Source organism: Hypanus sabinus, chromosome 14 (assembly GCF_030144855.1).
Source record: "Hypanus sabinus isolate sHypSab1 chromosome 14, sHypSab1.hap1, whole genome shotgun sequence".
NCBI classification, from domain to species: domain Eukaryota; kingdom Metazoa; phylum Chordata; class Chondrichthyes; order Myliobatiformes; family Dasyatidae; genus Hypanus; species Hypanus sabinus.
Window position 1 is genome coordinate 81961931 of NC_082719.1, and position 288358 is coordinate 82250288.

General features: G+C 42.1%; 2 protein-coding genes across 2 annotated transcripts; both read right to left on the reverse strand.

Annotated features, from left to right (window-relative positions):
- Nucleotides 1-12795: 12795 nt before the first annotated feature.
- LOC132404925 (myosin-IIIb) lies at nucleotides 12796-201932 on the reverse strand. The gene is made up of 30 exons (XM_059989534.1): nucleotides 201642-201932; nucleotides 173842-173907; nucleotides 172649-172779; nucleotides 159645-159747; nucleotides 120044-120146; nucleotides 109355-109511; nucleotides 103277-103379; nucleotides 98589-98714; nucleotides 93135-93243; nucleotides 88853-88972; nucleotides 88333-88433; nucleotides 85664-85750; nucleotides 85518-85583; nucleotides 82147-82260; nucleotides 73192-73303; nucleotides 69433-69479; nucleotides 68429-68491; nucleotides 64432-64551; nucleotides 63466-63551; nucleotides 62512-62559; nucleotides 52102-52149; nucleotides 47595-47686; nucleotides 46037-46198; nucleotides 44386-44516; nucleotides 40042-40223; nucleotides 38041-38130; nucleotides 29851-30016; nucleotides 25053-25406; nucleotides 23164-23267; nucleotides 12796-15587 (listed from the first exon to the last, which is right to left on the reverse strand). Coding segments are annotated over exons 1-30 (3306 nt in total). The 5' UTR covers nucleotides 201756-201932; the 3' UTR covers nucleotides 12796-15586.
- Nucleotides 201933-227485: 25553 nt separating this feature from the next.
- wu:fb59d01 (uncharacterized protein LOC322379 homolog) lies at nucleotides 227486-246986 on the reverse strand. Its single transcript, XM_059988573.1, has 6 exons — nucleotides 246853-246986; nucleotides 237857-238054; nucleotides 235014-235175; nucleotides 232044-232106; nucleotides 229094-229172; nucleotides 227486-227686 (listed from the first exon to the last, which is right to left on the reverse strand). The coding sequence occupies exons 1-6, from the start codon at nucleotides 246953-246955 to the stop codon at nucleotides 227629-227631; spliced, it is 663 nt and encodes a 220-aa protein (XP_059844556.1). The 5' UTR covers nucleotides 246956-246986; the 3' UTR covers nucleotides 227486-227628.
- Between the last annotated feature and the right edge of the window lie 41372 nt (nucleotides 246987-288358).

Below are 288358 nucleotides of genomic sequence, written 5' to 3' on the forward strand. Positions count from 1 at the left end.
TTGAGAAGTCCTGCTGGAATGACCACCAACGCAGCACGTTGGAAGCTTGCAAACATGATTCAGTACATATTGTCTGATTGAACAAGATTTCCATAAACATGATCTGAAAGGACATATGTTCATTGGAGAGATTTTGGTTTTAAAAAGACGATCCTCTTTGTTATATTATTAGTCTCTGATGAACCTTCCACTAAAATTTAATTTCTCCATCTCACACACCATCAAGAGGTTTCCAAACTGTTAGAACATGTAATAAATTTAGTCAAATACAACGAAATAACTAAGTTTTATTTCTATTTGTGAATTTTGCTGATGTGTTCATGAATTCTACTCTTATATTCTTAGTGTGTGTAGGCCTCCGTTAGTCTCGATAGACCACTGATTTGCACCTTGGGAAGTTTATATTCTTAGCAAAACCATGTAGAAAATTGCTTGTATTCAATTCTGCATTCAGAGCTCAATTCAGCTCTTGATGTATCAGTTATTAAGGTTTTAATATAAATTCAAGATGTTGAGAGAGGGTATTAAGTTTCTTTAACAAGAGCCAACCTCAATTGATTAATTGATAGAGACTTGGTGTTATCGTTAGGTAACAGCTCCTTTATTGTTGTATCAAGACTAGCAAGAAGATAGAAGCCAAAATAGATGGATTATATGTTTTTAATCTAACAACATCAAGGCAAACCTTTGTTTCCAAACTTCACTATGTCTAATGTATTTTTACTTTAATGTATTTTCACTTTAATGTATTGGACACTCAACGTTACTCGTTTCCTTTCAAAAAAATGACTGAAGTATTTCCCAGTTGGTTCTGATTTGATCAAGTGTGATTAGGAGTTTCTTTGTGAGAGAGAGAGGGCCAGGCCCTCATTTTTTTTCTCTGTAGTGCTCTTCAATTACCAGTCCAAACACCTGCTAAATGTTGGTTTTGTACCTGCCTCCACTTCCTCTCTGGCAGTTTATTCCAGAAATTCAACATCCTCCATGTGGAAAAAGCTACACTTCAAATTTCCTTTAAATTTCACCCTTCTCACCTTAAACCTGTCCCATTTTCCAATAAGAACTAGGAGCAGAATAAGGCCATTCAGACCATCGGTGAGAATCACAACTGCATCTGTACAGTTAATAAGGATGTTATAATGTGATTGAACAATCTATCGCTGCTTAAAACCAATGGAAACAATGCTAATTGTGGCCGTACTCATCAGAATCCTTGAAGGAAACATGGCTGCTGATCAGGGACACAGGTGCGTTTAGGAAAATGGGGTTTTCGACTCCCATTACCAGCTATCTTGCTGGCAAACTTATAGTCTCTAGTAATGCAATGAATTCCAAAGATTCACCACTCCCTGGCTAATGAAATTCCTCCTGGTTCTAGACTCCCACACTAATGGAAACATCTTATAAATGGGATTCTGGATCAGCCATGATGGAATGGTGGAGCAGACTCGATGGGCTGAATGGCCTAATTCTGCTCCTATGTCTTGGGCCTTATGGTCTTATCCTCTCCGTATCCAGTCTATCTAGGTCTTTCAATATTTGATAAACTCTAATGAAATCCCCCTCATTCTTCTAAACTCCAGCAAGTACAGGCTCGGGGTCATCAAATGCTCCTCATACGTTAATCCTTTCAATCACTGAGGAAAAGATTCGGACTACCTATCCTATCCTTTATATGTTATAAATCATAATAGATCATGCATCAGCCTATCCAAGCTGTTCTTAGAACTTGCAACCCTTGGGATCCAGGCAACATCCTGGTGAATCTCTTCTGCATTCTCTCCATTGCTATCACATCTTTCCCTAAGCATAGCAACTAGAATCGTACAGTCTCTAAGTGTGATGTGATGAAAGTTTTGTACAGCTGCAACATGACAAGTGAATTAAGGGTGTTTTTATTTCAAAAACTGCCCCCCTTTTCTGTATTAAGAAGGCTATGAATGAATGAAGTAACCACATAGTCAATTACAGACTCTACTGCAGTTGCAGATACCTGCCATCTCATACCTGTCTGTTCCTATTCCTTTTTTCTTTAAAAGGATCACCTACTACCCTGCCTGTTATGAGAGTGTGATTACATAATCTACTGTAGTCTTTGCTGCCAAATAATGCAAGTTGCAACTTACCCCAGGAAGGAGCCAGCACAATCAGGCAGGAACAGAAGTGAGGAAGATCCAAACACAGGTCTAATCTAAATCTCAAATAGCTCAATTTTAAAAATGTGTTTTTTTTTTCCCCGGAGGAGGCTGAACAAAAAGTTCAAAGTAGATTTACTATCAAAGTACAGACATGTCACCGTATATAACCCTGAGATTCATTTTCTTGAAGGCATACTCAGTAAGTCCAAGAAGCATAATAGAATCCATGAAAGACCACATCCAACAGGATGGACAAACAATCAATGAGCACAAGACAGCAAACTGCAAGTACAAAGTTCAAAGTACATGTATGTCACCATATACAATCCTGAGATACATTTTCTTGTGGGCATATTCAATAAATCCATAGAATAATAATCATAACAGAATCAAAGACCATACCAACTTGGGTCTTCAACCAGCGTGCAAAAGACAACAAGCTGTGCAAATACAAAAAGAAAGAAATAATAAGAATAAATAGATAGGCAATAAATATCAAGAGCATGAGATGAGGAGTCCTTGAAGGTGAGGTGTAGGTTGTGGATACAGTTCAGTGATGGGATGCATGGAGTTGAGTGGTTGTGCACTGGTTCAAGAGTCTGATAATAATAGTTCCTGAACCTAGTGGTGTGGGTCCTGAGGCTCCTGTACCTTCTTCCTGACAGCAGCAGCGATGATGATGGATGCTGCTTTCTTGCAATAGTGCTCAGTGGTGGGGAAGGCTTTACTTGTTATGGACTATGCTGTATCCATTACTTTTTGTAGGAGTTTCCATTCGAGGGCATTGGTGTTTCCATACCAGGCCGTGATACAGCCACTCAATATACTCTCCACTACTCCAGTACAGAAGTTTGCCAAAGTTTTAGATTTCATGCCGAATTTTCACAAACTTCTAAGGAAGTAGAGGCACTGCTGTGCTTTCTTCATAATTGCACTTATGTGTTGGGCTCAGGACAGGTCCTCTGAAATGATAACACCGAGGAATTTAAAGTTACTGATCTCCTAATGAGGACTGGCTCAGAGACCTGTAGTTTCCTTCTCCTGAAGTCAATAATCTTGGTCTTGCTGATATGGAGTGAGAGGTTTATGTAACAAAATAAATCTCTCAGAAAAAGGAGATGTGATGCAGAGAAAAGTACAAGCCAACCATACAATTTATAAAAGGTTTAGTTTAGTCAAGAGAAAAGCAAAGTTGGGCAACACTAGTGTGAATTACATTAGAATTGTCAGCAATAGCATTGTGTATGGTCAGCGACATCTGAAGTGGAGATTTGGCTGAAGGAAAAGGTCATACTCCATCTCGTGGTACAACAGGGCAAACCCACAGTCAGGCATTGAAATGGAAGAAACGCAATCTGGAGTTCCATAGACTAAGGTTTGTGCCAACACATACATTCTTAAAACAGCTAGCACCTCAACAACCAAGCCAGTGTAATAAAACTTAACTGGATTAAATTTATATTTATAAATGTATTTTTAAAAAATGAATTATTTTAAAATTATTTTTAACGACTACTATCCGCTACCAAGCCGGTTGCTTCCCGAGGGAGGAGGAAGTGTGAGGGAAGACAGAGGAGGGGTAAGAGGGCCGGCATCCATGCTAGGCTAAAATCTAACCCCACCAGGCCAGGGGTACCGTCCCTCCTGCTCTCAAATGTCCGCTCCATCCACAACAAGCTGGGTGAGCTGCGTCTGCTGAGAGAAACACGCAAGGAATTTAAAGACGGCTGTGTGGATGTCTTAACAGAATCCTGACTCCATGACAACATACCGGACGCGGCGATACAGCTGGAGGGAATGACATCGTTTCGTGCGAACAGAGAGGCAGCTAGCACTGGCAAGAGCCAAGGAGGAGGTCTGTGTATTTATATAAACAAAGACTGGTTTGTGAACGCTACAGTAGCTGCCAAACATTGCTCACCTCTGGCTGAATTTCTCATTGTGAAATGCCAGCCGTTCTGTCTGCCGAGGGAATTCACCACCATGCTTGTGGCAGCTGTTTATGTAGCTCCCAGTGCCAGAGCTGAGGCTAATGCTAACGGAGCACTGGGAGGCCTACATGAAGCCATCAGTGAGCTACTGACTACACATCCTGACAGCTGGGGACTTTAACCACACCAGCTTAAAGACTGTGTTCCCCAAATTCCTGCTATATGTGGATTTCAAAACCAGAGGAGACAACACACTGGATTTGGTTTATACCAACACCACACAGGCATATAAAGCAGCCCCCCGCACCCATCTTGGCCACTCTGACCACTTACCTGTCATGTTAACACCAGCATATAAACCACTGCTTAAACGTGTGAGAGCAGAGAAAAGACAGATAAGGGTCTGGCCAAAAGGAGCAGCCTCAGCACTACAAGACTGTTTTCTGCTCACAGACTGGGACACATTCATGACAGCAGCCTCCTACGATGACCATATAGACATTGAGGAGTTTGCGGAGGCAGTAATCAGCTACATAGCCAAATGCACGGAGGATGTCACTGTGATGAAAACCTTCACCGCACGTGGTTATAAAAAGCCATGGATGACAAGAGGTGCGTTCACTACTGAAGGCCCGTGACACAGCCTACAGATCGGGGGACAGGAGTACGCTTCGCTCAGCCAGGTCTGCGCTTTCACTAGGGATCAGGAAAGTGAAAAGGGCCCTACGCAGGCAAAATACATGGACACTTCTGTGACACAGGTGACACCAGACGGATGTGGCAGGGAATTAAAGCTCTGACAGACTACAAGATCAGGCAGAAAACTGATGACAGCAACACCTCTGTTCCAAACAGGCTTAATAAATTCTTTGCAAACACTACAGCAAAGGGGAGAGCCAGTCCCTTCTTACCATCTGACCAGCCGGCTCCAATCATTGATTCAGAGCACACACGGAGGACCCTTGCCAGGGTTAACCCATGAAAAGCGGGAGGTCCCGACAACATCCCTGGACGTGTGCTCAAGGAATGTGCTGATGTATTAGCAGATGTCCTGACAGACATTTTCAACATCTCCTTTAGTCAAACCATTGTCCCCAGATGCTTCAAAACCTCTACAATCATCCCTGTAGCAAAGAAATCAGTTGTAGCCTGACTGAATGATTACCGTCCCGTTGCCCTGACCCCCATAGTGATGAAATGTTTTGAACGGCGTGTCAAGCCTCATATCACAGCCAGCCCCTCATCGCTGGATCCTCTACAGTCTGCTCATTGTCCAAATCGCTCTACGGAGGACGCAATATCCACCACACTGCACACAGTTTTCTCTCACTTGGACAACAAAGACACTTATGCCAGAATCCTGTACATTGATTTCAGTTCAGCGTTCAATACCATCATCCCGCAGAGACTAGTGGAGAAAGTGTCGCTGCTTGGCCTTAACACTGCCATGTGTTGCTGGATTCTGGATCTCTTGACAGAGAGACCACAGCCAATCCGTGTTGGCAGGAACATCTCTGACTCCATCACACTGAGCACTGGATCCCCACAAGGCTGTGTGCTCCGCCCATTGCTGTTTACACTGCTAACACATGACTGTGCAGCCAGATTCAAGGAGAACCTGATCATTAAATTTGCCGATGATACGACAGTGGTGGGGCTCATCAGCAAAAATGACGAAACAATGTACAGGGAGGAGGTCAAACACCTAGAGAGCTGGTGCAGTGACAACAACTTGATGCTTAATGTCACCAAAACCAAGGAGATGATCGTCGATTTCAGACGGTCTCAGCCTGAGCACACACCCCTCAGCATCAGTGGCTCCACAGTGGAGAGAGTGGAAAACATCAGGTTCCTTGGGGTGCAGATCTTGGACAATCTCACCTGGTCCAGGAACACCACTGGGATTGTGATACGAACCCAGCAGAGATTGCACTTTCTGAGGAAGCTTAAACAAGCATCACTCCCCACTAACATCTTAACTACATTCTACAGAGGCGTGGTTGAGAGTGTGCTGACCTTTTGCATCATAACCTGGTACTCCAGCTGCAGTGCTGCCACCAAAAAAGCCTTGCAGAGGGTGGTTAGGGGAGCAGAGAAGGTTATTGGGGTCTCCCTACCTTCTGTCCAAGACCTCTTTCAGAGTCAATGCCTCCAGAAGACACGGTACATCATTAAAGACCCCTCACACCCTCTCCGTGAACTGTTTGTTCTTCTGCCATCAGGTAAACATTACAGGAGCATCAAAACTAAAACCACAAAGCTACCAAACAGCTTCCTCCCACAGGCAGTCAGACTGCTAAATAGCTGCTCTACCTGACTCTGCTTTGGACACTTTTAACTTGCACTGGACACTTTGATGCACCATCAATAACTCACTCTGAGACGTACAGGCGAGATATCGGCTTTTATTGACTGGAAGAAGGAACAAGCAGTGAGTGACCACCATACTACATCCTGGAGACTGAGAGGCCGGGCTCAGGCCTTGATCGCCTTTATACAGGGGTCTGTGGGAGGAGCCACAGGAGCAGTCAGCAGGGGGCGTGTCCAGACAGGTATATGTGGTTCACCACACACTTAAAACTTGTTTTTAACTGACATGTGGCTGTTGTGTTCTACTATTTATTGTTATGTTTATTATTTAGTGCTGTGTTTGTTATGTTATGATTGCACTGCTCCTGGGAAATGCTGTCTCATTCTGTCCTGCAGAGCTGATGTACGGTTAGAATGACAATAAAGTTTTTGAATCTTTGAATCTTGAATTTTTGCAGCTGAAGAGATGAAGCTCCATTGAGTTCCTCCAGATTTTATATATGTTGTTCAAGACTTTCAGCATCTGCAGAATCTCTTGCGTTAGTGATACAAGTTAAATAATGATACAGTGTATGGAAGAGGGGATGGTTTTGTAGGTTAATAGTGGGATGTTTCCCCATGCTGTGACAACTCCAGCTTCCATCAGTGCAAGTAGCCAACTCAAATGTCAGATTTGGAGATCAACTTAGACCCATTATTCTGTCACAATCTTCCTTAATCCCTAAAGTTTGGTTTCAGGAGAAGCTGATGATTATATAATCAAGTATCGTAAGAGACAGAAACTGGTCATGATAAGCAGAGCAAGTAACTGCAGAAGGAGGACATTGCCCCAGGTTCCCAACTGCAATAAAACTCCATAAACACCGAACCTGTGACACCTATAATCAGATGTATCTGCAATCCTGGTTTTGCTCCATCAGGGGTAACCCCCTTCCCCAACCTCCCTGTGCCTTAATGATCTTCTTTTATCTCCTTCCCAATTCTAGTTAAAAGTCTTCTACCTGGTTATGTTAGCTCTGTTTATCTTCCCACAGATCTGGGCTGATCAGCTGAGTATTTCCAAAGCTTTTCTTTTTACGCCAAAGTCACAGCTGAGTTTATTGCCATAAGCAATGAATACAATGAAAAACTTGCAGCAGCATCATGGCACATGGCACCAGACAAATAGCATTCACAAGAAAAACAAAAATTCACATTTGTAGCATCTGTAATTCTTTAAAAACGCAATTCCTCTGTTGAGGTGCGTCACCTCAACATGCCAGACTTCCCCCTTCGGGACACCAGATGGCATCCTGGTGAAGGGTGAAGTTCCGTATTTCCAGTTTCCTCTTTAACAACATGTTTTTCTCACAGCCATTTCCTGAAAATTTCCAATAAGTTTTTGGCAGCCCTTCTGTCATAGAAAAAAGTTCTTGGGCATGTGCCTACTCAACCACAAATTAAACCTGCAGTGGAATTGGATGCTGGTTAAAGCTAGCTGAACAGATGACATATCTATTTTCCTCTTGATACTCATGAGCTATTCTTTCACCATGAAAAGCCACATTACTGCATCACATGGTGTGTATTAGCATAGACACGTTTTCATCATTTGTTGAGATGTGGTACATACAAGACACATGAAGAACCTGCCAGTGCAAGATTTTCACAATGCTTCCACGCCTGAAGGAGTAATTTCCCATCATTGTCATCCAAGAAACCAGTGGTAGAAACATCAAAGAGAATGAACATTTTTTAAAGAGACATATTTAGTGAGTTTCCTTTGTGTACAAATTCTGCAGCTGGCACACTAACCTTAGACAAAATCAAACTGCAATGACAATTCCAGTTTAAAATGTTTGACTGGAAACCTTCTGGAAACTGAGAATTGGTTACAAGACAGAAAGAAAGAGCAGGATTAAGAAGATTGAGCTCAGTTTTTCAGGCTGTGACTAGAGAAGTGTTACAGGGATCAGTGCTTTTCAGAGAATCAAGTTTACTGTATTATCGCTGACATATGTCATGATACGTTTTATTTTCAGGAGCAGTACATAAAATTACAATAGGTTACAATAAGCAATATAAAAAGAAGTGCAAAAGGAGAGCAAAATAGTGAGTCGGTATTCATGGGTTGTTCAGAAATCTGATGTCAGGGGGAAGAGGCTGTACCTAAAACATTGAGTTTGTGTTTTTCAGACTCCTGTGCCACCTCCCTCACAGTAGGAAGGCGAAGAGGACATGTCCTGGATGGTGAGGGTCTTTAATGATGGATAACACCTTCTGGAGACACCGCCTTTTGAGGATGCCCTCAATGGTGGGGAGGCTTGTGCCTGTTATGAATGTGATCTAAGAAACTGGAGAAGCTGGTGGACAGGTAAGGCTTTATTCATCATGACAAACAGATATTCTCATAAAGACCCTTTGAGTAGAGTACCATAGACTCAAAGCACATCACATTTTTATATCCTTAAGATCAAAGGTAACAGTAGGTGCTTCAATACAATTTCAATAGTTACAATGACATGGTTTACTTCAATACTTTGGGTTGACAATGCTTCCTTTGACTTGTATATCTACAGTGGGAGCCACCTCTGAATAGTCAAATACCTTTGCTGGGGCAAAATAATTCACACAGTATGTCTAGAAGTTTCTGGGGACAGAGATCCCTGATGCCCAAAATTGATGTTGTTCAGAGCTGACTGAGTTCACAGTTGATAGACCAGCAAATTGATGTGCTAAGTAAAAACGGTCTGGTCTGCAAGATTCCTTGAAATTGTTTGCAATGATGCAGGTAACTTAGTTACATTGCTTGGTTTGATGCAGGCTCAATTAACAGTTCAAAGTAAGTTTATTATTAAAGCGCATATATGTCACCATATACAACTCTGAGATTCATTTTCTTGTGGGCAATCACAGTAAAAAAAAGCTCAAAGTAACTTCATTATTAAAGTACATATGTCACCATGTGCAGCGTTGAGATTTATTTTCTTGCGAGCATACTTAATAAATCCAATAACCATAATAGAATCAATGAAAGATCTCACCAATAGATCAGACATCCAGTGAGCAAAAGGCAGCAAGCTCTGCAAATACAGAAAGAAATCAAAAAAAGTAATAAGTAACAATAATAAATAAGTAATAAATATTGCAAACATGAGATGAAGAGTCCTTGAAAGTGAGTCCATAGAAACATAGAAAACCTTCGGCCCACAAAGCTGTGCAGAACATGTCCTTACCTTAGAAATTACCTAGGGTTACCCATAACCCTCTATTTTTCAGAGCTCCAGGTACCTGTCCAGGAGTCTCTTAAAAGACCCTATTGTTTCCACCTCCTCCACCGCTGCCGGCAGCCCATTCCACACACTCACCACTCACTGCAGTTCCCAGAGGTAAAGCGGAAAAGGACCTTGGACCAATGGTTAAGGGTCTGCAAGGACTGCCACAACAAAAGGTCCTGGAAACAACTGGGTGGAGTCTGTCACAAATGAAATGAGGTAAAGGCTTTTTCCCCCACTTCCTAGTACATTAGAAGCAGAGGCAGCCTTTGAACAGGAAATTGTAGGAGGGTTGTTGTTAAATGCTGATGTGGAACCTTTACTCTACAAGGCCCCATTGCACCTTTGGACTCTCCACCAAATAGTATGGGTAGGATGCTCACAGCTGAGCTGCATAAAGTGACTCATCAACCCAAATGACGTTCTGGCCCGCAGGGCAGAGTACCCTCATTCCCTGGAATCAAATGACGTATGCCCCTGGTTTATTGCAAGCTATAAATCAAGATGTGAACAATTTTTGTTACGTATTTTACAAAACCCAGGTAAATTTGGTAAAGATGGAGGGTCTCATACACCATGATGGACTGTTTGTGCATTTACAGATGAATTTTATAGAATTACCTGTGAAGGATATAAATATGCCTGGGTCAATATTGATTTTTTTATATGATCATAGAATCATAGAAATCTACAGCATATTACAGGCCCTTTCGTCCTCCATGTTGTGCCAACCATGTAACCTACTCTAGAAACTGCCTACCCTACTGCATAGTGACCCACGTTTCACTTGGCATCACTACCTCACCACTCTCTGGCCCAACAGCACCACAACAGGGGCCAAGAAATACTGGATGATTGCCTTTCAAGGATATGAGACTGCTAGACTGTCCAGGAAGCTGAGTTATATGGCATCGGCTTTGGAGAAAACAGCCAATAAAACTGCATGTGCCTTTGATCAAACCCACCAAGCATTATCCAATTTGTTGGCAGAACTGATGGCTGTTCGTGCAGTAGCATTACGTAGGTTGAGAAATAGTTTAGTGGTTGGCAAGTAAAGTTGAGTAGGGTTATCCCCTCTGGTTCAAGAACCTGATGGTTGAAAGATAACTGTTCCTGAACCTGGTGGTGTGAGTCCTGAGGCTCCCGTGTCTTCTGACTGATGGCAGCATCGACAGAAAAGCATGTCCAGGGGGCGGGGAACAGGAGTGAGGGTCCCTGATTATGGACGCTGCTTTCCCGTGACAGCACTTCATGTACATGTGCTCACTGGTGGGGGACGGTAACACCTGTGCGGACTGGGTCACATTACTTTTTGTAGGCTTTTCCTGACAAGGGAATTGGTGTTTCCATACTAGGCAGTGATGCAACCAGTCAATATACTCACCACCAGTCATCTGTATAAGTTTGTCAGAGCTTTGGATGAGATGCTGTATCTTTGCTCAGCTCTAAGAAAGTAGAGGGGCTGCTGTGCTTTCTTCATAATGGCACTTAAGCGAGGACAGGTCCTTTGAAAGGATAACATAGAGGAATTTAAAGTTGCTGGCATTCTCTGATGAGGACTGGCTCCTCCTGAAGTCAATAATTATCTCCCTGGTCTTACTGGCATTGAGTGAGGCGTTGTTGTTGTGACAGCACTCAGCCAGATTTTCAAACTCCCGCCTATACGCTAATTCGTCAGCACTCTTGATTTGGCCAACGACAGTGGTCATTGCCATAACATAATGAGGTTCACATAACCCCATTATCTTATATTTGCATACCAGAATGTCTTATGGTCACTTCACTTTGGAAAATATATCTCTATCGGCTGTGAGCCAGCCTATACTTCACAAACAGTAATGTTTATTTGCAAAGGTGTGCTTTTAACTTCAATTTGCTGCTTGCAATTTAGATTTTACATTAAGAACTGAACACTGGTTCTTGTTTGAATTAACATCTGCTATATTCACTTAACTCCAGAATACTAATGATTGACACTACATCTTATTCCAATAACTTGGCTGAGGGGAAGAACGTCTTTTTTCCAAATTTGCTGATGGCACTAAATTAAGTCGGATTGTGAGTACAGAGATATATGTAAGGTGTCTACAAGGACATATGGACACACTGGGAGAGAGTGAGAGACTGAATGCATTACAGAAAAATAAAGTGAGCTTAAGAGCATGAGAGATTCTGCAGATGCTAGAGATCTTGAGCAATACACACACACAAGGCTGGAGAGACTGAGCAAGTCAGGAATCATTTAGAGAGGAATGGTCAGGCCATTTTGGGCCAAGACCATTCATCAGGACTGGAAAGGAAGGAGGCAGAACCAGAATGAGGTTATCCATTTTCCTGTACAAAATAGAATCTGCTAAGTGGTGACAGTGGCTATTACTGATATTCAAAGGGATTCCCTAGACGTCTGCTTCTGCACATCTGAACGCTAACATGCAGGGAAAATGGTTTCACACACACTCCACTCTACTCAACAATTTTCTCCAGTCCTGCTGAGCAGTCTTGGCCCAAAATGTCGACTGTACTCTTTTCCATAGGTACTACCTGACCTGCTGAGTTCCTCCAGTATTTTGTGTGTGTTGCTTAGATTTCTAGCATCTGCAGATTTTCTCTCATTTGTAATGGAAACTGGTATGTTAGTTTTATTTTTATTAAAGAGAGAACCTGGACAAAGGAAAATGCAGTTGTATAGGACCTCGGTGAGACTGCATCTGGAGAATTGCGTATGGTTTTGATTGTCTTGCCAGTTGGAAGCAGGAACATGGTTCCCATGACCAAGAGGAAATTTCTTCATAAAGTCTATTTATCCCCTTATCAGGTCACCCCTCTGCCTTCTTTGTTCCAAGGAAAACAAACCCAGCCTTTTTAGCAGAACTAAAGTCATCCAATTCGGGGCACAATCCTGGTGCATTTCCGTCTCTCTCTGTCCAGTGCCTCTTCCTTTCGTCATTGTGGTGATCTGAACTTCACACAATACTCCAAATGAAGTTTAACTAGTTTTTTTTAACAACGAAGCATTATGGCTCACTTGCACCATCATTGAAATATTCCCACAATCTATAAACTCTTTCAGGGCTCTGCACCTCATGTTCTTGATATTTATTGCTTGCTTATTTATTATACAGTAATTTCTTTCTTTTTGTCTTTGCAGTCTGTTGTCTTTTGCACACTGGTTGAGCGCCCAAGTTGGTGCAGTCTTTCATTGATATTATTCTATTACAGATTTATTGAGCATGTCTACAAGAAAATAAATCTCACAGTTGTATATGGTAACCAATGTTCTTCGATAGTAAATTTACTTTGAACTTTGTTCTTTGCCCTAACCTATGGAGAGAAGAATGCCATGAGCCTTATTCATCAACCTATCTGTGTTTTCACTTTCCAAGAATAATGGACTTGAAACTCAATGTTCCTCTGTTCATCAACAATAATTATCACCCTAATATTCACTATGTATGACTTCCTAGAATACATCATCTTGCACTTGTTGAGATTGAATTTCATCTGTCAATTCCCTGCCCAGCTTTCTGTCTTATCTGCATTATACTGTAGAATTAGACATCCTTTCTTCCTATCCACAGCATGAGTCATCCACAAACTTACTAATCATTCCTCCTGTGCCAGATGGAACTTTGTCCCAAGTAATGCGGCAAATGGCCGAAGAGCTGGGAAGTCTGAAGATTGGGCTGGTACACTGATACAGCCAGTGGAACTGGTGTGTCACAGTGCCAGATTCCTGGTACAGTCCCAATCTTGGGTTCTGTCTGTGCGGAGTTTGCATATTCTTCCTGTGACCATGCGATTTTCTCCAAGTGCTCCAGTTTCCTGCCACCCCCAAAGATTTAAAGATTGGTTGGTGAATTGGCCTTTGTACATATTCTAGTGTGTGGCGGGGGGGGGGGGGGTAGAATCTGGACAGAGTTGATGTGAATATGTGAAGAATAAAAATGAGATTAATGTGGGATTAGTGGAAATGAATGAAGGTCAGCAAGGACTTACTGGAGTGAAGAGCACATGATGATGCTTCAGTCTTACCATGTAGTACAGGTGCAGTAGAAAGATATTCGCTTTATTTGTGACATGTACTCATCAGGGGTGATTGATAAGTTCGTGGCTTAAGGTAGACAGAGATGAGTTATTAACTTCAAACTTTCTGCATAATCAGAGTTGACCTGCATGTGCACATAACGGGAGCTGTATAACTCATCTCCTTCTACCTTAGGCCATGAACTTATCAATCACCCACCTGTGGACTCTTTCTGGAGGTCCAAGATCCGTATGCTCCACGACTGCTGGCTAAGTGTGTAAATGTAGGAGGGGACTATGTTGAAAAATAGGTTTTCTAAAATTGACCCCTTCTACCTTAGGCCATGAACTTATCAATTACCCCTTGTAAAATGAAATGTGATGTTTGCATTAAAATCAAATTAGTGAGGCTTGTTCTGAGCACTCCGCAAGCGTTGGCAATCTTCTGGCACCAACATATTATACCCATAGCTCACTAATCCTAACCCATATGTCCTGGAGTACAGGAGGAAACCTACAGGACCATGGGGAGATCACACAAGTTCCTTACATACAGTGGTGGGAATCGAACACTGGTTTTACAGTTGGCACTTTAGCAGCGTTACACTAACTGCCCGAAAGAGAATCCACCCAACTGAGGCTCACCAAGTACTGTAAACAGGTTTCTGTGAGGATATCCAGATCAGCCAGCTTTGCTGTTGATGTCAAACACTGTTTCCCTGTGTATTTCAGGTAACTAGGGAGGAGATTCGACATATAGTCGGCCCTCCTGATCCGCGGGTTCCGCATGCGTGGATTCAACCAACCACGGATCAGGAAAACCCATAAGTTCTCTCTCCAGCACTCATTGTTTGAGCATGTACAGACTTTTTTTCTTGTCATTATTCCCTAAACAATACAGTATAACAACTATTTACATAGTATTTACATTGTATTAAGTATTATAAGTAATCTAGAAATGACTTAAAAGTACAGGCAGTCCCCGGGTTATGAATGAGTTCCGTTCCTGAGTCCGTCTTTAAGTTGGATTTGAAGTCGGAACAGGTACATCCGGTATTATTTAGTGTCAGTTAAACGTTTTTCTTTGTATATAAGTACATATTTTACCTTTCTATGCATATGAAATAAGAAACATATGTATTTCAATAATTAAACCACTGCGTTGCTTAGTAATAATTGTAGGTTTCATCGGGGCAGAGCCTTTCACATTCTCCATTAAAATTGTTCCGATCGTTGACCGACTGTAGCCTAACGCTTTTCCAATGACCAATGGCGTTTCACCTCTTTCCGATCGCTTTATTATTTCCACTTTATTTTCAATCGTGACCGTGATTATTTTCGTGAACAGAAACACTGCGGATTCAGAGCTTCACAGCCAGGTCCTAATGTCCAATGCACTGAGACAGGTTAAATAAAGTCCGGGGTTCTGCTGGGTCCTAATATCCACCGCACTGAGACAGGTTAAATAAGGGACTTGAGCATCCGCATTTTTTGGTATCTGTGGGGGTTCTCGGAACCAGTCCCCTGCGGATAAGGAGGGCTGACTGTACTCAGACAGACAGCTTTCAATAACAAAGATTCTGATGTTTTATTAACAGTACAAATTATTCCCTAGCATACAGGTTAATAATAGATTAATTGTGTCCAGAAAAATTATGTACAATACATGTACTGAGTGAAAAATATAAACATTTCATTGTGACAAGCAGCTTTTGGCAGATTATTGACAAAACCTTTAACCAAAAAAAAAACTATTCAAAAATAAATCTGTGCAAAATCCTCATTAAAATTGACATTCTATATCCAACATTTCCAGGTCCGGATAAACTTGGTATTGTGTTTCCGTAAACAATAGAAAGTTTGCTGCAGTAAACATTCAAACGTCTCTCCTCTTTTCATCTCTTCATGGACAGATTCTCCCAAACTTCAATCTGAAAAGCAAATGTGTAAGTAGTTACCAGCTTGATAATGTGTGCAATTTCACTAACAGCTTCTAATATTAGCCAAGTGAAATTAATGACTACTTTTCTCAGCAATATTTTCTCTGGAAGCTAAGTAATTGATATATTTCCACGCACATGAAGGTGACTTCGTGTGTGGAGATTCCAAGCAGGGTTAGCACCTCTGGTGAAGGGGCTGTCAATATTCATTCTAGAGAACTCCACTCACTTTTGGTCTCCACCAGACACTCAGCTCTCATCTGTGGCCCCAAGTAGCCATATGCATGCAGCAGAGATCACACCCTGGTATACACCTCTTCGACAGGCGAACTAAACCAGGTGAGGGTCGCTGGTGAGCCTAATACCCTAGAGAGATAGGGCCATGCCTGCCCTAGCATGCTTAAGACAGCTCCAACAGACTGGGAGGATGGGATCAACAGTGAGATGTTCTGCAACACTTTATTGAGAGCGCAGGGCATGACAGTAGACGTCATGGTCAGCCACTGCAACAGAGGAGGTAGTGACGACAACTTGTACCACTAGACCCAGATTTCTGAGGTTGAAAGAGGGGAACTGCCACACTTCAATGGCTTTTCCACTTGAAAAACTCCCCACACACAGGTTTCGCTGTCATTGCTGGATATTACAGACAACTTTTCAATTAATATTCCTAGGGCCAGTAAGAAGGTAAACCCGCATATAAAGCATTTCATTTCTAACTGAAGTTAAGCAGCTGCCACTTTTGGGGTTGTAAGGATTCGATGTTTTCGGGAAGTGTTTGAAATTCCATAATATATAATAAATTGACAAGAACCATAGAACATTACAGCACAGTAACAGGCCTTTTGGCCCTTCTTGGCTGTGCTGAACCATTTTTCTGCCTAGTCCCACTGACCTGCATCTGGGCCATATCCCTCCAAACCCCTCTCATCCACGTACCTGTCCAAGTTTTTCTTAAATGTCAAAAGTGAGCCCGCATTCACCACTTCATCTGGCAGCTCATTCCACACTCCCACCACTCTCTGCATGAAGAAGCCCCCCCAATGTTCCTTTTAAACTTTTCCCCCTTCACCCTTAACCCATGACCTCTGTTTTTTTTCTCCCCTAGCCTCAGTGGAAAAAGCCTGCTTGCATTCACTCTATCTATACCCATCATAATTTTATATACCTCTATCAAATCACCCCTCATTCTCCTATGCTCCAGGGAATAAAGTCCTAACCTATTCAACCTTTCTCTGTAACTTAGTTTCTCAAGTCCCTGCAACATCCTTGTAAACCTTCTCTGCACTCTTTCAACCTTATTAATATCCTTCCTGTAATTAGGTGACCAAAACTGCACACAATAATCCAAATTCAGTCTCACCAATGTCTTATACAACCTCACCATTACATTCCAACTCTTATACTCAATACTTTGACTTATAAAGGCCAATCTACCAAAAGCTCTCTTTACAACCCTATCTACTTGTGACGCCACTTTTAGGGAATTACGTATCTGTACTCCCAGATCCCTCTGTTCTACTGCACTCCTCAGTGTCCTACCATTTACCTTGTGTGTTCTACCTTGGTTTATCCTTCCAAAGTGCAAAACTTCACACTTGTCCACATTGAACTCCATCTGCCATTTTTCAGCTCATTCCTCCAACTGGTCCAAATCCCTCTGCAAGCTTTGAAAACCTTTCTCACTGTCCACTACACCTCCAATCTTTGTATCAACAGCAAATTTGCTGATCCAATTTGCCACATTATCATCCAGATCATTGATATAGATGACAAATAACAATGGACCCAGCACTGATCCCTGTGGCACACCACTAGTCGCAGGCCTCCACTCAGAGTAGCAATCCTCCACTACCACTCTCTGGCTTCTTCCATTGAGCCAATGTCTAATCCAATTTACTACCTCTCCATGTATACCTAGCAACTGAATCTTCCTAACTAACCTCGCATGCAGGACCTTGTTAAAGGCCTTACTGAAGTCCGTGTATACAACATCCACTGCCTTCCCTTCACCCACTTTCCTGGTAACTTCCTCAAAAAACTCTAATAGATTGGTTAAACATGTCCTACCATGCACAAAGCCAAGCTGACTGTTGCTAATAAGTCCCTGTCTATCCAAATACTTATAGATCCTATCTCTTAGTATTCCTTTCAATAATTTACCTACTACCGATGTCAAACTTACCAGCCTATAATTTCCTGGCTTACTTTTTGAGCCTTTTTAAAACAATAGAACAACATGAGCTATCCTCCAATCCTCTGGCACCTGACCTGTGGATATCGACATTTTAAATATTTCTGCCAGGGCCCCTGCAATTTCAACACTAGTCTCTCTCAAGGTCCGAGGGAATACCCTGTCAGGTCCTGGGGATTTATCTACTCTGATTTGCCTCAAGACAGCAAGCACCTCCTCCTCTTTAATCTGTATAAGTTCCATGACCTCCCTACTTGTTTGCCTTGTTTCCATAGATTCCATTCCAGTTTCCTTAGTAAATACAGATGCAAAAAACCTATTTAATATCTCTCCCATTTCTTTTGGTTCCATACATAGACGACCACTCTGATCTTCAAGAGGACTAATTTTATCCCTTACTATCCTTTTGCTCTTAACATATCTGTAGAAGCTCGTTGGATTATCCTTCACCCTGACTGCCAAAGCAACCACATGTCTTCTTTTAGCCCTCCTGCTTTCTTCCTTAAGTATTTTCTTACTCTTTTTATACTCAAGCATCTTATTTCCTCCCTGTTGCCTAAACATGTTATACATCTCTCTCTTCTTCTTTATCAGAGTTCCAATATCTCTCGAGAACCAAGGTTCCTTATTCTTACTCATTTTGCCTTCAACCCTGACAGGAACATACAAACTCTGCACTCTCAAAATTTCTCCTTTGAAGGCCTCTCACTTACCAATCACATCCTTGCCAGAGAACAACTTGTTCCAATCTATGCTTTTTAGATCCTTTCTCATTTCTTCAAATTTGGCCTTTTTCCAGTTTAGAACTTCAACCCAAGGACCAGATCTATCTTTATCCATGATCAAATTGAAACTAATGACGTTATGATCACTGAAACCAAAGTATTTCCCTACACACACTTCCGTCACAGATCTAATATTGCATCCTTCCTAATTGGTACATCTATTGATATATTGATTTAGAAAACTTTCCTGAACACATTTCACAAACTCTAACCCATCTAGACCTTTAACATTATGGGAGTCCCAATCAATGTGTGGAAAATTAAAATCCCCTACAATCACAACTTTCTGTCTCCTGAAGTTGTCTGTTATCTCTCCGCAGATTTGCTCCTCCAATTCTCGTTGACTATTGGGTGGTCTGTAATACAATCCTATTAATGTGGCCATACCTTTCGTGTTTCTCAGCTACACCCATATGGCCCCAGTAGACAAGCCCTCTAATCTTTCCTGCCAAAGCACTGCTGTAATATTTTCCCCGACTAGCAAAGCCACCACACCCCCACCCTTCATCCCTCTGCCTCTGTCACGTCTGAAACATCGGAACCCTGGAACATTGAGCTGCCAGTCCTGCCCCTCCTGTAGCCAAGTTTCAGTAATGGCTATGATGTCATAATTCCATGTGTCAATCCAGGCCCTCAGCTCATCTGCCTTTCCCACAATACTCCTTGCATTGAAATATACACACCTCAGAAGATTGTTACCATCACACATAACCTTACTATTCATGACTTTGCATGAACTACTAACATTTATTTTTACCCCCGTTCCACTATCTACTCTGGCACTCTGGTTCCCATCCCCCTGCAAATCTAGTTTAAACCCTCCCCAATAACACTAGCAAATCTCCCTGCCAGTATCTTGGTCCCCTTGTAGTTCAGGTGTAACTCGTCTCTCTTGTACAGGTCCCACCTGCCCCAGAAGAGGTCCCAATGATCTAGAAATCTGAAACGTTAACCCCTACACTCAGCCACGTGTTCACGTGCCAGAGGATCCCACTCTTACCTTCACTGGCACGTGGCACAGGCAGCAATCCAGAGATTACTACCCTTTTATCACTTGTAGGGGTATCAATATGCACAAGTGATTGGTCCTGGTTCATTGTCTCACCACATCTTCCTGAGCTGCAGTCTGAAAGGACACTTTATTACACTATCCTACAGTTGATTTGTCTGTGCAGTAGTGAGGTGTTGCTACGTTTGGAACAACTGTGAAACCAGCACTTTAAAGTTCAAAGTAAAATTTGTTATCAACACACTTATACGTTACTATATACCACCCTGAGATTCATTTTCTTGCAGGCATTTACAAGAAAATAAATAAATACAATAGGATTTACGAAAAACTATACATAAACAAAGACTGACAAACGACCAATGTGTGAAAGGAAACATAATGTTGAACTAAAATATAATACTGAGACTGAGTTGCAATGAGTCCTTGAAAGTGAGTGCACAGCAGTTGCAGAATCAGTTCAGAGTTGTGGGGAGCTGCTCTCATAGATGCGGCCTACCACGCACAAAGCTATGCTGACTATCCTTGATAGATAGATAAATGCTTCATTGATCCCAAAGGAAATTACAGTGGCACAGTAGCATTACAAGTGCACAGATATACAAAATATTGGACGAGAAATAAAAAAGAATAATAAATAAGTTACCTCAAACAGTCTAATGGGGGGGGGGGGGAAATTCATCACTTCCCCAGATATAGTTTGACTCATTATAGAGCTTAATGGCCGAGGGTAAGAATGACCTCATACAGCACTCTTCAGAGCAGCACAGTTGTCTTAGTCATTTAATAACAGTGCTCCTCCGTTCAGCCAAGGTGGCATGCAGAGGGTGAGAGACATTGTCCAGAATTGCCAGGATTTTCCAAAGGGTATTCAGTTCTGCCACAGCCTCCAGTGTGTCCTGTAACAGAGCTAGCCCTTCTAATCAGTTTATTGAGCTGTTTGGCATCAATCTTAATGCCATTTCCCCCAGCACACCACTGCATAGAAGATTATGCTGGTAACAACAGACTGGTAGAACATGTGAAAGACAGGCCAGCATACTCCAGAGGACCTCAGAGACTGAGGAGACCTCAGGAAGTAGAGGCGACTCTGGCCCTTCTTGTAGTGTTGGTGCTCCACTCAAGTCTATCATCCAGGTGCACACCCAGGTACTTGTAGGCCCTCACCATCAACAGTAACAGGGAGTAGTGCAGGCTCAGCCTTCCTGAAGTCCATCACCATCTCCTTTGTCTGACTGATGCTGAGCTGCAGATGATTCAGGTTGCACCAATTGACGAATTGTCCACTAGGGCCCTGTATTCATCCTCCCATTATACACCCAGCTATTGCTGAGTCAACAGAGATAGTCTGCAGATGACATGATTCAGTGTTGTATCTAAAATGCGAGGTATACAGGCTAAATAGGAAGGAAGCCAATGCAGTCCCCTGTGGGGCCCCAGTGCTGCTTAGAGCCAAATCTGACACACTGCTCTGAAGCCACACAAACTGTAGTTTGCCAGTCAGGTAGTCCATTATCTAGGATACAATGGAAATGCCAACATGCATTGAACAGAGCTTTTCAATGAGGGCTGTGTGGTATTGAAAGCACTCCATGAAATCAAAAACACAACCCTCACAGTGCTGTCCTGCTTATCCAAATGTGAGTAGGCTCTGTTCAGCACGTAGAAGACAACGTCATTGACTCCAATGAGTCAAACTGCCTGATCTGACCAGGAGGTGAGCCAGGACCAGTCTCTTTTGGGTCTTCATGATGATGAGGTCAGGGCCACTGGACAGTGGTCATTGAAGACTTTCAGTTGGCCCTTCTTGGGTACTGGGACTAATCATGATGTTTTCCACACAACTGGGACCCTTTCCAGGCTGAGACTCAGACTGATGCACTGGAGAACTCCACACAATAGTTCAGCACATTTCTTCAGGACCTTGGGGTTCACACTATCTGGTCCTGATGCTTTGCCGTGTCTGTCTACCCCCAGAGCCCTTCTCACCTGCTCAGTCCACGTCTATCCAAATACTCACACAGTCTCTCTCTTATAATACCTTCCGGTAATTTTTGCACTACTGATGCCAAGCTCACCAGCCAATAATTTCCTGGTTTATTTTTAGAGCCTTTCTTAAACAGCAGAACAACTTTGGTCATTCTCCAGTCCTCTGGTACCTCATCTGTCGCTAAGGATGACTTAAATATCTGTTATTGTCCCTACAATTTCTGCGCTTGCCTCCCACAGGTCCCAGGGAACACTTCGTCAGGCCCTGAGGATTTATCCACCCTAATTTGCCTCACGAGAGCAAAAACCTCCTCCTCTTTCATCTGTACAGGGTCCATGATGTTGATGCTGCTTTGTCTCACTTCTGCAGACTCTGTGTCCATCTCCTGAGTAAATACAAAAAAACCATTTAAGATCTCTCCCATCTCTTTTGCTTCCATTCTGATCTTCCAGAGGGCCAATTTTATCTTTTGCTCTTACCATATCTGGAGAATCTCTTAGGATTTTCCTTCACCTTGACTGCTAGGGCAACCTCATGCCTTCTTTTAGACCTTCTGGTTTCTTTCTTAAGTATTCTTAAGTCTTATACTCAGGATGTACCTCATTTGTTCCTACTTGCCTATATCTGCTAAGCATGTCTTTTTTCCTTAACCAGGGCCTCAATATCTCTTGAAGATCAAGGTTCCCCACACTTGATATTGTTATCTTTTATTCTGACTGGCACATACAAGCTTTGTACTCTCAAAATTTTACTTTTGAAGGCCTCCCACTTATCAAGTACACCTTTGCCAGAAAAAAGCCTGTCCCAATCCACACTTGCCAGATCCTTTCTGATCAAAATTGGCTTTTCTCCAATTTAGAATCAACCTGTGGACCAGACCTATTTTTTTGTATATTTACTTTGAAACTAATAGCATTGTGCTCACTGGATGCAAGGTGTTCCCCCACACAAATTTTTGTCACCTGCCCTGTCTCATTCCCTAATAGATCAAACATCACACACACTCTATTGTGTATCTATCTTTTTATTTTGTATTTGCACACAATTCGCCTTCTTTTGCACATTGGTTGTTTGTCAGTCCTTCCATGTAGTTTTTCATTGATTCTATTGTATTTCTTTGTTCTACCGTGAATGCCTTCAAAAATATGAAAATGATGACATATACATACCTTGATTAGAAATTTACTTTGAACTGTGTTCTACGTGGGGTTTTAACAGAAAGAAAATCAAAAAGAAGATTCCCTTTTTACACTTCTGTACATCTGCAATACATATCAAGCCAAAATGTTTGATTTCATGGCAATCTCCTAAATCGTTACTGCAATCACCAGTCCTTTTTTTCCACTTTACTAAGCATATTCTCTTCCTATAGCACAGCAAGAGCTGAACGATGCTCCCATGTGGGATTCAAGTATCTTTGAACAATCATTTCTCATTCATGCAAATGAAAAAATTAACACTGAAAATCTCCTCAAATTTCACCATCCCCATTGTCATCCTTCTTGTCCCCTTTAACAATAGATCTGCTTACACTCCCAGCAAGCAAGCTATATTCATTGGGACATGTCTCCAAATTTTAGTTTACAAACCATTTATCTTGCAATGTAGTACTCAGATGTCGCTCTTTGAACTGCTTTGGAGGAAGTTTTGGCACCTCGTCTCTTTTATTAGTTTGCACTTCACACCCATACTTCTGTTAAAAAGCAAATAATAGCCAAACATTAGTTAACTATTTTGCAAATAAGCTTCACATTAAAGAAGTTGTTTGATTACTTTGAAGGACTTCAGCAAATTAAAAATGGAGTTAAGTTCAACATTAAGTTTTCATCATTTCTTGTTACTAGAAATGATGAGAAACTTAACACTTTGCAAGAACCTACAGATACATTGCTTAATGGGCAGTTTTCGATATTAAATACACATGAAGAGCTGAGTCTATTGTAAAATATTTGAAAATAGAGAACCCACATAATAATTCAAAGCTGCTGTGAGCTATGTTATGGATATACTGAACATCATAAATATTATTCATTACATTAATAACCATTTATTAAACTGTGCTCATTAAAATGTTTTCAAACATTATGCCATCCACACAACCGGGTTGCCTAAGAAACTTGAATGCATCAGGATTGAGAATTCCATACCAGAATACCAGGTTACTGAAGCTTTTCTCCAGATAATTAAGGATTCATGTGGTAAGCAGGCTTTAGCTGACAAGAATTCTGTGCTGCAAGCTGCTAAATTCCAGAGTAGACCTGCACACATTTGAGCATTTCCAAGAATTGTCTCTGTTGTCTTAGTTCTAGCAAGCTGTGATGGTCCAATTATACCCATGACGTGACTAACCAAATATAAATACGTAAATACCAGCTGGTCCAAGGATTACCATGCAGATATATGAAAGAACTGAAGTGCAAGTGGAAACATCTCAACTACATGTAATAATTTCGCACTAACAGGGTTCTTACCGGATCTTTCCAAATTCTGTTTACTTGAAAATTTCTGATTAAAATACATGGCTCTGAATTTTAGTGATCTCTGGTCATCTACAGTACATTTACTTAATTTAAACAAAAGTATCAACAGCTTTGGAAGATCTCTTCCCATGTTTGTCACCAATTATCTTTTAAAAGTTATAGAAAATAGGTCAAAATGCATGAAAAGTGACGATTTGAGTTTTTAGTTTTAAGATTCCTTAAAGGTCATTAAAAATATGGCTAAACCATGATGAGAAATAGCAAGTATTTCATTGAAGGCAATTAGACAAGCAACTGGATATTACCTATATGATAAAAATCATTTACTCATTAACAACATTCCCCCTATAAATTTTTCTTACAATGCGTGGACCAACCATTGGCCAGAGCAGGATTAAAAAATATTCTTTATAATAATTTTTTTAAAAAACAGGGCCTAAACACTGCGCAGCACTTTAAATTAACATAATACAGTACAAAAGAAGATTCCAGCAGCACAACAACAAGGCTATGCGCGCAGGAGCATTTCAGTAACTGCGCAACTGCGCACCTGCAAGGGTTAGAGGGAACAGTACTCACAAAACATTATTACTGAATTGAAATACTAAAACCCAATTTTGGTAAAAGAACATGAATTAATGGCAAGTGGGACAAGCTTTAAAAGGGACTTGACGGGCAACTTTTTGATGCAGAGGGTGGTGAGTATGTGGAACCAGCTGCTGGAGACGGTGGTTGAGGCAGATGCAAAAGCAGCTTTTAAGTAGCACTTGGACAAGTACTTCAAGAGGCAGGGCTCACAAGTGTTCATAACCTGGGGTCTCTGGACTCCTTGGTTAATGGTAGGGGTCTATGGTATAAAAAAGGTTGAGAACCCCAGCTTAGAAGAATATGGGCAGAATGCAGGAAAGCTGAGTGGGCAGTGTGGTTGGCACGGACTGGTTCAGTCGAGGAGCCTGAATCCACTTTATATTGCTCTATGACTTAATGCATCTACGTACCTCATGAAGCTGCTGAATCTCTTTCATTGCTAAGCGTATAGAAGGGTAAAGTCTTGGGAATGTACGCTTGTTTCCCATATGCTCATCTTCATAGCAGTTCTCTGCGTCCAGTGTTTGCGTTTCCCCTAACGTGGCATTCTGCAGCTTTCTGTCTGTGATCTTTCTCATGACTGGTGGAACTCGAGGCTGCATTGACAACTGTGGCTCAGGTGGTATAAAAAGCTTGGACAGCTCGTGGTGCACTCGATTGTGAGTTGAGACATTTGCCTCAGTATCTGAATCAGTAGATCCTTGTGATTTCATTCTCACTGAGAAGTACCTGAGTTCCTCATAATCTGTTTCACTGTCACATTTCTGAGAAAGAATAATTTCAGCATTAGTGCACAGCCATTAAAACATGAAAAAGATGACCCAAGAAAACAATCCATTGCTAGGCTTGGAATGTCATAATGTATTGTCTTAACCTCCCTATCAGAAGATTGAGTAATTAAAAGATACCCTTTCTTTTTCTCCTACCCCACTTTCATGACCTTTGCATCATCTTCACTTTCTTCCTGGTTCCCTGTCTCCTTCCCTTATTCCATGGTCTACTGTCCTCTCTGATCAGATTTACTTTTCTTCAGCCCTTTGCCTTCCCTACCTATCACCTCCCAGCTCTTCACATTCACCCTCCCCACCCTCCTGCCTTCCCCCCTCATCTGGATTCCCCTACTACTGCCAGCTCTTGCTCTTCCCTCTCCCCATACTCTTCCATTTTGGTTTCTGGCCTCTTCCTTTCCATAGCTGATGAACGGTCACAGCCCGAAATCTCAACCATTCATTTTCCTCCATAGCTGCTGCCTAACCTGCTGAGTTCCTCCAGCATGTTGTGTGTGTTGATCCTGGAGTTTTCATCAACTTTCTGTACAAATGCAGCCTTGTTGGAAGTGCCACTATACATGCACCCACAGACTCCCAATGACACAAGTTAAAAGTCAACTTTGAGCACGCGAGCATCTGACTAGCATTCCTCCTTCAACCAATATGAACAATAACATACTATTTCTCCATACATTCACTGGTTTATTATATAGAGCATTGCTGGAAATAATTAATATACAGTCACAGGCATTATAAACAAAGACATCAAGTACAAACACCATATGGATGGTAAAGCTAAACCTTAGATAAACAAAGTTGAATATTGTTCCTAACTGTGGGAGCTAGGGCTTAAAGAGTTTGTCATCACTGGGATGCAGCAATTGATTCACTTTGTGACATCAGAAAGCCTTTCCACCTGCAACGAGGCAAACTTCAGGAGTGTGAGTGAATAATAAAGATCAGCTTTATTTGTCATGGGTACATCAAAACATAAAACAGTGAAATGCATCAGTTGCATCAAATCAAATCAGCGAGCATTGTACTGAGCAGCCTGCAAGAGTCACCAGCACAACATCCCACAACTCACTAACCACACGTCTGGACTGAGGAAGGAAACCAGAGCACCCAGAGGAGGCCCACATGGTTGCAGGAAAACTAACAAACCTTACAGACAGCAGCAATGCCAATCTTACAGTTGGCATTCTAAAGCACTGTGCCAAAAGCCACTCTACTGTGCTGCCCCAACAAACTCCACTTGTTCGGATAACTCCAGCTCCAACAAAATCGAACTATATCCAAGACAATGTGCTTACTTAAAGCCCCACCCATCACTCAAAAGTTTCACTCTCTCCAAAACTGGTATGTCATAGCTACTAAACGTACTGTAGATAATGCTAAACCTCTATAAGACACTGGTCAAGTCCCACCTAAAGTATTGTCAACCGTTTTGGGCCCCGTATCTCAGAAAGGATGTGTTGTCATTGCAGAGTCCAGATGACGTTCATGAGGATGATTCCAGGAATGAAGGGGCTAACATTGAGTAGCGTTTGGCAGCTTTGGGCCTGCGTTCACTGGAATTTAGAAGAATGCAAGGAGATCTCATTGAAACCTACCGAATGTTGAAAGGACTAGATAGGGTGGATGTGGAGAGGATGTTTCCTGTGATGGGGGTATTGAGAACTAGAGGGCCTCAAAATTGAGGTGCAACCCTTTAGAACAGAGGTAAGGAGGAATATTTTAGCCAGAGAGTAGTAAATCTGTGGAATGTCCTGCCACAGACTGCAGTGGAGGCCAATTTTAAGGCGTAAGTTGATCGTTTCCTGATCAGTCAAGGCATCAAAGGATATGGTGAGAAGGCAGGTGTATGGGGTTGAGTGGGATCCAGGATCAGCCATGATGGAATGACGGTGCAAACTTGATGGGCTGAATGGTCCATCTGCTCCTATGTCTTATGGTCTTACTTGTCAGGCTACACACACTTGACCTATATCACTGAGGATGACAAGGTAGGCAGGTGGATGAGAACACCACCATCACATGGGAAATCACATAGCAACCTGATTTGCAAATGTATCATTGCCCCTTCATTGTCACTGGGTTAATGCTGTGGTAGTAGCTTCAAGCTACTAGACTAGATCAAAAATGTGATTCCTCATCATACTCAAAGGTAGTTACCGATAGCAAGACAAAAAAAAAAACAAAATAGGTTTTCCAAAATTCCCTCACCATACACAACAAAGAAAAATAGCTGAGATTGAAGGGCCATCAAATAATTCATAAAGGTACTTAAAATGATAGTTTAGTCAATTAGTATTTGCTTTCAATAGCTGAAAATGTCTGTAATCAGTGCATACAGATGTAAGATGATCAGTAGAAATACAACAAAAGGGATTCTGTTTCTCTTTAAATAGGAGCACTTCTTTTTAGGATTCTGGATGCAGTTGGTGTTGGAAGCATATTTATTTGAGCCAAGAAATGGAACTAAATGGAAAAGCTGGGAAGTCAGTAAATACTTGGGCCAATTAACCAGCTGCAGTGCTGTTTCATTCTAAGATAAAGCAGAGGACAAACAACATTATGGAATATGTGATGCACATTTGCAAGTGTGAATCACACTTTCCCAAGAAATTATTTTCAATTTGTCTCATATTTGTTCTGTTTGTAAAGGCCTGGTTCAGGCATGAAAATTTTAGCTGTGCCCATTCTTGCCCGGCTTGTGAAATGGAGCATCCAGAGATGTGAAACATCCGGTGCTGGAAAGGAACTATTAAAACTAGATAGGAGGCTTCCTAAACCACAAGACTCTACAGCCGGCCTAGTGCCACTGTTTCACAATTTTAAGATGTTTCAACAATTTTCCTCTCATAAACAGGCCAACTTAATAGATGGGATTGATTGGCAAGTTACAACCGCAGCCAATGTTATGGAAATCAAATGACCAGCTTCTGAGCATTAGGCTGGATGCAACTGTCTGAAAGCAGCACAATAGACTACAAGCAAAATTATGTGGATAATTATTGGAAAGCTATGATGTGTTGCGTGATATTCCTGAGGATTCAGAATTCACAGAAATGGGAAGCAACCACTTCTAGAGGACGCAGAGCAAGGAGCGTCAGGATCTGACTGTTTGCGCTGGAGCCTGCAGAGCAGCAGGAGAAGGTGGACACACCAGCTTAGCAACTGCAACCTCATTCCCTAGCCTTTACACCCTTAAGACACAGGAGCAGAATTAGGCAATTCAGCCCATCGAGTACACTCTACCATTCCATCATGGCTGATTTGTTATCTCTCGTAACATTCTCCCGCCTTCTCCCATAACCTTCGACGCACTTACTAATCAAGAATCTATCAACCTCTGCTTTAAGTGTACCCAATGATTTGGCTTCCACAGCCACCTACATCAATGAATTCCACAGATTCACCACCCTCTGGCTAAAGAAATTCCTCCTCATCTCTGTTTTAAAGGGACATTCTTTTATTCTGAGGCTGTCCCCTCTGGTCCTAGAATCCTCCACAATTGTAAACATCCTCTTAACATTACTCTATCTAGGTCTTTCAATATTTGAAATGTCTCAATGAGATCCCCTCTCATTCTTCTAAACTTTAGCAAGTACAGGCCCAAAGCTAAATACTCCTCGTATGTTAACCCTTCAAAATCCAGAATCAATCTCATGAACATGCTCTGGACCCTCTCCAAAACCAGTAAATCCCTTCTTAGTTAATGGGTCCAAAACTTTTCACAATACTCCAAATACAGCCCGACCAATGTCTTATGAAGCCAGATGGATGAGGCACCGATTTATTATAAATAACACTAATTGTGAATTGAGTTTCATAAGGATTTGCAAATGAAATCTCCCAATGCAATCCATATGACCCTCTACAAACTACAGTCCATATCACCTGGAGAGTCTGTGAGATGCAGAAAATACTCTCACATCCTGCAGTGCAGATCCACTTACTAAACAAGTCCCTTTTCCAATTACTTCATAAGCTTGCTACATCTCTCTGTTCATTCACAAGTGGTATCTCCCTCTGTGTGTTTAGTATAGGGGTGAGCAGAGGAATGCACACTTCGATACATTTTGTGAAACCATTCTTTCAACTTTGCTTTATTCTGCAATGGCATTTAATCCTGAAGATGGGCTAGGGCTTTCTTATGCTGTGCAAGACAGATCTCCTGGACACCCCAGTGCATTGATTATTCTTGCTAACAAGTGTCTCACTGACCAGTGACATTTATACCCCTTGACTGAACGTGTGAGCAAGCAAGAAGTGGACTCACATCAAAACAGAAATTACTGACAAATTTTCCAAATTGTTTCCCTATCCAATAAAACTACAAGAGACCTAATATTATTTTCTGGCACCACAATAAAACTATGAAATGGCACGAAATGTCTATGAAGGAGCTCCCAAAGGGATTATAATTATTTACCTGTCCACAAGGTACCGTGAGGACTTCCATAAATGGTTGAATTCCAACAGTTTTATAATACTCCACCAAGTCTGGTAGTGATGAATGAACCCTGTCTTCTCCCAGTATCACATATTTCCCATTTGTCTGCATTTCAATCATATAGTGTCTGCATCGATCTACACCCCTACAGTGGTTGGGGAAACAAAAACAATGCACGATTAAGCAGCAGATTCCTGGCACAGAGCCTCAAACAATCCAGTTACAGAAACACCCTTCCAATTCTTCCCAATTTACTGAATTATAAATCTGAGGTTGAAGTAGTAACAAAGTTTGACACATTTACTAATTGCAAGCAAGCAACTTAGTAGACTCCTGTGACCGTTAGAGGGTGCTGCATTGACCCAGACCACCATAGCTCCAAATCCCAATATTCAAAATATTCCCTCAGGGCTCTGTCCCGTCTCTTCATTTAATTATTACCAACAGTACCTTCATTTTTAGACCCCACATTCTGCAAACCCATCTCTTTAACCCCATTAACAAAAGAAATTCTGCAGATGCTAGAAATCCTGAGCAACACCCACAGCACAATCGATGTTTTGGGCCGAAACCCTCATTTCCCCCATGGGTTGTTAAACTCTTTACTACATTCTTTATCCTTGGAACACACACAAATGCTGGAGGAATGCAGCAGGCCAGGCAGCATCTATAGGAAGGTGCACTGTCAACGTTTCGGGCTGAGACCCTTTGTCAGGACGGTAGTGTTACACTATTTACTTTTTAACTTGTGTCAGGACAACAATCTTAAACATTTATATAAGGTCATCCCCTCAGTCTCCTAAGTTCTACAAAATAAACACCCAGCCTGGCCAACAGAGAACCTCTAATCCTGGCAACATCTTTATAAATGATGTTTAAATCCTTACAGCTGATGTTTAAATCAGAGGATATTTCCTTTAGTTGGAGAGTCTAGGACTAGACTCAGAATACAAGGATGCCCCTTTAGAACAGATATGAAAAGGAATTTCTTTAGCCAGGGTGGTGAATCTGTGGAATTCATTGCCATAGTGGGCTGTGGAGGCCAATAAAGCAGAAGCTGATCAACTCTTAATTAATAAGGGTTTCATATAAATGATGGGGAGAAATCATGAGAATGGCACTGTGTGATAATAAATCAGCTATGATAGAATGGTAGATCAGACTCGATGGACTAAATAGCCTAATTCTGCTCCCATTATCTATTATCTAAATCTTTTCTGTACTCCATCAAGTTTAACCGCATCTTGTCTATAAAAGGGTGGTTAAAACTGTATACAGTACTACAAGCGCAGCCTCACCAGTGACTTACACAAGTGCAAAATAATGTTCCAACTCCTATTCTCAATGCTCTAACTGATGAAGGCCAGAATCGTAATGCCTTTTTTCAGAACCCTGTCTACCTGTGACACTTTAAAGAACTACGCACTTGTACGCCCAAGTCCTTCAGTTCCATTGCACTCCCTAGTGCCCTACCATTCACAGCCTACTGTAAGTCCTATGTTGGTTTGACTTTCCAGCATGCATCTCCCCACTCATAGCTGTATTGAAATCCATTGCCACTCCTTAGCCCAGTTCCCTAATAAATATTTCCCTGTAATCTTTAATAATGCTCTTCCTATCAACAACACTTCCTAAGTACATGTAATCTGCAAACTTACTGATCAATCCTTGTGCTTTCAAATCAAAATCATTTCTGTAAGTAACAAATAACAAGGGCCCAGCATCGACCCTTGCGGCACTCCACTGTCACTGGCCTCCAGTTCAAGAAACAACCTTCACTATCTCCAAGCCATGCCCTCTGCCTTCGATCTCAAAGCCCATTTTGAACCCATCTATCTAGCTCTCCCTGCATTCCATGTGACCTAACCATCCAGACCCTGCTACCATGAAAAGTCTTGTTAAAGGCCTTGCTAAAGTCCAAATAGACAACGTACACTGCCCTACCATCATCTATCTGTTTCATTAGCTCTTCAAAACAAAACTATAAAATGTTTGTCAAGCACAACTTCCCATGCTCACTCCTCATAATCAAACTCTGATTATTCCAGTGCTGATGGAACCTGTCCCTTAGAATTCCCTCCAGTTTCTTCCTCTCTAATACAGATGAATACTAAATGTTTTAAGGGACCATAAGGACCTTAATACCAACTTCTCAATTAGCACTACAATTTCAAAATACTTCACCTCATCCCTTGCTGTCTACTGTTGTGGCCTGTGACTACGCTGGGTGTAGTTCTTGGTTGCAGTGACTCTTGGCAAAGCCCCAAGAACAATTAAAACAAACATGTCAACTTTTTTCTTTATATAAAGCAAATGGGACAAAGCCTTTCAGAGTTTTATCTGTGCTGTGTTCAGCTTTATCAACAAAAGATTAGGCTAGAAAATGGTCTCTTAACCACACCACAATGAATGCTTGTTTTCCGTGCTAAATACTCAATTTTCACACTTGGACTAGTACTTATCTGTTAGATTAATTAAAAAGAACAGGAAGTAACTAAATGATCATAGAACATAGAACAATACAGCACAGCATGGGCCATTTGGCCCATGATGTTGTGCCTACTCCATAATCAATCTAAAATTTCCCACCTAGCCCATGTGCCCATCTATAAATCTCTTAAATCTCTCTATCGCATGAGCCTGTCACCACCCCTGACACTGCGTTTCAGCAACTATCATTCTGTTTCAAGTTTAAAACCACTGACTTAAAAGACCCTTTTACCCTTATGCAGCTGGACATTTCTCTTTCAATATTTTTATTAATATTATATAAATTGCATGGATATAAATACAAAGTTCATAAGGATACAAGTAATATGAATTACATTACATTTAAATCACAGTAATATGATCACAGTATCTCATATTCCAAATTAATCATGTAGAAAAAAAAGATTGAATTATGAAATGAAATAAAGTAGAATGATTGTATTTTATTAAAAAGAATCTACCCCCACTACCAAAATAAGCTGGTTGGTGAAAAAGAAATGAGAAAAAAATCCTTACCATATAATATTATAATGATGATGGCTCAGAACCATACTTCAATAACAGTTCAAAGATTATGAAAATACCTCAGAAAGGGTCCCCATAACATTATAAAATCATGTTTAGAATCAGAAATCGAACAACAAATCTTCTCTAGATCAAGGCACAACATAACTTCAGATAGCCATTGAACATGAATGGGCGGGGCAGCCTCCTTCCACTTGAGCAAGATCATCTTCCTGGCCATAAGCGTTATAAAGGCCAATAACCGCAAATTAGATGGCTTCAATTTTGTAATACTATCCTCAACAATACCAAACATGGCAGTCAAGGGATTGGTCTTAAAACTAACATTGAAGAGTACAGAAAAAGTTTGAAATACATCTTTCCAAATTTTTTCAAGGCTCGGACATGTCCAAAAACATATGAATTAGTGTGGCCACTACATTAGTACATTTATCACAGTAGGGGGAAATATCTGCATAGAAATGAGATAGCTTGTCTTTAGACATATGAACTCCATGTACCACTTTGAATTGTAATAAAGAATGACTGAGCACATAATGATGAAGAATTAATCAATTTTAAAATAGTCTTCCAGTTCTCTTCAGATATGAGAATCTGTAATTCCTTTTCCCAGTCTCCTTTAATTTTATCTAAAGGGGCCTTTTTCAGTCCCAACAGCAGACCGTAAATGTGAGATAACTTTGGATGTAGAGAAGGCCTTTGACAGAGTTGAACGGAATTATCTTTTTACCTCTTTAGAAAAATTTAATTTTGAACCTAATTTTATTCATTTGATTAAATTACTTTATTTATCTCCCTCCGCTCGAGTTCTTACTAATCTTCAGAATTCTAAAGCTTTTAAACTCCAACATGGAACTAGACAAGGTTGTCCTTTGAGCCCTTTGCTTTTTGATTTGGCATTAGAACCCTTAGCAATTGCTTTTCGGGAGTCTAAAAGAGATTACTGGTATTTTAAGGAGAGGTACTATTCATAAAGTGTCGCTCTATGTTGATGACTTATTGCTTTTTATATCTAATGTTACAACCTCTTTACATTTGTATTCCGTTTACTAATTTTAGTCAGTTCTCAGGATATAAATTAAATTTACATAAGAGTGAACTGTTTTCTTTAAACAAAACCATCCGATATTAACCTTCCTTTTAAAATTTTAAGCTGGACATTTCTAATATCCCCAGAGTTCATAGAAACATAGAAAACCTACAGCACAACACAGGACCTTCGGCCCACGAAGTTGTGTTGAACTCATCCCTACCTTAGAAATTACTAGGCTTACCTATAGCCCTCTATTTTACTAAGCTCCATGTACCTATCTAAAAGCCTCTTAAAAGACCCTATCGTATCCACCTCCACCACCGTTGCCGGCAGCCCATTCCACGCACTCACCACTCTCTGAGTAAAAAACTTACCACTGCCATCTCCTCTGTACCTACTCCCCAGCACCTTAAACATGTGTCCTCTTGTGGCAACCATTTCAGCCCTGGGAAAAAACCTCTCACTATCCACATGATCAATGCCTCTCATCATCTTATACACTCTATCAGGTCACCTCTCATCCTCCATCGCTCCAAGGAGAAAAGGCCTAGTTCACTCAACCTGTTTTCATAAGGCATGCTCCCCAATCCAGGCAACATTCTTTGTAAATCTCCTTTGCACCCTTTCTATGGCTTCCATATCCTTCCTGTAGTGAGGAAACCAGAACTGAGCACAGTACTCCAAGTGGGGTATGACCAGGGTCCTATATAGCTGCAACATTACCTCTTGGCTCCTAAATTCAATTCCACGATTGATGAAGGCCAATACACCATATGCCTTCTTAACCACAGAGTCAACCTGCACAGCTGCTTTGAGCGTCCTATGGACTCGGACCCCAAGATCCCTCTGATCCTCCACACAGCCAAGAGTCTTACCATTAATACTATATTCTGCCATCATATTTGACCTTCCAAAACACTTAACTGGGTTGAACTCCATCTGCCACTTCTCAGCCCAGTTTTGCATCCTATCAATGTCCCACTGTAACCTCTGACAGCCCTCCACACTATCCACAACACCCCAACATTTGTGACATCAGCACACTTACTAACCCACCCCTCCACTTCCTCATCCAGGTCATTTATAAAAATCACGAAGAGTAAGGGTCCCAGAACAGATTCCTGAGGCACTCCACTGGTGACCGACCTCCATGCAGAATATGACCTGTCTGCAACCATTCTTTGCCTTCTGTGGGCAAGCTAGCTCTGGATCCACAAAGCAATGTCCCCTTGGATCCCATGCCTCCTTAGTTTCTCAATAAGCCTTGCATGGGGTACCTTATCAAATGCATTGCTGAAATCCATATACACTACATCTACGGCTCTACCTTCATCAATGTGCTTAGTCACATCCTCAAAATTCATTAATTTTTGGAAAAGTACCTGAGAACTTGAGAGCAAGATGATGTATTAATGAGCAGAAAGGTGAAGCCAAAGTTCCTATAACATTATAAAGAGTAAAAAGACTATCTAACGAAAGGGAAGATGATTGACCATAGAGGAAAGTGTCCATTTAGTGGTAGCAGGAGGAAAGCTGAGAATGTGAATGAATAGTCTGGATCCATTTTTGCTAAAGAAGCTTCTGTTAGTAGGAGAGAGTTAGTTAAAGAAAAGGTGGGTGGAACTTAAAAAATCGTCTAGTCCTTGCTATGGGAAGGTATGGAAACAATGACTAATCTAACCACAAGTTTCTAATTCTGATACAAAGGGACGGACGCCAGACAATTTCTGGGACAAAGGTCAAATCCAACAACTTCTGGCTGACAATGGAGGGTAAACTCTGGGAGACAACAGGACAGAAAAATAAATGGGATTTAGAAAATAGTACTTAAGGCAGTGAGTTAATAAAAAGAAAACTGGATGGATTAAATACAAATCTGAATAACCTGAAAGGAAAGATTTACTGGGCCACAGGGTGAAGGAAAGGGAATGGAGTTCATTGTATAGCTCTTTCAAAGTGCTGTCCCATTTTATTGTGGGCTGAGCAGCTTCCTGAAATGTATTATTCTGTAAGGGTACAGCCATTTGTACCTCCACTGCAGCATAGTGGCTGGCGTGACTCCATTACAGCTGGGGGTGTCGGAGTTTGGGATTCAATTCTGGCCTCCTCTGTAAGGAGTCTCTGTCCGTACTCCCCGTGCAATGTGTGGGTTTTCTCCAAGTCCTCTGCTTTCCTCTCCCAGTCCAAAGGCGTACCAGGTAGGTTAAGTGCTCATTGTAAATTGTCCTGTGATTAGGTTAGGATTAAATCCAGATTGTCAGGGGCAGCGCTGGAAGGGTCTACTCCCCTTTTTATCTCTAAATAAATAAGTTTCTCATTCATTAAATGGGAAGCATTAGAGAAAAGAATTTAGTAACAATTTGTTAATGATTATGTATTGATAGAATTATGTATACATATGAATTGCTTATTCATAGGTACATAATGTTTCAGTGATCTCCAAGATCTGGAGAATCAAGATAAAATATCTTTTAATTGATCTCTCCTATTTATGTGATAAAAATCGCTGCTAATGCGATGATTACAATAGATACAAGTTCAGAATCGGAATCAGGTTTACCGTCACACGTTGTGAAATTTGTGTTTTGTGACAGTAAAGCAGACAAAACAAATAAAATAGTAAATCCAGGAACGGTCTTCAATCCGTGTAATTTATGAGTATTTAATTTAAGTAACAGATTCAATAGTCACCCACCAAATGTTGGAAAACTTTCTCAAAATTCAGTGAATTAAAAAAAAGAGAACAAAACCCATTATTGCCCATTTTTATGTAAAAGTCGCAACTGAGTGGAAGAATAACAGCTTATATAGAAACTTTGCAATCACAACCACTTCCTAGATACATCGCACCTAGACAGACCACCCATTTCCTCACACTTCTTTACTACACAGTGTGAAAACCAGAACAAGAAAATGCAGTCATTAATTTCCAACAGTCTCACCATTTTCCTTACAACTATACTGCAAAACAGGGGAGAAGGGGTGTGAGGGAGGGGGGGGGGGGAAGAGAGACAGAGAGAGAGGAAGGGGTAGAGGGGGAGACAGGGAGGGAGGGAGAGAGAGAGGGAGGGAGAGGGGGAAGGAGAAAGAGAGGGTAAGGAGGGAAGTGGAGAGAGGAGGGGGGGGAGAGAGAGATACAGTACACACACAGGTCATATAGTTAGAAAGCACAAGGCTTCTGCACAGTATATTTGTCAGAGTGAGAAGGACTTTGTAAATCTGGTGGGAGCAAAGGGTGTTGGGAATGGTGAGGGCAGAAGGCGGTGGGAGTGGCGTGGGACAGGTGGCTGAGAAGGGGTGCCAGGGGTGGGGGTTGGCGTGGCTGTAGACACATCCAGCCCTGAGACACCAGGGTAAGGTCATTTGATTCCAAACAATTGGTTTACTGATCTGTGCAGAATATCTCCCTGGTGCTTCCTGCTCCCTCCCCTCTCCCTTCCCCTTCTTCCACCCATGATTCCCCTCTCCTTGCCCTCTTCCCCCTCTCAGTCCACAATCGAGACTCACATCAGAATATGGTTTATCATCACTTACATATGTCGTATGTTTTTTTTTGCAGCAGCCGTACAGTGCAATGCATAAAATCATTAGAGTGTAAAAAAGTTCTCAGCACCATACCTGCCAAAGACTTTTTGCACAGTAGAGTACTTGTTTACGGAAAGATGTCATCTATTGTGTTAAATACTATGAAGAGGATAAGGAAGGTTAATTACTTCTGAAACCAATCACAACAGACGATACTGGCAATGCACGCCAGAATGGTGTGGCTGTTGCGTGGTGAATAGAGGAAGCTAAATGTGAAGGGGATATTAAACAAAGCTCAGTGATTATATAGATCAAATAGAAGTTAGAGATCAGTGCACATTGGAATGAGCATGAGATATCCCCTTAAAGAGTTTTCAAAAACAATACAATTATCAAGATTTGAATGAAACTTGACCAGAGTAGTCATGAGATTTGTGGGGATAGAGGGAAGGTGGGAAAGAGTGCATGACGTGAGGGTCTGAAAAAAATACAAGGGAGAGAGGGAAAGAGAGAGAAGTACAAGGGAGGAAGAATTTATACTGATAACTAAGCAATTTCAAGCAAGGCTAATAATTTTAAAGGACAAAAATAGTTACCTGTAAGTTAATGTATACCCCTCCCTGCTTCCACTGACACGTATCAAGAAGCAACCTAACGGTTGGTTTGCCAACAGATTTTCACTTTCACTGCAATGCAAAGTATAAAAATGCATTTTTGTAGTACACTTTCATAAATAAAGAAGAAATATCCGAGACCACCGGTGCCTCAGACAGTACTTCCTCAGCCCCCACGGTACTCCTTGTACACTCATGAGATTCTGCTCTGGCTCCGCCTACCTTTCTTTTTGAATTTGCAAAGTTTGTTGTCTTCTGCGCACTGGCTGTCTGCCCAGTTGGTGTGGTCTTTCACTAATTCCATTGTGGTTACTGGATTTATTGAGTATGCCCACAAGAAAATGAATCTGAGGGTTGCACATGGTGACATTGATGTACTTTGATAATGTTTACTTTGAAATTTGAGTAATCAGCGATTAAGATTCAATTCCCACCTCTGCCTATAAGGAATTTGTACGTTCTCCCCATGACTGTGTGGGTTTCTTCCCGATGCTCCAGTTTCTTCCCACATTCCCAAGACAAAGGTAACTTGTGGGCATGCTATTTTGGCACTGGGAGCATGGCGATATTTGTGGGCTGAGCCCAACACTTTCTCAGATTGTGCTGGTAGTTGACACAAATGACGTATTTCACTGTAAGCTTTGATGTACATGTGACAAATAAAGCTAACCTTTTAATCTTTAAGCAAGATATATATACACAGTAGCATCCAATGACATATATAACACATTGAGGCCCTTCCACAGATTTCAACAGAACGCAGACAGCCCGCAGTGTCCACATGCTGGTCTCATAGAAGCGAGCTTTTTCTGTGGCAGTTGAGTGCTGTTTCAGCACAGTTGAATCTGGATGATAATATGGCAAATTGGATCAGCAAATTTGCTGATGATACAAAGATTGGAGGTGTAGTGGACAGTGAGGAAGGTTTTCAAAGCTTGCAGAGGGATTTGGACCAGTTGGAAGAATGGGCTGAAAAATAGCAGATGGAATTTAATGCGGACAAGTGTGAGGTATTGCACTTCGGAAGGTCAAACCAAGGTAGAACATACAAGGTAAATGGTAGGACACTGAGGAATGCAGTAGAACAGAGGGATCTGGGAGTACAGGTACATAATTCCCTAAAAGTGGCGTCACAAGTAGACAGGGTTGTAAAGAGAGCTTTTGGTACATTGGCCTTTATAAATCAGAGTATTGAGTATAAGATTTGGAATGTAATGGTGAGGTTGTATAAGACACTGGTGAGACTGAATTTGGAGTATTGTGTGCAGTTTTTGTCACCTAATTACAGGAAGGATATTAATAAGGTTGAAAGAGTTACAAAGATGTTGCTGGGACTTGAGAAACTGAGCTACAGAGAAAGGTTGAATAGGTTAGGAGTTTATTCCCTGGAGCGTAGGAGAATGGGGGTGATTTGATAGAGGTGTATAAAATTATGATGGGTATAGACAGAGTGAATGCAAGCAGGCTTTTTCCACTGAGGCTAGGGGAGAAAAAAACCAGAGGTCATGGGTTAAGGGTGCAGGGGAAAAAGTTTAAAGGGAACATGGGGGTGGGGGGGCGGCTTCTTCACGCAGAGAGTGATGGGAGTGTGGAATGAGCTGCCAGATGAAGTGGTGAGTGGCCACTTTTGACATTTAAGAAAAAACTTGGACAGGTACATGGATGAGAGGTGTATGGAGGGATATGGTGCAGGTGCAGGTCAGTGGGAGTAGGCAGAAAAATGGTTCAGCGCAGCCAAGAAGGGCCAAAAGGCCTGTTTCTGTGCTGTAATGTTCTATGGTTCTATAAGGTATGTAACCTGTCTGTAGCTACTGACAATGCACTGTTATAAGTATTTTCAAGCAGAATCGGGAATCTGAAATTTTGCTAAATAGTTAAATCATTGAATACCACATTTGCAATCAATGCAAATTTAATACCATGGTATTAAAATTATCACCATCAATGATAAATCCCACCCAACTAAATTTAAACTACACTCACCGTCTTGTGATCATCCCATGAAACCAGCAAGGAAACGCACCATTCTTAACCACTTTTCGAGCCTGAGTTTCTTTGAACCATCGAATTGTAGCCCTTTTCTTGATAATTTGCTGTTCCTTCTCTGCCTGCTCCTGAAGCCACAAGTTGTTCATGTGCTCCCGAGAATTATCGAAGGGAGTTGCCTGAAAAAAAGGTTTTGTTTATAATAGACATTTTAAACCAGGTAATCTGCTAGTGAATTATTAAAGTGAACAGTGGAAGATACCAGCACCTGGATGTATAGCTGTACCCACTGAAATCCAGTTGAAATCAAAGGAGTTACTTCACTATTGCTCTAAGCACATGCAGCAGAATACACAAACCTCTGTATTAGTCCCTGATTTCCAAATGTTGGAGATCAGCCAAATGTCCTTAGCTTTTGCTTCTTTTGGTTTGCTAGCTAAATGATCAAATTGGGAAAATGGAGAAACTTGAAATTTGTAAGGTCTACCAGCCATTTTTATCCTTCCTTACAGTTCCATTACAGTCACCATCCTCCCTACTGCTGAGGACAATGTTGGTGACATTCCTTCGCCATCAGATTTCTAAGTGGCCCATGAAACTATGAAAACTACCTCATTATTCCTCTTTTGTGCTACTTATTTTTTTACTTTTTGTAATTTCAATGTCTTGCACGGAACTGATGAAGCAAAATAACAAATTCAATGGCATATGGTGCCTATAAAAAGTATTCATCCCTCTTGGTAGTTTTCATGTTTTATTGTTTTACAACATTGAATCACAGTGGATTTAATTTGGCTTTTTGACACAGATCAACAGAAAAAAACTCTTTTGTGTCAAAGTGAGAACAGAACTCTACAAAGTCAGCTGGAAGAAGTTTCTATGGTTTCTATGGTCAAAATTGAGCTTTTTGGCCATCAGACTAAATGCTATGTTTGGTGTGAAGCAAATACCACACATTATCAAAAACACACCATCTGTACCCTACTGTGAAGCATGGTGGTGGCTGCATCGTGCTGTGGGGATGTTTCACTACAGCAGGCCCTGGAAATCTTGTGAAGGTAGAGGGTAAAATGAATGCAGTAAAATACAGAGAAAACCTGATACAGTCTGCAAGAGAACTGTGACATGGGAGATTTATTTTCCAGCAAGTCAATAACCCCAAACATAAAGCCAAAGCTACATAGGAATGGCTTAAAAACAACAAAGTTAATGTCCTGGAGTGGTCAAGTCAGAGTCCAGACCTCAATCCAATTGAAAATTTGTGGCTGAACTTAAAAAGGGCTGTTCACTCACAACTCCCATGCAATCTAACAGAGCTTGAGCAGTTTTGTAAAGAAAAGGGAAAAATTGCAGTGTCCAGATGTGCAAAGCAGATAGAGACCTAGCCACACACAGACTCAAGGCTGTAATTGCTGCCAAAGGTGCATCTACTAAATACTGACTTCAGGGGGGTGAATACTTATGCAATCAATTATTTTGTGTTTTATTTTTGTAATTAATTTAGATCACTTTATAGAGATCTGTTTTCACTTTGACATGAAAGAATCTTTTTCTGTTGATCGGTGTCAAAAAGCCAAATTAAATCTACTGTGATTCAATGTTGTAAAACAATAAAACATGAAAACTTCTGGGGGGGGGTGGTGAATACTTTATATGGGCACTGTATATCAGTGATATTAAACCTCATTCTGATTTTATAATCTCTTCTCAGTTTTGCTATCAAAACATAACAGTTTACCTTTTTTAAAGATTAGACTCCATCTGAACAATCAGCCATACAACACATATCCAAGACTCCGTTGCCTATTATTATCATCCCCTTAACAGTTCACTAAACCTCTAGGTGTTTTTAGAACCATAGAACACTACAGCACAGTACAGGCCTTCAGCCTTCCATGTTGTGCCGACCCATATATTCCTTAAAAAAAGTACTAAACCCACACTACCCCATAACCCTCCATTTTTCTTTCATCCATGTGCTTGTCCAAGAGACTTAAATACCCCTAATGTTTTAGTCTCCACCACCATCCCTGGCAAGTCATTCCAGGCACTCACAACCCTCTGTGTAAAAAACTTACCCCGATGACTCCCCTAAACTTCCTTCCCTTAATTTTGTACATATGCCCTCTGGTGTTTGCTATTGGTGCCCTGGGAAACAGGTACTGACTATCCACCCTATCTATCTATTAATCAGAAGTATTAGTGAATCAATGTCTCAATATCAACCGTGGAGAAATCCCTCTAGTTCAAAAAAAAGGCCAGCATATCTTTGGATAATATTGACCTTACGTGGATTACATTAAGACTTATGAGCAAGAACAAAGTACTTCTAAACAATGAGACACAAGAGAGCCTTTATAAACAAAGTTCACATACATAAATTATCTAGTTCATTGGCAGATAAAGAAATCATCAAAATCATTACTGAATATGACCTTTATTCAGGCTAGCACTTACTTTTCAGTTGTTAGTGCTATTGTAAAGTTTGTGTTTAGATTAAATCTGAAGTAGCAACAGCAGCTCTGGGTAATACATCACAGGTATAGAGTTATGAGCCTGAAGGATGTGGATGTAAAACTTAGCAACAAGGCACATGCACTACAGGAGTTAAATTGGCTAATACATAAAGGAATGTTTGCATAGAGATATTCTCTGGAATTGAGAAGATCAAGGGACAATCTAGTTAAATATTTTATGATAATGGCAACAAACAAAAAATACATTGAGAAACTATTTCCTCTGAAACTATTTAGTGTGCATCCTCCTGAAAAATATTCAGGGTTAAGCTTTTCAGGATTGATGCTAAGAACCAATTATACTTACAAAACTGAACTTACTCCCACGAAAGCAATAAATTAATGTTTGATCAATTACTAAAGAAAAGTAAGAATGAGAGCTCTTTTGTTTGATTATTATATTGAGGTTAGTTCAAGAGTAGATAAACTAAGTTGGGTTGCAGATAAGCCTTGAATATAGCCTTGTAAACCTTGATCAAAGAAACTACAGTTAAAAGACCTAATCTCGACTCAATGCTACTGTACAATGTCCTGTGTATGTTACTCAAAATGGCTTCTTAGGTTTGTTAAGAGTAGGAATGCTTCTTTGTCTGATAAGTGTTTCTCTCGCAGTTTAGCTTTAGACTTGATGATATGGGGATTGTATTCATTTGTTAACCATTGGGGAAATTTATTTTGTCTTGTGAGGCTGTGAGTTTGAGGGGTTTTCGCAGGTTTTCAGGAGAGTCGGGAAGAAGACGCCGAGGAAGGTGGACGTGCGCTGCTCTGCTTGGTTGACCACCGGGGATGGTCCCAGGTGCCAAGATGTGGAGGTCGGAGGCAAGCGACGAGGGGTCGAATGGTTCGATGGTTGAGCTCCAACGATGTGCACTAAACTGACCGAACTTTGCTAAGTTGGCGCCTTTTGCTTTTTCTTTTCTTACATATATATTGTATTGCCAGTACTCTTTTAGTTTTAGTAAAATCTTTAAAGTGTATTTCATAACGGTATCTGGTGTGAATTTGATACTGTGTGCGTGCGTGAGGCATAAACTTGATTCCCACAGCACCTGCGTGTACGGGAGGTGGGGTGGTGTGTGGCTGGATCTTATTTTCCCCTAGACATATACCAGCCTGTTGGGTGAGTGTTACACTACTATGCCCCAATAAATGGTTAGATCCCTAATTTCATGTAAAACATTGATGATGGAACTGGACCCTGCCAGCATTTCCCTCTTCCCCTGCTCAGAAATAAAGCTTTTTCAAATTAGTTGTTGACAAGCAAAAAAGCTTGCACCCTGACAATTGTAAAGAGGACGGGTAAGCCCAATTAAAATCTGTCCAATTCTCTTCTAATGGCGACATCCATCATTTAGGACCCCCATCACCCAGGACATGACCTCTTCTCATTGCTACTGTCAGGGAGGAGGTACAGAAGCCTGAAGGCACAAACTTAACGATTCAGGAACAACTTCTTCCCCTCTGCCATTTGATTTCTGAATATACATTGAACCCATGAACACTACCTAGCTACTTTTTTTATTTCTAATTTTGTGTTACTTATTTAATTTAATAATACACTTACTGTAATTCAGTGTTTTTCTATTACTATGTATTGCATTGTACTGCTGCTGCAAAGTCAACAAATTTCACAATATACGCCGGAGATGTTAAACCTGACTCTGATTCTAATAGAAATATTTATAAGTTTACTTGTCACATATGGAGGACTCATATACCACGCATTACAACTTGGCTTAGACAAAGAAAGTGAGGAAATGTTAGGGGAAAGCAAAGTTCAGTTTCTTCTTAGAAATATAAAAACAAGGCTCAGAGAAAAACATACCTCCACTAATTTACTCCGCGGCCTGGGGACAGGAGGCTGGACGTCTTTGTGAAATTTATCTACAGCTGCAGAGCGAGGTCGAGGGAGTGGCTTCTTTTTTCTCGGAAGTGGAACAGGTGGTGTAACTGGTCCTGCAAAGTAGGGATTTTGATTAACGTATTAATTTTGTTTTCTTACGCGCAACTGATGATTTATTTTTAATGCTTATATATTCTGCTGCAGAGCTCCCATTTCAACTGGTTCACATGTGCATGCTGCTAATATATTGGCTGATTACCAGCACTTCCCAGACTACTGGTGTTAACCTAATTGTTTCCTGCTGTCTCAGTGAAGCAGGCAGCACAACTTCACCTGCTACTTTTCATCTCCTGTTAATTTTTCTGCATTTCCAGATGGTTTAAACTCCAGAGTGGCACAAACAAGCCCTATTACAAGGATGCTCTTCCTGGTCCTGTACAAGTCCGTCTGCCAAATAAATGGTCCAGCGGCTCAGAAATGTACACACCTCTCCAACCAAGTGCTAATTTGCTCTAATCTCCTTATTCTGTTTGCTACCAGGTGGGACTGGGAGTAAAACAGAGAATGTTACCCTTAAAGTTCTGCTTTAGAACCCTTTTCCTTACTCCCTGAACTTTGCCTACAGCACAGTATTGCTTTTTGCAACCTAAGTCATTAGTACAGATACGGACCATGACCTCTGGCTTTTGTCCCTGCCCCCTCAGTTTAATCAGTGCCATTCAGTGACATTATTGACAATGGCCACATACCATTGTGGAGTCATGCTTTCAGCCGCAGACACACTCGACAGCTTCCCTAACTACTGGTCCCTTCTCTCCATTACCCTCTTGTTCTTCTTCTTCTTCCCCTTCAACACAATTGAGCAGTTGTAGTGCCACACTCCTGGCTCTGACTGCACATTGCTGAGGAGCCATCACTAATAAATAATCAATAACAATGGGAGTAATGTGTAAATGAGTAATAACTCCCTGCTCCTCATGGACTATCTGGCAATTACCTATTCCCTTAGTCTGAACACCTGATTAAATATTAGCTTTATTGGTCACATGTACATTGGAACATACAATGAGATGCGTAGTTTCGCATCAAATCATATCAGCGAAGATTGTGTTGGGCAGCCTGCAAGTGTTGCCATGCTTCTGGTACCAACAAAGCACGCCCAGACCTCAGCATGCAGTACTGTGCAAAAGTCTTAGCTACTTACATATCTCTAGGGTGCCTAAGAATTTTGCATAGTACTGTGTCTACTAAATATTTACCAATATTAACAAAAGCTTATGACACTCAGATATTGCTGTTACAAGGGCAAATAAAGAGTGGATGGGGACGAATGTCTTTCCACCATGTGCTTCAAATCAAATCAAAATTAACCCACTCAGGAAATGATATAAGAACAGCTTGTGTAAAAGTCTTAGGCACCTTAGCTATGGATATGTGCCTAAGACTTTTGTGCACTACGGTACATCTTTGGAATGTGGGAAATGAATTACAATCTGGCGCTGTAACAGCATTACGCTAACCATTATGCCATCTATCAGCTTCAACATACTATTCATAATGTTCTCCATTCTGAGTACTTAAACTTCATTGATATTATTGTATTAAGTACCCCCACAGCTCACACAAAATCTACCTGCATCTTTCCATTCCATTTCCTGCCTTTTTCTTTCCATTTCCTGCTCCAATTCAATCTGGCGTCTTTCTTCCATTTGCCTTTCCAGTTCCAGCCGGTGCTGGTTTTGTAGTTCGACCAACAAAGCCTTATATTTGCTTTGACAGCGGTATCTTTTATAACCTGAAGAATAATGAGCAAAATAAATTGGGCCAATTCAATTTCACAGTTCCACAATCAATGATATTATTAACTTAAAAGTAAAACTAAACATAAAAGATAAACCTATCACAAATGAGAGTATGATCAGCACAGTTACGCTTACTTATTCAGGTTCTGATTAAATCTTTTTCCATCCATTTTATATTTTTTTGGGGATGAGTCAAAGGCCTTTATCAGCAGCTTTGAACATGGTAATGAAACATTACAGCGAGCTTGTTTGCTACTTCTCATTCATCTTTAAGTAAATAATTTAATCAAAGAATTAGAACCACCAGTCAAAGCATCCAGCGAGGCTTTGTGGCAGCATCATCTAATAAACGTATGAAGTCAAAAATGCATGAAGAACATTAAAATCGTGATGAAAATAGTACATAGGACAGCTGGCATATGTTCTCAAGAAAATGTTAGCTGCTACTGACTTGCTGTACATTGAATAATGGACCTCCATCTAAGCCTATTGGCATGAATCTCAGGGTATTGATGTAGCAATAGTTTACTTGTAACATCCATCCAAACTAGGTTAGTGTATGATTAAGGATTAAGTCAGCCATGATAGAATGGTGGAGCAGACTTGATGTGCTGAATGGCCTAATTCTGTTCCTTATGGTCTAAGGAGGGGTTCAAGGAGCAATAACTCGAGGAGACATTATGGGGCTGTTGGCGGCATTAGCCCCAAAGCACCACAGGTCTTTTTGCCGGCAATAAACATGGATGGAAGGTGGTACCATCAAAGAAAGCCTCTTGAATAGATGCAAGCATTCTACAGATAAGATACTACACCTATGGTACGATGGCAATGGAGGAGGTGATTTCTAGGCAGAGTTACAGGCTGATTTGCTATTCTGGATGACGTTGCGTTCCTGGGCTTCTCCTATTCAGATTGAACAGTAAGTCTTCTATCATACTTCCCACTTCACCCTTATCAATGGTCGCAAGGCATGGAGATATCGGGGAGTGAACCACTTGTCATCGGGCATCCTTGAGATCAGTAAAGCTAATTCCATTCAGTATTGTTGGAGACTATTAATGATAATGACACTGGGAAATAGTAAGTCTCTGCTTGCTTGGGATGGTTAGTATTTGTTGCTTACGCACCACCTTGCCTGTTACTTGTCAACCATTATACAGAGAAATGGTAACAGAAAGCAAAATTTAACAATTCATGGAACAGAGTTTGAAAGATATTTGAGATTTGTAAGTTTCCTTCTAGGTAACTAAACTAGATTTACTGCTTTCATCATTTTAGGCTGCTATTCATTAATTCAGCTTGTTTAACCAAGTTAAAATATTACCAAAAACTTCAACAAAGGTAAATTCTCGCACTTAAACCAACACTGAATTTTTGCTTTTCGCTTACTTTTTTGGATAACCAATGCAGCTTTTTCAAGTTTTTCGATGCACTTTGCGAGTTGATCCTGATGCCAGTACTTAAAGAACAGGCGTGATTTTCTGCACAAGAAGGTGAGGGATACAGCTGAAACTTGAAATCAGTAATACAACAGTAACTGGGTTCAGAAGCATCTCAAGACAGATATGGACTGCAGAATTTGTTGACACTACCAGAATAAATTGGCGTACAGGAATGATACTTGGTTCATACACCCAACATGGTTTCAATAACGTTAATAAATCTTGATCTTGCAATAAGAAGCAACAGGGAATAGAATTTCTATCAACAGAACTGAATGAGTTAATTTAAGTTTCAATCAAGAACCCAGATATATGAAACATAAACCCAGTCTGCCTCAAACCTGACCACAAGTTGTTTTAACCTATGGTCAAGTACAAGTCGGTTTAAGATGGCACTGGAGAAGCACAATGACTTAAAGTAAAAATAACTTTTACTTTATTAAATCATACCTTTTCTCAAAAATTATCACTGCAATCAATAGTCTGTAACTTCCCTTTCAGAGTCAAGCATTTGAACTGCCTGGATGGTGTGAACTGAAGTCTCAAAGGTGCAGGACGTTTGCTGCATGGTATATACAGCTGAATCAAGGTGGCGGGTCGCGGGCCAGAAAGTAGGGAACGAACTCCTGCTTGGCTGTATGAGCAGACTTGTAGGAGATTCGAAGCAGCCGAACCGAGGAGAGGCAGAATCGAGGCAGCAGACCTCGCGCCCAAGAGCAAGGAACAAGCCGAGGTTTGACTGATTTAAACACCAGGCCGGGTTGGAAAAGTCAGGTATGGGTCAAATGGAGGTGTTCAGTCCCGGGTCCAAGAGGGTATTGAAGCAGCAGGGTCTGGTTACGGAAGTGAGGAACGACCCGCTATTTGGCCGATTTAAACACTGGGCCAGATTGAAAAGGTTAGGGTGTTGGGGCTGGAGGTGAGAGATGGGCCAGTGTTCAGCTCGGTGCTTTGTGAGGTTTACTTGTCCCTGCGCTGAACTGAGGCTGTGGCCTGAAACTAATGGGCTTCTGGATCGACTTCAGTGAAGTTGGGCTTGGCAGCTGTGGTCTCACTTTCGTGAACTTCAGTTCTGAACGCTATTTGTTTACTTTTATTGTTTGCATGATTCTCTTTTTTCTGCACATTGGGCGTTTGGCGGTCTTCTCTTTTTTTTAAATGGGTTCTATTGGTTTCTTAGCTTTGTGGCTGCCTGTAAGGAGATGAATCTCAAGCTTGTATATAGTATACATACTTGGAGAATAAATGCACTTTGAACTTTGGATGAAAGAAAAATTACAGGCTATGTGGGAGGCATTGTTAGATTGATTTTGGTGTGGGTTAAAAGGTCAGCATAGCTTTGTGGGTCAAGGGGAGTGTACTGTACTGTACTGTTCAATGTCTATGCAATCGACGCAGGGCAAGAGATTGGTGCTAGGTTTATTATTTAAATTTGTCGAGTCAAGTCACTTTTATTGTCATTTCGACCATAACTGCTGGTACAGTACACAATAAAAATGAGACAATGTTTTTCAGGACCATGGTGTTACATGACACAGTACAAAAACTAGACTGAACTACGTAAAAAAAACAGAGAAAGCTACACTAGACTACAGACCTACACAGGACTGCATAAAGTGCACAAAAACAGTGCAGGCATTACAATAAATACTAAATAGGACAATAGGGTAAGGTGTCAGTCCAGGCTCTGGGTACTGAGGAGTCTGATGGCTTGGGGGAAGAAACTGTTACACAGTCTGGTCATGACAGCCTGAATGCTTCGGAGCCTTTTCCCAGATGGCAGGAGGGAGAAGAGATTGTATGAGGGGTGCATGGGGTCCTTCATAATGCTGTTTCCTGTGCAGATGCAGCGTGTAGTGTAAATGTCCGTGATAACGGGAAGAGAGACCCCGATGATCTTTTCAGCTGACCTCACTATCCGCTGCAGGGTTTTGCGATCCGAGATGGTGCAATTCCCGAACCAGGCAGTGATGCAGCTACTCAGGATGCTCTCAATACAACCCCTGTAGAATGTGATGAGGATGGGGGGTGGGAGATGGACTTCCCTCAGCCTTTGCAGAAAGTAGAGACGCTGCTGGGCTTTCTTTGCTATGGAGCTGGTGTTGAGGGACCAGGTGAGATTCTCCATCAGGTGAACACCGAGAAACTTGGTGCTGATTACGATCTCTACCGAGAAGCCGTCAATGTGTCGTTGTGACACTTTATCCCACCTTTAACAGTGGATTCTGTTTTTTTTAAAAAGTATAGGCTGCTGGATCTCTCTGGAATCTGAGATGACAGCACTGAAAAGAGACAGGACGACCAGAGGCTAGAGGACACTATTTCCATGACAGTGATTGGTGCAGCAGAAATTACCATCCACCCTAAACAATTATGTTCCAATTCCTACCCTCAATTAACACCATAAGCAGAAGAGATTCTGCTGACACTGGAAATCCAGGGCAACACTCACAAATTGCAGGAGGAACTCAGCAGGTCAGGCAGCATCTCTATGGAGATGAATAAAGAGTTGACATTTCAGGCCAGGGCCCTTCATCAGGACTGGAAAGGGAGAAGGTGGGGGGAGGGGAAGGAGTAGATGAAAGGTGATAGGTGAAGTCTTGTGAGGAAGAAGGTAGATGGGTAAAGGGATGAAGAAGGAGGAAGCTGATAGGAAGAAGAGTGGACCTTGAGGGAAATGAAAGGAGGAGGGGCACCAGAGGGAAATGATAGGTAGGTGAGGAGAAGAGAACGGGGTAACAGGGGAGCCAGAATGGGGAATGGAAAAAGTGAGAAAAAGGAGAAGGGAGAAATTACTAGAAGTTTGAGAAATCGATGTTCATGCCTTCAGACAGGTGTTGCTTTTTCCTCTCCCCTCACCTTCTTATTCCATCTTCTTCCCTCTTTCTTTCCAACCTTGGTGAAGGGTCTCAGCCCAAAATGTCGACTTTATTTCTCTCCCTAATTGCTGCCTGACCTGCTGAGTTCCTCTGGCATTTTGAGTGTGTTACTTAAGACTACAGAGAGAGTGCAGAGGAGATTTACAAGGATGTTGCCTGGATTGGAGCAAGCCTTATGAGAATAGGTTGAGTGAATGTGGCCTTTTCTCCTTGGACTGATGGCAGATGAGAAGTAACCTGATAGAGGTGTTAAAGATGATGAGAAGCACTGATCATGTGGATAGCCAGAGGCTTTTTCCCAGGGCTGAAATGGCGAACACAAAGGAGTATAGTTTTAAGGTGCTTGGAAGTAGGTACAAGAGGATGTCAGAGGGAAGATTTTCCACTCAGAGAGTGGTGGGTTCATGGAATGCACCGCCAGTGATCAAGGCGGAGAAGGATACAACAGGGTCTTTTAAGAGACTCTTCGATAGGTACAAAGAGCTTAGAAAAATAGAGGGCTATGTGGTAGGGAAATTCTAGGCAGCTTCTAGAGTAGGTTACAAGGTCCACACAACATTGTGGGCCGAAGGGCCTGTAATGAGCTGTAGACGTCTATGTTTCTAAGACAGACCATATCCCTATCCCCAACTTCATCAGCTCCCTGGTAATCATCTGCAATAGAATTACTCCATATATACCATTTAATCCACAACATGTGATCTGACTTAATCTCTAACAAAAGAGTACATCTTCCCATCACAAGTCCTTATTGTTTTCAATCTAGCACAGACGTGAATACTGTTCTACACATTTACAGCTTGACAGGAAGACACTTTTATGCAGGTGTGCTGTGTGAGGGAAGCTTTACAATGACAGTTGTGACGCATTTTGCAGTTCCTGTGTATTCACATTGCCCAACTGCTAACCATGGCACCTCATCCCTCCTACCACACCCTCTTTGTCTCAGAGTTAACTTTAGTTACTTTATTAATGCCTTTGAATTTCAGATTACAAAGAAAGAATGAGAACTCCAGAGAGTGACTTAAATGTTCATATGAAAGCCTTATGATTAAATTTTGGGAAACCAAGTGCATGAGGAAGCATAAATTATCCAGCAGAGCTTAGCTGAGATAATGTCGATAGAGTTACAGATGGATCACTGAACACAGGCATGGAGATATTTACATCAGGGAGACGGCAAAGACAGGTCAAGGATCAAGAACTGATTGTAAATGAAAACATTGCAGATAGGCTGAAATATTTTAAACAAAACCCATGAATGCAGAACATTGTAATCCTTAGAGCAGGAAATGCTGTAGTTGGTGACATAGCATCTGACAAAACAGAGGCTTCAGTCAGAACATTTTATAAACAAGACAGATTAAAGACCCCATTTCAAATGCCAACAACTTTCAGACCATAGCTGGTCTGTCCCTTATTTTTTGTGGATCAGTATATCATATATCTGAAGAAAATGTAACATGTAATGTCCATGTGTGGTAATGGATGACCAAGCAAAGAATCCAAATATCCATTGTATCTTTTTCTGTGCTTTCTATACTTCAGCAATGCCGTTTTTGGGCTATGACTTACCCAAATTTCCAGTCCTTCAGGTCAGTAGTTTGAAGAATATCTAGGCAACTATGGAGCAGAGAGAAAAATGCAATTTTACTACTTAGAATGGACACATTATATAAAAAGACATTTCTCTGAAGATTAGATAAAGTCAGAAAATGTTGGAAGCACTCATATGTCAGGCAGTATCCGTGGGAAGAGAAGCAGAATTAGTTTTTCCGATTTTTCAACTTCAAACGTCAACTTTTTTTTCTTACAGGTGCTGACTGACCTGCTGAGTGTCTCCAACATCTGTTTTTATTTCAAAATTGAATCATCTGCAATGTTTTGATTTTCATTCGGTACTTTGAATTCACTTTTAAACAACTAAACATGAAGCAGTCTTACACACTTCCCTACACCCATTGAGTGTAATAATTAGCCTGTTTGAATAAGGAAGAAATACCAGGAGATCTTGCATCTTAAACATGTATGCATGTACAAATACTCCTGTATCACACTAGAGGACTGCACATAGATGACTGTAGCATTTCCTTAAAGCAACGTTGATGTAACATCATAAAATACGCATTTATTTCCTCAATGAGCTGGGAATGTGCTATCTCAGAGGTGGGACAACGTTCACATGAGCCTTGATGACAACTTAACAAAGCCTTAAACTATGCAAGGATTTACAACAGAAGATTGTATCTAAATGATATTTTACTCTTCTAATTTCCTTGTTGGCTTCACAGTTGTCAATTCCTGTGCTATGTTTGCACAAGCATAGTAATTTTATGAAGCCTGCAGGAAGCATTAGTCACCTTTGGCAGCCGCAACATGGACATTTTCTTCCGGGGATCAAGGAAATGTAAATGCTGTTTATATCTTCCTTAGTTAACTCTAGCATGTTCACTGCCACTTTATTCAGTTAACTGATATCAGGCAAACAAATTTATCTTTATCTTTATCAAAAAGGCCGCTGAAGGAGATTTCTTACAAACAAGTCGGACCTATGCATGTTTTACAATTCTTCCTGCAAGTAGAGTCCTGATTTGAAATGAAGTATGGACAGGTTGCAAACTGATTCTATATGACATTATTGTTTCATCTCTGGAGGGTCCTCCGTATTGATGTGACAGCAATAGGATGGGGAAAAATTCTGAGGGAATGCATTCAGTACGTTTTTAGTTTCTTAACTTAATAAATGACAGGGTTACCATCTTAGTTAATGCAGCAGACCGAATAAAAATACCAATGATATATATCTTAATCAGGTAAGTGAAAATTATTAGGCAAAGGAAATCTGATAGTTACAGTTATTCAGCAATAATGTTTCAAAATTTTTCAGCTATAGCCTCTTACTCTCATCACTATCTGTAATTATTAGCAATTATTAATACTTATTTGATTAGTCAGGGCGGCAAGAATTACAGGATGGAGGCAGGAGAATGTGGTTGAGAGGGATAATAAATCAGCCATGATGAAATGGTAGAGCAATGAACTGAATGGCCTGATTCTGCTTCTATATCTTATTAACATACAGAATGCTTAGAGCAATGTACATAAATACAAGCACGTATACACACACTCATCAATGCATGTACTGTACTTGCACACAAATGCTCATGTATATGCACACACATACTTGCACCAACATTCACATACATGGACTAAACCAGTTTGAGCAGAATTTTGTTGGTTAATTCAGCACTATCCAACTGAAATTTTGATTTAACCAAGAGTATCCTGGTTGAGAAGTTACAGAACCTGAGGCCTCTGTACCTCCCTCTGCAACTGGATCCATGACTTCCGAACCAGAAGACCACAGTCAGTGTGGATTGGTGATAACATCTCCTCGTCGCTGATGATTAACACTGGCGCACCTCAGGGATACATGTTTAGCCCACTGCTCTACTCTCTATATACACATGACTGTGTGGCTAGGCATAGCTCAAATACCGTTCATAAATTTGCTGATGATATAACCATTGTTGGTAGAATCTCAGGTGGAGACGAGAGGGCGTACAGGAGTGAGATATGCCAACTAGTGGAGTGCTGTCGCAGCAACAACCTGGCACTCAACGTCAGTAAGCTGAAAGAGCAGATTGTGGGCTTCAGGAAGAGTAAGACGAAGGAATACATATCAATCCTCATTGAGGGATCAGAAGCGGAGAGAGTGAGCAGTTTCAAGTTCCTGGGTGTCAAGATCTCCGAGGACCTAATCTGGTACTTCAGGGAGCGCGAAGCGCAGAAACAAATATCACTGTGATGATTGTATGTTCTAGTATCAATTGTTTGGTGACAATATAATAATTGGTCTCAACATATTGATACAGCTATAAAGAAGGAAAGACTTAATATGGAGTTTGAAGAGATTTGGTATGTCAACAAAAACACTCAAAAACTTCTATAGATGTACCGTGGAGAGCATTCTGACAGGCTGCATCACTGTCTGCTAGGGGGTGGGGCTACTGCGCAAGATCAAAAAAAGCTGCAGAGGGACATAAATTTCATCGCCTCCATCTTGGGTACTAACCCAAGGAACGGTGTCTCAGAAAGGCAGTGTCCATTATTAAGGACCCCCAGCACCCAGGACATGCTCTTTTCTTATTGTTACCATCCAGTAGGAGGTACAGAAGCCAGAAGGCACACACTCAGCGATTCAGGAACAGCTTCTTTCCCTCTGCCATCCGATTCATAAATTGAAATTGAACCCTTGAACACCTTTTAAATATATATCATTAAAGTTTTTGCACAATTTTTAATCTATTCAATATACATATACTGTATGATTTACCTCTATTATTATTTGTTTCTTCTACGTTATGTATTGCAATGAACTGCTGCTGCTAAGTTAACAAATTTCACATCACCTGCCGGTGATAATAAACCTGATTCTGATTTATGGAGACAGAAGAGACTGCAGATGCCAGAATTCAGAGGAACAAACTATCTCCTGCAGGAACTCAGCAGTTCCTCATGCAGATTGTTTGATGCCCCATGTGTAAGTCATGTCTGTACAATTTTCAGGTGAAATCACACCAATAAGAAAGTTTAGCCTGTCACCTGATCTTTATAACTTTGACTTATTTTATTATCTTTATTGACTTGCATGTCAGGTTGGGACATGTATTGGACAATATGCTCCTAATCCAGTTTCGATGATCTGCAGGGACATGAGAAAGTTAAATTAAATCACCAACAATCCATCATCTGAACACTTTAAAACTCCCCCACACTACTCCAACAACATATCCTGCCTTTGATTTCCCACTTGGCCTGATCCCTGACAGAGCCTTACAGCATAGAAACAGACCATTCAGCCCATCGTATCCATGCAAATGTTAATCACCTATCTACGTTAATCTCAGAGCCTTCTACGCCTGGGAGATTCAAGTGTTCATCTGGAAAAATATTAAACGCTGTCAGTCACTGCTTTCACTACTCTCTCAGGAAGTTCACTCCAGGTATGTGTTAGGGCATATTCTGGAGTTACGAAATATAGCAAATATCAACTTCAACACCGAGCAGTGTTCAGATCGGAATGTGGATCGTAGACTGAGATTAAAATGAAGCCAAGAACAATGATGTTCTTGGAGCTGGGGTTGCTTGCAAACCAAGAAACATTCATTGACCCGCGATGACTGCATATGCTTGAATATAGCTCGAGACAGTAGTGCTTAGCATTCATTTTGGGTGTCTGGAGTGTTGGTGTTTGAAAATTATTTGTAATTCAAAAGAAGCATTGTGGATACATTGTAACTATAGAATTGTCCTGGCATTAACTTTGATCTTTAGCATATAAAATGTCATGTAGTAATTGTCCGGGGATCCTCTTCTAGGAGCGTCTTCAGTACGATGCCTGCTTGTATCCTGAATAAAAGAGTTCTATATCGTGAGCTTCGGTGTCTCCTGGTGACTTTGATCACAGTCACAAAAGTGCTCATCACAATTTGGGTACAAAGACCCCTTTCATATCCCCTCTAAATTTTTTCATCCTACCCTAGTTTGCCTCCCTCTGATATGGGGAAAAGTTTCATACAAACTCGAGGAAATCTGCAGATGCTGGAAATTCAAGCAAACACACACAAAATTCTGGTGGAACGCAGCAGGCCAGGCAACATCTATAGGATGAGGTAAAGAGGGACAGTCGACGTTTTGGGCTGAGACCCTTCATCAAATTGAAAGAAGAGATAGCCTCTTACTATGTCTTCTTTCAGTTAGTCCTGACGAAGGGTCTCGGCTTGAAATGTCGACTATACTTATTCCTATAGATGCTGCCTGGCCTGCTGCGTTCCACCAGCATTTTGTGTGTGTTGCTTAAAAGATTCATACAGTCTGCCCCATCTATACTCTCTTAATTTTATATACCTCAGTCACTTCTCTTAATCTCCTCCACTCCAGGGAAAGCAGACATAGCATCCCAGTCTTTGTAACTGAAACTGCTTAGCTGCTCCCAAACCTGTCTTCTCACTTATCCTGATGCTAGTTGTCCAGATCCTCGATTCATGCATTCCCACCCCCATCCACACTTCTATCAGTATTCTGGCCCTCCAAGCCATCACTGCTACTGCTACTGCTGATCTTCCTGGTCATCTGATCTCAATGGCTGGCCTGATTAGAGGCCCAGCTCCAAAGCATCCTTTCCATATGTGGTTCCCCGAACACAAGCTCAACAACACACCTTCCAAGCATGGTCTCCAGAAAAGATAACATATTAAAGCAAAATATGAGATGGACCTAGTAACTCTGACCTGTTGTTGTCCCACTACAAACACGCTGTTACTGCATCAATATCATTCATCTTGACAATGTTTTATTTTATTTTTCTTGTCAGACCTGAAAAAAATCCTATCATTCATTACTCCCCAGCTGCAGCTCTGTTCTGATATAAAGTTCAAAAAAATCAACCTAACCACAGCCATTGAAAACCTGACTCAAGCAATTAAAATTTTAATTTCAACAAATTATATTTACAGAAAAAGAGGCAAAACTACTTATTAATGCTGAACATAAATACTATTAATCAAGAATAGAGGACTTATGCAGCACCAATAAACTGATCACAGTATCTCAATAAAGCACTGTGCCATGCCAGCGTAGTATATCCTAAAGTGACGTGCATCCAACCTTCCCACAGGTCTCAGATGTAGGACCTATTATCAATTTAAGAAATATACATGAAATATGGAGCTATTTTACTTAAGCTAACAATAACTTACAAAGAGGAATTTCTTTTTACGTTATTGTTAGCTTTGTTAAGATAGCCACATATTGAGAGCTAAGGTACATACAGTTGTTATGATCCCAGCCCCCTCCTTTGTAAGAATTGCAAGAGCACCCGTTGAGGGGGGGGGTCAGTAGACCCAGGAAGTGAGAGAGAGAGAGAGAGAGAGACGTGCTGAATAGACACAGGAAGTGGGAGAGAGAGAAACGTGCCGAATAGCATGTTCCACCGGGATGCCAAATAAGGTGACAGTGACTAGGGTCCCATGGAGACCACGCGTAAAGCCCTCGGGCAAAGTGGGCTGGTTGAGAGAGAGATTGCATCATCCCAACCTGATTGACACCTGCGACCCTGTGAGGAAGTATAAAGGAGGGTCTAAGGGGGACAGCCCCTTCAGACGCACCAAGAAGACATGAGAGTGATCCCGCCGTAGCGGGAAGCCATTCTGAAGGAAGCCACGTGCGTTAGATTCCGGGATTGGAATTTGTGGCTGGAATCACGGAAAACCGCTTTTAACTAACATCGGGGAGGGGGAACCCACGCTCCCCCGAATCAATGGAAGCTTCATAAAGACCCAGCAAGTCTTTCCTCTTCTCCCCAATCTCTCTCTCTCTGTCGCCCCACGTGAAACCCAGCGATTCCCAAAAGGCTGAAGCCTGCAGACTTCTGAGTGACTTTTATAGTTCCAACGGACAATATATTATCCCCTAGACAACAGCAGAGCTCATTTCTTAATGATGATTGTTACTATACCCGCGCTTTAGATTGAGTACTGACGACGTGCATTATCTGAATGTTTGTATTAACCTTACTTTTGTGCCCCTTTTCAAATAAAAACATTTGAAAATAGTGACATCAGACTTCAACAGACCTCTCTATCTTTGCTAGTAAATTATCCAGTTACAGGATACGTAACAACTTGGGGGCTCGTCTGGGATTTGACACCAAATTGGGAGGCCAGTGAATTGGGCTTGTAAGTCCAAAACTTGAATCTGGTTACGCGGGTAGCCACACGGGAAACCAGCAAAGATGGTCGTGGGTGAATTTATGAAAAACCCGACTGTGGGGGCGCTAGAGGCGGCCACCAAATCAGACTCGTTAAATTTGGTGAAGGGGTTGACCCTCGCAGAAGTGAGGTCGTCCATGAAAAAGCGGGAGGTGCGAAGGGCCATAACTCAGTATTACATTGGGAAGAATGTGTTTGAAGCTGAAGTATTGGAAGATATCCCTGAAAAGGTACCATCAAGTGGGACGGTTCAGTTAGAGGTGGAGAAATTAAGGTTGGAACATGAAATTAAGTTAAAAGAGCTGGAAGCGGCTGAGAGAGAAAGGGAGCAGGCATTCCACCTAAAGGAGCTAGAGGCAACCCGGGACCATGAGCTCCAACTAAAGGGGTTAGAGGTGAAAAAGGAGCAGGACCAAGCTGAGAGGCAAAGACATCATGAAATTCAGTTAAAGGAGCTAGAAGCAGTCGAGAAAGAGAAGGAATGGGCCGAGAAAGAGAAACAGAGGCAACATGACTGGGAAATGAAGAAGATGAGGAACAAGCAAAGAGATCAAGGGTTAGACCGAGCGGAGCGGTTTAATGTTAGTAGGGAGTTGAGATTGGTACCCCCGTTTGAGGAGATAGATGTTGATAGTTATTTCTTGCTTTTTGAAAAGGTGGCAGTAAATCAGAAGTGGCCAAAAGAGCAGTGGGTGGCATTGTTACAAAGTGTGTTAAAGGGGAAGGCCCAATGAGCATATGCGGCCTTGTCCCTGGAGGAGGGAGGAGCAGAGAATTATGATGAGGTAAAAAAGGTCATTCTCCGGACTTACGAATTGGTACCTGAGGCCTATAGACAAAAGTTTAGAAATCTAAGGAAAGGGTGGAATCAAACATATACCGAGCTAGCCCATGAGAAGGGGGTGCTCTTGGGCCGTTGGTGCACCGCGGAAAGGGTGGACGAGGATTATGGGCGTCTCAGGGAGTTACTTCTGATTGAGGAATTTAAAAGTTGTGTTCCGGAGGAGATCCGAATGTATTTGAATGAGAAGCCAGATAAGTCCATTTCAGAATTTGCTAAGTTTGCGGACGAATATGTCCTAACCCACAAGACAAAGACTTCCTTGAATAAAGGTCCCCAGAGAGACCGTGGGAACGATCGAGAAAGCCCGACGAGTGAGGCAGAGGTCCCACCGGGAGCTAGCGGTAAGGTTGAGGGGGAAAAGGCAAGACGGCCAGAGGTTTCTGGGTTTGACTTGTTTTAATTGTGGAAGGGAGGGGCATATTGCATCTTGATGCTTTGCTCCGAGGAAAGAGATAGGAAGAGGGAAAGCTGCAGTCCCTATCGGGTGTGCCGTGGTAATCAGTAAATCAACCAGAGAGCTGAGGGTAGACAGAGTACGAGAAGGCTCTGAGAGTTGTCTGTCACACGGAACGGTGTCTGTGACGGAGGGAGACACACCAGTTCCTGTACGAATCTGGAGAGACACGGGGGCTGCGCTGTCGCTGATCAGCAGTAAGGTACTAGAATTTGGTCGGAAAATGGGCAGGGTAAAGGTAGAAGGCATGAATAAAAGGATAGAAATGTTGTCCTTACATAAAGTCATTCTGGATTGTGAGCTGGTGTATGGATCAGTTGAAATAGGGGTGCCCTCAGAATTCCCGACAGCTGACGTGGACATCCTGCTGGGAAACGACTTAGCAGGGGGTAAGATTTGGTCGGCAATGCTGCCGACCTGCGAGTGTGGTGGCCTCGCCCCTAGCGCCCAAGGACCATCTCGCAGGCGCGATCACTTGCAGCCTGTCGAGAGAGGCAGCTGAGAACGAGAGCAGTTTAAATCTGGCCAGTTTTGATTTGGCCGAGACGTCTTTGCTGACCCTGTGCCATGAGGGTTTAGAGGGTGGTAAGACGAAGAGTAGTAAAGTGAAAGGGGGAAAGGGAGAGGAGATAGATCTGCCCTTAGCGAAGAGAAAGGTCCTAAAGGTAGGAAAAAAAGATGAGAAACAGATAAAGCTGTTAAAAGTTCCAGAGTTGGACTTGGATGATCTGTCTGGTTTGGCAGAATTGTTTGAAGAACTTGAGAGTTCTAAAGGTGTTCCCGATAATGAGAGGAGGGCAGTCCTAGATGGAAAGGGTACCCTTGCTTCGAAGGAGTCTGCTGAAAAGGCCGAGGAGGTTGTTTCAGCTCACAGGGTTGCGCCTTCCCTGGGTGGGAGCTGCCCAGAGAGTAACTGGAATGATCGGGGGAAGTTAGAATTTGAAAAAGGTATGGGTGTTGAAAGCCTGGAAGAGGCAAATGTCCCGTTTGAGTGTGTCCAAGATGGGGATGCACGTGGTGCTGAACCTGGTAACGGAGCTCAGAAGAAGTCTGAGGTATCTGATTCAGTGGAACGGGGCGGCCGTCCTTGTGGGTCAGTTAGACTTGGTTCAGTGGAAAAAGGGTTAACCTTGGTAACCGTGGGAAGTGTGAGTTCCCCGGTGTTTGTACTCGAAGGTGGGTTCAAAGTTAATGCAGAATTTAAGAATGGGGGGATGAGGATTATTATTGAAGGAAACGGAAAGTCTGTAGTTTCCAAGTTGAAGGAAGAAATCTTAAACCTGGCAGATCGCTTACAGAGTGAGCCGGGAGATAGCGGGGCCCCCCACTCTATTGTTATGCCAGGATGGGGTGTGAAGAGGCTGCCTTCGGAAATGCTACTTGAGCTAAGAGTTCGAATTAAACACCAATAGCCTGAAGGGTACTGACAAAAGGGCCAGCCACCTGGGTAAAATCAAAGAATTGGGTGAAAATGGTCTAAGTTTGGGGCATGGTGTTGCTAAAGTAACCCTGATGAACGAGGCGGGCGGGAGTTCACCACGCAAAATTACTCAAGTTCCCCACGGGGGGGGGGGGGGGGGGGGGGACTCGCCAGAAAAGAGGCGAAGGTTAATGGGGATGCCATTGTTAGCCAGCAAAGTAGGTTGAATGGGTTTGCGTCAAAGCCTGTGAATAATTAAGACAGCCCCTTTGGAGACCTGCCGGTTAAGTAAAATGACTGAAACGATTAGTATTCGCATAAACTTTTGTAAATGCACCTAAGCTAAGGCCACACCTCCTTAGTAAATAGGTGGTTATTGAATTGAAGTCTGATGCTACAAGACTTTAGTACGGTACGTGATGTTAAGATATTAAAGAAAGGGACACTGTAATCGTTAACTATTTAGATACTGACTTGAATGTATAACGGTAGTACTCTGTGAAAAGAAAAACATGTGTGTATTGTGTTAGATTCAAAAATCCTGTAAGACTGTGTACCACTCCGTTTTAACTGCTGGTAAAAACGTTTTTTAAGAGGGGATCCCAGCCTCCTCCTTTGTGAGAATCGCAAGAGCACCCGTTGGGGGGGGGGGGGTCAGTAGACCCAGGAAGTGAGAGAGAGAGAGAGAGAGAGACGTGCTGAATAGACACAGGAAGTGGGAGAGAGAGAAACGTGCCGAATACCACGTTCCACCGGGATGCCAAATAAGGCGACAGCGACTATTGTCTCATGGAGGCCACGTGTAAAGCCCTCGGGCAAAGTGGGCTGGTTGAGAGAGAGATTGCATCATCCCAACCTGATTGACACCTGCGACCCCGTGAGGAAGTATAAAGGAGGGTCTAAGGGGGACAGCCCCTTCAGACGCACCAAGAGGACACGAGAGTGATCCCGCTGTAGCGGGAAGCCATTCTGAAGGAAGCCACGTGCGCTAGATTCTGGGATTGGAATTTGTGGCTGGAATCACGGAAAACCGCTTTTAACTAACATCGGGGAGGGGGATCCCACGATCCCCCGATTCAACGGAAGCTTCATAAAGACCCAGCAAGTCTTTCCTCTTCTCCCCAATCTCTCTCTCTCTCTCTCTCTGTCGCCCCACGTGAAACCCAGCGATTCCCAAAAGGCTGAAGCCTGCAGACTTCTGAGTGACTTTTATAGTTCCAACGGACAATATATTATCCCCTAGACAACAGCAGAGCTCATTTCTTAATGATGATTATTAATATACCCGCCATTTTAAATTGAGTATTGACGACGTGCATTATCTGAATGTTTGTATTAACCTTACTTTTGTGCCCCTTTTCAAATAAAAACGTTTGAAAATAGTGACATCAGACTTCAACGGACCTCTCTATCTTTGCTGGTAAGTTATCCAGTTACAGGATACGTAACACAGTTAATCCTTTTTATTACAATTTTGCTTTTGTTTTTACTCTACCTTTCTTTGGTAAGTGGTACATTAGGGGTGATAAGCAGTATTCCATATCTGTAAAAATAAAAATAAGCAATCAACAGTATTCATGTATTCACTTTCTTGCTACTCATTTCCATGCTGATTTACACGTTAATTTTTAAAATTATATTATAAATCTAAAAAATATATAATTTATAGAAAAGGCTTCAATTCACTGTAAGGTCTTGCCATCCAGAATTGTGTAACATGAATCCTTATAACTTTCATTTCCTCATTATTGTCTTTACTAGTGCTCATTATGTCTGTTGCAGCAAATTACAATCAACTCCTAATCAGATTGAAATCATATCCTCACTTACAAATTTTACCACAGTCTCAACAACATTTTAAGCCCCTTTCATCCTTTAGTCCACCAATTCCAGCCTCTCATGGGGCTCCTTTGCTCCACTATCAACTGCTCTGAATCTACAATTGTGGACTCAGCCAGCTCTATCATGGGCACAGAGAACATCTTTTAGAAGGTGGTGCTTCAAGAAGGTGCCATTTATCATTATGGACCCTCACCGTGTGATATATGCCTTCTTTTTATTATGACCATCTGGGAGGAGGGTATAGGAGCCTGAAGATGCACATTCAATGTTTTAGGAACAGCTTCATTCCACTGCCATCAGATTTCTCAATGACCCTTGAACATATGCATACTAACTCACAATTTTGCTCCCTTTTTGAACTGTTCACTTCTATATACTTACTGTATTTTATAGTATTTTTAACTTTCGTACTGCTGCAAAACAATAAATTTCACGACCTACATCAGTGATAGTAAAACCTGATTCTGAACCTCTTCTGAACTTCTTCCTACCTATAAAACACTCTCATTGATCATACTTGAATTCACATCTAATAATAAATCCAGCACTGTTTATTCATCTATTCAAAATACAGCACAACACTTATCACATTGAATGCATTGAATACTTTTTCACAAATTCTTCGAAGAATGGTCTCCAAGAATATCCATCTCTACGAATCCGGATAGTTTCCAATAATCCATTGTATCGCAGCTGAAACAAGTTGGAATCAATGAGAAATAAAAAATAAATGGACAGTATGGAATGATTCCATCAAAATTACAAATATATTAACACAGTCCCCCTTTTTCCATCCATCAGTAAATGAAGACAGCACCCTACTTTTCTATAAAACAAATCATGAATATATTTTCTTCAAAATTTGATTCTAATGAACCATTTCAAAATCTTTATCTAAAAAAAGTGAGAAAAGTAAAGACTAGAATTTAGTAATACTACACGGCCATGTTCCTATTGTAAATAAGGAGTGGAATTTTCCTTAAAATTCCTGATTCGAAATTCTGTAGTCACGATCAGTAAAACTAACATCTATAATGACTTCAAATTTCCCCCTTGCTTTATGAACAACTTTAAATCATAAACCTGGGGACAAATAGCAAAGGTATATTAAGATTACTGAACATTTCCCAATCTGAGGCTACCACTGCAGGACAAGTTTGCTTGCTTGGCTGCTACTCCATCAGCTCATGAACTGTAGGGACCATCGAGGGCTATGGTCCTGGCGCAGGTCAATGGGAGTGGGCAATTTAAATAGTTCCAGCAGGGACTGGATGGGCCAAAGAACCGGTTACAGTACATTCATTCACAGTAGCTATAGCGTGTATAATCCACAAGGTGAACTCAGTAACCCACCTTGGCTATTCCAACAACACCTCCCACACCTGCAGTCTCCATCAAGGAGAGCAGCAAATGGGAACACATCCATCCGCATGCTCCACCCTCCGGCAGTTACACTTTTGTGTTTGGTTTCTTAAACCCATTTCAATTCATTTTACTCTGGTTCTGAACATCATCACAACTTAACCCCATCCTCACTTGCAATTTATCATGTCTGCACGACTGGAAGACTCACCTGATCCATGAAAACTTTGACGTCCAGCTGATCTGGCAATTTATTAATATTTGGTTTCACACATCGAATGAAATGTGGATTTGCTGAAAACATCTTCTCCATCAGTACAGCTAAGGAGTGCTTGAAAATGAATTGGGACATAGTGCTCACAAAAACTTTTCATTTCATGAAAATATTGGATTTAAGTACACAAGCTACACGTTGGCCTGCTGTACAACACAATAAATAGACATGATCAACTTTGCTCACAGGAAAGGAAACTATGCAGCACTAAATAGGGCAATCTTCAAGTTGACTGAGCTGGAACGTGAAACAAAGTACAAGGAGCGACCTATAAGTGCTATTAGATTTGACAAAGTAAAAGCGCTCATAAACTATATGAAAAAAAATCCACACTTTTAATGTTGACCCTTGCACTATTAGCTAGCCGTAGATCACCTACTGATTTTATAGGTTCCTAGCTCACACTAAACAATGCATGAATATGGACACTTTTAAAATATATCCATGACACCCTGCTGTAGGACAGATGCTATTAAATGCAGAAAAGGTTTGGAAGGATGATTCTAGGGCTTGAGGCACTTATTTGTAGAGTGGCATTGGATAGGCAAGGACTTTATTCCCTGGAATGTGCATTAAATCATGAAGGGTATTGATAGGGTGAGTGCACTCAAACTTTTTCCCAAGAACACAGACTATGTGTATATTCTCTACATTTAAGAAGAGTGAGAGATGATCCCCACCAAAACTATCAAATTTCTCACCAGACCCGAGAAATAACAATTCCCATTTCTGGGAAGTCTTGTGGTCAACACATAGGAATCACATGAGAAGAGGGTGATGGATCTTTCTATCTCAAGCAGGTGTGGATTCTTTCAAAACAGAGGTTGGTAGATTTCTGAATACTAAGGACGTCAACAAATTAAACAAAAGTTCAAGAAAATGGATCTGAGCTCAGCCTGACCTTGATGAATGACAGAACAGGGCTGAAGGACCAGATAGTCAACTCCTCCCATTTTTTATGTTTTGTGTACACAAAATTAGAATTTGGAGAACAACAGGGTTATTATCAAAACAAAATACTCTTTTCATATTTAAAATAATGTACAATTTAAGTGGAATATCTACAAATCTTTGTGTTGATCAGTCTGTAAATAGAGCAAACCCATGGATGCCAAATAACTTTTTTTTAAAGTCAGCATCTCCAGAAAATAAGGGCACAGAGTAAAGAAAATGGATACATTTTAAACACAGATGCAGAACAAAAAATGTGGTGAATGCCTTTGACTCCCCTCACTTACTTAAACTAGAGCAGAATGGGATTTAACTTGCACATTTGAGCCATGCTGAGGTCTCAGAGATGCACTGTGGTCACAAGGCAAGTTCTTTTAATGTTTAAAAAGGCTTCTTTGAAACTTTTGTTGACCAGGCCACAACGTGTGGCTAACTACAACGTTCACCAAACAACCACATATTGCAATTGGTATCTTGATTAAAAAAAACATGTGAAGGATGCTTCACTTTAAGATAACTGACATACGATTGAAGTACTGGAGGTACACAATATCTTAACTACATATTCAGTTAATTAAGTTTATTTCTGTTCGGCTTATCGTTGCTCATCTTTACAATATCCTCCATCTGAATGTTTAAACATACACACTTAAACTGACTGCATTCCTTTGACGATATTCTGTGCTCTCAGAACTGTTTCTTGATTCTTTACTGTTCCCTTGATTCATTTTTGCTATGCTCTCCCCCATCGCTTGACTTGTCCATCATCCCCCTCATCTAGTTCCACCTACAAGCTTCAGTCTCACCCCTCTCTTCTCACGTCTATACACTGGCTATCATTGCTCTACACTCAGCCTTACTGCAGGGTCTCAACCTGAAACATCGATCATCTCTTTGCCTCCCTGACCCTGGTTGATCCTGCCAGTAGTTTTATTTTTTGCCCCAGATTTCAGCAGCTTGCGTCTTCGCTTCACCAATTTCTTTTTCCAGTATTTGGTTGATAACTTTTATACATCATTTAAAAGTTTCCACATCTTTGCCCACACATCTCTCACTTACACATGATGCCTCTCTGAATCTTACCTTTTGTGACATTTTTATATTAAGACTCGTGTATAAGAGGTGACCAATATCCACTTTCTGGAGCACACTTCCTCCCACTTTATGTTCTGTGTAAGTTCCATTTAATGCACTTAGATTCTCAACCTTTGTCACGTCCATCTGAAATGACTCCACATTTCCTCAGTAGTACCTTTCCCTCCACCAGGATTCTCAACCAAGTTCTCAAATGCTGATTTCCCACTTTACAGTTCTTATCCCTTTCCTCCCTACCAGAGAAATTTCCATATTCTCCTTTCTACACCACCAGCATTTACATACAGCAGATCCTCCTCTGTGATTTTCATCACCTTCAGTGAGGTGCCACGGCCAGACACACCTTGCCTTCTTCTCAGCGTTCAGTACTCCTCTTCACTTTTCCGTTCACGTTTACATCCACCCCCTCCTTCCACACACAGGTTTACCCCTTTGCCGTATTCCTTCCCAACATCCAGAACCAACACATGTTGCAGCCAGCAATTCAACTGCATTTCTTCCTATCTAATGTACTGCTTACAGTGTAGTTCCCTCCACATTGAAAGTGTTAATGACAGTGTTAGAGTGAAGGGGTGCTGAAAGGTTCACAAGGTAACCTTGAACTTCCCTATGCTTATCACTTTAATTGTCCATACCACATCAACCGTGGCCCCTGATTTTGGCCTCTTACACAGCTCCTGCAAGACGCCTTGTAAGCTCAACGCTAGTGCCAAACCTGAGGGCATAGAATGCATGTATGAAACTTCATTTCATTTTTCATTCGGGCACACTGTGGGACTAAGCACTCAACATTAAATTCAACAGTTTCAATAGAGGACCTGCTGAGTTCCTCCAGCATTCTGTGTGTTGCTATAGAAAAACTGCCCATATGTTTGACAATAAGGAGAAATTCTTTAGATCACAGGAAGATATCGACAGTCTGGTCAGCTGGGCAAAAAAGCTGTAAATGGAATTTCAGTTGAAGAGTATGATAATGTAACTGAATTTTTTCAATGAAAGGGAATCTATAATAAACAGGAGGTATTGAGTGATGTGGAGGAACAGAAGGATGTTGGCATGTATCATCAAAATTCTTAAAAGGCAGAACAGGTCATTGAGGTAGTCAAAAGGACAGAGTATAGATTACTTCTTTAGTTGAGGCATAGAATAAAAGTGTTGAAAATATGATTGCACTGAAGATGATACTTACAAAGAAGTTCCCTGGACTGGAAGATCTTAGCCTGATTGTCTAATACTGTTTTTTTTAGGAACTGAGAAGACTGAAGTGCATAGAATTGTACAAGTCCTTAGAGTAAAGAGGAAAGACCAAATTCCTTACACAGAGGAGTAAAAACCAAGTGGTGAATTTAAATAGTTTGGTGACAGGAGATGTGAGAATATTATTTTCCACCTGGTGGATAGTAAACATCTGGAATTCTCTGTGGTAGAAATGCTCATCAGATTTAAGCAATACTCGATGCATTTTGAAGAGCCCTGAACTACTGGCCTATGGGACCTGGTACTAGGTGGTGGAATTAAACCAGCGAGTTATTTCTCAACTGATATGGACATGTTGACCCAAACAGCTACTGTCATCTAAAAATTCTGATCATCTTCAGTTGCCGAAAGGTGTCTTTTTATCAATGCTAATGTGATATTTACTAATTACCTATAGGTCAGGGCAACCAATTTCCTGAATCCATTTTACCAAAGTGTTAGAAAAACGCATGCTGACACAAAGAGGACATATACACCCAGCAAATTTTTAGCTTAGCTTTTCCGGTGGAAAACCTTCAATAGATTAATATCCCGATTGGTTTCCCGTTGCTGAATAAAATTTTGAAAGTAAACAGAATTTACATCTTTTAATCTTAGCAGCTAATGGGTAAAAGTAAACATGAATACCTACTCTAAATTGAGCTCCAACAGACTGCTTCCTGGTGCTGTTAAAGTTGTCCTCTGTTCTATGTGCCTGGTAATAAAACACAAATTTAGGCCTAAATCATAACTTTAAAACATTTCTAAATACACTTCTTGGTGTTCAATGCAATGTAATTGTTATTTAATGATATTTACTGATCCAAAAAGGAATATAGAGAAGATATTTGACACTGATGATTGCTATTAACTATAGCAATCACAGAATTACAAAGTTACAGTGCAAATGGAAGCCATTCAGCCAATCAAGCCTGTACCAACTCAATACAAGAGCAAATCAGTTAGCTGCAATTCCCTGCTGTCTTTCCACTGCCTTGGAACAGCATAACATGGTACAGGCGCTTTGGCCCATGACCTGTACCTTTGTCAGGCAATACCTTCCTTTTTGGAAACCGTGCTGACTTTGGCCTATTTTATCACGTGCCTCCAAGTACCCTGAAACCTCATCTTTAATAATAAACTCTATCTTGCCAACGACTTAAGTCAGGATAATAGGCCTATAATTTCTTGTCTTTTGCCTTCTTCCCTTCTTGAGGACTGGAGTGATATTTCTGATTTTCCCATCCCTTTGGAAATATTCCAGAATCTAGTGATTCTTGAAAGATGCCTCCACAATCTCTACAGCTACCTCTTTCAGAATCCTGGGGTAAATGTAGTTAAGTCCAAGTGACTTGTCTATGTTCATACCTTTCAGCTTCCTTGGGACCTTCTCTTTAGTAACAACACTTATACTGACATCTGCCCCCTGACACTCTTGAACTTCTAGCATACCACTGCTATCTTCCTCGTTAATGCAGAACAGTTACTGAGGTCACTATTATTCCCCTATTACTATCTCTCCAGCATCATTTTCCTGTGGTTATTTGCTGCTTATCTCTTCACAGATGCTGACCGACCTGCTGAGGATCTTCAGCAAAATTTGAGACTTCCTGTATCAATGGTTATTTTTGCTTTTCTGGTTTTAATAGAACTTACTTTTGGTCTATGATGAGCCATTAGGGTTCCTGTTCTTGAGACTGTAGCTGGAATTAAAAAAATAATGTCAGTATCAAATAAACTGGAATGATGTTTGATTATCCACCAATACACAACTTTTTAAAAAGTATAATGAGCACATTGATACACTTTTTCTTCCTTTCCTTATTTCTCTAGCGACTTCCCTTTCCTTCTGTGACTAAAACTCAATACAAAGATTTATGTACTTGTACATAGGGAATTTGTAAATTGGAGAAAAGCAAATCTTCATGTCCCATTGTACTGTGCTGTGTCCAAGCAAACCCTATATACCAATACATCACTGTTACATTTGCTTCTATTTTTCACACTATAGTAAGGCACAAGATGTCATCTGCTGTATTTCAGATACAATCATTCTAATGCCTTCACTTTTGCTGGCCTTCCACTCACACCCTCCGTTCTGTTCCTCCAGCTTCTTTGCTCTTCTAAAAGCATCATCTGACACTTACCAAAATTAATTTGCCAATGCACACCCATACTTAGTTTATTGATAATCTTCTGCATTATCCCACATTTTGTTGGCTTTTGCCAATTTTGAAGCTTTTTCTCTCGTCCCACAGACCAAATTGACATCTTTATGCATAAGCCTACGCTGACTTTCTCTGCTACAACCCAACATCAGGAAACTACTTTTTATGTAGTCATTACCAGTTGCAGAACTCTAAAAACTCTCCAACTATGGTTTCTTGTGCGACTATTGTTATGAACCCCAGTTTCAAAACCTGGGACGGTACGTGATGTACTGGGAATCTGTGAGTTATGTACCCCAGTATCAATTCTGGGACAATGTGTAATGTACTGGAAATCTGTGACTTCGTTTCTGTGAGTGTCACGCAATGACCTACCCCAAGAGTATAAAAGGAGCAGCGAGATTGCTCCAGAGAGATGCACCTTGGGAGAGACACTTAGGTGGAGAGTTGTTGTGTTTGGACAGCAGAGTCGTTAGTGAGAGTGAAGAGTGCAAGCTTTGATCGAACCCAAAAGGGAGTGGGTAGTCGATAATGCTGTGCATTTCAGACATTTCAGACTGACATTTCGTAATCCAGACGTGGATTTTTGGCACCCAGATTGGTGACTCCTGCAAAGTCTCGGGTGTGGGGTGACCAGTCCTGGAAAAGGGACTTCTCCTGTCAGTTACGTGGTGAAATTCTCACTTTTTGTGGGACTCTTTGAAACAGACCGCATCATGAACTCGCTTCTACTGTAAAGGTACGGTGGCCGCTTTGTGAGATCAGCGTTCGAGAGGTACTGTGTATCTGCTGAATCGCCTTCGGAAAGGTACGGTGGCCATTTCTGGCGTATCTCTGCGAGACTCACTTCTTCACTTATTTTGAATCTCTGTCTTCAAGGTCGTCTCTTCACTACACATCGAAACTAAAAGTCACTCCTCTCAATTATGACGTGAATACTTGAAACTTTCTGAACTGACATTCTGAGACTGTGCTCCAGTAAGACTCTGTTAAGAATTGTTTCTAAGTTTAACCGTTTGGGAGCTAAAGACACATGGCGCTGTTAACTTCGTTTTAAGTTAGTCACTTGTTTAATTTTCTATGTTTCTGCTTGAGCGTTATTAAATTCTGTTGTTTTACAACAATATCCCGACTCCATTCCACATCTACTATTGCTGGTTCCACGTAACACTACGTACACCACCACCATGTAAATCTGCTCCCTTCTGCCAACTATCCAGCTCTTCTCTTTACCTCATCCATGGCAATCACCAGGAGCAGGTCTCAAGTTAGGAAACATTCACTACATCAATTTTTTTTTAACAACAAAGTGTTTCATTTATCTTGCTACTTCACAACAGTTTTGTTTGTTACAAAAGAGGGGTACAGAACTCATTTGGAAACCTGTCTTTCAAACAGAGGACCATTAAAATCAGGAACATATCTTTTTTGATTGGATCAGTGAAGAGGAGTCTGCTGAACAAATAATTTAAAAAGGAAAAATATTCTCTCCAGTGCCAAGGTTAGGTATTTGATTTACTTCCTGTAATGCTTACATATTGAAGAGTTCTTTAGTAACCTGTCCTCGATAACCTCTCACCCTTCATTAACCACATCTACCCTTTCAGTCAAACTCTTAAGATTTCCTTCTTTGTCCCATTTTGTCTGATTATGCTTTCATGAAAATATTTAAGGCTTTTTTATATCGATTGTATAGTGTTATAAAACAAATGCTAATTTGTATTCTTTATAACATGTCTTTATCTATTATGAAATATTAGTTATAAAATCATCGAGAGATATAGAACTTCAACTGCTCCATCAGTTGACTGTATAGCGGCAACTTCCCGGGGGTGTCAAACCTATGGCACACTGTGCCACTGCTCGATCATTTATTCCACTCATTATATAAAGAAATAAAGTGATTATCTTGACTACCAAATGAAATAGTGAATGTTTTTTTTGGACCATCCAAGAGCATTGGGATATTTTCACAGGAAACATCTCATGCTGGCTTGATGCCAACTAGGTGGTTGTGAAAACATGGTGACTTTGGATGATATGTTTGGAAACCCTCATGAACCTGGTGCACATCAGTACTTGGATTGTAAAATACTGGGCCAGTTGACATTGTCTTCACTCTGTTTATATTTTTCCTTCTGTAGTTTGTGAATGAACTCTGAATATACACTGATAATAATAGTAAATATTGCCTGAAGTTTACTGCCGTCATGAACATTTTTTACAAAAAGGTACTTTATTTATTTTTATAGACTATTGATAGTTTACTATCACATGTACTGAAACGCTTGCCTTGCACACCTGACAGATCAAATCATTACACACTGCACAGGGTAAAACAGTAACAATGCAAAATAAAGTGTAAAAGCTATAGAAAAAAAGCAGTGTAGGTATATGATAATCTGCAAATTCATAATGAGATAGACTGTGAGGCTCAGAGTCCATCTTACCGCACAGGAATTAATTATCTTATCGGTGATAAGGCTTTACAGCTTGGGCAGTGTGTCAGATACACCAACAAAGAAACAAAAACATTCAAATGATTATGAAAAGCAGCAGAGATTTTCAAGGGTTGTGGAGTGAAAGATTTGGCATGATTAAAAAGGGTGATAAAACATTATGCATCTTATAATACTAAATTAATACTGTAGTAAAACAATGAATACATGCAAATATGCAACAGGGCCCGGCCTTTTTCCTTAAAAAAGTATAATTATTGTTACTAATTCATTAATCAATGATAATTTCTGCTCAAAGTTACTAAAGCACGAGAAAACGTTTTATCGAAGATTATCACTAATTTGGGTACATGCTTTCAAAAAGGTTCACCACACTTGGAATTGCTAAGAATAACTTTTTATTCTTTCCGGTTTCCTGCCACGTTCCAAAGAAATACATTAATAATTTGTGGATATGCTATGTTGGAAGCATGGCAACACTTGTCCCCAACGCATCCTTGGACTGTGCTGGTCTTTGATGCAGACAATGCATTTCACTGTACGTTTCAATGTACATGTGACAACAAAAGGGACCAGACAGCCTGGGAGGTGGGAATATCTGTGTGCTCTTAGGGAGAAACTTGCAAGTATGAAACAGGCAGTACCTGAGGACATGACTGGACTGGGTCACTGGGGCTGTGAGAGTGCTGCACACTTATCGTAGCAAGCAGATAACAGTCAAAAGTCAATTAACTAAGACCAAAAGGTAACTAAACTTGACTGCTCAAGATGTTTGCAATGACATTTACCTGTAAAAAGTACACTTAGGAGTGGAGTGATGCTATTAATAAACAGTCCTCGAATACTTGCTGGTATAGTGTCTCTATTTTTCTCCAAAAATCCGGACGCATTGTATTGGACCTGTGGTAGAAGGCTATCAGTTAAAAATGACAAATTTGCTAACAGTACCAAATTGTGTAAAGCTGTCTTAAGATTCTCCTGCAATGATTCATCTTATTAGATTCATCTTTTTAGATACTTGCCTCTGAAACAGATTTATTTACACCCATTAAAAATGGTAGGATCTGTTAATTATTCATAGTAATATTCAATTATCATTCTATTTTAACTTAATACTTAACAGTTACAAAAACACACTTTAAACTAACAGTGCAAAATGATGGGACAGATAAAGCGGTAATTGAAAGGTGGGAGGGAGCTGAGTAAGACAACAGGGAAAGGGCCACAGTGGACGAGATGCAGAAAGAATGGGGAGACTGCATGGGGGGCGTGCAGTGCAGAGAGGCAGAGTAGAGGGGCACACAGAAAGAGACAGTGCAGAGTAACTATACAAGAAGGAAACAGAAAAATGCAGCGTGTGGAAAATCAGGAAAGGCAGGGCAGGGATGGATGGGGAAAGTGACAGATGGGATGGGACAATGGGAAATGTAGCAGGATGGGGTTAAATAGGGAGAGAGAGTTCTGGTAGGGATGTATAACATGCAGAGAATGTGGGAAAGGCAGAATGAGGAGATACACTATAGAAGTGCAGTTAAAATAGATTAACATTTCATAAAATATTACAGAAAGAATTAAATTGACATTAGTCCTTATTTGTCAGCATGTGGGTCTCTCAGTTGGATAGGGCTCTATTTAAATAGCTCCTGAAATCATTCAAACACTGCTTCCCTTTTTTTTATACAAATGGCTACCAATCATTTTACTGGAAACCACAGCCCTCTGAACATTTCCTGTACTTTCAGCAGAGTTGCTTTGGTTACAATTGCATCATAAGAGTTTCAAAGGTTCATTTTATAGTCAAAGAACGCATGTACAATACAACTCTGATATTTGTCCACTCCAAATAGCCGTAAAATACAGAAAGACCATGAGTGCTGATGAAAGAAGACATCAACCTTCCCCCAGCACGAAAAAGAAAAAGAACTCGTAAAGCCTAAATACCACCCTCTCCCACACAAAATCCAGCCACAATAGCAATCACCAACCCCCTACAGATAACAATCCCCGACACTCTCACTCACAGAGAGGAACAGCACCAAGCCCCCCACCCCCCAACAACGAAAATGAACAGATCATCCACCCACCAATTGTCCACAAGAAAGAAAACCGTAGAACCAGACAACATTACAGCACAGTAACAGGCCTTTTGGCCCTTCTTGGCTGTGCCGAACCATTTTTCTGCCTAGTCCCATCGACCTGCACCTGGGCTATATCCCTCCAAACCCCTCTCATCCAGATACCTGTCTAAGTTTTTCTTAAATGTCAAAAGTGAGCCCGCATTCACCCTTTCATCTGGCAGCTCATTCCACACTCCCACCACTCTCTGCGTGAAGAAGCCGCCCCTAATGTTCCTTTTAAACCTTTTTCAAAAAACACCAAAAAACCGAAGGAAATCAATATAAAGTACAGTCCAATAATCACATTAATTTCAGAATATAGGAAATGTCTTTTTATCTGCTATGAGGAGAGCAGCCGCACAGACTCAGTCCCTTTGCAAAGAGTGACCGCTGACCCAGGTCCGAATGCCACCGACTGGGGATCGAACGCACTGATCCAGCTGCTGACCATCTCTGTTGGGAGCCATCGCTGTCCTCCCCCGCATTTACCTCGATGCTTCAAACTTCCTGATCGCTTCGAGATGGAGTTGTTCACGATCCCGCGCTTTGTCTCTGGTCTTTCTGACGAGTCAGCTCGTGTTCTCGGTCCTTTTCGACCACCACCCCCTCCCCTGCCATCTCTGATCGCCACAAGGCAGCTCTCCAGACACAGAGTAGTGGTGGATCCTTCAATCGAGTTCCAACTGTACGACACAGGCTCCAGCAGTTTCCACAGCACAAACAAGCAGAAGGCGTGAAAAAAGTGAAATAATTGGATAGATTTACTATCTCGAAGATGTCACCCAAGGAATCACTGCTTGCTGGTGCCATCTTGACCACCAGGAATAAACATTCAATAATGCTGCTGAGTCAAAGACCACAGCTTGTACTCCACCTTTTGCGTTGAGGAGGGATCAGTGGGAGTGTTTGCTGGAGTGTAGACAGCTGTTTCTGGGTTAAAACAGGGACAGCTGAGGATCTGCAGTGAAATCTATGGAAGATTTGTGTCAATAGCCACGAATTCAGTCGGAAATCAATCTCTCTTTATATAGTTGTATTAACTGATTTAAGAAAACCTAAGTAATTGAACAAAGATAATTTAAAAGGAAGTACCAAATTAAATTAATGCATGTAAGAAATCACCTTTTTATTAGTTCACTCAAAGCTATGCACAAGGTTGACCAAATAGAAGAAAGCCATAAACCAACCTGTAAGTACACTTGAGCAATTTGGCACTTCAGGACAATGACAATCAGATTTAAAGAAACATGTTCTTTTCATCAACACAAGAATATCAAGAATTAGGTACAGGTATATGATAGAGAGCCTCTTGAGCTTGTTCTATTATTCGGTATGATTATGGCTAATCTGTTCTTGGCTTCAATCTCCACCTTCCTGCTATTCAACAACTCATCCTTTGAGGTAAATACCAAAGATTCATAATCCTCAGAGGAAATAAATACTCTTCTTCATATGCAAGGGGCCACCATTATTTTGGAATTATGACTCCCGGCAGATCCCACAAAAGAGGAGACATCCTCTCAGGATCTACCATGTCATGTCCCTTAGATGATATATATTTCAATAATACTTTCTTTCTTCAAAACTGATGGGTCCAACCTGGGCCTCGTAAGATGACTCATTCATCTTACCCTATGAATAAACCCAATGAATCTCCACTGAACTGCTCCCAATGGAAGGATATTTTATTCTTAAATAAGGAAATTTAAACTACATATATTATTTCAGATGTCAATCCCCGTTGCATTGTAGCAAGATTTCCCCAACTGCAATAAAAGGCCAGTTCTCCATTTGCTTCTTAGTTATTGGCTATGCCAGCAAATTAACTTTTGTATTTCACTCATGATTATGTAAATTACGCGGATGAGCTATTTGTCCCCGCAAGACTGCCCCACCATTTCATGAGTATCGCTGATCTGATCTCTGAAATCTTGCCTTTCCACAGTAACCTTTCATACCTTTCTTATGAATACTGCATCTATCTCTGGCTTAAAAATATTCTAAGACTCCACTTTATCAGCCTTTTGAAGCAAAGTATTCCAACCACTCACAGATGTCAGAGAAAATCCACCTCATTTTTACCTTAAAAGGAAAACCACTTTTTTTTAAATGGCAACTCTTGTATGTTTCTATTCAATTCCCTCTCCCTCTCATAATTCATGGAAGTTAGTATCAAACCTTTCTTCATAAAACAATCTGCACATTCAGGCGGCAGTCCAGTGAACCTGCTCTGAGCCACTTTCACCACGTTAGTAACCTTCCATAAATAAAGCGATAATATTAATGAGCGTTCCAGGTGCAAGCTCACTGATGCTCTTTATAATTGAAGCTTAACTCTTGTAATGTTGCACTCAATAAAATTGGTGGTGATCACAATTATTTGCTGAAGCTGAAAACTAGTCTTTTCTGAATCATACACTGTCACCCAAATTCTTCCATATATCAGAGCCTTACATCCTTTCACCAGTTAGACAATCTGCTTTGTTTTTACCTTTTACTGCCAAAAAAGACTATGTCACATTTTCCTGTATTATGTGACATTTCCTAGATTTTTACCCATTCACTTAACTATATGCCTCCCTTAATCGCAGGACTCCGCAGAGAGTAGTGTGGACGGCATCACGATTCAGGACATTTACAGACAGGTGTGGAAAAAGAGCCCAAAGGATCCTTGGGGACCCAAGTCACCCCAACCACAATCTATTCCAGCTGCTACCGTCAGGATACAGTACCACAGCATAAAAGCCAAAGGATCACCAGGCTCTGGGACAGCTTCTTCCACCAGGCGATCAGACTGATGAACTCACGCTGATTTGAGTGTATTTCTATGTTACATTGACTGCTCTATTTATTATAAATTACTATGATTGCACATTGCACATTTAGACAGAGACATGACGTAAAGATTTTTACTCCTCATGTATGTGAAGGATGTAAGAAATAAAGTCAATTCAATATGCATCCATTTTATCATCATATCTGCTTCACAACTTACTTTCCTTCCTATGTCAAGAATTGGGCTTGGACTAACTGGAACTGGAATTGAAATTCATTTACTATTGCCACAGGTATCAAGATTTAGTAAAAATCTTGGTCTTGCATACCATTCATACAGATCAACTCAGTACATAGTTCATTGAGGTAGAACAAGATAAAACAATAACAATGTAGAATAAAGTGTAAAAGCTACAAAGAACTGTTAACTTGAACAATGGATGAATTTTTTCAATAACTTCACTGCTTGTAATGTGCAATATCTGGACAAATTCTACATTTTTAGAATGTAGAACTGGCAGTTTATTGATCTTTGTACTCTGACAGGTATTGAAGACAGACAAGTTTTGCTATGATTTATTTTCCCTTCCAGACTGATACAACAGTGCATATTTTATGCTCCAACATTGCAAGGAGGAAGTGCAGAGAAAAATCACAGCAAAAATGACAAGCCGCACTTATAGGCCAGGCTAACAAAGCAAATGTGATCTTGGTTGAAGATTAGCAACTAATGGCATCTGGCATCATAAAGTTAATTGCTTAATAATGTCAAAGGAACACTGTTCTAAACAGGAAGGGTGGGAATAGGGCCCTTTGCCTTTGAAACAAAATTTTTTAAGATTTGGGAGATTCACATTTTCTGCCGCCTGGAAAAAGGCCCTTTCCTTAAAAGTTGAAATCCATGTGGCAATTACTTAGAACATAAAACACTACAGCACTGTGCACGCCCTCAGTCCACAATATTGTGCCGACTATTTAAACTATTCCTAAGATCAACAGCCCTCCATTTTTCTATGATTCACGTGCCTATGTAAGAATTTCTTAAAATGTTTCTTTACCTCCACCCTTGGCCGGGTGTTCCACACACCCACTACTCTCTGTGTTCAAAAAAACACTCTGACATCCCCCCCCCCCCTTACTTTCCTCCATTATGTATCAACATTTCTGGTATTCCTCATTTGTAGTATTTGTTAGCAGAAGCTGGTAGTTTTCAAAAGAACTCTGCTCCTACTTGATTTATTCCATAGAAGCCAACAAAAAAGCTTTGATACTTCATGATCTCAGCGAAAGAGTGATTAATGAAGCTGTCATGATGGTAAAGTGTAGAAAAGTGGGAACCAATTTGTGCACAGGAGAAGTTCCACTACCATTAGATTATTACAGATAAAGCCCAGTAACAGGGTCTCCTGGCTCAAACGAGCCAGAGCCAATGCTGCCCAAGTACACTCATGTGACCAATTAACCTAGGTTTTTGGAATGTGGGAAAAAACCACAGCACCTGGGGCAGCCCCACATGGAGATCTTACAAACTCCTTACAGACCGCAGTGAGAATTGAATCCTGGTCCCTGGCACTGTAAACACCATGGAGACCATAGCACAAAGGAGCAGAATTAGGCCATTCGACCTATCAAGTATGCTCTGCCATTTCATTACGTTTGGTCCATTTCCCTCTCAACCCCATTCACCTGCCTTCTCCCCGTAACCTTTCATGCCCTGACTTAACAAGAATTTATCAATCTCCGCCGTAAGTACAGGTGCCCTAAACTTGAGATTTATGAATCATTGTCAAAGATTGCAGAGAGACATTGATAGGATGCAGAAGTGGGCTGAGAAGTGGCAGATGGAGTTCTACCCGGAGAAGTGTGAGGTGGTACATTTTGGAAGGACAAACTCCAAGGCAGAGTACAAAGTAAATGGCAGGATAGTTGGTAGTGTGGAGGAGCAGAGGGATCTGGGGGTACATGTCCACAGATCCCTGAAAATTGCCTCACAGGTAGATAGGGTAGTTAAGAAAACTTATGGGGTGTTAGTATTGGAGTATAAAAGTTGCATTGTTTGCTGTGTAATCAAAAATATGTAGTCAGCTTTGAGCTTGCTATTTGCTCTGCATGTATCCAATTTAGTAGGAGAATGAAATCTTAAGAATGTAGAAGATAATGGTGTGTTAATGAGAGGTAGCTAAGAGATGTAGATTAGAACATGATTAAGTCAATGGGTAGAAACAATAGTGGCGGATGTACTTGTGATACACAACTGTAGACCGGATTGGATATGCTAATGCAACGAAACCAGGAGATTGCTATAAAAAATGCTATGTACAAGGATCAGTGAGCAATCAGCGACTAGCTCAATGACTGTCTCAGCTTTGATTTGCAAATTAAAGTTTAATACTTCTTGAAGAATCTTCTGCGTTCCTGGTCGTTTGTGGGGCACAAGAAACCACGACATTAGCTTTCATAAGTTGAGGGATAGAGTTTAAGAGACGCAATGTAAAAAACTCTAGTTAGGTCGTCCAGTTCTGGTCGCCTCACTATAGGATAGATGTGGAAGCATTGGAAAGGGTACAGAGGAGATTCACCAGGATGCTGCCTGGTTTATGATCAGAGATTAAGGGAGCTAGGGCTTTACTCTTTGGAGAGAAGGAGGATGAGAGGAGACATGATAGAAGTGTTCAAGGTATTAAGAGGAATAGACAGAGTGGACAGCCAGCGCCTCTTCCCCAGGGCACCACAGCTCAGTACAAGAGGACATGGTTTTAAGGGAAGGGGAGGGAAGTTCAAGGGGGATATTAGAGGAAGGTTTTTTTTACTCAGAGAGTGGTTGGTGCGTGGAATGCACTGCCTGAGTCAGTGGTGGAGGCAGACACACTAGTGAAGTTTAAGAGACTACTAGACAGGTATATGGAGGAATTTAAGGTGGGGGGTTATATGGGAGGCAGGGTTTGAGGGTTGGCACAACATTGTGGGCCGAAGGGCCTGTAATGTGCTGTACTATTCTATGTTCTATGTTTTCTCAGTTTTTCCATCTCTGCACAATCTGTTCTCAAGATAAGGCCTTTCACACAAGGACATCCAAGATGTCCCACCCTCCCTGCTCCTCCCAGATATTGATGTAGCTCTCACTCACATCTCCCTCTGTCACTTTTGTTCCCGCCTCATCCTGCACCTTGCTCCCAGACAGAACAGGGAGAGTTCCCTGGTTCCCAGCAGCCTACACATCCAACTTCCACCAGCTATAACATGATCCTCTCACTAGTCACAACTTCCTTGGGCCACCCCATTTGGCTTTCTGCAGGGTTCACTTTCACCATGTATCCCTGGTCTTCTCTTTCCTCCCACTCATCGCCTTCCTCCCTGGGCAGTCTTCCCTTTAACCATAGATAATGCAACACCTGTCTCTGTACCTCTTCCAGTTGAGGCAGTCATTAATATGCATATTTCTCTGGCTGCTGTATATTAGTCGCATCTGTGCTCCCATTGTGACATCCTCTAAGTCTCTGAGACCGGCCACAGACTGTGAGACCACTTCACCAAGCACCTGCATTCCACTTGCTGTGGCCATTTGGATCTCACTGTTACCAGCCACTTCAATTCCCCTCCCCATGCTCAAATTGACATACCTGTCCCTGGACTCTGCCTCTGCGAAGGCAAGGATAAATTGAAATTTGTGGAATAGCACCTCATATTTCTCCTGGATAATCTCCAAATGAGTGGCATGAACAATAAATTCTCCAAATTCTGATAAAATGCATTCCTCTATCCTTTTTCTCTCTTGCCCTACCCAGCTCCCATTCCCTCCTCAATCTGCCAATCCTTCTACTGGATTCTCCCATTTGCCCTCCCCAACTCCACCCCTTGATTTGGTGCTCCACCTTCCTTTCCTATTGGATACCATCATATTCAGCCCTTCGTCACTTCCACCTATCACCTCCTAGGTTCTGGTGCTATTCCCACTCTCCCCTCCCCTATCTGCTATAAAATCCTTCCTCAGCTGGATCCACCAATTACCTGCCTGATCTTGCTCCATCACTTCCCTCCATCTTTTTACACTGGTTATCTTCCCTCAATATTTCAGTTCAGGTGAAGGGTCTCAACCAGTCACCAGTCCAATTCCCTCCATATATACCTCTTGACCCACTGAGTAAATCCAGCTTCTTGTGTGTTTCTGTAGATTCCAGCATCTGCAGTCTCTTCTTTCTCTATTTTTACCAGAAAGATACCCAGATTCCAAGAATCGTTAACATTTACAATACTTTTTCATTAAATTAGAATTTAAGAGAAGATAGTAATTTAACTGAAGTCTTCTCAGCACTAGGTGGAACAGAGGAAGAGAAAGAGCGAGATGGTTGGGAGTTGAGAGAAATAAGATTTAGGTTAAATTTTGGAGCCAATTGTTCCAGACTGAGATTGTGATTCTGTTACATATTAGGGAAGGTAAAAAGTTCAATTTAATACTGACAATTATTAATTTTAAATTCCAAGCAGACAAACCAAAGGGATAGCACCCTTGCTTTGGAAAGTGGCAATATTCTTATTTGAACCAAACATTTTCAGCAGTGGTGACTTGTATTCGCAGATGGATTGTAAAAACGGAACTCTCACCAAATAATCTTGGCATTGCTTACCTTTACCCACAACATTCAATAAACTCTAGCTCTAATAACAACAAACTTTTATTAAAAAGGATCATACTCATACCACCCAATTACTAACATCAAGGATCATGGCTTAAGGTTTAACTTTTTTTGTTTCTTTCATTAACACAAGCTTTATCTCTGGATGATAGAATATATAAAATTAAACGTTTTTCATTGTCATTTCATCCTCATAATAAAAACAAGATACTCTTACCTTTCCTGCATAATGTACCACTGTAAATACTGGATTGTGACTTCTGCCTAATTTAAAATTTGGATTCCGCTTGAAACCATTGTTTAATTTGTCTACAAAAGTCCAGTCAGTGGCCTGTAATGAACATAAAAGGTATATTTGCTTATTCCACAAATATTGTCAGGATTAATATTTGTTAGCAATCTTCTCTTAGATGAATAAAGGAACTAATAGTATTTCAAATATACAGTAAGAGTTATCTAAAGCTGATTTCAAGTTTGCATGCATTTATTTTAAAAAATGTAAAGTAACCAATAAGCCAGACAGAGCCTGGATGAATAAAGCTACTCAGCCAGTTGCAAGATGCTCTAATTCCATGAATCTAAAGGAGGGCTGGGACCTGAGTTCTTGGTGGACAAGTTTAGTGCTGTGTCTGAAGTTTTGAAATACTTTCCCTTTGTTGGTTTTAGGGTATGCCATGGCACAGGGGGCAACTCTGAATCTTATCAGACTACCTTCCCCTAGAGAAGGATCCCACAGACATTTCTTCACTCATGAATTTTGCATCCTCTACCCTATCCAACTATGGAGGCTAAGTAATGGGTTATACTCAATGAAGAGATAGTCAGGTGATTGACCTATAGGGGCTCAAAGGGCTATGGGGAACAGACAGAGCAAAGTAAAGATCAATCCAAAATGAGATCAGCCATTACCTTATCAAACGGTGGACACAATTTTAGGGGCTATACAGTCTACTCTTACTTCTATTTGTCGCTATAATTACAGTTACATTTTTGTGAACATCTTAAATACATACCACTATGAAAGTCTAATTGCAGACTGATAAAATATGTTTCTAAAGCACCACCCAGGATATGCTCTCTTCACATTATTATCATCAGAGGAGTCACAAATGCCTAAAGACACACGCAGAAACAGCTTCCTCCTCTCTGCTATCTGTCAGATTTCATGAACACTACCTTTATTTTTGCACTACATTATATAAAACCCCCACTGTCCATATATATAGATATATAGCATGGTTACCCTGCTGTCTACCAGCGGGAAGATCCTCACCAGAATTCTCTTGGACAGAATTAACCCCACCATTGCCAAAGGCAACCTCACAGAGAGTCAGAGTGAGCAGAGGAACATCGACAGCATCTTCACCCTGTACCAGACACAGAAATGTTGTGAGCCGAACACAGGACTGGACACAGTATTCATTGACCTGAAGAAGGCCTTTGATACAGTCAGCCGCAGTGGTCTCTGGAAGATTCTGTCGAAGCTTGGCCGTCCCCCGAAATTCCTCACCGTCCTGCAGCAGCTCCATGAAGGCCAAAGCGGTCAGGATAAACACAATGGTGACCTGTCTGACTCACCCCCCCATCAGTACCAGCGGGAAACAAGGCTGTGTTTTGGCACCATCTTTATCAGCGGTTCTGCACTGACAGAAAAATCTTCAAACTCCACCGTATTTTTACCCAAACAAAAACCATGCAAGAGCCCATTCTCGAGCTACCATATGTGGATGACTGTGCTCTCCTCACGCACACAGAAGATGCATCACAGACTACAGTCACTCAGTTCGCTAAGGCTGCAAGGCCTTTTGGGTTAACGGTCAGTCTGAAGAAAACAATGATCCTCCATCAGAAGCCCCCTCGCGGCATTTACAACCCACCTCAGGTCACCATTGACGACCACCATGGTTGAGCAGTGTCATCTCCAATAACACCACAGTAGAGAGGGACATTGACAATTGACTCGCCAGAGCTAGCAGTGTCTTTGCGCGCCTCCAGAAACGTGTGGAAGAACCACCGTCTGTGTCCATCTGCAAACATCCAGGTGTACAGGGTTGCCATCGCCACAGCACTGCTATACAGCTGCGAAGCCTGGGTCTTGTAGCACAAGCAAATCCAGTTGCTCGTCACTTCCATCAGTGCTGGTTCCGCTCCATCATGGGTATCAACTGGCAGATTCATGTCTCCAACAATGAGGTCCTGGAGAAGGCTTAACTTCCAAGCATTGAAGCCACTTTGCTGCTGAAGCAGCTCTGCTGGTCAGGCTTCGTATCTCACATGGACAACTCCAGCTTACCGAAAGCAGTACTCCCTCAGGGCCAGAGAGATCGTAGTGCTCGACGCAAGTGGTACGAAGACCAACTTAAGCAGCAGCTCTCTCAGGGATATATCAAGGTCAATGAGGAGCACTAGCTGGCTTGTGACAGAGATTGCTGGAGAACACCGATCCACAGAGCAGCCAAGAATTTTGAGGAATCCAGAAGAGTTGACTGCTGAAGAGAAGAGGAGACGCAGAAAGGACCCTACTATCTAAGCGCCCACATCCCAGCTATTTCTGTGTTCCTACTGCTCCCAGAGTCTGCAGATCCAGAATTGGCCTCTATAGTCACCAACAATTGTGTCATTGCTTCTGAGGACTCTTCTTCCCTTCTGATCTTTGCAAGTGAAGAACCAGCCATCAATATATATATTTATTATTCCTTATTGCAAGTTGTAGTATGTTTTAAGTATTGCACTGTACTGCTGCCACAAAACAACAGATTTCACAACATATGTCAATGACAGTAAACCTGATTTAGTACACTTCTTCAACAAGTGATTTTCTTTCAATAGGATTTTCACCTTTCCTCTTGCAAATTTTTATTCTTCCAAAAATCACCAATGCACCATGTTTACCACAGTGGATACTCCACCATCAAATAAAACATACTGAACCATCATCTCAGCAACAACATATTAAGATCAATGTCAGCACAGAAATTATTAAACGTCAGCATCAAAATGGGTATTATATTAGTCAAAAATAATATCAGACTATAACATCAGCAATTTAACAGCCATGTTAATGGCATTGTTGACCTAACAAAACCACATGGAGTGAGGACTGTCAAAGCATCTGGATGGGAGGGAGTTGGGCAGAGTAGTTAGTATGTTAATTGGTTTCTGTAAATTGTCCCTAGAGTAGGTGGGAAGCTGGAGGGTGGGGGGGGGGGGGGGAGCTGAAAAGTACACAAGAGGGAAAACATGACTAGTGTAAATTTGTTTTTAATGGGCAGTCTGGATATGGTGAGCTGGAAAGCCTGGTTCTGTGCTGTTTGACGCAAACAAAATGAAAAGTTGGAAGTAGTAAAAAAGGAAAGGTGTCTCAACTTTGGTTTTTATGTGTTTTAATTAGTTTGATGTTTTCAACTGCACATAAACTAACCAACCTGCAATGTTGCCTCTGATTTTTACTCTCCACAGCTGCTGCCTGCTAAATCTTAGCAGTTGGGCTTTAAAATCTATTGCATTTTACTTCTGCATTATTATTTTCATTTTTAAAGCATTAGTAATAAACCACAGTCATGTTTATACTCGCTTTCAGGTCCTTACCTGGGGAAATGCAGTTTGCTCATCCAATAGGGAAAAAATTCCTAATGGTTTTGCTAAAAACAGGTCCTGTGAAGAGAAAGTTTATGCTTGAATAAACTGAAGCAGCGTAAAAAAAAAGCAAAGCAGAACTAAACACTTTTTTTTACCAGGATTGCTTTATTGTCTTTAAAAGAAATAGTTTCCCATTCAACCTCTTCTTGTTTGTACTCTTCTTGTTGCATTAAAAATATGTGCTGTGGAGAAAAACAAAAGAAATCCATTTCATTTGTGAGTTTAGATATATAAAAGAACCAAAATATATACACATACTGGTATCAGTAAGGAATCAAACAAAAGCAATATTATAGTAGATATTGTTCTGAATGTTTAGACTAAGCATTGCGCTCTAGATTGGAAACAAGACTCCTATATTATTTACAGAGAATAATTTGCAGATTGAAAAACTGTGAGCCTGAGGCAGAGTGTGTGAAGTTTATTGGTTGAATAATGTAGCCATTTAGAGACTAGTGAATTTGGTATTGGTGAAGACAGGGCAGGAACTATTTTGAGGTTACTAAAACAGTCAAGGTCATTAAGGCTCTATGTTCTTTTGCAATCTGCTTATGCTAAGCCCACTTATTGCAGCTCCTCACAAACATCTGCTTCATAATTTCTAAATCATGGTGGCTGGTAGAAGTTAGTGAGTAAAGATCTTTGTTATGCATTGTACAGGATGAGGCCATGACAAACAAGGCCAGTATTTGTCATCTATCCCTAAATGTTTGAAGTTGTGTTGATGAGCACATTCCTAAATCAGCACTGTACTCCAGTGACGGTATTCCTTCGATGGCATTCAATATTTCAGGATTTAGAGCTACTAGGCTTCTAAGCAGCTCTTCTACTAGAGCCATTAAGCCAGTAGGCTTCCGAACTCTCTGCAGCATTGTATTTAAAGTGTGACCGTTCTGTACCTTACAATATTTAATATTAATGACTTTAGTTTGTTACTTATGTGCAAGTCATCTGTAGTTTTTATCCTTACTTTCATAAGTTATTGTGTGCTGCATGCTTTGCACCCTGGTTCGAAGAAATGTTGTCTCATTTATGAATACATGTATTTAGTTAACGACAATGAACTTGACTTGACAACTATGGTGTAACATTTGGCGGACCATTCCCAATTCAGGATGGTGTGTGAATTAGCAGGAAGTCGGTGTTGAAGCCTGCTACCCTTGCTTTCTTTGGAATTAGGGCTCATTGGCTTGGGAAATTCCATCTGAATAGCCTGGGCACGTAATTGAGTGTAATTTGTAGATGATATGTCCTGTCACCCAGGTGTGCTCATGGTGGGAGGAATTAGTCTCTGGGATGTTGAGTGCATTCCAGGAAGAGGGTGGGCTTGAACTTGGTAGTATGAATTGCTCATCCAGAGAAAGGGAGAATATCCATTGTGCTTTCCAGATACTTGAGAGACCCTAATGTGTCTGTCGCTGAAGTGTTTCTCACCTTAAAGTGCTTCTGTAATCATAGGATATGTGTGGCTGGTCAATTCAATTTTATGCACACTGTCAGAAGGGAGTAGAGTTTGACTGCATGGAAACAGTCTGATCGATCAGCAAATTTGCAGATGTTTGCGAGGTCTAATTTGTGCAGTTCAGGTCAGCTACCTATAGGAAAGATTGGAAGAATGGAGGAGAAAATTTTCTTTGGGGAAAAAAAATTATTAGGATGTTGCTGGGACTTAAGGACCTGAGTTACAGGGAAAGGTTCAATAGGTTAGGACTTTATTCCCTGGAGCATAGGAGAACGAGGGGAGATTTGATAGAGGTATACAACATTATGAGGGGTATAGTTAGGGTAAGTTCAAGTAGGCTTTTTCCACGGAGTTTGGTTGAGACTAGAACTAGAGGGCCTAGATTGTTGGTAAAAGGTGAAATATTCAGTCTCCTTCCCTCAGAGGTGGTGTAAGTGTGGAATGAGCTGTCAGCAGATGTGGTGAATGCAGGTTTGATTGCAACATTGAAGTGAAGTTGGGATAAGAATATGGATGGAAGGGGTATGGAAGGCTATGATCCAGAAGAAGCTGATGGGATGAAACAGAATAGTTTGGTATGGAATTAATGGGCCAAAGGGCCCGTTTCTGTGTGGTGGTGCTCTATCACTCTGTGATGTCTGTTCGATTTTGTTTTTCCTACATCCTCATCAACTTTTCCCAAGTTCAATCCTCACCTAAACACTTGGGTAATTTACATTATCCAATTAACCTTCAGGAAGTGGGGGGGGGGGGGGGAACCAGAGAACCATAGAAACTTGCACCATCACAGGAAGAGCAGGCTAACTTCACAGAGGGCACCAGAAGTCAGGATGAAGCCTGGTGTAATGGAACAGTGAGGTAGCAACTCTACTCACTGCACTCTGTGCCGCTCACTGGGGACTCAAACGATGCTCATGATGGATGCAGGACCCTGAGACTGCCATGCTACAGAAATGTCAGGAGGAAGCAGTCAGGGCCAACCTCTACAACTAGTCTTCACTGATTAAAAATAAAAACAAAGAAAGAATGTAAATTCCTCCTTGTCTCAAAATAACGTAGTAAATCATTATTCCCTTTTTTAAAACTCCAAATCCTGACAAGAGTACACAATTCTAAGTAATGGATGTAAACAACCAGCAGAGAATATCTACATATTTTTCAAAAGCCATGAATTAAAGGTGAAAATTCAAAGTAACAATGAAGTTTGAACTTTAATGGATGGTAGTTGATGACAAAAGCCATCAATGATCCAAAAATCGATACCTAATTTAGTAATGCAAGCTTAAACTCAAGTTTACTTACATGGTTGAAGAAATACTGAAGCTGTTCATTTGCCAAATTAATACACATCTGTTCATATCGGTTAACCACAAAATTTTCAAACCCAAAGATGTCTAATATACCTAAAATAAAAACCAGGATTTAAATTAAGAATGCAGTTTGCATCTGCATAATTTGTTGAAATACAAAGGGGCATTTGTGATAGATGGAAACAACAAAACTAACAAAAATGTATACTTAATTAAACTGCCATGTTCTCCATATTCAATATATTTAATATTCAAAATGGCAACTTCTAGAGTGGGGTTCCCAACCTTTTTTATGCCATGGAGCCTTACCATTAACCGAGGGCTCTGTGGACCCCCAAGTTGGGAACCCTTGTTTTAACTATTTGTTCTAAACAAACATAATTTATTCTTGAGTGTGCAAGTTCATCTCACTTTGACAACAACTGTTATTCTGCGATGACTAACAATGCTAGACAACCTTTGTACAGCTTCACTTACATGATTTTAACACATGAAAGGCTTGTGTTACATACCTATCTCCCGTAGTTGAACAATATCCACGTCATCTTTAGGAGCCAGTAGTTGGTTGATTTTGCTGACAATCCACCCAAAAACTCTGCCATATGCAACCTTAGCAATAGAGTCCCTGGCATCTATAATAATACACACAAAATTAGAATGGCAACACAGGGAATGCAACCCATTCAACTCCAATCATGAGTTACACTTCAATCCCCAAGTATTCATCCCCAGTCTCGGCTTGTATTAGATGCAGCAAATGGAATCATTCATTACTACAAGTTCATGGATTATGACTTTCTCCTTGTCTTTGGTATTGTTCTGTAAGTTCAACTCAGTTTATTTTGTTGAATAAATCCTTCACTTCACAATGAACTAAACATGTTGATAATGAGGAAAAATAATTATGTTATATCCAAAGAACACTAATTTACAATGCTAATATTTTATAATCCTATCAAAATGCAAATGACTAAATCTACAATGCAAGCATCTTGCAACAATTTTAAGAATATGGCTATGCTTTGGGAGAACTATCATTTTCTTGCTTCCTTTTAAAGCACCTTCCATCTTCTCCAACCATAAAATCCAAATAAGATTGCCAATTCTCCAGGGAACCTGTAATTAATAATTAGTCCCAGGAAACTCCTGTAACCATTTTTTTACATTGGAGAACTAAAAAAAAGACTGTTTTAAATTTTTTTCTCATATGTTGCTACTGATAAAAAATATTGGAAATAGGCCAGGGAGTGGTGTGGTGTGCATCTGCCTAATTGCCAGTAAAGCTTTATCAAATTGCGTCACAAGACGAAAGAGTTGTACAGCATGGAATAAGGTCCTTCGGTCCCCTACATCTGCTGACTGTATATAGCAATCCCATTTACTTGCATCTGCTCCGTAGCCTTCTATGACTTGACAATTTAAGTATTTATCTAGATAATTTTTCCAATGTTGTGGGAATATCTGCTTCAACCGTAAGACTGTGCATTCCAGTTTCCACCCACACTGTGTGGAAAAAAAATCGTCCTCAGATTGCCTGTAAATCTCGCATCTCTTACCTTTGAACTACAATTTCCTGTCTGGGAAAAAGATTCTTAACACCTATCATGTCTATAAACCTCGTACGTTGCCCTTCATCAAGTCATCTTTCATTTTCCCCATTCCAGGAAAGCAAGTAATTAAGAAACTGGTCACTTTGAAATGGTAAAAGAATGGCTTGCGCAACTAACCTGTAGATATTAAGGAGGTAACAATGGTGGTTTGGTTTTACAGCAACAGAAGATGTGCAGTCACTGATTTAACAGCCAGAAGATGATCTACCAGAGATGCTCACTTAGGACATCCCATGGACTTTGTCTCACTGTATGTAGACCCTTTTCCTTAATATCAGCATTGGCACTTGCATCATTAGCCAAATGCCTCTCATGTCTGTTGAAATCAGCCAACTGTCCAGCTCCCTCTCCTGCCATTAAAACTTTCCTTCAAATCCATGTGTGGAGCCAAAACAGATAGGGAAGGATGTTAAGTGCACTCTTTGTATCTGTATTTACTCAGGAGTCGGACACAGAGTCTATAGAAGTGTGGCAAGGCAGCATCAACTTCATGGACCCAGTACAGATTACAGAAGAGGAGGTGTTTGCTACCTTGAGGCAAATCGGGGTAGAAAAATCACCACGGAATGACAAAGTGTTCCCTTGGACCCTACAGGAGGCAAGTGCAGAAACTGCAGGGGCCCTAGCAGAGATATTTAAAACATGCTTAACGACAGCTAAGGTACCAGAGGATTGGAGGATAGCCAATGTTGGTCTGCTTTTTAAAAAAGGCACTAACCAGAAACCAGGAAATTATAGGCAAGTGAGTCTGACATCAGCTGTGGGAAAGTTATTGGAAGGTATCATCAGGAATATGAGTACTTGGATAGGTGAGGACTGATTGAAGATAGTCAGCATGGCTTCACATGTGATAGGCCATGTCTAATCCATCTTACAGAGTTTTTCGGGAAGTTGTCAGGAAAGTGGGTGAAGGCAAGGTAGTGGATGCTGTCTACACAGACTTTAATAAGGCATTTGTCAAGGTCCCGCATGAGAGTCTGGTTGAGAAGGTTCAGTCGCTCGGCATTCAGGATGAGGTAGTAAATTAGATTAGATGTTGGCTTTGTGGGAGAAGCCAGAGAGTATTCGTTGTAGGTTACCTCTCTGAATGGAGGCTTGTAACTAGTGGTGCACTGCAGGGTTAGGTGCTGGGTCTGATTTGTTTGTCATCTATATCAACAATCTGGATGATAACGTGGTTAATTGGATCAGAATATTTGCAGGTAACACCAAGATTGGGGGTGCAGTGGACAGTGAGGAAGGCTTGCAGAAGGATCTGCGTCAGCTAGAAAAATGGTCTGAGAAATGGCAAATGGTTTTAATGCAGATAATTGGAAGGTTTTGCACTTTGGTAGGACCAGCCAGGGTGGGTCTGACACAGCTAACGGTAGGGCACTGAATAGTGCAATGGAACAAAGATACCTAGGAATACAGGTATGGTTTTTGTTGTAAGTGAGGTAAGGTCACAAAGAAAGCTTTTGGCACATTGGCCTTCATAAATCAATTTACTGAGTACAGAGCTGTGATGTTATGTTGAAGATCTGTAAGACATTGCTGAGGCCTAATTTGGAGTATTGTGAATTGTACTGAATTGACCTTATTTCTTACATCCTTCAAATACACGAGGAGTAAAAATCTTTACATATGTCTCTGTTTAAATGTGCAATGGACAATTTATAGTACTTTATAATAAATAGTATGCACAACAGAATAGTCAATATAACATAGAAATACAGTTGTGTCAGCATGAATTAAGTGGTTTGATGGCCTTGTGGAAGAAGCTGTCCCAGAGCCCGTTGGTCCTGGCTTTTATGCTGCTGTACCGTTTCCCGGACGTTAGCAGTTGGAACAGTTTGATGTTGGGGTGACTCGGGTCCCCAATGATCCTTCGGGCCCTTTTTACACACCTGTCTTTGTAAATGTCCTGAATAGTGGGAAGTACAGTTCCCATACCAGACAGTGATGCAGCCAGTCAGGATGCTCTCAATCATGCTCCCATAGAGAGTTCTTAAGATTTGGGGTCCCATACCAAATTTCTTCAGCCGTCTGAGATGAAAGAGGCGCTGTTGTGCCTCTTTCACCTCAGATGGTTGAAGGAGTTTGGTTTGGGCCCCCAAATCCTAAGAACTCTCTAAAGGAGCATGTGAGATTATGGTGATGTTTATGCTGAGGAAGTTAAAGCTATTCACCCTTTCAACCCCAGACCCATTGATGTCAATAGGCGTTAGTCTGCCTCCATTCCTCCTGTAGTCCACAAGCAGCTCCTTTGTTTTTGTGTGCAGTTTAGGTCACCTACCTCCTGGAGAGACGTAAACAAGGTTGAAAGAGGACAGAGAAACTTTACAAGAACGTTATGAGGTTTGGAGGATCTGAGTAATAGGAAAGATTAAATAGTTTAGAACTGTATTCTTTAGAATGCAGAAGATTGAGAGGAGATTTATAGAGGCAAACAAAATTATAAGGGATATAGATAGGGTAAATGCAAGCAGGTTTTTTCTGCTGAGGTTGGGTGGGACTACAACCAGAGATTTTTGCTTAAGGGTAAAAGGTGAGAAGCTTAAGGGGAACATGAAGGAAACCTCTTCAGTCTGAGGGTTGTGAGAGTGTGGAATGAGTTGCCAGTGCAAGTGGTCCATGCAAGCTTGATCTCGATGTTTAAGAGAGGATTTGATAGGTACATGAATAGTAGGGATATGAAGGGCTGTGTTCCTGATGAAGGTCAATGGGAGTAGAGAGTTTAATGGGTTTTCGGTATGGGCTAGATGGGCCAAAGGGCCAGTTTCTGTGCTGTATTACTCCATGAGAGTAAATATGCTTCTGACTGTGTTTCTGGTCAAATACTACTTATTCTATCCATCTTTGATTTAATATGAATTTTATTTTGTGCACATCCATGAAACGTTACAAGTGCAAATTCATTAATCCAAGTCAAAAACAGATAATGAGACCCATCAGAGGTGATCTTAAAGGGCTCACATTTCACACTGATTAATGAATTGAGCAGACAGCAGCTGCTAGGCAATAAATTTATTTAGAAATTTGGTTTCAATCATACTCGACAGATGCTGCCGATCTGCTGAGTATTTCCAGTATTTTTTAAATAATATCTACTATATTTTGTATTTGCCCATTCCAGGCTACATGGACCCCAAGATGCCAAGTATAAGGCTGTCAATTACTATTAGATCGAATAAATTGCCTTTACCTTCTGCTTGCTGTTTGGTGTGGTATCGTTGAATTGACTCTCCTCGAGTGACTGCCATTGTACAGATCAAACATTTTAAAAGTTCGTCTTGCTCGACACCAAATTGACCCTATTGAAATTAACATTAATTAGTATAATCCAGGGCACCAAAGCAAATAAAGCACTTCCAAGTCAGCAACAGAGTCTCAGCAGTCACCTTCACATTTAATTTAAAAGAATTATATTTCTTCCAGCTCCGCTTTAAAATTATTTTTTCAATTACTAACATTATATAGACATTTCTATAGGAGTTATAACGTTGAGAGGGTTACCTGAAATATCTCCCTGTTGGGTGCAACACTCCTTTAGATTTAGGCATTTCAAATCCCTGGGCAAAAGATACCGGCGGTCTACTCTATCTATACTTCACAATATCTTATGAGCCTTTTGCAAATTTCCCCATCCTGACTGCTCAAGGGAAAACAACACAGTTATTCAATCTCATGAACCCTCTGTATTTACCTTGTGTTCATATGCTGATGTTAATTTGTTTGACTTTGGTGTAATATCTTTTTAAGGTCACTGAACTTCTATTATGAGTGCCCAATGTTTGTTGTCTTTGCAAGGTGCAAATACAAATGAAGTGCACTGATTCATCAGTAGCATGTTGCTCTTTTCTTCAATGCCATGCACTTTCCCAGACAATGCCTATCAAAACGGTGATGACAAGGAAGGAGATAAAGAAACTGGAAAGCAAACATGGCCTTTTGTACAAGAGATTCTGTCGATTCCAGAAACCAAAATGCGGGAGGAACTCGGCACGTCAGGAGCATCCATGTTGGGGAATGAACAGTCAACATTTCAGCCTGAAACCCGTCGTCCAGGCTGGCAAAGAAGGGGCCAGAAGCTAGAAGATGATTATGGAGGACGGGACCAGTAGAAGCCTGCTGGTGATAGGCCAGACCAGGGTGGGTGGTGGAGGGGAATGAAGAGAGAATCTGGGAGGTGATAGGAGAGGTCAGTGGAGGAAAGGGGTAGAGGAGGGTAAGCAGAGGGAGGCGATGGACAGATGAACAGAAGAGAAGGCAATTGTGCCAATTCTATAGAAATGCACTCCCAAATGTGATACTTTTTGGTGAAATACTGAATATTAAAGCTTTTTTTTTGCTAGAACCAAATATATAGGCATCTATTAGTCTCAAGAGACCATGGATTTGTGCCTTGGAAAGTTTCCAGGGCGCAGGACTGGGCAGGGTTGTATGAGAGACTGGCAGTTGCCCATGCTGCCAGTCTCCCCTCTCCAGGCCACCAATGTTGTCCAAAGGGCCGATACAGCTTGGCACCGGTGTCATCGCAGAGCAATGTTAAGTGCCTTGCTCAAGGACACAACATGCCGCCTTAGCTAAGGCTCCAACTAGCAACCTTCTGATCACTAGACCAACGCCTTAACCCTTGGCCACGCGCCTAATAATGGTCGCAAATAAAAACTGCCTGCTATGTCTAATCAGACAACAAATATATTGTTCAACTTGAAGTCACCAGGGTATGCAACTTACCCATCAGAAGATGGTGAGGTTAACAATAGGGGACTCTTGGTGGTCACTGAACTGCCTGCCAGTGAACCTGGTTCCCCTGCTCTGCTCTGTTTTTTTGGATCAGGTGGTCAAGTCTCACCAAGTCCTGAGGGAGATCCTGTCACTGGGAGCTGCAGGGTTGTGATCTCCGGAGAGCCATGGAAGCAAGAGAGTTCTAAGGTTTGATATCGTGGTTGTGACCAGGAAGGGCAGGTAGTGGTGTGGGGATGGGGAAAGAAATTAATACATTCTGTAGAGGGTGAAACTAACTTTCCTATTTAAAAAAAAGCTTAACTGCCAGATAGCTGATACAGAAACCTATGGTGATTCTCGTCATCCGATTACTTACTGGGAACGGGGAGATTCTGAGGTCATGCCCTGTCCCGTGAAACCAACGGTGGAATATCACCAAAAGCAACACACACAAAATGCTAGAGGAACTCAGCACCACTTATGAAGGGAAATGAACAGACAATGTTTTGGGCCGAAAAACTTCACCAGAATTGACTGTTCATTACCCTCCTTAGATATAGCATTTCATGTGTGTTGCTCCAGATTTCCAGCATCTGTAGAATCTCTTGAGTCTCGAAACATCACCACAAAGTATCCTGGGTAATCGCCTGGATGAACAAGCATTATCTGTCATCAGCACGTGCAGCCTGGAAATGTGACATCCAGTTATTGACAATCACACGGCATTAGGGTTTACCACAGCATGCAGAATCCAGCAGGAACATCACTGAACTCTAACTCTTTCTCTCCCCACTTATGTTGCCTGACTTGCTGAGTGTTATTATTTTTAAGACTTCCACACCTGCTGTTGTGCAGTTGGTTTTGGTCTTCATCTCGGAGTAAAGCAGGGCCTAGACTTGTATCTGGATGGTAGAAAAGATAACGTGACTCTAAGAAAAGAGCAAAGTGGGAGGGAGTACATGACATTTGAGACACTCTCGGACAAACTAACATTAACTTCCGGAAGTGCCAGTCAAAACTCTACTTCTTCTTCTTTTGCTGTTCCTCCTGTTTCCCCTGTCCCTGCACAGTTTCAAGATGGGAACAACGGAGGTTCAGTCACAATGACGAAGTTGTGGAGATGGCAGCAACCATCAATGAACCAAGATATAACAATCTGAGACTTACAGCCCAAAGACTCACGAGCTGAGGTCTGGGGGCACCCGGGACCACTGGAACCAGAGTTGGAGATGTCCAGATGTGCAGTCTGGGGGCACCCGGGGCCACTGGAACCGAGTTAGAGATGTCGGGATGTGTAGTGTGGGGGCATCCGGGGCCACTGGAACCAGAGTTGGAGATGTCCAGATGTGCAGTCTGGGGGCACCCGGGGCCACTGGAACCAGAGTTGGAGATGTCGGGATGTGCAGTCTGGGGGCACCTGGGTCCACTGGAACCAGAGTTGGAGATGTTGGGATGTGCAGTCTGGGGGCACCCGGGGCCATTGGAACCAGAGTTGGAGATGTCAGATGTGCAGTCTGGGGGCACCTGGGGCCACTGGAACCAGAGTTGGAGATGTCAGGATGTGCAGTCTGGGGGCACTGGAATCAGAGTGGGAGATGTCAGATGTGCAGTCTGGGGGCACCTGGGGCCACTGGAACCAGAGTTGGAGATGTCGGGATGTGCAGTCTGGGGGTACCCGGGGCCACTGGAACCGAGTTGGAGATGTCCAGATGTGCAGTCTGGGGGTACCCGGGGCCACTGGAACCGAGTTGGAGATGCCAGATGTGCAGTCTGGGGGCACCTGGGGCCATTAGAACCAGAGTTGGAGATGTACAGATGTGCAGTCTGGGGGCACCCGGGGCCACTGGAACCAGAGTTGGAGATGTCGGGATGTGTAGTATGGGGGCACCCGGGGCCACTGGAACCAGAGTTGGAGATGTCAGGATGTGCAGTCTGGGGGCACCTGGGGCCACTGGAACCAGAGTTGGAGATGTTGGGATGTGCAGTCTGGGGGCACCCGGGGCCACTGGAACCAGAGTTGGATATGTCGGGATGTGCAGTCTGGGGGGACCCGGGGCCACTGGAACCAGAGTTGGAGATGTCAGGATGTGCAGTCTGGGGGCACCCAGGGCCACTGGAACCAGAGTTGGAGATGTACAGACGTGCAGTCTGGGGGCACCCAGGGCCACTGGAACCAGAGTTGGAGATGTCGGGATGTGCAGTGTGGGGGCACCCGGGGCCACTGGAACCAAGAGTTGGAGATGTCGGGATGTGCAGTCTGGGGGCACCCGGGTCCACTGGAACCAGAGTTGGAGATGTACAGATGTGCAGTCTGGGGGCACTGGGGGCCACTGGAACCAGAGTTGGAGATGTACAGATGTGCAGTCTGGGGGCACCTGGGGCCATTGGAACCAGAGTTGGAGATGTCGGGATGTGCAGTCTGGGGGCACTGGGGGCCACTGGAACCAGAGTTGGAGATGTACAGATGTGCAGTCTGGGGGCACCTGGGGCCATTGGAACCAGAGTTGGAGATGTACAGATGTGCAGTCTGGGGGGACCCGGGGCCACTGGAACCAAGAGTTGGAGATGTCGGGATGTGCAGTCTGGGGGGACCCGGGGCCACTGGAACCAGAGTTGGAGATGTCAGATGTGCAGTCTGGGGGCACTGGGGGCCACTGGAACCAGAGTTGGAGATGTCAGATGTGCAGTCTGGGGGTACCCGGGGCCACTGGAACCGAGTTGGAGATGTCAGATGTGCAGTCTGGGGGCACCCGGGGCCACTTGAACCAGAGTTGGAGATGTACAGATGTGCAGTCTGTGGGCATCCGGGGCCACTTGAACCAGAGTTGGAGATGTCAGATGTGCAGTCTGGGGGCACTGGGGGCCACTGGAACCAGAGTTGGAGATGTCGGGATGTGCAGTCTGGGGGCACCCGGGGCCATTGGAACCAGAGTTGGAGATGTCAGGATGTGCAGTCTGGGGGCACCCGGGGCCACTGGAACCAGAGTTGGAGATGTCAGATGTGCAGTCTGGGGGCACTGGGGGCTACTGGAACCAGAGTTGGAGATGTCGGGATGTGCAGTCTGGGGGCACCCGGGGCCATTGGAACCAGAGTTGGAGATGTCGGGATGTGCAGTGTGGGGGCACCCGGGGCCACTGGAACCAGAGTTGGAGACGAGGGCATCTGCAGGGATTGCTCTCTCTGTGAGTCCCTTCTCCATTCATCCCTCTCCACCGATCTCACTCCAGGCACCTATCCTTGCAAACGGCACAAGCACTACATTGTTGGCGATGGAGGAGGTGAATTGTTGCCCATTCACCTCCTCCCTCACCACCATTCAGCACTGCAAACATTCCTTCACCTCCTCCCTCACCACCATTCAGCACTGCAAACATTCCTTCCAGGTGAGGCAACACTTGAACTGCAGGTCTGTTGAGGTCATCTACTGTATTCAGTGCTCCTAGTGCGGCTTCCTCTACGTCATTGAGACCCAGAGTCGAGCACCTTCGCTCTGTCTGCAAGAGGAAGGATTTCCTGATGGCCATTTAAATTCCTCATCACATTCTCTCTGCATCCATATAAGTGTTCATAAAGCAATCCTAATTAGATCAGACAGACACAAGGCAAGTCTACTTAACATTTCAACACCTGTGTAGCTGAAATATTCTGCTTTGCAAAGCAACCCAGTACATTTTTGGATACACATTTGCCGAGTTTCAGTGCACTTATAAAGATATTACAGGATGAAGGCGTTTGATTTCAGTAAATAGACTGACCAATTTCTGAGAAACAGGAGCTATGATTATATTCGAGTAGTTCTAGAAACAAAACACACTTGTATGTTTCAATGATTCTTTTGTCATGTCAAAAAAACCAGCTTTTTACTAGCGAGCACTTTATGTTCTTTCAAGTTTGTTAATTTGAGGTACATATTGAAGGTATACATACTGCTGCAGCTTTCAGCCATCCCTTAGACTGATCTGTCACTTTAAGGATTCCAGTGTCTTGAGGTTTGAAAAGGATATTGCCTAATGACAGGATTCCTGCTAATATTGTCATCATGTCTACCCGCTCCTGTAAATAAAGGCAGAATATGAATTGGATAGTATTTTAATGATGGATTCTTGCTAGTTTCAATTCAACATTCTGCTGCCAAAATACAATACAGCGTTAAAATGGTCCAATTAACCAATAAGCTTTGGTATAGATCATTATGCTTTCAGCACCTGGAAAATATATAGTCATGGACTTTTTTTTAGTAAAAATAGAAAGTCTGATATCTTTTAATTGGTGTAAAATTTGAAGCTTTGGTGTTTGGGGGAGCTGGGAGATACTCCAGTCAGGTCTAGATACTTCTTTGGCTGAGAGTATCTAGGCCAGGCGTCACAGTCTCTATGTATAGCATCAGTGCTCAGGACAGAGAAGATGAGAAGCAATTATTTCAGCCATAGCATAGTGATCCTTTGGAATCCTAACCTACAGGCATGTGGAAACTCAGTCGTGGTCAAAATTCAAGATAGAAATCAATAGTATTTTTTTGATAAAATTGGAATGAGGAGATCGATAATGAGGGTACTTAAAGATAAAGATACAATTTAGAAAGATCAAGGCCTTGAGGTCCATGGGGAACAAGCACAGAAGAGGAGATGAAGCTTAAGGCATATCAGACCTATGCCCACCTTGGAACACACAGGAAAGTAGTGTCCATCTTCAAGGACCCCCACCATCCAAGGCCAAGCTCTCTTCTCACTTGTGTCATTAAGAACGAGGTATAGGAGCCTTAGGTCCCATACAAACAGATTTATTTGATTCTATTGTGTTTTGTTGTGGCTACTGTGAATGCCCACAAGAAAATGAATCCAAAGGTGGTATATGGTGACATACATGTTCTTTGAACTTTGGACATGAATGATATGGCCTACTCAAACTCCTAATGTTTTATGTTCTTACAGTGCCTATAAAAAGGATTCACCCCCTTGAAAGTTTTCCTGTATTGTTTTACAACATTGAAATACAGTGGATTGAATTTGGGTTTTTTAACACTGATCAACAGAAAAGACTCAACAGAGTTAGAACAAATTTCTACTAGTTGGTCTAAATCTAGTATAACTTTGAAACACAAAATAATTGATTGCATAATTTCTCACCCCCATCAAGTCAGTATTTAGTAGATGCACCTTTGGCAGCACTTACAGCCTGTGTAGATAGGTCTCTATCAGCTTTGCAAATCTGGACACTGTAATTTTCCCCCATTCTTCTTTACAAAACTATTCAAGCTCTGTCAAATTGCATGGGGATCGTGAGTGAACAGCTCTTTTCAAGTTCTGCCACAAATTCCCAATTGGCTTGAGGTCTGGACTCTGACTTGGCACTCCAGGACATTAACTTTGTTGTTTTTAAGCCATTCCTACGTAGGTTTGGCTTCATGCTTGGGGTCATTGTTTTACTGGAAAATAAATCATTTCCAAGTCACAGTTCTCTTGCAGACTGCATTAGGATTTCCCTGTATTTTGCTGCATTCATTTTACCCTCTACCTTCACAAGCCTGCCAGAACCTGCTGCAGTAAAGCATCCCCACAGCATGATGCAGCCACCACCATGCGTCATGGTATGGATGGTGTGTTTTTGATAATGTGCTGTTTGGCTTATGCCAAAGTTAGTGTTTAGTCTGATGGCCAAAAAGCTCAATTTTGGTTTCTTCAGACCATAGAAACTTTTTCCAGCTGACTCAAAGCCTCCCACATGCCTTCTGGCAAACTCTAGCCAAGATTTCATGTGAGATTTTTCCCCCCCAACAATGGTTTTCTCTTTGCCACTCTCCCATAAAGCTGCACCCAGGCAACAGTTGTATGCACAGTCTCTCCTATCCTAGCCACTGAAGCTTGTAACTCCTCTAGAGTTGTCATAGGTCTCTTGGCGGCCTCCATCACTAGTCACCTTCTTGCACCATCTCTCAGTTTTTGAAGACAGCCTGCTCTAGGCAGATTTACAGTTGTGCCATATTCTTTCCATTTCTTGATGATTGACTTAACTATCCTCCAAGGTATTGGTCACCAACCCATCGATCGCGATCGACTGGTCGATCTTGGAGACTTTACCAGTCGATCCCGAAAAAAAAAGAAAAATAAATACACAAATACTGTTGAGAGATTGTTTCTGGGTTGTGGGGTTTTAGTTCCGTCCTTTCTGCCCAGTGCGCATGCGTGTAGCTTCTCCGCACTACACAGTGTACTTCAGTGGTCCCCGACCAGCGGGCCGTAGGAAACAATATGAGTCAGCTGCACTTTTCCTCATTCCTTGTCATGCTCACTGTTGAACTTGAATACACGCAAGGTCATTACACCAGCGCGCCAGGGATCACTAGTTGGCGTCAGGTAACCGCCCGGCGGGAAGTGCCGATGCTACTGGCCTGAAGTGCGGACAGACGGGCGCTGCCTCCGAGCCTGTTTAGTATTCTGAATGTTCGCGGGGAACCCAGTGCTAAAATATTCACAGACCTCATTCGGGCTCAGGGTTTCATAAGCAGCAGACCAGCTAGCTCGCTGCGATCTACTGAAACCTTTGTCGGCCGATAGATCCTACAAGGGGGGCGGGCACGTGTCCTAATGCACTCCTTGCTGGGTCGGTCACTCTCTCTCCGGACTGCGACCGCCGCGGCCACGGTACGGGAACAGACACACCTGGCCAAGGCAGCAGGCGGGAGGCTGGAGCTTGGGCCTGGAGGCAGTGTAATGAGGCAATGAAGCCCTCAAAACTGCTTCGGTACCTGGAGTCCAAGCACCCCACACGGAAAGACAAACCCGTTGAGTATTTTTTCCAGCGGAAAAAACGTGAGCACACGGGACAGCAGCTGAGAGCCACGTCAACTAAATTGCAGAATAGACTGCACATAAGGAACCTGCGTTGAGTATCGCTGTACTCCCATCGCGTTTAACCTCCCACCCCGCCCGTCGGCCGGTCCGCAAGAATATTGTCAATATTAAACCGGTCTGCGGTGCAAAAGAAAAAGGGTGGTGACCCCTGGTGTTTATATGTGATTTGAACTTCCGGGTTGCAGGATTTTATTTCCGGTCTTTTTTGCCACGGTGCGCATGCGTGTAACTAATGAATTTGGAGTTGATCTTGCCTTTCACTAAAGCTGAGATAGGGGATCTTGGGCTTAAAAAGGTTGGTGACCACTACTCCAAGGGATATTCAGTGACTTGGAAATTTTCTTGTATCCATCTCTTGACTTGTGCTTTTTAATAACCTTTTCATGGAGTTCTTTTGTCCACAGTGTAGCTTTTGCCAGGGTACTGACTCACTAGTCGTTGGACCTTCCAGATAAAGGTGTATTTTTACTACAATCAATTAAAATGCCTTGACTGCACTCAGATCTCCATTTAACAAAATTATGTGACTTACAAAACCAATTGGCTGCACCAGTGATGATTTGGTGTGAATACTTTAATTTAGATCAATTTGTAGAGATCTGTTCTCATTTCATGAAAACTTCCAAGGGAGTTAATACTTTTTATAGGCACTATATATTAGATTAATGCAGGAAAGTGGGACTAAGATACAAATTCAGCTATAACCGTAGTGAATGGTAGTGTAGGCACGATGGTCCAAATGGCCTGCTCCAGATTCTATTTCTTATGTTCTCAATGAATAATAAATAAATTCAATGCCAAGAACAACTGATTGCTTAAGAAAATCCTGGAAATACAAAAAGCTGATATGGTACATCATACCAGGTGGCATTCTCAACTCCCCATCTTGAGCCCAAGCCTGACCCTGACCCCATCCTATCACAAATACATCCTCCAATACAATGTAGGAATGAGAAGAAACATGCTTAATGCTTAACAAATTTAAAATGCATGTGTGCACGCAAAAGCAATTAATTTTCAGGTGTGTTAAGCGAGGAATAAACAAGAATCCAACATTTTAGCATGGAGCATTTCAATGCATTTAAAGTAATCAATTAGGTAATAAAATCAGTACAGTCTGAACCTGAAGCCGTCAAAGTAAAGTAAGAGTTCTTCTTTCAAATTAGATTTCAGCTTTTTCTAAAATAAATATGTGTAAAAGGTGGCAGAGGAAATACTTTCTCTTTGGTATTATCCCAAATAATGTTGAAACTGATTAAAAATATGGATATTTAAAGTGTGCATTCTAATATATCTATTTTCTAAATAAACTTTAGCATTAACCAACAAAATCAAAAACTGCATTATTTGTTAACCACACTAATACTCTTAAGCTCTAAAAAAAAACCCAGATCTACTTATCCCCAAACTGTAGCTTAAATAGTTTCTCTATAAAAGACTTTGTTCTCTGCCACTGAGCCATGTTATGTCTGGTCCACCTTTCAGTGTCTTCTAACTTCTCCCTTACAACTCCACGTCAAATCCTCTCATTATTTCTCTTCTCTGTAATGGAGACTAATACTTTGTTTAGTGCTTAAAATACCAGGTAAGTTCCATGTTTTGAAGGGTGGATATTAATAATGAAAACATTTCAAAATATTATTTAGAGAGAAGAGCACCACAATTGGATATGCCCACTTACACTAACTGCAAAAAGGCATACATTTGCAATGGCCATTTGACATTAAAAATAAGTACTAACATTTCTGGAAACAGCTGATTTACCTGCTCAAGAAACCCAACCATATCCATGGCATTGCATACTTCATTGTATTTCTTGTTCCAAAGTTGGGTGATTTCATCAGAACCATATTTGTGATTTAGGTACCTAAAAAAGACTGGGTTGAATTTTCAGATCTCACATGACACTGTTCACATGACACCTAAAACTATAAGGGATACAGATTCAGTTAATACTTTAAAACCCCAGCTCAAAACTTATCGATTATGCTTTTAACCTTGTTTTTTCTTTTATATTCACCTCTGCACTTTATCCCATTGTAAGTCACTTTGTACTACATTGTTTATAGGAAAAGTGTTCTATAAATAAGTTATTATTATTACTACTGTTCACACTGCAGTTGAAACATACAAGTAAAGCCTTTCAATGTTGTTTTAAACTTTTCAAAGATTCAAAGTACATTTATGATCAAAGTGTGTAATTGAAAGGGTGGGTCGGTATATAGTATCAAGACTAAAGACAACATAACCACAACATTTTGAGGAAATCTGAAGCAAATAAACTAAAGCATAGACTTTTAGAGCTTGTTTCACACCTTACATTGCTATTGTGCAAATATGCAATAGCTAACTGCATGAAAACAAATCTTTGGAACAAATGTAGATGTCAATTTTTTGAAGCTGGGCTAGAAGTGTTTAATCCATTGACAAAGACAAACCTCTAATTAATTTAGGAAATGAATCTGCAAAGAATAATATGATTGATTTATACAGTCACAAACAAAAACTGGTTAATGATATTTCTTCTTGAGAAAACATACAGCAATACAGAACAGGATCAGCCTGTGAGGTCCATGCCAACAACGGTGCTAATTTAACTAATTCCACCTGGCTACAAATAGTCTATATCCCTTCGTCTCCTACCTGTTCAAATGCCTGACTAAATAGCTTTTGTATTTGCTTCCACCACCTCCCCGGGTAATATCCTCCAGGTATAACTCATTCTGTGTAAATTACAACTTGCCTCTCAATTTCCTTTAAGCTTTTCCCCTCTCACCTTAAATCCATACCTGACATTTCCACCCTGGGAAAAAAACTGGCTTTTATGGCCCTGATAATTTAATATACTTCAATCAGGTCAGTCCTCAATTTCTGACACTCCAGGGAAAAAAACCAAGTGTGTCTGGCCTCTGGTTTGTGCCCTTCTTAAATAAGTGTGCATATTTGCTATGCCACTGAAATAAAGAGGAAATAAAGGTTGCTGTCAAGTGCTCATCAACTTCTTTGTATCCCTCTTAACACCTGGGAGAGATTCTGTCAGGCCATGACAACTTATTCAGATTTTTAAAATTCAACACCTTCTTCTTGGTATCAACATGCCCTAGTACATCGACACACCCCTGATCTCATTATACTTCATGACCTTCTACTTGGTGAATACTCATGCAAAGAACTTGTTCAGCATCTTGCCAGTCTTCTTTGTCACGAGGTATAATTTCCCTCCTTCATTCTTGAGTTGACTTATCCACTTGCTAGCTACGCTGTTGCTCTTAAAAATACGGATGATGCCGTATGATTCTCTTTAATCCCACATACAAAGGACATTTCATTATTCTATTGTTTTGTTGTGGTTACTGTGAATGCCTGCAAGAAAATGAATCCGAGGGTGGTATATTGTGAAAAAATAGATGTGTGTAAAAGATGGTCAAGGAAATGCTTTTTCTTTGGTATTACTCCACAATATGTTGAAACTGATTTAAAAATATGGATATTTAAAATGTGTATCCTAATATTCCCACTTTCTAAATAAATTTTAGTATTAGCTAACAAAATCAAAAATTACATTATTTGTTAACCACACTAATGATCTTAAATTCCTAAAGATTCTCTTATTCCCTAAGCTGTTTCCTATTCTTCTTATCCTATTTCATGTTCCCCTCCTGATTCCCTGTTTAAATTCTTCCTGCTTTTTTTTTCATTCCTCAGGGGCTCTGTTTGGTTTCAGCTTCCTAATCCTCACACAAGCTTCCTTTTTCACTCTGAGTAAATTTACATTTCTCATCATCCAATGTTCTTGAACTTTACAGTCCTTGTCTTTCTTCCTCACAGGAGTACATTATTCCGACTAGCTGCCCTTTAGACAATTCTCACATGTCAGGCATGCAGCTTCCCAGCTCCTGCCTAATACTGTTGTAAAACAGCTTTCTTCAATTGAGCACCCCTCCCACCACTGCCCAAGATTCAGTCTTATTCTATAAAAAATATTAAAACATAATTTTAAAAACAGAGAGCCAGTGGTAAAACAGGAATAGATGGCATTGTCCTTAAAAGAAGATCTAAAGAAGATTTGATAAGTCATGACTGGTTCTCACTGTAAGCTTTCCCTCAATATCAGCAAAACAAAAGAGCTTGGTCATTGACTTCAGGAAGGAGGGTGAAGCACATGCTTTAGTGTATGCCATTGGAGCAGAGGTCGAGAGGGTTGACAGCTTCAGGTTTCAAGGTGTAAACATCACCAATTTCCTGCCTTTCTCCAACCACATAAACACCATAGACAAAAAAAAGTGCATCTACACCTCCACTTCCTCAAGTGGGTAAAGAAATTCAGTTTGTGCCTGCTGATCCTCACCAACTTTTACAGATGCACCACTGAAAGCACCACAGCTCTGAGCACGGCTGCCAAGGAGCTACAGCAAGCAGTAAAGACGCTCAGCAGATCATGGAAACCAGCCTCCTCTCCATGGACTCTACACCTCTCACTGCCTTGGAAAAGCAGCCAACATAATCAATGGCTGCTTCCACCTTAGTTGGTCTCTCTCTCTCTCTCTCCCCCTCTATCTCCCCCCTCCTCCTCTCCCTCTCTCCCTCCTTCCCTCCCCAATTGGGCAGTGTATACAAAAGCCTATAAGCATATATTATCAGGCTCAGTGAGAGCTTCTATCCCACAGTTAGAAGACAATTGAGCAGACTTCTTGTATGTTAAGACAGACTCTTGACCTCACAATCTACCCCCTCATGGCCCTGCACCTCATTTTTGTTTTCCACTAGACCCTCACTGTAACTGCGACACATATTCCCTGCATTCATCTCTGCACTACTTTGATGTACTGATGTTTGGAAATTATCTGTATGGATGGCATGTACAACGAAGTTTTTCACTGTACCTCAGTATATTTGACAATAATAGACCAATTACAAACTAAAATATGAAAATTGATGACGTTAGACTGCTCGTCAGTGTGGGCTATGGGATGAGTGTGAATGAGTAAGGGCATGGGGAAAAGATCACTGCCTATAATTGTAATGGAAACAGAGTTAAACCATTTAAAAAATTACACAGGCAAAAGAGAAAACACCGTACATCACCCAGAGCAGGGGTTCCCAACTCGAGGTCCATGACCTCTTGCTTAATGGTATTGGTCCATGGCATAAAAAAGGGTGGAAACCCCTGGCCTAGAGTGTGCGACAAAGAGCAGATCTGAACTCCACAGGCCGTGAGGCTTCCTGTGCCTCACTCAGTGCCTTCGGGTTTGCGAGACCCAATATGATGGGCTGCGTGCACCACGCAGGCGTGGTGAATGAGTTTGGGCAGCAGTCCCAATTGGTCACTCTTGGAACAAGGCTTGGATTCCGATAATCTTTTATAACTTGCCAGTCATTCGTCAATGAAAATATGAAGTTTTTGTGAGCGGCACAGTGGCTCTACTGCCTAACTGCCCCCCTGCCCTTTGCAAAGGAAAACAACTCTTGATAACTAGCACCAGGAACAAGCAATGTGGTGAAAGTGCAGTTAGCTTGCTTTTTGAGCTAAATTTCATTCCATCTGAAAATAAGTTTTTGGCTTCAAATGTGCAATAATGCATTTTTCTTTTCTTTAACTGATCAAGGAAAAGAGGCTCTACTGCGCAGGCGCGTGACGTAGCGCGCTGAGGTTTAAAAGAAAGACCGCCATATACAGCAGCCACCGTTGGAGTGGACTGAGTCGGAGTGGGACGGCTTTGGCTCAATCAGGCTTTGGTGAGAAAAAGGGACTTTATTCTCTGGAGCATAGGAGAATGAGGGGTGATTTGATAGAGGTGTATAAAATTATGATGGGTATAGATAGAGTGAATGCAAGCAGGCTTTTTCCACTGAGGCCAGGGGAGAAACAAACCCAGAGGTCATGGGTTAAGGGTGAAGGGGGAGAAGTTTAAAGGGAACATTAGGGGCGGCTTCTTCACGCAGAGAGTGTTGGGAGTATGGAATGAGCTGCCAGATGAAGTGGTGAATACGGGCTCACTTTTCACATTTAAGAAAAACTTGGCTGAGAGGGGTTTGGAGCAGAAAAATGGTTCGACATAGCCAAGAAGGGCCAAAAGGCCTGTTTCTGTGCTGTAATGTTCTATGGTTCTAAAAAAGGAAAAACAATTCAGTAAATTTTGAAAATAGAGTCGTAAGGTCATATAGGGCAAATAAAAGAGGCCATTTGGCCCACTGCATCTGCGCTAATTAACAAGCATCCATGGGCACTAATCCCAATCTATTCTCTCTACATTTCCATCAGATTCAACTACTCACCTACACACAAAGGGAAATTTACACTGGCCTATTAACCTACTGACGCACATGCCTTTAGAATTGGTAGAAACAAGTGCACTGGAAGGAAGAACATGCTGGGACAGTGAAACTATGCGAACTCCATAGAAGCAGCTGCTCGGGTCAGGACTGAAACTGGGTCAGTGGAGCAGTGAAACTGCGGTTCTGCCACTCACAATAACTTCATATTTTTGTTGATGAATGACTGGTAAGATTGTTGGAATTCAGGCCTTGTTCAAGAGTGGCTAATGGGACTGCTGCCCAAACTCATCCACCACACCTGCATGGTGCATGCAGCCAATCATATTGGGTCTCCCAAACCTGAAGGCACAGAGTGAGGCACATGGAGACCTCATCCGCCATACCTCTGGGTTCTTGCCCTGGAATACTCCAAAACTTTCACCCAACTAAAGCTGGGGTAGAGCCTCAACCTGATGAAGGTTTTGAGGCTACAAATTTTTTAAATGTCCCTGATATTCAATGACATTAAAAATATAACATTCCTTCAAATTATTAAAAAGATGGAAATATAAAAATTAAAAATAACATTAGAACTCTGTGAACTAATAAATAAATAACAATAAAAACAATTATGTAACAGTTCAAAAACCAAACTCCAATCCACATTTCCGGAACCTTCACTCAGATGAATAGGGATTCTGATTCCATGCCAAGTCTGGCTGACTGACCAACTCCACAGGGAGCCAGCATTGGACTACAGTAACCAGTAGACATCACTGCATTAACAACCAAACACCAAGTCCAGGAAAAACTTGCTAGCAGCTGAACACCTGCAGTTCCTTAAAAATTGCGGGCAGGAGCCACCACAATTCAGCCCTTTATTCCCCTTCAGTAAATTAGCTTAGTTTTGTCACATGCACCGAGATACTGTGAAAACCTGTCTTACATTATCATTCAATTTACTATGATAACATCATGACAGCATTATGCATTAATATATAATTTGGGGTGGCACGTAGTTAGTGCAACGCTTCGCATCACCAGCGATCAAAGTTCAACTTCCACTGCTGTACGTAACCGCATGGATTTCCTCTGGGTCCTCAGGTTCATTCCCTCTCCCACACTCCAAAGATGTTCAAATTAGTGAGGGTTAGTAAGTCTTTGGCATGCTACATTGGCGCCAGAGGCATGGTGCCATTTGCAGCTGGTCCCCAGCATATCGTCGGACTGTGTTGGTCATTGACCCAAACAGCTCATTTCACCATTTCGATGTATGTGACACACAAAGCTAATCTTTAATCTTTATTTAATTACATGATCGCGAATGTAATTCCTGTCAGGTAATGCTACATGATTCTTTCACTGGACCATTATATTTTAGTGCCCTTTCAAAAAGAGGATGTGGGTTGAAAATATTTGCATATTTGACCTCCAAAGAAGTTTCAGTGCCTTTTGTTTTTCAAGAACTGAAATCACCAACATTTATTAAAATTGGTACAACACTACAATTCCCAATTGAATACTAAAATAATTGCTTCTACATGATAAAAAAAATGCAATAAATTAGTTTCTAAAATAATGTGTTACCTGTAGAACTTAGGATCCAGAAGACCATAGACTTCCTGATCAGCAGGAGATATTCCAGCAAACATATAGTAGAAAATATGGAAATTTTTCTCGCCTTCATCCTGATGCACCACTCGGGATTTTTCCAGAAGATATTCATTGATTTTTGCACCTTTTACTGGATGAAAGCAACAATTCACATATTAAATTAACTATCCTGTTAAATGGATGGACTAGCACAAACTATCCTCTTTGACAGCATATTGTTACTGTCCCTGAGCTTCCAAGATTTTCCTCCACATCTACTTCATTAATTATGTACTAACTCTAAAAGGATATTTCAATTGAAATATAATTAAATATTAAAATAGCCACACAATTGCTGCCTGGCTGTAGTAAATGGGAAGGGGAAAAGTTACTTTGAGAGACAAGGATTTAATTTCCATACTGTCATACAGATCAGTGACAGTCTCAATTCAAATTATTTTCTACATACAATTACTACATTCAAGGAAAAACACTGCATCAGCTCTAAACTTTTTGGAAACTTAAATAAGTTGCAACAAAATGGACCTTCCAATTGACTTAACAAACTTTCAGTTTGAGGAAGTAATCAGATGTCCAACAGTCTCATTATGCTAAATTGAGTAATTCTTTGTATTATTTCCTTTTGTCTGAACCAGAATGCACATTAATTCAATGGATAATTGGCTTCCCAGCTCAAAGCACATGAATGCAAACTGGCAAAAGTGAAGGCAGGAAATTCAAGAGTCTGTAGGCTGGGTTGTTCACCCAGCTTAAACAATATCAAACCAGAGCAATTGCCAAGTTTTCAGCTGCCCTGGAGTTATCTAGCAGAAAATTAAAATAACTTCTGACCTCACACAAATTATCCAAATTGAGAGAGAATGCAAATGAGCAACGTAATTAGGTGTTGTAGAGCATGAATCACAAAATGATAGCACACAGGTCAAACAAGTATATAAAGACACCTTGACCTTTATTGCAAAAGGTTTAAAAATAGAGAGGCTTTATTACAATTAACTGTAGAGCCACGCCTAGAGAGCTGCACACAGTTTGAAAAAGTTTTATTGAATTAGTAATACATTATGGTAACAGACTCAGCAAGCTCACACTGCTCTACTACACCCATATGATTAATTAACCAAACAATCTGTACGTCTTTTAGAACGTGGGAGGAAACTGGAGCACCTAAAGAAAACCATGTGCTCACATGGAGAACGTGCAGACAGTGGTGGAATTGAAACTGGGTCGCCGGTGCTGTAACATCATTACTCTGACCAGTACGCAATCATGCCACCCACGTATTGGACCCCCTTTAAGAAAGGAGAGTCCCGCTTGGTGGCGCAATAATATCAGCGCTGGACTCTGGAGCGAAGGTTCCCGAGCTCGAATCCAAGTTGGGCTGTTGAGCATCGAGCTAGCAACTCGGCCTTGTAAAAAACAAGAACAGCTTGCTACGGAAATACCGTAATGACGGTGCCCCGATAACTCCACTGCCGAGTTGAGGGCTATTCTTCTCTTCTTCTTAAGAAAGGAGAGCATGGAGGCAACCCAAAGGAGATTCACCAAGCTCATTCTGTAGATGAGAAGACTGTCCTATCTAAAGAGGCTAGATATTTGATCTATATATAGCAGAGCCCAACAGAAGGGGGGGGGGGGGGAATGGGAGTTACTGTTGTGTCCGACAAGATCTTGAGCAGGTATGATGGGGTAGATGTTGAGATGCTTTCATTAATGGGAAAGTCTTAAATGAAGGCACATTGTTACAAGACGGGCTAGAAATTTAAAACTGGACTATATTGAAATTTTTTTCCACAGAGGGTGATAAATCCTTCTACACTAGATCCTTCTACGCTAGATCATTCAGAGAGGCAGCTCATCAGTGTAGTGGTTTAGTGCAATTGTTTTACAGCACAAGCGATTACTGATCGGGGTTTGATTACCACCACTGTCTGTTAGGAATTTGAATGTGTTCCCAATGACCACATGGGTTTCCTCCAGGTGCACTAGCTTCTTCTCATTTTGCTGGGTCAAATTTGAAGACAGAATATAATATTAATGGTAAGACTCTTGGAAGTGTGGAGGATCTGAGAGATCTTGAAGTCCGTGCCCATAGGATACTCAAAGTTGCTGCACAGGTTGACAGTGTTGTTAAGAAGGCGTATGGTGCGTTGGCATTCATCAACTATGGGACTGAGTTCAAGAACTGTGGGTAGTGTTACAGTTATACAAGACCTTGGACAGACTGCACTTGGAGTACTGTGTTCAGTTCTGGTCACCTCAGTACAGGAAGGATATGGATACTGTAGAGAGAGAGTCCAGAGGAGATTTACAAGGATGTTGCCTGGATTGGAGGGCATACCTTAGAAGAATCGGTTGAGTGAACTTGGCCTTTTCTCCTTGGAGCAACAGAGGATGAGATGTGATCTGATAGAGGTGTATAAAATGATGAGAGGCATTGATCTTGCAGATAACCAGAGGATTTTTCCTAGGGCTGAGATGGCTAACATGAGGTGCTTTGAAGTTTTAAGGTGCTTGGAAATAGGTACCGAGGGGAAGTCAGGGGTAAGTTTTTCACACAGAGAGTGGTGGGTGTGTGGAATGCACTGCCGGCGGCAATGGTGGAAGCTGATACGACAGGGTCTTTTAAGAGCCTCTTAGATAGGTACATGGAATTTAGAAAAATAAAGGGCTATGTGCTAAGGAAATTCTAGGCAGTCTCTCGAGTAGGTAATATGGTCGACACAACATTGTGGGCCGAAGGGCCTGTAATGTGCTGTAGATTTCTATACTCTAGGTTCACATTCCAAAGATGTACATTTAGAGTTAGTGGGCATAGTATGTTGGCACTGGAAGTGTGACAACACTTGCAGCCTGCCCCAGCACATCGTAAATGATGATGGAAATGACACATTTTACTATGTTTTGATGTTTTAATGTTTTGATCGACGTGACAAATAAAGCTGATATTTTAAAAAGTGCTTGAGACAGAGATAGATACATTTCAAAAATCAAGGAAGTGAGGGCTCTGGGGAGCAGGCACAGAAAAGACCGTACTGAATAGCAGAACAAGCTTGAGGAGTTCTTGTTGTGTTAACTGGTTAGCTATTTGCAACATCCAGATGCTGAGCACGAGGTTGATGAGTGGTTACATTATAGTAGTGTACCGGTTATTGCAATGCTATTAGAATTCCGGAGTTTGAAGATCAATTCCAGTGCCATGGAATGGATGGATTTTCCCCGGGTCATGCAGTTTCCTCCCACAAAGACGTACCAGGTAGGCTAACAGGTCATGGAAATTGTACTGTAAATGGATTGTGGTTAAATTGGGGTGGTCGGGGGAGTTCCTGGGCAGTGCAGCTCAAAGGGCCAGAAGGGTCTATTCTGTGCTATATTTCTAAACAAATACATTTGCCACTAGGAAATGAATCTCTCTCTCTGACTTGTGAGAGAGTGACTTCTTGAGCCTTTACTAAGCATTCACATTGTCTTTGACTTACCTGTTTGCAAACCAAATTTAGAAAGGTACGTTCTTTGTATTCTTTGCTCTCGACCCCAAAAACAATTCTTAATTTCTCTAATGCTTATATTCTATACTAGTCCCAGTAATGGTAACTGGCAAAATAGCCAATGTGACACAAGAAACCCCTTTTACAAATGTAGGGAGTGCCTTATGGTCTGGGATGCACTCTAGTTTGGGCAGATTAAAAACGAGGCACTCAAATGGGAACTGTATAAATATTTGAAATGGAAAGTTGGATGTCGCTACAGGGAGAGAGCATGGAAATGAGATTACAGGGTTACTATACATACTCCAAAATGAACTCATCTCTACCTGTAACAGAACGAAAGGTTGACTCGGTAAAGGCAAGCCAAAGGTGGCAAAAATGCCTTGAGGCAGCTGTTTCACATTAGACTGAATAGAGCAAATCTCAAACTAGATTGATGACTATCCTATCAGAGGACAGACTCCACTCAGGAGCTTTTCTTTTAAATAAAAGCAGTTTTAAAAGTGGGCTACCAAAACTGGAAGCACTGGATGAATATTTTGTTGCATTAGGTATCATGAGGCCGCTATTAGTCAGATCATTCAGATGAACCAGCCAGGCTTAATATTCAATAGGATTTGTGGAGATGAGCCTTGGGAAGCAGTCAGTGAAGAAATCCAGTGTGGACACAGGGTCTGTGTACATAGGGAAGTGATTCTGTGGTTGTGCGGGTGCAGGTCTGAAATTCATTCTGGGTTGTTAGCAGGTGAAGCAGTCATTCAATCAGACCAACCCAGGGCTGAAAATAACAATGCAGTCTTTCCTGGTAGGGAGGCAAATCTGGAAGAGAACAGCTATGATTGACCTCACTTTCTGACAAAACAAGAGTCTATGGCAGAACTTACACCATTTCACCAGTTCCAGTAACCTCATTTGTTCTGGAAGACTGGAAAATTGCAAATGCCACTCCATTCTTCAAGAAGGGAGAGAGACAGAAGAAAGGAGAACTAGAGGCTGGTTACTCTGACCTCAGTGGCTGGGAAGACATTGGAGTTGATTATTAAGGATGAGGTCTCAGGATACTTGGAGGTACATGATAAAATAGGCTGTAGTCTGCACGGCTTTCTCAAACAAAAATCTTCCCTGACAAATCTGTTGGAATTCTTTGAAAAAAACAAGCAGGATAGACAAAAAAGAAATGCGATGTTGTTTACTTGGATTTTCAGAAGGCCTTTGACAAGCCTCCACATGAAGCTCCTTAATAAAATACGTGGTACTACATGAAAGATTCTAGTACAGATAAAGCAGAGGCTGATTGACAGGAGGCAAAAAGTGGGAATCAATGGAGCCTTTTCTGGCTGGCTGCTGGTGACTAGTGGTATTCCACAGTGGCCTGTGTTGGAACCAATTCTTTTAATGTTATATATCAATGATTTGGATGATGGAATTGATGGTTTGTAGATGGTATGAAGATAGGTGGAGGGGCAGGTAGTTTTGAGGAAGTAGAGAGGCTACAGAAGGACTTAGGAGACTTAGGAGAATGGGCAAAGAAATGGCAGATGTAATACAGTGTTGGGAAGAAGAAGAAATGAATGGGTTGTGTGGTGAACTATGTGCCTGTCTGGACACGCCCCCTGCTGACTGCTCCTGTGGCTCCTCCCACAGGCCCCTGTATAAAGGCGATCTGAGGCCTGACGCTCGGCCTCAGTCTCCAGGTCATAGTATGATGGACACTCACTCCTGGTTCCTTCTTCCAGTCGATAAAAGCCGATATCTCGCCTTACGTCAGTGTGAGTTATTGATGGTGCATCAGGTTGACTATTTTCTAAATGGAGAGAAAGTACAAAAAACGGAGGTACAAAGAGAGTTGGGAGTCCTTATGCAGGATTCCCTGAAGTTAATTTGCAGGTTGTGTCTGTGGTGAGGAAGGTAAATGCAATTTTAGCATTCATTTCAAGTGGACTAGAATATAAAAGCAAAGATATAATGTTGTTTATAAAGCACAGGTGAGCCCTCACTTGAAGTATTGTGAGCAGCTTTGGACCCCTTGTCTTAGAAAGGATGTGCTGAAACTGGAGAGGGTTTCAAAGGCCATTCACAAAAATGATTCCAGGATCGAATGGCCTGTTTTATGAAGAGTGTTTGATAGCTCTGGGCCTGTACTCACTAAAATTCATTAGAATGAAAGTGACCTCACTGAAAACTATCAAATGGTGAAAGGCCTTGATGGAGTGGATGTGGAGAGGATCTTTCCTATGGGGGAGAGTCTAAGACCAGAGGACAAAGCCTCACAACACCCCCCCCCCCCTCCACTTTTTCCATTTCCTTGCCTGTCTCATGTTGTTTGTCCATCATCTCCTGCTGGTGCTCACCCTCCCCCCTTTTTTCTTCCTTCCATGGCCTTCTGTCTCTTTCACCAGTCAACTTCCCAGCTCTTTGCTTCATCCCTCCCCATCCAATTGTAGGGCTCTTAGTACCAGTAACTGTGGTATTTACTGTTCAAGCTAACAAAATGGCTTCTCTGTATTGTTACAATGAAATGGCTTCTCTGTAATGTTACTTAATGCTGTAATGGGTTTCTGTATCTGGAATGTTTGGGTTATGACTGCAGATAAGGGGGGAACTAACCAATGGAGAATTATTACGCTATCTTGTATGTGTAAGCCGAGCGGGAGTTTGTGGTCTTTTATGGGAGGCGAGCGAGGAGGACGGACGAGTGAGGAGCGGACAGCGGTTCCAGGGCGGCGGATACTGGACATCGGCAGTTCGGACGGTGGCCAAAGGCTCAGAAGGTCATTGTGGATGGAACCAGAGGCGTGAGCTCCAAAGTATTAAAATATTATGTGCATAAACTGATAACCTTACTGATTTGGCACCTTTACGTTATCTGTTTCTACTAACCCATCATCAAGAAATAACTATAAAGTTGTAATTACTTACTCGCCTTTGGTGTATTGCCTGGTATTTGTGCGCGTGCAAGTACTGGGGAGGCATTACACTGTATTTACACCAAAGTATTGCACTACTGGCGGGGCAATGGCGGCTCACCCTAGGCGAATGGGGGTAAATTGGGGGCGCAGATATCAGCTATCGCCTGGGGTTTCTCTCTCCCCTCCCCCAACTTTCAAATCTACCCTCAGCTTTTTTTCCTCCAGTCCTGCCAAAGAGTTTCAGCCCGAAAGGTCGACCTGTACATTTTTCCATAGATGCTGCCTGGCCTGCTGAGTTCCTCCAGCATTTTGTGTGTGTCGCTCAAAATAGAGGAGTGTCCTTTTAGAATAAAGATGAGGAGGAATTTCTTTAGCCAGAGAGTGGTGAATCTGTGGAATTCTAGTCTTTATGTATACTTAAGACAGAGATTGAGAGATTCTTGATTGGTCAGGATAGGGAGGGATGCGAGAAGATGGCAGGTGATTGTGGCTGAGATGAAAATTGGATCAGCCATGATGAAATGTCCTAATTCTGCTCCTGTATCTCGTCTTGTTCCCTGCAAACTATTTTCTGAACTTTCCTCAGTTCTCATACCACCCATTTGCAGTATCCAATGTTTGGGAATGGGAAGGAGGGAAAAACATTGTAGTCACAGAGAGAACATGCAGATTCCACATAGACTGCACCCAAGGCTAGAATTAAATTCAGATTATAGGAGCTCTGTGACTTCAATGAAAACTAAACTATTCACCTATAGTCCTACTGCCTTTTCTTAGTCATAAACCATTGGAAGCAAAATGCCCTTTCAGTTCACTTTTTCGTTGACTGTTCCAAACACATAACAGCTGTTAAGTCACCTCAACAACTTAAATTTTTACAGAACTCGTGGACATAACAGGTGATGTGCCATGCACTTTAACGTCTTCAAACATCAAGTAATGGCTCTTGCAATGAATAGAAGCGCCTCTCACAATGACTTTTTTAAAATTTCAAAGTTATTCATAAAAAATTATGAAAAATAAAAATACATGATTTCAAGTCGACATTTTCATAACAAGTAATGTTTACCATTGCCTAGAATTAATACATCAAGAGTTAATACCCAACATACTAACGTAAACAGCACCTGAGGTTTTAAACACAAACTTTAAGTCACTTGCATGAAATGTGATGGGACTCTGAAACAAGTTCCTCCTTTGTATTTTGAAATTTCTCAATAACTTTGGATTAAAATGTGATCCTCTCTGTGCAGGATACACTCCAGTCCTGCAATGCCCATCAATACTGGAAGGGCAACCAACAAGCCAACAGTCACTGTAAACTCCATTATCTGTAGACATAGTGGCGAGACAGCTCGGGCAGAACCTTGAGAGCCTACCGCCTGGACCTATAAATGAATATCCCCTCCCATATAGCATACCCAAGATCAGGATTGTAGGATAAGGCAATCCAGGGTTGAGGGACAGTTCCTTCAAATATTCCAACAGGGGTTGCAGTTTGTCAAATAAAAACTGGAAAGAAAGACTCCTTCAGCACGCAGAAATGGTAGGTGACCCAGGAGCCTGAGAGTTATTGGGCTTGACTGTTCTGTGCAACACCCTCCAACCTAACACCCTGATCTAAAGGGAGAGGGAAGACTTTCACTGTGAGCCCCAGTAGAGATCACCGTAGTATGTCTAGACAGTAGATGAGGGCAAGGAGCTGGAGGTGTGTAGCAGCAACACATGTAAAAACAGCAGCTCAGATGTGGGACAGTACAAAAGGCATCTCTGAGAGATGGCTCCCGCTGTGCGCTGGGGGGTGTGGGAATTTTTTTGTTGTCCAATGAGCAATTCTGGTCAACTGGGGAGTGGGGGGGGGGGGTGGTTAGATCAGCCGGGAATGCTCCAAACCCTGAGTCGTGGGTCTGACAGATGCTCTAACCATGTGTTTCAGTGATGGGCAGGTCACTCTTCCACCATCCAGTCTGTCCCTTTGTCCAACTCTCAGTGGAGAGTAGCTTCCACCGTCAGTAGGACAGCACTGTTTGGAGGTGACCATGTCCCAGACACTGAAATAGTCCTGAGTGATGGGAGAGGGATACATTAAGGACATTTAACAGACTCTTAGATAAGAACATGGATGAAAGAATTTCATCTGCCAGATGTATGTAACACTCCTCCCAATTGGAACACTTCTCCCAGTGAACTGGACTACCAAGGCTACCTACTGATGCTGTGGCAAACTTGTCAATATCTAAACATGCTCTATGAAGATGGAACTTAGCTATCTGATTTCTGGCATACTCCTCTTTGAAAGTGAAGGGGCACCATTCAAGATCTGTTACCATGCACCAAATACTCTGCAACTGTGTACAAACTCATACCCAGACCATAAAATCAGGTCCAAATTAAAACAAACGGAGTACTGAAATAGAATGTGTGACCCATCCTGTCAAAGATCTCTCTAGGTCTGTGACCAAATGAATGTTGTAGTGAATTCAAGCAGCCTTGAATTATGCAGAACATGTCTTCACAGGATGGTCCTGGAAGGCACCATGCCCTATAAAGGAAGCAAAGTCACATATTGCCTTCAGAACTAAGACTGAGAAGCCATTCAGCAAGTTAGTATCTTGCTGAACCTACTACCTTTTCCCAGAGAGTTAAAAGACAAGGCACAGTCCAATCTCATAGTATCTTGAACCTGTGACTTCATGTTTGTACTTTGAAACATTCAATGAATCCACTTTCAGTTTGTACATCTTGCCTAAGGTAAGTCCTTGAATGCTTGATCTAGTACTCCAAATGAAGCACCTTCTACTCAGGTACCAGATCTTAAACTCCCACCTCTTAGTTACCTCCCTAGGCTATTCTGACATGAGTCTTGCCCACATCCCACCACTGACTCAATTAGAGGAAGCCCTTGGATCAGACTATTGAGTTAGGAATACAAAATGGAATCCTACCATAGTGGCTGTGAATTTGTACTCAAGACATTGAATGGGAGAAATAGATGTAGCAAAATGCTAGTCATCAACAATGCTGGTCATAAAACCATCAAAATGTCGACAGTAATCCAACTGATTCACCAATGTCCTTCAGTAAAGGAAATATAGCTTTTGCAACTTGTTTGCAAATCCATCCTCAACTAAGTTTGACTCCTAACTCACCAAAATGTCTAGCAAGCATTCAAAAAGTGAAGAAAAAACTGGTCTCCCACACAATGATATTCACTTTCTATGAACAACAATATCTCACAAACAATAACATTCTTTCAGAATTGTAGGTGCTGTTATTTAAGCACGTGTCTTAAGTTAAGTTTGGAGTAACTACTGTTTCAGAAAGAGAACTTGGAGTTGGGAAATACCCAGGATATTGAGGAATAAATCCAGAAGAACACGTCTACTTTGATTTCAATAATTGGTAGAGGAAAATCAGGTGAATGTTTACAGGAAATGGGTTTGCCATTAATGAATTACAATGAGGCCCCCTGCTTTCAAATTAATTGTTACTCAATGTTTAAAACATCAAACAGATTTCCCAGACCAAAGGAAACCCAACAACTCAAAGTAGATTAGAAAAGATGAAACCAGGATGTTTGCCTTCATATCACTGCTCGAGAGGTAGGAACAGTTCATCCTGGTGCAACAATTTTATTCCACAAACCATAATCAGTCTGTGCCTCCCCCACCTAATAAATGTTAAGAACCCCCAACCGTGATGCACGCCTCCTTCCCCACAAAACAACCATGAGGCCACCTAGGGATATAAAACTCATCTGAAGTAGCCGACTTGTTAAATATTGCAGAACATTTTAGAAAATCAATTGAAACTCTGATGCATAAAGTTGACAGGCAGTTAAGGTGGGGTATTGGGAGAAAGCTAGAAAGAGAGTTCAAAGGTCAAAGTAAATTTATAATCAAAATATGTATTTTTTACCATATACCACCATGAGTTTCATTTCCTTTCAGGCATTTACAGAAAAAAATAAAAGAATTCAGAAGAATCTACGAAAAACTATACATAAAGACTGACAACCAGTGTGCTAAAGAAGATAAACTGGGCAAATAGCACTATGAACTCAACACAAAATGCTGGTGGAACTCAGCAGGTCAGGCAACATCTATAGAGAGTACTGATGGAGGGGCCTGGAGCAAAACATCAGCTGTTTCTTTCTCTTCATACATGCTGCCTGACCTGCCGAGTTTTCCGGCATTTTGTAAGTGTTATTCTGGATTTCCAACATCTACAGAATCTGGAAACTGTGTACAAGATATATTTTGTTTTACCTGCAGTATTGTGAAATCTCAGTTGAATATATTTCCCAAATCTGCTACTGTTGTCATTCACCATGGTCTGAGCATTTCCAAATGCTTCCAGAAGTGGATTCACCTGCAAAAGAGAGTGTTCTTTTTAAGTTTTCCTATCATAGCAACATCTAAAACGTTAATTACAAGACAAAGACAGCATGATACTAAGGCTGCAAACGTGACTTGACCCACAGGTTCAGTGCCTTTCCCCAACCAATATGAGGTCTATTGTCTATATAAATAAAAATCTAAAACTACAGGAGATCCGAGAAGGTTGAACGTGGCAGCAGGGTATACAGGCAGATGAAACAGATAACAAGAAAGATATGTGATACCAGATGAAAACAAAAGCAAAAACAAAGCACAACAAAGCAAAAATTAGTGAGAAGACAGAGTATTGGGAAGCTTTTAAAACCCTACAGAGAGCAACTAAAAGAATCATTAGGAGGGAAAAGATGAAATATGAAATTAAGCTAGCAAACAATATCAAAGTGGATAGTGAAAACTTTTTCCAAGTTGTAAAAAATAGAAGAGAGATGAGAATGGATATAGGACCGCTAATAAATGAGAGTGGACAAATAATAACAGAGGACAAGGAGGTGGTAGATGAACTAATGAGTATTTTGCATCAGTCTTCACTGTGGAAGACACTAGCAGTGTGCCAGATGTTGAAGGGTGTGAGGGAAGAAAATGAGTGCAGTTACTATTACATGGGAGAAGGTGCTCAAAAAGCTGAAAGACCTAAGGGTACATCATAATTTACCCAGACCAGATGAACTGCACCCTAGGGTTCTGAAAGTGGTTCCGGTAGAGATTGTGAAGGCATTAGAAATAATTTTTCCAGCTAAAGCAATAACAGTTCTTTGCAACATAATGAAAGAGGGAACACTGTTCAGTTTTGAAATGCTTAAAGAGAAACACTTATTAGAAAAACACAATTTTTATCGGTATTTACAGATGCAACAATATGTTAATAAGACGCTTAAAAATGTAACCAAGGCAAATACATGCTTGATAGAGCTCTTTAGAAAAGCATATAATTCAGATAATGGTAGTAGAATCATTTCAAGCATGTGTAAGGGGTTGTCAAATCTTAAAACACACTCGACTTCATACATTAAAACAAAATGGGAGAAGGAAGGAGGGATAATTATATCTGAGGAAGAATGGACAACAATATGGAGATATCAATGGAGGTGTACCATTTCACAGAAATGGAGGGAGTTTGGATGGAAAAACTTTTTAAAAAATTTTTTTTATTAGTTTTTCTATACATTTTACAAATTAAAAAAAACCCCAAATCACAATGAGGAACATTAATACAGTGCAAAATTAAGCATACAATGACAATATGCTACAAAGAGAGAGAATTTTTTAAAAAAGCACCTAAATTGAAGACAAGTAAACTCCCCAAACCCCACAACACAAAAAAAACTCCAGACCAACCACAACACAATATAGAGAATATAAATCAGGACAATCAAACTCCCAGACTGTGAATACACTTAGCAACAGAGGATAGTAATGCCTACTACCAGAAAAAAAAGGAGCTGAAAGCAAGGGACCAAAAAGAGAGGAAAAAAACCCTAGTCAGGAGAAAGGTTATGAAAGTACTCGATAAAAGGTCCCCAGACCTTATAGAACTTTAGATCCGAATTAAGAACTGAATAATGGATTTTTTCGAGGTCCAAGCAGGCCATAATGTCGTTAAGCCATTGAGCATGAGTGGGCGGGGCAACATCTCTCCATCTGAGGAGGATCAAGCGTCTAGCCAGGAGAGAGGCAAAGGATAATATTCGGCATTTGGTCGGACTCAGACGTAAATCTGTCTCGCCCCAGAAACCGAACAAAGCAATTAAGGGGTTTGGTTCTAGGTACTGATTCAGAATATACGATAACGTAGTGAAGACATCTTTCCAAAATTTCTCCAAGCTAGGACAGAACCAGTACATATGGATGAGAGAGGCCACGCCCCTCTTGCATTTTTCACAGAGCAGGCTAATGTTAGGGTAGAATCGAGATAGTTTAGATTTAGACATATGGGCTCTATGAACAATCTTAAACTGTAAAAGGCAATGGCGAGCACAAAGAGAGGTTGAGTTAACCGATTTGAGAATCGTCCCAACTCTCATCAGATAAGGAGGTATTTAAATCCTGCTCCCAGGCCATTTTAATTTTATCCACAGGGGCCCGTCGTAAGGCTGCTAATTTATCTTAAATAATTGATATTAAACCTTTACCTAGTGGATTAATGGAAAGAAATAAGTCCATAGCATTTTTCGCAGGCATTTCAGGAAAGTTAGGAATTAAAGGAGCAATAAAGTGTCTAATTTGGAGACATCTGAAAAAAGGAGCTTTGGGCAGATTGAACTTAACAGAGAGCTGCTGAAAAGAAGCGAAGCGATTATCAATAAAAAGATCTTCAAAATGTCTAATGCCCTTCCTATACCAAACATGGAATGCTGAATTGTACGTAGTAGGTGAAAAAAGGTGATTATGTACGACAGGGCTGGAAACGGAAAAACCATGGAAACCATAGCATTTCCTGATCTGAGCCCATATACACAAAGTGTGTCTAACAAGAGGATTAGCTATTGATCTGGGCAGACTACTAGGGAGTGCAGAGCCAAGAAGTGCAGAGATAGATAATTCTTTAGTGGAGCTCAACTCCATTGCCACCCAAATAGGGCACTCGGGTTGGCCATGGAAGAAAGACCAAAAGGTAGCACAGCGTATATTAGCTGCCCAATAATATAAGCGAAAGTTAGGTAAAGCCATGCCACCCTCTTTTTTAGATTTTTGGAGATGGGTTTTATTAATTCTAGAGTGCTTATTCTTCCACAGATATGACAAAATATGGATGGAAAAACTTGATGATATTTTATTACACCCTCTCAGAAATCCCATTATGATAGTAACCCCCCTGTTTGCTAGAGAAATTGTGGAAATCAAAATGCAAATCATTATCATATTTTTTTGGGACTGCCCTGTTATCACAAACTATTGGAGGGGGATACACAATGCCCTACAAGACATCTTTAAATGTGAAATTCCCTTGGAGCGTAAGACCATATATTTTGGGTATATACCTCAAGAATGGTTGAAAAGAGATAAATATTTAATGAATATACTGTTGGTGGCTGGTAAAAAGACTCTTACAAGGAAATGGTCATCACAGGAGAGCCCAACTTTAAATACATGGATGGAAATTACAATGGACCTTTACAAAATGGAGAAGATAACAGCATCTGTTAACCATAAGCTTGAACAATTTGGTTCATACTTGGAAAAATGGTTTAACTACATAAAGCCTCATAGGCCTGATTTTATTCTCACAAATCAATGAATCTGTTGTAAAAAAAAGATCACTCCCTACTTGTACATAGTTCTTTCCTTTTGCTTGTTTTTTCTTTCCACTCTTTTCTACAAGTGTATACCTCAGATAAATACTTCGTGGAGATTTGTGATATATATGATTATATGATATATATGTACAATGTCTGAAATACATCTTATGGAAATGTTTGTTTGATGAACTTCAATAAAAAAATAAATTACAAAAAAAAGAAATTAATTTTTCAAAATCACTGGACTCTGGCAGAGTGCCAGAGGACTGGAAAATTGCAAATGTCACGCCACTCTTTAAGGAAGGAGGAAGGCAGCAGAAAGGAAATTATAGTTATGGAGTTCTTAGTGACACAGGACGAGATAGGACAAAGTCAGCATGGTTTCCTCAAGGGAAAATCTTGCCTGATGAACCTGTTGGAATTCTTTGAGGAGGTTACAAGTAGGATAGATATAGGGGATGCAGTCAATGTTGTATATTTGGACTTTCAGAAGGCCTTTGATAAGGTGCCACACATGCTAGAACCTTATGGGATTACAGGAACGTTATTGGCATGGTTAGAGTATTGGCTGATTGGTAGGGGGCAGCAAGTGGGAATATAGGGTCCTCTGTCTGATTAGCTGCCAGTAGCTAGTGGTGTTCTGCAAGGGTCTGTGTTGGGACTGCTTTTTTTTTTATGCTGCATATCAATGCTTTAGATGACGGAATAGATATCTTTGTTGTCAAGTTTGCAGATAATATGAAGATTGGTAGGGGAGCAGGTAGTGTTGAGGAAACAGGAAGGCTGCAGAAGGACAAGACAGATTAGGAAAATGGGCAAATAAATGTCAATTGCAATACAGTTTTAAATGTATGGTCATGCACTTTGGTCATGAATTAAATGTACTGTATAGATTATTTTCTAAACAGAGAGAAAATCCAAAAATCTGAGATGCAAAGGGAGTTGGGGGTATTTGTGAAGAACACCCTAAAGGTTAACTTGCAGGTAGAGTCAGTGGTAAGGAAAGGAAATGCAATGTTAGCATTCATTTCAAGTGGTCCAGAATACAACAGCAGGGATGTGATGCTCAGGGTTTATAAGGCACTGGTGAGGCCTCACCTTGAGTATTGTGAACAGTTTTGGGCTCCTCATCTCAGAAAAGATGTGCTGACATTGGAGAGGGTTCAGAGGAGGTTCACAAGGATGACTCTGGGAATGAAAGGGTTATCATACGAGGAATGTTTGATAGCTCTGGGTCTGTGCTTGCTGATATTTAGAGGATGAGGGTGACATCATTGACAGAGTAGACAGAGTAGATGTGGAAAGGGTGTTTTCCATGGTGGGGGAGTTGAGGACAAGAGGGCACAGACTCAGGATAGTGTGGCGTCCATTTAAAACAGAGACGCAGATAAATTTTTTTGGCCAGAGGGTGGTGAGTTTGTGTAATTTATTATCATAGGCAGCTGTGGAGGCCAGGTCGTTGGGTGTATTTAAGACAGAACTTGAAAGGGTCTTGACTGGACATGGCATCAATGGTTACAGAGAGAAGGCTGGGAAGTGGGGTTGAGGAGGGGAAAAAAGGATCAGCCATGATGGAATGACAGAGCAGACTGGATGGGCCACATGGCCTAATTCTACTCCTACATCTTATGGTCGTATGAATTACAATGAGGTCCTCTGCTTTCAATTTTTTTAAACATCAAACAGATTTTCCAGACCCAAGGGAACCTAACAATTGAAAACAGATTAGAAAAATTGAAACCAGTGGTGACTCCCTTCATAACAGTGCCTAAGAAAAGAGTTTTGGTTCATCTGGGTCAACAATTCCACAAACCAAAACCATCTGCACCTCCCCCACCTAATAAATGTCAACAACCCCCAACTGTGACACAGGCCTCGTACCCCACAAAACAACCATGATGCTATCTGCGGCTACAAAGCTCACCTAAAGTAGCCAGAAAGTTAAATATTGCCGACTATTTTAGAAAATCAACTCTAATGTCTAAAGCTGAAAAATGATTGGTGTTTGGTGTCAAGAGAAAGCTGGGAAGAGAGCTCACAGTTCAAAGTAAGTTTATAATCAAAAGTACTTATACGTTACTATATGTTACCTTGAGATTCATTTTCTTGCAGACATTTCAAAGGTTCACTTTATTGTCTAAGTACGCATGTACAATATAACTCAGATATATCGCTCACATGGAAAATGGCAGCAAGAATACCAAAACCTGACCTTCCAACCCATCCCTTGCACAAAAACCAACCCGGAAAATAGCAGCCAGACATCAAAAACCCCAAACCCCAAGCATGCTTCCATACATAAAGAGAACCACCAACAGTGTCTAACCTCCAACCCCCAGCTCCCACATACAAAAACAAAGAACACCCACACAGGAAAAAAACACGACAGAGTCTATGAAAAGCTTTGCATAAAGACTGGCAACCAATGTGCGAAATCAGGCAATCTGAGCAAGTAATAAAAAATAATTCTACAAACATTATACAAAATACTGTAGGAACTCAGCAGGTCAGGTAACAACTGTAGAGAGTGCTGTTGAAGGGTCTCAGCCTGAAATTTCCACTGTTTATTCATTTCCATAGATGCCTCCTGACCTGCTGATATCCCCCAGCATTTTGAGTGTTGCATAGGAAACCAACATTTTTTAAACTTGTTTTCTCTTGGTCATCTAATCAACAAAGGGTCTTTCAGCTAAAATATTAATGTGTTGCAATTCCACAGATGCCACCTAACCTGCTGAATGTTGTCAGCAATTTGTGCTTCTATTTTTATGACCAGCATCTTCTACTGGCCGGGGGAGCAGGAGGTCACTATTGACACCATCAATAGCCTTGTCAAATTAATGGCCACTTTTGCCTTCATTTTGCTTACAACATCTTTCCTGGATTTGTGAGCCAATATGATCACATCCCTGAAGACTGCCTAAAACAGTGACCTCCAACATGCTACAGCCTTTCTATATCCGCAGAGTTACCTTCAGACCTTTTACGATAAGCCTTAACACTTATCTTGTCGATCGGTCTTTTGGTCACTGACTGAACATTTCATATCTGTACCTATATTTTGTTTAAACAGGAGTGCTGTGAAAATGTCCTTTATTATCAAAATGCTATTTTCCTTTTCATATTGTCTATTTTCTTTGGGTTCAATCTAATAAATAAAGTGCACTTAATTCATAATTTAGTCACTGAATTTAAATAATTTCAATTTCTCCTCAATCAAAAACACCTGTGCTTATTTAAATACTAAATTCAAATTGCAAATAAATTTTCATTCTAAACATGGCCACATGCTAATACGAACATAGATGTAAACGTAAACAACTGGCCTGTCTATTTCGTCTCTCCAGTATCACCTTATTGTTGCAATCCTTTTCCTGGAACCATTCAAACAAATCTTTTTAATGCTGCCTTCTGAACCTTTTCTACTTGGTTAAAGTGTACCAATTAAAATTGGTGTGGATGGATCTTATAAGCAAAACACAAAATGCTGGTGGAACGCAGCAGGCCAGGCAGCATTTATAGGAAGAAGCACTGTCCACATTTCGGGCCGAGACCCTTTGTCAGGATGAAGGGTCTTGGCCCGAAACGTCGACAGTGCTTCTTCCTATAGATGCTGCCTGGCCTGCTGCGTTCCACCATCATTTTGTGTGTGTTGCTGGAATTTCCAGCATCTGCAGATTTCCTTGTGTTTGGGATCTTATAAGGCAGGGGTGGCCAAACTGCTGACCGCGAGCCACATGCGGCTCTTTGGCATTCAATGTGTGGCTCATGGAAACATGTTGGTTGATCTTTTTAACCATGTGCTGCCACTGTGTAGAAATGAATGGGAAAGCATTTTGGCGATATATAGAACCGCGGGAAATCCCTTGAGACTTAATTCCATCACTCAAGAGTTGGTGAGAATCGCTACATGGCGCTGAAGACAGCTTGAAGACAGAGGCGCGAGTTTCAAAATACACGACGTAGATCTACATCGTTGGGCGCTGAAGGCAAAAGTAGTGCAGACGTAAATCTACGTTGTTTGGCGCTCAAAGTGTCAGTGAGTCTAGACCCGACCTCACTCACGTCATGTACTTTAACGCAGTGTAACACAGGACGCTGAATTGTGCAGACCTAGTTGGTACACTGTGGATACAAATTTTGTTTACAAGTGTCTGTGAAAATTTTGTGAAGGAAGATGGCTTCATCAAATTGTAAGAAACGAAAATATGAAGATGAAAACAGACATCTTAAGCCACAGAGGGAGGAAGATTTTGCATTCACTGTTAAAGGAGGTAAACCTTTGTGTCTTATCTGCAATGTGTCACTCAGTCATTACAAAGCCAGTAATTTGAAACGCCACTATGAAACAAATCACAAAAACTTTTCGGCTGATTATCCATGTAAATCCAAATTACGGAACAACAAATCAACTGTGTTAAAATCATTTCTAAATAGCCAGCAGATGCTGTTGACAACGTTCAGTAAGGCAGCTGATACAATGACTGAAGCTAGTTTTGTTATGTCATGGAATATTGTTCGTGCTAAACGCCCACATTCTGATGGCGAATTTGTTAAGAAGAATATAGCTGAAGTTGTTGCAGTTAGATCAGCGGCTAATAGCATAAACACCAGTTTCACGCCCCACTACAGAGAGGCGTATCTCCCAAATCAGTGCTGATGTTGCAGGCAAAATGACTGTGGTGAACTACATATACCCGTCTGGACACGCCCCTCTGCTGACTGCTCCTGTGGCTCCTCCCACAGACCCTTGGATAAAGGCGATTGGAGGCACTGCTCTTCCCTCAGTCTCCAGGATGTTGTGTGGTGGTCTCTTGCTGCTAATAAAAGCCTATCGTTCGCCTCCTGTCTCCGAGAGTTATTGATGGTGCATTAATTTTATTAGCTGCAATTTTAAAACATGGAGAGCATTTTATGACCAGACAAATTGGACATTGATCCTCAATCTCCAGAAGCAGCCATTGCCTTTGAACTCTGGCTTGCATGCTTCCAATCGTACCTGGAAGAGATTTGTGTGACTGAGCCTGCTATCAAGCACAGAGTTCTCCTCTCCAGAGTCAGTCCATGGGTATACTCCCTAATCAGGGACCTACCGACCTACCAAGGGGCACTGGACGCCCTCAAAAGACAGTACCTGTGGTCGGTGAACACCGTCTAAGCAAGACATTGCTTAGTGGCAGCAGCGGGCCGGAGAGTCGAGCGTCGAGTTTGTCTGGGCGGAACAGCATGCGGAGCTCCTGGTACGAGACGCCTTCGTTACGGGGATCAGGTCAGTGTACGTGCACCAGCGACTGCTGGAAAACGCCGATCTTACCTCACAGTCGGTGATCGAGCTGGCCGACACGCTGGAGGCTGCTCTGCACAACGCTGACACTATTCAGCCGCGCGATCTCCCGCCGGTCCCATGGACGCTGCAAACCCCGCAACCCTCCGGCGAATCGACCATGGCTTCTGCCAGTCGCGAGCCCGTGCAGTGTTACTTCTGCGGACTCGAAAAGCACCCCTGAAAACGCTGCCTGGCCCGAGAAGCTACCTGCTCCAGCTGCGGAAAGAAGGGCCACTTTGCCAAGGCCTGTAAGTCTAAACCACGAGCGGGGTCGAGCAGCTCCGCGTGCGAGGCATGGGGGGTCACCATCTTGGTCGCCACCATCTTGCCTGCCCGCCCGTCTCATGCGAGGCATGGGGGCGGCCATTTTTGTCGGCGCCACCTCGCCCCACCTCCAACCCATGGGTGCTTATCGGGCACCAAGACAGCGATTAAACTCTGGCCTCCGTAACCTTCGACCAAAGTGCTCGATACCAGCTTGCAAGGTCAAAGATGGACGTCCTGGTGGAGGGGCACAGGACTAGCTGCCTGTTTGACACAGGCAGCACTAAGAGTTTTATTCACCCGGACACGGTGCAACGCTGCGGACTCGTGACATGGCCGGTAAGCCAGAAGGTCTCCATGGCTTCTGGATCGCATTCGACAGACATCCGGGTGGGTTGTGTAGCGACATCCGTGGTGCAGGGCACAGAATATCGGGACTTTGCGCTACTGGTCATGCCTCAACTGTGTGCCTCTGTGCTATTGGGGCTCAACTTCCAGAGCCACCTGAAAAGTGTGACAATGGAGTATGACGGGCCCCTCCCACCAATCACTGTCAGAAATCCTCAGTTTTGTGGGGCTTCATCATATACCCCGCTACTGACCACACACACACACACCGACCCGCACGTCCCACCCAGCACCATGTCAACAGCCGTGCTACTGACACCACTTGCAGCCTCTCCACCCTCAAGATCCCTCCCCCACCGCTGTTCGCAAACCTGACCCCCGACTGTAAACTTGTGGCAACTAAGAGCAGGAGGTATAGCGCGGGGGACGGGGCCTTCATTCAGTCGGAGGTGTAGCGGCTGCTCAGGGAGGGGATCATTGAGCCAAGCACAAGTCCTTGGAGGGCCCAGGTGATCGTTGTTCGGACAGGGCAGAAAAATAGGATGGTCGTGGACTATAGCCAGACCATCAATAGGTTCACGCAGCTTGACGCATACCCCCTACCCCGCATCGTGGATACGGTCAACCAGATAGCTCAGTACAAGGTGTACTCGACCATAGACCTGAAATCTGCTTACCATCAGCTCCCCATCTGCCCGGAAGACTGCCCCTACACCGCCTTTGAGGCAGGCGGCAGGCTCTATATCACTTCCTGTGCGTCCCCTTCGGTGTCACGAATGGTGTCTCTGTCTTCCAGAGGGAAATGGACCGTATGGTGGACCAGTGCCAACTGAAGGCCACGTTCCCATATCTGGATAACATCACCATCTGCGGTCACGACTGGCAGGATCACGACACTAACCTCTAACGATTTTTCCAAGTGGCCAAAGCTCTTAACCTTACCAATAACAGGGACAAGTGTGTGTTTGGAACCACCCGACTTGTTATTCTTGGGTATGTCGTGGAGAACGGGGTCATTGGCCCTGACCCCGACCGTATGCATCCCCTGTTGGAACTCCCTCTTCCCACCACCCTCAGAGCCCTCAAACGGTGCCTGGGCTTCTTTTCCTATTACGCCCAATGGGTCCCTCACTACGCAGACAAGGCCCGCCCCCTGGTCAAGTCCACCGCATTTCCCCTCTCTGCTGAGGCCTGCGCGGCCTTCAGCCGCATTAAAGGGGACATTGCCAAAGCAACGATGCGTGCGGTGGACGAGACCATTCCCTTCCAAGTAGAGAGTGACGCCTCCGACTTTGCACTCAATCAGGCAGGAAGGCCAGTAGCATTCTTCTCTCGTACCCTTCAAGGCCCTGAAATTCGGCACTCCACTGTGGAAAAAGAAGCCCAGGCCATAGTGGAAGCTATTACGCACTGGAGGCACTATCTCGTCGGCAAAAGGTTCACCTTGCTGACCGACCAGCGCTCAGTTGCTTTCATGTTTAGCAACCAACAGCAGGGCAAAATCAAAAATGATAAAATTTTGCGGTGGAGAATGGAACTCTCCACCTACAACTATGATATCCTGTACCGGACTAGCAGACTCAATGAGCCCCCTGATGCCCTATCCTGGGGAACGTGTGCTAGTGCACAGCTCGACCAGCTATACACCCTTCATGCAGATCTTTGCCACCCGGGGGTCACCCGATTTTACCATTTCATGAAAGCCCGGAACCTGCCTTACTTCCTTGAGGACATCAGGACAATGACCTGGGGAAGCCAAGTCTGCGCTGAGTGCAAACCGCACTTCTACTGTCCTGAAAAGGCACAACTTATCAAGGTCATCTGCCCCTTTGAGCGACTGAGTGTTGACTTTAAGGGCCCCCTTCCCTCCACCGACTGCAATGTCTACTTTCTCAACATTATCGACGAGTACTCGCAGTTCCCCTTTGCCATCCCCTGCCCCGACACCACTGCCATGTCTGTCATAAAAGCCCTGCGCCAGCTCTTCACTCTGTTTGGATATCCCTGCTATATCCACAGTGATAGACGGTCCTCCTTTATGAGTGACGAGCTGCGCCAGTACCTGCTGGCTAGGGGCATTGCTACTAGTAGGACCACGAGCTATAATCCCCGGGAGAATGGACCGGTGGAGAGGGACAATGCCACTGTGTGGAAGGCCATACTCTTAGCCCTTAAGTCAAAGGGATTGCCGGTCTCTAACTGGCAGGAGGTCCTCCCCGAGGCACTCCACTCCATCCGCTCCGTTATGCATGTCCACCAATGCCACCCCTCACAAGCGATTCTTTTCTTTTCCCAGGAAGTCTGCCACTGGGACCACCCTACCGGCTTGGCTGACATCCCCAGGGCCAGTGCTGCTCCGGAAACATGCGAGGAGCAATAAATACTCCCCGCTGGTCGAGAGGATTCACCTACTTCATGTGAACACCCAGTATGCCTACGTGGTCTTATCTGATGGGCGGGAGGACATGGTCTCCGTCCACGACCTGGTGCCCGCAGGAACAGCAGACCACTACCCCGAACACTCCATGGTGACTATGGACCCCGTACCCTCCGAGGTGTATACCACGAGACACCGTGCACACCAAGCCCTACACAGACTCCTCATGACACTCCCATACCGGGCGCCTCGCATATGCATGAGGGATTACTGACGCCTAATCGGCTGACACCTCAAGTCAGGCCGGAGCCAGCACAACCACCATCTCCGGTGCAATCACCACCGGTGCTACGTAGATCACAGCGACAGATTCGACTGCCTGATAGACTTAACCTGTAAATATACCTGTAAGAAACTTCGCCCCATGGGAACTCTCTTTTAAAACTAGGGTGGTGGGGTGAATGTGGTGAACTACATATACCTGTCTGGATACACCCTCCCGCTGACTGCTCCTGTGGCTCCTCCCACAGACCCCTGTATAAAGGCGATTGGAGGCACTGCTCTTCCCTCTGTCTCCAGGATGTTGTGTGGTGATCTCTTGCTGCTAATTGTGGTCTCTTGCAGCTAATAAAAGCCTATCGTTCGCCTCCCGTCTCCAAGAGTTATTGATGGTGCATCAATGATGTAAAGAATTCCTTTGCATTCAGCTTAGCTCTTGATGAATCTACAGAGATACAAGACAACCCACAACTGGCGGTATTTATTTGTTATGTTTCCTCTGATGTAACTGTGAAAGAAGAGATGTTGGACTTGGTGGCATTAAAATAAACAACTTGTGGTGTTGAAATTAAAAATGTGCTTGACTGAGCCTTAACAGATGCTGATGATCCACTGAATAAACTCGTCAGTGTTGCCACAGATGGAGCACCTGCAATGGTGGGGAAAATGCAGGATTCATTGCACTTGTGAAAAGTGATCCCAGCTTTCCAGAGTTTCTCCCTGTTCATTGCATTATTCATCATGAACACCTGGCAGCCAGATGCTTCAAGTATGAAGATGTTATGAACTCTGTCCTTGGAATTGTCAATTTCACACGTTTAAATGAGAAGACCCACCGCCAGTTCCAAAATGTTATTGAAGAACAGGAGCTTGAAGATAAACCCAGTGATGTCTCCTTCTACTGCATTGTGAGGTGGCTATCAACCAGCAATGTCTTGAGTAGGTTTGTGGATCTTTTGGAGCGTATTATTACTTTTCTTAAAGAAAAGATCTTATCCTCAACTGAAAAATGATGAATGGATGCAAGATCTGATGTTCCTTACTGATATAATGAATCATCTAAAATCTCTCAACTTGACACTCCAGGGGAAGGATAAGATTGTTTCTGATCTTACTCAATTTTCAGCTTTCAGAATAAGAATTTTGCTAAGAGACTTATTGTCAAGAAACTTCATTCACTTTCCCAATCTCAGTAGGAGAGTAAATGCATTTCCTGATATTGAAATAAAAGACCACAAACCGGAAGAACACAAAGATAAATTACCAGGTAATTGCTAGATAATTTCCTAGCCAGGTTTGATGATTTGCAGAAGTTGAAGCCCTGCTTCGCCTTTCTTGTAAATCCATTCATGGTTTATGTGGTCCCATTCTCGAACCTCTGGTTACAGAATCATCTGCTGTGGAAATGGAACTAATGGAATTACAGGAGGACCTGGGTCTAAAGATGATCCATAGATCCCAGTCTACAACTGAGTTCTGGAAACAAGTTTCAATAATAATATATCCTGAACAGAAGAAAACTAGTGTGTGACTCATCTCAATTTTCAGCATAACATACTGCTGTGAATCACTGAACTCTGTATTGAAGTTTGTCAAGTCGGAGCATCGTGTAATCCTTACAAATCAACACCTGACGGAGCTAATTCCTACAGCCTTGACAACATATCAGCCGGATTTTCAACGGACTCACAGCCAAGATGGAGAGGCACAAGACCTCTACTGGCAGTAAACAGCGGATTTAATAGCCTGATAATTGTAACATTGTCTGTTTATGTCATAAAAATATTATAAGACTAATTTTGTAAGCTGGTATCTGATTAAAATATCTCTAATTTTATTGGTTTGCTTTTTTAAAAAATATTTTCCTCCCTGTTTTGACCAATATTTACTTAGACAAATAAATATCATTAAAAATCTCACTTTTTTCCCTTTTATTTTTATCTTTGGCAGTCTAATCTTATGTTACTGAAATGCAAATTTGCATATTTTTCTTTGATGTTCCCGTAGTTCATTACCGTATTAAATACGCTCAATATAGTTAAAACAATCATCAGTCAAGATTTTGAAAACATTTGGTATATGTACATTATGATTACTGAAACTAATACAAATTAACAGTTTAAAAAACATGCATGAATAAATATTACTGCGTACATGTATTTCTTAACATTTATATAAAATTTTTGGAACAAAATGTGTATGTAACAATAAAAACGTGTAAATTTTGTTTATGACTTGCGGCTCTCATACATCTGAAGTTAATCATATGTGGCTCTTACATTAAGTAAGTTTGGCCACCCCTGTTATAAGGGTTTAAAGTGCCCTCTTTGTATGATAGATATTTACTGACCAGGTTCAGTTTTCTAAACACGGCAAGCTTATACAATCTGTTGTTTTTCAGTATGTTAAATTTCCAACCAAAATTCTTTGTTTAGCTACTTCTTGTAAATGGGAGCCAGTTTTCAGTTCTTAATGTAAATTGAAGCAATAAATAGTTTGAAGTTAAAAGGATAGCTTTGCAAACAAGCTCTATCCTAGAGCCGACTTGCTGGTCCACAGCACCTGGCTTAATGCTCAAGAGGTGCAGTGTAATCAATGGGCTATGTTAATTTGGCTTGTTTCAAATTAAACAATGCTGGCTAAGATGTTCAGTTCGAGGAATTTTGCAGACCAGAGTGACATTATCACTTAGCATATCAAACCGCTACAGAAGTGTAGCAATTAGTGTGACGCTATTACAGCTTGGGACACTCTGGAGGTCGGTGTTCAATTCTAATATCCCAGGTGCTCCAGCTTCCTCCCTTAGACTAAAGGGTAGTTTACTTGGTCAATGAAAATTGTCCTAAGATTAGGTTTGGATGAATTGAAGTGTGGGGTTAATTGAGGTTATGGGGTTGCCGGGACAGTGTAGCTGGGAGATACAGCAGGACCTCCATGCTATATCGCAAAATAAAATGGAAAAACTGATCTGTTAATAATTGAGTCACAAACAAGAGAAAATCTGCAGATGCTGTAACTCACAGTGCTGAAGAAACTCAGCAGGCCAGGTAGCATCTGTGGAAAAGAGTACAGTCAATGTCTTGAGCCAAGACCCTTCATCACGACCCTCCTGATGAAGAATCTCAGCCCGAAACACTGACTTTACTTTTTTTTCCATAGACGCTATCTGGCCTGCTGAGTTCCTATAGCACTGAGTGTGCGTTGCTGTTAATAGTTGGAAGGACTGTATACTCAAAAGAGTCTGCTTCACAACATGAATTGTGGGTACCTGGGATCTCTATCTCCAGAAGCTTTTAAATCACCTGTGTCAAAAGGTATCTGAAAAAATATCATGTGTATGAAGTCATCCAAGTGGCAGAGAAACAGTATGAATATAGAGAGCAGTCCAGGCTGTTAGGAATGGTCCAGGAACTTCAAGAATAATGACAGAAAGACAGGGTGAAATAGAATCCATTTTTCTGCCTCTGGATCATCCATGGTTCGTGGGTATGTCTTTTTAGATTATAGGTATTGTACCTATGTTTTGGAAATCCTTTGCGTTTTAGAAATAGTTTGTAACTTTGAAACCTTTTATAAGATAGAAAACCTCCGAGAGTTTTAAATGTGCTTTAAGAATTTTGTTTGGATTTAAATGTGTATCACTAAAAATAAATGAACTGTTTAAACTACTTTGTTAAATGGAATCATCTTTTCCTTGGTGGGGTGGGGAGGGGCATCCCACCCCTCAAATAATGGCTGTTGGCAGCTAAACTCGTGAAGGATAAGCAGGGAAGTGAACTAGTCTGTGAAGATTGAGCAGTTACAATATAACCTTCCTTTGGTGAAGGTACCCATAACAATTAACATCGGTGAGAGCTTAAACTCTTTCTTTGAGTTTAGAACTTCACAGCCAGCAAACCCATTGCTATCACACCTGTTTTTGAATCCCTTAAGCTTTATTGCATATCCAGACCAGATATGACTAATGAGACGAAGACCTGTCTTGGCTGGAAGAGAGAAGAGGTCCTTGCATGTGAGAGGCATCGTAGAGACGACATATCACCTCCAATGCCCACTGGCCTCAGGACAGCTGTGGTGTGGAAGATTTTTGGTAGGGAAGCAAGTTATTCCTAACCATGTTGACCCCAGCTCTGTCACTGCAATAGCTGCCTTTCACACATTTCTCTGCACATCACCTCATATTGTTTAACACATTCCAAAGTCCTTTGAATGTGTTAATTGGATTCCTAACCCATCTGTCACAATGCATCCACATCCTAAGAACATGAGTAAACTACCTTTTGCAGCTTTCATTTACCATAAGACATAGGAACAGAATTAGGCCATTCAGTCCATCAAGTTTGTTCTGCCATTCTATCATGGCTGATCCTGGATCTCACTCAACCCCATACACCTGCATTCTCACCACATCTTTTGATGCCTTGACCGATCAGGAAACAATCAACTTCTGCCTTAAATATACGCACGGACTTGGCCTCAACCACAGTCTGTGGCAGAGCATTCCACAGAGTTACTACTCTATTGCTAAAAAAAATTCCTCCTCAATTTTGGCACAATTTTGAGGCTGTGCCCTCTAGTTCTGGGTACCCCCACCATAAGAATGCCCTTTCATCATTCAATGAGATCCTGCATTCTTCTAAATTCCAATGAGTACCTAAAGCTGCCAAACACTCCTCATATGTTAACCCCCCTCATTCCCAGAATCATCCTGCTTTCTCTCCAATGGCAACACATCCTTTCTGAGATATGGGGCCCATAACTGGAGAAAATACTCCAAGTGTGGCCGGACTAGTGTCTTATAAAGGCTCAGCATTGTCTCCAGCTTTTATATTCCATTCACCTTGAAATAAATGTGAACATTGCATTTACTTTCTTTACCACAGACTCAACCTGTAAATTTATCTTCTGGAAGTCTTGCATGAAAACTCCCAAGTCCCTCTGCACCTCTGATGTTTGAACCTACTCCCCATTTAGATAATAGTCCGCACTATTGTTCCTTTTACCAAAATGCATTATCATACACTTCCCAACACTGTATTCCATCTGCCACTTTTTTGCCCATTCTTCCAATTTATCTAAGTCCTGCTGCAATTGCATTGCTTCCTCAGCATTACCGACCCCACCAACGATCTTTGTGACATCTGCAAACTTAGCCACAAAGCCATCAATTCCATTTCTTAATCATTGACAAACAATACAAAAAGCAGTGGTCTGAATACCGACCCCTGAGAAACACAACTAGTCACCGGCCGCCAACCAGAAAAGGTCCATTTGCTGTCAGTCATGCTAGTGTCATTCCTGTAATGCCATAGGATTTTATCTTGTTAAGCAGCCTCATATGTGGCACCTTATCAAAAGCTTTCTGAAAATCCAAGTAAATGACATTCACTGCCTCTACTTTCTTCACCTTGCTTGTTTCTTCTTTGAAGAACTCTAATAGATTTATCAGGCAAGATTTCCCTTTATAGAAATTATGCTGACTCTGACTTACTTTATCATTAGTCTCCAAGTACCACAAAATCTATCCTTAATAATAGACTTCAACACTTTCCCAACCACTGAAGTTAGGCTAACTGTAATTTCCTTTCTTTTGCCTTCCTCCCTATTTGCAACCTTCCAGTCCTTCGGGACCATGCCATATTCAAGTGATTCTTTAAAGATCATGACCGACACATCTGTTACCTCATCAGCAACCTCTCTCAGGACTCTTGGGATGTAATCTATCTGGCCCAGGCGACATATCTACCTTAAGACCTTTCAGTTAACCTAGCAGTTTTTCCTTTGTAATAGGAATGGCACTCACTCCTGCTCCCTGACATTCACAGATCTCTGGCACACTGCTAGTGTCTTTCACAGTGAAGACTGATGCAAAATATCCATTAAGTTCATCTGCCATTTCTTTGTCCCCTATAACTACCTCACCAGCATCATTTTCCAGTGGTCCAATATCAACTCTCACCTCACTTTCACTCTTTATATAACTGAAAAAAAAAACTTCTGGTATCTTGCTTTATATTATTGGCTAGTCTGCCCTCATATTTCATCTTTTCCATTCTTATAGCTATTTTTGCTCATTTTTCACTCATTTCTTTTTCAATTCCTGCTAAAATATTGTTTACATTGTTTATATTTACATAATTTATTATTATATTGTAACTTGGCCTTTACTGTGCCTATTGTCTTGTTTATTAATTATTGAACTGTCTTGCACTGTTTTGTACACTTTATGTAGTCCTGTGTAGGTCTGAAGTCTAGTGTAATTTTGTGTTGTTTCAGGTAGTCTAGTGTAGTTTTGTATTGTTTCGTGTAGCATCATGGTCCTGGAAAAATGTTGTTTCATTTTTACTGTGTACTGTATGGTTGAAATGACCATAAAAAGCAACCTGACTTGACTTTTGTCAGATTTTAAAAGCTTCCGAATCATCCAACTTCCCAGTCACTTTTGCTGCCTTACACACCCTTTGCTTGGCTTTTTGACTTGTAGTACTGTCAAGGTGACAACTAAATTGCTTCGTATAAATGCAGACACCACTTTTAGTCACGTCTCTAAAGTAACCAAGTGGCAAACCTTTACAGTTAGCTGACCGCAGACTTCAGCTAGTGTTCAAATACAAATGTCTATCTACTTTAATTAACACATCACATGATGTTGAATCATTGCAGGTATGTTTTATTTTGACAATTGCTGTTGTCAATTAAGAATAGACCAGAGGACACAGCCTCAGAACACACAGATGTCCCTTTAGAAAAGAGGGATGAGAAGGAATTTCTTTAGCCAGGGCTGATGAATCTGTGGAATTTTTTGCCACAGACGGCTGTGGAGACCAGGTCATTGGGTATATTTAAAGCAGAGGTCGATTGGTTCTTGATTAGCAAGAGCATCAAAGGTTATGGGGAGAAAGCAGGAAAGTGTGGTTAAGAGGGATAACAGACTCAATGAACCCAATGACCTAATTTTGCTCCTACGTCTTACAGTCTTATGTTCTGATTTTAGTTCTGCCTTGTCTTAAGAAATAGTATTTGTTGGATTAGCAAAGAAACCCGCAGCATCAATGAAGTTGGGATGCTGCTGTTTTGGAGAACAAACACAGGACCAATTCAGTGCGGTGAAAGTTTTTGAAGTTGAAACAAACTTGATCAGGAATGCTGGAAACACATGAGATGCAATGGGCAACTCATCAAATAGACTAGGGCATTTGTCCTCTATATGATCCATGTGGAGTATTCAAGACAAGTAACACTGTATGGTCTTGGAGAAGTGGAAGATGCATATTACAGCTGTTGTTAAGCTTGACAATGTAGAGACTTTAAAAGCACCACAGAACAAAAGAAGTCTCTTACAAATTGCATAGCGGTTGATGCAATGTTTTATAGTACCAGTGACCTGGGTTCAATTCCTACTACCGTCTGTAAGGAGATTGTATGTTTTCCTGTGACCATGTGGATTTCTGCCAGATGCTTTGGTTTTCTCCCACGTTCCAAAGATGTATGGGTTAGTAGGTTAATTGGTCTCATAGGTGTATATGGGCTCATTGGGCCAGAAGTGCCTGTTACTGTGCTGCATCTCTAAATCAGGGGTTCCCAACCTTTATGCCATAGGGCCAATCCCACTAAGCAAGGGGCCCGTGGACCCCAGGTTAACATTTGCTCTAAATAAATAAATACATTGTAAAATCCTCAAAAGGGATACTTAACTTGATCTTGTGAGGAGAAGGTAGAATGAAGGATGTTGCAAGAGAAATTCAAGCTAAGCAGGTTAATATGGTGGCCCCAATGGCAGTATCCAGCGGTAGTGTGACGACTCGTTGAAACAAGGAAGCAGCTTCGGTCAGGGAGAAGTGCAAGAAACAGATCCAGAGAGAAAGCAGTGGTAGCCTAGTCATCTTTATCAAAACATGAACACTGCAAGAAGGTTTAGCAAGCATACAGTAGTTTACATATCACAGGAAAGTCACATTCACTGTATTTTGTTTAGAAAAAGCAAGGGTCTTCAAATGACTATAGAAGATGGCTCATGTTAAGGTCATCATAGGATGAGAAATATTGAACAAAAAGGTTAGGCTTTTCAAGAAGTTAACAGTTAATTGAGAAGATAGTGCCTTCAAGCATTGGATGCAGGAAGGCAAGGCCATGGAACAGATTCTGAAAGTCCAAATATACAACAGCCACTGTATCCCCGTTACCTATCCTACAAGAGGTCTAGCATATCACTATGTCCAATTATTTGCCCAAATGCCTTTTAAACATGTAATTATATTTGTCTTATCACCTCCTCCAACAGCTCATACTAGGTATTTATCATCTCTTGTATGCAAACAAACATGCTCAGGTAGAAAACAACTTGAGTTAATGAAGAATAGGAACACTGACTGGATGACTGGCAACTGGGCAGGCTTTAGACAACAGGGTGCAAACAGGAAGTAGGCAGGAGAGGGATCAGAGGACAATGGCAGCTGACAGAATTCAAAGGCCAGTAGGAAGGCCTGAAGCTGCAACCAGAGTGGTGAGCTAGGCATGAGCAAGAGACTATTCGGGCTCTGAAAATCTACTGCAGTGGATGTAGTGTATTTAATATTTCGATAATATTTGAGTAATCTTACATATAGGTTGATTAAGCATTCTTGTTTATGTAATTCATTCTGGGTTATATGTTAAATACGTTAATTGCATACGTCATCACACTACCACGTGATAACGTGCACACCTCGCTTAAAGTAGTGCGATGTATAGACCCGCATTTCTATGTCTTCCTTTGAATTAGTTCAATGTTTTTAAGTTACAAAACATAACAGTGAAGAGAATGATGCAACGAAGGCTGTGAAGTCAACTTCGCAATTTTTTTTAAGGTTATGTTGTGGAAAACCCTCCCATTTCCAAACCCTGAAGCAATGCTTGAAAAGCACCGACTTACTGGAATTTAGTCTGTTTTTTATTCTAACACAGTATACATTGGCTACCTGGTGGAATTATAAATTGCCACCATTGTGATTCTTTTAGCTACGGAAAAAGAAAATTTAAAAGAAATCCTAATTAAAAAGTCTCTTTCCCAAAGTAAAAATGTGTGGTTCTCAGTTTTGGTCTACTTAAATACTGAACTTTGCAAGAATTTCAAAGCAAGTCATTTTCTCTCCCACTTATTTGGCAATCAGACAGAGGCACTGCACTTGACGACCTTGTAAGCCAAGTTCAACAGAATCCTAAAATAGACCATGGCACTAAATGTAATTAATGTCAGAATTCAAAAAGCTCACCCTTCAATGTTTTAAAAAAAAACCCAAATGTTTGCCAATTTTAATGTAAGCTGCTGGAAAACAGGAAGGAAAAAGAGCCCATAAACTCCCTTTTATGCTTTATACCTCTGCATACTAAACACGCTCTCTAAATGAATGTAGGCAAGACAGTTTTGAATTATTCATTTCAAATCAGACAATAAGGATGCAATAGAAATGATGAGGTGAAGGCAAATCTTTCTCCAAAGCTTACCCCTATCTGCTGGCAGGCATAGTTCAGTCATAGGCATTCCACAGTGGAGCCTCCTGTGTAGCATTCAAATCAGCATCATCTAATCACCTGCCCTGACTGACTCGTATTTCCCCACAAAGTCAATGACTATACCTTGTGCTTTCTCAAACCTCCTGATTGTTAGTGACCATTAAAGAATGGGACAAGAATGAAACTCTAGTAATGATTTAAAACACCATATTCAATTGTTGGACAAACAATAATGCAATAATAAAGTACTGCAATTTGATGTTAAAATGTCAAGTATTCAAATGAGTGAAATCACTAGAACACATTCTGACAAGAATGGCTGACTTATTATTTTCAACAGTTAGACAACACAACAAACTAATTAAATGGATTCTGCTATCCTTGCTCAACAGTATCTGAACATTACAGATTTCCAAACACAGTGATGTGAAAAGTTCAAAGTGCTAGTCAAAAACACAGCATCAACTATTAAAACATGTAATGAGGTGGGCCAAGAACTTAACACTTTTACTTTACTAGATTTTCCAGACATTCTACAATTGTTTCACAACTAACAATTCCACGTGGGGTTTCCTGCAGAAGGGCTGGCTGGTAGCATAGTGGCATCAGCACCGGACTTCGGAGCGAAAGCTCCCGAGTTCAAATCCAGCCAGCCCAGCTCTCTTGCACACTTTCCATCCTTGCTGGGTTGAGCATCGAGCTAGCAACTCAGCCTCGTAAAAACAAGAAAGCCTGCTAAAAAAAAATGCCGTCACGATGGTGTCCCGATGACTCCACTCGGAGTTAAGGGCTTTCTTCTTCTTTTTTTCTAAGCTCCAGATATTGTAAGATATAAGCTTACAATAAATTTCTCAATAATAAGAATCTTATTGCAATATTCTCATACCATTTCAAATAGAGGATACAAAACCAACTGGATATTGTATTCTACCTCAGCCTCTTTTTCTAAAAGAACATGACACATGATGTCAAAGTTAAAAACTGAAAGTGGAATAGATGACAAAATACTATGAAAACAAAAGTAAAACATAAAGATCAGAAAAAGAGAGATTAAAAAAAACTTACAGCAAAAGAAACAAAGCAAGAGTCATTCACAACCAAACAGGCCCTTTGGCTCACAATGTTGTGCCAAATCAAATAATCAGTAATCAAATAGACAACTAATCTCTTCTGCCTACACAATCTCCATAACCTTTTATTTCCCTCACATTCATGTGCCTAACTAAACTCCTCTTATATATACTTAATGTAATTTACAGTATTTTTCTACATTATTGCATTGTACTGCTGCTGCAAAGTTAACAAATTTCATGACATATGCCAGTGATATTACACCTGATTTTGAGTCTGCCTCTCCTAACACCCCAGGCAGTGCATACCAGGCAACCACCACTCTGCGTAAAAACAAACTTGCCCACACATCCTCTTTGAAATTTGTCTCATTAACATTTTGCAATTTAGGCAGATGAATCACGGTTTTATAAGCAATAAATGTTCAGTAGCATTCTTAAATTCATCATCAATATAATTAAAGGTTACAATGGCTGCTAAGTGGTAGAAATAAGACCAAAGTTGCCAATAAAAACATTTAAAGTGATAGGCCTTGTTTCTGCCCATTTCTTCTTTGCACACAGTTAATCTAATTGCAATTTTGGGAAGGACTTTTCACATTAAAGTAAAAGAAAAACACTTTATCATTACATAAGAATGGGCTACTATATTCAAACTATATCAAACCAGAATATGATTTTCCTTAGTAAACTTGCATAAGTGTTAGAAAGCGACAAGTGCAAGTAAGTGACAGGAAAGTGGAGTCAGAAGGTTGAAAATAATGGGGAATGTTTTGTTTCAAAATCCAGGTTTTTATGTTTTTGTAGATGATCACAAAATCTGGTGTACGATAGGAAGACAAAGATTACAGACATCTTTTGGTAGTTCAACATAGGGTGGCATGATGGCTTAATGCTTAGTGAAATACTTTACAGCCCCAGCAATCAGGCTTCAATTCCCACTGATGTCTGTAAGCAGTTTGTGCATTCTCCCCATGACCACCTTGGTTTCCTTTGGGTTCGCCTGCTTCCTCCCAAATTCCAAAATGTACAGGTCAGGGTTAACAAGTAGCCATGTTGGCACCAGAAGCACAGCAACACTGGTGGGCTGCTCCAGCACATCCTTGAAGTGTATTAGTCCTCGTCACAAATAACACATTTCACTGAATCTTTCGATGTACATGTGACAAATAAAACTAAACTTTAAGATCTTTGTGATTGACTCACTAGTTCAGTATACTAACATACTGATTTGAATGGTCCAGAAAACAGGCACAAGAGATTATTCTCCTATCAGTAATGACAAGATTCTCACAGTACTTCATGTTGGCAGTCAGTGAAGTGCTATTGTAAACAGATCACCTTAAAAATATAAGCAATAACAGGCAGCATTATGAGGTGGTTTACAACATAAATGAAACATTGTGCAACCAGCTGAATTGACGAGATCAAACATTAACACCAGCCTTTAGTTCTATTCTGTTCACTTCTTCCTGTTAAGCACTTTTGTAGTAAAGCTTGACCAGTAGGAACACAGTAGGCAAACAAGATATCAACATCAGTTTAAATTCTGCAATATCTTGATTAAGACAGAATTATCCCTTCTTGTGAAACTATAAGCCATTATCCTTGAAGAATACAAGGCAAGGCAGCCTAAATTAGAAAAAGGGATAGAGAAACAATGGAGTTTTTTTAATTGTTCAGTATTTACTTACAGAGTGCAGTGCATTCTTTGTTAAAAGAGAATTCTGTTCCTTCCAAGGCATAAAGGAAGGGGAAATTGCAGGTGCTCATACTTACCCTACAGAAATCCTACAAATGTTAATGGATTCGGCCCAGTTCTTCAGGGTAAAGCCCTCCCTGCTATTGAGCTCATCTGTCATTGGAAAGCAGTACCCATCATCAAAGGTCCTCGTCACCCAAGCCATGCTCTTTTCTCACTGCTGCCATCAGGTAGAAGGTAGGGTGCCTCAGGACTTGCACCACCACCAGATTCAAGAACAGCTATTATCCCTCAACCATCAGGCTCTTGAACTAAAGACGATAACTGCACTCATCCATTGAAATGTTCCCACAACAAAGGATTTCAATTTAAGGACTCTATCTTGTTATTTCATACTCTCGTGTTTATTACTATTTATTTATATCTGGATATGCACAGCTTGTTGACGTCCATGCTTTACGTGATCCTTCATTGATCCTGTTATAGTTACTATTCTACAGATTTGCTGAGTATGGCTGCAAGAAAAAGAATCTTAGGGTTGAATGTGGTGTCAGACATATATGCACTCTGACAATAAAATTTACTTTGAACTTTTGAACTTTACTTTGAACTTCAAAAATGTGATTGATTTTGTCTTCTTTGCCTGTAAGTTCAGCCATATAGATCCGTGACCGAAATTCCTGCAATCTATAATTTACCTCAACTCTCATCAGTAGCGTTCCTGAACTCTTTCATATGTGATGAGAGAGTAGAGGGCAGGACAGTGAAGTAAATGAATTCAGATAAATTCTATGAGAGATTTTATACTGTATCTCACATTTTGGGTGGCGGGGTAGAGGTACATTTCTACCAAAGGAGGTGTGAGGTGCTCCTTCCCTCTGCTAGCCTGCAGGTCACCCTTGTGCAAGATGTAGCAAGGTGGGATCAGGGTCATGTGAAGTCACAGATGGTGGATGGTCGTATGAGCAGCTAGTGCATGTCAGAATTCCTTATGTGACCACTGATGCCAGGCAATCTCCGAAGAGTATTGATAATGGCTGGGGTCACCCATCTTGTAATGACACTGTCCAGAAGACAATGGCAAACCACTTGTTGAAAAATTTGCCAAAAACAGCCAGTCATGGAAAAACTATGATCACCTACGTCATATAACACAGCACATAACGAATGAACAATCTCAAATTAGTGATGATTCAATAATTAGTAATTATTAATTTCCAAATGGCCTTTAGACCAGGTTCCGCTGTATAGAGGAAGCCACTCCTTACAATGGCCCACCTCCTCTAAAGCATGCGCATCCTTTGCATCACAGAGTGAGGCGAGGAGTGAAGGATGAAAGGAAAAATGTCATATAAATGGATCCATTCAGTATGTGAAAGTCCAGGTAATCTATTCATTTCCACGATCCTTGAGGAAGGAAGCATATCCAGGAAAACACCCACTCTTCTTTATGCGTTAGCACACAAAACCATGTTCCAACAATTGTAGTTCTACATTGAAAATTAGCCTAGATTTTGTACCCTTCCATTTCAGTGTGGTTTCTGTTGAGTAAAACCAACCAATGCAAGAATTGATTGTGATGTGTAGCACTGAGAGTTGCAGATCCTGGGCCTCTGTACCTCCCTCTGCAATTGGATCCTCGACTTCCTAACCGGAAGACAACAATCTCTGCAGATTGGCGATAACATCTCCTCCTGGCTGACGATCAACACTGGCGATCAGAGGTGTGTGCTCAGCCCACTGCTCTACTCTCTATATACACATGACTGTGTGGCTAGGCATAGCTCAAATACCCATCTATAAATTTACTAACAATACAATCATTGTTGGTAGGATCTCAGGTGGTGACAAGAGGGCGTACAGGAGTGAAACATGCCAACTAGTGGAGCAGTGCTGCAGCAACAATCTGGCACTCAACATCAGTAAGACGAAAGAGCTGATTATGGACTTCAGAAAGGGTAAGTCAAAGGACCACATACCAATCCTCAGAGGGATCAGAAGGGGAGAGAGTGAGCAGCTTCAAGTTCCTGGGATGTCAAGATCTCTTGAGGATCTAACCTGGTCCCAACATATCAATGTAGTTATAAAGAAGGCAAGACAGTGGTTATGGTTTATTAGGAGTTTGAAGAGATTTGGCATGTCAACAAATACACTCAAAAACTTCTAAAGATGTACTATGGAGAGCATTCTGACGGGCTGCATCACTGTCTGGTATGGGGGGGGGGGGGAGGGGCTACTGCACAGGACCGAAAGAAACTGCAGAGGGTTGTAAATCTAGTCAGCTCCATCTTGAGTACTAGCCTACAAAGTACCCAGGACATCTTTAGGGAGCGGTGTCTCAGAAAGGCAGCATCCATTATTAAGGACCTCCAGCACCCAGGGCATGCCCTTTTCTCACTGTTACCATCAGGTAGGAGGTACAGAAGCCTGAAGACAAACACTCAGCGATTCAGGAACAGCTTTTACCCCTCTGCCATCCGATTCCTGAATGGATATTCAATCTTTGGACACTACCTCACTTTTTAAAACATACGGTATTTCTGTCTTTGCATGTCTTTTTAAAATATCGACATACGTAATTGATTTACTTGTTTATTTATGATTATGATTTTTATTTTATCTATTTTTTTTTCTCTGCTATATTATGTGTTGCATTGAACTGCTGTTGCTAAGTTAACGAATTTCACGTCACATGCCGGTGACAATAATCCTGATTCTGACTGCACGGGTACTAAACTGATAGAATTGTTGCCATTCAATGATACTTTAAGCTCATCTCTCAGAAAGAAGTATAAGGTATCATGGACGTATTCAAAGTTTTTCCAGTGACCCAGCCAATATCTGTCAGTCAACAAGCGTTTCTAAAAAAAAATTACCTATGCATTTTTAGTTTGTAGAGCCTTGCTAGATAAAAGCAGACTTCAACATTTTTCAATTTATATTCATGATTGTATTGTAATAACTTCAAACTGTTCAATGACCAACTGAACTTATTTAAGCTGCTTTATAAATTTAAGTTCTTTCCTCTTCTAACATGTCATCTCCAAAATCATGAGCTTGATGATACAGAAAAAGAACTTCAATTATAGACTACAGTAGGAATGGAGACAGGCTAACCTCTATTGATATCAATTTATCAGGGGTTGAGAGGGTGAACAGCTTTTAAGTTCCTTTGCATAAACATCACTAAGGATCTCACGTGGTCTGTACATACGGGCTGTGTGGTGAAGAAAGCAGAACAGCGCTTATTTCACCTCAGACAATTGACATTTGGTATGTGCCCCCAGATCCCAAGAACTTTCTACAGGGGCACAATTGAGAGCATCCCGACTGGCTGCATCACTGCCTGGTATGGGAACTGTACCTCCCTCAATCGCAGGACTCTGCAGAGAGTGGTGCGGACAGTCCATCGCATCTGTAGGTGTGAACTTCCCACTATTCAGGACATTTACAAAGACAGGTGTGTTAAAAGGGCCCGAACGATAATTGGGGACACGAGTCACCCCAACCACAAACAGTTGCTACCATCTGGGAAACAGTACCACAGCATAAAAGCCAGGAGCAACAGACTCCGGGACAGCTTCTTCCACCAGGCCATCAGACTGATGAACTCACACTGATACAACTGTATTTCTATGTTATATTGACTATTCTGTTGTGCATACTATTTATTATAAATTACTATAAATTGCACATTACACAGACAGAGACATAACAAAGATTTTCACTCCTCACGTAAGTAATAAAGTCAATTCAATTCATATTAAACCATGCCAGCTGCCTCCATTATTCTCCTTAAAAAATGATTGTTTGTACATAAGTTTGTGTAAGAGTAACTACCTCTGACATCTCCCCCTATATTTCTTCCAATCACCTTAAAAATATATCCTCTCATATTAGCTCCTGGTGCCCTGGGGTAAAGTGCTGGCTGTCCACTCCAACTGTGTCTTTTATCACCTTAGACAGCATTCTTCATAAAATGTGTGTCTAACCCAGGAAGCATCCTGGTAAGCCTCCTCAGCACCCTTTCTAAAGTTCCCACATCCTTCCTATAATGAGGCAATACTCCAAGTGTGGTGTAACTGGGAATTTTTTTTTTAAAAAGAGCTGCTCTATCACCTGCTGGCTCTTAAACTCAATACCTTAACTAATGAAGGGAAACACCCACTGTTCCATGACTACCTTAACTGTGTATGCAGCAACTTTGAGGGATCTGGGACATGGATCCCAAGATCTTTCTGCTCTTTGACACTAAGAAGCCTGCCACTAACCCTGTCCTCTGCCTTCAAGTTCAACTTCACAAAGTGAACCACTTCACACTTTGCCACCTCTCAAGCAGCTCTACATCCTGTTAATGCCCCGTGGTAAGTTACAAACAACCTTCTACTATTCACAGCACCGCCAATTCTCATATCGTTTGCAAACATACTAACCCACCTTTCCACTTCCTCATTTAAATCACCTGTAAAAATATTCCACAGCAGGCAACCAGACCACTAGTCCCACACCACCAGGTGGAATTCATGACATCTGCTACTGCCCTGTCTTCTGTGGGTAAGCCAGTTCAGAGTCTAAGTTTCCCTGGATCTCATCCCTCCTGACTTTCGGAATGAGCTTACCATCGAAACATCAAAACACCTCACTAAAGGTCCATTAATATCATATCCACCACCATCATTTGAGTGCTTTGTTATATCTTCAAAGAATTTAATCAGGCTCCCAAGGCATGACCTCACATACTAACCATCCTTAAAAAGACTATGCTTCTCCAAATGTAAATTCAGAGTCTAGGAATCCTTTCTAATAATATGCCCATCACTGAAGTAAAACTCACAGGATTATCCCTATAATTCCCAGGATTACCTCTATCAATTCCTTGAACAAAGGAATAACATTTGCCACCCTCTAATCATCTGGCACTACTCCTGAGACCAGTGAGGACACAAAGATCATTGCTAAAGACACAGCCTCCTGTAGTAAACTTGGGTATATCCTTTCCAGCCCCAGGGACATATCTACCCTAACATTTTTTATATGTTTTAACACTGCGTCTTTCTTAACCTCAAAATGTTCTAGCACATTAGCCAGTTTGTCAAGGTCCTTCTATCTGGTGAATACTGAAGCAAAGTATTCATTTAGGAGCTCCCCACCATCTCCTCCAACTCCTGGAACAAAAATCCGCTTTTATCTCTGATCAGTCCCACCCTCACAAAATGTCCTCTGTTCTTCACAAATGTGTAGAATGCCATTGGTGGGGGGGTTCCTTAATCCTACTCACCAAGGTGTGTTCACATCCTCTTTTAGCCCTCATAAGTCCTTTCTTAAGCTTTTTCCCAGCTATATTATAACGCTCAGGAGCCCTGCCTGATTTTACTTCTAAACCTTTAAGTGTGATTCCTAAGTTGACAAAGCATCTGTCTCTGAGCTGAATTGCTCTACGACTCTGTGACATTCACTCTGTGCTGGACTAACTAGTTAGGAATGGCCATCTTCTCAGGCAATTTTGGATTCAAATAAGACTTATTTCTGTTGGGGATAATTCTGGGGATATGAAATTATGGATAGCTTAATTATGGATTAAATTTAATGACAACCAGTCTTCAGGAAATAAAACATGTACACCAGTTAGCTTCCAACTGATACCTTGTGGCTCATGAGACCTATCACTGGTGGAGGACACTCTGTTTCTGTCCCATTGAAATTACATGGGCGAAGACAATTGATCAATATTCCTGCTATTAGCACAGTGTATCCCTCCACTTAATGAAGAGTTCAAAGTTCAAATTATTACATACATACATCTCACCAAACACTACCCTGAGATTCATTTTCCTGCAGACATTCAGAGTGGGTCAAAGAAATGCAAAAGGATCAATGAAAAACCACGCACAAACACTGACAATTAACCAATGAGCAAAAATAATCAAACTGTACAAATACAAAATACTAATAATAAACAAAAAAACAAGTAAATATATAATACTGTGTTGATAAGCTGTGTAGTCCTTAAAAGTGATTCCATAGTTTGTGTTCAGTGATAATTTCAGTGTTGTTGTGAATGAAGTTGTCCTTGTTGGACAGGAGCCTGACGGTTGAAGGGTAAATAACTGGCCCTGAACCTGCTGGTGCCTATCCTGAGGCTTCTGTTCCTTCTTCTCGATGGAAGCCGTGAGAAGGGTACACTGGGGCAGCTTTCCTGCGACAGTGCCTCGTGTAGATGTGTTCAATGGTGGGGAGGGATTTTCCTGTAATGAATTGCGCTATGTCCACCAATTTTTTTGGTAAGCTCTTTCATTCTTGGGGACTGGTCTTTCCATACCAGGCTGGGTCCATATCAGGACAGAGTTATTTTGTCATACCGTATAACCTTCTGTTTAGTTGTACATTCATGGAGCTACCCCTCAACTGTAACAAAAGGGGAATATTTTGAGTGTCTGGCTTTAGGAAGAGACACCATTACTGCATATTTAAAGGGTTTGGCTAGTTCGAATGTGCTGCCTTTGTAAATATGTAATTCCATAAATTTACCAGACTATTCGAAGTTAAATAGGTGATTATCACAATTAAAACTGTAGCTTATTTCAAACAAGAGTAAATATACTTAGTTTAGTTTTTGTTTTTATCTGTGTTTTGAAGCTGTATAAAGCATCATGTCAGAGAGTGAGATTCGCTTGGATTTCCCTGGACTTTCCCCCCTGGAGGTTCAGTGTGTGAATAGGGACTTTCATATTTACCAGTTACAGCTTCTACGCAGCTCAGTTTTAGTCAGACACAACAATTACCTCTTCCATCTGGGGAATCTGAGCAGGCCAATGCAGACGGTCTGGGACCCGTTGATGGGCAGACAGTGGCTGTGAAGACGAGTACTTGGTGAGGCGTCCTCCTTCTGCCATTCACACAGTTCCTGATAGGTAGCTTGAGGCGGAGGTTCCAAAGAGGAATCAAATTTTCCTTTTCTACTTGGTGTTGTCATGGGCCCAGAGACTCTTAGGAGTCAGCATGGGTACTGCTTTTCTTCAAGAGGTTTTAACCACATCCTGGATTGTACTTTCCTCTGCTCACCTCTTCCCATGATGGAGCACAGAACAGAGGATCAACTTCAAGGATCTGGTGCTGGGCATACAAATGATGAAGGGTCTTGGCCTGAGACATTGACAGTTTATTTCCCTCCATATATGCTGCCTGACCTGCTCGAATTTCTCCAGCATTTTGTGTGTGTTGCTTTGGATTTCCAGCACCTGCAGAATCCCTTGTGCTTATGCAAATGACGTTACCTGGCAAACATACCAAATTAATGTTACCAGGGGTTCAAAGTTGAGGACATTGAGGATCTTGAGGAGACCTTGTTGCTGGTAGCTTTGCTGTGCCCAGATCTCTGAAGCATGTTGCGTGAGACTTCATTTGCCTCGGTAGATCATGAACTTTGTAACAGATCTGGAGGTCTCAACAACTGAAATACTTTTTACTTCAATTGACTATTGACTAAAAGCTGAGCCACCATATTGAAAGTACAATTGGACTACATCAGTGACAGCCTTTGCTGAAAATACGGATGGGAGCTTTAAAAGCCACAGTTTAACTGGAAGCCAATATAATTCAAGTCATCGAGGGATCAGTAGCAGAAAGGGTTCCTGGGTGTCAACACCTCTTAAGACCTAGCCAGGGCCCAACACATTGATGCAATTATAAAGGTAGCAGACTACCGGTTATATTTCAATAGCAGGTTGAGGAGATTTGACATGTCAGCAAAGACTCTAGCAAGTTTCTACAGATATACCATGCAGAGCAGTCTAACTGCTTGCATCGCTGTCTGGTATGGAGTCACCAATGCACAGGGTCAGAAAAAAAACTGCAGAATATTGCAAAATTAGCGACCTCCATGGGTATGAGCCTTCACACCTTCGCGGACATTTTCAAACTGGCGATGCCTCAAAAAAGGAGGCATCCATCATTAAGGACCCCCACCACCAAGGACATGCTTTCTTTTCATTACTACCATCAAGCAGAAGGTACAGGAGCCTAAAGCCACATACTCAACATTTTAAGAAGAGCTTCTTCCCTCCACCAGATAATGAACTAACCCATGAACTCTACCTCACTATATATGCACTGCTTAATACTTACATACAAATTTCTTATTGTAATTTATAGTATTTTATGTATTGCACTGTACTAGTGTCACAAAACAGCAAAATTCATGACATATGTCAGACGAGGTTACTGCCATTAAGCACGGATTTGTGGTGTAGAAGGGAAAGAGGGAGAAGAGGGGAATGGTAGTGAAAGGGGACTCAGCAGTCAGAGGAACCGACAGGAGGTTCTGTGGACGTGAATGGGACACCCGAATGGTAGGTTGCCTCTCAGGTGCCAGGATCAGGGACATCTCGGATCATGTCCACAGCATTTTGGAGGGGGGGTGGAGGGAGAGCAACCAGATGTCTTGGTACATATTGGTACCAATGACATGGGAAGGAACAGCAAAGAGGTCCTGAAGAGAGAATTTAGAGAGCTAGACAGAATGGTAAGAAGCAGAACCTCCAGGGTAGTAATTTCTAGATTGCTACCTGTGCCATATGCCAGTGAGGGTAGAAATTGAATGATTTGGCAGCTAAATGTGTGGCTGAGAAGCTGGGGCAGGGGGCAGGGGGCAGGACTTCAGGTTCTTAGATCATTGGGATCTCTTCTGGGGGAGGGTGGGTATGGCCTGTAAAAAAGGGATTGGTTGCACTTGAACCTGAAAGGGACCGATATTCTCCTGGGCAGGTTTGTTAGAGCTGTTGGGGAGAGTTTAAACTAACTTAGCAGGGGGATGAGAACCAGAGTGAAGAGAATCAGGAAAGGATGGATGATAAAAAAACAAAGATAACGTGCAGTTAGATTGTCAGGAAGGGCAGGCAGGTGATAGGACAAAATCGCAGCCAGCAAGATGTGCATTAGTGGGTTAGGGATGCAGAATCAAAAGGGGTAGCAAAAACAGTACTCAAGCTGTTATATCTCAATGCATGGAATATGAGAAATAATACTTGGATGATCTTGTTTACTATTACAGATTGCCAGGTATGATGTTGTGGCCATCACTGAATCATGGCTAAAGGATGGTTGTAGTTGGGAGCTGAATGTCCCAGGTAACATGTTGTATAGGAGGAATATGAAGGTAGGCAGAGGGGGTGACATGGCACTGCTGGTGAAGAATTGCATCAAATCATTAGAAAGATGTAACATAGAATTGGAAGATGTTGAATCCTTGTGGGTTGAATTAAGAAAATGCAAGGGTAAAAGGAAGTGATAACAGTTATATACAAGCCTCCCAACAGTAGCTAGGATGTGGACTACGGATTACAAAGGGAAATAGAAAAGTTGTGTCAAAGGGCAATGTTATGATAGTCATGAGAGATTTTAACATGGAGGTTAGATTGGGAAAATCAGGTTGGTAATGGATCTCAAGAGAGTGAATTTGTTTAATGCCTATGAGAAGGTTTTTTTTAAGAGCAGTTTGTGGTTGAACCTACTAGGGGATCAGCTATACTGGATTGGGTGTTATGTAATGAACTGAAAACGATTAGGAAGCTTAAGATAAAAAGGATCATTAGGAGGCAGTGATCACAATATGATTGAGTTCAACTTGAAATCTGATAGGGAGAAAGCAAAGTCCGATGTAGCAACATTTCAGTGGAGTAAAGGAAATTACAGTAGTATGACAGAGGAGTTGGTACAGTAATTTGGAAGGAGATGCTGGCAGGGATGACAGCAGAGCAGCAATGGCTTGAGTTTCTGGGAAAAATGAGGAAGGTGCAGGGCAGATGTATTCCAAAAATGAAGAAATACTCAAATGGCAAAATAATTCAACCATGGTTGACAAGTCAAAGCTAATGTAAAAGCAAAAGAGGGCATACAAAAAAAGCAAAAATTAGAGGGAAGACAGAGGATTGGGAAGCTTTTATAACCCTACAGAGTGCAACTAAAAGAATCATCAGGAGGGAAAAGCTGAAATATGAAAGCAAGCTAGCAAACAATATCAAGGTGGATAGTACAGGGTTTTCAAAACATGTAATGAGATGAGGGTAGATATGTGACAGCTAGAAAATGAGGCCAGAGAAATAATAACAGGGGACAAGGAGTTGGCAAATGAATGAGATGTGCATTTTGCATCAGTCTTCACCGTGGAGGACACTTAACAGTATGCTAGATGTTGAAGAGTGTGAGGGAAGAAGTGAGTGCAGTTACTATTACAAAAGACGTAATCAAAAAGCTGAAAGATTTAACGGTACACAAGTCACCCAGACCAGATGAACTGCACCCTAGGGTTCTGAAAGATGTAGTGGTAGAGATCGTGGAGGCACTTAGTAATGATCTTTCCAGAATCACTGGACTATGGCATGATTCCGGAGGACTGGAGAGTTGCAAATGTCACTCCATTCTTTAAGAAAAGAGGAAGGCAGCAGAAAGGAAATTAGACTGGTTAGCCTGACCTCAGTCGTTGGAAAGATGTCAAACTCAATTGTTAGGGACGAGATTATAGCGTACTAGGTGACACAGGACAAGAAAGCACAAAGTCAGCATGGTTTCCTTAAAGGGAAATCTTGCCTGATGAACCTGTTGATTCTTTGAGGAGGTTACAAGGAGGATGGATAAAGGGGATGCAGCAGATGTTGTATATTGGACTTTCAGAAGGCCTTTGGCAAGGTGCCACACGAAGCTGTTTACCAAGTAAAGTGTCACAATCACAGGCTTGGCAGCACAGCAGATACAGCCATCGTGCTCATGAATATGGATGTTATCAGCTAATTATTTCATTGTATTAGTATTTAACTCTATTCTTTCCATCGTACAGACTTGACCCCACACAGCAATGCTTTGCTGCCTGTTCTCCTCCAGCCTTGCCTGAGAAGCTGGAGGGTTGAGTCAAATGACTCTGAAGACTAGTGCTATTCATTTTGTATTTAGTTCTTCCTTTCAGCCGCAGTGTAGGCTTCCTTTTCCATTTGAGAGTTTTAGTTAATGGCCCTGTTTGGCCTAGTGCTTATTGTTTTCTTTTCCCTCTAGCTCTGTTCGCATTCAAGTCTGTGAACTATCGACCCTCTTCAGTGTCACTCACTCCACGCTTATAAAATGTCATATCCAAACCTGGTGACATTAAGAGTCTATGGTAATACCGGAAATTTACTAACGTGGTTAGAGCATTGGCTGATTGATGGAATAGATGGCTTTGTTGCCAAGTTTGCAGATGATACAAAGATTGTTGAAGCAGCAGGTAATATTCAGAAAAAACAAAGGCTGTAGGACTTAGACAGATTAGGAGACTGAGCAAGTGAGTAGCAAATGAAATACAATGTTGGAAAATGCATGGTCATACACTTTGTCAGAAGAAATAAGAGTGCAGACTATTTTCTAAATGGGGAGAAAATCCAACGATCTGAGTTGCAAAGGGACTTTAGAGTTCTTGAGCAGGACACCCTAATGGTTAACTTGCCTGTCAAGTCTGTGGCGGGGAAGGCAAATGCAATGTTAGCATTCATTTCAAGAGGTCGAGAAGATAAGAGCAGGGAGCTGATGCGGAGGCACTGGCGAGGCCTCACCTTGAGACTTGTGAACAGTTTTGGGCTCCTTATTTAAGAAAAGATGTGCTGACATTGGAGAGGATTCAGAGGAGGTTCACAAGGATGATTCTTGGAATGAAAGGCTTATCATACGAAGAACGTTTGATGGCTCTGGGCCTGTACTCGCTAGAATTTTGAAGGGTGAAGGGGATCCATTGAAACCTAGACAGAGTAGATGTGGAAAGGATATTTCCCATAGTGAAGGAGTCCAGGACAAAAGGGCACAGCCTCAGGATAGAGGGGTGTCCATTTAAAACTGAGATGGGGAAAAATTTCTTTAGCCAGAGGGTGGTGAATTTGTGGAATTTTTTAACCCAGGTAGTTCATTTGGTGTGGTTAAAGCAGAAATTGATAGATTCTTAATTGGCACAGCATCAAAGGTTAAGGGGAGAATGCCCAGAAGTGGGGCTGACGAGGGGTAAAAGGGATCAGCCATAATTAAATTGTGGGGCTGACGCGATGGGCTAAATGGCCTAATTCTCCTACGTCTTAATGTCTTATAATAAACCTGACTCCAATTCATCCAGTACCATGAGATAGAAAATTTGGACAGTGTATTACCTCAAGAGCTGCACCATTTTGATGACTGTTTCTTTACATGAGAGTGGGAGGTTAGACAGCAGTGTGAATGAGTGCTGCAGTGAGTCAGTGCAGAGTTATGCTACCTTACAAAGTTGGAAACGGTCAATGTTAGTGATGATGGGAGATGTGGTTAGAAGCAAATCAGTTGTGTTTGTCAAGCCTGCAACAATTATGGTTTACATTTCCTCTCACAAATGCTGTTTTAAGAGTCAAATCTGTGGGGTAAAATACCACTGTTGTGACATTTGACAGTTGCTTCATGTTGCACCATGGAAAAGCAAATAATTACAGATCGGTTTTAGTTAATCACCGCCTCCATTGGTGGAGTCCAGTGGTGGTAGACCTGAGAGAGTGAATAAAAACTTCACACCCTGCCCTTCAGCTTTACAGCAGCACACTATAAACAAATTTATTCAAATGTAAATGTCAGTCATTGTTAAGCATTTTAAATGTTAGTTCCATATATCACATCTCTTTTAATTACTTCAGGAGATGATTTTATTAAATTTGGTACTTTTAGTTGTGTTAAATAAATAGTTTCAAATAGCTTTAAGATATTAGTATCCAAAGTTGTGTAGAGCTCAGGATCCCAAGTTCCACTGCCCAGGGTTTGCTCCACCTTGCAAGAGAACATGGAGTAAAGATTTCAGTAGAATGGGAGATCTCTAGCATGGCCACTGTATCATCCTGGGACGGAATGCAAACAGTGGGTTGGATTGAGTGTGAGAGAATTTCCACATCTCTCAGGGTTTATCAGCAACAGTGCTGAGGTTAAAAGGGTTTAGAAGATACAAGTTCCAATAGCCTAACCTGGTCCAATCATAGCCAAGAAAACTCACCAATACCTCTACTCCCTCAGAAGGCTAAAGAAATTTGGCATGTTCCCTTTGACTCTCATCAATTGTTAAATCGATTAAATACAGAGAGCATCTTATCACCTTATCATTTTCACCTACCACCCCACCAGCCTCCAGATCCAACGTATAATTCTCTGTAACTTCCGCCACCTCCAACGGGATCCCACTACCAAGCACATCTTTTCCTCCCCCACCCTTTCTGCTTTCCGCAGGGATCACCCCCTGCGCGACTCCCTTGTCCACTCGTTCCTCCTCCCCCCCATCCCTTCCCACCGATCTCCCTCCTGGCACTTATCCTTGCAGGCGGAACAAGTGCTGCACCTGCCCTTACACTTCCTCCCTCACCACCATTCAGGGCCCCAGACAGTCCTTCCAGGTGAGGCGACACTTCACCTGTGAGTCAGCTGGTGTGGTATACTGCGTCCGGTGCTCCCGGTGTGGCCTTTTATATATTGGTGAGACCCGATGCAGTCTGGGAGACCGTTCCGCTGAACACCTACGCTCTGTTCGCCAGAAAAAACAGGATCTCCCAGTGGCCACACATTTTAATTCCACATCCCATTCCCATTCTGATATGTCTACCCATGGCCTCCTCTACTGTCAAAATGAAGCCACACTCAGGTTGGAGGAACAACACCTTACATACCGGCTGGGTAGCCTCCAACCTGATGACATGAACATTGACTTCTCTAACTTCTGTTTATGCCCCTCCCCTTCTTACCCCATCCCTGATATATTTAGTTTTTTTTCCCCCTCCCTTTTTTTTCTTTCTCTCTCTCTTTGCCCATCACTCTGCCTGTTCTCCATCTCCCTCTGGTGTTTCCCCCCTTTCTTTCTCTCTAGGCCTCCCATCCCATGATCCTTTCCCTTCTCTAGCTCTGTATCCCTTTTGCCAATCATCTTTCCGGCTCTCAGCTTCACTCCACCCACCTCTGGTCTTCTCCTATCATTTCACATTTTCCCCACCCCTCCTACTTTCAAATCTCTTACTATCTTTCCTTTCAGTTCGTCCTGACGAAGGGTCTCGGCCCAAAACATCGACAGTGCTTCTCCTTATAGATGCTGCCTGGCCTGCTGTGTTCCACCAGCATTTTGTGTGTGTTGCTTGAATTCCCAGCATCTGCAGATTTCCTCGTGTGAGCATCTTATCTGGAAGTATCAAGACTAGGGAGGTCAACTGTGACCATATACAAAAAGAAACTGCAGAGAGTTGTGGAGATGGCTCAACATATCACAGAAAGCAGCCTTACCTCCATCTACACGTTCAATAAAGCAGCTGGCATAATCACCGCCCCTACCCTCCCACTGGGCAGAAGATACAAAAGTCTGAAAGCAGAAATCACCAAGTACAAGAGCAGCTTCTACCCCACTATTATCACCTATAGAACTGTCCTACAGTACAAGAAGAAACCTTGACCTCACAAAGTACCTCATTGTCTACCTGCAGTGCACATTTCCTGTAAAAATAACACTCTATTCTGCAGAGTTATTCTTTCACCTAGTATTACCTCAATGCACTGCTGCGATAAACTGATCTGTATGAACGGTTTGCAAATTTTTCACTGTGCCTCAATATCGGTGACAATAATGATACTTTTTATCAATCATTTACATGAGGGGTTCCCAACCTGGGCTCCACAGACCTCATGCTTAATGGTAGGGGCCCTTGGCATAAATAGGTTGGGAACCCCTGATTTATACCATCTGTGTCTTCAAGGAATCTTATTCTTTTTTTTAAAAAATAGTTCTGTTATAAACTACTTTATGAAGTTCCATGAATGACAATTTCAAAGTAATTTTCATTCAAATTAGTTTATGATCATATACACTAGGGTGCAAGAGATTGCTTGTTTACATAAAGCTCAAAGAGTCAGCACTATACATGGTAATAATAAGGAAATCTATGGCCACACCACAACAGCAATAAACTTCTCTAGGAATCCAACACGAGAAATTGAAATCAGTTTCCAATTCCCAATTTCTAATTGAAAGGGCATTATTGAGCAACAATAAAATGAACCACCACCACATGCGTTAATTCGCCTAATCATTTGTGTGAATTGTTTACTTACCCAAACCCTTCTACGGTTAAAAGTAAATAATTCTCAGTCTGTATTTAACAATGCTCTTTGTTACAAGGGAAAGCAATTATCAGCAGCTCTCTCCCCCACCCCCCCCACACCCTTTTTCATTTTGGAGTCTTCCCTCTTCCTTTTCAGTCCTGAAGAAGGGTCTCAGCCTGAGCCATCGACTGTGTATTCGTTTCCATAGATGCTGCCTGGCCTGCTGAGTTCCTCCAGCATTCTGTGGGTGTTGCATTGTCATTATTAGCTCCTTACCTGCAGAACCTGTCGCTCTAGCTGAGAATTTCCTTTGCAGAGCTCCATGATCTGACGCAGCAGTAGCTTAGTACTCTCAGTCTTCCCAGTGCCACTTTCCCCACTGTGAATTCAAAATCAGATTAAACTTCAGCTAGACATCATTTTTTAAAACTGTTTCATATCTGGACAGCATTAGAATAAGAATTTGAAATACCACAATGAAAAATTACAGAAAATAAGAATTCCAAATTTTTCAACAATGGGTAAGCTAATGGTGTGATATTTAAGTGAATTGCTAAGCAAATGGTAGGAAGGATGAATTTGTACTGCAATACACAACTAGATCTGCACACACTGGAAGGTGAGCAGCACTTCTGGGAATCAGAAGACAGGAACGCTGGAAAGGACCACATTCAAAGTTGGCCTCCTTTACTCAAGTATCTTGGCCCAAACTGTCAACTGCTGAGTTCCTCCAGCATTGTGTCCACCAACAGACGCTGCTTGACATGCTGAGTCCACGTCTTCTAATTTGCTTCATGGTCCGAAACGAGCGCATGCACTAGCATACTGCAGTACTGAGGTATTTCTGACAACACACAAACTTCTCAATGGTTTGAAGATCAGTCATTCGCCAAGAGAGGCAGAAGATCAACAAGCCGCTGTTGTTCGTGCAACATATCACACCGACAAGTCACCTCTCTTCTTAAGCCCATCACTCCTATCGACCCATGGTCTGTTGACAGCAGCTTGCCAGAGTCCACTGACCTGGGCCAAAGGTTGATCAGCCTTGTGGCCTCAACTTTCACCATCCGACTTCATATGCCTTCTACGTGATGATATTTCCTCTCCCAGGGAAGAAGCCGTGTTTCTGGTAGCTCTAGGCTTTTACAAGATGGGGTTGCTAGCCCCATGCCCAACCTTCCCCCTTTCGCAACAGCAAAGAACTACTGAGTTGAAATTGATTAGGGGTCAACCCTTTATGGGTGGAGTTGAGAAATAAAAGGATGGTCGCTCTTTTAGGGTTGTATTATAGGGTCCCAAATAGTCAAAGGAAATTAAAAGAGCAAATATGTAGGGAGATTGTGAACAGTGGGAACAGTGCTTGGAGCTAGAATAAGATAGAGTTCAAAAGTTAAAGTACATTTATTATCAAAATATGTTAACTATGTATAACCTTGAGTTCCATCTCCTTACAGGCAGCCACAAAACAAAGAAACCCAAAAGAACTCATTAAAAAAATAAGAAAACCAAATACCCAATGCACAGAAAATAAACAAATAGTACAAACATCCAAAAGCAAGCAAACTGCTCAAGTTCACAGCTGTGAGTCCGCAGCCACGGAAAGAGTTATCACTGCAGCCAATCCAGTTAGCTGCAGGCCACAGCCTCAATGCAGCACCGAGGTAGAGCAATAACAATGCAAAATAAGTTGCAAATGCTGCAGGAAAAGTAGAAATTGAGGTAAGCAGTAAAATGCAAGATCATAATGTTTGTTGTGAGGCCTATTGTACAAGAAGTCTGTTCAAGAGTCTGAGAACATGGGATGGAAGCTGTCCTTGAGCCTGGTGGTGCATCGTTTCAGGCTCTTGTATCTTCCACCCAATGGGAGAGAGAAGAAAGAATATTTGGAGTGGGCGGGGTCTTGGTTTATGCTGGTTGCTTTACTGAGGCACCAAGTATAGACAGAGTCCATAAAGGGGAGGCTGGTTGCTTTGATTGTAACTTTCCCAAGACAGACTTGGACGGCAGTATTGTTAAGGACTTGGATGGGATGGAATTTGCTAAGTGTGTTCAAGAAGGTTTCCTCAGGCAATATAGAGAGGTTCCTATTAGGGAGGGAGAAACTCAACCTATACCTGGGTAATAGGATGGGGTAAGTAACTTAAGTGTCAGTAAGCGAGGGAAACACTTTATGACCAGTGACCATTGTTTTATTTCGTTTTAAAATAGTTATGGAAAGGGACAGAACTGCTTCACAGCTGGGGCAGTGTAAATTCTAACAGTATGCGGCAGGAGCAAGCAAAGATTGTGATTGATTGATTGCAGGCTGGCTGTGAGCAAACAGCCTTCTTCAAGTGGGAGGCTTTTAAAGGTCAGCAAGTGAGAACTCAAGTTCTGCATCTTCCAGTTAGACTGGAGATCGAGACTGTTAGGAGTGTACTGGTTAGTATGATGCTCTACAGTGCCAGATCATGATCAGGATTAAACTCCCAAGAGTTCATACGTTCTCCCCATGACCATGTGGCTTTCCTCCAGGTGCTCTGGTTTGTGTTGGTTCTGTAAATACAGCAACATCACATCTTGAACTGTGTTGATCACTGACACAAACAACACATTTCAATGCATATTTTGAAGTTGCATGACAAGGGATATATGGAGGCCCAAGCCAGGAAAAAGGGGGCTTGGCTCACGTACAGGCAGCTAGGATCAAAAAGGCAGCATTAATCATTAAAGACTCCCATCACCCAAGACATGCCCTCATCATTGCTACCATAAAGCAGAAGGTACAGGAGCCAGAATACACACATACAACATTTTAGGAACAGCTTCTTCCCCTCTGCCATCAGGTCCCTGAATGGACAATGAACCCATGAATGCTAACTTGCTGTTTTATTTCCTCTCTTTATGCACTTTTTATTTAATTGTATATATAGTTTTATTGTATTTTATAGTTGTTTTATTACGTATTGCAATGTACTGCTACAAAACAATGAATTTCACAACATGCACTAGTGATAACTAAACCTGATTCCGTTTCCTCCAATTCTGGAGAATCCAAAGAGATTTTATATACAGTATTAATGAAAAATAGAGTAATTAGAGGATAAGGCCCCTCAAAAACCAAAGTGGACATCTATGTGTGAAACCACAGAAGTCCTCAATAAATAGTTACTGTGTAGAAAGACACAGAGATTGTGGAACTAGACAAATGCAGTGGGGAGGTCTTGGAGATGGTCCACCTTACAGTAGAGGAGGTGCTAGATGCATTAAAATAATAGACAAATTTCCAGGGCCCGATCAGGATTACCAAAGGCTAGAGAAAAAATTGTGGAGCCCTGGCTGATATATTTGCATTATTGTTAGCCACACATGAGATGCTGATAGATTGGACAGTAGCAAATCTTGTACTTATATTCAGTGGTAGGGAAGTTACTGATAAAGATTCTGAAGGAGAAGATATGCATAGATCTAGAAAGACAGGGGGTGATTGGGGTAGTCAGCAGGGCCATGTGTGTTGGAGGTCATGTCTTATGAATATATTTTATGGTGTGACCAAGAAGATTGATGAGAGTGGGGCATTAGACAGAGCATATAGGGACTTCAGTAAAGCCTTTGATAAAGTTCCATATGCTAAGTTGCTCTAGAAGGGTAGATTTCATGGAATCCAGGCAGATCTGGGCTAATTGGATACAGAACTGGCTTGATTGTAAGAAGCAAAGGTTCATGGTGAAAGACTGTTTCTCAGACCGGAGGCCCGTGACTAGTCACGTGCCTCGGGGTTGGTGCTGGGCTATTTGTTGTCATCTACATCAATGATTTGAATGAGAATATACAAGGCATTGTTCGTAAGTTTGTGATGACACTAAGATAGGTGGGAAAGTGGATGATGAAGAAGGCTATCAAAAATTACTGTGGAATCTTGATCAGGTGAGAATGTGGGCTGAGAAATGGTAGATGGAGTTTAATTCAGATCATTGAGGAATTGCATTTTGGAAACTCAGATCAAGGTAGGTCAGTCAAAGTTAACAGTATGGCCTTGGGGAGTGTTGTGGAATAGAGCAACTTTGGAGTTCAGGTACATGGCTTCCTGAAAGTCGGTCCCCAGACTTACAGGATGGTGAAGGCTGCTTTTGGAACATAGGGTTTCATCAGTCAGCACATTGAGTATAAAAGTTGGGAAGTCATGGTATGGGTGTACAGGAGTAGTGGGTTCAATTTTGGTTTTTCTGCTTGGCTTTTGGACCATGGTCATATTGGTTTCAATTTAAACTAATACCCATGTCCAAGATTTGGAACCAAACAGGTAAATAAAACTAATAAGTCATGATCCTAACTCATAATAGAAAGTTTACTTATAGCTCGTTTATGGTTTTGAAGACCAGAAGCTTAACTGATTGTAACAGCCTGGAATTTATTACAATTAAGGGGTCAAAAGAGTAAAGTTTTTTGTCTCAATAATGCCAGTTTTAGGAAGTTTCCTTTGAGTTTGTGTAGCTTATTCCTTGATTGATTTAATATTAATAAATTGATATAGTTTGATCTCAGATGAAAATAGGATAACCTTAAAAATAAGCATTGTCAATTTAGCAAATAAAAATATTCAAACCCTTTCCACCAATGCCTTATTTTTTTGTACAAAAAGCTCAACTATATGAACCTCCCCAAGGACCTAAAAATAATCAAAACATAGATGAAATACAAAATGATGAATAATGTGACTAGAGATAGGCGAGGTGCAGGCTAAAGATAAGATTCATGCTGTAAATCCAGCAGTCAAAATTCCACAATCATTTGGGTCGGCTGGACCAATTTTGGACATTTAAGCTGAGATTTTTAAAAAAAAGCCTGTCAAAGAGAAGGCCTTTGGCAAGGTGCCACATGTGAGGCTGCTTAACAATTTAAGAGCCCACGGTATTACAGGAAAGATTCTAGCATGAAAAAGTAGTGGCTAATTGGCAGGAGACAAAGAGTGGGAATTAAGGGAGCCTTTTTTGGTTGGCTGCTGGTGACTAGTGGTGTTCCATAAGGGTCTGTGTTGGGACCGCTTATTTTTGCAAGACATGTCAATGATTTGGATGACAGAATTGATGGCTTTGTTGCAAAGTTTGTAGATGATATGAATATAGGTGGAAAGCCAGGTAGTTTTGAGGAAGTAGAGGTGACAGAAAGAGTTAGACATATAGGCGAATGAGCAAAAAGGAGGCAGATCGAATATAATATCATGCACTTTGGTAGAAGAAATGAAAGGATAGACTACTAAGTGGAGAGAAAATTCAAAACTCTCAGAGGCAAATGGACTTGGGAGACCTCATGCAGGATTACCTAAAAGTTGATTTGCAGTTTGAGTCTGTAGAGAGGATGGCATATGTGATGTTAGCATTCAAAAGCAAGGATGTAATGTTAAGACTATAAAGCACTGGTGAGTCTCACTTGGATTATTGTGAGCAATTTTGGGTCCCTTATGTTAGAAAGGATGTGCTCAAAACTAGACGGGTTTCAAAAGAGGTTCATGAAGAATTGAATGGCTTGTCATATGAAGAGCACGAAGGCTCTGTCTGTATTCACTGTAATTCTGAAGAATGAGGGGTGATCTAATTGAAACCTATCAAATGGTGCAAAACCTCAATAGAGTGGATGAGGAGAAGATGTTTCCTCGGAATAGAGGGGTGTTCTTTTAGAATATAGATGAGAAAGGATATCTTTTGCAAGTGAGGCAAATTTGTGGAATTGATTGCCACAGGCAGCTGTGGAGGCCAAGTCTCAATGTATAAACAAGGCAGAGGTTAATAAGTTTCTTGATTGCTCACAGTATGAAGGGATACGCAAAGAAGGCAGGAGTATGGGACCAAGAGGAAAATTGGATCAGCCACGATGAAATGGTGGAGTAGATTCGGTGGGCCATCTGGCCCAATTCTTCTGCTATATCTTATGGTCAGTGCATTGTCTGTTTATTTGGCTGTGTCATTTACAGAAGTGTCATCTGCTGTAGGAGATCTATACACGTCCATTAGAGCTCAAGCAGCACAAGTTCAACAGTCACTGCTCGACTCACTTGAACAACTCCAATAAAAAGAGCTTCTTCCAGCTCCCCTGACCTGTAGATTCCTGGGCAGTTCAGAATCATCTGATCATAAACCTTTTGCCAAAATGTACTGACTCTTAATTTATGACTCCACTCTGAACTGAATGAATCAGATTCAGTTAGTTAACACATCCAGACCTACAGTGAAATTCATCATTTGCACTGACAACCAACACATCCCAAGGATGTGCTGAGGGCTGCCCCACATGTGTTGCCCCACATTCTGGTGCTAACACAGCATGCCTACAACATCAGCAAACACTATTATTTTCAGTAATACAAACATAAAAATTAATCATAATATTGAAAAGAATTTACATTTAAATAGATCACTTGAAAATAGTCAATACATTTAAATTAACTTCATTAAATGAAAAAAGTTAATTATTTTCAGTTTCTCTCTCTCAGCCATTTTGTATTCAAAATGAATGGCAATATTGCTATGATGTAGCTCTAAGCTGACATAGTCTAGTGGCCTGACATAGTTCACCTTGCATCTAGTGATCACAATGACATTAGTTTCAACGTAAGTATGCAAAAGGATAGGTCTGGTCCACGTGTTGAGATTCTAAATTGGAGTAAGGCCAATTTTGATGCTATCAGAAAGGATCAGGCAAGTGTGGATTAGGACAGTCTGTTTTCTGGCAAAAGTGTACTTGGTAAGTGGGAGGCCTTCAAAAGTAAAATTTCGAGAGTACATAGCTTGTATGTGCCTGTCAGAATAAAAGGTAAAGGTAACAGGGTGTAGGGAACCTTGGTTTTCAAGAGATGTTGAGGCTGGTTGAGAAAAATAGGAGGTGCATAGCAGGTATAGATATGTACGAACAAATGGGGTGCTTATGGAGTATAAGAAATGCAAGAGAGCACTGAAGAAAGAAATCAGGAGGACTAAAAGAAGGCACGAGATTGCCCTGGCAGACAAAGTAAAGGAGAATCCTAAAGGATTCTACAGATATGTTAAGAGCAAAAGGATTGCAAGGGACAAAATTGGTCCTCAGGAAGATCAGAATGGTAATCCATATGTGGAGCCAACAGAGATAAGGGTTGGGGGGGGGGGTGGGGGGAGAGAAAGATCTTAAATATTTTTTGCATCTGTATTTACTCCAAGGAGATGGCCATAGAGTTTATAGAAGTGAGGCAAAGCGGTAGCAACTTCATAGATCCTACACAGATTACCGAAAAGGTGGTGTTTGCTATCCTGAGGCAAATTAGGGTGTATAAATCCTTGGGGCCTGGCACAGTGATCTCTTGGACCCTGTGGGAGGCAATGCAGAAATTGTGGAGGCCCTAGCAGAGAGATTTAAATCATTCTTAGCGACAAGTGAGGTACCACAGGATTGGAGGATAGCCGATATTGTTCTGCTGTTCAAAAAAGGTTTTAAAAATAAACCAGGAAGTTATAGGCCAGTGAGCCTGACACCAGTGGTGGGAAGGTTTTTGGAAGATATTCTGAAGGAACAGATATACAAGTATTTGAATAGACATGGACTAATTAAGAATAGTCAAAATGGCTTTGTGCAGGGTAGGTCATGTCTCTATTATGTTGTTGAGGAGGTTACCGAGAACGTTGATGATGGCAGGGGTGTGGATGTTGTCTACATGGACTTTAATAAGGCATTTGACAAGGTCCCACATGGGTGGCTGGTCAAGAAGGTTCAGTCGCTCAGCAATCAACATGAATTAGTAAACTGGATTAGACATTGGCAAGACAGTGGCTATACTTCATTAGGAGTCTGAAGAGATTGGGTATGTCAACAAATACACTCAAAAACTTCTATAGATGTACCTTGGAGAGCATTCTAACAGGCTGCATCACAGTCTGGTATGAGTGGGGCGGGGGGCTACTGCGCAGGACTGAAAGAAGCTGCAGAGAGTTGTAAGCTCCATCTTGGGCACTAGCCTACAAAGTACCCAGGACATCATCAGGGGGTGGTGTCTCAGAAAGGCAGCATCCATTACTAAGGACCTCCAGCACCCAGGCATGCCCTTTTCTCACTGTTACCATCAGGTAGGAGATATAGAAGCCTGAAGGCACACACTCAGCGAATCAGGAACAGTTTCTTCCCCTCTGCCATCCGATTCCTAAATGGATGTTGAACCCTTGGACATGACCTCACTTTAAAAAAAATAGATAGTTTTGTTGCCTTTATGGCAGTTAGTTTATAATATTTTCGCTTAGTAATTTGTTTGTTAGCATTTTAGTTAAAGTTAGGATTGTTTAAAGTAAATTCATTGTCTGTGATATATCGCGGCATGTGATGACGTCACATCCGGTTTCGCCGCGTCCTGTGGGAAAATACCGGTTTGGAGAAATGGGAAGGTGGGGGCCACGCATGTGCGAGTCCAGCGCAAGAAAAGTTGTCTTTCTACACACTAGGAACATAGTGAGAGCAACGCCGTAAGTCATGAGATAATCGATATGTTGAATTAAAATGTTAACGCCGATCCTGTTAAAAGTAACGACGGTCGATAAGGTTTATGTTTTCGTTAGTTAAAGAGTTGCGGATAGTTTGCATTGAAGTGTATTTAAAGCAGTCAATGGATGGCATAGGTAGATTCTGACTGTATGCTGCACTTTAATGTAATGTAGTAGTTGTAGTTTTACCTTTGCAATTATTTACGATGTAAATGTATTATCAAGAAGGAAACAAATGCTGTACAATCTTGTATTGTTTTATCAACAGTTTTCACCATACGTTAATGTGGAAGAGTGAACAGTAAATGGTTAATCTTACTGCGACCCTGTCTTCATTAACAACGGTTTACCTTGGTGTTTAGTTCAGCGTTATCTCACACACCGAGCGAGAACACTACAGTGAAAAGGCGGCATTATCAGGTGTTTCAATTGCTACAATGACAACTCGATCCAACATCAAGTCGTTGCCATCCAGCGATAGGGGCAGTAGGGCATCATCAAGTAAGGCCTCCCACGCAAGAGCTAAAGCAGAATCCGCCAAGGTGCGAGTGCGCTACGCCAAACAAGAAGCAAAATTGAAAATGGAAGCGGTTGCCAGAGAAGCCGAAAACCGGAAGGAAGCGGCTGCCAGAGAAGCCCAAAACCAGTTGGAAAGGGCAAGGATAGCAGCAGAGTTAGAAGTGCTGACGCTGGAACGAGAAGAAGAAGCTGCCAGGGTGGAAGCAGAGTTCATAGAAGATGCTGAAGAAATGCATGATCTGGTTGATGTAAAATCTATTTCAGAAAAGATCAATAAAGACCAGATTGGAACACACAAGCGACTATGTCCAATCTCAAATAGACTGGAAGATTCGTTCTTCCTCTCCATACTTATACGATAACGCCCCACGTCATGAGGAGCCTCAGAGAGGCCCGATTGCATCACATCCATCCGAGGAAGACAAATTTATCCTTGCAACTCCGCGATGAATTCAAGAATGAAAGGGCTGATGACAAATACTTCTCGACACCAAACTTGCCAGATTTGGCGAGAAGAGAGGCAAAGGCTGAATTCAGAACAGCAAATTCCATAACAGATGTACGCCCTCATTCATATACCCGCTGACGTATTTCCTCAGCCCGCATGCCACTTGCAATTGAACCCCTGGCACAGTATTCAGCACGACGAGATCTCGTCACTTCAGGACTATACCAGTTCGACGATAAACCTGAAAATTACTGTGCATGGTACTCCACATTCACCAACGCTATCGACGGAATCCAGCTCAAAGCAACCCAAGAGTTGGATCTTATGGCGAAATGGCTAGGGAAAGAATCATGCGAACAGATATATGTTCCGTGTACATCAACGCATATGTTCCGTGTACATCAACAACCCCGAGCTAGCCTTAAGCAAAGCATGGGAGAGACTTCAGGAGGGCTATGTGGCCCCCGAAATTATTGAAGTGGCACTATAGGGGAAAATTTTCCTAAGGTGTCAGCCAAGGACCACATTAAATTAAGGGAGCTCGGAGATTTACTCATGGAGATTCAAGGCGCCAAAGAAGATGGCTACTCAACTGGTCTAGTATACCTAGATACTCCATCCGGGATTAGACAAATCGTGGACAAACTTCCATTTGGGCTGCAGGAGAGGTGGGTGTCTGTTGCCTCAGAGTACAAAGAAGACCACAATGGTCGATTTCCTCCCTTTGAATATTTCACTAGGTTTGTGTGCAAGGAGGCGAAGAAGCGAAATGACCCTAGCAAGAATTGTCCATTGCATAACAAACCCCACCCCCTCAGAAAATGCAGAACGTTTAGGAAAAAAACCCTTGAAGAGAGGATGGCCCTTCTCAAGGAGAAAAGAATATGTTTTAAATGCTGTTCCTCTACCTCTCACCTTGCTAGAGAGCGTATGATCGCCGTGAAGTGTCCGGAATGTAATAGCACTAATCACGATGGGGCCATGCATCCCAGCCCGTTACCGCAAACCGACAACGCTCCTTCACCCCCACAACAGGACGGCGGGGAGGGAGAGGCTCACTCCAGGACAACAGTTGTCAGCTCGAGCTGTACAGAAGCTTGTGGTCAAGCTCAGTCAAGCCGTTCTTGTTCAAAGATCTGCCTCACTAAGGTGTACCCTAAGGGAGCCAAAGACAAGGCCATCAAAGCCAATGTAATTCTGGACGATCAGAGCAATCGCTCACTAGTCAGTCCAGAGTTCTTTAAATTGTTCAACATTGAGAGTGAGCAGTTCCCATACTACCTTAGAACTTGCTTAAGCAATGTGGAAACTCATGGAAGGAAGGCAGAAGGCTTCCAGCTCGAGTCCCTGGATGGTAAAGTCGTCATCTGTCTCCCTCCACTCTTAGAGTGCAATGAGATTTTGAAGAACCGCACTGAGATCCCGACGCCAAGTGCGGTGCTACACCAGTCACATCTCCGCCACATCGCCAAACACATCCCAGAACTGGATCCAAAAGCAGAAATACTCCTGCTATTAGGAAGAGATGTTCTTCGGGTGCACAAGATTAGGCAGCAGGTCAATGGACCACACAACACCCCCTTTGCGTAACGCCTGGATCTGGGCTGGGTGGTGATAGGAGAGGTGTGCCCTGGCAATGTACACAAACCGACAGTTAGCACACTCAAGACCAATGTGCTAGAGAGTGGCCGCCATTCAATTTTTCAACCCCGCACAAGTGTCACGTGTATTAAGGAAGCACGACAAGGCTTTAACAAACGTAAAGTAACTGATGAGACGCTGGGTCAGTCAGTCTTTGCTCAAACTGAGCATGATAATAAACTTGCTCAATCAGCTCAAGATGCCATTTTCTTAAAAACAATTGCCAAACAACAAAGAGCAGGCAGTCAAGCGGTTCACGCCCTTGCAAAAAACCCTGAAAAGGAAACCTGAGATGCAGCAACGCACCCGATTGACCCACGAGGTACTGTGCACACTAATGGCAGAGGTCACAGCCATTATAAACGCACGACCACTTCTACCCGTGTCTTCTGACCCGGAAAACCCCTTCATACTCTCGCCATCAATGCTCCTTACTCAGAAGGCAGGAGCTCCCCCTCCGCCAGCGGACTTCTCTGATAAGGATTTGTACTTAAAGCAATGGAGACAGGTCCAGGCTCTGGCAAATCGGTTCTGGTCTCGTTGGAGACAGGAATATCTACCTTTGTTGCAAAACAGACAAAAGTGGACAGAACTCTGCAGGAATCTTCAAGTTGGAGATTTAGTCCTGCTCAGGGACAAACAAATCACCCGCAACTGCTGGCCAATGGCCAGAATCACTGCCACATTCCCTAGCAGGGATGGACATGTCAGGAAGGTTGAGTTGAAAACTACTGACCAAGGTGATGTGAAAATTTACCAAAGGCCAGTTACAGAAGTTATTCTACTTCTACCTAAGGACTGATTTAGAGACTGAAGTTTGTATTATGTTCATTGTGACCTTACGAAGGTCAAGCGGGGAGTGTGTTGCCTTTATGTCAGTTAGTTAGGTTATAATATTTTCGCTTAGTAATTCGTTTATTTGCATTTTAGTTAAAGTTAGGATTGTTTAAAGTAAATTCGTTGTCTGTGATATATCGCGGCATGTGATGACGTCACATCCGGTTTCGCCGCGTCCAGTGGGAAAATACCGGTTTGGAGAAACAGGAAGGTGGGGGCCAGTGCGAGTCCAGCGCAGGAAAAGTTGTCTTTCTACACACTAGGAACATAGTGAGGGCAACGCCATAAGTCATGAGATAATCGATATGTTGAATTAAAATGTTAACACCGATCCTGTTAAAAGTAACGACGGTCGATAAGGTTTATGTTTTCGTTAGTTAAAGAGTTGCGGATAGTTTGCGTTGAAGTGTATTTAAAGCAGTCAATGGCGTAGGTCAATGCTGCACTTTAATGTAATGTAGTAGTTGTAGTTTTACCTTTGCAATTATTTACGATGTAAATGTATTATCAAGAAGGAAACAAATGCTGTACAATCTTGTATTGTTTTATCAACAGTTTTCACCATACGTTAATATGGAAGAGTGAACAGTAAGCGGTTAATCTTACTGCGACCCTGTCTTCATTAACAACGGTTTACCTTGGTGTTTAGTTCAGCGTTATCTCACACACCGAGCAAAAACACTACAATAGTACTTCTGTTTTTTTTAATCTTTTCAATATACGTATACCGTAAATGATTTATTATTTTATTTTGTTTTTTTCTTCTATATTATGCAGTGCATTGAACTGCTGCTGCTAAGTTAACAAATTTCATGATACATGCCGGTGATAATAAACCTGATTCTGATTCTTTCGATTTGTGAGAGAAGCCAGAGAGTTACATGGTGGTCGAAGGACCTATATTGTGCTGTAGATCTATGTTTCTAGAACTGTAACAGACATTTGCCTCTCTGACTGCAGGCCTGTGACTAGTGAATACCGCAAGGATCAGTGCTTGGTCTGATGTTGTCTGACATCTATAGCAACAATGTGGATGATGATGTGGTCAACTGAATCAGCAAGTTTGAAGATGGCACCAAGATTGGGGTGCAGTAGACAGCGATGGAGGCTATCACGGCTTGCAATGGGATCTGGGCCAACTGGAAAAATAGGCTGAAAGACGGCAGATGAAATTTAATGCAGACAAGTACGAGGTTTGACACTTGGGTAGGACCAACCAGGGAAGGTCTTACACAGCGAACAGTAGGGCAATAAGTAAAGTGTGAAAACAAAGGAATCTGGGAATACAGGTACACAATTTGTAGAAAGATTTAGGAGGTTATCTTGGAGAAGAGCTCTCAAGATGTCACTATTCTTACCTGATGACTATGCACTGGTTCTTGGGGCCCGTGGCTAAGCGACCCAACATTGATTGATAGGCACGATCTGCCACGGCAAAAATATGAGGAGGTAGGCCATCTTTTGAAGAACTTTTGTACTTTTCCGATTCCTTATAACAGAAACAAGAGATTGTTAAGTAACATTTCGTTGAAGTCTGTAAAAAAAATGTTGCAATGTTAATGTGAATATGCATGCAACACACACACACAAAATGCTGCAGAAATTCAGCAGGCCAGGCAGCCTCGATGGAAAAAAGTACAGTTGATATTTCGGGCTGAGACCCTTATTTATTCCACAAAAGAAAAAGGATGCAACATTGGGCTCACTTCCTTCATTCTGTACAAGTTTAGCTAATTTAGGAAAAGAGCAGCTGCTTTGGCTCTTCAGTATCTTACGCTTCAGCTATGTAAGGCAGGAATTTTAAAGACTGAATGCATGGATTCACATCTTTAGTTGAAAATGCCACAGAATCCTAACTCAACCCTTCTAAAAGCGATCTACTTGAACCAAGTAAACCTGTTTGTATAAATTCCATTCATTCACTGCTTAAAAACTGGGTTGCTCATTGGTCCCCTTCACAAGTCACTGCTCCTAACATTTCCAACTCTTCACAACATAATTTTGTCTGTGTTTTCAAAAACAAGTTAATAATAAAAATATAAGCAATCAATCCATTTTATTTTTAAAGGAATGGATTCTTGCTGTAATTTTAATTCAGAGTGAAAGAAAATCGTCAACAATTACTTCAAGTAAACTTGCAGCACAATTCAGTCATCCATATGCTCAAGTATCTTATGTCATAGGATACATCTTAAATTTGGTGCTGTTTCAGTTAAGGAGTTTTGCCAGATAGAAATTCCTAAAATCTTACGTAAAACCTATTTGAAGTTGAGGAGTTGACTTTTGGGACATGACCAGTTGTTTGAAAGATTCTATTTTTTTGTTTTTAATAATCACAGATGAAATATCAACCTATTTAAGAATCACTTTGAAATAAAAATGGAAAAAAAAAATCAATGCAATATGTTGTAATTGCAGGCATTTAATTTTCCATGGAAATTAATACAGCAGAGTAATATTAGCATATTATTTCAAATTTAATGAACATGCTTGTAAAAGTAGGACAATTAAACATTTCAGCTGATTTTTATATAATAAAATGAGTACGTACCGATTTTTCATACAAGGGCAGATACTTGAAAGGATTGATGGCTATTAGAATATCTCCAATGTAAGACTGAAAAAAGTAAAAACAAGAGCAAATTAGCTGGTGTACACATTTTCAAAGTAATACTCCACTGAATAATTCCATTGACAAAATAGGTTCCATGCATATATCCCAGCAAAGAGAGAAAGAAATAAGGGAAGTTCCTTATAACATAGTCTGTTTACTTCAATGCTGCTTCTTCTCAGGAAGAGGACTATGCTGGAAATGGGAAATCCTATAGCTCTTGGGACTGCTGTGAACCTCTCACTGGAACTTCAGTGGTTCCCAAAATGAAAGCATCATAACGGTTAGGAAAGATGCTTCAGGATATTCGTCCAGCAAGAAATAAGGAATTTTGAGATATAACCAAGTTGAAGTGAATATGGCATCCTTGAATCACCTGCAACTGTCCTTCTATGGAGAATGTAACGGACTGAGGGACTATTGAAGAAATCTTTAAAGAGTTTTTGCACTGTTATCTTTGTATAATACAGAAAGGACATGCCAATGGTGGTGGCAGGTGGTAGATGTGCCACTGAGGTATTTTTATACCTGTGCTGAATCATAAGGACAGTGGCTATCCCAGTAACAGTCATCTTTTAGAAAGGCCTTGTAAGTTTGTCAGCAAGTGTGCACCCTGACCTTGCTAAGCTCGGATAGAGCAGCATTCACTGATGAACACCAAGTTTCTGAAGCACAAGTGGTTCTGCTCATGCAGTGCAGGTCTTTGAGAAGACAACTCTGAATAGGCTGATATTAATCAAAAAGCAGATAATTTCCCACACAACTCAAGGATGTGGTTCACTTTATCTTCAAAGGCCATCTGACCAGCTTCCACATTCATCAGAATTTTCCTCTTTCAACTTCCTGATTTACTTTTCTAGCTCCACTAATCCTTATTCCCTTCCTCACAGCATCTTTCCATGCAAAGACAGAAAACCCAACATCTGCATTTCTACCTTTCAAAAAACTTGAGTTTAGCTTCCTTTGAATGTTGTTGGATAAATCGGCAGCACTCCCTCACATTTCAAGAATTCATTTTCCTTATAATCAATAACTTACCTGGTAATCAGTCTCTACACATTCAAAAGCCTCCTCAAATGCTCATGAGATCCACCCTTCTCCCTCACCCCTCTCTCACACCATACTATCCATTAGCATCAATGTTCACCGAGTAAAGCTTCTTGCAATATCATTAAGCTCCAGCAAAATGGTGACATTGAACATTAAGCTGTGATTCAATCAGGATTCCAAAATAATATGAACGTGTACTTATGGGCCTGAGCCAGTTTGAACAACTTCAGTTATCTCAGCGCTGAACTGACTTCAGAACCTATGGACTCAATTTCAAGGACTCCACGACTCAGTATTATGTATTGACTTTTTAAAAATTATTTGCATGATTTGTCTTCTTTTGCTCGTTAGTTGCTTATCAGTCTTTGTTATTTATAGTTTTTCATAAATTATTTTGTATTCCTTTATTTTCCTGTAAATGCCTGCAAGAAAATGAATCTAAAAAAAAAAGTGATAAACACACACACACACACACACACACACACACACACACACACACACACACACTCTTTGATAATAAATTTACTTTGGACTTTAATAAATTGTAAACAAATGACAATAAACATTGCACAGTACAGTGGATTCCAGTTAATGGGACACACATTGAGACCAGTACATTTTGGCCCAATTAGCCAAAGTTTCATGGAAATAGTTACAAAGGTACAAAAAAGACAAACAACCATTTAACTGAGTAAAAAAAATTATGTATTTAAATGAAACACAGAACAAATTAAAATGCTATCAAAACTACTGCAGTACTATAAAAACTGAAATTGTTACCTCTAGTTATATTATTTTGATTGAGTGTAAATGAACAAAATCAGCACAGACATCCAGTGTAGATAATGGACTGCCTTCATAAAACTTCCAACAATTGTTTCCTACACACCTTCATTTTCATTGTAACATTCAAAAGCCTAGTAGTTCCAACTTGGTGAAGCAGTGAAATCATTTCATTTTCACTTTCGACCATTTCTGGCCTTCTGCAAGTCTGAATGCTTGAAACTACAGTGAGCAAGAGAGTTCTGAATTGTCTTGCTGTTTATTTCTTGCCAATTTTCAGTGACAAAAAAATACTGCTTTTTGAACACAAGCACATGTGACTGACAACATTTAAAAACTGTTCATTCTAAGCACAGTGTATTTTCTACCGGCCATAAAGAGCATATATCTGACGTTAGTTAGGAACTGTTCGGCAACAGTTTCCTACCCAAATAAAGACCATAAGATCATCAGACACAGGAGCAGAATTAGCCATTTGGCCCATTGAGTCTGTTCCACCATTCAATCATGGCTGAGTTCTTTTTCCCCTCCTCAGCCCCACTCCCCAGCCCTTTCCCCGTAACCTTTGATGTCATGTCCAATCAAGAACCTATCAATTTCTGCCTTAAATACACCCAACGAACTGAGCTCCACAGCTGCTGTGGCAGCAAGTTCCACAAATTCACCACGCTAAAGAAATTTCTCCACGTCTCTGTTTTGTAAGGGTGCTCCTCTATCCCGAGGCTGTGCCCTCTTGTTCTAGACTCTCCTACCAGGGGAAACATCCTTTCCACTTTTACTCTGTTTAGACCTTTCAAAAATCAAAGTATTTCAATGAGATTCTCCCTCGTCCTTCTAAATGCGAGTACAGATCAGGAGCCATCAATGTTCCTCGTATGATAACCCTTTCATTCCTGGAATCATCCTTGTGAACCTCCTCTGGACCCTCTCCAATGCCAGCACATTCTTTCTCAGATGAGAAGCCCAAAACTATTCACAATACTCAAGGTGAGGCCTCACCAGTGCCTTATAAAGCCTCAGCGTCATTTCCCAGCTATTGTATTTAAGACCTCTTGAAATGACCATCTATCAATTTGCTGATGATACAACCATTGTTAGCAGAATCTCAGGTGGTAACGAGAGGGCATACAGGAGCGAGATATACCAGCTAGTTGAGTGGTGTTGCACCAACAACCTTGCACTCAACGTCAGTAAGACCAAAGAACTGATTGTGGACTTCAGAAAGAGCATGAGGGAACGTACTCCAATCCTCATAGAAGGATCAGAAAGAGAAAGAAGAAGCTATTTCAAGTTCCTGGGTGTCAGTACCTCTGAGGATCTATCCTGGACCCAACATATCAATGCAGCTACAGAGAAGGCCCAACAAAGGCTATATTTCATTAGGAATTTGAGGAGTTTTTTTGTCACCAAAAAACATTGCAAATTTCTACAGATGTACCATGGAGAGCATTCTATCTGGTGGCACCATCATCTGGCACCGGGGGGTGGGGTGGGGTGCTATGCACAGGAATCAGAATCAGGTTTATTATCACCGGCATGTGACGTGAAATTTGTTAACTTAGCAGCAGCAGTTCAATGCAATACATAATCTAGAATGAAAAATAATAACAATAATAAGTAAATTTTATTCTGTATACTTTATACAGTATACATATATTGAATAGATTAAAAATCATGCAAAAAGAAATACTATATATTAAAAAAAAAGTGAGGTAGGGTCCAAAGGTACAATGTCCATTTAGAAATAGGATGGCCGAGGTGAAGGAGCTGTTCCTGAATCTCTGAGTGTGTGCCTTCAGGCTTCTGTATCTCCTACCTGATGGTTACAGTGAGAAAAGGCTATGACCTGGGTGCTGGGGGTCCTTAATAACGGACACTGCCTTTCTGAGACACCACTCCTTGAAGATGTCCGGTGTACTTTGTAGGCTAGATCTCAAGATGGAGATGACTAAATTTACAACTCTCTATGCAGTTTCCTTTGGTCTTGTGCAGTAGCCTCCTCCATATCAGACAGTGATGCAGCCTGTCAGAATGCTCTCCATGGTACGACTATAGAAGTTTTTGAGTGTATTTGTCTCTTCAATCTCCTAATAAGTATAGCCACTATCTTGCCTTCTTTATAACTGCATCAATATGTTGGGGATCCTCAGAGATCTTGACATCCAGGAACTTGAAACTGCTCACTCTCTCCCCTTCTGATCCCTCTATGAGTAGTTCTCGTTCAAAAGTAGCTGCAGAAAGTTGTGAACTTAGTCAGCTCCATCATAGGCACTAGCCTCCATGGTATTCAGGACATCTTCAAGGAGCAAAGCGTCAAAAACAAGGCATCCATCATTAAGGATCCCTATCACCCAGAACTTGCCCTCTTCTCATTGCTACCATCAGGGAGAAGCTACACACATTCAACTATTCAGAACAGCTTCTTCCCCTTTGCCACCTGATTTCTGAATAGACATTGAACCCATGAACACTACCTCACTAGTTTTTTTATTTTTGTACTACTTATTTAACACATATATTTACTGTAACTGACTTATTATGTATTGCATGGTGCTGCTGCCACAAGGACAACAAATTTCAGAACATATGCCACTGATATTAAAACTGACTCTAATTCCCACTCCTACTCGTGCCATGCACTAGTGTGGTCAGAAATGGGCAGATCATGCATTTTAACATGTGTATAAGGAGATGGTGCAGGAGGGAGGGCTTCAGAGTTCTGGATATTTGGGCTCTCTGCCAGTGAAGGTGGGACGTGCAGAGAAGGGGCAGTTTGCATCTGAACTGGAGGAGGACTAATCTCCTTGCGAGAAGGTTTGCTAGCGCTGTCTAGGGGTACAGGTTAAACTAGAGTTGTAGGGGGCGGAAATCAGAGTGTCCGAGCCAAGAGTGTAGTGGGTAAGCCTAAAGACAAAGACAGGAGTCAAAGGACTGAGCAGAGTAGGACTAATGTTCTGAGTTATGCATATTTTTATACTAGGGAATTTGTAGATGTAGTGCATTTGAATTTTGATAAGGTGTTGTGGCGACCCACTTCCCAGCGCACTCGAACCGGCTCACAAAGTGGCGCGCGCCGGCATTGAGGCAGGTCCCAAAGAGGGCGCCAAGCCTGCTTCACCAGCAAGGGGAAAAGCCCACGTGCGGGACATGACTGTGAATACGCGCCCCCTACAGCATTCCCGCCCGGGAAGGGCGGGATCAGGAAGGCTTTAAAGCGAGGCCGCGAAGTTTGAATAAACCTCTTTTGCAACTGCAGCTCACCGACTCCGTGTCGTTATTTCAGCGCTGTGTGTAGCACACCGCTACAATTGGTGACCCCGACGGCCCAAACGATATTTGGACCGGAGATGAATGACGCCTCATCTGTTCATGCGGTTTCGTTAAAACTGCCAAGCTTCTGGATGCTGCGACCTCATCTATGGTTCCAGCAAGCAGAAGCCCAATTCCACGTTTGGCAGATAACCTTGGATGCCACACGTTACTACTCCGTGGTGAGCTCCCTCGACCAGGACTCAGTGGCCCAGGTTGAGGAGTTCATATAGTCGCCCCCAGCGGACGGCAAATACACTGAATTCAAAGACTTGCTCATAAGGACTTTCAGACTCTCACGGTGCAAGTGAGCTGCCCGTTTATTGCACCTGGATGGTTTGGGGGACAGGCCATCGTCGGCTTTGATGAACGAGATGCTGTCCCTGGCTGGAGGTCACAAGCCCTGCCTCATGTTTGAGCAGGCATTCCTGGAGCAGCTGCCCAAGGACATACGCCTGGGGCTATCCGACGCGGATTTCAGCGACCCCTGGAAGGTGGCGGCCCGGGTGGATGTGCTGTGGAAAACCAAGAAGGTGAGTGGGGCGTCCATCGCACAGATCACCAGGCCGTGCTCCCAGCAGCAAACCAGACCAGGCCCGGCCACAGAGCCCGCTAACCCCAGAGGCAGGGGTGAGGAGCCAACGAACAATGGTGCTTCTACCACCAGCGGTGGGGCGCAGAAGCCTGCCGCTGTAGCCCGCCCTGTAAGTTCCTGGGAAACGCCAGGGCCAGCTGCCGCTGATGGCTACAGCGGCTGGCCATCGGGATAGCCTCCTGTATGTCTGGGACAAGCAGTCGGGATGCAGCTTTTTGGTCGACACCGGAGCTGAGATCAGCGTCTTAACTCCGACGAGTTATGACACCTGCAACAGAGAACTGGGTCCCACCCTGAGGGCTGCGAATGGCAGCACAGTAAGGACCTACGGCACCCATACGGTGTGGCTACAGTTCGGCTCCAGCCAGTTCACGTGGGACTTCTCACTGACCGCCGTAGCCCAACCGCTCCTGGGAGCAGATTTTTTGCGAGCTCACAGCCTGCTGGTCGACCTGCCAAGGAAGAGACTGGTTCACGCCGAGACCTTTCAGACATTCTCCCTGGGTGCAGCCCAGTTGCCAGCCCCTCACCTCGGCTCCATCATGCTGTCCGGCAACGACTTCACCAGAGTCCTGGCGGATTTCCCATCGGTTCTGGCGCCACAGTTCACGTTAGCCATGCCCAGACACGGCGTACAGCACCACATCCCGACACAAGGACCACCCCTCCACGCCCGTGCTCGAAGGCTTTCCTCCGGACACACTCCAACTGGTGAAGGAGGATGGAGGATTTGGGGATCGTCCGGTGGTCCGACAGCCCATGGGCCTCCCCCCTGCACATGGTGTCCAAAGCAACAGGGGGCTGGAGACCATGCGGCGACTACCGCAGGCTGAACGAGGCTACAACACCGGACCGCTACCCTGTGCCGCACATTCAGGACTTTGCAGCAAACCTGCATGACGCACGGATCTTCTCCAAGGTAGACCTCGTCCAGGGATACCATCAAATCCCGATGCATCCGGACGACGTCCCCAAAATGGCACTCAACACCCCTTTCGGCCTTTTCAAGTTCCTCCGCATGCCGTTCGACCTGAAGAATGCCGCACAGACGTTTCAGCGGTTAATGGATGCGGTGGGACGCGACCTGGACTTCGCTTTCATCTATTTGGATGACATCCTCATAGCCAGCAGCAGTCATCAGGAGCATCTGTCCCACCTCCGTCAGCTCTACGCCCGACTGACTGAATACCCTCTGACAATCAACCCGGCCAAATGCCAGTTCAGGCTCGACACCATCGACTTCCTGGGCCACAGGATTACTAAAGACGGGGCAACCCCTCTGCCCGCCAAGGTAGACGCGGTCCGCCATTTCCCCCGACCCAACACAACCAAAGGCCTTCAGGAATTCGTGGGTATGGTGAATTTCTACCGCCGCTTCCTCCCTTCAGCTGCCTGGATCATGCGCCCCCTGTTCGCCCTGATGTCGGGTAAGGGCAAGGACATTACCTGGGACGAGGAGTCCGCCGCCGCTTTCATTAAAAACAAAGAAGCCTTGGCAAACGCCACGATGCTAGTGCACCCCAGAACGGACGTCCCTGCCGCCCTCACAGTGGATGCATCTAACACGGCAGTCGGTGGGTGCTGGAACAACTCATCGAGGGTCGCTGGCAACCCCTGGCGTTTTTCAGCAAACACCTACGACCACCTGAGCTCAAATACAGTGCTGTCGACCGGGAACAGTTGGTGCTATACCTGGCAACCTGGCATTTCAGGTACTTCTTAGAAGGTCGGCCCTTCACCGCATTCACGGACCACAAACCATTTACCTTTGCATTCATGAAAGCACCCGACCCCTGGTTGTCCCGCCAGCAGCGACATCTGTCCTACATCTTCGAATACACAACGGGTGTCCGGTATGTCTCGGGAAAGGACAATGTCATGGCAGACGTCCTCTCCCGCCTTAACATCCAAACCCTGTTCCAGGGGGTAGACTATGAAGCACTGGCGGAGGCGCGGCAGGCAGACGAGGAGATCCCTAGTTATAGGACTGCAGTCTCTGGTTTGCAGCTCCAGGACCTCCCTGTAGGCCCAGGTGAGAGGACCCTACTCTGTGACGTCGCCACCGGCCAGCCCCGCCCCGTCGTTCCGGCAGCCTGGCGACGGCGTGTTTTCGGCTCCATTCACAACTTAGTGCACCCCTCCATCAGGACAACCGTCGGGATGGTAGCCAACAGGTTCGTTTGGCATGGACTCCGCAAGCAGGTCAGTGAATGGGCCAAAACGTGCATGCACTGCCAAACAGCCAAGGTGCAACGGCACACCAAAACTCTGCCGCAGCAGTTCCACCCCGCCCACCGGCGTTTTGACCACATTCATGTGGATATCGTGGGCCCCTTGCCAGTGTCGCGAGGAGCGCGGCACCTCCTGACTATCGTGGACCGATTCACAAGATGGCCAGAGGCGGAACCGCTCACCGACACCACCTCTGAATCTTGTGCCCGGGCACTGATTGCCACCTGGGTATCTCGCTTGGTGTACCAGCCCACATTACCTCCGACAGAGCCGCCCAGTTCACCTGCAGCCTGTGGTCAGCTATGGCCAGCCTTTTGGGGACACAGCTGCACCACACAACTGCCTACCACCCACAGTCGAACGGACCAGTGGAGCGTTTCCACCGTCACCTGAAGTCGGCTCTCATGGCCCACCTCAAAGGGCCTAACTGGGTGGACGAGCTTCCCTGGGTCCTGCTCGGAATCCGCACGGCGACCAGAGAGGATCTGCACGCCTCGTCGGCCGAGTTGGTGTACAGTGCACCCCTGGTCGTCTCAGGGGAGTTCATACCAGCCCCAAGGGGGCAAGAGGAAGAACCCACAGCAGTCCTGGGCAGACTACGCGAGAGGCTCGGTGACCTGGCCCCCATACCCACTTCACAGCACGGGCGGAACCCGACCTGCGTACCCAAAGACCTGCAAAATTGTAAGTTCATTTTTGTACAACGGGGCGGACATCGGGCACCGCTACAGTGGCCGTACAAGGGGCCGTTTACGGTGATCAGAAACAATGGGTCCACATTTGTGCTGGACATTGGGGGGAAAGAGGAGGTTTTCACGGTGGACCGACTCAAACTGGCCCATGTGGACTTGGCACAGCCGGTCGAGATTCAGGCACCGCGGCGCAGAGGCAGACCTCCCAAAAAAAGGCTGATCCAGACTGTGGACATTGGGGGGTGTATCGCCGGTTCTGGGGTGGGGGGTGGTTATATGGCGACCCACTTCCCAGCGCACTCGAACCGGCTCACAAAGCGGCGCACGCCGGCATTGAGGCTGGTCCCAAAGAGGGCGCCAAGCCTGCTTTACCAGCAAGGGGAAAAGCCCGCATGCGGGACGGGACTGTGAATACGTGCCCCTGACAGCATTCCCGCCCGGGGAGGGCGGGATCAGGAAGGTTTTAAAGCGAGGCCACGAAGTTTGAATAAACCTCTTTTGCAACTGCAGTTCACCGACTCCGTGTCGTTATTTCAGCGCTGCATGTAGCACAACACTACAGTGTCATATAAAAGTCTGTGGCACAACAGGCCATGACATCAGAGGGAGTGTATTATCACATATTAAAGACTGATTGTCACAGAGAAGCCGGTGAATCAGAATAAGTAGATGCTTTTCCATTTGACTGGTTACAAATAGTAGGGTGCACCAAGATAATTTCTTGGGCCCTGTTTATTTGCTGCCTATGTATGTCATTGACCTGGGAGGAGTAAACAAGTCTACTGACGACATAAAAATAGTTGGGAGGGAATTTTGCAATACGGACTCTGTAACTGGAAAGTGCGTGCACGAAATCTGAGAAACTTGGCAAACCAATTTTGGTGCAGCACATTATGAGGTCATGTACCTTGATAGGAGGAAGCAGAAACAGATATCTATATATGGAAGGATTGGAAAAGAGGGATCCAGATGTGTCCATGTGAATCACAAAAAGCTGGCAAGCAGTAGAACCAGTAGTCAGGTAGGGGGTTAGAGCTTAGTAACAGAGAAGTATTGTTACACTTTTTAAAAAGGTACTAGTGGGGCCATACTGGCGGAATCACTTGTGGTTTTGATTGCTTTATTTAAGCAAGGATATACTAAGCAACACATACAAAATGCTGGAGGAACTCAGCAGGCCAGGCAGCATCTATGGAAAAAGTTAACGAACACCATTTCAAGTAGAGACCTTTCATCAGGGTTTTCTCCTCTAAGGATATACTGGCACCGGACACATCGATTCTCTAGCCAAGGTGAGAAGGTGGTCCTTTTACAAACACTGAAGGAAGTTGAGCTGAAAAGAATGCAGAGAAAACCCACTGAAACATAATGGTCTGAAGGGCTAGGACACGGTAGCTGTTGGGAAAGCCTGAGAAGAGAAAGTTACAAGAGGTGGAAAATGGCGGTTGGGGGGGGGGGGGGAAGAGAAAGAGGTGCAGTCATTTAAACAAATGAGTACGGATTTCTGGAATTCTCTACCCCAGAGAACGTTGGGTCGAGGGCAGATCACTGGAGGTATTTAAGTTTTCTTTGAATGATCGAAAAGGATATTAGGTTTATGACAGATCAACCATAATCCTATCGAAAGGTGGACAGTCTGGATGGGGCAGGAGATCCACCCCTACAATGTGTTCTTATTTTCTCCTCCACACTAAATTACCTTCTCTCCGAAAATGTTCATTTAGAAACAGAAATCACTATCTAGGTAATTATTACTCTTGGGAAATCCTGCCTTGGTTTTAAGCTAGGCTATTCCAACTGGCTCTCATTTCTCTTGGGGGGGGGGGGGGAAGAAAAAGGTAACTTAGGAGAAATCTAATTGAGATCTTTAAAATTATTAAGGGTTACAATCATGTGATTGAGAGAAAATGTTTCATCTTGCAGAAAAAGCACCCAACTAGAGGCCACCAATATAAGATAACCATGAAGAAATCAACAGGGAACTCTGAAGAAACTGGCTCAGATAAAGTGTAATAAGAATGGAGAATTCATGAACACAAAGCACAGAGATAAAGCAAACAATGCAAACACATTTAAGAGAAGAATGAACAAGCATGCTAGGAATAAAGGAATAGAGGATTGCAGTAATAGGTTTAGAAGAGGTAAGAAAGGATGTGGTAAAGAGTAGTATATAACAGCTGCCAAGGACTCAAAGGTATTAATGGCTTTTGTTTCTGTGCTTTGCAACATTTTTAATCCTCCAGTGTCACCACAGAGCCTAATTGGGACCTCAAGTAACATTCATATGGGTAAACATTAGATTACTTTCAAATGTTACTGCATTAAAGTAGGAGTCTTAGCAGATATTTTGTAAATTAGTCCAAGATATTGAAAATTAGACCATTCTGCTGTTGCTCCTGCTGAGGTCAGATCAAAAAAAGGGCTTTACAACTTCATTGACATACAAGGAACTCAGCAGGTCAGGCAGCTTCTATAGAAATGGATAAACAGTTGATGTTTTGGGCCAACGTCCTTCTTCAGGACTGAAGAAGGGTTTCAGCCCGAAATGCCGACTGTTTATCCATTTCATAAGAACATAAGAGATAGGAGCAGGAGTAGGCCATCCGGCCCATTGAGCCTGCTCCACCATTCAATAAGATCATGGCTGATCTGTCCGTAAACTTGGCTCCGACTACCTGACTTTTCTCCATAACCCTTAATTCCCTTACTATGTAAAAACCTAACTGTTTCTTAAAGAAGCCTCAAGTGCTTCCCTGGGCAGAGAATTACACAGATTCACCACTCTCTGGGAAAAACAGATTCCCCTCATCTCTGTCCTAAATCTTCACCCCTGAATCGTGAGGCAATGTCCCCTAATTCTAGTCTCACCTACCAATGGAAACAACTTTCCTACTATCTTATCTATTCCTTTCAAATTGTTGTATGTTTCCATAAGATCCCCTCTCATTCTTCTGAACTAAAGAGAATATAGTCCCAGGTGACTCAATCGCTCCTCATAGGTTAACCCTTTCATCCCTGGAATCAAGCTGGTGAACCTCCTTGCACTGCCTCCAAAGCCAGTATATCCTTCCACAAGTATGGAGACCAGAACTGCACACAGTACTCCAGGTGCGGCCTCACCAGTACCCTGTATAGTTGCAGCATGACCTCCCTGCTCTTGAATTCAATCCCTCTAGCAATGAAGGCCAACATTCCATTTGCTTCTTAATAACCTGTTGTACCTGCAAGCCAACATTTTGCAATTCATGCACAAGCACTCCCAAGTCCCTCTGCACAACAGCATGCTGCAATCTTTCACGATTTAAATAATAATCTGCTCTTCTATTATTCCTTCCAAAGTGGATGATCTCACATTTACCAAAGTTGTATTCCATCTGCCAGACCTTGGCCCACTCACTTAACCTATCTATATCCCTCTGCAGACTCTCCACATCCTCTGTACAATCTGCTTTTCCACTCAGTTTAGTGTCATCAGCAAATTTTGCTACGCTACACTCAGTCCCCTCTTCCAAATCATCAGTAAATGGTAAATGGTAAACAGCTGCAGGCCCAGCACTGATCCCTGCAGCACCCCACTCACCACTGACTGCTAACCGGAGAAACACCCATTTATACCAAATGTTCGCCTTCTATTGGTTAACCAATCCACTATCCGTGCCAGTACACTTCCTCCGACTCCATGCATCCATATCTTATTTATAAGTCTCTTGTGCGGCATCTTATTGAACGCCTTCTGGAAATTTCCATAGATGCTGCCTGACCTGCTGTGTTTCTCCAGCATTTTGTGAGTGTTGCTTTGGATTTCCAGCATCTGCAGACTTTCTCATGTTTATGATTTCCATCTTCATGTAGTTGAATCTTAACAAATCAGAATGCTAATTCATTTTGTTCATCAACAATTATAGAAGAACCATTTTTTTCACCATCCTTTTCTCAAAAGATCCTTCAGTGATCCCCATTTGCTCCAATTGCTCCAAACTGATCTAGTCCTTCTACATAAACCCTGTACTTAATCAAATCCTTTAAACTACATATTCAAAACATGTTAAAGAATGGGGTGCACTTTCTGTGACAGCTGTTTCACAAGCATTTCATCCTCTTATTATATTATCAACCATCTGCCTTACTTCCAGTCTTGTGCACCTCAAGCTGACCAGCTCGGTAACAATGGCTGGCTTTGTGGTCCCCACAATCCTCTCCAGAATAGCTCAGTGTTTGATACTCAGCTCCCTCTTCATCTGTTTACATTTTAGTGACATTATCCTTTTCACATCTACGCTATTGACGCACAGTTCAACATTACCACAACTCTTGATTCCACCAACCACTTGCTCTGAAGCCTGCTCCATTCAAGATGCAAATAATCATTAAATTGTTTCCAGCAGGCCGATGTCATGTTATTCAGCTTCCACCAAACATAGCTAAAGTCACACCATTCAGAGTCAGCAGGAACTCATTCTCAGCCAGGACTTGTTGCAATCTGTTCTTTGCAGACCTAACCATTATATTTGTTCTGCTCTTTTAAATCTAAATGCTATAACTCTAAGATAGCCTTGCACCATATTGTCCTCCTGTAGAGCACTTTGTAGATGCAGCACTTTGTTCTGTATTCTGCTGTTGCCTTCACTTAAACAAACCTCACTGTGCAGTAAAATAAAATGATCTGCAACACACACAAAATGCTGGTGGAACGCAGCAGACCAGGCAGCATCTATAGGGAGAAATCTAGTCGACGTTTCAGGCCGAGAATGATCTGTTTGGATGGCATGCATAACAGAAGTGTTTTTTTTAAGCTGTCCCTCAGTATCTGTGGCAAAATAAAGGAATTGATTAATTTTCTTTTGTCCACCTTCCAGCACTAATGTTACTCATTTCTTGGTTAGCCTTCAGAAAACTGTTGGTTTTCCTTGAACACTGAACTGCAGTGCTGATTTGGATATGATCAAGTAAGGTCGGCTGGAGGCCGGAGGTCCGCCCTGGGGTTAAAGGACTGTTTATGTGTGTGTGGGCGGGAGGGAGGGGCTGGGTCTGTTTTGCTGCTCATTGTGTTCTATTTTGTTAGTTAGTTAGAAACACAGCACGGAATAGGCCCTTCCGGCCTTCGATCTGCACCTCCCAGCTATCCCCAATTTAACCCTAGCCTAATCACAGGACAATTTACAATGATCAATTAACCCACTAACCAGTACACCTTTGGACCATGGGAGGAAACAGGACATGGAGAAAACCCCCACTCTCCATGGGGAGGACATATAGACTCCTTACAGATGACGTTGGAATTGAACTCCAAACGCTTGACGCCCTGAGCTGTAATAACATCGCGCTCACCACTATGCTACCGTGTGGCACTATGTCATTCTGCTGAGCACTGTGGTCATGCTATGTCAGCGCCAGAATTTGTGGCAATACTTGCAGGCTGCCCCCAGCACATCCTCAGGCGGGTTTGTTAATTCAAAAGATGCATTTCATCCCATGCTGTAATGTACACAAGATCCAATGCCTCCACCATCGACGAGCAGCTGCAGCAGGGTGTACTATCTACAAGATGCACTGCGACGACACACCAAAGTTCCTAAGGCAGCACCTTCTGGACCCACGACCACTACCATCTAGAAGGGTGAAAACAGCAGATACTTGGGAACACCATCACTTGGGGATTCCCCCTCCAAGTAACTTACCATCCTGACTTGGAAACATATCACCCTTCCTTCATTGTCGGTGGGTGAAAATCATGGAATTCTCTCCCGAACAGCACCATGGGTGTACCCACACCTCAGGGACTGCAGCTCATCACCACCTTTTCAAGGGCAACTAGGGATGGGCAATAAATGCTGGCTTAGCTGGCAACACTCACAATCCGTAAATGGAAAAGAAAATGAATTATTGCCATCACCTACAATCAATCCCATTTGAACATAGTTGGGTCCCATTGGTTCAGGGTTTAAGAAGCCAGCTTCTCTAAGTGTTCTATTAAACTTACGTCAGTACGTTCTCTCCAATAGGTCTGTTGGAGAACTGGCCATCTTACTCCAAATAAAACTTTCACAAGAATAAAGTAAAAAATCTATTTTTCTGCCGAATCCACATTTGACATGACATCTAAAGCTCTGACAAACTTCTATAGATGCGCTGTGAAAGGTATCCTGACTGGCTGCATCATGGCAAATATGGAGACACCAGTGCCCAGGAAAGTAAAAGCCTACAGAACATAATTCATTCAGCCCAGTGTATCACAAGAAAGGCCCTCTTCACCAGTGAGCACATCTACAAAGTGCACTGCCACAAGAAAACAGCATCTGTCAAGGAACCCCACCATCCAGGCCATGCTCTCTTCTTGTTGCGATCAACGGGAAGGAGCTACAGAAGCCTTAGGTCCCACCCCACCAGGTTTAGGAGCAGTTCTTACCCTTCAACAACCAGGCTCCTGAACCAGCGAGTTAGCTTCACTCACCACAACACTGAACTGAACACTGAACCCTATGGACTGACTTTCAAGGACTCTACAAATCATGTTCTCAGAATTTATTTATATTGCATAGTTCGTCTTCTTTGTCAGGTTTCTTCATAGTCTGTCAGTGTTTGTGTGTATATACAGCACTGTGCAAAAGTCTTAGGTACATACAGTGCCTATAAAAAGTAATTACCCCCCCTTGGAATTTTTCATGTTTTACAACATTGAATCGCATTAGACTTAATTTGGTTTTTGACACTGATCAACTGAAAAAAACCTATTTTGTGTCAAAGCAAAAACAGACATAGAAAACATGGAGCGCGATACAGGCCCTTCGGCCCACAAAGCTGTGCCGAACATGTCCCTATCTTAGAACTACCTAGGCTTTACCCATAGCCCTCTATTTTCCTAAGCTCCATGTAGCCATCCAGGAGTCCCTTAAAATACCTTATCGTTTCCGCCTCTACCACCACCGCTGGCAGCCCATTCCACGCACTCAACACTTTGTGTAAAAAACTTAATCCTGACATCTCCTCTGTACCTACTTCCAAGCACCTTAAAACTATGTCCTATTGTGCTAGCCATTTCAGCCCTGGGAAAAAGCCTCTGACTATCCACACAATCAATGACTCTCATTATCTTGTACACCTCTATCGTCACCTCTCATCCTCCATCGCTCCAAGGAGAAAAGGCCAAGTTCACTCAACCTAATCTCATAAAGCATGCTCCTCAATTCAGGCAACATCCTTGTAAATCTCCTCTGCACCCTTTCTATGGTTTCCATGTCCTTCCTCTACAAGGCGACCAGAACTGAACACAGTACTCCAAGTGGGGTCTGACCAGGGTCCTATATAGCTGCAACATTACCTCTTGGCTCCTAAATTCAATTCCACGATTGATGAAGGCCACTGCACCATATGCCTTCTTAACCACAGAGTCAACCTGAGAAGCAGCTTTGAGTGTCCTATGGACTTGGACCCCAAGATCCCTCTGATCCTCCACACTGCCAAGAGTCTTACCATTAATATTATATTCTGCCATCATATTTGACCTACCAAAATGAACCACCTCACACTTATCTGGGTTGAACTTTATCTGCCACTTCTCAGCCCAGTTTTGCATCCTATCAATGTCCCACTGTAACCTCTGACAGCCCTCCACACTATCCACTACACTCCCAACCTTTGTGTCATCAGCAAATTTACTAACCCATCCCTCCACTTCCTCATCCAGGTCATTTATAAAAAATCACAAAGAATAGGGGTCCCAGAACAGATCCCTGTGGCACAACACTGGTCACCGGCCTCCATGCAGAATATGACCCATCTCCAACCACTCTTTGCCTTCTGTGGGCAAGCCAGTTCTGGATCCACAAAGCAATGTTCCCTTGGATCCCATGCCTTCTTACTTTCTCAATAAGCCTTGCATGAGGTACCTTATCAAATGCCTGGCTAAGATCCAAATACACTACATGCATGGCTCTACCTTCATCAATGAACTTAGTCACATCCTCAAAAAATTCAGTCAGGCTCGTAAGGCACGACCTGCCTTTGACAAAGCCATGCTGACTATTCCTAATCATATTATGCCTCTCCTAATGTTCATAAATCCTGCCTCTCAGGATCTTCTCCATCAAATTAACCACCACTGAAGTAAGACTCACTGGTCTATGATTTCCTGGGCTATCCCTACTCCCTTTCTTGAATAATAGAACAAGATCCGCAACACTCCAGTCCTCCGGAACCTCTCCCATCCTCATTAATGATGCAAAGATCATTACCAGAGGCTCAGCACTCTCCTCCCTTGCTTCCCACAGTAGCCTGGGGGTTCATCCAGTCCGGTCCCGGTAACTTATCCAACTTGATGCCTTCCAAAAGCTCCAGCACACCTTCTTTCTTAATAACTACAGTCTCAAGCTTTTCAGTCCACTGCAAGTCATACCTACAATCACCAAGATCCTTTTCTGTAGTGAATACCGAGGCAAAGTATTAATTAAGTAACTCCACTATTTTCTTCGGTTCCATACACACTTTTCCACTGTCACACTTGATTGATCCTATTCTCTTAAGTCTTATCCTCTTGCTCATCACATACTTGTAGAATGCCTTGGGGTTTTCCTTAATCCTGTCCGCCAAGGCCTTCTCATGGCCCCTTCTGGCTTTCCTAATTTCATTCTTAAGCTCCTTCCCGTTAGCCTTATAATCTTCTAGATTCATATCATTACCTAGTTGTTTTAACCTTTCATAAGCTTTTCTTTTCTTCTTGACTAGATTTACAACAGCCTTTGTGCATCACGGATCTTGTACCCTACCATCCTCTCCCTGTCTCATTGGAACATACCTACTCAGAACCTCATGCAAATATCCCCTCAACATTTGCCACATTTCTTTGGTATGTTTCCCTGAGAACATCTGTTTCCAATTTATGCTTCCAAGTTCCTGCCTGATAGCCTCATAGTTCCCCTTACTCCAATTAAAAATTTCCCTAACTTGTCTGTTCCTATCCCTCTCCAATGCTATGGTAAAGGAGATAGAATTGTGATTACTATCTCCAAAATGCTCTCCCACTGAGAGACCTGACACCTGACCAGGTTCATACCCCAATACCAGATCAAGTATAGCCTCTCCTCTTGTAGGCTTACCTACATATTGTGTCAATCACTCTAGGGAGATGCCAATCAATATTTGGGAAATTAAAATCTCCCACCACAACAACCCTGTTATTATTACTCCTTTCCAGAATCTGTCTCCCTATCTGCTCCTCAATGTCTCTGTTACTATTGGGTGGTCTATAAAAAACACCCAGTAGAGTTATTGACCCCTTCCTATTCCTAACTTCCACCCATAGAGACTCTGTAGACAATCCCTCCATGACTTCCTCCTTTTCTGCAGCCGTGACACAATCTCTGATCAAGTGCCACGCCCCCACCTCTTTTGCCTCCCTCCCTGTCCTTTCTAGAACATCTATAGCCTGACACTTGAAGTAGCCATTCACGTTCCTGAGCCATCCAAGTCTCTGCAATGGTCACAACATCATAGCTCCAAGTACTGATCCATGTTCTAAGCTCATCTGCTTTATTCATGATACTCCTTGCATTAAAAAAGACACATCTCAAACCATCGGACTGAGCGTGTCCCTCCCCTATCACCTGCCTATCCTCCCTTTCGCACTGTTTCCAAACTTTCCCTATTTGTGAGCCAACCTCCCTTTCCTCCGTCTCTTCAGTTCGTTTCCCACCCCCCAGCAATTCTAGTTTAAACACTCCCCAATAGCCTTAGCAAACCTTCCCGCCAGGATATTGGTCCCCCTCTACAAAGTGTTCTAAATTATAAATATAAAATACTTAATAATTGATTGCATAAGTATTCACCCTCCTTTAATATGACACACCAAATCATCACTGGTGCAGACAATTGGTTTTAGAAGTCACATAATTTATTTAAAAAGAAATCCGTTTTTGGAGACCTGTGCACAGTCAAAGTGTTTCAATTGATTGCAGTAAAAATACACCTGTATCTGGAAGGTCCAACTGCTGATAAGTCAATATCAAGAACATAATAAGAATGTAAGGAACAGGAACAGGAGCAGGTCATCTGGCCCTTCGAGCCTGCTCCGCCACTCAATAAGATCCTGGCTTATCTGGCCTTGGACTCTGGCCTTGGACTACCTGCGTTTTCCCTATAAACCTCAATTCCCCTACTGTGCAAAAATCTATCCAACCTTGTCTTAAATTTATTGACTGAGGCAGCCTCCACTGCTTCATTGGGCAGAGAATTCCACAGATTCACCACTCTCTGGGAAAAGCAGTTCCTCCTCATCTCTGTCCTAAATCTACTCCACAGAATCTTGAGGTTATGTCCCCTAGTTCTAGTCTCACCTACCAGTTGAAACAGCTTATATAATTTCATAATTTTATATGTTTCTATAAGATCTCCTCTCATTTTCTGAATTCCAGCGATCCACAGTCCCAAGCAACTTGATCTCTCCTCATAGTATAACCCCCTCATCTCTGGAATTAATCTGGTGAACCTCCGCTGCACTGCCTCCAAAGCCAGTATATCCTTCCATTTGCAATATCAGAATTGCAAACAGTACTCCAGGTCTGCCTCACCAGTACCCTGTACAGTTGCAGCATAACCTCCTGCTCTTAAATTCAATCCCTCTAGCAATGAAGGCCAACATTCCATTTGCCTTCTTGATCGCCTGTTGCACCTGCAAACCAACCTTTTGTGATTCATGCACATGCACTCCCAAGTCCCTCTGCACATCCAATCTTCCATTTTTCCTTCCAAAGTGGATGACCTCACATTTACCAACATTGTATTCCATCTGCCAAACCCTTGCTTACTCACTTAATCTCTCTGCAGACTCTCCATATCTTCTGCACAATTTGCTTTTCCATTCAATTTAGTTTCATCAGCAAACTGAAATACACTACACACAGCCCCCCTCTTCCAGAATATTAATGTATATCGTATCCTGGCAAAAATTACACCATGAAGACAAAAGAACACTCCAAGCAACTCCGTGAAAATGTTATTGAAAAAGCACCGGTCTCAGGAGATGGATACAAGAACACTTTCAAGTCACTGAATATCACTTGTAATACAGTTAAGTCAATCATCAAGAAGGGGCTGAGAAGAGCAAGAAGGGGTCATGAGAAGGCCTTGGCGAGTAGGGTAAAGGAAAACCCCAAGGCATTCTTCAATTATGTGAAGAACAAAAGGATGACAGGGGTGAAGGTAGGACCGATTAGAAATAAAAGTGGGAAGATGTGCCTGGAGGCTGTGGAAGTGAGCGAGGTCCTCAATGAATACTCCTCTTCAGTATTCACCACTGAGAGGGAACTTGATGACAATGAGGACAATATGAGTGAGGTTGATGTTCTAGAGCATGTTGATATTAAGGAAGAGGAGGTGTTGGAGTTATTAAAATACATTAGGACGGTTAAGACCCCGGGGTCTGACGGAATATTCCCCAGGCTGCTCCACGAGGCGAGGGAAGAGATTGTTGAACCTCTGGCTAGGAACTTTATGTCCTCATTGTCCATGGGAATGGTACCGGAGGATTGGAGGGAGGTATATGTTGTCCCCTTGTTCAAAAAAGGTAGTAGGGATAATCCAGGTAATTACAGACCAGTGAGCCTTACGTCTGTGGTGGGAAAGCTGTTGGAAAAGATTCTTAGAGATAGGATCTATAGGCATTTAGAGAATCATGGTCTGATCAGGGACAGTCAGCATGGCTTTGTGAAGGGCAGATCATGCCTAACAAGCCTGATAGAGTTCTTTAAGGAGGTGACCAGGCATATAGATGAGGGTAGTGCAGTGGGTGTGATCTACATGGATTTTAGTAAGGCATTTGACAAGGTTCCACATGATAGGCTTATTCAGAAAGTCAGAAGGCATGGGTTCCAGGGAAGTTTGGGCAGGTGGATTCAGAATTGGCTTGCCTGCAGAAGGCAGAGGGTCGTGGTGGAGGGAGTACATTCAGATTGGAGGGTTGTGACTAGTGGTGTCCCACAAGGATCTGTTCTGGGACCTCTACTTTTTGAGATTATTATTAACGACCTGGATGTGGGGGTAGACGGGTGGGTTGGCAAGTTTGCAGAAGACACAAAGGTTGGTGGTGTTGTAGGTAGTGTAGAGGATTGTCGAAGACTGCAGAGAGACATTGATAGGATACAGAAGTGGGCTGAGAAGTGGTAGATGGAGTTCAACCTGGAGAAGTGTGAGGTGGTACACTTTGGAAGGACAAACTCCAAGGCAGAGTACAAAGTAAATGGCAGGATACTTGGTAGTGTGGAGGAGCAGAGAGATCTGGGGGTACATGTCCACAGATCCCTGAAAGTTGCCTCACAGGTAGATAGGGTAGTTAAGAAAACTTATGGGGTGTTAGCTTTCATAAGTCGAGGGATAGAGTTTAAGAGACGTGATGTAATGATGCAGTTCTATAAAACTCTAGTTAGGCCACACTTGGGAGTACTGTGTCCAGTTCTGGTTGCCTCAGTATAGGAAGGATGTGGAAGCATTGGAAAGGGTACAGTGGAGATTTACCAGGATGCTGCCTAGTTTAGAGAGTATGCATTATGATCAGAGATTAAGGGAGGGAGATTAAGGGAGTTCACTCTTTGGAGAGGAGGAGGATGAGAGGAGACATGATAGAGGAACAGACAGAGTGGACAGCCAGTGCCTTTTCCCCAGGGCACCACTGCTCAGTACAAGAAAACATGGCTTTAAGGTAAGGGGAGGGAAGTTCAAGGGGGATATTAGAGGAAGGTTTTTCACTCAGAGAGTGGTTGGTGCGTGGAATGCACTGCCTGAGTCAGTGGTGGAGGCAGATACACTAGTGAAGTTTAAGAGACTACTAGACAGGTATATGGAGGAATTTAAGGTGGGGGGTTATATAGGAGGCAGGGTTTGAGAGTCGGCACAACATTGTGGGCCGAAGGGCCTGTAATGTGCTGTTCTATTCTATGTTCTATGTTCTAAATGGAAAGAATATGGTACAGTTTTAAATCTGCTTCAAGCAGTCTGTCCTCAGGAACTGAGTGACTGCAAGAAGGTGACTAGTGAGGGAGGCCACCAAGAGACCTATGACAACTGGAGAAGTTACAAGCTTCAGTGGCTGAAATGGGAGAGACTGCGCGTACAACTGTTGCCTGAATGGTTCACCAGTTGCAGCTTTATGGGAGAATGGCAAAGACAAAGCCACTGTTGAAAAAAAATTAGATGAAATCCCACTAGAGTTTGCCTGAAAGCATGTGGGAGACCCTGAAGTCAGCTGTAAGAAGGTTCTATGGTCTGATGAAATCAAAATAGAGCTTTTTGGCCATCAGACTAGACACTATGTTTGGTGTAAGCCCCGAGACTTATATCATTAATGAATTTTTCTCTGATGCTTCCTGCTCCCTCCCCTCACCCTTTCCATTTTCCCCAGCCATGATTCCCCTCTCCCTGCCACCTTTCCACTCTCAGTCCACAATAGAGGCCCATTGCAGAATCAGGTTTATCATCAGTTACATGCTTCATGAAATTTGCTTTTTTGCAGCAGAAGTAGCAGTACAGTGCCATTCATAAAATTACTATAAAACTGTGCAAAAATCTTGGGCACTCTAGTTATATATATGCACCCGCGACTATTGCACACAGTACTGTAGTTTTTCATTGATTCTATTACATTCCTTTGTTCTACTGTGAGGAGCAAGAAAATACAGGTTTCCCCTGCTATTTGAAGGTAGAGCATTCCTATGAAATGGTTCATAAGCCGGAATGTCGTGAAGTGAAGAAGCAAATTACCATTTATTTATATGGGAAAAATTTGAGCGCGTTCGCAGAGGCAAAAAATAACTTACCAAATCATACCAAATAACACATAAAACCTAAAATAACAGTAACATATAGTAAAAGCAGGAATGATCTGATAAATACACAGCCTACATAAAGTAGAAATACTTCTCTGCAATTATTGCAGCACTGTCCACCGTAGTGAAAATCTCACACAAGTGCTCTCGGCAGAAGCACTCTCTCCAGTAACCTTTAAGCTATGAAGCTGCCAAATCATAACAAATAACACATAAAAGTACACAGCCTATATAAAGTAGAAATGATGTAAGTCCAGTGTAGTTTCACTTACCAGAATCGGGAAGACAGTGAGCACATTGATGATGGTGAATTAAGCTGAGTCATCGGAGGGTGGGGTGGTGGGAGACTGGGGTGTCATCTTATCGTCATCTGTTTCCATCAGGGCAGGCAGGTCATCTTCTTCTATGTCTGCCTGCCTCCATGTCAAAGATCGAGTTTCGTGTTCTGATGTGGAAGGCTTGAAAAACTACAGTATGCTTGATTGCTTAGCCTCGTGCATTTTTCTATCATACAGTTCTTTGTAAGCACTCAAACCATCCTGCAAATATGCCCTAAACCTACATACCCTTTCAAAGCTAAAGTTATACTTTTCTGCAATCATTGCAGCGTTTGTTAATCACAGTGAAAATTCACGCAATTGCTTCACGTTCAGTTCCTGGACCATTTCACTTTTGGGCTGTTCGATACTGCATTCAGCTTCAATTGTTATCCCCTTCTCTTCATCAGCTCTTCATCTGTCAGTTCTTGGTCATGGGATGCCAAAACCTCTTCAACATCATCTTCATCAATTTCCACAAACCCTTAGCCAAACTCACTGTATCCTTACTTCATTCACCACGATAGAAACGTTTTATTATGTCTAGTTTTACACTAAATGTAACACCCTTATGCACTCTTTTAGGCTTTTCCAATACCTTAGAATTCACCTTGCTAACGGATGCACAAAATAAATCGACATAAAGCACAGATGCTCACAGGCATCTGCAATGCCGGCTAGAATGCAGTTCCGGGGGAGGAGCTTGGCTGCTCGGCGTGAGTGATGCCTTTTTTCGTAACAGTGAAAACATCTTCTGTTAGCGAAAACAGGTAACTAATGTAGGCCTTTTGTAACAGCGAAGTATCGTAAAGGGAACGTTCAAAAGACGGGGTGTGTTCGAAAGACCTGCATAGTCTGTGGTGACATGTACTTTGATAATAAATTTACTTTGAATTTTAACTACCACTACTCTACTAAATGAAACCAAATTCATTTTACTACTGCTTTGAAAATTTCCATATTAGCTTGTCACACAATACAAGCTTGGCTAAACCGCTAATAGTACATTCAAGTTATCCATAAAACATCAAATATTTACATACAACTTTAGATAGAATATTGGAATGAATGTAACAGATTTGCATCAGACCAATTTTTTGATAATAATTTGTCCAAATCAAATTTGCCACGACTCATTCATACCATCAGGGATATGGTATTGGAAAGAGCCTGAAGACCAATTAATTTGTCCTCCGCCATCTGACTTCTAAACAAGGAACCCATAATCTCTGCCTTGTTATTCCTATTTCTGCACTATTATATTAATGTTACTTCTTTGTACTGCATTGCTGCTGAAAAGCAAATTTCACATCACAAGACAGTGATAATAAACATGATTCTGATCCAAGATAATAAACGACGATAATCAGGACACAAAAATAAACACACACTATTACAGACTGCATGGCTGAGAAGCACCATGTTGGCATAAATAGACTCCAAAACTATTTACATTCCATATGGAAATCACCTCAGCCTTTCAGCAAATTCAGCATTTCTTTTTTCTTGAGTGTACAAATTTGAGTTTCCTTCCAAAAGGATCTAGGGTACTTGCCTCAGCCACCAACTAGGAAAGCGAGTTGCCCATTCCTAACCACTTTATTAAATAAATTGTTTTTTATCCCTTAAGTTCATTAACTCTAGTTTTGGAGATCAGTTGTAGACTGTTCCACAAGTGAGAACATCACTTCTCAATTTATTCTGTCAACAAAATGGCTTCTTCTGAACAATGAACCTATAAATTCCACCTTGTGATTCTTTCTGGGCTATTATAAGTAATGTTTTTTTCTTTGTACTGCTGCTGCAAAACCAACAAATTTCTCATCACAAAACAGTCGTTAGCCACTCCATTCTTAAAACTTGTGCTGAGCTATCTTAAGATTGGGATTTTCTTCTATTCTTAGAAAAGCATAGACCCAAAAGGAGATTTAATAATTTCTAAGGTTCCATGTTAATAAACCTCCCTGGTGTATCCCCAGTGCTCTTAGATACAATAAGAACATAAGAAATAGGAGCAGGAGTAGGCCATCTTGCCTGTTGAGCCTGCTCTGCCTTTCTATAGCGGCCGTGGACTCATCTCCACCTACCTGCCTTTTCCCCATATCTGTTAATTCCCCTACTGTGCAAAAATCTATCCAACCCCGTCTTAAATACAGTTACTGAGGTGGCCTCCACTGTGGGGACAGGATCAATGTACAGTTCACTTCACATCCTAGGTTGTGACTTCATGACCTAGAATCAGCACAGAAATCAGCCCTTCAGCTCGAGCATCCAAACCAAACCCATCTGTGTGCTGTTGGGTTGTATCCTTCAAGGCCAGCCTATTTGTGTTTGTGTAAATGAATCTTAAGCACAGCTATTGTATTCCACATGAACATTAATGACATTGAGCCACAAAAGCATGACTAAAAGCTTGGTTAAAGGTAAGGATTTTAAGGAAATAAGTATCAGAGTAACAAAAAGCTAAATGAAGAGAATATGAAATCCCAAGAGCAAGATCAGCATTATGGAGTGAATACTCAGTATTGTTTTATGTTTGCACAATCTGTCTTCTTCTGCACATTTATTGTTTGTCAGCCTGTTTATTAATATTTTTCAAAAATGCTATTGTATTTCTTTTTTTCCTGTGAATGTCTGCAAGGAAGCAAATCCCAAAGTAGTATTTGGTGAAATATATGCACTTTGATAATAAATTTACTTTGACTTTCTCAACACACATCAATATAAATTACTAGGAATTAAATGCACTGCACCCTAAATAACGTTATGTGTATTTATTACACATCCGTTTAGCTGCTTAAGCAAACTTGGACTTAGTTGCATGGGGCTTTGAGAAATCCAGATACAGCTAACTTCACACTTGTTTAGAAAATATAATTGCCTTTTCCTGGAGTAAACCGCAGAGCCCAGGAAAACTACCCTTTCACTAACTTTAGTCTGAGAACTCATACCCTGATCATTTATCTTGCCCTGTTAAACTTCTTGAAAGATGTTTACTTTGCAGTGCAGATTTATTAGTTTCATATCATGATTTTTAAAGAATTAGGAGGCAGCGTGAAAACACCAGATTTAGGCAACCCAGGCATCAGAAGGCCACTTACAAGCACGAGGAGGACACAAGGAAACTACATCTTCCGTTAAAGAATCAAGAAATACGGGGAATGGTCTAATCCGTGCTGATATTCAGGAAACACTTCTCTTTCGAGATTTGAGCTGGAAATCTGGATGACAAAAATTAGCTTTTCACTTGTGTTACACAAACTCATGTTGAGCACTGAACTCAGAGAAGCGCCTGATTTTAGTACCAGTTGTGAACCAGCAGTATCATAAGCTTGGAATTTTCTGCAGATATGATCATACAAGAGAAATTAATTTCTCCATTATAAATTTTATATTATATCTTTCAACAGGAAGTTTTACAAATGGATGTAGCTTACTCAGCACACTGCCTCACAGCAAGTGTACGAGACATTCCCAAGTGCACCTTAAATAATTTTCTATCCACTGCAATTAATAGGATGTTGCGAGCATTCTGTTTTATGTTTTTCCATCATTTCTCTGCCTAGACCCAATGATACGTCTAAGGAGCACAGAAATATCGATTCAATCCCGTTCGCTAATGTCAAGTAGACTGCGAATATACAATTCTTTCATATAACAAGATCATGAAATCAAAGTGTTGTTGTACTTCACAATAAAAGCTACCAAACACTCCGGAATTTGGACCCCCCCCCCCCCCCCATCCCTCAGCCTCTTTCTTTCTTTCATTTAAAATGCTACACAAAACATGATAATAAATTTACTTTGACTATTAACACCCTCCCCCCCACCCCCGGACTTTATATTTTCACTCGCCTTTGGTCAATATCAACATCTGCTCCTAGAAGCAGAACACAACTTTAAATTTCTCGCCTTTGTATTCAAATCTCCCTGCCGACAGAAGCTGCTCCTTCAGAACCCCCAGGCCCCCAAGCTCTGAAGTTTCCTCCCTAAAACTCTCGGCTCCTTCTTTCCTTCGCCCATCTGAGATGTTCCTCAAAACATCTTTGACCAAGATCTTATTCACTTACTCCAAGAACTTATTGGGATTGGAACTAAGTTTTGATGATGCTCCTAAAGAAGTGCCTTCTGGTTATTTTTCTAATTTAAAGTTACTTTGGCTCTGTACATCATTTCTCGAGAAACACTGCGATTGCGTAACAACCGAAATAATATATTTTAAAAAATTAACCACAGCGTACACCCCTGGGATTTTACTTCAGAGCTTTCAATTCTGGCTATCTGGGCTGCAGTAGCCGAGAAACTGTCCCTCTCCCCTCCCCCCCCCCCCCCCCCCCCAGGCTTTCAAAGCCGCTGAAATACCACCCCTGTGGAAGCGACATGTGCATCTCAATGCTCCGCAGTGGGAGGGGAATAAGGAGCTGGATGCATGATTTAAACTCCCTGGAGACTAGTGGTAACTCAGGGGTTACATCTGTTCCCATGGCCTTGCCGTCCTGCCGGGTCTAATTTAAATTCATAGAAAAGCCGTGAAGGCCCTCGGTTGAAGCATGACTGAACTACACTTCTTGGTTTAGGGGAGTGAGATAGATTACCCTTCCTTGAAGTAAAGTATCTTTTAAGTGTTATTATGTTCCCCAAATCTAATCTGTACACTGCAACCCTCGTTGGTTCACACACTCGCCTGGCCAGTTTAATCCTTCAGTTGTATCTCAAGATACGCTCAAACTTGAAAACAAAGTGTGCCCAGAGCGCTGACGCTCTCCCTTGCTTCTGCTAAACAAAAGATGAACAAGATCACCGCGGTCAGCTTGCGAGTTCAGACACTGATCGTTCCCCGGCGGCAATCGCATTTTGATTCCACTCCCTCAAGTCAATGGAAGGGCGACAACTCCTCGCCAAACTGGGTCTTTAAGCGACTGCCACCCGATACCTGCTTCAACACACTTACATAAATGTGGTCATGCTGGAACCTGCGGCTGAGCACATCCAGGAGAATGGTCTCATCCAGCTGGGACAATGTGGCCAGGTCCTCCGGGCCGGTGCTGTCGGCGGCCGAACACATCTCCCCACGGCGTCCGTCACAGGGGCTCGGCTCCCGAGCTGAAGGATGCACTACCAAAACCTGTCACACTTTCTTCCGGACACCTCCAAGTCTACTCTGACATGAACGCCCCTATTCACTGACGCTAGTGCCTCCTTTTGTGTTAACCTGGGAAATGCAAATTATACAGTATTTACAGCAAGGAGACACTTTCGTGTGCTGGAGTAAAACCAGCTTCTAAACGTCCCTTATAAGAAAACCGGAGGAGCTCATTGGCGCCCCCTTGTAGAATTCCAGCCAATCGCCTTGACTGACAAACCAATGCCAACACTCCGCCTTAGCTCCATTTCTTCTATTAAACAGGAAAACAAGCTTTCACCCTACCAGCCCCTGCATCCAGTACACCACTCTTCACTATTTCCATCAGACCTAATGGAATCTCACCATCCCCTCTCCCCAGTCTTTCTGCTTTCCACATGGATCACTCTCTTAGAGACCTCCTGGTCTGCTCAACGCTCCCCACCCATCCCTCCATACCACACCCCCTAATACTTCATCATGCAACTGTAGCAGATACAACGGGTTCCTTTTCCCCTTCCCTCACAACCTCAAGAGCCCTTCTAAGTGAGGCAGAGATTTGTGTGCACTTCCTCTAACCTAGTCGATAGTGTTCAGTGCTCGCAATGTGGCATCCTGAACACCAGTGCCACCAAGCATCAACTCGATGACCATATTGCAGAGCACCTGCACTCTGTCTTCAGCCATCTTGAACTTCTGGATGCATCTCATTTCTTCTCCCCTTATCCTTCCCACACAGAACTTGTATTGAGAGCATCCTGAGCAGCTGCATCACTGCCTGGTTCGGAAATTGCACCATCTTGGATCGCAAGACCCTGCAGTAGATAGTGAGGTCAGCTGAGAAGATCATCTGGGTCTCTCTTCCCGCCATTACAGACATTTACACTACACGCTGCATCCACAAAGCAAACAGCATTATGAAGGACCCCACGCACCTCTCATACAAACTCTTCTCCCTTCTGCCGTCTGGGAAAAAGCACCAAAGCATTCAGGCTCTCACGACCAGTCTATGTAACAATTTCTTCCCCCAAGCTATCAGACTCCTCAATACCCAGAGACTGGACTGAGACCAACTTACTGCTCTCTACTGTGCCTATTGTCTTGTTTATTATTTATTGTAAAGCCTGCACCGTCTTGTGCACTTTATGCAGTCCTGTGTAGATCTGTAGTCTAGTGTAGTTTTTACTGTGTTGTTTTTACATAGTTCAGTGTAGTTTTTGTACTATTTCATGTAGCACAATGGTCCTGAAAAACATTGTCTCATTTTTACTGTGTACCATACCAGCAGTTATGGTAGAAATGACAATAAAAAGTGACTTGACTTGAACTTGTCCTTGGCCTTCTCTATCGCCACAGTGAGACCAAACACAAACTAGAACACCTCATATCTAGCTCCTGATTCAGCCTGACCTGCGGAGTTCCTCCAGAATTTTGCATGTGTTGCTTTGGATTTCCAGCTTCTGCTGATTTTCTCATGCTTGTAACGCCTCATATCTGTTTGTGACCCAACAATCCAATGGTATGAATCATGAATGCTTCAATTTCAAGTAATTCACATTTCCTGTGTCCCTTTACCACTCCCACAAGTCTATCCTGGTCCTTTCTCCCTCCGCTCGCCTTTTCCCTCTCTTCCATTGTCCCACCCACCTCCCAGATAGAATGCAAAGTCTGAGAAGAAATGCATCTGGCCAACAGAGACTGGGGAAGAATTGCAGGTCATGGATGGGACAGAGGTATTCACGATCTGTAGTGTCAGCTGGGGAGCCTAATGTCAGATTTCCAAGTTTGCTTTTGGTACAAAACTAGATTGGGAAGGGGAAAGGTGGAAAGGCATGTGGAAAGGTTTGCAAGGGATATAAACAAGCTTATTGAGTGGATGAGAACATGGCAAATGGAATATCCTGTGGAAAGTGCACAAAAGAGAAGAACAGAGTATTTTTTTCAATCAAGTTGAGAACTGTTGATGTTGACTTCACGCTCATCCCTAGCATGCAGGTGAAGCAGACAACAGGGGGCCACTGTAGATTAGCGGTTAGCGCTACACTATTACAGCTCGGAGCACTGGAGTTCTGAGTTCACTTCTGATGTCATGTGTAAAAAGTTTATATACCCTTCCCGTGAAGTTCAAGCGATTCCTCCAGGTGCTCTGGATTCCTGCCATATTCCAGACATACCGGTGGTAGTAGGTTGATCGGTCAATGTAATTTGTCCTGTCACTAGACTAGGGTTAAATAGGCAGGATGCTGGGTGCTGCAGCACATTGGGACTGAGAAGCCTGTGTCTCATGCTGTATCACTTTAAAAAATTAACAAGGCAAATAGGACGTCAGCCTTCACTGGGGAGGATTTGAGGCAAGATATTTGACTGCAGTTCTAACAAGTCTTAGTGAGGTTGTACCTGAGTACTATCTACAGTTTTGATCACCTGCCCTTCAGGGAGTATAACAGAAATTCACCAGACTAGCTCCCGAAAAGGCTAATTTGAGGGAAGATTAAGCATGCATTCTCTAAGGTTTGGAAGAATGAGAGATGATCTTATTGAAACCGACAAGGCTCAACAAGCTAGACGAAGGAGGAAAAATTCTTCTGACTCGTGAGTCTGCAACCAAGGATCCCAAACAGTAGGCCACTTGGGACCAAAGTGAAAAGAAATGACTTCACTCAGAAGTGGATGAATCTTTGGATTTCTCCACCTTGGAGGGTCAAAGATCCTTGCTCATTCAATTAAGTAAAAACAGAAATCAATTGGATATTAAGAAAATCAAGAGTCACTGGGATATTGCAGGAAAATTGAGCCACAATAGAAGAGTTCGGAAATCGGTTATGAGCTCAGTGAATGGAGAGGTAAAATCTACGTCTGCTTCAAATTGAATTGTCATTCAACCATACATGAATACAGCCAAACGAAATAACATTACTCTGGAGCACTCAGTTCCTTGCAAATTTTCTCTGTGCTCTTTCAATCTTATTGATATCTTTCCTGTAGGTAGGTGACCCAGAACTGCACATAGTGCAGTTGAATGAGCACCAAAGTAAAAATGAAGTGAAAAAAATTAGGGTAAAAATGTCCTTAAACTATTTTATGCATTGCATGAAAATTGCTTAAGATATTCTTTGGTGCATTTTGCACTTCTTGACACTCCCCTCACCCACCCAAGTCTTCTAATCATTTGATTAAAAGCTAAGCAATGAATGACTGGCTGTCAGTTATTACCGTTGTTCTGGGTAGTGCAATGCCAGTTATATTCCCTTCACAGCTTCAGAGACTCAGTCCCATGCGACACAATGGTCATTCAATTCTCATCTCTAAGAAGGCACATAAAACAATAGTAAGTAAATAGTATTCACCAGTGGTTCTTTAACTCATGATCTACAATTGTAACAACATAATAGAACTATGTTAGGATTAAACTGGTAACAAAATAAATAACACTATTGTTATATAGTCCTAGAGTCAGAAATTCATGGAACACTTTAGCAGAGGAATTGGTCCTTTGGCTCATCTAATCCATACTAAACCATTAGTCCCATCAATCTGCATCTGGCCCATAGTTATGCATACCCCTCACATCTATGTACTTTTCAAAACTTCTCTTAAATGTTGAAATCAAACCCACATCCACTAATTCTGCTAGCAGCTTGTTCCACACTCTCACCACCCTCTGAGTGGAGAAGTTCCTCCTCACGTTCCCCTTTTCTCCTTAGCCCATGACCCCTAGTTCTAGTCTCACTCAGTCGAAGTGGAAAAGCCTGCTTTCATTTGCCTATCTACGCCCCTCATTTGGGTGGTGGGGTGGAGATACATCTCTACCAAAGATATATCTTCCCTATCCTTCAGGTCACCTTTGGGCAAGGTGTAGCACCTGCTTAGCCTTTCAATCAAGGTCACATAAAGCCATGGGAGCAGGTGGTGGATGGTCATACGAGCAGCTGATGCACATCACAAGTCCTGGTTATGCCAGGTGGAAAATCTCTGAAGAGTATGGCTAGCGCCACCTGTCTTGTAAAGACACTGCCCAGAAGAGGGCAATGGCAAATGACTTCTGTAGAAAAATTTGCCAAGAACAGTCATGGTTAAAGAGCATGTTCACGCATGTCATATGACATAGCACACGATGACGACGATGATGATGATACCTTTCATACATTTGTCTACCTCGATCAAATCTCCCCACATTTTCCTATGATCCGGAGAATAAAGTCCTTTTCAACCTTTCCCTATAACTCAACATTCTTGTAAATTTTCTCTGTACTCTTTCAATCTTATTGATATCTTTCCTGTAGGTAGATGACCAGAACTGCACATAATGCAGTTGAATGAGTCCAAAGTAATTTGAAGTGGAAAAATCAGGGTAAATAAATGCAGTCTTTCCCAGAGAACAAAGAGCTAAACTAAACACACCAGTGGGTGGTGTCAAGCAGTATGACACAGAACTGTGTTGATACAGTAAACAGTGTGTACACAGACCAGCCTGATGACAGAGTCCAAGTATAAAAAGATGCTTCAGCAGGCATTTTTAAAAGAGTCTGAGATAAGTTTAAAATAGATTAATTTGAATGACAACACAAGACAATTTCACATTTACAGGTCTGATAACACTGTTCAGAATCCTGTGGTTGGAAATAATCCTGATACCCAGTGCGACTGGAATTATCTGTTAGGCCGCTGCTTACTCATTTTGCTATCTTGACGATGTAGGAAGAAATCAACAATGAAACCAGTCACTGACCTTAAAGGAAGGAAAGTAGGCAGAAGGGCCAATGGTGGTAATGTGTAATAGGATTATAAATTGCTGCAAGTGGCTAATAACACATCCAGGTAGAAAGATTGTTTAAAGTTTAGCATTGTGAATCTTTCATCTCATCATTCAACAAAGGTGAAGGAGTGTTGACCTATAACCTACTCCAAGATCAACCTAACCCTTCTCTCTTACATAGCCATCCATTTTTCTATCATTGATGTTCCTACCTAAGAGTTTCTTAAATGCCCCTGTCACCTGCTGGGAATTCCACACACTCACCACTATCTGTGTAAAAGGCTTACCTCTAACATACTTTCTTCCAGTCACGTTAACATTATGCACTATGGTATTAGCCATTTCAGCCCCGGGAAAATATCTCTGACTGTGCACTCAATTTATGCCTCTTATCATCTTGTCTACCTCTATCGAGTCATCTTGAATCCTCCTTTGCTGCAAAGAGAAAAGCTGCAGCTCACTCAACCTTTCTTCATAATCCAGGCAGGTTGAACCCTCCCGAAAGCTTCTACATCATTCCTACAATGAGGCAACCAGAATTGAATACCATATTCCAAGTGTGGACTAATCAGGGTTTTATGGATCTGCAACATTACCTCATGGCTCTTAAACTCAATTCCCGACTAATGGGGACATGGGTAACATTGCCAAGCTCTGTATTGATTCCTCATCTCTAAATGTTCTTTTCAAGCATCCTTGAACTGCAACCCTTCAAAGTGCTACATTTATTGCGGAAAGTATATTGACTGGCTGCATTATGGCCTATTATGGGAACACCAATGCCTTTGAGTGGAAAATCCTGCAACAGGTAATGGATTCAGCCTAGTACATCACAGTTAAAGACCTCTCAACCATTGAACACACCTACATGAAACGCTGTCTTCGGAAAGCAGCCTCCATCATCAAAGATTCTCACCACTCTCTGTTCTCTCTGCTGCCATCAGATACAAGGTACAGGTGCCTCAGCTCTCTCACTACAAGCTTCAAGAACCATTACTATGCCTCAACCATTCAGCTTTTGAACTAAAATGGATAACTACAATCATCTATAGAGATGTTCCCATGACCAAAAACTCACTTTAAGGACTCTTCATCTGGTTGTTTATTTTTATTCGCATCTGCACAATTTGTGGCCTTCTAAGCTTTTACCATCTCATTGACCCCATTTACAGTCCCTATTCTATAGGTTTGCTGAGTATGTCTGCAGGAAAAAGAATCTCAGATTTGTATATGGTGACATCCACACTATGTACTTTGAATGTTTAACTTTGAGGAGCAAGTTCCAGGATTTGCATTCAGAATTACATGAAAAAATTACAAGACATTTCCATGTAGGAAGGGTGTATCACGTGATTCATAGTGTCCCCATGCACCTGCTGCCAGCATAGAGGCTAGTAAAACACATAACAGTGCCAACTGGGGTTCGATTCCCACCACTGTCTTTCAGGAGTTTGTATGTTCTCCCCATTACCGCGTGGAATTCCTTTGGGTGATCTAGTTTGCTTTCACATTCCAAAAGTGTATGTAAAGAGGGTTTCTTCTTTTTGTTAACTAGCAGGAATGCTAATTTACTGATAACGAGAATGGTATTCCTTTGTAAACCAAATGGGGATTAATGTTCTTTCTTCTGAGTCTGTAAGCTTTTGTTGACGGGCTTTTGGGCAGATCGGCGCGAGGGGATCGAGAGAGAGGACGCAATGCTCTAAGCTGGGTGAGGATCGGACCCCAAAGGGGGGTCCGAGGCCGGGAGATTCTCCGAGGGGGGGGGATGAAGCTAGATGTGCTTGGTTGACCTCTCGGAGGGTCCTGAGCTGTTGGGAGAGTCGAGGAGTTCGGAGGGTCCTGAGCTGCGAGTCGAGGAGTTCGGAGGGGAGCGAATGGTGGCCAGAAGACTTCAGTAATTGAGCTCCAACGGCTGTGCACGAAGTGGTTTGGACTTTGATAAGTTTGGCGCCTTTTCTTTAATTTTCTCTTCATATATACTGTATCGTTATTAATCACTTAGTTATAGTAACCTTTATAAATTGTACTCATTTAATCGCATATGGTGTACTGTCTGTTTTTGGGCGAGGCGGGGACATCACACAGCATCCACACCAGCTGATTACCCAGTTTGGCGGGGCCGAAGGCTGCTCCCCCTAGACGAAACGAGCTGAGCGAACCTGAGGCGAGCCAGGGAGTTACATGTACTGTTAAGATTAGGCTTCATGAGTTGTGGGCCTACTATGTTAGCATAGGAATCATGGCAACACTTGTGATGTCCCCCTGGTACAATCCTTGGACAGTGTTGGATGTTGATGCAAATGATGCATTTCACTGAAGTCCATGTTATAAGTAATGCTAGTCTCGATCTCTTATCTGTCTGAACTATTATCCTTTGTGATGGTGCAGTTCACAGCCTTGTTAGGTGCTGTCATTTTTGTTAGGGTGAATTAATTGCAGTGGATTTTATTGATGGCACGCAGTACATAATGTGTCCGTGGTGGAAAGAGTGAATATTTTGGGTGACGATGGAAAACCTATCAAATTTGTTGCTTTATACTGGAAGCTGGCCAGCTTCTTAAATCTTGTTACAGCTGTGTTCATCCAAGCAAACGGAAAGTATTCTATCATTTTGCTGGCATGGGCCTTGCAGGTGGAAAACTTTGGCAGACCTGGAGAGGGGTTATTTATAGTAGGATACTCAGCCTCTAAACTGATCTTAGGTCCAAGGGATTCTGCAAATGCCGGAAATCTTAAGCAACACACACAAGATGCTGGAGGAACCCAGCATCTATGGAAAATAATAAAGTGTTGACATTTCGGGCCGAGGCCCTTCATCAGGCTAAACTTTAAATAACTTCATGTGTTTTTTATCTGTTCCCAACAATTTCTAATTCTACTATATATTACTAGCATTTGCACTTCTTTCCAGATGAAGGTCCTTGGCCTGAAATGTCAACACTTTATTCCTTTCCATAAATGCTGCCCAACCTGCTGAGTTCTGCCAGATTTTTTGTGTGTGTTACTCTGGATTTCCAGCAACTACAGAATCTCTTGAGTTTAGGCAGCATCAGTGGAAGGAAACAAACAGCCAACATATTGGGTAGAACCCTTCATTAGGGCTGATCTTGTTACAAGAGCATTTATGTGGCTTGTACAGCTGAGATTTTCATCAGTGGTGATTCCAGAGTGTTCTAGATGGGGGAATCTGACCCGAGTATTACCACTGAATATCAAGGGCAGATGATTACATCTTCTGTTGTAGCAGATAATAATTGCCTGGCACTTCTATGAATACATTAAGAGAAGTCTACACCACAATGTGTAAGCAGTTCAGAAGATCTGAGAATCCCATGAGAGATATTGCCAGCAGCATTGTCGGTCCAAAATGCTGGTGTCAGAATATGACTGGAGAAGTTGTAAACTGTTGTGGCAGAATTTTGAGAACTGGAAACAATGCGAAAGGAAATGTCAGACGAGTTAACCTTGTGGCTTCAAAAGAAACAATTGGAAAGAAGAAAAGTCGAGCTTTAACAGGAAGTTGGAGTGTAGGCCAGGACGTAAACCATTGTGAGTTTAGAGGCACACATGTGGAGAAACTCTAATTTTTAAACTTAAAGTTGTGCTAATTAAGTTCACGATATTTAATATGTATCAAAACATATACTAATGTGGTCACTGCAATAACTGATGTGCTATTTGCATATTTTCAATTTAAGTTTTTATTCAGAAATTATGTAATGAAATATGCCTGGATAGATAATAATTTAAAGCAATATTTGCACAAAGGACAGCTACATTTATGTTATAAAGAATGATGCACTAGAATGATTAGTGCCTGAAATTAGAATTTCGGAGGTGTAGTGCAATCATATGAAAATAGCTTCAAAACTGAATGAATCAATAATCCAAACATTGTTGTCCCCTTTAGATTTATAACTGAGGATATAACTATGATACCTGAGGTGGAAATTTCTATGCAGTGGGCGAAGAGTGTGTTGAAGTGAGCTGCCAGAGGAAGTGCTTGAGGTGGGTACAGTACTTTAAAAAGCACAGAGGGTTGAGGCTTACAGGGATATGGAGTGAATGCAGGAAATTTTTACTAACTGGGTGGGTGCCGTGGTCGGCTTGGGCTTGTTGGGCTGAACAGCCTCTATCACTGCTCTCTGACTCTAATTAGTTAATTGCATCATTTCATATAGTTAACTGATAGTATAATGTAATGTACAGTACTGTTCAGAAGTCCTAGGCACAGTACTGCAGTAATTTTTGCACAGAACTGTGGTAATTTTATGTATTGCATTGAACTGCAGCAAAAAAAAGGCACAAGTTTCATGACATATGTGAGTGATGATAAACCTGATTCTGATAATGGGTCTCTATTGTGGACTGAGTGCGAGAAGGAGGCAAGGAGATGGGAATCACGGTTGGGAAAATTGGAAGGGAGAGGGGATGGAGTGGGAAGCATCATTGAGACATTCTGTAATGGTCAATTTTAAAATCCAGTTTAAGCGCTCTCCATCTTCTCTCGCAAACCTGCCTGCACGGAGATCAGTCCCCATCGGGTTCGGGTGTAACCTATCCTTTTTGCACAGGTCATATCTTTCCCAGAAGAGATTCCAATGATCCAGAAATCTGAAACTCTACCCCCTGCACCAGTTCTTCAACCACACATTCATCTGCTAAATCATCTTATTCTTACCCTCACTGGCGTGTGACACAGGCAACAATCCAGAGATTACTACCCCGAAGGCTCTGCTTTTCATCTTTCCACCTAATTCCTTGTACTCTCTCTACAGGACCTCCTTCCTTTTCCTACCTATGTCGTTGATGCCAATATGTACCATGATATCCAGTTATTCATGCTCCCCTGTTAGATTGCTGTGAAGCCAATCTGAGATACCAACATACCGACCAGGTGTCTCTTTCACGTCCACAAGGTCTGTTGTCTGCTTCTCTGGCTATGGACTCCCCTATCACGACGGTAGTCCTCTTCTCCCCCCTTCCCGTTTGAGCCACAGAGACAGGATCAGTGCAAGACATCAGGTGGCTGCGGCTTCCCCCTGTTAGTTTGTCCCTCCCCCTCAACAGTATTTTATTGCACAGAATGGACACTGGGGTCCTCTGCACTGGCTGCTTATTCCCTTTCCCTCTCCTGACAGTCACCCAGGTACATGCCTCCTGCAACTTAGGGGTGGCTACCTCCCTGTAGCTCCGATCTAGCACCTCCTCATTTTCCCATACTGTATAAACTGAAAGTCATCAGGTTGCAGCTTCAGTTCCTTAACATTGCCTCCAAGGAGCTGCAGCTGAGCGCATTTCATGCAGATACAGTTATCAGGGAGACTGACGGTCTACCACAGTTCCCACATCTCACACAAGAAACATACCACGGACTCTGGACATGCACCAACGATATACTAACAAAAAAAAAGCTAGAAACTTACTTAGAAACTTCACCAGTGCTTGCCCAAGCCTGTTGAGCCAAAATGGCCGCTCCGCTTACACCTTGCTTCTTTTTATTGGCTCCTGTCAAGCACCATATAGATCGTTTGATTCCAGCCACCAAGAAGTCCCAATTGCACCTGAGCTGTTTTGAAACCTCATGCTGTGTCACCAATGGATGACTTCTCATGCTGATTGCAGTCCTCAGAGAAGGATTATTTCGTAATAACTGCCAACTGTAATGAACAAGAACATAAGAAATAGGAGCAGGAGTCGGCCATCTGGTCCGTCAAGCCTGCTCCACCATTCAATAAGATCATGGCTGATTTGGCCATGGACTCATCTCCCACCTACCAGCCTTTCCCCCATAACCCTTAATCCCCCTACTATACAAAGATCTTTCCAATCTTGTTTTAAATATATTTACTGAGGTAGCCTTGACTGCTTCATTGTGCAGAGAATTCCACAAATTCACCGCTCTCTGAGAAAAGCAGTTCCTCCTCATCTCCGTCCTAAATCTACTTCCCTGAATCTTGAGGCTATATCCCCTTGTTCTAGTCTCACCTACCAGTGGAAACAACTTTCCTGCCTCGATCTTATCCATCCCTTTCAAAAGGTTATATAAGATCTCGTCTCATTCTTCTGAATTCCAGTGAGTACAATCCCAGGTGACTCAATCTCTCCTCATAGTCTAATCCACTCATCTCTGGAAACAACCTGATGAAACTCTTCCGCACCACCTCCAAAGCCAGTACATCCTTCCTCAAGTAAGGAGACCAGAACTGCACACAGCACTCCAGGTGCAGCCTCACTAGTAGCATGCACAGTTGTAGCATAACCTCCCTGCTCTTAAATTCAATCCCTCCAGAAAGCAGTACAATCAAAAAATCAACAGACTCTACAGCTAAGGAGAACATTCGGAGGCTTGTTTTATTAAGGTTGTGGGAAAAGGGACATTAACAACATTTGCTAATGATGGTTGGAGGAGAAAATGTTGGGCACCTATGTTGTGTTGACTGGTCAAGGAGGAGAGTGGCCAAGTATCAAGTGCATTACCTGCAATACTATAACTGTATGACAGCATAGGCCTCTGCCATAAACCTGGAGGAGAATAGGAAATTAATGTCATAAAGTCACAGAGCACTACAGCACAGAAACAATCCCTTTGGCCCATCTAGTTCATGCTAAACTATTACCATCAAAAAGAGTCATAGAGCATTACAGCATGTCCATGGGTGAGTTTGAAGATTGAGGTTTCATCAATGCCCTTAGGGATCAGCAATGTTTCAAATCAATACTTAGACTTTGGTGTGTTACAGCATCAAGATGGTGTAGATTGCGGCTGGGACAGTTGCAATGCAGGAAGGGTGAAGAATATACCTGATAAGAGCTATGCCAAGATAAGATTGTTTCAGGAGAATGCATCAACTGCCACTCCTGGGAAAATGTCATCCAAATCCCCACACAACGTTGACCCCCTTCTTACACCCAAACATGATAACTGCATTTGGATATCATTGGGACTCACAGCCGAAAGAGCCTGGTTGAATTTCAAATTGGTGAGAACTGCATAAAACTGGTTGTTATCCTGTTTCACTTGAAATTTAATTATTTCATTGCACTGAGGAATGTGATGTTTTGCAACTAATTACTTGGCAATTATTCACTCATGCTTATCTAATTGACATTGTAGTTTACAAATGGAGATACAGCACGCCTTCGATGTTTGTTTAATTATAAACTTCAAACGTTTAAGATAATTTATGTTGCTATCAACTATTGTATTTCAAAATTGTAAATTGCATGGTTTGAAACCTATTACAGTTGTACATTCTTTAACAAGTCTGGTACAGATGTACACTCTTAGATCTATTCTGTGAATTTGACTAGAATCTGTCTGTGGGGCAAAAATAGTCAAGTCTTTCAGTCAAGCACAAAAGAATTCTTTTAAAACAATTATTAAAACTGACTGGATGCCATAAGGAAGGAAATATTGTTACGAGTGTGGAGCAACTCTGAGGGGCCGAAGGGTGCAAAGTCGCCCCCTCCTTTTTGAGAATCGCAGGATCGCTATTATTTCGGGTCTGAGACCCAGGAAATGAGAGAGATACACATCATGTCAATAATGAGAGAGAGAGAGAGAGAGAGAGAGAGACGCAGAATACACAAGGTTTGGAATGTCTCCTGACATAAGCGGAACGGAACCACTGATTACTGCTATTGTCTCTTGGAGAAGGAATTGTGTATTGAGTACTGTACTATTCATTGAAACCCCTCAGGGGACAACCAGAGTGGCTTGGTTGAGATATTGCATCATCCCAACCTGATTGACATCTGAGACCCCGTGAGTGGGGATAAAAGACGGGTCTGGGGAACACCCCTCAGACGCAGCAGGAGAAACGCTAGAAATCCAGTGACAGCATTTTATAGTGAAAGCCGGTGAGAGCTCGTGTGTGTCCTCCCTTGCCTGGGTGGCGGGCTCATCACAGAAGAATGGTTTAGCTAAAAGAGAGGTCATACTTGAACGGCCACAGCAATGAGACACGGACGGATCAAAATCATAAAGGAAGGTTGGAAAAACACTTAGTGGTAACTGTTCCCATTCTTCTATCTCTCTCTCTCTCTCCAACAATTGCAACACAGCGACAAACAAATGACGGCAGCCTGTGTGAACTGAAGCGAACTTTATATTTCCATCGGACAATTCATTATCCCCTAGACAACGATAGAGCTTATTTCTTATTGATTATTATTATACCCGCACTTTTAGGTTTAGTATTGAAGATGTATATTTGCATTGATATTATTTTTGTATATTTTTACTAATAAATACTGTTAAAAATAGTATCATCAGACTCCAACGGATGCCTCTATCTTTGCTGGTTAGTAACCCAGTTACGGGGTTCGTAACAACTTGGGGCCTCGTCTCGAGATTTGATACCAAATTGGAGGGCCAGTAAATCGGGCTTTTAAGTCCAAACTTGGATCTGGTTGCGCGGGTAACCAGATGGGAAACCAGCAAAGATGGACGTAGACGAATTCATAAAAAACCCAACTCTGGAGGCGTTAGAGGCTGCCACAAAGTCGGACTTGATAAATATTGTGAAAGGACTAAATCTCGCAGAGGTGAGGTTGTCAATGAAGAAGTGGGAGGTGCGGAGGGCCATAACTCAGTATTATATTGAGAAGAATGTGTTTTTGGCTGAGGTATTAGAAAATATCCCTGAAAAGGTACCAGCTAGTGGGACAGCTCAGTGAGAGTTGGAAAAATTAAGGCTGGAACATGAAATTAAGTTAAAGCAGCTGGAAGCAGCTGAAAAAGAAAAGGAAAGAGCTGAAAAGCAGAGGGAGCATGAGCTCCAGCTAAAGGAGTTAGAGGTGAAAAGGGAGAAGGAAAGAGTTGAAAAGCAGAGGGTGTATGAGGAGAAGGTGAAACAGAGGCAACATGAGCTGGACCTGGAGAAGCTAAGGAAAGAGTGAAGAGCTCAAGGGCCAGACCGAGAGGAGAGATTTAATGTTAGTAGGGAGTTTAGGTTAGTACCTCCGTTCGAGGAGACAGATGTTGATAGTTATTTCTTGCATTTTGAAAAGGTGGCAGTGAGTCAGAAGTGGTCCAGAGATCAGTGGGTGGCGTTGTTACAAAGTGTGTTAAAAGGGAAGGCACAACGAGCATATGCGGCGTTGTCTGTGGAGGAGGAGGAGTATGAGAATTACGAGGAATTAAAGCAGGCCATTCTTTGGGCCTACGAATTGATACCTGAGGCCTATAGACAAAAGTTCAGAAATTCAAAGGAAGTGTGGAATCAGATGTATGCAGAGTTTGCCTATGAGAATGGTGTGCTCTTGGATCATTGGTGTGCAGCAGAAATGGTGGAAGAGGATTTTCAGCATTTAAGGGAGTTAATTCTGATTGAAGAATTTAAAGGTTGTGTTTTGGATGATATCCAGATGTATTTGAACAAGAAGCCGAATAAGTCCATATCCGAATTTGCCAGGTTTGCAGGTGAATACGCCCTAACCCACAAGACAAAGTAAGACCGTGGGAACGGTAGAGAAAGCCCGCTGACTGAAGCAGAGATTCAGCTGGGAGCTAGTGGTAAAAGTAAGGAGGAAGAAAGGCATGACAGGAGGAGGGGTCCTGGCTTGACCTGTTTTAATTGTGGAAAGGTGGGTCATATTGCATCTAAGTGCTTTGCTCCGAGGAAGGAGACAGGAAAAGGGAAAGCAGCAGTCCCTACAGGATGTATTGTGTTGATCAGTAAATCGATGAGAAAGCCCCAGGTAGATAGAATACGAGAGGGGCATGAGAAATTTATTTCAGAAGGGACTGTGTCTGTGAAAGAGGGAGACACACCAGTTCCAGTGCGGATCTGGAGAGACACTGGAGCTGAGCAGTCATTGATTCGCAGTAAGGTACTAGATTTTGGTCCCGAGACTGGAGAGGTAGCTTTGAGAGGCATAGGAAAAGGGTCAGAAGCTGTGACTTTGCATAGGATCATTATAACTTGTGAGCTGGTACCTGGACCAGTTGAAATAGGGGTGCGATCAGAATTTCCGAAAGCTGACATAGACGTCCTTCTGGGTAACGATTTAGCCGGGGGTGAGATTTGGTCAGCCATGAAAATGATGAGCCAGCCTGTAAGTGTTGAGGACCCGCCCCTAGATTCCAAGATCTATCCTGCATGTGCAACCACTCGCAGCATGTTGAGAAAGGCAGCCGAGAAAGAGACCAGTTTAATTCAGGCCAGTATCGATTTGGCTGAGACGTTTTTACAGACCGTGTACCAAGAGGGGTTAGAGGGTGGTAAAACGGAGAATAGGGAGGTGAAAGAGAGTAAGGGAGAGGAGGTGGACCTACCCTTAACCAGGAGGAAATTTATAGAGGCACGGAGTAGAAATGAGAAACAGATAAGGCTGTTAGAAGGTCCAGGGTTGGACATGGATGATCTGTCTGGCTTGACAGAACTGTTTGAAGAAGTTGAAAATTTTAAAGGTGCTCCCGATAATGAAATGAGGGCAGTCCTAGATGAAAAGGATGTCATTACCTTGAAGGAGTCTGCTGGGTTAGCAGATGAGGTTGTTTTAACCCATAGGGTTGAGTTTACTCCGGAAGGGAGTTGCCCAGAGAGTAACTGGGAGGATCAGGGGAATTTAGAATTTGAAAAGGGGACAGGTATTGAAAGCCTGGAAGAGGCAGATGTCCCGTTTGAGTGTGTTCAAGATGTGGATGCACGTCGTACTGAACCTAGTAATGGAACTCAGGAAAAGTCTGAGGTATTTGATTCAGTTAAAAAGGAATGCAGTCCTTGTGGGCACATGGACTTGGTTCAGTGAAGAAAGGGTTAACCTTGGTAATAATGGGAAGTGAGAATTCCCAGTTGTTTGTGTTCGAAGGTGTGTTAAAAGTTAATGAGGAGATAAAAGGTGGTGATGTGGATATTATTATTGAAGGGAAAGGGGAAAGTGTAGTTCCTAAATTGAATGAAGAAAATTTAAAGTATGGATTGGTGTCAGAAGCAGTAACCAGGCTGAAGGGACAATGGCTTGTTAACATGGTGCCTGCGAATCAATTACAGTTTGATTTGGAATGTAAAGGTGCCCCACGTGCTAATGTTATTCAAGGGTGTGCTGTGAAGAGGCAGAATTTGAAATGTTGTTTCGACAAAGAGGGATCGCTTGCAGAGTTTAAACTGACAACTAATAGCATGAAGGATCCTGAAGATAAAACTAACGACTTGCTTAAAAATAAAGAATTGTGTGGGAGTTCAGAAAATGGGCTAAGTTTGGAAAACATTGTTGATAAAATAACTCCTTTGAAAGGAGCATGCAAAAGCCTATTCCACACTGGGAAGCAAGCTAACCATGTGGGAGTTAACTGGAAAAGGGGTGAGGGTTGACGGGATGCCACTTTAAATAACAGGATCCAGTTTTAAGGGATTTCGACAAAGCATGTAAATAATAAAGGCAACACCATGGAAGATTGACTGTTAAGTTTGAAAGTAAAATAAAGATTAGTATTTGCATGAACTTTTGTAATATACACAAAAACTAAGATCACAACTCTTTAGTTTTGTTTGCTGAAGAAAAGGAATAAAAATAGGTGGTTATTAAATTGGATCTGATGCTACAAGAATTTAGTAAGATACAAGATATTAAGATATTAAAGGAAGTGACAATGTAATCGCTAACTGTTTAGATGCTGAATTGAAAGTATAACTGTATTACTCTGTAGTGAAAAAAAACCTCTTTTGTATTGTGTTAGATTCTGAAATTCTGTAAGACTCTGTAGTAGTTAGCTTTTACCTGTGGTAAAAATCCTTAGAAAGATGGGGGTGTTACGAATGTGGAGCAACTCTGAGGGGCCGAAGGGTGCAAAGTCACCCCCTCCTTTTTGAGAATCGCAGGATCGCTATTATTTCGGGTCTGAGATCCAGGAAATGAGAGAGATACACATCATGTCAATAATGAGAGAGGGAGACACAGAATACACAAGGTTTGGAATGTCTCCTGACATAAGCAGGGAACCACTGATTACTGCTATTGTCTCTTGGAGAAGGAATTGTGTATTGAGTACTGTACTATTCATTGAAACCCCTCAGGGGGCAACCAGAGTGGCCTGGTTGAGGGATTGCATCATCCCAACCTGACTGACATCTGAGACCCCGTGAGTGGGGATAAAAGACGGGTCTGGGGAACACCCCTTAGACACACCAGGAGAAATGCTAGAAATCCAGTGACAGTGTTTTACAGCAAAAGCCGGTGAGAGCTTGCGTGCGTCCTCCCTTGCCAGGGTGGCAGGCTCATCACAGAAGAACGGTTTAGCTAAAGGAGAGGTCATACTTGGAACAGCCACAGCAACGAGAAACGGACGGATCAAAATCATAAAGGAAGGTTGAAAAAGCACTTAGTGGTAACTGTTCCCATTTTCCCATCGCTCTCTCTCTCTCCAACAATTGCAACACAGCGACAAACAAACGACGGCAGCCTGTGTGAGCTGCAGCGAACTTTATATTTCCATCGGACAATTCATTATCTCCTAGACAACAATAGAGCTTATTTCTTATTGATTATTATTATGCCCACACTTTTAGGTTTAGTATTGACGACATATATTATCTGTATATTTGCATTGATATTATTTTTCTGTATTTTTACTAATAAATACTGTTAAAAATAGTATCACCAGACTCCAAGGGATGCCTCTATCTTTGCTGGTAAGTAACCCAGTTACGGGGTTCGTAACAATATAAGTACACCACTTCAAATATATGTGGTATAGTGCTTTGAGAAGTGGGTGTTGAAGCATATCAGTTCCTGTCTGATGGTGACTTGGATCCACTCTAATTCACCTATCAAAGCAACAGGTCCACAGCAGATGCTTTGTCGTGGACCCTGGAATATCTAGACAGCAAATATATATACATCAGGATGTTTTTTTTAATCAATTACAGCTCAGTATTTAACACCATCATCCCCTCAAAGCGAATCAGTAAACAAAACCTGTGCCTCAATGCCCACTTGTGCAAATGGATCCTGGATTTTCTCACTTGTAGACCCAGTTTGGATTGGCAAAAGCATCTCCACAATCTCCATTGGCACAGGAGCACCACAGGGATGTGTACTTTGCCTCTACTCTACTCGTTTTACACCTACGACTATGTGGCTAGGTACAGCTCCAACACCAGATACAAGCTTGCTGACAGCACTGTTAGTCATCAAAGGTGGTGATGAATCAGCATTGTGGTGAACTACATATACCCGTCTGGACACGCCCCCCCGCTGACTGCTCCTGTGGCTCCTCCCACAGACCCCTGTATAAAGGTGATTGGGGTCTGAGCCCGGCCTCTCAATCTCCAGGATGCAGTGTGGTGGTCAATTGCTGCTTGTTCTTTCTTCCAGTCAATAAAAGCCAATATCTCGCCTCATGTCTCAGAGAGTTATTGATGGTGCATCAAGCATACAGGAAGAAGATTGAAAACTTGGCTGAGTGGTATAATAACAACAACCTCTCACCCAATATCAATAAGACTGAGGAACTGATTGTAGATTTCAGGAGAGGGAAACCAAGGCCAATACTCATTGGAGGATCAGAGGTGGAGAGGGTCAGTAGCTTTAAATTCCTGCATGTCACTATCTCAGAGGACCTGTTCTGGACCCATCATATAAATGTTATTGTGAAGAAAGCACAGCAGCATCTCTACTTCCGCAGGAGTCTGCGGACGTTTGGCATGTCATCGAAAAACTTGGCAAACTCCTATAGATGTGTGGTGCAAAGTGTGCTGACTGGCTGCATGACAGCCGGGTATGGGAACACAAAGGTAGTGGGTTCGGCCAAGTACATCACAGGTAAGACCCTCCCAACTATTGAGCTCATCTGCATGAAGCATATCAGCTCCTACCTGAACGGTGATGTGGATCCTCTCCAATTCACCTACCAAAGCAACAGGTCCACAGCAGATGCTATCTAGTGGTCTCTTCATACAACCATGGAACATCAGGACAGCAAAGGTATATGCATCAGAAGAGAAGCATGAATTATCAGAGATCCTCACCACCCAGGCCATGCTCTGTTCTCACTGCTGCCATCAGGTAGAAGGTACAGGTGCTTCAGGACTCACACTATCGGGTTCAAGAACAGTTACTACCCCTCAACCAGCAGGCTCTTGAACAAAAAGGGATAGCTGCACTCACTTAAGGATTCTGTTATATTGTTATATCATGCTTGTTATTTATTGCTATTGATTTATATGTGCATTTGCACAGTTTACTTAAAATTTATAATTCCTGATGTTTACAATTTACTGTTCTGCAGATATGCTAAGTACGCCTGCAGAGAAAGAATCTCAGGGTTGTATCTGGTGACACGTATATACTCTGATAATAAATATTACTTTGGATTTTGAGCTTTTTGGAAATTGCCAAAGGTACAATGTAAAATACTGCAAGGTATCATATTCCAACATAATCTATACCTTACTGTTAACTCATGTACTCATATAGACCCCTGAATCTCTACTGATGATCAACGGCGTCCATGACTATCTTGCAAGCTATTCTTTTTATAGCACTTATATTGACTCTAGATGCAACATCCCCATTGGTTTTTACGACCTTTATCCTGTTTGCCTGTTTCAAGACCGTAAGCTGGCCAACAAAGGAATGTTTGATGTTAAGCAATTAGGAGAACAAGGATTCCCTGATGTGAGAAGGGTTTACAAGTTTTCTAAAAGGTTACACAGGAAACTATACTCCAGCCATGTTTCTAGAGCTAGATGCACTGAAAGCGTTTTATTACTTGTACTGATGATTTGTGGTTTTTGTGACATTGCCACCTAGCAGGTATCTAGAAGAAAATCTTGTATTTGTGTACATGAATACCCTAGCATTTATTTCCTTGCTGAGCCAACTATGTGAAAAGCTCTGTAGTGATGATGGGCTCCCACAGCATTGTGGGGTAGAAATCTGTTTAGTTTTGCCTCACTGAGTTATGCATACATGTTAAAATATAAGAGCAAGGATGTGATGCTGAGGCTTTCTAAAACATTAGTTAGACCACACTTGGAGTATTGTGAGCAGTTTTGGGCCCCTTATCTAAGAAAAGATGTGTTGGCATTGGAGAAGGTTCAAAGGAGGTTCACGAAAATGATTTCAGGATTATGAGGAGCGCTTGATGGCTCACTAGAATTCAGAAGAATGGAGGGGGTGGGATCTCATTGAAACCTATCTATTGTTGAAAGACTTCAACAGAGTGGATGTGGAGAAGATGTTTCCTATAGTGGGCGAGTCTAGGACCTGTGGGAACAGCCTCAGAATAAAGGGACATCCATTTATAACAGAGTTGAAAAGGAATTTCTTTAGCAAGAGGGATGGTGAATCTGTGAAATTCATTGCTACAGACAGCTGGGGAGGCCAAGTCATTGAGTATATTTAAAGCAGATGTTGATAGGTTCTTGGTTAGTCAGGATGTTAAAGATTATGGGGAGAAGGCAGAAGAATAGGGTTGAGAGAGACAATAAATCAGCAGACCAGTCTCGATGGGCCAAGCAAACCTAATTCTGATTCTATGCCTTACGGTCTTATGGTGTTATGAAACCAGAGGTCCATGAGTCTCTCCTGATTGGAAGATCAGAGGTGGAGAGGTGGAACTTAAAGTTTCTAGGTGTCATTATTTTGGAAGACCTGTCCTGGGCCAATACATAAGTGTGGAGATTCAGCATGACAGCTAAAACATTGATGAACTTCTATAGATATGTAGTGGAGAGTATACTGACTGGGTGCATCACAATTCGGTATGGAAACACCAATATCCTTGAAAGGAAAATCATAACGTAGCAGATATGTCCCAGTCCATCATGAGTAAAGCCCTCCCACCATTGAGCACATCTACAAAGAGCGTTCTTTCAGGAAAGTGGCATCCATCATCAAGGAGCCCCACCATGCAGGTCATGCACCCATCTTGCTGCTGCAATCAGGAAGAAGGTGCAAGAGCCTCAGGACTCCTACTACTACGTTCAGGAACAATTACTACCCCTCAACTGGTGGCAACTTCATTTTACTTCAGTTGCCCCACAACAAATGGACTCACTTTCAAGTACCCTTCATCTCATGTTCTTGATATTTATTACTTATTTACTTATTATTATTTCTTCTTGTTGTACTTGCACATTTTGTTGCCTTCTGCACTCTGGTTGAACACACTAGTTGGGTGGTCTTCCTCGATTCCGTTATGGTTATTATTCGATAGATTTATTGAGTATGCCTACAAGAAAATGAATCTCAGGATTTCATATGGTGACCTATATGTACCTTGCTAATAAATTTACTTTGAACTTTGAAGGTATGACTGCAAGTTATAGATTAGATCTCAGATTCAGATTCAGTATATTGTCATTTAGAAACCACAACTGCAATGCAGTTAATAAATGAGACAACGTTCCTCCAGAATGATATCACAAAAGCATACAACAAAACAGACTACACCAGAAAATCCACATAACGTTTGGCAATCCCCAAACCAGAGTCCGGAGAGACTGCTGCGTATTAATATTGTGCTACCATCTTAGCGCGTTCCCCAGAAAGGAGCTCCAAATCCACCAGACTAAACAAGACCAAAAACTAAAGCTACAAGACACGCACAGAACCACATAGTTACAACATATAGTTACAATGGTGCAGACAGTAGCATAATTGATAAAAAACAGACCATGGGCACAGTAAAAATAGTCCAAAGATGTTAAAAGACTATAAGTTCGAAAGAAACCACAACACAGATTCCACAAGTCCTCAGGGTCCTGATTTGACTTGTCATTCCACGCTGGCGGCAGAAGGCAATACCTCCGCTATGGACATCCATGGCGCCGCCCGACTCAGTCTCGCAGACGCAGCACACAGTGAAAGCTCCGTCAAACCCAACATCACAGACGCAGCGCACAGTGAAAGCGATATGACTGCAGCAGACTCCAAGTCCGTCGAACCTCCAAGCCTCCAACCATCCCCTCCGGCACAGCCTCTCAGAGCACCATCTTCTACCCAGTATATTAAGACACCCCCACCAATGGCAATTGGCAAAGTGACCCCAAGAACTGGGGGCTTGTTCTTCCCAGCCGAGACCCGGACCTCACAGCAGCAGCAACGAAGATGGTCTTCCTGGAGATTTCCAGATGTTCCTCCGTGCTCCCACGTCCATTTTCAACCAATTATGATTGCATATGGCATCCCGCTTCACAAATAACAGATAATCAGCTCCGGAGTGGCCGCTGCAAGCTGCATTGCACCACCATCTTGGATCTAATGCCCTCTCTGCAATCTGAGTTGAAAATGTGTGGATAAGATGATGAGAGGCATTGATCATGTGGATAGTTAGAGGCTTTTTCCCAGGGCTGAAGTGGCTAGCATGAGAGGGCCTAGTTTTAATGTGCTTGGAAGTAGGTACAGAGGAGAAATCAGGGGTAAGTTTTTTACGCAGAGAATGGTGAGTGCATGGAATGGGCTGGTGGTGATGGTGGTGGAGGAGGATATGATAGGGTCTTTTAAGAGAGTCCTGGACAGGTACATTGAGCTTAGAAAAATAGAGGGCTATGGGTAAATCTAAGTAATTTTTAAGGTAAGGACATGTTCGGCACAACTTTGTGGGCCGAAGAGCCTGTATTGTGCTGTTGGTTTTCTATGTTTCTATGATCTATAATTTCTGAGGTTTTCCAGAGATCTACTGAGCTCAAGCAATATTAATTGACTTTTAAACGCTTGTTATTTAGAAACTAGTGGAACTATTTACCACCGGCTCGAGAGCCAGGGTGGACAACTTCACTAACCTCAACAATGAACCGATTCCACAACCTTTAGACTCAATTGCAAGGACTCTACACTTATGTTCCGTATTCTATTTTATTTATTTGTTTGTTTATTTATTATTAGTTTTTTTTTGTATTTGCACAGTTTGTCTTCTTTTGCACATTGATTGTTTGTCCATCCATGTGAGTAGTTTTTCGTTGACTCTATTGTGTAGCTAATGTGAATGCACACAAGAACATGAAGCTCTATGGTGACATATACGTATTTTGATAATAAAGTTACTTTGTATTTTAGTATGTGAAGAGAGTTATATGGGTCTATTACTAATTTTTAATCTTTAATGTCAAGTGTGGTACAGCAATTTTAAAGTGCTGCGCTATGATATATTAATTATAAGAAAATAATATTGGGACACATCATCAGTGCATTTTTCAAACCAATATGGCAAAAGAAGATAGTATAAGATACATAGAAATAAGATTGCTTGTAAAATAAAAGAGACTGTGGCATCAACTTTATTTTCAATTTTCATATTTCAAATACTTAACATTGAATAAAATATTCTTTGTATAAACATGGTTCATCGTATGAAAGAACGTGAATGTCTTTAAAAACTGCTATGATTGAATTACAGCTTAATTAACTAAATGTTATAATAACATGTAAAAGCCCAGTTTTCAAATGTGGAAATACACAAAATCTCAGAATTAATTATTAGAGTTTATAAGCATTACCAACAAGTCCAACCTCATCATAACTCTTGTAATGCTATCTTTTTATTTGAAGAATTTTCATAGATGGAAATTAGATATATTTCACAATATACCAGAGAATCGCCCAAAGCCACTGTTCATAGCAAGTTTAAATAGAAAACAACGTTATGAGAAGGCACAATGCATTGTTCTGCCATTCATATGCTGTTTGGAAATCCCTTTAACGCCAAAAGATGTATTACTTTCTTTGGGTAATGGCACTTGATCTCAGCCAATTTTTTGTGAATCTTGGAATTCTGGGAAACTCCAGCTTGGAACAGGCATGACTTCCACAAAGTCTTGAAGTATTGTGAGCAGTTTTGGTCACCTAATTACAGAAAGGATATTAATAAGGTTGAAAGAATACAGAGAAGGTTTACAAGGATGTTGCCGGGACTTGAGAAACTGAGTTACAGAGAAAGGTTGAATAGGTTAGGACTTTATTCCCCCGAGCATAGGAGAATGAGGGGTGATTTGATAGAGGTGTATAAAATTATGATGGGTATAGATAGAGTGAATGCAAGCAGGCTTTTTCCACTGAGGCTAGGGGAGAAAAAAACCAGAGGTCGTGGGTTAAGGGTGAAGGGGGAAAAGTTTAAAGGGAACATTGCGGGGGGCTTCTTCACGCAGAGAGTGGTGGGACTGTGGAATGAGCTGCCAGATGAAGTGGTGAATGCGGGCTCACTTTTGACATTTAAGAAAAACTTGGATGGGTATATGGATGAGAGGGGTTTGGAGGGATATGGCCCAGGTGCACGTCAGTGGGAGTAGGCAGAAAAATGGTTCGGCACAAGCAAGAAGGGCCAAAAGGCCTGTTTCTGTGCTGTAATGCTCTATTCTTCTATGGTTCTATGGTCTATGAAGGATGCGCAGTAGTAGATATAGTTTCTGAAATAGTCCAGGAACTTAGTTTAATGTAAACTCAATGGGACATGAAGGTTGGAATGTTAGCATTCAGATAGGGGAGACTTTCCTTCGCCTAATTGGTATTTGCCACCTATATTCCCAGACTAAACACTATGTTTCAATAGCATCAATGCATATTTCTAAATTGGGCCTATGTTCTTTTGTCTAAATGTCTAAACGTGTCAAATTTGGTGCTCCCGTCTGTTCACATGGTTAAGAAGGTAAGAAATGTAACAACGAGGAAGAAATCTTATAACTGTGGCGACCCATTTCCTGGCGCATCCGAACCGACTCACAATTAGATAGCCTACGGGGGTTTGCAAGCACAGAACTTTGGAGCCTCTGCTCCACGAGGGAGGCTTAAAAGTGAGGCTGAAGATTTCGAATAAAGTTTTTTCCTTCGACTGCAGTTACTGACTCCGTGTCGTAATTTTAGCGCTGCGTGTAGCACACCGCTACAATTGGTGACCCCGACGGTCCAAACGATTTTTGGACCAGAAATGACCGACGCCGCCTCTGTTCATGCAGTTTCGTTGAAACTGCCGGGTTTCTGGACACAGCGCCCGGACCTATGGTTCCAGCAAGCTGAAGCCCAATTCCACGTTCACCAGATCACCTCAGAAGACACCCGCTACTACTACGTGGTGAGCTCCCTCGACCAGGACACAGCGGCCCAGGTCGCGGAGTTCATACAGTCGCCCCCGGCAGATGGCAAGTACACGGAATTCAAAGCCCTGCTCCTCAGGACTTTCGGACTCTCACGGCGCGAGTGGGCTGCCTGTTTACTGCACCTGGATGGCTTGGGCGACAGACCTCCATCGGCTTTAATGAATGAGATGTTGTCTCTGGCCGACGGACACACATGCCTCATGTTTGAGCAGGCATTCCTGGAGCAGCTGCCCGAGGACATACGCCTGCTGCTGTCCGATGCGGATTTCAGTGACCCTGCAGTTACCGACTCCGTGTCGTAATTTTAGCGCTGCGTGTAGCACACCGCTACATAACTATAATACAAACATTGCTTTATGTAGGATACTGATGGTATTTCTTTTTCATGATGCTTTAAAAGCTATTGAAATGGCACTTTGACTTCAGGTGTAAAAGTGTTGCATAACTATACTAGTTATTCTAAAATGGCTTTTCATGGTTAGGAAATTAGGAAATAGTTCATGGTTAGTGTCAATGCAGGACACAAAAATAAAACTTAGCTAAAGTTTATTTCAGTACAAACGTTCACAATTTGAATGCTCTTGTTTTGCCCTATATCCTTATCAAACAATATTCTCCATGAGAGTTTGTCAGGACTGTATTGTTTTTACTTCAAAAATATTAATGTTGAAAGTATTAAAGTAAAAGTTTTGATAAAAATACAGATATGAACATATATAATCAAGTCTCAATTTGTCCTTCGCTTAGCAAATGTACAATTAATTATTTAGTGCATTATGGTTTTAAGCATTATGATATGACTCACTGCCAACAATAAAACATCTGAATAATGTCCTTTGGATTTACGAAAGAAGAGCACATGGGGACATTTGGCATGAAACATCAAGTTTTATCAAGCTTAAAAAAGTCAATGTACAAAATCATTATCTAAAATATGAAATTGATGGATTCTTGGCATTCAAGAATTATATGTCTTCAGGAAATAGGTATGTTTTTCATGAACTTGATAGTGGATTTATTTCATCTCTACTTCTGTACATCTCGATTTCTTTGCATGGCGTTTATACTTTTTCCTAATGGAGAGATGGTATGCATCATAAAACATGAAAAAAATATCAGTAATGGTTATACTTCCAATAAAATATTCTAAATTTGTCTCAAATTTGAGCACACTGGGTTTGAAATTTTCTGCAAATTTTAGCATTTTAATTAATATGATGACATAAAATTATTTTCTTATCTATTTGAACAATAATTGGTTTAATTAAAATTAATTACAAGTCTTTACAATGGCTCACAATTGAACTTAACAAAATTATGTTAAACAGAGCACTGAAGGTACAACAAAAGGATAACCAAACTCCCATGGTAATTTGCACATTGAACTCACTTTCAAATACTTAAAGATCCATTTGCCCTGCAGCTCGTAATTATTTATCCATCTAGGAATATTCCTAGATTGTAATTATAAGTACCCTGTTCAAAAAGTAGTTGTGGGCCTGTCTAGAGACATGCAAGTAAAGTATCATTTTCAAACAGTTAGAGATTTAATACATTTCAGACATTCCCTTGATATACTTTTCAGGTCCAGTCCCAATTTTCAACCCCCTCCAAGCTTCATCCATCCTAGGTTTTGCTCCTTTCTTATATATTTATGATTCAAACAATTATTTTCCTCAGGTAGAGTCATAGAGCACTACAGTGCAGGAGCAGGCCATTCTGCCCATCCAGTCCATGCTGAACTGCTATACTGCCTAATCCCAACAACCAACCCGTGGAACATAGCTCTCCATACCCTTCTCATACATGTACAGTACCTACCCAGGCTTCTCTGAAATGTTGAAATCAAACCCACATCCACCACTTCCACTGGAAGTTCCTTCCACACTCGCACTACTCTGTGTGAAGAAGTTCCCCCTTGTACTAAATATTTCCTCTTTTACTCTTAACCTATGACTTCTAGTTTTAGAATTACCCATCCTCAGTGGAAAATATCTATTTGTATTTACCCTATCTATCCCCTTCCTCATTCTGTATACCTCTATCAAATCTCCTACTGTACACTTCACTAAGTCCTAATGTATTCAGTCTTACCCTATAACTCAGGTCCTCAAGTCCAAGTAACATTCTTGTAAATTTAATCTGTACTCTTTTAATCTTATTGATGTTTTTCCTATACGTATGTGACCAAGACTACACACAATACTGCAGATTAGGCCTCACCAACGTCTTATACAACTTCAATATCCCAACTCATGTACTCAATACTTTGATTTATAAGGCCAACATGCCGAAGGCTCACTTTCTGACCTATCTACCCATGATACAACTTGAAATGACTAGACGTTTTGAGATGCAAAGATTTCCAATTGAGGTACCTCTTTAAAATTGCTCTTTCTAGAAAAGTTGAACCATATTCATTTTAACAGGTTTGATAATTTACATATTGCCAATACTATTAGGTCTGAATAATGTCATACCTCTGAATCACGAATGCAACTATGAAGCCAATGACAGCAATACCAAAAAGACATCCAAAGACAATTGCAACAGTATCGCCTGCAAAATAAAAATAACACAAGAAAAGTTATTTCCAGAACTAACGAGGCACAAACTAATTCACCATAATGTTCCCCCTTTGCATGTTAATAATGATTATTTTATAGTAAGAAATGGGACAAATAAACCAAAATGGAATCAATTGTTCAATGCTCTTTTGAGCTTGTGACATACTGTTGCGTTTGCATGTCATATCAAAAGGTATCATTACACAATTTTGAAGAAGAAAGGAAAATTCTTCTCAAGATGTGGACCATGATTTAATGTAAGTTCAACTACCCTCACTCAAGCTAGATTAACTATTTATCTTCAAGTTAGATCTTGTTGTGAAGAACTTGACATCTCCATTTTGTACATTATCATTATTATCAAACCTTGTGAAATAATTTGTTGACAGCCACACACTTTGGAATGTTCTGGCACTTAGAAATTTGGGCCCTTTAATATCTTATTGTGGAAATCGGAAATCTAGTGTTGATCTTCCTTGTGATTTTTTTATTGGAAAAGATTGCCGAAAGACCTTCTTTATAAGGTGTAAGAATTAATTAAAAATATGAAGATAAAATTATTAGGTTAATTGAAAAGTAAAGCAAGTACAACTACCTCACTGTTATGGAAAGAAATTTGTGTTTGTTGTTGCTTATTTGGCTCTGTGACTACATTTATAATTCACTGTCCTCTCCCTTCAGACACAATTTTAGTCATTTCTTCATTAAACATTCAGAGGAAAATAGGTATTCCACAGAGGAAGAATATGGCTACATAAAGGACCGATCATATCAATATTGCACTAACAACATTTACTTTCCTCTCTTAATAAATTATAAAAGTCTGGGAAGGAAGAATAACTGAGATAGAATTTATACTTGCTTTATTCCAGTAATTCCAGACATAAGAGCCAAAATAGGCCATTCAGCCCATCGAGTCTATCTGCCATTCCATCATGGCTGATTTATTATCCCTCTCAACCCCATTCTCTATCTTCTCCCCATAACCCCTGATGCCCTGATTAATCAAGAACCTAACAAACTCTGCTTTAAATATACCCAATGACTTGGCCTCCACAACCACCTATAGCATAGTTTCCACAGATTCACCGCCCACTGACTAAAGAAACACTGCCTCATCCATGTAGGAATAAATTTTCTCTCAAGTCCGCTCCATCATGGCTGATCTGAAACCCAGGCTCAATTTTCACTCATGGGATGGATATTCGCCTCCTGGACCTCTTGCTTATGGTGGATAAACTTGATTTCTAAACGCAGCAGCTGCCACTTGTGAGATGAAGCAGTTTTAAGTAAACTTCCGACTAACAATTTGTTTAGTTTCTGCTAGTAAATGGGAGTAAGTCTTCAGTTATTAAAATGTGAATGGCGAGGAGAAATCAGTTTGAAGTTAAAACAAAGGACAGTCTAACGGCAGCTTTGCAAACAAATTTTGTAAGCAGCAGACACTCTGTCTGAAGAAAGTAAATGCACCTGGTTTATTGCTGCTTAAGAGATCAGTATAAGACAATAGGTTGTTTAATTTGTCTTTGTTCAAAACAGACAACGCTGACTGAGTTGCTTAGTTCAAGGAAGCTTGCAGACCAGATGGATGATATCATTTAGCATATCAATAACTGATGTGTTTATAGTTGGATGATTTATGTACTCTGAGAAATTAGCTTTACAGCACTAATTGTGGTAGCTGAGATACATGTTACCAATAGCTTTGAGACCTTTTGTGTAAAAAGGATATCAGAGGAAACATCACAGGCACGTGAAGTCACGCAAGCAGCTAAAAAAGGATATAACTGTAAAGAGCAGTTTAGGCTTTTGAGGGATCGGGTAAGGAAAATCATGAAGCTCTGAAAGAAACACAAGCAAACTCGAATCTGTTCCTCCCGCTTCAGTTTCTGCAATAGACGATTCATTCATCAGCATTGTTGGTATGTCTTCTTAGTGTATAGGAATTGTACCTGTGATTTGTAAATGCTTTGCATTTTAGAAATGGTTTGTAATTTGGAAACGTGTAAAATAAAAATCCTCAAGTTTTTCTATGTGTTTTAAGAATGTTTTAAGCTCTTTCCTCCATAGTCCATTCTCCTCCCCAATCAGATTCCTTCTTCTCCAGACTTTTACTTTTCCCACCCACCTGGCTTCACCTAACACCTTCTAGCTAGTCCTCCTTCCCTACCCCCCAGCTTTTCATCCTGGTGTATTCCCCCTTCCTTTCCCGTCCTGAAGAAGGCTCTCGGCCTGAAATCTCAACTGTTCTATAGACCCTGCCTGACCTGCTAAGTTCCTCCAGTATTTTTCGTGTGTTGCCTTGGATTTCCAGTCTATGCAGGATCTCTTGAGTTTTGGTTTTTAAATGTGTTGTTTGGATTTAAACACGTCACTGAAAATAAATGAACTGTGTTTTAAACTACTTTGTTATCTAGAAGTATCTTCTACTTGGTAGAGAGAGAGGAAACATTGCTCAAATAGTGGGTTATTGGCAGCTAAACTTGGAGAATTAATAGGAAAATGAACTAGTCTTTGAACACTGGGTAATTACAGTATAATCTCCCTTTAGTGAGAGTACTCGTGGCTATTTACAATATACCCAATAGGGCTTAAGGTCTTTGTCTGGGTTTAGAACTTCATGATTAGCAAACCCAATACCATCAAACTAAATATAAAAAATTTTTGGTCTGATACCCTTCACCACCTTCACAGTGCTCAAAAGCAAGCTTGATCTGTGAAATGTTATCAGTCACTCCAGACAAGTGCCTTTTCTCTCTTTTCAACCTTATACAATATTTAAGGGAACAGCTACGCTTCTCCATGATCCCATAGGATAGATTTCAAAATGGAAATGAAAATACATTTTTCCATTCATCAATACCTTCATCTCTCGTTTGAACTTCAATTTCTGCTTCTGCGCCGCGTCGACCTTGCTTCTTTGTAACTAAGGAAGAAAAATACATTTAAAAATTAAGTGTACATTTTATCTTTTTGCTGATACATTTTTTCTAATTTTCATTCTTGTTACAGTCTTGTTACAATTTTGAAGCTGAGAACACTTTAGTACTGAAATCTTCAATTTCCATTTAATGGTGAACTTCATATATGGAATACCAGACACACTGTATAAATACATATTTGGTTCTTGTACACCCCCTCCACCTCCGCCCCCCCCCACCCCCACACCCACACACACACCCATTTTGGTTTGAGCGGGTAGCAGGATTCAGGATTCTGCAAAATAAGCCCCGAGAGAGTTGAACCATATTTGTGTGTAAGAACATAAATAGCTTATAACAAAATAGATCTTGTAGGCCCTGAGATTCAATGTTAACCTGACCATGTGAGAAGGGGAAACTGACTTGCATCTTGCCCTGACACTCCTTTAGATTTTGTGGATAAGGATCATTCAGGAGATCTGGGAACATAGGTTTTCCGCTGAATCTTCAGTCTCTACGTAGTCTGGTTCCACCAGTAAAGAAACCTATTTCTTAATCAGAGGCTGGGGCAACTCTTGGATTTCTACTTCATTATTATGTTGCATTCCTTTTTACATCTAGTGGGGAAGATCATGGAACATGGATCTGACGTAAGTGGCTTTATCTTCTTTTTCCTCTGCCTCTCTGCTCCTGAAGAGAAGGGGAAACTGGCCTATTAAAATCAAGCTTACGCTTTCTTTTTTGACTTGCCCTCTTTGGAAAGCTCATTGTCCATTTAGAAAAAGAAACACCGTAAGACAAAAATAATTGCATTAACCACTGATGCAATTCATTCTGCATAAATAAACATGGACATTTCTATGATAAAGTACAATGCGATGCCTTTCTACTCAAAGAAGTAATCAATTGCATATCACACCTTAGTTTAAGATGGCCAAAAGTTAAAATTTACTCGAACAGAGAAGTAAGCCACTGTTGTTACCTATACCATGTTCCTTGAACTTCAGCCACACCTGGATGATTACTGTTGGCTAGATACTTATCCCATGAAGGGAGAAAAATTGTCTAGTCTCAGAAATGAGCATCATATTTCCTTAAATCCCACCAATTCAAAGTTTAAGGTGAATAGTGTTTTCTTAGAAGGCATACACAATTCATTCAGGATAATGAAGAATTATGTGGCACTCTGCTATAAATTTGCACCAGCTCAGAATATTTGTACCTTGAGAATGTTTCCCCTGGGAGGGAAGGGCGTAGTAGTGGTATAGCTTTAGAATAACATCTCATATTTTTAACTCCAAGGTAAGGACGAATATCTCTAAAGATTAAAAATTAACTGTATCCATCAGATGTATACTGAGGTATGCGGTGAAGTGAGCTGTTTGTTTGAAGTTAAATCCAAGATTCACGCTAAGCAGCCCACAAGTGCTGCTGTGCTTTCAGTGCCAACATTGCACGCCTACAATTCTTGCAACCACACAGTACATCTTTACAATGTGAAAGGAAACTGGAGGAAACTTACATGGTGATGGGAAGAATGTACAAACCCCTTACAGACAACAATGAGAATCAAACCCCAATCGTCCAGCTAGTGCGGTAATTGCATTTTGTTAACTGCTACACTGCTATGCTGCTCATTGCTTTTGAATTTGCTCTAAGTAACCTATGGAATTTTCTTCCAAAGAGAGCTCTCTGGGGGCTGAATTATTGAATATATTTGGATGTTATTTGGCTATATTTTCTGACTTGAAGGGTGTCACAGGTGATGGAAACAGGCCAGAAGATGACATTGTGACCAAGTCCAGATGACCCATGACCAATGTGTCGATTCAGTGGAAACTTAAACGGATAGGGCGTTTGAAGAGGCCAGTCATGTTTTGTGATCTGCTCTCTGCAGATCATTGATGGAAGAGCAATGAATCCCTATTGCGGTGATGATGGATTTTGAAACAATATCTGCTGGTTCCTCAGGATATAAGTATGTATGGAAATTTAACCTTTATCCTCTCTCATGAATAACTCCCAGATGAAAAATATCTGTTAAGCTGTTCATAAACACAAGAGGTTCAGCGGATACTGATAATCCAGAGCAAAATCCGCAGCAGGTCAGGCAGCAGCAATGGAAGAGAATAAACAGTCGAAAGTTTAGGCCTGATGAAGGGGCTCAGTCTGAAATGTCAACAGTTCATCTCTCCTATAGATACAGCTTGACATCCCTCCAGCATTTTGTGTGTGTTGTTCTGTAAACTGCTGTCCTTTAAAGAGGCTTGTGTCAAACGTCTACAGATGTATGTGGAGAGCATTCTAATTGGCTGCATCACCTTCTGGTTTGGGGGGGGGGGGTCCTACTTCAAATAAGCTGCAGAGTTGTAAACTTAGTCAGGTCCATCATGGGCACTAGCCACTATAGTATTCAGAACATTTTTAAAGAAAGAGGCCTCAGTAACGGCAACTGACATTAAGGACCCCCATTCCCAAGGATATGCCTTGTTTTCATTGCTACCATCAGGTAGGAGGTAGAGAAGCATGAGGCCACTTACTCTGCGATTCAGGAACAGCTTCTTCCCCTCTGCCATCTGATTCTGAATGGACGTTGAGCCCATCAACACTACCTCACTACTTCCCTAAAATTTTTATTTCTGCGCGGTGATATTAAACCTGATTCCAGTTTTGTAACTATTTCAGTGATGTATTGCACATCCATCAGAACATTGATATCTGTGTTCAATATTCATCACTCACTACTAATATTCAGACAAAGCACTTACGAGGCACATTAAAAATGTTGAAATAATTCTATCTGCTTATGCAGTCTTTGAAAATGGATCAATTCAACCTCTGGTGGCAATATAAATCATAATGAATATACTCATCTACTATAACACTGCCAAAATCACAGTATGACAATTTACCACATAGGTTCCAACAGCTCTTCCTGTTTTCAAAATTGTTTCCATTCCCATGACACCCGCTGAAGAAGAATGTATCGCAATTATCAGCCTCTGCATCGTAGTACCATCTTAGTATCCTGGCTTGGCAGTCTCCTCGTACTTTCGGCAGTTGGCATGCTGCACCTGCAAATAAAAAGGTAAAATAGTCCAGATTCCTGACTGGAAAGAAAACTTTCACCAGGTCCTTTGCCAATTTTGGTTGTACTATTTTCAGAATTTTTAAAAAAGAGTTAGCAACTTGTGATACCTAAACTATAATGAAGCTTGAGAATTTGATGGTGGAAGCTGTTTTCCCTGTGCCAGTGCCCCAATAGTCACGAGAGATATACAAATACACCTTTTTCCTCATAACTTCCAACACCAGCACTACAAACTACCTCCACAACAATGATGCCTACAGCAAAAGGAGGACACTCCAATGACGTCCTTTCATTTTGCAAGCTCTACAAATGCTGGGCTGGTCTAGAAAGTTAGAACACATGTGGAGGTTTGTTTTTAGATTGACCAGTGGTCTGCCACAATAATCAGTGCTGGGTCCTTTGTTGTTTGTCATATCAGAGAATGTTGATGGTGATTGCAGCTGATAAGAAAATTGGTAGTACCGTGGACCGAGAAGATTATCTAAGGTTACAGCAGGACATAGATCAATTGTTTAAGTGGGCAAAAGAATGGCAGATAGGATTTAACATGGACAAGTGCAAAATGATACATTTTGTAAGTTAAACCAGGGCAGGACATAAATAGCAGACAGTAGAGCACTGGAGAGTGTTGCTGAATGTAAGGACCTTAGATTGCAAGCATATAATTCCCTGGAAGTTGCAACACAGGTGGACAGGGTGTTGAGGAAGGAAAATGGCATGCTTGCCTTCAGCAGCCAAGACACTGAGTATAACTTCATGTCTTGGATGTACAAAATCTTGTTTAAGTCACATTGGATTGAAGGGCCTGAGGTATCCCAAGAGACTAGATAGCCTCGGTCTGTCTTCATTGAAGGATAGGACAGTCCCAAGCCCAGCTGTGAAAGAAGGGTTGGGCGTGGGGCTAGTGGCATAATCCCATAGCAATCCAATGCTACAGAAATGCCAACAGAAGCTCCAAAGACCTCATTCCTGGGAGAGGAAGGATCTTCGCCTGGAAGACATATGAAGTTGTGTGGTGAAAGCAGAAACCACAACACTAGTCACTCTTTTATTGGTCCAGGACAGAGGACTCAGTGAGCTGTTGTCAGCACCCTATGCCCCAGTAGGAGTGAGGCACTTAGAGTCTATTAAACTCACCTGTGTCTCATGCTGTATACCAATGATAATAGGCATAGATAAGTTTGATGTCAGTTTCCCATAGTTGGGGGATCTGAAACTAAAGGGTATAGGTTTAAAGTGAGAGGCAAGAAGTTTAAAGGGGATTTTAAGGGTAAAATTTTCACACAAAGAGCGGTTTGTGTCTGGAATGAGCAGCCAGAAGAGATGTAGGTGGCAGGGACCGTACCAACATTAAGAGACATAAGGACAGGAACTGGAATGAGCAGGGTATAGAGGATATGAAATTAGTGCAAGCGAGTGGGATCAATACAGAAGGGCGTGATGGTCAGCAGAGACATGATGGGCCAAAGGGGCCAATTCTATAACACTGTTACTCCACAAATGCAGCATTTAAGGAATATTCAAAATGCAGCTGTTACTTAATGTTTTTTTTACTTTTATTGACTTAATAATTAATTCTTCTCTGTTTTAATTTGATTATTTTCAATCAACACTGGTAAAATAGTCCATTAAGGTACTTGTTACATTTTTGGAACTACAGCATTAATCATAATTTCTTTCCCATAATTTTCAAAATTGTATGATGTTAAAGGATAGAATTTCCACAGAAATGTTTCTCAATCATCAGTGTAACATCAGAGAAAAATCCATAGTAAACTGTAGTTCCAATAGGTTAGGATTTTCGTAAGTTTTTTTAAAAAAGAAATCAGATTGATTTTAACAATAGAACCTTAAAACACAAATTTAAAATCTATTTAAACAGAATTGAACATAAGATGTCTTTGCAAGGTAATACAAAACATATGATTGCAAACTGGCTGTCTTCCCTACCTTTTTATTATCATTTTCTTCGTATATTATAAATGTATTAGTAATTTTGTGGTTCACTATTTCCTATCATCCAGGACATTACTCTACTCCCATCAGGAAAAAGGTACAGAAGATGTTTTCGGAACAGATTCTTTCCCTCTTCTGTCAGATTTCTGAATAGTCTATGAACACTACCTCTCTATTCCTATAGTATAATATAGTAATATTTTTAATGTCTTGCACTGTACTGCTGCCACAAAATAACAAATTTCATGACATATGTCTATGATAATAAACCTGTTTCTGATTCCTGATAGTTTGAAATTTGGTATTATTTCTGCTGTAGTGATGTAACATAGGCTATTGGATTCAGTGCTCTTCCTATAAGGTTGTATGAAGGTTAATTATTATTTATTTTGAAAATATGTTCTTCTACTTTAATTGAGACAATTTCAACTTACGTTACTTATTTTCCAATCTAAGGTTTAGGAATTGGACTTGGAAAGCAATAATAATTATTTAACCTTGTAATTTGGCGTGGCATCAAACAATGTTAAGATGTAAGTTAAAAAGTAATAAGCAATCAAGTATTAAGATGGAAGTAATTAGTAATAAAGTAAGATGAAGCAGATTAATAAACTGTATTTTTACTTCATTGCTTTATGGAAAATGATGTTCATGTATTAAAAATGATTGATTGTCCAATTTTTGTATTACTGTAAATGATTAACTTACTTCCATCCGGGAATAGTTTATTGTATTTGCTAGAGCAGGATTTCAAACATGCTGTCTCATTCGGAAATCTGTTTCGGTTGCCTCCTTCTCCACTATAGAAAAATGGATCACATGTGTTGTTATTGTAGTACCATTCAATATTCCTTAAACTAGGATTTTCTGAGTGCCCAGGATCCTTTTGTTCATTGCAGATTTCATCTGTAATCAGAGGAACATGAATACTCTGTTAAAAGGTATTAGCTAGTCTGTCACTGCTTTGTCGCAAATTAACACCAGTTGAAAAAAAGAACTTGCTTATATGCTGGTAGTGCCTCATCATGTCTTAAATAAAATTCACTACCTCATCTCACTCCACTTTCTGCAACAAAGAGTTTATCCTTCATATTTCAAATTTTGATTATGTAAGTATGTTTTTGTCACCATATGCTACCCAGAGATTCATTTTCCTACAGGGATTCGCAGTAGAAGAAAGTAATGAAATAGAATCGATGAAATATTCACATAGAAAGACAGGTAAGCAACTAATGTGCAGAAGAGGACAATCTGTGAAATAATAATAAATAGATAAATAAATTAATTAATTAATGAACTGATAAATAAATTGATAGATAGAAAGGTAGATGGATAGCAAGAATATAAGTAGTTTAGTCTTTGAAAGTGAGTCCATAGATTGTGGAACAAGCATGAAGTATACATGCTGATTCAGGAGCTAGTTGGTCGAAAGGTAATAACTGTTTCTGATCCTAGTGATGTGAGACCTCAAAGCCCTTTGGAATACATCCATTTTTCTGAGAGGTCACAATTTAAAGCACAACATTTAGTCTCTCCCTCTGCTGCAACAAATCAACTTAATTCAGTCACAAATGTCAGTCTATTCCACCTCACCCACATCACAGCCTTTAGCATGTTTGATCAGACTGCCTTTACTGATTACTTTCAGTTCTCCAGATCACTCTCATCAATCATCATCATAGTCACCAGAAAATTTTCATGAATTGGCTGTCACTTTTTCAATATTACACTGGTAGCTCTATTGTCCTTCATTGGCTATATAGTCATTTTGGTTATACTGAGAATATGAAAGACACTGAATATATGCTGACAAGTATTCTGACAAGGTTGTTTCATTTTAGATGAAGAACTGAGGAAGAAATATAGCTATGATGACTTCTTTAAATATGAATTCTTTTCTGAACTGCTTACAGTGTGGAAAGCAAGGGATGTAGGGTTAGTGTCCATGGTTTTATTGAATGGGACAGCAGGCATGAGGGGTTAAATGGACTACTCTTGGTTATGTCTTTTTTATCAGAGCTAGAAGTTGGGATGCTTGTTGATGTAATGTAATACAATGACATGTTTCTCATCTCCAGAACCTGGACAACATTCAGATATGGACAGATGTGCCACATGACCGCCAGGCAATATACATCTCCAATAGGAGTAAGTCAAACCCCATCCACTAGAAAAGCAGCAAAGTAATAATTGTCAAATCCTTTGGCATTAACATTCTCTGAGTCATCATTGACCAAGGTATTGCTCGTTCAATTACAGAAATTATAACGAGTTAATCTACAGCAAATGCCCTGGCTTTTAATTTCTTATTACCTAGAAGATACAGGATAGAAGTGGGATGAAATACTCTCCAGTCACCCAAATATGCAAAGCTCCAATAGATATCAGGACACTTCACTCCATCCAGAGCAAAGCAATCTGCTTGCTGGGCACACTATCTACCACCTTGAGTATTGCTAAAGACTGTCAAAACTCAGCACGTGTGTGTTTGTTAAATTTTAATAAGAACGACAAATTTATTAGATAATATGAATCTATATTAGAAAATAAGTGATCTGGCAGTCTAGATTACATCTTGGAGTGTGATAGTGTCAGGGTTAAACTCGTAGACTAGCAGTCGGAGTTATCAAAAACAGGAAGACATGGGTTTAAGATGAGAGGAAGGAGGCTTGAAGAGACTATGAGGAATAATTTTTTACACAATGATGAGATATCTGAAACACACTTCCATAGGGTATGGTGGAGTCAGATACAATTATTATGATTTAGAGGTACCTATACAGACACTTAAATAGGTAAGGCATAGAAGGGTATAGTGGTAGTGTGGACAATTGGAATCAGTGCAAATGGGCAAAAATATTGTCATGGGTGGCATGAGTTTAAATCCTATCATTAGTAACTGAAGATTTAAATTTAAGTAATAAACAAAAAATTTTAAAAAGTAGCCTTAGAAATAGTAAAGACTGAAGACCATAAGACATAGGGGCAGAATTAGTTTGTTCCTTTCCACAGACATTGTCTGACCTGCTGAGTTCCTCCAGCATTTTGTATGTGTTGTTCTGCACTTTCAGCATCAGCAGAATCTTGTGTGTCTTAGAAATATTAATAATGGATTGTTGTGAATACAAATTTAGTTCACGAATATCCCAGTGTGACTCTCCAGCATAGCTCTCTATTATCTTAGGGTTTTGTCATACAAGTAAATATCAAACTACTCAGGAGTAAATTAAGCATGAGTAATGTAGCATGGAGCAATACGACAATTCCCCACACCTACCAACCCATGACCTCTTTTATTACGGAGAGCTGTGTTGGGTATAACCATATTTAGCAAAACCCTTCCTAAAATGGCAATGTCACTCAACGAGGAAATGGAAGGATAGATATAGGGAAAAATTGTTTTTTATTGGATAGTCACAGTTCACAAATGGAATAGAACTTGCAATAGAATCAAACAGGAGCCAGTCTTATATCTCTTAATTATTATTTTCATGAAAACAAAGACTTTTCAAAGTCAAACTAATTTCGATCAACAGAGCTCCAGAGGTATAGTTTGAATAATCAGTCAGGCCCTGGTGATCCCATATTCTCTCCAGTTAAAGCCCAGTGCACCTGGTTTCCAAGATCTCCCATCAAAATACTGACCATACCCAAGTCTGTTTGGCTATGTGATCGTTCTGGATCTGACATGTTCAACCAGTATCAAAATGTCTATAAGTAATGAAAGGAACTACACTTTTGCCATATCAACACTTGCTAAATTCTATACAACAAGAGTTAAGATTGTTATATCCACACTCTCTCCACAGTTTTGAATTAATTGTCCATATAGAAAAATCTCATTGAAACCTATTGAATATTGAAGGGCCTAGAGGGAATGTGGAAGGGGATGTTTCATATAGTGGGGGAGTCTAGGAACAGCCTCAGCATACAGGGCCATCCATTTAGAAGAGAGATGAGGAGGAAGTTCTTCAGCCGGAGGGTGGTGAATCTCTGGAATTCATTGCCACAGAGTGACTGTGGAGTCCACGTCATGGATAGATTTAAAGCAGAGGTTGATAGTTTTTTGATTAGTAAGGGGGTCAAAGGTTATGGGGAGAAGTCAGGAGAATAAGGTTGAGAGGGATAATAAATCAGCATACCCTATCTTAATGACTGACCTAATTCTGCCCTTATGTCTTATGGTCTTATGCCACAGCAGACAAGATGTAGTTTATACTACCCTGAGTTTAGATTAAAAGCTTTGTTCTTTTTTACAGTGAATTATAGTACACACTAATTGAGCCGTGAACAAAAATATGTTTTTACTGAACCAAGTTTGGATATAAAAATACATGGAACATAGAACAGTACAGCATATTACAGGCCCTTCCGCCCACAATGTTGTGCCGACCCTCAAAATCTGCCTCCCATATAACCCCCCCACCTTAAATTCCTCCATATACCCCTGTCTAGTAGTCTCTTAAACTTCACTAGTGTATCTGCTTCCACCACTGACTCAGGCAGTGCATTCCACGCACCAACCACTCTCTGAGTGAAAAACATTCCTCTAATATCCCCCTTGAACTTCCCTCCCCTTACCTTAAAGCCATGTCCTCTTGTACTGAGCAGTGGTGCCCTGGGGAAGAGGCACTGGCTGTCCACTCTGTCTATTCCTCTTAATATCTTGTACACCTCTATCATGTCTCCTCTTATCCTCCTTCTCTCCAAAGAGTAAAGCCCTAGCTCCCTTAATCTCTGATCATAATCCATACTCTCTAAACCAGGCAGCATCCTGGTAAATCTCCTGTGTACTCTTTCCAATGCTTCCACATCCTTCCTATACTGAGGCGATCAGAACTGGACACAGTACTCCAAGTGTGGCCTAACTAGAGTTTTATAGAGCTGTATCATTAGATCGCATCTCTTAAATTCTATCCCTCGACTTATGAAAGCTAACACCCCATAAGCTTTCTTAACTACAGTATCTACCTGTGAGGCAACTTTCAGGGATCTGTGGACATGTACCCCCAGATCCCTCTGCTCCTCCACACTACCAAGTATCCTGCCATTTACTTTGTACTCTGCCTTAGAGTTTGTCCTTCCAAAATGTACCATTTCACACTTCTCTGGGTTGAACTCCATCTGCCACTTCTCAGCCCACTTCTGTATCCTATCAACGTCTCTCTGCATTCTTCGACAATCTTTCATAAATCTCAAATGTTGCTTCACAAGAATGTTGAGAATATTTTCTTTCACGTGCTTTCTTTTGTTAATGGAAAATAAATCTGCAATGCAAAATATATCCAGTCCGTGGCAGTATTGTGCTTCCCTTTCATACAGTGCTCCTGCTCCTGAACAAAACTGGGGTGGTTTATTGTGATTGTTAATTTTATATTCGATTTGTTGAAAAAAACATGGAATGGAAACATAGGATCACTAAAATTTCATTTCTTTCTTTTAATTTATGAAATGTTTAAGTTGATAATGCTTATAGAATTAGAAAATAATAATTAGAATTAAGCCACATGTCTCTTAGACATTAAATCCATCTGGGAATGGATCATATTACTGAAGTGACAATATCTGACATATGAGAGAAAAATTCCTCACTTTCTATTTCCCCCTTCTTAAATTCCTTGTTTATGCCCAATGCGCATATTGACAATCTTGTCTTGGGACTTTCCAATGTTATGATGAACAAGTTCTCACTCTCCCTTTGAAATGAATTGCCTGTCTTACACAAAGCCACCTTTCTTTCACCAAGGCGTATACACTTCCCCTCCCCTTCTTTGGCAATAATATGGATTTAAAGAATGAATAATGACAGGCTATAACAGAGAAGACAATGCTGATTAATTTAAAATTCTGTCTACGCTCTCTCACACCAGTCTCCTTATTAGCCCTACTCCTTGGTAATTATACCATTTAAAGTATGAATAAAGAAAGCACATTGAATTTGTTGAGTCTTTTAAGTAAAAGTTGAATAAATATTGGACACAGAAGAGGATAAATTGCTCTGATAGCATATTGTGGGCAGTTTTGGGCCCCGTATCTATGGATCCATAGAAGGTTTGTCAAAGAATGATTCTGAGAAAAGTATGATCACGCTAATAGAATTATATTATAGGCCACTCAACAGTCCATGGGATTTAAGGGAGCAAATTTGTAGAGAGATTGCAGACGATTGCAAGAAACATAACATTGTGATAGTAGGTGATTTTAACTTTCCATATTGACTGGGACTCCCATTCTGTAAAAGGGCTGGATGAGAAACAGTTTGTCAAATGTGTTCAGGAACTTTTCCTTAAGGATAGCAAGGGACAAAATTGGTCCTCCTGAAGATCAGAGCCAAAAGAGACTGGGAAGACCTTAAACCGATATTTTTGCATTTGTACTTACTCAGGAAATGGACACAGAGCCTATAGAAGTGAAGCAAAGCAACAGGAAAAACATGGACCTATACAGAATACAGAGAAGATTTGCAGGTTGAAGCGAATTAGGGTGTATAAGTCCCCAGAGCCAGACAAGATGTTCCTCAGACCCTGTAGAAGGCTAGTACAGAAATTGCAGGGGCAGTAGCAGAGACATTTAAAACATCCTTAGCCATGGGTGAGATGCCAGATAATCGAGTTCATGTTGTTCCATTGTTTAAGAAAGACTCTAAGAATAAACCAGGAAATGATAGGCTGGTGAGCCTGACATCAGTAGTGGGAAAAATTACTGGAAGACATTCTAAGGGACTGGTTATACAAGTATTTGCATAGACAGGGACTGATTAGGGATAGTCAACCTGGCTTTGTGCATGGCAGGTCATCTTTAAATAAAGTTAGAAGAATCTTTGAAGGTTTTAGAAGGCAAGGCAGTAGATGTTACCCTCATGGACTTTAGCAAGGTCTTTGACAAAAAGATTCAGTCGCTTGATAAGCAAGATAAGGTAGTAAATTGGATTAAACATTGGCTTTGTGGGAGAAGCCAGAGAGTAGATGGCTGCCCCTCTGATTGGAGGCCTGCGACTGGTGGTGTGCTGTAGGGACTGGTGCTGGTTCAGTGGTTGTTCGTCATCTATATCCATGATCTGGATGATAATGTGGTAAACTGTGTCAACAAATCTGTGGATAACACCAAGATTGGGGCTGTAGTGGATAGCAAGGAAGATTATCGAAGCTTGCAATGTGATCTGAACCAGCTGGAGAAAAGGGCCGAGGAATGGCAAGTGCAATTTAATGCAAACAAGTGTGAGGTGTTGCATTTGTTGTTACCAACCAGGGTAGGTCCTACAGAGTGAGCGGTAGTGCAGAGAAAATTTACAAGGATGTTACAGGGACTTGAGATATAAGGAAAAGTTGAATAGGTTAGGACTTCATTGCCTAGAACATAGAAGATAGAGGTATACAAGTTTAAAAGGGGTATAGAGAGGGTAAATGAAAGCAGGCTTTTCCCACTGAGGTTGATGGGACTACAACTGGAGGTCGTGGGTTAAGGGTGAAAGATGAACTGTTTAATGGGAACTTCTTCAATCGGGGGACGGTGAGATGGAAATGAGCTGCCAATGCACTGGAATTGAGAAGAATTTGGGGGATCTCATAGAAACCTACAGAATGTTGTAAGGACTAGATAGGGATGTGGAGAAGATGTTTCCTGTGGTGGGGGTAACCAGAACTAGAGGGCACAGCCTCAAAATTGAGGGGTAAACTTTTAAAACAGAGGTAAGGAGGAATTTTTTTAGCCAGAGAGTAGTAAATCTGTGGACTGCTCTGCCACAGACTGCGGTGGAAGCCAAGTCTGTGCGTATATTTAAGGGGGAAGTTGATAGTTTCCTGATCAGTCAGGGCATCAAAGGATATGGCAAGAAGGCAGGTGTATGGGGTTGAGTGGGAGCCAGGATCAGCCATGATGGAATAGTGGAGTAAACTCGATGGGCTGAGTGGCCTAATTCTGCTCCTATGTCTTAAGGTCTTATGGTCTAAGTGTGGACGGGGGTTCAATTTCAACATTTAAGAGAAATTTGGATAGGTACATGGATGAGTGGTATGGAGGGCTATGATCCTGGTCGATGGGACTAGGCAGATTAATGATTTGGCATAGACTAGATGGGCTGAAGGGCCTGTTTTTGTGCTGTAGTGTTCTATGACTATAACAATGAATAAAAGGCTTATTGAATGAGGAATATCTGACAGCTCTGGGCCTCTGATCGCCGGAATTTTGAAGACTGAGGGGCATCTCATTGAAGCCTACCAAATACTGAAAGGATTGGAGAAGACATTTTCAGCTGAGAGCGAGTCTAGCACCAGGAGGCACAGCCTCAGCATAGAAGGATGCTTCTTTAGAACAGAGATGAGGAACAAACTGCTTTAGCCAGAGGGTGGAGAAACTGTAGAATTCATTGCCACAGATGGTTGTAGAGGCAAATCATTGGATATATTTAAAGCTGGGGTTAATTTGCTCTTTATTAGTAAAAGAATCAAAGATTACAGGGAGAGGGGAGGAAAATGGAGTCTGTGGAAAATAAACCTGCCATGACTGAATGGCAGAGCAGATTTAATGGGCTGAATGGCCTAATTCTGCTTCTACTGTATGTCTTATGGTAGGACCCTAGGAGTTCACAATGATCTAGCCAAATGAGGCAACAGAGGAAAGATGAACAGAAAGCTTCCAAGGCAGATGAAGGTTCTCAGCCCAAAATGTTGACTCTTTGTTCCTTTCCATAGATGCTGCCTGACCTGTTGAGTTGCTCCAGTATTTTGTAGGTCTTACTAAGGCAGATGAAAACAAAGAGGATCTGCAACTTTCTTATCCTAAGAAATTTATTTACCTTAAAGCTGAGATTCACTAGCACAAGCAAGTTTAGTTGAAGCATAATTATCACAAAAAATACATATTTTTATACTTTAGTTAAATGTAAAACCTTCAGAATACAGTATAATTAACTTCTTAATCCTATAGTCAGTTATCTCTGCTCAAACATCTGAGAATTTTTAGCCATCGTCCACAGGTATCTGTGAATTGGTTGAGAACTGTTGAGAAAGTAATATGACATACATTTTGTGATTTGCCATGTAACTAGCTTTAAGAGAAGCATTCATGACATTTTTAAAGAGGCAAAAGGATGAAACATTTATGATCTTCACCCGCTTCACCTAACAGCCACCTTTTGAGGCGTAGTCACTTGGTAAGTAAAGGCTGCAGCCATTTTGTCCCGATCATATTTTGCACAAATTACATCCTCATCGTCATCAATGAGAAAATAGTCTGTTTTTAAATGCTATTTCCATTTATCAAATTATTTATAAGAATATATTTTTGCTGCAAAGGAAAATAAAAAGAAACACAAATAAAGAAAAGAACCAGGTCCCCTCAGACCTCCTCACATGGGCAATCTAAACTGCCACTCTGGGTTTCAAATGGATAGCCAGTACACATCTGCCACTACAGTTTTATAAGTCCAGACTTTGTTTGCTCACATCAAAGCATTAATTGTTTTCCAACAGAAATGTATAATGTTCAGCACTTTAAAATAGTATCAAAAGCTTTATATGACTGCAAGAATTTTTTATTAAGCTATAATTATGTGACTTAAATTGTACAATCAGGCAAATCATTGATTAACGAGAAAGTACCATGCTTAAAGTAATAACTTTTAAACCGTAAAATGGAAATCTATCTTCAAACTGTAATATCGCATCTCTCGTGCAGTTCTATACAAAATGGAACAGTTTACTTACTGTTCTCCTGAGCTTGAACCCTCAAATTAAAAGCAGCAATGTAGACTCCCAAGAATAAAATTATCCTCCTCATCTCTGAGCTTTGGAGCTTCATCTGGAACATAAAATGACAGGACCTTGTGCAGCAGTTGAGCTCTCAGTGGATTAATGCTTCCACAAACACTTGTGTGCAATTTGAAAACCGTCTTTAGGATATCGATTTATAACATATTTTATGATTTAATGGCAGTTTCAACAAAACCAATCCTTTGGACTCTCTGGCAATAAAGTACTGGATGACGACACCTCCAGATAGTAACCAAGCAACTATTGATCTGGGCAGTTTAGTATCACTCACAAATGGAACTTCTACCTGTATTATATACTACATAATTTTAATCAGAAACCTTAATTTATCATTACCAAATGCAGGTTAAAATGTTCAATAGTGGCCTCTGTACCATTCTGAATGGCCAGTGGTGGCTGAAGATCAACACTGGAAAAATATTAATTTTGTCGTCATTCCTTTGTGGACTGAAACATGTAAGATGGCGTCAGTGGACTGCTTTTGTGCATCATCACATGACTCACACAAAGAAAGGTGATTTCCAAAAGTACCGTTGCACTTCTCATAATTATTTTATTGGTTTCAAAATTTACAGATAAGGAAGATCTTGCTTTGTCTATTTGGAAATGCCCACTACTCCACCATCTAGATATGAATTAGGCCACACGACCCCTTGAACCGGCCCCACCGTTCAGGAAAATCATGGTTGATCCAACTAAAACTTTCATTCTAAATTCCAATCTACCTATAGTAACATTTCAGCTTCTTGTTTATCGTGAATCTATGCTGTCGTGCTCTATGACTCCACTAAGTACATAGATGGGAGGGGTATGGAGGACTATGCTCCAGGTTCAGTTTTGTATGGCTCTATGACTCTATCTATCTATGTCTGTAAAATATTCAAATGTAATCGCCTCTTGAGGTAAAGAATGCAGAAGACTCATGACCTGCTACCCGAGTAATAGGGAAAGCTTGAACAAGTTAGGACTTTATTCCCTGGAGCACAGGAGAATGAGAGGAGAATTTACAAACTTATGAGGGGAATAGAAAGGCTAAATGCCAGCAGGCTTTTTCCACTGAGGTTGGTGAAACTACAACCAGAGTTCATGGGTTAAAGGTGAAAAGTGAAATGTTTAAGCGGAACATGATGGGGAACACCTTCACTCAGAGGGTGAAATGAGCTGCCAGTGGAAGTACGGGAATTGGAGGGAAATGGAGAGCTATAGTTCAGGTGCAGGTCGAAGGGACTAGATAGAGTAATAGTTCAGCATGGACTAGATGGGCTGAAAGGCCTGTTTCTGTTCTGTAGTACTCTAGGACTCCAAGAGCCAAAATTTCACCCTCTATTTCTCGCAGGAACCTCTTAGTTTTAATGGTGATCCCTAGTTTTAGATTCTCCACAAGGGGAAATGACCTCACCACATCTGCTCTGTCAAGACACCTGAGGATCGTGATTGTTACATTTACATCTATCTTTATCCAAAACTGTATTCCAAATGGATTTCAATATGTGCACACAACAACCTCTAGTACCTTTCCTACAGATGCCTTTTATTAAATTGTAACTTCATTATGTCCCTTGAACCTAATCAAAAATGACATTGAAGATTGACCACTTCTATATGCTTCAATAAGGTCACTCTTCAGACATCTGTTCCAGCATTTCACCGGCCTTTTTGATACTTCAGAGCTAAGGGATCAGAGTTTTCTCTGCAGTGCCTGAATGTTTCTCCCCAATTCCTCAAGGATCAAAAACAGATACAGCACTTAAATTGTCATCTGTGTAATGTGAACTTATTAGTCTTAAGGTACACAAAAGTCCTGGGACATGCCTTGCATGTCATCTTTTCACAGGATATGTTGTTTATCGTAGCAGAAAGTGATCCCTTTCAGTTGGCACGGCAGAGTAGCTGTTAATGCAACGCTCTACAGAAGCTGCTGTAAGATCTGGGTTCAGTTCCTGCCGCGGTCAGTAAAGGGTTTGTACATTCTTCCTGTGACCACGTGGCTTTCCTCTGGACACTCTGGTTTCCGCCCACATTCCAATAATGGATTAGTGAGTTGTAGGCATGCCTCGTTGGCACTGGAAGTGTGACAAAACTTGCAGGCTGCCCAGCTCAATCCTCACTGATTTGATTTGATGTAAATGACTTATTTCACTGTATGCCTCGATGTATATGTGACAAAGTTAACCTTTATAAAAAACACTTTAACTTCTTCCCCTGTGAATAGTTGGAGCTGGTAGCTGCTCAGAATATTTTGTATTGTCTGTGCTTTAAGTCAATTTTGACATTCTCATCTCTTGTCTGACAGAGATGACATCTCTTGTCATCTCTTTTTTACGTTGAGGAATGGAAATAATTTTTATAGTGCAATGTATAGTGTCTAGAGTCATGTTTTAACAAATATCTATTTTAACATTTCTTGCTATTCAACTTATTTCTGTCTGACCTATAATTGCCATCTCCATCCCTCTGTGAGATTTACAGTCTTCTGTATTTCTCATGCAAATTGCTGGAGGAACTCAGCAGGTCAGGCAGCATCAATGGAGAGGAATGTTGACATTCCGAGCCCTTTATCTGTATTTCACTTTTAATTGATACATTGTTATACTTGCCTAGCCTGAGCTTCTTTATCTCAGACATACATCTGTCTTCAGCTACTGAAAATCCCGAGTAACACACACAGAATGCTGGAGGAAGACCATGCCTGATGTTTAGGGCCAAGAATTGACTGTTTAATTTCCTCCATACATGCAGACTGACCTGCTGAGTTCCTCCAGCATTTTATGTGTGTTGTAGTGTGTGTTGTATTAATCTTCAAATCCAAGTCAGAATCATTGACATCTATCAAGAAATTTGTTGTTTTATGGCAGCACTACAGTTCAAAACATAAAAATTACTGTGAGTTATAGTAACAAGTGAAACAAATAAATAGTGCAGTAAAGGAAAACTGAGGTAGTGTCCCTGACCGTAGTAATGAGAAGAGGAACTTTGCTTTAGTAAGTGTTAATCTGTCTTCTGCTAAAATATTGTTAAATATCTTGCTTAAATTCATTTAGGTTTTCCCTCATGTTTAGTTGGGTTCCAAACCAGTCCTTAATCCTTTTGTGATCAGTCTCTCCATGGTTCCATCATGACCTTGTCATTAACACGGACACAAAGGTCACTTTTGCCAATCCTTTACCTATATTAAGATGGGAAATCAGATTAATTCCTGTTGAAATTTCTGGCCCCTACATCTCTACATATCTCTATGTTAGCACTCTCCAGAAATAGAATTAATCGTTGTACCTATCTCGCATAGTTCCAACGTGTTCTTCAGGTTTTTTTTTACATTCTCTTTCTACAGTATCTGTTAACTAGACTGTTCTAAGATTTATTTTGCAACCTTGGTTACAATTTTACCATCGACGTCTACTTTGAACTCTACACTGTTCCCTCCCCCACCCCCCCCATGAACGGTTATTGACTTGAAATGGAAATTCTGATTCCCTGCTGCCTGACCAGATGAGTATTTTGAGGAATTTCTGTTCTAGTGTACAATTTTTAAAAAATTACGTTTTCTGTTTATGGTGATGTTCTATATTTCGGAGGAGAGGCAATAGGACTCAGATGCTAGACATAGTCATTACATGGGACTTTTATAGTGCAAACAGTATTTTCCATTTGTCATTCCAAGGCTGAAGGTTATTGATACCTTACATTATTGATTAAGTAGACTAAAGCAACAATACATAAGACAGTGGCCATGAACCCTACTGTACGTTGAATGGCACAGATCTGGTCAAACAAAATTTCAATTCATATATTTTGTTAATAAATGGCTGAAGCACTCTCACTTTTCATCCTCCTCCAATCCTAAGAATGGCATGAAAGTTTCCAGTCGAGTCACTGAGTGCTCCAAATCAAATTGCAAATGTCAGCAAAACAATTAGAGGAACTGCAATGCAATATTTCTGAGCTGGTGAAGAGCAGGGAGTGATACAAAATTAAAATGTAACTAATAAAATCCTCAAAGCAAAAATGCACCAATAGCAAACAAGCCAGCGCCCCATAGAGAATAGCTTTTTAAAATTAGTTCTATGCTGCCTTTATATGGGCAGAAGTTATAAGCTCAGGTGACCATAAAATGTACAGGGAGACTATTCATTCTGTGTGTACTTTTGTTTTACAAGACCAACATTAAACTAATATTATGGCTTTTCTCTTCAAATGGTTCCGTTCTTTCCTTTTTTAGATCCTTATGCATCTTATTGATTATAAGAGAAGACCACCGAGTTTATAATAAATGGCTTTGGGATATTTTAGTTTTTAAATGAAACCATGGTGTTCATTTTAAAAGCTCTGTTTTTGTGATTGAAATATGTTCTTTTTCTTGTTTAAACTTGCATTCCAGTAGGATTGCACACCTCAAGCAGTGTCCTGTAAGTACAGTCCCTCAGTATACTGCATGTTTGACCGTTGCTCTTGGTTTTAAGTAAAATATGAAGTTGAAAGTTAACTAAAATATGAATACCACAGTATGTAGGAAGAAACTGAGATAGACAGTCTGAACTACTGTACAGGATCGAAATAAGCTGCAGAAAGTGGTTACCATGACAGCTCCACCATGGGCACCAGCCTCCATAGTATCCAGGACACCTTCAAGAAGACATGCTTCAAAAACATGGCATCAATCATTAAGGACCCCCATCACCCAGGTCATACCTTCTTTTCACTGCTACCATCGTGAAGGAGGTACAGAAGCCCGAAGGCACACACTCAACAGTTCAAGAACAGCTCCTTCCCCTCTGCCATCTGATTTCTGAATGGACATTGAACCCATGAAAACTACCACACTACTTTTACTTTTGCACTATTTATTTAATTCAATTATTATACAATTACTGTAATTCTTTTCTATTATGTATTGTTTTCTACTGCTACCGTAAAGGCAACAAATTTCATGACATTATGTCAGTGTTATTAAACCTGATTCTGATTCTGAACCATGTGAGAGAATCTGTTGACACCATTTTATGGTATATTAACTCAAATTAAATCCTTACCTCGTTTATTAACTCTTCCAGTCTTTGACTGTTGTTGAAAATAAAATACACTGTACTTTTGGATTTCTGCTTATTTTGATTACTGCGTTTATAATTCATGACAATAAAGGTCAATTCAATATCATTCGGGAACATAATTGTTTATTTTCACCACTGAAGATTTCTACTTTGCCATTGTAAATAAGGCAATATTTAATGGATGACTTCCAAAGTTTAAAGGAGAAAAAGAACGAGGAAAAGAGAAATAGAAAAGTGAGTTTGGGATAAAAGATTTAAAGTTTTAGCTTTGCTTGTCACTTGTAGATCAAAACACACAGTGAACTGCACTAATTTGCATCAACAACAGACACAGTTCGAGATGTGTTGCTGCAGCCCGCAAATGTTGCCATGCTTCCGACACCAACATAACAAGCCCACAACTTACCAGCCCTAATGTTTTTCTTTGGAATATGGGAGGAAACTGGAGCGCCAGGAGGAATCCCACATGTTCATGGGGTGAACGTATAAACTTCTTACAGATAGCAACAAGAACTGAATCCCAATCCCGTAGCTGGGGCTGCAGAGCGTTGCGCTAACCACGTACTACCCTACTGCCTAAACAGTACTGCCCTTTTGCTTTAGACCAATTATGCTAATGTTACATAAATATATATGCTGTTGTTTCACGTGTAATGTGAGTCTGCCCTACAATCCATTTAACTCTAGTGATTTGTTTTAAATTTACTGAATACCTCTCCGGGGTGACCAAAGTACCTATCAAAGGCTTCTGTTGGAACAAAGGAAATATGAGCAGCAGTAGACCTTTTGGCCACTCAAGTATGCTCAGAAACTTAATAGCATGGCTGATACTTCAATTCAGCACTGCTCTATCACTGGATCTCTGATCCCTTTAAGGTACAAAATTTATGTGTTCTTTGTCATAACTATGTATGTCCAATGTCAGCACTTCGGAGTCAGAATCAGGTTTATTATAAGACCCTAAGACTATAAGATATCGGAGCAGAAGTAGGGCATTCAGCCCATCAAGTCTGCTCCACCATTCAATCATGGGCTGATCCAATTCTTCCAGTCGTCCCCACTCCCCTGCCTTCTCCCCAAACCCTTTGATTCCCTGGCTAATCAAGAATCTGTCTATCTCTGCCTTAAATGCACCCAATGACTTGGCCTCCACAGCTGCTCATGGCAACAAATTCCACAGATTTACCACCCTCTGACTAAAGTAATTTCTCTGCATCTCTGTTCTAAGCGGACGTCCTTCAATCCTGAAGTTGTGCCTTCTTGTCCTAGACTCCCTTACCATGGGAAATAACTTTGCTATATCTAATCTGTTCAGGCCTTTTAACATTTGGAATCTTTCTATGAGATCCCCCCTCATTCTCCTGAAACCCAGGGAATCCAGTCCAAGAGCTGCTAGATGTCCTTCATACAGTAACCCTTTCATTCCTGGAACCATTCTCGTGAATCTTCTCTGAACCCTCTCCAATATCAGTATATCCTTTATAAAATAAGGAGCCAACCCATAGAGACTCTGCATCTTCTGATCCTATGTCATCCCTTTCTAATGATTTAATATTATTTCTTATACACAGGGCCACACCACCTCCTCTACCTGCTAACCTATCTTTCCAATACACCATACATCCTTGGATGTTAAATACCCAATGGCAGCCATCCTTTTGCCAATTTTCAGAGATTGCCAAGCGTCATACTTGCCAAACTGTAGCTGAATTTCAAGATCGTCCATTTTGTTTCTTAAGTTGTGTACATTCAAATCTAACACTTTCAGTCCAGTATTTGTTGCTTTCTGTTTTATCTGCACCACACCTCTATTGCCCTGTAACTCATCCCACTGGCTGTGATTATGCCTCATCTCCTGCGTGTCCTTTCTATCATCTCTGTTGCACGCTATCTTTGATTTATTTCTGTTTACTCCTCCCTCAGCTCTATCACTCCTGTTCCCATCCCTCTGCCAAATTAGTTTAAACCCTCCCTAACAGCTCTATTAAACCTGCCTGCTAGGATATTGGACCTCTTTGGGTTCAGGTGTAACCCATCCTTTTTGTACAAGTCGTACCTCCCCCAGAAGAGACCCAAATGTTCCAGGAACCCAAAGCCCTGCCCCCTATACCGCTCTCTCTGCCATGCATTAATATGACTGATTATGCTATTCTTGCACTTGCTAGCACGTGGCACAGGCAGCAATCCCAAGATTACTACCCTAGAGATCCTGCTTTTCAGCTTCCTACCCAACTCCTTGAACTCTCTCAACAGAACCTCCTCCCTTTTTCTACCTATGTCATTGGTACCAACGTGTACCAAGATTTCTGGCTGTTCACCCTCTCCCTTCAGAATACTCTGCACCCGATCTGAGACATCCCGTACCCTGGCACCTGGGAGGCAGCACACCATGTGGGTATCTCTATCAGGCTGACAGAACCTCCTGTCTGTTCCCCTCACTATGGAATCCCCTATGACTACCACATTCCTCATCATTATCTCTCCCTTCTGTGCCATGGAACCAGGCTCAGTGCCAGAAACACGATCATTGTGGTCATCCTCTGTCAGGTCACCCCCCTCAACAGCGTCCAAAACGAAATAACGATTACTGAGTGGGATGGCCACAGAGGTGTTCTCTATTATCTAAGCTCTTCCCACTCCTTCCCTGACAGTCACTCACTCATCTAACTCCTGCAGCATTGGGGTGACTGACTCCTTGTAGCTCCTATCAACCTCCTGTTCACTCTCTTTTATAAGCTGTAGGTCATCAAGCTGCAGTTCCAGCTCCCTAACGCGGTCTCTCAGGAGCCACATCTTGGTGCACCTGGCTCAGATGTGGCCTTCTGGGATACTGGAAGATTCCCACGATCCCTACATCTGACACCCAGAGCAAAGTACAAACCCTACAGACATACTCTTTATTCCTCTAAAAAAAAGGGAAATAAAATGAAGTCCACTCACCCACTTACCTCATCGAAGCCCAAATGAGCCGAAGCCCTACCACTCTGCCGCAGACCACTCCGTCGATGACTGTTCTGCTAGGCATTATCACTGACATATGTCATGAAATGTGTTGATTCTTGGCAGCAGTACAGTGCAAGACTAAAAGTTACTATGTGACAATAAAATTACATTAATAGATAAGGCAAACGTGAGGAAGTATTAATGAGCTTCGTGGACCGTTCAGAAATCTGATGGTAGAGAGGAAAATATTGTTCTTAAAACATTGAGTGTAGGTCTTCAGGCTCCTGTACTTCATCTCTATATGTAGTAAGAAGTGGGCATGCCCCAGGTAGTGAGGGTCTTTAATGATGGATGTCGGTTTCTTCAGGCACCTCCGTTTGAAAATGCCTTCAGTGGTGGGGAGGCTTACATCAGAGTAATGATATTTAAAATTTTAATCTTCTGTGCAAAAAGCTTATGAATGATCCAACTTATGGAAACAGGAGGCTGCAGGTGCTGGAAATCTGCAGCAATACACAAGATGCTGGAAGAACATCATCAATGGAGGGAAATAGACAGTCAGAAACCCTTCGTCTATCAATTTTACAGGTCAAAACTCTGCATCAGGAATGATTCAGGTTTCAGACGAAACACTGATAATTTCCTTCCTCCCACAGGTGCTGTTTTACCTGCGGAAGTCCTTCAAGTGGAAGAGAGAGTTGATGCTGAAGCACGTGGAGTCTGAAATGCAATAGAGAGAACAACAAAACCAAACCCAGAAAGCCAGATAAAGGGAGGCAGGCATGGACAGAGAGAATGACTCACACAAAGCAGGATGGACAGATAAGTCGAGTCACGCTCGCCGAAAGCTTACCAATGACTCAACTCTAACAAATTAGAGAGTTGAGGATGTACGTCATGTGCCAATGCTCATAAAATTGTTCATAATTCAGACTTTCCTACTATCAAATAAACATGGAACAGACAAATACATCTGCTTTCTACAAAACATTTTAAACAAGTTGACTTGTAAAATGGAATGGGAAGATTCCAGCCATCCCAGCCATAACAGAAAAATTGGTCGTCTCAGAACAATTTACATTTAATGAACTGTTGTCAAAGTAAACTGTTTTGATAATACTATGCTATAATCTTGTATGGGGAGAGGTAGGACAAGGTTACTGTCCTACAAATTTTCCCACGGTATGCATGCAGTACAAGCCACACACTATAACATTGTACTTCATAGGCTGAACCAAGTAAAAGTGCGGTTTACCTTATATTTACATATTTAAGGAGATTTTCCAACTTCGTTCTGCCTGCAGTCAATCTCCAAAAGCTGCCTCTGAGGAAACTGCACGCACACTCTGTAATTTTTTTAATAATCAAAATTTTAATACTATGCATTAAGATTTTTTGCAGTTTAGACCTGCTGCATGAACTTCAGAAAGAAAACAAGAATGTGCATTTATACAGTGCCTCATATAGTATAGACTGTATAACCGGTCCATTTTTGCTCCAGTTCCCCTGTTCGTACAGAGGTTTTGGATAGGTACTTTGGTCATCTTTAGTTAGGTATTCTGTAAATTTGCAGGTTAATCAGCAGAGTTAAATAGGTTGTAGAGCAGACGCAGACAGGCATTACACCAGTATGTATATTTATGTAAGATTAACCTAGTACTGTATATTTATGTAACTCCACCATGGACAGTCCCAAGTCTGTCAGCGAAGGGAGGAGAGTTGAGCATGGTGTTAGCAACCCTATCCCCTAAAAGCCCAGTGCTACAGAAATGCCAACAGAAGCTCCAAAGGCCTGTGAGAGGAAGGATCTGTGTCCAGAAGATGTATGAAGTCATGTGGTGAATGCTAAGGCCACAGGGCTGATCAGCCTTCAGCCCAGGTGTGAGGATTCTGGCAAACTGCTGTCAGTCACCCATGTCCCAATAGGAGGGATGGGCTTGAGAAGGTAATGTAACATGTGACATTCGCTTAGCATGTAAAACACAGGACCCAATTCATCCACAGAAGGATCTCAGCAGGCTTGGACAGTGTCTGTGGAAGGAAATGGACTGTGGATGTTCCAGGATAAAGCCCTTCATCTGGATTCTTACCCTCTCTCCCACTCTTTAATTGTTCGTTCTCCTCCATAGCCGCTGGCTGGCCCATGGAGCTCCTCCAGCACTTTGTGTGTTGCCTTAGATTCCAGCATCCACACTCTTTTGTAAGGGTCTGACAAATAACATTGATAACATGGAGAAGCAATAAGAATGATAAAATAACTGGATTAATACAGTAATGAAACGAGCATGTTGATTCTGAAAGTTCCATACTCAAAGTGCAATTAGTTATACTGGCATAGGTCAAATCAAAAGTGCCGATGAATGTGCATATAGAAGGGAGAAAGTGTTGCTTCCTCAGATTTTTTTTGTTTATAATAGACTGCTTGAAGCAGAACTCAAATATAATTTCAGACTACTGGTATCAGGTAGGAATATGGAGAAACAAGAAATTAACTTCTGTTGAATATAATGCATTTAATTGCATTATGGTGCTGATGCTTTGCAATAGTTCAGCTGAGCTAAAAATGTTTTTTTTGATAATTTTCATTTGTACTCCATGTCTGAGGCTTCTTACTTAAGTGTCTAACAACAACCAGCCCAGCACTGATGGATTCCAGTTGCCCTGATACAGTTTCTCCATGACTGCAATCTCCTGGCGAAACCTTTCACCATGCTCGTCACCGACAGTGCCAAAATCTGCAGGGAAGAATTATAAATGGGATTGTAGGTATTAAATCTATAGTGTCATGTTCCACTTCATGGCTTTATGTGCCTGAAGCATGGTGTCAATTAGCTGCACATAGTTTGGTGCTCTGTAGTTGCCAAAAAATTTTCAACAACACCCTTGAGTGCCTTCCGATCAATTTTCTCTGTTGCTGCTAGAAGTTCTTCGAATTGCCTGTCATTGATGACCAGTTTGATTGTGGACCAACAAAAATGCCTTCTTTAATCTTGGCATCAGTTATTCTGAAAACATCTTTCTCAAATATTGTAATCCTTCATGGAAATTTTTGTACTTGGTGGCAGCAGGTTCCATCGTCACAGTCTCCAACTCAGTAATTCTCCTTTTGCCTTTGACAAACCCAGGTCTCTGACCGGGTCACTTAACTCAGATGTGGCTCTCGCAACATAAGAGGTTGAGTATCTATATCTAGGTGTTGTTTTACATTCCTGGTGTGTGCATCATGGCATCTTTGTCGGCTTCCACTAGATTCCACGGCTTCGGTACTGGAAGACTATTGACATGTGGCACAGGTTTCATGGCTGAAGGGAGATTGGGTTATTCAAAGGATTTCTTGTTTTTAGCAGAGAAAGCACAGCACCATCTCTGCTTCCTTAGGGATTTGCAGAGCTTCAGCATGACATCTCAAACTTTGACCATCTTCTACATGCTCTTGGTGGAGAGTATACTAACTGGCCGATTCACAGTTGGTATGGAAACACCAATGACTTTGAATGGAAAATCCTACAAAAAGTAGTGGGTGTGGCACAGTCCACCAGGGGTAAAGTCCTCCCCACCACTGAGCACATCTACACAGAGCACTGTCGCAGGAAAAGCATCCATCAACAGGTTCCCTTCACTAGCCAGGTCATGCTGTCTTCCCACTGCCATCATCAGGAAGAAGGTACAGGAGCCTTAGGACCTACACCACCAGGTTCAGGCTCAGTTATTACCTCTCAGCCATCAGGTTCCTGAACCAGAGGGAATTATTTCACTTGCCCCATCAATCAATGGACTCATTTTCAAAGCCTTTCCATCTCATGTTCTCAATATTTATTATTATTATTATTATTATTATTATTATTATTATTATTATTATTATTATTATTATATTTCTCTTTTTTTCTTTCTTCTTGTATTTGTACAGTTGGTTGCCTTTGTCACCCTGGTTGTCTGCTTCTATTATGGATATTGGACTTACTGAGTATGCCTGCAAGAAAATGAATCTTATAGTTGTACAACATATGGTGAAATATATGTGTAACACCCTGGTTAAGATTTTACAATTTACATTGCAAGGTATTTCACTTATTGATTTGTTGTAGAAGTAGTGTGTTCTGGGGTTGTGATTTTCATGCTTAGGGATGCAGTGTCATCCAATCAGGATGGTGGAAATGGGAGAAGGTTCGAGAGAATGTTAGAAACATAGAAACATATAAAACCTACAGTAAAATACAGCCCTTTGGCCCTCAATGCTGTGCCAAACATGCACTTTAGAAATTTCCTAGGGTTACTATTTTTCTAAGCTCCATGTACCTATCCAGGAGTCTCTTAAAAGACCCCATCATATCTGCCTTAACCAGAGTCGTCAGCAGCCCATTCCACACACTCGCCACTTCCTGCATAAAAAACTTACTCCTGACATCTCCTCTGTACCTACTTACAAGCACCTTAAAACTGTGCCCTCTCGTGTTAGCCATTTCAGCCCTGGGAAAAATCCTCTGGACCATCGACATGATCAATGCCTTTCATCATCTTGTACACCTCTATCAGGTGACCTCTCATCCTCCGCCACTCCAAGGAGAAAAGGTCGAGTTTACTCAACCTATTCTCATAAGGCATGCTCTCCAATGCAAGCAACATCCCTGTAAATCGCCTCTGCACCCTTTCTGTAGTTTCCAGATCCTTCCTGTAGTGAGGTGACCAGAACTGAGCACATTATTCCAAGTGGGGTCTGACCAGGGTCCTATATAGCTGTAACCTCATACTTAACTGGGTTGAAATCCATCTGCCACTTCTCAGCCCAGTTTTCAATCCTATCAATGTCCCACTGGAACCTCTGACAGCCCTCCATACTATTCACAATACCCACAACCTTTGTGTCATCAGCAAATTTACTAACCCAACCTCCACTCCTCATCCAGGTCATTTATAAAAATCATGAAGAGAAGATTCCTAAGGCACACCACTGGTCACTGGCCTCCATGCAGAATATGACCCATCTACAGCCACTCTTTGCCTTCTGTGGGCAAGCCAGTTCTGGATCCACAAAGCAATGACCCCTTGGATCCCATGCCTCCTTACTTTCTCAATAAGCCTTGCATGGGGTACCTTATCAAATGCCTTGCTGAAATCCATATACACTACACCTACAGCCCGACCTTCATCAATGTGTTTAGTCACATCCTAAAAAAAATTAATCAGGCTCGTGAAGCACGATCTGCCTTTGACAAAGCCATACTGCCTATTCCTAATATATTATGCCTCTCTTAATGTTCATAAATCCTGCCTCTCAGAATCTTTTTCATCAACTTACCAATCACTGAAGTAAGATTCACTGGTCTATAATTTCCTGGACTATTCCTACTCCCTTTCCTGAATGAGGGAACAATATCTACAACCCTCCAATCCTCCAGAACCACTCCAGTCCTCATTGATGATGCAAAGATCATTGCCAGAGGCTCAGTAATCTCCTCCCTTGCCTACCACTGTAGCCTGGGGTGCATCTTATCCGGTTCCAGAGACTTACCCAACTTGATTCTTTCCAAAAGCTCCAGCACATCCTTTTTCTTAATGTCTATATGCTCAAGCTTTTCAGTTCACTGTAAATCATCCCTACAATCACAAAGTTCCTTTTACGTAGTAAATACTGAAGCAGTACCTCTGCTATCTTTTCCGGTCCCGTACACACTTTTCCACTGTCCTATTCTCTCACGTCTTACCCTCTTGCTCTTCACATACTTGTAGAATGCCTTGAGGTTTTCCTTATTCCTGCCCGCCAAGGCCTTCTCCTGGACCCTTCTGGTTCTCCTAATTTCATTCTTAAGCTCCTTCCTGCAAGCCTTATAATCTTCTAGATCTCTATAATTACCCAGTTTATTGAACATTTCGTAAGCTTTTCTTCTTGACTAGATTTTCAACAGCCTTTGTACACCATTGTTCCTATTGCCTACCGTCCAAATATCCCCTGAACTTTTGCCACATTTCTGCTGTACATTTCCATGAGAACTTGTTTCCAATTTATGCTTCCAATTTCCTGCATGATAGCTTCATATTTCCCCTTATTCCAATTAAATGCTTGCCTAATTTGTCTGTTCCTATCCCCCTCCAAATCTATGGTAAAGGAAATAGAATTGCGATTACTATCTCCAAAATGCTCTCCCATTGAGAGACCTGACACCTGACCAGGGTAATTTCCCAATAACAGATCAAATACAACCTCTCCTCTTAGAGGCTTATTTACATATTGTGTCAGGAAACCTTCCTGAACACACCTAGCAAACAAACTCCACCCCATCTAAACCCCTCACTCTAGGGAGATGCCGATCAATATTTGGGAAATTAAAATCTCTCACCATGACAACCCTGTTACTATTACACCTTTCCAGAATCTGTCTCCCGATCTGCTCCTCGAAGTCCCTGTTACTATTGGGTGTCTATAAAAAACACCCAGTAGAGTTATTGACCCTGTTCTGTTTCTAACTGCCACCCACAGAGACTCAGTAGACAATCCCTCCATCACTTCCTCCTTTTCTGCAGCCGTGACACTATCTCTGATCAGCAGTGCCACACCCCCACCTCTTTTACCTCCCTCCCTGACTTTTCAGAAACATCTGAAACCTGGCACTCTTAACCATTCCTGCCCCTGAGCCATCCAAGTCTCTGTAATGGCCACAACATTACGTTGGGTGGAGAGATATTGTAACAGACACTAGGGTGGGTCAAGGTCTTTATCAGGAGAGATAGAGAGAGAAGAAACTCAAGAGAACCAGCCATAGGATTTGATCCAATGGGAATGCACAATTCAATAGATCAGCTGACGCCATGAGTACATCGGACATATTGGCTTTTGGAAGACTTGAGCTCCAAACTGTGCATAGTTGACTGTTTTAATTGTGTTGGACCCTTCATTTTTTTTTCCTTTTTCTTCTTTAACAACAGTTTGGTTAAGTTAACATTCATAAATATACTTCTTTTATAATTGTATGCAGTGTATGGTCTGTTATATCTTTCCGCCATTTCTTGCATGGGAGCAGTAATTACACAGTATTCACATGGATTGGGGTTCGGGTGTGTTAGAAATCCCAGCCTGCCGGGTTTGGTGGGACCCAAATTGTATCGACCATAGATGTATGGAGTCCGAGATGGGTGGTTTTCTCACCGGATAGTCCAGTGGCTGTCAACAAGGGTCTAATGAGCTGCATCTCTAGAGAAGCCCTTTAAAAAAGGGCTTCATGTGAACTTTGAAAACAAATTTACTTTGAACGTATATAAGATATTAGAATGATCCCAACAACACGGTTCGGCATTTAATCAAGAAAATATCTTGGCCAATAGGGCAAATGGAAAGGAAAGAGTTAATCCGGAGGCAATTGAAAGTGTCAGGATGTAGTCTGGAAAGGACTCTGCAACTGTTCGGTTCATAGTTACACTTTAAAAGATGCCATAACCTTATGTGAATAAACTTCAGTTATTTTAAAGCAGCAATTTACACGCCTAATTGACCTCCACTCCCTGAGATTACTTCAGTCTGTTACACCTGACAATCTGTTGAGTATCATTTATTAAAGGTGCTGTGGTCAATTGCTTTACCCTTAATCAAGTTAATGTCATAAAATGGTGATTAGACAGTGGTTTATCGTGAACTTATAGATCTTAATGAAGCTTTGTTAATTTTGTAGAGAAGAAACTAGATAACATAATATTTATCGTTAAGAAATGTTTTTCAGTTTGTCAATATCTCTGTAAACGAAAGTGGCACATTTGAAAATAGCTGCAAAATATCCTACTTCGAAACCTGTCCATAAAAAAAGCCGGGTAAAGCAATGGGAGCAAGAAGTGCAATAAAAGGCACAGGCACCATTGGTTCAGAGAGAGTTAATGATTCAGCTCATTGATCTTTCAGTTTTGAAGAAAGACCATTGATCTGAAACGTTCAATGCTTCTCACTTCACAGATGGTGCATGGCTTGCTGAGGGTTGTCCCACATTTTTTGTTTTCATTTCAGATCTACAGCTACCAACATTTTTAGTGTGTTTTAATGCAGTACTCACTCCCCGTGGAAAAAGCAATCTTTTCTCAGCATGTGGTGTAGAAGACTTTCCAAATTCAGCTCAATACTTGCTCAACTTGTCAAAGAAGCCAGTTCAACGAGGAAAATGTGCCGAATTAGTTTAAATTGTTTGAGTTTGAAGTGTGAGTAATTTTTTTTCTGTATTGAAATTTCTTAGGTAAGAATTATACCCCCGACAGGACAAAACTGCTCAACTTTTTACAAAGTGTACTGTAATTTCCAAACTTAATGCAACATAGGACTGTTTTTGAATTTGGGTCCCAGAAGTAAAATAGGTGAAAGAAAAATGGACAGATGGAAGAATTAGTTTGACCTTGAAGCATATATGAAGAAGCTTAGCTTTAATTGTCACATGCGCATTGAAACATACAGTGAAATGAACTGTTTTCCTCAGTGAGGATTGGGCCGGGCCGGGCCGGGCAGCCCACCAGTTTTGCCACATTTCCAGCACCAACACAGCATGCAGAAAACTTACTAATCCTAACTGTACGCCTTTGGAATGTGTTGAAAAACTTGGAGCACCCAGAGGAAACCCACCTAGTCACGAGGTCACAGACTCCTTAAAACTGCGGGAGAATTGAACCCCAGTGGGTGATTGGCACTGTAATACTTTTATGCTAATCACTGCTGAACTGTGTAGCCTTCACGGAGTAAATTAAAAGATTGGAACGACATCTGTTTCCCTGCTTCTGGTATCTGGTGATATTGAGGAATAACTCTTCAACAAGACTCCAGCTGCCCCTCTCTGAGCAGCACTGCCCACATCTGCCACTCACCTTCAGAATTAGTGCTTGACTATTGATCAGCCTGTCAGCAAACCTAACCCCAACACTCCCTCACACTCGCCCTCAGTTCCAGCAATTTTGCTGCCCAGACCTGCAGCCTGTCCATGAGAGACTCAGCCACCGTAGATGTTAGCAGGTTGCAGTATTCCAGTGTGCTGTGGCCAGGAATGGTTCATTGTATTGCGTGATTTCTAGGTCAATGGGTGTGGATTCAATTGCTTCAGGAAAAGAACTCCACAGCATAGATACTGGCAGTTATTCAGTACAAGAAAACACACGAGGGACACCAGGTGGCAGAGTTCTCTCCAAAACTCAAATGCAGCAAGTGTATACCTGAAGGGATAGAATGGCAATATATGACAAAGAATTGACACCCATCAAAGGTGCCCATGACTATGTCTGGTATATACAGTATGGATGGTGATGATCCATGCATAACTTGGAGTTACACACACAAAGTGCCGAAGGAACACTGCAGGTCAGAGAACAAATAAACAGTCAGTGTTTTGGTCCGTGACCCTTCCTCAGGTCTTGTTCCTGTTTCTTCCACATCTGTCCTTTCACCTCTTCCCTACTGCCACCCAGGGACAGACCTTCCTGTTTTGGAGAGTGAAAAATAAACTGCTGGAGGCACTCAACAGGTCAAGCGGCATCTGTGGAGGTGAAAGGAATGTGATGTTTCAGGTCAAGGCCTTGTATCATGTCTGGGGGAGTGAAGAGGAAAGGTGGAGAGAATATAGAAGAGTGGGAGAGGAGGGGGGATTAAGAGCTGGGAGATGAAAGCTAGAATCAGATGAGGATTGGAATGGAGGGCAGATGGAACATGGTGGGAGAGAGGTAAAGGAATAGAAAAGGTAAGCAAAGGTGACAGTGAATAGGTGGAAGGGTTCAGCGGAAGTTCACAAGAATGATCCCAGGAATGAAAGGGTTAATGTATGAGGAGAATTTGATGACTCATTGGAATTTTGAAGAATGAGGAGGGAGATTTCATTGAAAAACATCAAATACTGAAAGGTTTAGAGTGGATGTGGAGAAGTGTTTTCCATAGTAGGTGAGTCTAGGACCAGAGGGCATGGTCTCAGAATAGAGGGACATTCATTTAGAACAGAAATGAGGAGATATTTCTTTAGCCACAGTGAAGTTGTGGAATTCATTGCCATAGGCAGCTGTGGAGGCCAAGTCACTGGATTTATTTAAAGCAGAGGTTGGTAGGTTCTTGGTTAGTAAAGGTGTCAAAGTTTATGGGGAGAAGGCAGTAGAATGGAGTTGAGAGGGATAATAAATCAGCCATGATAGAATGGCAGAGTAGACTCGATGGGCTGAATAGTTTAGTTTTGCCCTATTGTCTGATGGGAGGGAGGGAAGTTGAGGAAAGGGACTTGTTTAGCTGCATTTGTATTGTTTTCTTTGTTGTTGCTGCTTGTGTTCTGCTGAACATTGTGGGCGTGCTTTGTTGACACTAAAATGTGTGGTGACATTGGTGGGCTGCCCCCAGCACATCCTCAGGTATGTTGGTTGTTAATGCAAGTGACATGTTTCACTGTATGTTTGGGTGTACATGTTATAAATAAATGAATCTGAATCTGAAAGTGTGTTGTGTATTTGATATTTCAGTATTTTTGTGTGTGTATACATATATATAGTTTGATTAAGCATCCTTCTTCATTTAAATAATTCATTACGGGTTATATGTATAAGTACATTAATTGTATAGGTCTTTGTGCTCCTTGCTTACAGTAAACTCAAAGTTAGACCTATATTTCAGACTCCCATGTGTTCCTTTGAATTAATTTAATGTTTTGAAGTTACAAAACAAAAAAGTGTGCGCTACGGGAGACTGGCAAATTCAATGGTCATATCATTGGGTTGTTGGTTACCCAAGAGGAATGAGGTCCTTTCCTAGTTCACATTTGGCCTCTCCTTGGTAGTGGAGAAGGTTGAAGTTAGTCAGTGAAAGAATGGGAAAGGGAAATGAAGTGACAAGCAAAGGGAAGTTGAAATGGCCACCGCAGGCGCTCTGCAAAATGGTTGGCTAGTGTATACTTGGTGATGCAGTTGAAAAGGAGGCCCATCAGGAGCACCACAATGAGCAGACTATATTGGAGGAGATGCAAATGAACTTCTGACTTGCCTGTGAGGGCTACTTAGGTCTCTGGATGGTGGCAAGGAAGTAGGTGAAGGAACAAGTGTTGCATCTCCTATTGAGAGAGCACTATGAACATGGAGGGATGGATGGGGAAGTATCAGCAGATCCTGTGGAAGGCAGAAAAGGAGGAGGGGAGATGTGACTATTGAACGGTTATTGTTGAAGCTGCCAGAAATGGCAAATGATGATGTGCTGGATGAGGACATTTCTAGTGTGAAAGGTGAGGAATGAGGGGAAGGGTGGGAACAGGCACGTGGGAGATGCACGTGAAGGCTCTAACAACTGCAGAAGAGGGAGAACCACTCCTGGCAGAAGGAGGAGGAGACTTCAGACGTCCCAGAGCATAAAGCCTCATCTTGAGAACAGATGCAGGGAGACAGAGAAATGGAGAGCAGGGAATTGTGGGCTAGTATGAAATGAAATATGAGTGGGGCAGAGAGGTTTAGTTGAGCTAGTGGTGGGAACTGATGAGTTTATAGAAGGTATTGGTGGCTAGTTTGTCCCCTGAGAATTTAGGAACAGAGAGTTGGAGAGAGCTGAGATAAATTTGAGGGCAGGGCGGAAGTTGATGGGAAAGGAGTAGGGTATGTTTACACAGCTGCATCTTATATTTTGTATGGATCGCCACTTAAATTACATTTGGAATCAGTTGAAAGACTATATTTTTGGATATATTATTTGTTCCTATTTTCTATATATAATGTACACACTGACTATGGCTTAATACTTCGCAACAGGCTCATTCAGTAGGAGTGGGAGCATCAGAACCAGCCTCCACCATCATCGGTCAGAAGAACAAAGACCATAAACTTGCTTCATCACCTTTGCTGACCCTAAACCCACAGAACTTTGATCCTCCAGCATTGTCCTACAGCTAATGGCCAATGTAAACTCGCAGGAAACTGCATGCAGCATTGCTTTTAAACCCAGGAGGATCCTATCTGAGGTGTGCTGACGCCAAGTTGAAACGTGCCTGTTGAATTCCTCAGGTGTGTTTAGTGACAGCAAATTCCCACAGATGTACTGTGGAGAGCATTCTAAATGTTTCCATGTTTACTTGGTATGGAGGCTCTGATGCGGAGGAACAAAAAAGCTGCAGAGGGTTGTGGCCTAGCTCCACAGGTAGCGACCTTACCAATGTTGAGGACATTTTCAAAAGGTGGTGCCTCAAACCGATGGCATCCACCATTAAGGTCCACCACCCACCAACCCATCACCCAAGACATGTCCACTTCGAATTGCCACCATCAGAGAGGAGACACAGGAACATGAAAACACACACTTGACATTTTCATTCCCTCCACTCTCAGATTTGTCAACCGTGAGCACTACCTCAATATTTTTGCTCTTTTGCATGACTTGTCGTTAATGTCATTTTTCTTATGTATCGCTCCGTACTACTACCATAAACAACAAATATCACGACATATGTCAGTGATAATAAACCTGATTTTCGTTCTGAAGCCATTCAAGCCTGGGCAGATATACAAAGAGACTTTATAAAAAATGGAGTTTCGATGTTTTAATCCACTCTTCGATTGAAAGGAGCTTGAAGGTTGTAGTGTACCTTTGCAACCACTAGGTGGTAGGAGCTGCAGGTCTTAGAGGTGTGATTGAAGTGGCAAGGTGAGTTGCTGCAATCCAATTTGAGAAAAATCCTTTTCTGCTGAGGCATTCCCTTGAAATCAAGTGTGGTTGCTTTTACTTTGAGGTTTCTGTAGTGCAGAGGTGACTAGACGGCAGTGTGGGAACCACAGATTCTTCCACTGATGGCTGATGAGATGGGTGGTTTGTGAGGTGAGTTACCCCTTTCACCTCTTAAACAGGGAGCTCCCAGTGCATGGTCGTGATGTTATCACCACCATCCTGAATGCTTCTTGTTCGCTTTGAGTCATTATAGAAACATAGAAAACCTACAGCACAATACAAGGCCCTTCAGCCCAAAAAGTTGTGCCAAACATGTCCCTACCTTAGAAATTACTAGGCTTACCTATAGCCCTCTATTTTTCTAAACTCCATGTACCTATCCAAAAGTCTCTTAAAATACCCTATCGTATTTGCCTCCATCACCGTTGCCGGCAGCCCATTCCACACACTCACCACTCTCTGAGTAAAAAACTTACCCCTGACATCTCCTCTGTACCTACTCCCCAGCACCTTAGACCTGTGTCCTCTTGTGTCAACCATTTCAGCCCTGGGAAAAAGCCTCTGACTATCCACACGATCAATGCCTCTCATCATCTTATACATCTCTATCAGGTCACCTCTCATCCTCCGTCGCTCCAAGGAGAAAAGGCTGAGTTCACTCAACCTATTCTCATAAGGCATGCTCCCCAATCCAGGCAAAATCCTTCTAAATCTCCTCTGCACCCTTTCTGTGGGTTCCACATCCTTCCTGTAGTGAGGTGACCAGAACTGAGCATGGTACTCCAAGGGGGGGTCTGACCAGGGTCCTATTATCAGATTCAGTTTATTGTCATTTAGAAACCCCAAATGCAATGCAGTTAAAAAATGAGACAACGTTCCTCCAGAATGATATCACAAAAGCATATGACAAAACAGACAACACTAGGAAATCCACATAACGTTTGGCAATCCCCAATCCAGAGTCCAGAGAGGCTGCTGCGTATTAATATCACACTACCATCTAAGCGCGTTCCCCAGAAAGGAGCTCCAAATTCACCAGACAAAAACAAAACCGAAAACTAAAGCTACAAGACCTGCACAAAACCACATAGTTACAACATATAGTTACAACAGTGCAAACAATAACATAATTGATAAAAAAAACAGACTACGGGCACAGTAAAAATAGTCCAAAGATGTTCACATCATCCCTTGGCTCTTAAATTCAATTCCATGATTGATGAAGGGTATAGAACACTATACGGCTTCTTAACCGCAGAGTCAACCTACACAGTTGCTTTGAGTGTCCTATGGACTCGGACCCCAAAATCTACACTACCAAGATTCTTACTATTAATACTGTATTCTGCCATCATATTTGACCTACCAAAATGAACCACTTCATGCTTATCTGCCACTTCTCAACCCAGTTTTACATCCTATCAATGTCCCTCTGTAACCTCCGACAGCCCTCCACACTATCCACAACATATCTAACCTTTGTGTCATCAGCAAAATTACTAACTCATCCCTCCACTTCTTCATCCAGGTCATTTATAAAAATCACAAAGAGTAAGGATCCCAGAACAGATCCCTGAGGTACTCCACTGGCGACCAGCCTCCATGCAGAATATGACCTGTGTACAACTGCTCTTTGCCTTCTGTGTGGCAAGCCAGTTCTGGATCCACAAAGCAATGTCCCCTTGGATCCCATGCCTCCTTAGTTTCTCAATAAGCCTTGCATGGGGTATCTTATCAAATGCCTTGCTGAAATCCATATACACTACATCTACGCTCTACCTTCATCAATGTGTTTAGTCACATCCTCAAAAAATTCAATCAGGCTCATAAGGTACGACCTGCCCTTGACAAAGCCGTGCTGACTATTGCTAATCATATTATACCTCTTCAAATGTTTATAAATCCTGCCTCTCAGGATCTTCTCCATCAACTTACCAACCACTGAGGTAAGACTCATTGGTCTATAATTTCTTGGGCTATCTCTTCTCCCTTTCTTGAACAAAGGAACAACATCTGCAACCCTCCAATCCCCCAGAACCTCGCCCGTCCCCATTGATGATGCAAAGATCATGGCCAGAGGATCAGCAACCTCCTCCCTCACCTCCCACAGTAGCCTGGGGTACATCCTATCCGGTATCAGTGACTTATCCAACTTGATGCTTTCCAAAAACTCCAGCACATCATCTTCCTTAAAATCTACGTGCTCAAGCTTTTCAGTCTGTTGCAAGTCATCACTACAATGATCAAAATCCTTTTCCATAGTGAATACTGATTTAAAGTATTCATTAAGTACCTCTACTATTTCCTCAGGTTCCATACACCAGATGTATGGCCAGATGTATCATGAAATCAGTTGCTAAATATTTGCCAGCCTGAAAAACTCTTGCCACACCCCAGTAAATCACTAACTTGTATAATGTACTATGCTCCCCCCCCCCGCCAACCAGTCCTCTATTCATTTCCACCATCAGAAACAGAATTATCATTGATATAAAGCATGAAATTTATTGTTTTGTGGCAGTACAGTGTAAGACCTAAAAATTACTGTTACAATAAGAAACATATATTGTAAGGAGAGCAAAATACTGAGGTAGTATTCATGCATCCATGGACTTTTCAGAAATCTGATGGTGGAGGGGTTTCCAAAAACGTTAAGCATGCCTCTTCAGCCAACAGTACCTCCTCTCTGTTGGCAGTAATGAGAAGATGGCATGTCTTGGATGATGAGTGTCCTTAATAATAGATACTACCATATTTTGTAGATGTTCTAATGGTGGGGAGGCTACTGCCTATTGAGCAGGCGGAGTCTACAACCTTCTGCTGATTATTCTTTCATGTGCAGTGGAGCCTGCATACCAGGCAGAGATGCAGTCAGAGTCCTCCCCAAGGTACATCTGTGGAAATTTGCTGGAGTCTTTGGTGACATAACAAATCTTCTCAAACTCTTAATGAAATATAAAAGCTGGCATGCCTCCTTTGTGACTGCATCGACATGTTGGGCCTTGGATAGATTCTCAGAGATGTTGAGACCCAGGAACAAGAAGCTGCTCAGCCTTTCCACTGCACGACAAGCCCAAGTCAAATTTATCTGGTTTCCTTTGTGTTCTCTGAACTGGGGAAAATCTTTTCCAATGCAAAGACTGTTTGGCAGTGCAGAATTCCTCCAGCCTTCTGTATTAATGCTTTTTTATAAAGGTGGATTCCGGATAGAAACAGTCATTGGCACTCCATAACCAGACCCATTAGCAAATCCTTACCCCAGCCGCCCACTTTCTAGATCTTGTTTTTCTCCAGGCTTCTCCCTCCAGTTGAACTATTTTCCCTACCTCATACTTGCACAAGGAACTGCGAGTCCTCATGAACAATTCCTTAATGGTTAATTTACAGGTTGTGAGGAAGGCAAATGCATTCATTTCAAGAGGACTAGAATATAAAAGCAAGAATGTAATATTGAGATATTACAAAGCACTGTTGAGGCCTCAGTTGGTGTATTGTGAGCAATTTTGGACCCATTATCTAAGAAAGGATGTGTTGATAATGGAGAGCATTCAAAGGAGGTTCGCGAAAATTATTCTGGGATTGAAAAACATCATTGATGCACCATCAATAACTCTCGAGACAAGCAGCAATTGACCACCACACTGCATCCTGGAGACTGAGACCGGGGCTGTGTCTCCAATCGCCTTTATACCGGGGTCCGTGGGAGGAGCCACAGGAGCAGTCAGCGGGCGGGGGCGTGTCTAGACAGGTATATGTAGTTCACCACATTCACCCCTCCTTTGTTTTAAAAGAGAGTCCCCATGAGGTGAAGTTTCTTACAAGTATATTTACTGGTTAAGTCTATCAGGTGGTCGAATCTGCCGCTACGATCTACGTAGCACCAGCTGTGATTGCACAGGTGCCGGTGGTGATTGCACCGGTGACGGTGGTTGTGCTGGTTCCGGCCTGACTTGAGGTGCGGTTTGCACTCAGCACAGATTTGGCAGTCCCTGATCATTGTCCTGATGTCCTCAAAGGAGTAAGGCAGGTTCCGGGCTTTTACGAAATGGTAAAATCGGGTGACCCCTGGGTGGCAAAGATGCGCATGGAGGGCGTATAGCTGGTTGAGCTGTGTGCTAGCACACGCTCACTGGGATAGGGCATCAGGGGGCTCATTGAGCCTTCCGGGCCTGTGCAGGATATCATAGTTGTAGGTGGAGAGTTCTATTCTCAATCGCAAAATTTTATCATTTTTGATTTTGCCCCGCTGTTGGTTGCTGAACATGAACGCAGCTGAGCGCTGGTCGGTCAGCACGGTGAACCTTTTGCCGGCGAGATAGTGCCTCCAGTGCCTAATAGCTTCCACTATGGCCTGGGCTTCTTTCTCCACCACAGAGTGCCGAAGTTCAGAGCCTTGAAGGGTACGAGAAAAGAATGCTACTGGCCTTCCTGCCTGATTGAGGGTAGCAGCAAGCGCGAAATCGGAGGCATCACTCTCTACTTGGAAGGGAATGGTCTCGTTCACCGCATGCATCGTTGCTTTGGCAATGTTCCCTTTAATGCGGCTGAAGGCCGCGCAGGCCTCGGCAGAGAGGGGAAACGAGGTAGACTTGACCAGGGGGCGGGCCTTGTCTGCGTAATGGGGGACCCATTGGGCATAATAGGAAAAAAAACCCAGGCACCGTCTGAGGGCTCTGAGGGTGGTGGGAAGAGGGAGTTCTAACAGGGGGCGCATATGGTCGGGATAAGGGCCAATGACCCCGTTTTCCACGACATACCCAAGGATAATGAGTCGGGTGGTTCCGAACACACACTTGTCCCTGTTATAAATAAGGTTCAGGGCTTTGGCCACTTGGAAAAATCATTAGAGGTTGGCGTTGTGATCTAGCCAGTCGTGACCACAGATGGTGATGTTATCCAGATAGGGAAATGTGGCCTTCAGTCGGTACTGGTCCACCATCTGGTCCATTTCCCTCTGGAAGACAGAGACACCATTTGTGACACCGAAGGGGACGCGCAGGAAGTGATAGAGCCTGCCGCCCGCCTCAAAGGCGGTGTAGGGGCGGTCCTCTGGGCGGATGGGGAGCTGATGGTAAGCGGATTTCAGATCTATTGTTGAGTACACTTTGTACTGAGCTATCTGGTTGACTATATCCGCGATGCGGAGTAGGGGGTACGCGTCAAGCTGCGTGAACCTATTGATCGTCTGGCTTTAGTCCATGACCATCCTATTTCTCTGCCCAGTCCGAACAACGACCACCTGGACCCTCCAAGGACTTGTGCTTGGCTCAATGATCCCCTCCCTGAGCAGCCGCTGCACCTCCGACTGAATGAAGGCCCTGTCCCCCGCACTGTACCTCCTGCTTTTAGTTGCCACAGGTTTACAGTTGGGGGTCAGGTTGGCGAACAGCGGTGGGGGAGGGATCTTGAGGGTGGAGAGGCTGCAAGTGGTGTCAGTAGCGCAGCTGTCAGCAGGTGCTGGGTGGGATGTGCGGGTCAGTGTGTGTGTGTGGTCAGTAGCGGGGTATATGACGAAATCCCACAAACCTGAGGATTCCTGAGTGAGTGGTGGGAGGGGCCCATCATATGCCATAGTCACACTTTGGAGGTGGCTCTGGAAGTCCAGCCCCAATAGCACAGGCGCGCACAGTTGAGGCATGACCAGTAGCGCAAAGTCCCGATATTCTGTGCCCTGCACCACCAATGTCGCTACACAACCCACCCGGATGTCTGTGGAATGCGATCCAGAAGCCGTGGTGACCCTCTGGCTTACCGGCCGTGTCACGAGTCCGCAGCGTTGCACTGTGTCTGGGTTAGTAAAACTCTCAGTGCTGCCTGTTTGACAGCAGTCCTGTGTCCCTCCACCAGGATGTCCATCATTGACATTGCAAGCTGGTGTGGGGCGCTTTGGTCAAGGGTTACAGAGGCCAGAGTTGAACTGCCGTCTTGGTGCCCGGTAAGCACCGGTGGGTCGGGGGCGGGGCGAGGTGGCGCCAACAAAGATGGCGGCCCCCATGCCTCACACACAGTGCTGCCTGACCCCGCTCGTGGTTCAGACTTACAGACCTTGGCGAAATGGCCCTTCTTCCCGCAGCAGGAGCAGGTCGCTTCTCGGGCTGGGCAGCGTTTTCAGGGGTGCTTTTCGAGTCCACAGAAGTAACACTGCACGGACTTGCGACTGGCAGCAGCTGTGGTCGGTTTTGGGGAGTTCGTGGACTCGCGACTGGCAGCGGCGGTGGTGAATTCACTCGCGGTTGGCGGGGTCTGCAGTGTCCATGGAACCGGCGGGGGATCGCGCGGCTGGACAGCGTCAGCATTGTGCAGAGCAGCCTCCAGCGTGTCGGCCTTCTCGATCGCCGAGCGTAAGGTAAGATCGGCATTTTCCAACAGCCGCTGGCGCACGTACACTGACCTGATCCCCGTAACGAAGGCGTCTCATACTAGCAGCTCCACATGTTGTTCTGCCGTCAGTCCCTCGCAGTCGCAAGCCCACACGAGTGGCTGTAGGGCTCGAAGAAACTCCCCGCTCAACTCGCCAGGTTGCTGTCGCCACATCGCTAAGCGATGTCTTGCGTAGACGGTGTTCACTGGCCGCAGGTATTGTCTTTTGAGGGTGTCCAGTGCCCTTTGGTAAGTCAGTGATAAGGGAGAATACTTTTGGACTTACTCTGGATAGTAGTATTTTGTACATTGTGGCAGGTTCAATCACTGGAATCGCTTCCAAGTATGATTGGAAGCATGCAAGCCAGAGTTCAAAGGCAAGAGCTGCTTCTGGAGCTTCGGGGTCCACGTCTAATTTTTCCGGATGTAAAATACTTTCCATGTTTTAAAACTTGCAGCCAATAAAATTGATGCCCCATCAATAACTCTTGGAGACGTGAGCCGAGATATAGGCTTTTATTGGCTGGAAGAAAGAACAAGCAGCAATTGACCACCACACTGCATCCTGGAGACTGAGGCCGGGGCTGTGCCTCCAATCGCCTTTATACAGGGGTCTGTGGGAGGAACCACAGTCAGTGGGAGGAGCCACAGGAGCAGTCAGCAGGGGGGTGCGTGTCCAGACTGGTATATGTAGTTCACCACAATCATATGAGGAGCGTTTGATGGCACTGGGCCTATAGTCACTAGAATTCAGGAGAATGAGGGTGGATCTCATTGAAACCTATTGAATGGTGAAATGCCTTGATAGAGTCGATGTGGAGAGGATGGTTCCTGTGGTTGGGAGCCTAGAACCAAAGGGCACAGCCTCATAATAGAGGGACATTCATTTATAATGGAAATGATAAGGAATTTCTTTAGACGGAGAGTGGTGAATCTGCGGTATGCATTACCACAGGCAGCTGTGGAGGCGAAATCACTGGGTATATTTAAGTCAGAGGTTGATAGATTCATGATCAGTCATGGCATGAAGGGTTACAGGGAGAGGCAGGAGACTGAGCCTGAAAGGGGAATGGGTCAGCAATGACAGAGCATATTCAATGGGCCTAATGGCCTAATTCTGTCCCTATATCTTATGGCCTTGTGGTCATAAGAAATAGAATTACTCCCAATAAATTTAGAATCTTAGAATTTAGTATCAGCTTTATCAACCGTGACATATTCATGAAATTTCTTATTTTGTGACAGCAGTACAGTATAAGACATAAAAATTATTGTAAATTGCAAAAATAAATAATGCAAAACAGATATCGTGTTCATATGTTGATGACCATTCAGAAATCTGATGGAGGAGGGCAAGTTGCTGTTTCTGAAACATTGAGCGTGTGGCTTCAGGCTCTTGTACCTCCTCCCTGATCAGAATCCGAATCGGGTTTAATATCAAGGGAATACACTAAGTGGTGAAATTTGTTATCTTTGCAGCAGCAGTACAATGCAATACATGATAATATAGAAAAAAACTGTGCACTAAGTGCAAAAACAGAAATATAAAAATAGTGAGGTAGTGTTTCTGGGGTTCAGTGTCCATTTAGACATTGGATGGCAGAGGGGAAGAAGCTGTTCCTCAATCATTGAGTGCGTGCTTTCAGGTTTCTGAGCCTTCTTCCTGACGGTAAGAATGAGAAGAGGGAATGTCCTGCATGGCGAGGGTCCTTACAAATGGACACTGTCTTTTTGAGACACTGCTCCTTGAAAATGTCGTAGATACTACGGAGGCTAGAGCCCATTATGTTAGGAATGCATAGAGGGCATGTCCTGATAGGAAAACTAATGATTAAGGGCAACAATTTCTGAAAACTTTACCGACTTGCATTGGTCAGTCTATCACTGCATGTTGTTTCTTAAGTTTCATATTATAGTTCTGGGGCTTTTGTAACCCCATGGAGACACAGAATACTGCAGATGCTTAAATCTGGAGCCAAGAAAAACAGATTGCTGGAGAAAACCTGGAAGATGAAGGTCAGTGTTTGCAGGCCCACGTCAATATCCACTGAGACCAGAGGCCTATCCTGGGGTTAAAGAACTGTATATGTGTGTGAGTGGGAGGGAGGAATGTGGCTTGTTTTTAGAACATAGAACATAGAATAGTACAGCACATTACTGGCCCTTCGGCCCACAAAGTTGTGCTGACCCTCAAACCCTGCCTCACATATAACCCCCCACCTTAAATTCCTCCATATACCTGTCTAGTAGTCTCTTAAACTTCACTAGTGTATCTGCCTCCACCACTGTCTCAGGCAGTGCATTCCACGCACCAACCACTCTGTGAGTGAAAAACCTTCCTCTAATATCCCCCTTGAACTTCCCTCCCCTTACCTGAAAGCCATGTCCTCTTGTACTGAGCAGTGGTGCCCTGGGGAAGAGACGCTGGTTGTCCACTCTGTCTATTCCTCTTAATATCTTGTACACGTCTATCATGTCTCCTCTCATCCTCCTCCTCTCCAGAGAGTAAAGCCCTAGCTCCCTTAATCTCTGATCATAATCCATACTCTCTAAACCAGGCAGCATCCTGGTAAATCTCCTCTATACCCTTTCCAATGCTTACACATCCTTCCTATACTGAGGCAACCAGAACTGGACACAGTACTCCAAGTGTGGCCTAACTAGAGTTTTATAAAGTTGCATCATTACATCATGTCTCTATCCTTCAATTTATGAAAGCTAACACCCCATAAGCTTTCTTAACTACCCTATCTACCTGTGAGACAACTTTCAGGGATCTGTGGACATGTACCCCCAGATCCCTCTGCTCCTCCACACTACCAAGTATCCTGCCATTTACTTTGTACTCTGCCTTGGAGTTTGTCCTTCCAAAGTGTACCACCTCACACTTCTCCAGGTTGAACTCCATCTGCTACTGCTCAGCCCACTTCTGCATCCTATCAATGTCTCTCTGCAGTCTTCGACAATCCTCTACACTACCTACAACACCACCAACCTTTGTGTCATCTGCTAACTTGCCAACCCACCCGTCTACCCCCACATCCAGGTCGTTAATAAAAATCACGAAAAGTAGAGGTCCCAGAACAAATCCTTGTGGGACACCACTAGTCACAACCCTCCAGTCTGAAAGTACTCCCTCAAGCATGACCCTCTGCCTTCTGCAGGCAAGCCAATTCTGAATCCACCTGGCCAAACTTCCCTGGATACTTCCTTTTGCCGTGATGTTTTATTGCTTGTTGTGTGTTGTTCTGCTAAGCACTGCGGGAATGCTATATTGGCGCAAGATTACGTGGCGACTCTTGCAACCTGTCCCCAGCTCACCCTCAGGTGTGCTGGTTGTTAATACAAATGACTGCGTGGTGTAGTTAGCATTCAAAACTACGTGTAACAATCATCTCATTCTCTGTACAATGAAGGCTTTATTCCATGAATGGACAATGTTAACTAAATTACCCATGTATCATTATGGGATAACTAGAAAGCTGGTATAATACTTTCCTCGTGTAAATAAGCTAGTCCTCTATTAGGCATTCTGCCAGGAAAGGGAAGCAGCTTTAATGAAACAATACCATTTCAAGAAGTGAGTTAGAGCAAACAACAGGAATTCTGAAATCTCATTCTGAGTATTTAAATAAACATAAAATTTCATGATGATATCATGCATTATGAGTCATGTTGAATGACATGGGTGGTCATGGTCTTTGACAATGATTGTTCTTGGCAAATTTTCTACAAAAGTCATTTGCCATTGTTTTCTTCTGGGCAAAGTTTTTACAAGATGGGAGACCACAGCCATTATCAATACCCTTCAGGGTTCGTCTGCCTGGAATCAGTGGTCACGTAACCAGGACTTGTGACATGCATCAGCTGCTCATAGGACTATGCACCACCTGCTCCCAGACCCTTGCTTAACCCTGACTGGGGGCCAAGCATGTGCTACACATTGCTCAAGGGTGACCTGCAGTCTCGTGGAATGAAAGGGCACCTTACACCTCCCTTGATAGAGATGTATCTCCGCCCCGCCACCCAACATAAGAAAGAGAAGCAGAATTAGGCCATTCTGACTCCACCAAGTCTGCTCAGCCTTCAATCATGACTGCGTTACTATCCCTCTCAACTTCATTGTCCAGCGTTCACCCTGCAGCCTTTGACACTCTTACTAATCAAAAACCTACCAACCGCCATTTTAAATATACCCAATGATTTGGCCTCCACAACTACCCATGGCAATGAATGCCATAGATTGTCTACCTTCGAGCTAAAGAAATTACTCATCTCTGTTCTGAAGGGACATTGTTCTATTGTGAGGCTGTGCCCCCTGGTCCTGGACTCTCTCACTATTGGAAACATCCTCTCCCTATGCACTCTAAGTAGGATTTTTAATATTTGTTGGTTTATTTGTCAGGATCTGGGAACTGTCAAGGCCAGAATACATTGCCCATCCCTGATTGTGTCTTGCACCATTTCAGAGTCAATTACGCTAGTGGATCTGGGGTGGGATATAGGTAAGATCAGGTAAAGATGGCCAGTTTCCTCCCCAAGTAGTAAAGGCTGATCAACAGTAATCCACCCCACCACCACTGTCCTACCATTTCCTGTCAGGGTCACCTTATATAGAGACACTCCTGTGCCTAGCGCCACTTTATGGACATTTAGTATGTACACTCTGGAGGACTGGAAAATTACAAATGTTACTCCACCTTTTAAAAAGAGATCAAGGCAGAAAAACTGAAATTGTAGGCCAGTTAGCCTGACTTCAGTGGTCGGGAAGATGTTGGAGTCCAGTATTAAGGATGAGGTTATGGGGTACTTGGAGGCACATGATTAAATAGGCTGAAATCAGTATGGGTCCCTTCAGGGGAAATCTTGCTGAACAATTCTATTTGAATTCTTTGAGGAATTACTGGGCAGGATGGATAAAGGAGAGTCAGTGGATGTTGCTTACTTGGATTTTCAGAAGATGCTGCATGCACATGAGGCTGCTTAGCAAGATGAGAACCCATAATAGTACATGAAAGATACTAGCCTGGACAGAAGATTGGCTGACTGGCAGGAGGCAAAGAATATGAATAAAGGGGGACTATTTGTTGGCTGCTGGTGACAAGTGGTGTTCCACAGGAGTCAGTATTGGGACTGCTTCTTTTCACGTTACATATCAAATATTTGGATGATGGAATTGATGGCTTTCTGGCCAAGTTTACAGATAGTACCAAGATAGATGGAGGGGCAGCTAGTGCTGAGGAAGCAGGGAGTCAGCAGAAGGATTTAGACAGATAGAGAGAAGGGCAAAGAAGTACCAGATGGAACATAGTGTATGGTCATGCACTTGTGTAGAAGGGATAAAGGTCTTGACTGTTTTCTAAATGGGAGAAAAAGGTTTAAAAATCAGAGGTGCAAAGGGACTTGGGAGTCCTTCTGCAGGATTCCCTAAAGATTAACTTGCAAGTTGAGTCGGTGGTAAGGAAACCAAATGCAATGTTAGCTTTCATTTCAAGAGGACTAGAATATAAGAACAAGGATGTAAGGAAATTAGGCCTAACTTGGAGTATTGTGAGCAGTTTTGGGCTCGTTATCTAAGAAAAGATATGCTGACATTGGAGTAGGTCCAGAGGAGGCTCACAAGAATGATTCCGTGAATGAAACAGTTAATGTATGAAAAGCATTTGATGGTTATGGGCTTGTACTCATTGAAGTTGAGAAGAATGGGATGATCTCACTAAAACCTTTCATTGAAAGGCCTAGATAGAGTGGATGTGGAGAGGATATTTCCAATAGTAGAGAGTCTTTAAGACCAGAGGGCACAGCTTCAGAATAGAAGGATTTCCATTTAGAACAGACATGAAGCATTTCTCAGCAGTGGATTGTGAATCTGTGGAATTCATTACCACAGACTGCCATGGAGTCCAAGTCATTGAGTATACCGTAAGCAGAGATTGATAGGTTCTTGATTAGTCAGGGTGTCAAAGGCAATAGGGAGAAGGCAGGAGAATGGGGTTGAGCAGATTAGTAATTCAGCCATGATAGAATGGGGAAGCAGGCTTGATGGGCCAAGCAGGATAATTCTGCTCTTATGCTGTATGGTCTTATGGTCTAAGCTATCTTATGTACATATTTACCATGTTTTTATTTTTGTGCTGCTTTGGATCCAGATTAGCAATTATTTTATAATTGTGTGCTGGAAATGACATTAAACAATCTGTAATCTTTATGTCTTAACACTGCTGCAAAACAGCAAATTTCATGTCATATAAGATGGCGACAATAAAAGTGGTTCAAAAAACATGCATGAAACAATCAGAGTTCCATTTGTGGGTAATTTCTTTGCTGGCTTTCCTGGTTGTTTGCCCAAATCTTTCAATGCCTCATCGCTGGAGAAGGAAAAGGAAAAAATGAGAAGAGTGTGCTGGGGTGAAAGCATTGCCTTGTCTAGAATTCTTGCAAATCCCCATCTCTCAGAGTCTGCAACCTGGCAGATTATTGCTTAATATTACTCCTGAAGCTATATGTCAGTTGACATTGCGTTTCCAAATTCTTTCACCTGCCCCTCCTTGCTAGAATTCTCTGTAAAGCAGTAAATATCTCTGATTTTCCAGCGATAGGTAAAATTTGATCCTTATGCTGCCTCTCCTATCTGTCAAAGCAGCTGCATGAACTGCCTTCACAGGGTGTGATGAGCCAGATAGATGTTTTTTCAAAGTGGCTGAGGTCATAAGGAGTTGTTCAAGAGCCAGATGCAGCCCCTCAGCTGTTTATTATATTTATAATCCTTCGGCTCGTTTTGTGTGGCTGTGAATTGACTCATTGTCTATTCTTTGTCTGGTTTTCATCAAACACAACTTTTCTAAGTATGCAAAAGATAAGGAAAGGAAAGAAAAGGAGGAGCAGGGAAGAGGATGTTGATAAATGAGGATATTGCAGTCCTGAAAGAGAGGATGTCTTGGAGTGGTCAAGGACAGAATCTATTGTTGTTAGATTTAAGAAACAATTGAATTCTCTTCACACAATTCTACAGGTTCTCAATCAAGAAGATTCATCTTCTAAAAGATAAAATTTAAAAGAAAACTACAGAAATGTGTAAAGGCCATGCAGCAGTAATATGGGAGCCCTCACCTCTCTTATGAAAGCCTGAGGTGTCATTAACTTAAAGAAATTCTGAAACATGTTCAAGAGAACTTTTTGGACCTATTCATTTCTGGCTCAATGAAGAAGGTGTCATTACTAGATCTATCTGTTGGGACTGAGGCAAGCTAGTGGGACAAATATTTAGGGGCGGGGACATTTAGAGAATAATGATCACATATCAGTATTTCTTTTAATTTTTTTATTAGTTTTTCAAAACATTTAACAAATTAAAAACCCCAAATCCCAATGAGGAACATTAAAACAGTGCAAAATTAAGCATACAATAACAATATGCTACAAAGGAAGAGAATTTAGCAAAAAAAAGCACCTGAATTAAAGAAAAGTAAGCTTAGTGTCCTCCCCAAGCCCCACAACACAAGAAAAAACAACAGCAACTCCAGACCAACCACAACACAATATAGAGAGTATAAGTCAGGACAGCCAAACTCCCAGACTGTGAATACACTCAGCAACAGAGGGTAATAATGCCTTCTACCAGAAAAAAAAAGGAGCTGAAAGCAAGGGACCGAAAAGAAAAAAAAACCCTAGTCAAGAGGAAGATTATGAAAGTACTTGATAAAAGGTCCCCAGACCTTATGGAACTTTAGATCCGAATTGAGAACTGAATAATGAATTCTTTTGAGGTCCAAACAGGCCATGATGTTGTTAAGCCATTGAGCATGAGTGGGCGGGGCAACATCTCTCCATCTGAGGAGGATCAAGCGTCTAGCCAGGAGAGAGGCAAAGGATAATATTCGGCATTTTGTTGGACCCAGACATAAATCTGTCTCGCCCCAAAAACCGAACAGAGCAATTAAGGAGTTTGGTTCTAGGTGCTGATTCAGAATACACAATAACGTAGTGAAGACATCTTTCCAGAATTTCTCCAAGCTAGGACAGAACCAGTACATATGGATGAGAGAGGCCTCGCCCCTCTTGCATTTATCACAGAGCGGACTAACTAGAATCGAGATAGTTTAGATTTAGACGAATGGGCTCTATGAACAATCTTAAACTGTAAAAGGCAGTGGTGAGCACAAAGAGAGGTTGAGTTAACCGATTTGAGAACTGAATCCCAGCTCTCCTCAGATAAGGAGATATTTAAATCCTGCTCCCAGGCCATTTTGATTTTATCCATGGGGGCCCGTCGTAAGGCTGCTAGTTTATCTCGGATGATTGATATTAAGCCTTTACCTAGTGGATTCATGGAAAGAAATAGGTCCATAGCATTTTTCGCAGGTATTTCAGGAAAGTTAGGAATTAAAGGAGCAATAAAGTGTCGGATTTGGAGATATCTGAAAAAATGAGCATTGGGCAGATTGAACTTAACAGAGAGCTGCTGAAAAGAAGCGAAGCGATTATCAATGAAAAGATCTTCAAAATGTCTAATGCCCTTCCTATACCAAACCTGGAATGCTGAATCGTATGTAGTAGGTAAAAAAAGGTGATTATGAGCAATAGGGCTGGAAACGGAAAACCCCTGGAAACCATAGCTTTTCCTGATCTGAGCCCATATACGCAAAGTGTGTCTAACAAGAGGATTAGCTATTGATCTGGGCAGACTACTAGGGAGTGCAGAGCCAAGAAGTGCAGAGATAGATAATTCTTTAGTGGAGCTCAGCTCCATCGCCACCCAATTAGGGCACTCGGGTTGGCCATGGAAGAAAGACCAGAAGGTAGCACAATGTATATTAGCTGCCCAATAATATAAACGAAAGTTAGGTAAAGCCATGCCACCCTCTTTTTTAGATTTTTGGAGATGGATTTTATTAATTCTAGCGCGCTTATTCTGCCACAGATATGACAAAATAATAGAGTCTAAGGAATCAAAACAAGATTTAGGAATAGAAATTGGGATAGATTGAAATAGGTATAAAAATTTGGGGAGAACATACATTTTAACAACATTAATACGACCTACCAAAGACATAGATAGAGGTGACCATTGTACCAGACTCTGTTTTATAGCACATGAAAGATTGGCAGTTTTCACGAAAGAGATCTTTAAACTTCCTTGTGACTGTAATCAAGATAAGTAAATTGATTATGGACTACTTGAAAAGGGAGATCATGAAATGTTAGTTCTTGTGCTTCTTTATTAATTGGGAGAAGTTCACTCTTATGTAAATTAAGATTATAGCCAGAGATCTGGCTAAACTGGTCAAGAAGTGAAAACATTAGAGGTAAGGATGTAGACGGATTTGAGAGAAAGAGTAATAAGTCATCAGCATAGAGAGAAACTTTATGCTCAACACCCCCTCTCCAAATCCCAGTCAATTCAGGGCACATCAGTTTTTTAAATAGGAAAGATATGGGTCACTTTGAAGTTAAGATAGTTAATGCCAAGGCATAGGAACATATCTGATTTGTCTAAACAGATCAAAGTTAATTGGTGGTATTCAAAGAAGAGAGAGTTCAGCTGCACACATATACAGAGGTCTCCCTGGATATCCAAAAGACACAATTACTAGATCAAAGCAAACTAAAAAGCATATGACAAGATATAACAGTTACACACAAAAGGCAGCATCTATGGAGGGGAATCAGAAACGTGATGAATGGTCTAGGCCTCAAATGCTGACCATTTATTTCCCTTCATAAATGTGACTTCCAATAGAATTTTGTATGTGTTACTTTGGATTTCCAGAATCTGTAGAATCTCTTATGCTTTTGGCAGTAACTGAAGTGAGAGCCAGGCCTGCACAAAGGCCAGAGAAGATGTAAAGCAGTAACTGCGTGAGCAAAGAGAAAATGTAAGCGTAGACCAGCAGCTAATATAATCAGGAGTCCAAACATTTACAATATTTATATAGCAAGAGATCATATGCCTAGGCTGATATCAGGGAAGCAGTTAGGAATTACCCAGCAATGTCCTTCTGCTGTGAATTATTTGTATCTGGGCAATGCCCAGTTCTCAGTTGATTGATGAGCATGGTAGAATGCCACATTTCATTTCTCTTCGTCAGCCTCCACGTCCAGCATATGATTCTCCGTAACTTCCACCATTTCCAATGGATCCCACCACCAAGCACATCTTTCCCTATCCCCCACTTTCTACTTTCCATAGGGATCGCTGCCTATGCGACTCCCTTGTCCATTCATCCCTTCCCATTGATCTCCCTCCTAACACCTCTCCTTGCGAACAGAACAAGTTCTGTACCTGCCCCTACACCTCCTCCTTCACTACCATTCAGGCCTGCAAACAGTCCTTCCAGGGGAGGCGACACTTCACCTGTAAGTCTTCTGGGGTCATATTCTGTGTCCTGTGCTCCCGATGTGGCCTCTTGTATATCGGTGAGACCTGACATAGATTGGGAAACCACTTCTCTGAGTACCTATGCTCTGTCCGCCCAAAATAGCGGGATCTCCCAGTGACCACCCACTTTAATTCCACTTCCCATTCCCATACTGATATGTCAATCCATGGCCGCCTATACTGTTGCAATGAGGTCACACTCAGGATGGAGGAACAACACCTTATAGTCCATCCGGGTAGCTTCCAACCCGATGGCATGAACATCAATTTCTCGAACTTCTGGTATTGCTCCCCTCAACTTCCCCATTCCCCATCCTCTTTTCTCTTTCTCACCTTTATCTCTTTACCTGCCCATCACCTCCCTCTGGAGCTCCTCTCCTTTTCTTTCTTCCATGACCTTCTGTCCTCTAGGATTAGATTCTCCCTTCTCCAGCCCTGTATCTCTTTCACCAATCAACTTCCCAGTTTTTTACTTCACCCCTCCCCTCCTGGTTTCACCCATCACCTTGTGTTTCTCCCTCCCCTTCCCCAACCTTTTAAATCTACTCCTCATCATTTTTTCTCCAGTCCCGCTGAAGGGTCTCGACCCGAAGCGTCGACTGTACTCTTTTCCATAGGCGCTGCCTGGCATGCGGAGTTCCTCCAGCACTTTGTGTGTGTGTTGCTTTCATTTCTCTTAGTTCTTTTAGAGTCATATTTTTTACATGAGAATGTAATCTTGTCTAACCAGCACCCTCCAATGGCCAAGGATTCCAGACAATAAATCTCTTACTCTTGGTAGCTGAAGGCTTAGACAACAGCAGGTATCATACTTTTGTTCTATAAAGGTGTAAGAAAAAAACAGCACCTACAGGCCAGTTAGCTGAAGTTTAGTAGTGGAGTACGTTTCAGAAACAATATTCAGAGACAGAATTAACAGGTACTTGAACAATTGTGGATTAATTAGCGAAACCCAGTGTAGATTTGTTACACACTATGGCCAAGAAAGCACACCAGTGCCTCTACTTTCTGAGAAGACTGAGGAAAGATGGCAGTACCCATTGACTATCACCAATTTTTATAGATGCACCATTAAAAACAACCTATCCAGATTCATCACAGCTTAGTAACTGCTTCTGGTTTAAGATGGCACTGGTGAAGCCCCGTGACTACTTACTCATGGCAAACTAAACAAAGAATATAGCTAAATACTTTATTAATACACTTTTTCTTGTAAAATTTATGGTAAACAATCACCACAAACAGTGGAGAGTCAAGCATCGAAGCATGTGACTGCGAGGTGAAGTCGAAGTGAAGTCAAGTCAAGTTTGAAGCAAAATCAGGGTGAGATCGAGGCATATTCAAGGCAAAGTCGGGGCAAGTGGAGCAGAGCAAAGTTGGAGCAGAGGAGTGTCAGATTTGAGGCCTGTCCACCTACACCAACAGTGAGGTTTGATCAATCTAAGCACCAGGGTGATTTGGAAAGGTTGGGTACAGGGCGAAACGTGGTGTTGGGATCCAGGCCCAAAGTGTATCGATGTGACAGGGCCTGGACCCTAGTGTGAGGGAAGAGCTGATGTTTGGACGATTTAAGCGCTGGGCCAGATGGATTGAAAAGACAGGGTGCCTGGACAAGAGGTGAGGGTTGGGCCGGTTCTGCTTGTTGCTGATGCACCCTCAATAACTCTCAGAGACGGGCGGTGAACGATAGGCTTTTATTAGCAGCAGAAGGGGGCACAGCATCTCGGAGACTGAGAGAGGAGCAATGTCTCCTATCGCCTTTATACAGGGGTCTGTGGGAGGAGCCACAGGAGCAGTCAGCAGAGGGGCGTGTCCAGACAGGTATACATAGTTTACCACATTCCCCCCCCCCCCCCTTTGTTTTAAAAGAGAGTCCCACGGGTGGAGTTTCTTACAAGTATATTTACAGGTTAAGTCTATCAGGCGGTCGAGTCTGTCACTGTGATCTACGTAGCACCGGTGGTGATTGCACCGGTGACGGTGGTTGTGCTGGCTCCGGCCTGACTTGAGGTGCCAGCCCGTTAGGCGTCAGTAATCCCTCATGCGTGTGCATGGCGCCCGGTATGGGAGTGTCGTGAGGAGTCTGTGTAGGGCTTGGTGTGCACGGTGTCTCATGGGTATATACATCGCTGGGTACGGGGTTCATAGTCACTGTGGAGTGTTTGGGGTAGGGGTCTGGTGCTCCTGCGGGTGCCAGGTCACAGACGGAGACCATGTCCTCCCGCCCATCAGGTAAGACCACGTAGGCATACTGGGGATTTGCATGAAGTAGGTGAACCCTCTCGACCATCGGGGAGTATTTATTGCTCCTCGCATGTTTCCGGAGCAGCACTGGCCCTGGGGAGGTCAGCCAAGCCGGTAGAGTGGTCCCAGTGGCAGGCTTCCTGGGAAAAGAAAAGAGTTGGTCATGAGGGGTGGCATTGGTGGACGTGCATAACAGGGAGTGGATGGAGTGGAGTGCCTCGGGGAGGACCTCCTGCCAGCGAGAGACCAGCAACCCCTTTGACCTAAGAGCTAAGAGTGTGGCCTTCCACACTGTGGCATTCTCCCTCTCCACCTGTCCATTCCCCCGGGGATTATAGCTCGTGGTCTGACTATACCCTTAGCCAGCAGGTATTGGCGCAGCTTGTCACTAATAAATGAGGACCCTCGATCACAGTGGATATAGCAAAGATATCCGAACAGAGTGAAGAGCTGGCGCAGGCTTTTATGATGGATATTTCAGTGGTATCGGGGCAGGGGATGGCAAAGGGGAACCATGAGTACTCGTCGATTATGTTAAGAAAGTACACATTGCGTTCGGGGGAGGGAAGGTGGCCCTTAAAGTTGACACTCAGTCGCTCAAAGGGGCGGGTGGCCTTGATAAGTTGTGCCTTTTCAGGACGGTAGAAGTGCGGTTTGCACAGCGCAGACTTGGCAGTCCCCGGTCATCGTCTTGATGTCCTCAAGGGAGTAAGGCAGGTTCCGGGCTTTCACGAAATGGTAAAATCGGGTGACCCCCGGGTGGCAAAGATCTGCATGGAGGCCCTATAGCCGGTCGAGCTGCACACTGGCACATGTTCCCCGGGATAGGGCATCAGGGGGCTCATTGAGCCTTCCGGGCCGGTACAGGATGTCATAGTTGTAGGTGGAGAGTTCCATTCTCCACCTCAAAATTTTATCATTTTTGATTTTACCCCGCTGTCGGTTGCTAAATATGAACGCAACTGAGCGCTGGTCGGTCAGCAAGGTGAACCTTTTGCCGACGAGATAGTACCTCCAGTGCCTAATAGCTTCCACTATGGCCTGGGCTTCTTTCTCCACCGCGGAGTGCCGAATTTCAGGGCCTTGAAGGGTACGAGAGAAGAATGCTACCGGCCTTCCTGCCTGATTGAGGGTAGCAGCCAGCGCGAAGTCGGAGGCGTCACTCTCTACTTGGAAGGGAATGGTCCCACCCACCGCATGCATCATTGCTTTGGCAATGTCCCCTTTAATGCAGCTGAAGGCTGCGCAGGCCTCAGCAGAGGGGGAATTGCATTGGACTTGACCAGGGGGCGGGCCTTGTCTGCGTAATGAGAGACCCATTAGGCGTAATAGGAAAAGAAGCCCAGGCACTGTTTGAGGGCTCTGAGGGTGGTGGGAAGAGGGAGTTCCAATAGCGGGCACATACAGTCGGGGTCAGGGCCAATGATTCCGTTCTCCACGACATACCCAAGGATAGCTAGTCGGGTGGTACCGAAAACACACTTGTCCCTGTTATTGGTAAGGTTAAGAGCTTTGGCCACTTGGAAAAATCGTTGGAGGTTGGTGTTGTGATCCTACCAGTCGTGACCACAGATGGTGATGTTATCCAGATATGGGAATGTGGCCTTCAGTTGGCACTGGTCCACCATACGGTCCATTTCCCTCTGGAAGACAGAGACACCATTTGTGACAGCGAAGGGGATGCAAAGGAAGTGATAGAGCCTGATGCCCATCTCGAAGGCTGTGTAGGGGTGGTCCTCTGGGCGGATGGGGAGCTGGTGATAAGCGGATTTCAGATCTATGGTCGAGTACACCTTGTACTGAGCAATCTGGTTGACCATATCCGCGATGCGGGGT

Bases quoted from the DNA above. Each gene is read 5' to 3' on its own strand.
- LOC132404925 (XM_059989534.1), bottom strand. From the start codon at position 201,755: ATGTGTTCGGCCGCCGACAGCACCGGCCCGGAGGACCTGGCCACATTG. The intron at 63,552-64,431 runs GTGAGTCTTCCA...AACTTGTTTCAG, and splicing joins TCAAAGTTTTCATGGATCAG to CTGCGATACAATGGATTATT. The intron at 62,560-63,465 runs GTATTCAATGCA...TTATTTTTACAG, and splicing joins TTCGAAGAATTTGTGAAAAA to ATATGGAATACTGCTTATCA.
- wu:fb59d01 (XM_059988573.1), bottom strand. From the start codon at position 246,955: ATGTTCCAGATGAAGCTCCAAAGCTCAGAGATGAGGAGGATAATTTTA. The intron at 235,176-237,856 runs GTAAGTTAATCA...TTTTATTTGCAG, and splicing joins TAAACTATTCCCGGATGGAA to GTGCAGCATGCCAACTGCCG. The intron at 232,107-235,013 runs GTAAATTGTCAT...TTTCTTCCTTAG, and splicing joins GAGCTGTTGGAACCTATGTG to TTACAAAGAAGCAAGGTCGA.